At 35.7% G+C, this 288,358-nt stretch overlaps 1 pseudogene; it reads left to right on the top strand.

Annotated features, from left to right (window-relative positions):
• The first annotated feature begins 93,647 nt into the window (after window positions 1-93,647).
• Window positions 93,648-217,185, top strand: LOC118832285 (annotated as a pseudogene).
• The last annotated feature ends 71,173 nt before the right edge of the window (window positions 217,186-288,358 follow it).

Here is a 288,358-nt window from a genome sequence, read left to right as displayed (position 1 = left end):
TTGGAAATATTGTTAGAGGGTGTCCAAATTGAAATGAGTTGCCTCTGAAGGCCATAAATGCAAGCAAGGGGTCTAAATGTTCATTTTCTGGTAGATTTTTTTTTGGAGAGGGGAAGGCAAGGTGATTGGGGTTAAGTGACTTGCCCAAGGTCACACAGCTAGTAAGTATCAAGTATCTGAGGTCAAATTTGAACTCAGGTCCTCCTGACTCCAGGGCCAGTGCTCTACTCACTGTGCCTCCTAGCTGTCCCTAAATGTTGACTTTCTAGATATTTTTAGAGAATTTTGTTTTTCAGGAACCATTTGTACTATTTAGCTTCTCAGGTGTCATCCAACTCTTAATTTCTTTGATCAGTGATAATTATAATGTCTACTTTCCCAAATATTATTTCTCTAGAAAAACAAAATAAAAACATATATTATTAATTTACCCAAATATAAAGAGTGGTGAGAAGACTAGAGACACTGACTTTTGCCACAGCCCATTTCTGATGTTCTTGAGAAGACTGATTATTTTTTTATATGGACTGCTTTCTCTTTTTTTCCTAATAAACCTGTCTATACAAACCAAATCCCCCATTTAGCAGTGGAATTATCAACAATAACAACATAACATTAATAGCAAAATATTAAGTAAAACTCACTGACAAAGGTACTGTGCTTTACAGTCTGCAAATTTGTATTCTTTGTGCCCTGAATTTCTACTGAAAGTAAGGGAAATAAAGATGTTTCAACACCTGTTCTACAGTACCAGGCAAAGTCATTGCCATTACTCTGAATTTGGCTGATGGATTTACTTGTCTCAGATTGGCTTGAACAAAGACCTTATAATTTGAGTTCTATTAACGTTTATTTTCAATATTTTTTACTTGTTCAAAATACATGTTTCCCCACAAACATTCCTTTTATTTGATGCATTTAAAATATTATTTTGATAGGAGATCCATAGATTTCACTAAGTTGCCAAAGGAATCCATTATACAAAAAAATTCATTCACTTAGGCTAATATTTAAATTTATTTAAATTCTCCAATGTACTTGCTAACCAATATTTGTTGGGGGTGGGGGACTGAGGAGCAGACTGGATGGGATGGGGAATTTGTAGTGGTATGGATTTGAAGTGCACGTTTTTGTCTCTCTCATCCTCAAATATCTCTTCTTGACTCATCTACCCCTGATAGCTATCACCCCATATCTCTCCTCCCTTTTGTGGTTAACTTCCTTTAGAAGGCTGTCCACAGTAGGTACCTCCACATCCCTTTCTCACTCTCTCATTTTAAGTCTCCACAGTCTGGGATCCCCCTTCATAATTCAACCAAAACTGCTCTCTTGGAAGTTATCAGTGATCTCTTAATTGTCAAGTCTGATGACCTTTTCTCAGTCTTCATCCTTCTTGACCTCCCAGGAGCCTTTGACACTGTCAGTCACGTTCTTCCCCTTACTGCTTGCTCTTTCTCTCTGTCTCTTGTCTCTCTCTCTCTCTCTCTCTCTCTCTCTCTCTCTCTCTCTCTCTCTCTCTCTCTCTCTCTCTTTGTCTCTCTCTCTCTCACCACTCTCTCCTGGTTCTCCTACCTATCTGATCTCTCCTCAGTTGCTTTTGCTGAATCTTCATCCAAGTCATTCTTGCTGTCAATGAATATTCTCCAGGATTCTATCCTGGGACCTATTTTCTTCTCCCTTTATTATATTTGACATTTTGCACTCATCAGCTCCCATGCACTTATTTATCATCTCTATGCTGATCATTCTCAAATCTTATGTGTCACTAGCCTCTCTACTTACTTCTCCAATTGTCTGTTAGACATCTCAAACTGGATAGATAGTAGACATTTTAAATTCAACATATCCAAAACTGAACTTATTATCTTTTCCCCTAAAGCATTTCCTCTTCAAATCTTTCCTATTTCTGATGAAGGTATTACATTCTCCCAATCTCTGAGGCAAACAATCTAAAGTTCATTGTCAACTCTTCATGCTTTCTTATTCCCTATATCTTATATGTTTCAAAGGCCTATCAATTTTTCTTCCATAACGTTTCTCACATCCACATCCACATCTCACATCCACCCCCTCTGACACTATCACCACCTACTTTAGTTCCTCCTTATCTCACATATTAACTATTGTAATTATCTTCTGGATGGTCTTTCAGCCTCAGGTGTCTCCCCACTGCAGCACGTCCCTGAGTCAGTTACCAAAATCATCTTCTGAAAGTACAGGCTTGACCTATCAGCTCCCTAATGAATAAATTTGAGAGACTTCCTGTGACCTCCAGGATCAAATCTAAAGTACTCTATTTGATTTTCAAAGTCCTTCATAACTGCATCCCCCATACCTTTCCAGTTTTCTTATACCTTATACTCCCCTTGACTCTGCCACATATTCTTCAGTCCTGTTCTCTTGTCCTCCTCTCTACCACCAAGTAATTCCATCTCCACACTTCAGGTATTTTCACTATCAGTTTCCCACATTTAAGATGTTCTCCCTCCTCATCTTCACCTCCTAGATTCCATGACTTCCTTCAAATCACAGCTAAACCATTCCTTATACAGGAACTTCTTCCCCATGCCCCTTTGATTCTAGTGTCTGACCTTTGTTGAGTACTTCCAATGTATCCTCTATATGATGTTGTGTATAATTTTGGGTTATTTTTTTAATTCCATACTTTATTATTTAATAATTTTTAGTTTTCAGCATTGATTTCCACAAGTTTTTGATTTACAAATTTTCTCCCCATTTCTAACCTCCCCCCACTCCAAGACAGAATATATTCTGATTTCCCTGTTCCCCAGTCAGCCTTCCCTTCTGCCATCCCCCTCCTGCTCCCCCCATCCCTTTTCCCCTTACTTTCTTATAGGGAAAGATAGATTTTTATGCCCCATTGCCTGTATATCTTGTTTCCCAGTTGCATATAAAAACAACTTTTTTGAGCATCTGTTTTTAAAACTTTGAGTTCCAAATTCTCTCCCCTCTTCCCTCTCCACTCACTCTCCCTAAGAAGGCGAGCAATTCAACATAGGCCACAAATGTATCATTATGCAAAACACTCCCATAAATAGTCACGTTGTGAAAGACTTACTATATTTCCCTCCATCCTATCCTGTCTCCCTCTATTCAATTTTCTCCCTTGACCTTGTCCCTTTTCAAAAGTGTTTGCTTTTGATTATTCTTCCCCCATCTGCCCTCCCTTCTATTGTCCCCCCTTTCTTATCCCCTTCCCCCTACTTTCATGTTGGGTAAGATACCCAATTGAGTGTGTATGTTATTCCCTCCTCAAGTCAAATCCGATGAGAGCAAGATTAATTCATTCCCCCTCACCTGCCCCTTCTTCCCACCTAACAGAGCTTCTTTTTCTTGCCACTTTCATATGAGATAATTTACCCCATTCTATCTTTCCCTTTCTCCCTCTCTCAATATATTCCTCTCTCATCCTTTAATTTGATTTTATTTTTTTAGATATCAAATCTTCATATTGAACTCACCCTGTGCCCTCTGTCTATATATATGTATATTCCCTTCAACTACCCTAATACTGAGAAATGTCTCATGAATTACACACATCATCTTTACATGTAGGTATGTAAGCAAAACAGTTCAACTTTAGTAAGTTCCTTATGCTTTCTCTTTCTTGTTCACCTTTTCATGCTTCTCTTGATTCTTGTGTTTGAAAGTCAAATTTTCTATTCAGATCTGGCTTTTTCACTGAGAAAGCTTGAAAGTCCTCTATTTTATTGAAAATCCATATTTTGCCTTGGAGCATGATACTCAGTTTTGCTGGGTAGGTGATTCTTCATTTTAATCATAATTCCTTTGACCTCCAGAATATCATATTCCAAGCCTGTTGATCCCTTAATGTGGAAGCTCCTAGATCGTGTGCTATTCTGATTGTGTTTCCAGAATACTCAAATTGTTTCTTTCTGGCTGCTTGCAGTATTTTCTCTTTGATCTGGGAGCTCTGGAATTTGGCAACAATATTCCTAGGAGTTTTCTTTTTGGGATCTTTTTGAGGAGGTGATCGGTGGATACTTTCAATTTCTATTTTACCCTCTAGCTCTAGAGTATCAGGGCAATTTTCCTTGATAATTTCTTGTAAGATGATATCGAGGCTCTTTTTGTGATCATGGCTTTCAGGTAGTCCATTAATATTTAAATTTTCTCTCCTGGATCTATTGTCCAGGACAGTGGTTTTTCCAATGAGATATTTCACATTGTCTTCCACTTTTTTTTCATTCCTTTGGTTCTGTTTTCTAATATCTTGATTTCTCATAAAGTCACTAGCTTCCATTTGCTCTAGTTTAATTTTTAAGGAATTATTTTCTTCGGTGAGCTTTTGGACCTCCTTTTCCATTTGGGTAATTCTGCCTTTCAAAGCATTCTTCTCCTCATTGGCTTTTTGGAGCTCTTTTGCCATTTGAATTAGTTTATTTTTAAGATGTTATTTTCTTCAGTATTTTTTGGGTATCCTTTAGCAAGTCATTGAGTTGTTTTTCATGATTTTCTTGCATCTCTCTTATTTCTCTTCCCAATTTTTCCTGTACTTCTCTTACTTGCTTTTCCAAATTCTTTTTCAGCTCTTCCATGGCCTGAGACTAATTCATATTTTTCTTGAAGGCTTTTGAAGTAAGCTATTTGACTTTGTTGACTTCTTTCGGCTGTATGTTTTGGTTTTCTGTGTCACCAAAAAAAAGATTCCAAAGTCCGAGTCTGAATCTGGGTCCATTTTCACTGCCTGTTCATGTTCCCAACCAACTACTTGACCTTTGAGCTTTTTGTCAGGGTATGACTGGTTGTAGAGTAGAGAGTACTTTGTTGCAAGCCCTAGGGGTTGCACTGCTGTTTTCAGAGCTACTTTTACACAGCAAACTCTGCCACACCAGTGTTCCTCCTCCCCCAAGAACCACCAGCTCAGATGGTGACCCAGATCCAAGCAGGCTCTGCACTCCTGCTCTGATCCATTGCTTAATTCATCCCACAGGGTGGGCCTGGGGCCACAAGCAACCGCATCTAGTGCTCTGGAAGCAGGGCCAGATCTGCACCACTTCTGTGCTCCTGGGGCTAGGGCCAACCACACACTACTTTCACTCAGATGTAGCAGTTTTTCCACTAACCTTCTGTGTTATCTTTGATATTTGTGCGTTGAGAAGTCTAGTAACTGTCATAGCTCAGTGATTCAGGGCCCTGCCACCTGTTATGCCCAGCTTGTAGTCTGGCTGGTCCTAGCAAATCTCATGCTGGGCTGTGCTCTGCTCCACTCCCAGCTCTGTGTGATAGACCCTTCCCAGCGACCGTCCAGGCTCTCCTGGACTGGAGCCTTGCTTCCCTTTGCTATTTCATGGGTTCTGCAGCTCTAGATTTTGTTTAGAGCCATTTTTACAGGTGTTTGGAGGGACCTGGGGGAGAGCTTAAGCAAGCCCCTGCTTTGCAGCTGCCTCCTCCATGATATTTTTTTAACATTTTTCTCCCCTATTAGACTGTGACCTCCTTTAGAGCAGGGGATGTCTTTTGTCCTTTGAATTCCTAGAGCATAGAACATTATCTGACACATAATGGACACTTATTGAGTGATTATTGACTGACTGACTTTGCACATAAAGTGCACCTAACATAGATTTGTTAAATTAGAATGTTTAATATGCCATGACAGGATAAAGCATCTAATTATATGGCCTCTCATATGATGTAAACATGCAACCATTCTCTTTGGGAATGTTTCATATTGACCTGATAACTAACCATATATCATTTCCAATTCATTTTGTATCTTCAAATTCTCAAATGATTGAGGCAATAACCTAGCTATCAATAATAATAGCTCCCTAAAGTCCAGAAAATGTTTGCTTTCTTGCTTTGAATTAATTTATTCTAAATTAAAATTTCATTTGGGAATCGAAAATGTAAGAAAATTAATCTTCCTTTTTCAGTCTATGAATAAACAGAGGAAATTGAAGGCTCAGTTAGTTATAAAACCCAATAGTCTGGAAATGATAACTGGATTAAATTAGTGTTTAAATATCAAATTGTATATCAAAATTGTCAAACATATATCTAAAAACATTCAAAATCATATATAAAATATGAAAGCAACTAAACGTATCTGTAATTAAAGTTAAACACCTTGCTTGTCTAATTTCTAGATGCCTTTTTAAGTGCTGATTATCCCACTAAAATAGTGCCTTCTAAATATTTGCTAAATGTCTAACAACTCATGGAACAAACTTACTGAAGTAGCAATGAGTCACTTCATGACTGAGATCTTCAAGTTTTAAAGAGAAAAGCAACATCTCTCAGGAGAACTTGAAATTAAATTTCATTTCCACTATGTATGTAACTTTAGGCAAGTCGTCTTACCCCTTTGTGCTTAGTTTTATCATCTGTAATGGAGTGTCTGATTATTTGATCTTTAAAGTATCCACTGACTCAAAAATGTACGATCTATATTTGATAGATGAAATAACTAAATCACCATCTGGATTTTTGATGTAGCTAAAATATCAACATAAATGTAAAAAGGAATTGTATTTTTAATTAGAAATCAGTTGTATAGCACTGAACATGAGCCAGACTCTGTAATAGACACCAAAGGTAGTATTACTGCTACTATTACTACCACTACTATTACCACTACCACCACCACCACTACTACTACTCTACTACTACTACTGCTGCTGCTGCTGCTAGTAATAGTAACGATAATAATGGAAACAATTCCTTCTCTCAGGAAGCTTATACACTAATGTATAATGAGTAACTTCAGAAAAATCAAAAGTCCTTCTGGTTCTGTATTGTGAGAGTACATATGTAGGTTGTTTTGGATATTAACACTTTACTTTAAACCAGAAAAATAAATTAAAAAGATATTTTGTCTAGGAATTTTAATTATTTTCTTGACCAATAATTTCAGCTACTATTTAAACTAAAACTAATTAAAAGTATCCTAACAAAACACATATGTATCAAATAGAAAACTTAAAATATAATAAAATCCTTTTTAATTAAAAGCTTACTTGTTTAAATACCAAAACTACTTCATCCCTGTTTTCCAAATACCAAAGAAGGGTCCTTGTTCCACACGATCTAGTCTTCTTCATGTTGAGATTCTTTTCAATTTGTAGGGAATGTAAAATAGAACACACATTTTATCCTTCAAGCACAGCTGACTTTCTAAGTGAGCCTTAACAACCTGCCATGTCCAATAAGATGTTCAACACTTGTTATTTTTTGACTGATAATTACAAGTGAACCTAGCCTATAAAGGACATTTAATTTACAAAGCTTCCAGAGACTTGTTTGCCAGAGTTTTAAAATCTAGGGCATAGATTAATTAATACAACTTAATTTTGTAATGGTGTGTCAAGGATCTCTAGTCTGATGCCGTAAAAAATTCAGGGAAATGGAAAATCAGTGCATTCTAAGGGTCTTGGAAAGAGAACACATTTGGAGTAAGAAGATGTGCACTTCAGTCCTTGTTTTCTTCTTAATGCTTGCGCCAAATCATTTAACTTTTTGGGGCTCCTCTTTCCTCATCAGTAAAATGAAGGTGTTGTGAAAGATAGGCAGATTAAATTTATAGAATAACCTATAGATAGATCAACAGAAAGATGGACTGATGGAGCAATCAATAGATAAGTCAATTGATGGATAGATCAGTAGGTGAACAAATGAATAAAAATAGACAATGAACAAAAATAGCATTAATATAGCACTTTAAGGTTTGCAAAGGTATCTGCATATATTGACTTATTTGATTACTAAGGTGCCTTTGAGCTCTAAATTTCTGCATTTATGACCCCAGTCTAACCCCTTTGCTATACCAGTGAGGATACTGATTCCAAAGAGGTAAAATTACTTTCCAAATGTCTCACTCAAAATAACTGGTGGAACTGAGGTTTCAACCCACATCATTTAGTTCCAGATTTGGTGTTCATCCAAGCAAACAAGAAGTGTTTGGCATAAGAACATCACTTACTGCCTCCAAAAAAAATTAAAGAATTTAGCTGCTCCAGAAGATTTTACACATTCTTTATTAGCAAGATTTTGATAATTATAAACATTAAAAACTTATCTTTTCTTTTTGGAGGAGGAAGGCAAGGCAATTGGGGTTAAGTGACTAAGCCAAGGTCACACAGCTAGTTAGTGTCAAGTGTCTGAGGCCAGATTTGAACTCAGGTCCTCCTGACTACAGAGCCAGTGCTCCATTCACCATGCCACCTAGCTGCCCCCAAAAAGTGATCTTAAGAGAAAAACAAGAACAGGAATGAGAGGATGATTAAGGGAGAATGGGGAAGAAAATATAGCTAAGAGGCTGTAATCAGGGTCATTATTTTCAAAATTGAAACTCAGAAGTGAATGGGATGCTAGAGATGTTCCAGAACCACACACACACACATTGAAGCCCAGAGTAATTAACTATTACGTTTGTCTGAAGCAATAGAGTATAGTAGAAAATGTCAGGTTTGAACTAGGATGGGCTGGGATTTACAAAATCCCAGGATCAAAGAATGACAAAATTCTACAGTTAAGCACAATCTCAGCTGATAACTAAACTAACCTCATCTATCTCTGAAATTTTCTCTGCTGTTCTGTTTATTCCTTATGTATTTGGACAAGTCATTTCAAATCTCTATTCTTGGTGTCCTCAGCTACGTATAAACAAAGGAAGAATGTTGTTGTTCAATAATTTTTTTAGTCATGTCCACCCTTGGTGATCACATTTGGCTTTTACTTGGCAAAGATACTGGAGTGGTTTGCTATTTCTTTCTCCATCTCATTTTATAGATGAGGAAACTGGGGCCAACTGTGTTAAGTGACTTGCCCAGAGTCATATAGCTAGTAAGTGTCTGAGGCCAGATTTTAACTCAAGAAGATGAGTCTTTCTGACTTTAGGCCCAGCATTTATCCACAGGGCCAAAGTTCCTTGTAACTCTTCATCTATGATTCCCAGTAAGTTTTAGAGCCTAGAATCTTGCTTCAGGTCTCCTGAATTGAAGTCTACTAATTTTTCTGCTGTAGTTCCTGACATCTAATTCTTAGCAAATGATTTCTTATACATTCATTTTCACTTGTTCATTCATTTATTCATCAATTCATTTACCTACTATGCCATGCTATCACCTATCTTTTGTTTTCATTCCAAGTTTTGCTTTCCTCAATAATTCACAACACTTATGTACCAGAGTATAACCAATACATAAAGGAAGAATCTCAAATAGAAGTCACAGGCAATTTGAAAATTGCAGGGCTGTGTGTGTTTAGGATAGATTTACTATCAATGAATCTCTGATACCTGGAAGGGGAGGAAATTTACCTACTTCAAGTAATTTTCAAATGAAAATCTAGGAATGTTAGCATTGTTTTGTAGAAAAGGAAGGGTAAGACAATTAGAGAAGGAAAGGGAGACTTCAACTCAGGAAGGAAAATAGAAGAAAGTAGCAGATCAGGAGAAAGAAATGTGCAGTAGGCCAGTGACCTGAGATCCAGCCTTCTGAAGAGCCAAGTAAATTGTAGTTTTGGCAGCTATGCTGATAATCTGATTTTTGTGGGTATTTCTGCCATAGTGACCCAGTTTAGTTGTCTCAGTGTGGATTGGAAAGAACACATGCCTGAGAGTTGGGAGGCTCAAATTTTAATTTTGGCTCTGCTACTAATTCACTGTGAGTCTGGACATGACATTTCCTCTCTTCTCTCTGTACCTTAATGTCCTCATCTGTAAAAGGAGAGGGTAGATTGAGTCGCTTACAATAGGATATTACAATAGATATAGCATTTTTGGTCTATCCTATCCTGTCCTGTCCTATCCTAACCCATCCTATCCTATCTTTTCCTATCTTATCCTTTCCTATCCTATCCAATCCTACCCTATGCTATCTCATCCCATCCCATCCCATCCCGTCCCCTCCCCTCCCATCCCATCCCATCCCATCCCATCCCATCCCATCCTATCCTATCCCATCCCCTCCCCTCCCCTCCCATCCCATACCATCCTAGCCTAACCTATTATTTCCCTATCCCATCCCATCCCATCCCATCCCATCCCATCCCATCCTATCCTATCCCATCCCCTCCCCTCCCCTCCCATCCCATACCATCCTAGCCTAACCTATTATTTCCCTATCCTATCCCATCCCATCCCATCCCATCCTATCTTAGCCTATCCTAGCCTATCCTATCCCATCATATCCTATCCTCCCTTTCGCTATTCTGTTCTGTTCTATTCTGTTCTATTGGCAGTCATGACCGCTATCATTTTGAATTGTGTATACAAGGCCTTTGATAGGTGTAATAACCTAGGGGTTCATTAGCAAACAGCTTGCTAGGAAACTCAGGCTCCTAATTATAGAGCTTACTTTATTTCTAAAAGTATATCAACTATATCCTATGCTATTTGCATAAAATAATTAATGGACTCTATGTTATTCTTCTTGGGCCTATGTGCCCAATACAGTGGCACAAACAAAAAAAAGAGTAAAGGGTATAAGGACTGGATCTCTGATTTCATTCATAGAGGGAATTCCTAAGTGAGGATACTCTTTCTACTAATACAGATTAGCAACTTTTCTGCTATTCATAGTTTCACAAATTTGTCTAAAGCAGTGGTAAGGGTAACTTGTCCAGGGTCACGCAAACAACATGATAAACTTGAACCCAGATCTTCCTAGGTTTAAGGCCATCTCTCTTTCCATTTGCTTTTAAAACTTTCTGTCTCTACTGAATATAACATGTGCATGGAATATTTATTAAGTTCATTTAAAGCTCCGTTTCATGTCAACAGTCATTTGACAGTTGCCTGCTTTGTCTTGGGCTTTGAACATACAAAGACAAAAAAACAAAAGTTCCACGGCACTGAGGATCTTACAACCTCCTGAGGAGATGCAACATTACATGCATATTTAAGTAAAACTTTTGAAATAATACAAAGTCATGACAAGGGAAAAGGCTTCAGCGTAGGAGGTACGAGGTATCATTTAAGTGAATGTAGGGATTATTAGATGGAGATGAAAAGCTTATGTACTCTGGTCATAAGATGCAACTTATTCAAAGGCAAAAATATAATGTGTAACATGTCTCATAGGGGGAATAGTTACAGGCCAATTTATTGGAGAGTTCATAAAAGAGAATAATACATAATAGAACTAGCATGATATTTGGGTGTCAGACTATGGACTATCTTCCTTCCTTCCTTCCTTCCTTTTTTCTTTCTTTTTCTTTAATTCTTCCCTTGCTTTTCATAAATAAGACATGATAGCTGGAGAATTATATGCCCGATTCTCTCCTCATATATATGATCACACTACAGCAATAATGCATTTTCTGAGATAAACTAGAATTTGCTTCAGCGTTAAGGAAGATAGGAGCAAACTTTCCAGGATTTAGAGGTTGACTCTAAAAGTCAATGATTGAGACTGATAAGCCAAGTTAGGGAGTTCATTTTCTAGGGCCAAGAATTGCATCAGCTCCAGGCTACAGTTGGGTCTGTTGTGGGGACAATATAACTGTTATCACCAAAATATTTTAAAATTTTTGAACATATTTTCAAGCTTCCTTGACTTCTATTGGTTTGATGTGGTTAGAATCATTGAGTAGATTATGCAATGGTTTGAGTTTTATTGGCATTTTAAGGATAAAGATTTTTTTTTCTACCAACAACTGAGAACCAAGTCTTAGGAAGGGAAAGTTAATCTACTTTTCTCAATGCAATTTGAAGAACAAATTCTGACTTCAGGACTCTGGCCATATCCCAAGTTAAGATCAAGTTACAGCAAGCATTACCTCAAAGAGCTAGAAGCTAGAAAATGAATGAGGTAGAGATGACGCTGGTAATTTAGAAAATGAGTAAACTACCCAATCCTCTCTGTGCTGGGTTAACCTGTACTTTTATAGGAACCCATCAGTCTTATGATATTATCAAAAAAGGAATAGAATTGGAGAGCTCTCATGAACTAATAGGATTTAGCAAAAGAGCCAGAGTGGAACCTTGTTAGAACAGTTCCTTATTTGGCAGATTCAAGACTCAGTTCAAAAACTATCTATTCCATGCAGGCTCCCCCAGTCATGTCAGCCCATCCTGCTGTCTTTATTTGCTAGGCTCTCTCTCAACATTGAGAGTTGGTTCCACACCACTGTTTTCTTCTTATTGTGTCCAAAGAAACTATAGTCTCCTGGGGAGCATAGTCTTATTGTTTTATAACAGGATCATAGATTTAGGGCTACAAAGCAGCTTAGAGGTCATGTGAATTCTAGCCCCTTAATTTTACAAATCATGAGATCATATAATCATACACATATAATGGGAACACTAGAGGTCGTGGAGTTGAACCCACATTTTTAGTTGAGGAAACTATGGATCAGAGATAATAAAGGATTTGTCCAAGTTCACATAAGCAATCTAGGTCCTTTGACAACAGTCCTTATGCTTTTGGTATGCTACCCTGTGTCTTATATGGAAATGATCATGTACTGGCAGCTCTCTAAATGACCAGGATGATGATGAGGATGGCAATGATGATAATGAAGATGATGATGGTGGTGGTGGTGGTAGTGTTGAGGAGAATATAATAACTGCCATTCATATGTTAAGGTCTGTAAACATTTCATTTGAGAGTCACAGCATTGTAACATAAGAACTGCAAATAACATTGCCCTCACTTTATAGACAAGGAAACAGATAAATTAAATAGAAATCTAGGTTCACAGACCTAATAGGTATCTGAATCAGGATATGGACCCAAGTCTTTCTTTTTCTCAGGGTCTTGCTTCATCTAGGCAACACAGCTCCCTAATAAACATGATTGATTGATTACTATCAATCTATCATATACTCATTCAATGATGTGAGGATAATAACCTGGCATGACATCTATAATCTACAAGAAAAAATATTGGTTCTGTCTTTCAACATGGTGATAACTCATCCAAAAGGATCCTACTCTATAAATTCTGGCATTCCATGCTTCCCAAGAGATCCTCAAATTCAGATTTGAAATGAAGTGTCAATATTGCATAGAATGTGCCAATAACTTCACCCTAGAAAAGGAGTGGGGTGTCGCTCTGACCATTCATTAAGAACACAAATTGAATAGAAGAGAAAGTTTTCCTGAGACTGATTTGAGACCAGAGAGTGACTTGAAAGCCAGTAAGCAGATTAATGTGCCACTGGCATAATTCAATGTGTGACTCTGGGTACAAGAAGCAGATTTTGGGCTGAAGATCTAGATGTTAAGGCAATTGCTGGGACCCAATTATTGGTGGAAAAGAAAGAGACAAGGCAGACTAGTTTACCATATGAATGGAGTGGAATAGGAAGTTTTAGAAAGCTATTAAAAGGAAGGGGAAAAATAAGAAAACAGCTCAGACCAGACACCAGACATCAAGAGAACTAGAGCCACTCACTGGCTTCCAAGGAAATTGTCTGAAATGACGGCCAGGGCATCAGATGTGATGTTTGGAGGGACAGTGCATGCAGCCTGACATCTACATCTGAAGAAGAATGGAAATGAAAGAATCAGATTCTAGTTGACCACAGATTCCAATCTTCTATGATGTGTTATGTCCTGTGCTTGAAAGGAAACCTTTGTTGTTTGTTTGTTTGTCTTTAAAGGCAAAGATTGATGTCCAAGTAAATTAAATCTAAGTATATTTAATCATTTTAAATTTGTAGTCAGAATGCCTTTAGTGCAAGGCTTCATAACCTTTTTTATATATCATGATTCCCTTTGACAACCTCGTAAAGTTCTATAGAGCCCTTCTCAGAACAATATTTTTAAATGGATAAAATAAAATGGGAGGGGTTACAAAGGAAACCAATTATATTGAAATACAGTTAGCATTTTTTCATAAAGTTCACAGATAATTTGTTAACCCCCCCCCTCTTTTTCTGCCATTAAGGAGAGCACATGGATTGAAATTGCAGAGAACCCCATTGAAATGAGGCTTATTGTTAGACATACTAACATATTGACATATAGTCGAATCATATCACTTGAAATATGACTAAATATATACAATAAAGCCTAATACAGCTGCTTGAAACATAGCTAAATTACTAGATATCTGAGTCATAAAAAGTTCCTTATAGCCTAGAAAATTGAAGCAAATTAAATGAAATAAAATTCATTAACAATTGCTAGTTTTATATGGCACTTTATAGTTTGCAAATTACTTTACAAATTTAATCTCATTTTTTTCTTCATAACAATCCTGGAAAGTATTTGCTATTATTATTATTTCCATTTTACAGATGAGGAAACTCAGGCAAAAAAGGTTAAATGACTTGTCCAGGATCACATAGCTACTAGGTGTTTGAGGCCAGATTTGAACTCAGGTGTTCCTGATTCCTGATCCATTACTCCACCCCCCCTATTCAACTCTCTGTGCTTATTCCCCAGGAAAACATACAAATTATTGAACTGGAATGCAAAGAGTCAATTCCTAACTAACCAGATTACAAAGACATGGCTAAGCAGCAGTATGAGAGAATATATATGGTTGAGCCCAGGATCTATGATAACAAGATAACCTAATACAGCTCAAGAAGCCTTAGTTTTGACACACAATACATAGTAGTAAATGATTACAATAACCTTATATTGGACAAATGTAAACATTTAAGTTTGGAGGATAAGAAGTTATTATTTGGAGAAATAATGTTGGGAAAGCTAGAAAGCAAAAATTGGGCATTGTAATGGCAAGTAATGTGGGACCTTCATTGTCTTTTGTTTTGGACTGCTTCTCAGCACTAAGGCAATCAAGTGCCTTTGATTGTGTCTTGCCTTTGTTTGTAGGAAGGCCCATACTCTTTTGCTAGTTCGGTCACAAGATATGTGAAACCCTCAAGAGGTGTGAAACCCTCATATATGCCCTGAAAAAGGACATATATACGTAGAGGATAGCCAATGAACTCAGAATCGAGAATTGAGAATCAAGAACTCTCAGAACTGTGGGAGGAGAGGTTTTGCTTTGGGGCTCACTCATTGGAAGAGTGTTGGTATGTTGAAAACCCAGATGTTGGTTCTTCTCTCTTTGGTCACTATGTATGTATAACTTTGGTCAGACAGCTAGAATCCTGTCTGTTGATTTGCATTATTTTCTCTGCTTATATTTTCTTTGTTTGTGATTTCTGTTTGTATTTGTTCTGAAGTTCAGGGTACTGACCTTTTCCCCTGAGCTAAGTGAATGATATATGTATGTTTGATTAAAGGGAAACTGTGAACTCTTTTAGGTTGCTTTCGTTGGAAAAGCAGATCAAAGAAGCTGTGCTAGCAGCCCCCTGGGTGCTGCTGTAGTTGGTCTTGTGGTTGGTCTTATACCTCCATGACAGCTGCTAGCAACCTTGTTGTTACGGGCATAGACCCATGTCTTTATTTATCAAGAAAGGTGAAACTGGGTACATAACCTAGATATAAAAAGAGATATAACAAGAAAATAAGAAGAACATGGGGCATATTATCTATCAGACTTATGGGTATGGCAACAATTTATGAATAAACAAGATATAGATAGCATTGTGAGGTTTAAAATCAATAATTTCAAGTACATTAAACTAAATCAAATGTAGCCAAGATTAGGAGGAAAGCAAAACAAAATTTGAAAAAAATGTAATAGTCTCTCAGATGAAGGTCTCATTTCTTAAATATATAAAGAACTTTGTCAAATTTATAAGAATATGAGGCATTGCCCAACTGATAAATGGTCAACAAATATGAATAGGAACTTTTTTTTTCAATAGGGAAATCAAAACTGCATACAGTCATGAGAAATGTGCTCTAAATCATTACTGATTAGATACATAAAATTAAACCAACTTTGAGATTTCATTCTACATATATCAGGTTGGCTAAAATGATAGATGCCCTTCAATCAGGGAACAACTAAGGAAGTTGTGATATATGATTGTAATGTAATACTGTTGTGCTACAAAAAATGATGAGCTGGTTGATTTTAGAAGAAAACATAGAATGACTTTCATGAAGTAATTAAAAGTGAAATGAGTAATACAAAGAGAAAATTGTACATAGTAACAGAAATACTGTCCCAAGAACAACTCTGAATGACAAATTTGTCTTGAGTATCATAAATAACCAACTACAAAGGATCTATGAAAGAAGATGCTATCTATTATATGTATGTATGTGTATATATATATGTATGTGTGTATATACATACACATATATACATATAGATATACACATATATGCACATATGTGCATATGTACATACACCCTGACACAAACATAGACAAAATACACATATAGTAGCCTTCTCTTGAGAAGGGTGGGGAAGAAGGAAGGGGAAAAAGTGCACAGGAGAGAATATTAAAAAAAAACAACCTTAGAATGAAACACAGAAAATCAGGGTTGCTTTGAAAACAATATGTAGTATTCATTCTATAGTTGTTTTTTTTTAAAAAGGAGCAAAGAGTCTGAAATGGAAATTTATGCTTTTATTTTGAATCCTCTATATTGTTCTAGGTACATGGAAATATTCTTTTTTGCCTTTTCATATTTAAGATTAAAATTAAATAAAAATTTTTAAAAAAGGACACATAGCTTTGAAGTCAGGGGACCTAAGTTCAACGTATATCCTTGGCAATTGTAACTGGTATGACAGTGTTCAAGTCCCTTAACCTTTGTGGACTTCAGTACCTGTCCCAAAGGTAGAACATATAAGCCTATGATATTCTTACAGATATCAATATTCCCATGCATGAATTAGGAAACTGAAGATCAGAGAAGCTATGTAACTTGCACCTGTTCACACAACTAGTAGGTCTACAAGACTTGATTAGTTCCAAAATCTTCCTGATTCCATTTTCAGCATTGTCACTATTAATTGGTAAACCAATCCACCCAATTGGTTTAGGATTTCTGATGATTGTTGCTTATGTGATTAACAACCAATATCTGTATGCATCTAGGAAACCTCCTGGTGCTGATTAGGACAGTTGCTCATGTCAGGAGGGATATTTCTATAGCAGGATGTCAATTCCATTTCATTTTATACCTACAAGTTAGAAACTAAATCAAAGCATTTAAGTTATTTTTTAAGTTGTGTCCCATTCTCTGCGCTCACATTTGGAGCTTTCTTGGCAGAGATACTAGATGGGTTTTCCATTTCCCTCTCCATCTCATCTTTTTCAGATGAGGAACTGAGGAAAATGGGATTATATGACTTACCCAAAGTGACACAGCTAGTGAGTGTTTGAGGCCATATTTGAGCTCACCAAGATGAATATTCCTGACTCCATGCCCAGTGCTCTATCCACTGTGCCACCTAGTTGCCCTACAAATTATTTATAGCAATTCTCTTTGTCATGGCAAAGCAAGTGGAAATTGAGGGGCTGCCTATCAATTGAAGAATGGCTGAATAAGTTGTGGTATATGATTGTGGTGGAATACTATTGTACTATAAGAAACAATGAATGTGATAGTTTCAGGAAAAAATGGGAACACTTATATGAACTGCTACAATGTGAAGTTAGGAGAATGAGGAGACCATTGTATACAGTAACAACAATATTGTAAGGATGATCAGCTGTGAAAGACTTATCTACTCTGATCAAGACATTCATCTAAGACCATTGCAAAGGACCCATGCTGAAAAATGCTATCCAGTTGCAGAGAAAGAACTGAAGAAATCTGAGTGCAGATTGAAACATACTTTTTTTCCTTTAATTTTGCCCTTTTTTGGTACAGCATGGCTAATATGGAAATAGGTTTTACATGACTTCATATGTATAATTAATATCATATTGTTCATCTTCTCAATGGGTGGTAGAAGGAAGGAAGAAATCTGGAACTATTTTTAAATAAATGTTAAAATTTAATAATAATATCTTTAAAAAATTAAAACATAGCCTATGATGCTCTGCTTCCATATTTGATGGAACAAGAAGGCACATTCTAAAGCATAAGTAACTATAGTACATTAAATCAAACATGAGTTCTGAAATCACCTTAATAAATGGATTTTAGAATGACCTAGCCACTGGCTGTATAAAGGGATAATGTTCATGGAAAGCATACTGGGATTGGCCCCATCCTGTTCCTTCACTTTGTTTCAGTGCTCAGGGGATTTGTTTTCCCTTTTCTGGATCCAATTCCAATAGTTCTCTTTAGGAAAATGCTTACAGTTCCCATCTTTTATGATATCTAATAGTGGCCTGGATCCTAGGTTTCATGACTTGGAGTAGGGACTCCTCTTGCTTCACCTAACCAAGGTATTAGTTCCCAGAGCAGTTTCATGGCTCCCAGATGGACCTGGGTCAGTTCATGACCCAGGAGAAAGGGAACTTGAGCATTCCAAAGGAATAGAATCTCTCTTCAAAAGGAGAGAATATTATTCTCCTTGCTCTAATTTTAAACTCTGTAGGTGGCATGGTGGATAGAGTGTTGGGCCTGAAGTCAGGAAGACTAATCTTCCTGAGTTCAAATTTGACCTCAGACATTACTAGCCATGTGATCCTGGGCAAGTCACTTAACCCTGTTGGCCTTAGTTTCCTTATCTGTAATATGAGCTAGAGAAGGAAGTAGCAAATCACTCCAGTATCTCTGCAAAGAAATCCACAAGTGGGGTCAGAAAGAGTTGGACATGACTGAAAATGATTGGATGACATTAAAAATAATAATAACAACAAACAACTTGACCATGCTCCATTGATTTTATGCAGTTTTCCTTTAGCCTTGAAATGTGATGCTCCATCTCCCTGACAGACCCTATCCCCCAGCCCTTTCTTAACCTGAATTCCCCTGACTCAGACTAGAAAACTAGAGTCATATTTAATTTCTTGCCATTTTACAAAGGGAATGTTTAATCTTCAGACTCTCACCATGAACTCCTCATTTACTGACCAGAGGGAGGTGAATGACCCAATTTTGTTTTTCTTCTATACCCTGCCACATATATCATATGCCTTCTGGCAGGGGTGACCAAATCCAGTGGTATGGTTATATATGTCTTAAACCTTCCTGCCCTACCTCATTAATTCTAGATATGATAACCCCTTCTATAATCACAGTATAGCCCATGTACCTTACCAATTTTTTTTAGTTGTACAGTGATATCTAGTGTTTGGGTCTTCTGTACAGTCAACTCTCAATTTTCAGATCCCGTTTTATTTTTGAAATTTTATTTGAGAATGTTATTGGCAGCCATATTATTTTCCACTTTTTTCTAACAATCATTACATTTTATTTTTACAAATTGCTTTTATTTTTTTTAATTGCACATCAATTTTATCATTTTAGAATCATCTTAAGTTTGTAAAATAGTTATCCCAGGTGTTAATGTCCATATTTTGCAGGCCAGAATCTTGATGTGTAGAGATTAAGTGACTCTCAAAGGCCATTTGGCCAGTCAATAGCCAGGAATAGAAGCCAAACTTAAACCTAGCCTGGTCAGAAGTTGGGGTGAAAGCAAGTATTTAACACTTCCTTGTGGGTAAACTAAAAGTATGCATTTTAGTACCTCTTACAATTGAAATGTTGCTGAGCATTATAGTGTATACAGAACAGGTAGAAGACATTTCTTTTAAAGAGTTGTGGATAATGGAGTCTTGACTGTGTTATTTTTTTTCCCAAATCTCATCCTCTTCCCCATTTTATTTAAATCAAATTCCAGGATGCAATATCAAAAGGAAATGTCATTAGAGATCATTCTTTATTTTTTAGCACTCCCTCCCCTTTTAGAATGACTATATCCCTAGGAAAGAAGACTCTTTAGTCTAAGTTTAGTCAGCAACTCAGTTGTCTGTTGACATCCTTGCTCAGACTAATGAACAGTGATCTGATGATCTGAGAGCATGATAGAACATAAATGTAACTGATGGGATGGGGGATAGCAGTTTTTGGAGAAAAGGTGTCAAGAATATGAAAAGAGAAATTGATAGGGAAGAGGGAAATAGTTTAAAACAGAATCTTAATAGCACAGTTGTCTTTTATTCTTTTTTTTCCTTTAGCAGTTCGTGACACTTAGAATAATTTTATATATCGCAGGTAGATGACTCCCAAAACATGCAAGCATAGGATGTTATCATAAATTCGTATTTTGATTAGTCATTTCCAAGGATAATAGAACTGTCTTGTTAATTGCATTAAGTAAAAAATTAAAGAGCAAATTGCCTCCATAAACACAGAGTAAAAGAGTCTTACTTTTATCTCATTATTAATATGCAGTTAGTGATGTGTGTCATTCCTTGGCAGCAGAGAGATGGTTGAGTCTTGTGTCATGTACCTGCATTGTTGAATCCAAAGCCCCAGCATAGAGGATAAGCAAGGGCTGGGATCTTGGTGCATTAGCAGGAAAGGCCATTTCCTTGATGTTTTACAACAGAAGGGGGGAAACTCCTGAGTGCTATAGACAACAGTTGTGACTGAAATGCCCTTAACTTTATCAGGCCTAATCTTGTCATCTTTTCTGAGGCAAAACACTTTTTTAAAGAGAATCTGGCCCCAGCAGTACTACAGAATGAAACTCCTTCACTATGCATTAATGAAAACACTATGGAAGGTTGAATTGCCTTACTGCTGCAGATATAAGCTTTCATTGAAATTAATGGGAAGAGTTAAATGGGACTACCAGAGTGGAATGTGTGAAAAGGAAGTATTTAATAGTAAGTGATGATACTGAGCAGTGTTCAACCAATACAAAATAGAGGGTGTAGGTGGGGGCGGGGAGTTATAAGGAGTTATTTCCTTTCAGTTGAGACTGTGTCTTGCATCCTAAAACTGGGATGCTGTGCACTAACAAAACAGGTAACCAGACATCCAGAGGGCCATGTGCTATTGCTCATTCTGACACAATGCATGCTTTTTGACAAATCACTTTATCTCTCTATGATAAGCTTACCCATCTATAAAAATAGTATTACTGACTTTAATGGGAGTTATGGATAGTCAAGGGTGCAGGCTAGGGCAGATTGTATTTATGACTATTCTAATAAATATCCCTAACATGGAAGCTTTTAAAAATTATGTATGTATGAAAACTTCATTTGTAATGGAAGCTTTTAAAAATTATGTATGTATGAAAACTTCATTCGTAATAAAGATTCATAGGAACAATGGCAGTTTTTTCTCAAATCTGCTCATGGCTCTAAATAGAAAGATGAGAAAAATCTGGTCAGAGAGAATGAGACATGGTGGCTTCCATTGTAATTGACTTCAAATCAGGAAAATGAAAGTATGGAAAATACCAAGGTGTTTATGCAAACAAGGCTCAGGCTCAGCTGTTGATTTATACATTTAGGGTTTCATAATTTTTACTATGTAGGAAGCATTTGGTTACTCCAAAGTTATTAAAAAGACAATATCAGGATGCACAATCAAAATATTATTGCTAAATACAAAATTGATACCATTTGTTTTCCTCTATTCCTTAAAACCTTGACAAGTAAAAAAAGGAAAGAAGAGGGAAGAGAACAACAATCTACAGTGCAAACCATCCCATTGCTACTTTAATGATGCACAATCTGTTAGCTATCGGAAGACTGTAAACAGACTAATATTTCGAGAGGCGCAGGATGAATCACCCATTTAGAGGCATTGAAGAGAAAATGAAGAAGCTATGAGTGAGTTGTGAAGCAATGAATAAGGATGTATTACACCACAGGAAACCATCAATATTTGTTTATTATGTCAGTGTGAAGAATAAATCTGTTAGCTAATTTGTATTCTCCACAGTTAATTCCAGTGTTCTTGCTTCAGCGTTTTTTGTTACAAAATGAGTGCTGCACAGCTGCTTAATGGTACCATCAAGAATTCAGAAAGTCATGGTCCCTTGGAGATACAAAGGCATTGTAAAGTATGATATCAAATCGCAAATGATAAAATGCTGGTTTTTTCCAACCATCTTTTTTCTATTTCTTTTCTAGTTCTACCGCTATTTTGAAGATTTGAGTGGTTGTCAGTTGGATATACAATTAAATCAGTCTAAAATAACCAGATGATCTCAGAAAAACAACAAAACAATCAAGTCAGTTAAAATGTCAAATGCTTTTTAAAAAATTGGATTTTTTTTAGGGAGAGTATGTGCAGGGTAGACTGATGTTTTTTTTTTTGTTTGCTTATAAGTTCATCATTATAAACTGCCATGCTAATTAATACCTTGTGTATAATTTGACATAACCCAAGTCTGTCTAAGCAGCAGGATACATATCTTTTGTGTGTCTGTATATAACAACATATACTATATATATATATATATATATATATATATATATATATATATATATATATGTGTGTGTGTGTGTGTGTGTGTGTGCGTGTGTGTGTGTGTATATATATATATATGTATATATATATGCACAAAACATTTTCCCCTCCACCAATTTTCATGGCTTTGTGAGGTAACCAGGCTTTTCTTTTAATCTTCCATCACACTCCTCCATGATGTCTATCAAAGGTATTTGTGTTAACTGCTGTGCTCTCCCTACATCTACTCCCTTCTTTGTGCCATATCTCTCCTGTTAGGAAGTATTTTTTATTGGCTTAAGTGGATTCCTGTCTCTTTTGGTCTTGTTATGGCCAAAACTTAATTTTGGCTTAATATTGGCTAACCTTCTCTAAGATATAGTGATAATTGGAATCGATGTGTATTTACTTATAACAATTTCCCATTTTAAATGTCAATGGCTTGTTTGAATAGGTCAGATATAACTACCCACCCTCATGTGGGATCTTCTCATCTTCAGTATAGTAGCTAATTTGTTGTTGCTTCCTACCTGTGATCTAACTTGCTAAAGTTCTGATTATACATAGACAATTGATTCATAAATCTTGCAGATTCAATAATGATGCATATTCTAGCTATTTCTATTAAATCAGTTAGTGTTGTTCCTGATGTCCTCAAGTGCAAATACCTTCTGATGCTCTTGCAAAAACTATTGAAAAATAGTAGAACAAGACTTTGAATACATTATAAAACTTTTACATTTTTTCCTTTATCATTAACAATATTTTCAAATATACATGTTTGTGTTTAGAATAAAACAGAGCCACTTCTACCTGGGAAACCCTTCCCTTTTGTCTTCCCACATCATCCTTTTCCTCAGGCTGGGTAGCGCAGAGCTATGTGGATTTTTTTGACTGTTCGAGGGGAATGGACAAGACAGTTTTCACCAATTCCATTCCTTATATGGGGTGTAAGACCAATAGGTCTCACCATTTTCCCTACTTCCACTTCCTGAAGATCCTTTGTACTACCATCTAACCTAATGATGAACACAAGGAGTCCTAGCCTTGCTATTTATCTCTTAAATACATTCTTAGGACCTCCAAACTTTTCCAACTACTCTACATCAAAAATGTTGTGTTATGTTAAAAGGGGAACCAATAACCATACCCTGTTTGAGGAAATTTACATCTATGCTTCATTTCTTCCCTTCATCTCAGTTTACCTCTTCCATAATCTTCTCTAATACTTGCCAGAAATCCTGTCCAGGAGTCACTATCCCTGGGATCTGATTAGTCACTACCTGTAGTGGAATTTTTCAGAATGACCTCAGGCATGTTTCACTTCAGTCCCTGTCCTCCAATTACTTTTTCCCCAACCCTCCTCTTTGCCCCCTTATTGCCACCCTATCTCTTCCTCCAGTTCTGAAACTACTAACCATGATAAAAAAAACAGTGCTATTTTTTTCTTTAAAGGAGTCTGTCATTATACTCTCTGAAAGCCCCAATCTTGACCAGTTATCTGAACCATAGTGTCCTTCCCCAAGTATTCCTCCACTATGTAATTATTTTCTCCTCTATAATGTAAGATCCTTGAGGACAGGCAACTTATTTTCTTCTATATTTGCAACCCAAGAACAGCACAATGTATGTTGTATAGTAGTCATTTAATGATTTTAATCAATTTATTCATTAACTCACTAATTTGTTTATTCATTCCTTCACCTACCCATCCCCTCAAAAATAAGGTAGAAAATGGCTCACTACTAACACTTATTAATTCTAAATCTATTTGATTCATCAAACATTTAAGGTTTTGACAATAATTGCATGCCTATGGGCAAATCATTTTCATTCAACAAGCATTTATATAGATCAGTTATCATTTGAATTACCAGGCCAGAAATATTTTTTGAGGGGGAGGGTAAAGACATTTAATCTAGCTCAATACTTGTTTGTTTTCATGTCTAGGTTGAATTAGATGGCCCCAGATATTCCTTACTATTCACAAGTTCTGTGATTCTGTGGAATGGAGATATGCTGTCTTTTTTCACCAATGAACACTTACGAGCCTGACATCCAGTAATAACATGTTGCATCCAATTAATATAATGTAAGATATTTCCCCCCTTTATTCTTTTTGACTTTGTATCACCAGAACCTAGTGCAATGTTTTGAAAATACTAAGTGCTTAAAAATAAGTATTGCATTATTGAGAAATATAAGCCACTCTATTAGGACATGAAGATATGTAAACAAAAATTAATCATTTTCCATCTTCAAAGAACATATAGTCTAGGGCCAAAGAGACAGCCCATAATGAATGAGTGAATAAGTAAAAACAAAATTTATACAAAATAATTATAAACAATTATTTCACTAGGAAGAGAACATTAACTACTGCAGGCATCAGGACAAGTTGCCTGTAGAAGGTGCCATGTGAGCTTTTGCTTAAAGGAAGCTAGGAATTCAAAGTCCAGTCAATGTTAATGTGATTAACATTGTACTGAGGAAGAAAAAATACATGTTTCTTAAGTACTCTTACCAAAGTGATACTAACATATATATATATATATATATATATATATATATATACATATATATATATATATATAGTCTTGAGCTTATGGAAGTAGACATATTTAGCAGACAACTACTAGACTGTATTGAAAAGGGACTCCTAGCAAAAATGTGGTGTCCATCTGTATTTCAGGAATGAAATAAATATGAACAGGCTTAATGATTTTTCAAAAATGCATTTCAGAAACTTACTCATCAATTTAGTTGAGAGTCAGCATGAGGTAGAGTAGTGGGAAAGAGATTTAAGTTGGAGGCTCTGAATTTTAGTATCCATTCTGATACCTTTGTGGTCATTCTACTTCATTCCTCTGCACACATTCAGTGGTTCAGCCAAACTGACCTACTTAATGTTCTTAAACATGACAATCTACTTCCAATCTATATTCTGTTTTTACTAACACTTTGACTCCATCACCAAATCTTATACCACATCATCTATTGCATCTGCTTCTTCCTCTGAACCCAGTTAATAATAAAAGTGGATAGAATTTTTATATAGCAATTATTATGTGCTAGGCACAGTGCTAAGTGCCATACAAGTATTTCATTTAAGCTTTACAATAACCCTGGGAGATAGGAGTTGTTATTATCCTCATTGCACAAATGAGGGGAAAATAGAAGTCAAGTTACATTTCTTGGGTCACACAGCTAGGAAGTGTCTGAGGTTGGATTTGAACTCATGTCTTTCTGACTCCAGGCCTGTATCTCTATCCACTGTGCCACCTAACTTTCTTCTCACAATTTTAACCCTATTTCAGATCTTCATCACTTCTACCCTGAATTATTGCAATAGCCTAATTATTTTCTCTCTTTCAAGTCTCTCTACAGCCAATTCATCTTCCACAAAGCTGCCAAAGTGATTTTCTTAGTGTGTGGATCTGACAATGACATTTTCACTACTAACTAGATTCCAGTGCTTCCCTATTACCTTTGGAAATAAATATCTACTCGTCTCTTTAACATGTGTCTCTTCCAAATGTGACTTCATATAACATCCTCCAAGTCCCAATTCCATACCTTTGAACTGGCCATGTCAAATACATGGAAAACAGTCCCTTCTCAACTCATAGTCTTAGAAACATGATTTTTCTTCAAGGGTCAGCTCAAGTGCTGCCTTAGATATCAAACCATTCCTGATTCATTCCTATTGAGATATTCCTTCCCAACAAAGCCTGTATGGAAATCACAATATAATCTTGCCTAGGTTCATTTATGCTAAACCATTTTATGTTATGATCTGTGATGAATTAAAATTATGAAGGGATTGCCTGAAATACAAAGAAAAGATGAATGAAGTCTATTATTAGGCTCCATATTAATGATAGTACTGATTTGTATGAAAAACATATAATAAAAAATAATCATTCAAGAAGAGTTAAATTGGAAAAGGAAGGGAACCCACAATGTAGCAAGAGCAAGGTATCATTGATGGATGGCCCAAGTCATGCCATGGTGCCAATATAGTCTTGAAAGATCTAAGGGGAAGCCTGGAATACATTACTTAGAACTCCTATGGAAAACTTATGGGGAGAAATGAACAAACATTAGATAAGGTGAGAAAGCAAGGAAGTATTGTCCTATGCATCAACAAAGGGATGATATTCATGAAAGAGATCATCAATCTATTATATAGAAATGTTAATATATACATATATTTATATATAAAATGGAATCATCATCTTCATGATCTATATATGCATATACATGAAATACTATTTAAATCATAACTCAAGAGAGATCTTATACAACTAATTGAAAAATATTGATATATTAAATACACTTATGTCATTAAATATAATATTTAATAAGTATAATAGTGGATATACATATGTATGTATATATATAGTTTTGTAAAATAGAAATCTTGATGAGATTATGATTTAAATAGCAACTAGTGATTAGCAATTATTTATGTTCACTTTTTTTTATTTCTAGGCAAGAACCTACCCCAAGTTAACACTGTTTTTTCTTCCTTATTTCATTTCTCATGACTTCCAAAGGCATATACATTCTTATGTGAAGTAATAAACATTACCCATGTGATTACATCATCAGTGAATAAGGTTGAAACATTCAAATTAGTGACTTTAGGTATAAACTAGTGTCCCCTTGAAGGTCCATGAATATATTGTTGGCACCTTGGTTGACTCAAGTCACATCTCTGCTTTCTATCCTTTGTCAAATAATCAATATGTCATCATTTGCAATATGAATCCTTCAAAGTTATAGTGCCAATATTTTCAAAGGGCTTTAACAACTTTGACAACTCTCAGAAAAACAGACACCACAGAAAATGATTACTATGATCAAATGTTCTCACTCTGCATCTTCCTACATGTGTGAGCTTCATTTTGTTAAAGTATTTTTTTTTCCAGACAACCAAGACTTCTACTTCAAGTTGGTGTTATTTTCAATTTATATACTCTGACATAAGGATTAAGAATCAGTTTAGTCCTTTATTAAATGTTTGCCATCCCATTTTTGGCTCCTTCCCTTCCTTTTACTCTGTTCTTCTGACTATATTTGTGATAGTTAACTAATTAGATTGATCTATTACCTGCTTCATGTAGGGTACTCCATTTACTCTACTTAAATTGAGATGTGTCGTTATATACACTTACACTTGTGTGTTCTAGTTTATCTTAAGTTGTTCCTAATAAAACTATCATGTATTTGTAATAAATATGAAAAAATATCACTTGTCTATTTATATCTAAGATTACAAATGTGATAATTTGGAAATACTCAAAGGATTTCTAGGATTATTTATTATTCTTCTTTGAAAGAGCCAAAACCCACAACTGAAGAAGTAAAAAAAAAATTCTGAGTACTGTTCTAAGCTTTGAGAATGAGTTAAATATGGTTATTTTGAATAAATTAATTTTGTTCAGGTTGCAGACAGTTTTTTAATCATTTACTAAGGAAAAAATTCATCATTCTGCTGGGATTGTTTTAAGAGAAAGGAGATTTTTTGGAAAGTTGAGTCAAGACAATAGACATTTAATTCTACCAGTCTCTGAAAATCATCTGCCAAAAATGTAATCTGAATTGTTTTCGTTATAGATTTAGAAAGGTATTTACAAAAAAAGAACTCATTTGAGAGCCATTGCAACAAATGTAAGAAAGGTCATATAGGTTTTGTTTTGCCTCTCACTATTAGATTTTCATTAATCATCTAATTTCTGTAATTTGCTAAGTGTCAGTAAAACTATGAAAAAAAAATCTTGATTGAATTCAGGGTCCAGTTTCATTATGTCCTTGCAAATATATTATTTCTGTTATATTCCATGCAATTTACACATTTGAGGTAAACTTGGAGTCCTATAATTAACAGGAAGAATGGCATTGTATTTCGTAAGAAAATTTAAGAACAAAAGCCTTGCTTGGCAGACTAACATTTTAAATAATTATATGTTCTTTAAAAAAAGTGTTAAGATTAATTAACATGAAAGATCTTTCCTCATAATCACATAGATATAGAAGTTTCATGAGCTGCTCATAGTTCTAAAATAATCAGCAAATGCTCTCTCTCATTAGCACATACAGTACTTAGATGAATCATCTACTATGTCTTACCAGTACTCTTTTTAATGGAATATCATTAGATATAAGTCTAATTTGTCTATGTTGACTTCAGGAGATCACCATAATGTCATCATCATGGCTCATATTTCAGGCTGTAGTTTGCCCTGCTGATATATGGAACATCATACCCTTTGACTCTACATTCATTCAAGAAAATAGGTGTTATAGAAATGTGTTATTTTGATTGTTTTCAAAAGTTAAGATAACCATATTGCATTCCAAATGTATGGTGACATTATTTGGGCAACATACTTTCAGTTTTCTTAAAGTTATGCTTCTAGGAATATGGGAACATCTGATAGGTGCCAATTACAAGTTATGGTCTGAAACTGGCTTATTCCCAGGCTTGTTGAGATGCCCTCTAGCTCAGGTCTTGTTACACAGTAAGTTTTTTTAACTGCGTACTGTCTGATTGTCTTAAGGAAATATACATGACAATTCTTGAAGATATTAGATGACCTCTGAAGTAAACAATGGACAATTATATCAGAGTCTAGTTTTCTAGTTTTGTTGTGTTTGATCTTTTTCAGAGCTGTATAATCAAAATTGTCTTTCTCATTACAATAGAAACATTTCGCCATTTCCTCCTAATTCAATTGTAAAACCCACATCCACCTGATTTGGGGAGCAGCAGCAAAACAATTATGTGGTGAGAATAATGTTTGAATTGGCAGAAATACTAGTCTTAGCGGACTTTATTCAGGAGAATAATATTCTGTGAAAATGTAATAGGTGTTCCTATAAAGCATTGAGCTAAAATCACGCCTTAGGTGTACAACTCAAGGCAATTAACTTCTCTGGCCTTGGTTTCATCATCTTAAAATGGGATAACAATACCTATAGCATTTATCTCATGTGGTTATGTTATATACAATGAGATGACAAACTATTTGAAACCCCAAATTTCTACATAATTATAACTTATTGTTACTATGGTCATATTGGTGGTGGTTATGATGGTGATGGTGGCAATGATGGAAAAAAATGAACCTAAGTACAAGTTCTGAATCTACAAATTACAAACCATGTGGCCTCTCTGATCATCAATTTTCTTATTTTTAACATGGGTACAATATCTGCCTAACCTCCCTTGGTATGTGACCGCCCTGTGTGTGAGGATCAAATAAATAAATGCAAAATAGCACAGTAATTACCATACTGATGTACCTAGCTGCTCCTGGAAATACATTCTGGATTTCTGAGAGCAATATGACTGCTTCCCACAGCTTTATCCTCTGAACTGTCCCTACTTATACTTACTCCCAATGAAGACCTCATCCTTGTCCCCCCTCCAGCATTATAAAGAACCCATAACTCAGAAAAGATTGGTTCAGTGTTTAGGTAAGACTTGCTGCTATGTTCTGCTATTCTTTACCACTCAATCTTTGGGAGGCTTTTTCTCTCTAAGGATCTCTCCATTTCCAGGACTTTTGTCTCAGTACCTAAGATTCCTGGTTGATCTCTTGGATATTAGCTTCCACTGATCACCTACTCTACACTTCTCTCTTATGCCACTGTAGCTTATATAACATCTCAACTCACTTGGCCAAACTGCATTCCCTCTGTCTTACTCTTTGTCTGATATGGTGCCCCAGACATTGGGAACATAGCCTGGGCACTCTTTATCTTCCCTTTTCCTAAGCTTCCTTCCCAGTTTGCACCAATCAGTGTTAATTATGGCCTGATTATTCAGACTCCATGCATTGATTTTCTCCTTAATTTTTATCTACAATGCAGAACTTTGACCTCAGTTTCATCTTCTGGTTCCATGATATTATCAGCTACAAGCAGTCCCCCTTGTGACTTCTGCTTAGTTTTCTTTATGTACAAGATTGTAGTGGCCTAATCTGACTTCTTGACTTGGTCCAGGAATCACTAGCCCTTATTTGTCTTTTTCTGCCTTCCTGCTAACCATAACCTGATGTTGATGTTAACATCGAGACAGAATGCTAATGAGATAAGTTGGTAGGCAAATGAAATAAGTTAATAAGTTTTAAATTCCCTGAGGGATATTACTACCCTCTTTTGGATCAGAAGATGGATGGCTTTTTCAAAGACTATTCTACTTGAAATGTTGGTTGAATCATATGATTAAATTTCCCTACTTTATGAAGTTTCCCAAAATGTGAGTTATTTTATATGTTATTTATCCTTGAATGATAATTCATATCTGGTTGTGGTCACTTTATTCACAAAAATTAAATGGCATTGATTTTAATTTTTAATGTTTAATTCCACCCCATAATTGCTTATTAAGCTCATACCAATTACCAGACACTGTTCTAGGTGCTGAGGATACAGAGGCAAAAATGACATAATCCTGACCCTCAAGGAAATGCCATTTTCCTGAGATCAATAACATGCATGCGGGTACAGAAATACAAAATATATACAAAAAGAATACAAAGCTTTCTGAAGAGTCAGGGAAAATCAATTACTGAGGGAATCACAAAAGTACCCCAACTAGAGTACAATGCATATGTATGATATTTGACAAATTCATTTTGTTCTGGGCAACAATGGAAGCAGCCTCATTAAAATGAAGATGCATTTGGATGCTTTTAGAAAATATTTGAGATATTTTAAACTTGTATCCTTGACCTCTGTTACTGCAGCACAGTCTGTCATGGTTAATTAAGGCTTACTCTCATTGCTCCATCTAGGGCTGGGTTGAGAGGAACTAAGGAAAACTCTCAACTTAGAGATTATATCCAGGGCACATTAATGAGATGCACCTTTGTGGCCTCATGGACTTAAAAAAAAAGAAACAACAAAGGGACAGTTTTGCTGCCGGCCACACAATAACCATAGCAGAATGCTACTCGAACTTCAAAAGCCCAAGGAATATGCTGTGCTTTTGAAGTTGGGTAAAAAAAGCCCACAAACACATACTAAGAGAAAACAATTTCTTAAAAGCCATTTGCTATTAAGAATTTTCAACATTTTTTTAGGTCAGAGTCAATTTTCCTTCCCAGTCCTCTTTCCACTGAGCATCTAGGCATCTTTTGAACCTATAGTTCTCCTCCCTCCCTTACTCTGAACTCTAGCCTTCCATCAGCATTGATCCTGTTCTTATCCCATGTTGCCAAAGTACATTTCATTGCTCTGTGCCTAGGAATGGTTTTCAAGGAGAGATTCTCAATAATGTTTGTTTAACTGTTCAATCTTCATTTAGGGGCTGGAGAGAAGCTCTGTTAGAAGAGATGATATAGAGCAAATAGGAACCGCATTTAATTTCAGATTTTTAATAAAAAAATAAAAGTTAAAATGACATGCACACAAGAGAAACTTGCATGGAAGATAGCAGTCCAGACACTTTCTTGCATCGATATTGAATACTAAGAATGGGAGAGTACTGAATATCTAGTATTAGATGTGACCGAGACAAAACTATAACTATGTCTAGTAACAGACTTCTGTCTCTATATTACATCTACAAGGAAAGAGCTGGGACCATCCATTAATTTGGTCAATTGGACCAACCAAACTGTAATTAAATCTTGATTTCCAACTATGAGATCTGAGTTATGCACTGAGAGAGAGAGAGAGAGAGAGAGAGAGAGAGAGAGAGAGAGAGAGAGACAGAGAGAGAGAGAGAGAGAGAGAGACAGAGACAGAGAGACAGAGACAGAGACAGAGAGACAGAGACAGAGACAGAAAGAGACAGAGAGTCTAATATATTGTATAATTGTAGAAAAAATTTGATTAAAAAAACCTGTGGAATATCCTCAGAGAGAATTATCACCAAAATGCATTAGCCCACTCCTCATTTAAACATAGCTTTCTTACTTGGATTCTGTTGATATTGGAGAAACAATTGATTCTATTCTTAGAAAATTATCTTTTCTAACCTTTTCTGAATACAGTACTGAATCTAAAGATAAAGGTTAACTTTTAAAGCAGTTACTTTTCAAACACTGCATTTATTTTAATTAGAAGCATGATGTAGAAAACTGATTTAAAAGCAAATTGCCCTTGGTCATTTTTTGACTTATTTTCTTCTGTGTTTAGAGGAGAGATAGCAGTGAAAATATCACTGGAGTTGGAGCTGAACTCTGTAGCCCTGGATTTGAATCCCAAGCTCTCTGAGTTACTTGTTAGCTAAGAGAATACGGGCAAGTAATTTAATGACTTGGAATTTCAAATTATTCCCCTCTGATAATAGAGATAAATAATAGTTATACTGAGTCCAGAGAGTTTATATGAAAAGTAAAATGAAATAATGCATACAAAGTGTTTTGAAATAATGAAGTTTAATTTCCACACATTGCTTAAATATACATTAACCATACAATACAGAATATCTAATATAATTTACATTAGATATGTTATACATTTTATATACTATTTTGATTTATTTCTATGAGCTACAAATAGCAAATAATATTCTAGTGACATAAAAATACTGGTTAATTTTCTGTTAGTTTAAATTGATTAGTAATAAAATTGAAATGTTAAATTATTAGTTATCATTAGACATATTCTCTATCCTAAGAACGTAGTTGGCAAAGTTTTTGTTCTAGATCATAGGGATTATAAGACCATAGAATTTGAGATGGTGAAAGTTTTAGACATCATTCAGTTCAATTTTCTCATTTTATTGATGAGGACAGTGAAGCCTATGTTATTGATATGTCCAAGGTAGCTAGATAATGGGTAGTTTGAAGCAGACAGAGTTGAATTTGAATCCCAGTCCTCTGGCTCCAAATCCATCATTCCCCCCCACCATATCCCATCTTCTCTCTTACATTAGTCCTTTTATTTTCACTTGGATTCACACATTTGTTATCCCAAGTGGGAACTTTTCAACCCTTCTGGATTATTCACATTGCTTATATCTTCCATGTAGGTAAACTGTCATGTGGAACACCAATTAAGGGGATGGAAATAATTTTTGACCATCTTTAAACCATAAAGAAACTTTTCTTATTTATGATTCCATGAGCATTATTTCTGATCCATAGCCAATCTCTTGAGATTGATTTGATAAATGACAAATTTATTTTCTATCAATATCTGATACACATAATTCATTGCATAAGATCTGTACAACCCACTTACATTGCATTTATAAAAGTAAAAATAACAATAAGAATTGCTAGCATTTACTTCTTTACAATTTGCAAACTGCTTTAAAATATTATCTCATTTTATCCTTATGACAACTCTGATTTTATACTTGCAGACACAGAGGCACAGAGAAGTTAAGTGATTTACTAAGGGTCACATGGAATTTTCTGAGGCCAGATATGAATTCAGGTCCGTCTACTTCCAAATCAGCAACTTTATCAAGTGTACCACCTAGGTGTTTATGTCTTGAATGGACACTGAATATGAACAATATATAAAGGTCCACAATTAAAGATAAGTTGGAAAGTTGCCTCTGAAAATTACAGTTATTTCTAGCTGAATCAGACTAATTGTTCCAATAATAATATCCCTTTAGTATTCCTTTTGTATGACTGTCAGGCATGGGATAGCATAGTCTATGAGGAATTAATTTTTAGGGTTACCCAGAGGGTAATGGCATGTGTGCATGTTGTATATAAATCAAGAATTTTGCAAGAGAAGTGTTGTAAAGGTTATTGTCACAGAGGAATATGGCTAGGTAGCTAGGTGGCATAGTAGATAGAGGAATGGACCTAGAGTCAGAAAGCCCTCAGTTAATTCAAATCCAATCTTAGACACTTAATATCTGTGTGACCCTAGATATTTCACTTAACCTATGTTTGCCTTAATTTCCACAATTGCAAAATGGAGATCATAACAGCAACTAGCTTTCAGGGCTGTTGTGAGTATCAAACAAAATCATACTAGGCATGATAAAAGTGCTCAGTTTGCTCCTTTGCCATGATTGGGTGGGAAGATTGACGAGAATGACAGACATTTAGGTTGCACAATGGCTATAGTGCTGGGCTTGGGGTCAAAAAGACCTGAACTTAAATTTCACCTTAATAGTTGTGTGACCCCGGGGAAGCAACTTCACTAGGTTACCCTATGTTTCTTCACCTGTAACATGATGTAGGTTGAATATAAAGGCCCCTAAGACACCTTCTTCTGGCTCAAAATCTATCATTCTATGATTCAGTATCTGATGAAAACCTGGTAAGTAGCAACTGTTTCTGTTCTGGCCAGAAACTCTGATCATCTTCCTCTCCCTGACTGATCCTTTTTATGAAGGCAAACTAGACCATCTTGAGCTTCAATTCTTGTTGAACCTTTGATTACTGAATAGACAATGCCTCAGAGAAACTGAAACTTAGCAAAGACCTTAGCTTTAAAAAGCCTGTCTCCAACCGCATCCAGGCCCACTAATAGTCTGTCTCTTTCCACTAGACTCTGATGACTCTGGAGAAGAGAGTGAGGCGCAGCCCTGCCTCACTTAAATCCAAGTCACTTGCAAGTCAAAACATCAACGTCCTGATGTCATTGCTCCTTTTTGAGAATGAAGGACAAATAACAAGTTGAAAACCTGGGCTGCTTCATTAGTGTCCTTTAGTATCCATTAGTGCCAAGAGATCTAATGGAAGGTCCTCAGCACAGTTGATAGGCCCTCTGTGGAGAATTTATATAAGCACCTGTCTAAGTGGAGCACGGATAGAATGTATCATTGGAAGGAGAGTCCATATCAGAGGGAGCACCAATGCATCAAAACATCAAAGTAATCAATAAAGATGATAGTTTATCATGAATTCATCCATGCTCTCTCCTCCAATCCCACTTTTGAGAGTTAGAATGCACATTGGATGCATATTGGTTATTATATTAAGCTGTCCATATATAGTGCTACATTGGAAAGAATATTGAATTTGAAGTCAGACCTGGATTCAAATGCTGGCTCTGCTGCATCCTAACTCTCTCACCTTGCCAAAATCACTTAATACTCTTAGCTTTAGTTTCCTCTTCTGGCAAAAGGGGGAGGGTTGTATTAGGTAGCCTTCAGCTGCCTTTTAGCCATAAAGCCTATGGTTTCATTTTATGAAGCTATGCTCAATTTCAAAAAGAATTGTTCTTGGCCTCACTGACACTATGGTTAAAACATGGAATCTAAACTTAGCCCATTTATTAAAGGAAGCTGCACTTTATCAGATAGCCTCATATTAATTATTAAAGTAACTATCCTATTCCACACTTCTATGCCACTTAAAGATAGTTATTAGAGTGTTTGTTAAGAGAGTAACCACACTCATGTTCTCTGAGGTAAACCTGTTTTCATTATTAGTATATAGAGTTACAATACCTAATTCACTCCTGTAATGGCCAACATGGTGCCATTTTGGCATGGGAGTTAGCAAATGTTTCTAAATAAGATTGTCTAATTGATTATATAAATAAGTTCTGGTCTCAACACTATCTTTATTATTGTTAATCAAAGAAGGGCTCAAATAATGAGTTTTAAAATAGCTGATTTTTATGAATGGAAACTTGGATAAATTATTCTGTTGAGTTGTAGGCTGTTTCTGTGGAGAAACAATAAAAGTACTTGTTCTCTTTTTGGTACTTCTTTTTATAATTGAGACTATAGTAGGTGGTAATTCATTATGCATTATTGGAAAATGTCCTATGTGCATCCCATAGTGAATTGTTGATAAGTACTGATATTGGCATAAAGCAGTAGGTGTTGCTGTCCATATGTGATTTATAGATTGAGTTCTATGTTTTCTTCTACCATCTGTACAGTATAGGAAAGTTGTACCGTATGCTTCAATTTATTTAACTACCATATCTAACACCCACATTGTTCTGTGGATTCAATAAAAGTATATTGATGATTACAATAAAAATATTAATAAAAAGAAAATTGGTGGGTTTGTGAGTTCAGCCAAAGTGAGTTTTCTGGCCTATACCTCATTATCAGAAATAGATCTCCTTCATGCTCAGTTCCTATAAGCTTTATTTATCCATTTGGAAACCTAAGTGGATAGCAATGGATGTCAGAGGACTCTAAGATCATTAAATGAGCAGTTTGAACACCAGAAAGTTTTCTATAATTCCACATAGTGCAGTAATGACAATAAATATAATGTTTTAATAGCAAAAATAAATATCTCAGCAAAGCCTTGCTATTTAAAATACCCATCCTTATAGAGAAGTTTGTGCCATTTTTCAGAGAACATAGATTGTTTGGGAGTTGTTGATTATATTTAATGCTGAGTCTAGCACTTAGGCACCTTTTAGGGACAGGGCAGTCTGGTTAAACAAATAAATCCAAAGAAATATATAAAACTATGCAGGCTGGTAAAGGAGTTTCCCTGTTTTCAAGGGTTGTTTTTCACCAACATAACAAATGGGAAATTCTCAGAATTGAAAAAAATGTAGGTTATAGCACTGGAGACAGTGGTTCTAGGTTCAAATCTAAGTTCTGACACTTACTATGTCACCATGAGTTAGTACCTGTCCAGATCTCAGTTTCCTCATTTGCAAAATGGGAGGGGTGGACTAGATGACCTCCAAGGTCCATTCCAACCATCAATATATTACTGCCACCTTCCTCATCCTACCCATTGTTAACAGACCAAGTTTTTCCACTGAAGTGAAAATGTATACTGTAATACTGAAAAAATTTTAACATAAATGAATTGATGAAGGAATGCAAAAACATTTCATAATTTTTAATTTGGTCCAAGGACTATGCTAATCTCTGGGGATATAAATACTTTCAAACAGGACAGTCCCTGCCCTTGAGAAACTTATATTCTGATAGGAGGAGATAACATCTAAAGAGGTAGTAGCTAGTGGGTGGAAAGCAACTTGGTATGGGATTTGGTATGATTGTAGTAGCATTGTTTTGAAATACTCAGACCAAGGCATGGTGTTCTACTGCCATGAAAAAATAAGCAAAAGCTCATTTATCAAAGACCAGAGTTCTATAGGCAGAATCGGAGACCTGTGAGGAACGGTGATAAGGAGCATGGAAGAATATAGGTGGTATGGTCTGGAAAAGCCTGGGAAATGGTGAGGTAGTCTGTTTCCAAGAAAGATAGGTCAAAAGCTCCCTTATCAGAGTCCAGAATGCCAAGGACAAAATGTGATTTCTGGTGCAATGAGGATGAGGATAGCCCAGTATGTATGTAGGTGGCATGGTTTGGAAATGGCCAGGAAGTATCCTGATGGCCTAACTTCGGTTGAGGTAAGGTGTAGTGGACAGAGTATTATGCCTGGGGTCAGGAAGACTCATATTCCTGAATTTAAATATGACTTCAGACATTTATTAGCTATGTGACCCTAGGCTAGTCACTTCACCCTATTTGCCTTAGTTTCCTCATTTGTAAAGATGAACCGAAAAAGGAAATGGCTAACCACTCCAGTATCTCCACCAAGAAAATCCCAAATGGAGTCACAAGGAGTTAGAGACAGATGAAATGAACAACAGTAACAAAAAAAGGCCCATCTAACAGAACTCAAAGTCCTATCATCCACTGCTTTAGGTTTCTATCTCTCAATGCTTTAGCAGCAGCTAGGCAGTTCAAAGGATAGAGCATGAAATAAGGAAGATCTGAGAAGGGGACCTGGCAGAGCCACTCGTGAAATGAATCCACATTAACTTCTGTTGCAGCCCCAATAAAGTCATAAGACATAAAAAGTACTGATTGCTAGATTCAAAACTCCCTAAAGTTCTATTTATATACAAGCCTATTCTTTGGCTACTTAACAGAAGCTGAGAAATAGGGTCCTCAGCACATCTTGGTTGACCAAACCAAAATACCCAGAGTGCATTTTAGAAAAGATATGTATATATGCAAAGAAAGGAATATCATCAAGCTGCTATGTTTAACAAATTGATGTAGTTTACGGAGCAAAACACACACACACACACACACACACACACAAATTATCTACTGATCCTTATGTAGTTAGAATTACATATTTTACAAATCCACACCATCACAAAACAAGCACAGTGGAGTTCAATGTTCTAATATAGGATCATTGATCTTCATTTGTCTCTGGCTCATTCCACTCTTAGTGACTTGCATTTTTCATCTTCGTTCACCCCCTATAGACTCAGTACAAGTCTTTTGACATTATTTATCTTTATTTGATTCACATTTGCTCAGCAGTTGTAGTCTGATGTTCATCTTCATTCACTTTTCATCCATTAAGCAAAGGTTGTGGGACAGTGTTTGCCTTTGTCCTTCCCATCTCCACTCTGTAGCTGTTGCCCCAAGTCATTCCTCTTCATTCATTTCTGCTCCATTCAACCATCCTTCCACAACACTGTTCTCTTCCTCTCACTTGTGTACATTAGCAATGATTATCTAATGGAGTTCAATTTCTTTTACCTCCCATGCATTCAGGAGTCATCTGACATCATTTGCACCCATCTTCTCTGTGTCCATTGAAAGATTATTTGTCTTTATTCCTTTTCATTCAGTCAGCAATTACAGAGGTAATGCCATATGCTAGATTGCACTATATGACCCTGCTCTTGATGGAAACTGGAACATTTTTTTCATGAATACTGTTGAATTTTTCTGACTTAAACTTCACCTATTATATTTTCTCATTATAGCAGACATACTAGATGAAACACACTGCCCTCAAATGATGGAGATAAAATAAGATGTCAAGGACATCTATGTTGTATATTTCTCAGGCAGGAAATATTGTCGTTTTGCTTGTGAATCATTTTCAGATGATAATTTATAAGGCATGATTCCATCTATACCAAAGTAAAGGACTATGTTAGAGAGTTTCTGAGGTTCCAGAAAGTTACTTTGTAGATATTAGCTGAAGAATTATTTCTAAGGTAGTAAGTTAACAACTGGAAAAGATGAGCAGGGTTTGATGGAAAGAAAATATTCGTAATGAATAGAACCATCTCAAAGTGGATTGTGCTTCCTTGGGAATTAGTGGATTCCCTCTCTGTGGAGGATTTTAAACACAGGCTGAATTACTGCTTGTTAATTATGTCATTACGGAGACTCACCTTTAATTTGGAGCTGGCTTAGTTGGCTTTCCATTCAACTCCTTGATTGCATGTCTGATCAGGAGACTGAGAGTGAGATTCAAGTAGTGGGTGTTATATTGAACATTACTTTGACTATGTCACGCCTAGAAATTCACATGTGCTCCTTATGACATCCCTTTCATATCAGAGACATGAGAATTCCCCACCTACCTCATATGGATATTGTGAGGGCAAAGGGAAAAATATGTGAAAATGAAAACTCAAAAGTTATTATCACACAAACGCTAATGAGTGGCATTTGTGCTTTAAGACCCTGCAAAAATGAATGGTTTGAGAGAAGTGGAAGAAGATTATCAAAAAGTTGAACCTGAAAAAAGAAGATGAATCAGTCGTGTTGTGGGAGAAATAGATAACTGATGGATAGGCTTGCTGTCTGCACACTTCATTGGTAATCTGATGATGTCAGGAAACATGACGAAGATCCTAAGCATATGTGGTGGACCCACTGTGCCAAAATTATGGGAAGACACAAACAAGAGTTACAAAGGATGAGGAAGAATCAACATATTTGTTCAGCATTGTTGAAATAAATATGTGCATGGATAATAACAACTAATATTCATATAGCATCTACTAAGTGCCAGGAACTATGATAAGTGTTTTACAAATATTATCTCATTTGATCCTCCCAAAGACCCTACAAGGTAGTTTCTATTATTAACCCAATTTTACAGTTGAGGAAATTGAATTAAACAGAGACTAAATAATCTATTCAGGGTCACACAGCAAGAAAGTGTTTGAGGTCAAATTTAAAGTCAGGTTTTAATGATTTCAGGCCTGGTTAATGTTTTCTGAATTTCCTAGCTGCTTCATGGATGAGATCACCTATCTATTGTGCTATTCAAATATCACCATTTTTCTTAAGATTTAAAAGCACATATAAAGATAGTAGGTGCATGGATGCCTACTCTGGGTGCATTGAGGATTACTGATATACAAGAGATTCTTTTTGAGAGGGAAATTTTACTCTTTCAGAGTGCTTGAGCACTTTATAGATGTTAACCTAGATAGTGTAGATGTTAACCTGAATGTTGCATTATGGAAAAACAAGGGAGGATTAATAACCAATGTAGATGACTCCTAGTAGAATTATATCAAAGAAAGGCATATTTGCAATGTTTGGGTTCACTGGGGCATTGATATTTCAGTGATCTTATCTCTTATTATTTCAAAGGCTTTAAGTTTTTCTGAGGAAAGGAAACCATTTGCTTAAATCTTTTAACTCTCCTGGTGTTTTCTTTAAAATTCAAGAAGGTATTTAAATCACTTTTATCACTCAGTGTTTTCCTAAAGTCATTTTCTATCATAAGCCTTGAAGTTTCCCAAAGAAACCACTAAGAAGTTTAGGTTTAGGAAGTAATTGTAGCTTGGCATGCATGTGTAAATGCAGGCGGATGCCAAATTCTCCTTCCACAGTTCATTACAATGGATTGGATATCACTTACTATTTGGGTCTTAAAAGGGTGGAGAACCTTAGGTGTTCTATTTCTGTTAAATTATTAGTCCCATTGACCTACCCTTTTGTAAAGGCAATCAGTAAATGAGAAGATCTTTCCGCCCATTTGAATAGGCTTCAGGGGGGTCTCTCAGGGTCCTAGGGGGAGTGGCTAAGACCAGAGCCAATGGTAGGCCCCTGAGTTCTGGTTGCTCAGATGACATTCTAGTCGATGGGATGATGGCTGGCAACTACATAAAAGGAGAGAACACAGCTTTGAGATTGAGACATAGTGGAGGGATGAGAAGGAGAAGCAGCGGTGGCGGTGGCAGCAGTGGAAGCGGCAGCAGCAGCAGGTGCTACTAAAAGCAGGACTGACCCTCATGCAGACCAGAGAATGCTGAGCAAGGGCTTGAGGCCAGTGGGTAATCTTCTTACTGGAGGGCCCTAGCATTGGGGGGCAGCACCAGTATGACTTGGCTTGCTGCCATAATATTTTTCTGTAACCTCTTGGTCACTATTGTGAGATGGGCATATTGGTTTTGGAAGGTTCTTGCCAGGATATCAAATTGGGGACACTGGTCCATGGGTCTGCTATTTTGGAGCTTGAATAAATGCTTTAACTTCTCTGCCTTCTACTTAGAGAATTCCTTTTATCTTGCAATTCTGGACCATTCAGGCATATTCATGATTTTCTTTGAAATCAAGAATTCTACCTTAATATTATACCTTTTCACTTAGAAATATAACAGCATGCCATTTTACTTTTGATATTTAAAAGTCTTCATTCTAAGATCTCTTAGCATACAAACAGCCATTCTTGATGGCCCCACCTAACTGGCATAGTGGATAGAACACTTGACTTGATTTGGAGTCAGGGAGAAATGAGTTCATGTCCTTCTCCAGATACATTACTAGGTATATAACCCTGGTCAATTTACTTAACCCTTGTGAGGCTATTTTCTCATTTGAAAAATGGCACTAAGGACAGTACCTCCATCACAGAATTGTTGAAAGTCTTAAAAGAGATAATGTATATAAAACTCTTGACAAAAGCACTAAATAAAAGCTAATTACTATTGTGATCATTATTTTTATAGTTTTTCCTGGTTCATTCAACAAGTGGTTAAAATCAAATTTCTGGCCCTAAAATTTACAAGGATACATGCTTCTACTGTTTTTAATTTAAATTGAGTAATATAATGGGCAAGAAATATACGAGACAATTCCATCCCTATAGACGACTGGGTATTTAATGATGTTTTGTCTTCTATGAATCTGGGATGGATTTATATGCAAGCACTACAAGGGAAAGGACAATGATCATATCATTTAATAACCCACAGTGGTGGCTAGCACTGTGCTAGGTTCATTATCAGAGTTTCATAAACAATGTCAAATGGTGCTTTACAGCTTTTATAACTCATCTCATTGGGGAATTGGATTGCATTTCCTATGTGTTTGTTTGTTTGTTGATATTTCTATATTTAGAAACTTTGACACTAGTGTCAAATTAGAGGAACAATCAAAGGCTTAAGTCTTTCCCCTTCTCTCCTACACAGACCAAAATCAATTTTGGATTTCATCACCTCTCACTTATACTATTTCAATAGCCTCCTAATCAGCCCCTTTGTTGTATCTTGCCCATGTCCAGTCTTTACACAGCTTCCAAATCCATATTCCTAATGTGCAAACCTGACCATGTCATTCTCCTGTCTAACTCCAGTGTCTCCCTTCTGTCTCTAGGCTAAAGAATAAGCTTCTCCATTTGCATTCAAAGACTTTACCAATCGAAGTCTAGACCACTATCCTAGACTGATTTAATATTCTTCCCCCTCACATGCTCTGCAAAGTTCTAGTCAAACTCGATTATTTGCTATTATTTATAGGCAATATTCCATCACCCACCTCCATGTTTTGTCATGGGCTATTGTCCAAGCCTTAGAGGCTTCCCTCCCCCATCCCACTTCCTCCTTTGAATTCTTACTTTCTTTCAGTTCTAAGCTTAGGTTTCACCTCCTACACAAAAAACTCCTGATTTCTACCTTCCGCCTCCTGCCTCACAGTAGTTATTCATATTTTCTATAAAAATATTTTGTATTTAGCTTATGCATAATTTGAAGCCCTTCATCCTCCTATTTACACTCCAGCTCATCAATATACCTAAAAATTGCACCATGAATAGAATTCCAGATTTGAGAAACTATCTGCTCCCTAACCTTGGACGATATGGCTCTCCTTAAACAATCTTATTTAAGAATCTTAAATAAAGTGATATTATTAACTAAGTGTCTGGGCTTTTCAGTAAGCAATGTAGACATGATGCAGCTTTGCATTGTCTTTATTTATTTATTTATTCAGGGTAATATTTTTTGTTGCAGTTGTACTCCATTTTAAGAAAATACATTATACAAACATTAGAGCATAAAAATGAGCAGATGATATTTTTCGTTACAAAATATCTTCCACTGTTTTATAAAACCTTAAACCAAATCTATTAAGTTCATTTAGGTACCAAAAAACCATTGATTTGCTGAGGAAGAAAAGAAAGAAAAAGTAAAAGGAAAGAACCTGGAAAGATGGTCAATTAAAAATAGTAACAATTAAAGATAAAAATTTATTTTTTTCAGAATTTATAAAGTAAACCAATTTTTATAAAACTCCCTTTTAAAAATGAATTAGTTGTACATATTTAAGAACATTATATAAAATGAAAGTTACCTATAACCTTTCAAGAACCCAGCCACATTTATCTTGATTATTCACTTATACTTGGGGAGGAGCTATACATTGAGAAAATTTGATTCTTTGAGCCAGTGTCTATGTAGCAATTTAAAAAACACATTTTTAAAATGTAAAATTTTCATAATATATGTGGGTTGCAGTTTAACAGCCAATCCATGGATCATTTTATCCTAATGCTGGTGGGTACATAGTAGCTAGAGTGATGAATGCAAAATGGGGAAAAACAAAAACAAAAACAAAAAACCTGAGACTGGATCCTATCTCTTATGCTTACTAGCTATGTGCCCAAGGATAAATCATTTACCTCTTCTCAGTTTTAGTTTCCTCATCTGCAAAATGGGGATTACATTCTTATCTACCTCTCATAGTATGTTGTGCCAACTAAAATAATGTGTAAGGTGCTTTGCAATTCTGAAAGTGCCATATAAATATTAGTTATTATCAGTAGTAGTAGTAGTAATAGTTGTTGTAGAAGTAGTAGTAGTAGTAGTAGTAGTAGTAGTAGTAGTAGTAGTAGTAACAATCTATGTTTCAATTTTTTTCTTATGAAAACTCAGGATGCCTTTGATATAGATTTTTTTAACCAAATTGTGTGACATATCCTCTTCTTTGACCACCAGTATTAAATGAAGTCACATATTTGTGTCTTTGTGTGTGTGTGTGGATGTGTTTGTGTATATCTATATAGATAAATCCATATAGATATAGTAGTGAACAAAAATATAGATAATAGAAATATGCAAAGAGGAACTATGTAAGGAAAGTGAATGAAATGAATGCACAGACATTAAGCATTTTAACACATTTACATGCATGATACACACAAGCATATTTCCAAATCAGATATTTATAGAATTTTTTTAGGCCTTCAAGCATTTGTTCACATAAAAGCTTTTCTGGTGCTTTCTTTGCAACACTAATGAGCATGCTACTCTCTTTGGAGGCCAGCAGGGTTCTGTCTCACTAACTGACATCCTGGCCCCTAAGTGGTTTAGACAAGGGGAACATATAAGAGTAAACTCGACCCTTAAGGTAGATCTCCTGGACTGGACTTCACCAAAAGGTGTCACCTGGGCTTTGCCATGAGAACAGTTTAGCTCTCCTGGGAACACTTGGAGTTCATCTGGCTTAATGTGGCCATTGCAAATCCAGGCTAAGTCTTCAAGGAGTCCCCTGAGACTAGCACTAGGCACTTACCCCATTATATCAGCTTGTTGATTCTAAGTGTTATGACTAGTTCTTCTCTTGACTTCATTATCTATTTGTCGTAGGAGAAAGAGCACATGTGTTGCCATGCCCCAGTGCCCTGAACTGAGCTTAACTTTTAAGGAAGGGGGTGGGGGAAAGAAGATCATTTACAGGTGAATTCAGACACATAGCTCTAAGATTAAACTCACAACACTAATTATTCCCCAGCTCCATTTTAGATGCCTGAGGCAGTATGGAGGCATTTATAGGTCCCAAGAGAAATTTTTCACAAAGGAAAAATGCCTATATTATAACTGCCTCTGCTGGTCACACCTTATAGACTTGGGCAGGGGCAGGGGAGGAAAATGAAAGATTGAGAGCTCCAAACCTCAACATTCTACCATTGTCCTGCAATTCTGAGTCTTCCTTGGTCTTTGCTGTTCATCTTGCCCTACCACTACATTATGAAGATAACCAGAGACCAGCCAACTTGAGGAATACATGAGCACTGTCCTTTCCTGGTGAGCCAGACTGAATTGCAACTATTTTAATGAGTGTGGGCAGGGACTGCCTGAGCTCTTCTTCAGCATGCTGGCAGTTTCAGCTTTGTTACCCGTCCCCACCCCCCACCCCCAACCACTGCCAATTCTAAATCATTCTTGCTATCAGATCCAGTTGTTTTTGCAAAATGGAACAAAATTTTAATCATTACAAAAAGTGGAGTCACATATTTTTAGTCATTTAAAAACATTTAATGTACCTACTAATTAAAAAAAAGAATAGAATTACTTTTTTGGAACTTATTCTGAACATGGAGACTGAAGCAAAATATATGTGTGTACCCATGTTTACATTTATATCTATATCTATATCCAGAGCAGTGACTGAGCTCTCCCAAAGCCCCTTTGAACACCTTTAAATAATGCTGTAGAATACTTCTACAAGTGGCAGAACCCACAAAAAGTTGGGGAGAAATAATTTTGCTGCCATAGACAACTTAAAAGATCAGCAAGAAAGGTTTGGCACACCTGGGTGAGAATGGATCACGGTTCAGAGCAGGCTGTGCCAGTGCAGACAAGCAAACCAGGAACAGGCCTTGGGATCCACTGAATCAGAAGTGGTGGCAACAGTTATTTATGGAGCTCTCAGCCCACAGATGGTAACCAGGTAGAACAACTGATCAGAAGGGAAGTACTGATATGCTTAAGCTATGGCTTCATGTTAATACATCTCATACATTTATAGACTTTAGAACTAGGAAGAACTTTCCCACAAATTGGAATCATCCTCATTTAGTTATTGAGTGGACAAAAGGTCTCCTGACTTCATAGATTTTATGATCTTAGAGAAAAAAAAATTATTCAAGCCCTTTGTTTTACAGAGGACACAACTAAGCTCCAGAGAGGTTAGGATTTGTACAAGGTTATGCAGAAAGAAACCAAGTATGGGATTACACTCAAAACTTAGAGCTACAAATTAAATAGATTTCACATTGTATCATACTGATTCCTTCATTTCCACTATCTAAGGGGCAGTCACAGGCCCTAAATTCAAGGTAAATTTCCTTGGTTCCCTAAGGACCGCAATTATAGTACTGAGGAGTCAAGTTAGTGGAGCCATTCTGATTACTTGGCTAAATATATTCTAAAATTCACATGAAAACAGATAATGGCTTTTCTTAGATAATGGATGAAATAATACAATTCCCAGGCAATTCAGATACTAAGATTCTTGTTGACAATGTAAATTCAATTTGACAAATATTTTAAGCACCTACTTTGTTCCAGTACTAGGTACTTGGAAATACAAGGTAAAAGGTTAAACATTGCCTGGGGCAGTTAAGTAGCACCGTGACTTGGGATCAGGAAGACTCAGCTTCCAGAATTCTAATCTGGTCTCAAACACTTCCTAGCTATGTGACCTTGGGCAAGTCATTTAACCTCAGTTGCCTCAGTATTGTCATTTATAAAATAATCTGAAGAAGGAAATGGCAAACTACTCTTTTTTTTTCCCTTTTTCCTTTTATCTTTGCTAAGAAAATTCCAAATATGTCACAAAAAGTCTTAAATGACTGAACAGAAACAAAACATTTCTTGCTCTTAAATGAACATCTTATGGGAAGATACATACATACATACATACATACATATATATATATATGTATATGTATATGTAAAAGCAGAGTGTCACCCTTTGCACATATTGTCCTTTTCAAAAATCATACAAGAGAAGACTGGGTGATCCTCTACCTGAAGGAGACCACAAAATGCAGCATAAGCCATGAAGACTAAACCAGCCCATAGCTCAGCATTGATTTCTAGGACCTTCAACATCATTAGTCTATTATATCATCTTTATCATTAATCATCATCTGTTATGTCATGTTTCCTTTCCATTTGGTTGGGCATCAGGTGTTATACTGAATGCTTTCATTACTGAATTCCCAACCAGTGGTGACTGGTGGCTGGCCAATTAGGTTACTTTGTGACTATTTATTAACTCTGTTAATTGTTTGACAAATCATTATTGACTAGCATTTGGAGAATGACAGATGGCCAATAAAACATTAAATGGCATTTTCTGTCCTTGTATGAGCTCCTGGTGGGTATTAGGTTTGTAAAACCAAACCAAAAAATGAAAACAAAAAAAAAAAAAACTCCTTTAAAAGTACCCAATATCTTTTAAGGAAACCTTAAATAAATGATATTATATACCTCAAGGTATGAATTATAGAATGATAAATAGACCTAATCCAATATAGAGTACTATAACTAAACAAATTCACTTTGTGTCTTCAAATAATTAAGGAGAGTTCACAGAATCTTTTGTACTCTTCTAGTAATTAATATATTTGAAAAAAATGCAGCATTGATCTAGGAATCAATATTCTAACAGCAGGAGAGAGAACCTGGGCTTGTATCCAGATGTAAATGGACTAGTGCACGATCCAAACATTTCAAGATGAAATAATAAGGAGATAAGCAAAATGCTATACTTTTTTAAATTAGACAGGATGGTGGATAGAGTATTGAGCTTAGAGTCAAGAAGACCTGAGTGCAAATCCAGTCCTAAACACTTAGTAACTCTGTGACCATGGGCAAATCACTTAACCTCTGTCTGTCTCTGATTCATCATTTGTAAAATGTTGACAATAGTAGCACTAAACCCTCAGGATTGTTGTGAAGATAAAACAATGTAATACTTTAAAACACTATATAAATTATTATTATTTACAAGCTGTCTCTTCTTAGGAAAAAATAAATGATATATTCAGAAATTAAGTTGCAAAAATCAATGATATCCTTATATGCTGTTACATATGCCTCTGGAATTGAATTCAGTTAAAATATTCAGAAATTACCTGACAAGTGATGTTAGGCATTGAGTAGAGAGTTGTTATTGATCAGTGTTCCACTCCTGCCTCCTATATAATGACTGTTTCACCCTCGACAAGTCCCATAAACTTTCAGGATTCTATGATTTTCAAACACTGTTAGGTCATAGAGACAAGATCAACTTGCTCTGATAGAGGGGCTTCCCTCACCTGAGAGTTTTCCTTTCCTGATTTTAGGTGACATGATGCACAGAGCACAGAGCCTCAACCTGGAGTCAGGAAGACCTGAATTAGAATCCCATCTAAGACACCTTTCAGCTACGTCACTTAGTCTCACTGTGCCTTGGTTTCTTCATCTGTAATATTATTTAGCATTTATATAATTCTTAAGGCATATAAAAAAGTTATAGATAAATGATAGGTAGATAGGTAGGTAGGTAGATAGACAGACAGACAGACAGAGATAGAGAGACAGACTGACAGAGAGAGAGAGAGGAAGAGAGAGAGAGAGAGAGAGAGAGAGAGAGAGAGAGAGAGAGAGAGAGAGAGAGATAGTTGATAAAGCATTATTAAGCACTTACTATTAGCCTGAGACTATGCTAAACATTATGGATACAAAAGCAGGAAAATAAGATAGCCCCTATTCTCAAGGAGCTTATGTTTCGAATAGAAGGAGACAAAATATAAGTTGTGTTGGAAGTGTTGTGTGGGATTGCGAGGAAGAAAGGGAGGTATCCACATTGGGGCACGGCAGCTGCAGAGATGAAACAGACAGGAGTTACATGGAAGTCGGGGCTTCTTTATGCTCTGGCAATTATGGAAAGAGATTCACAAATTAGCAAATAGGTCTCAGGGTGGAATAACTCTCAGGGGTGCATGGCAGCAAATGTGGAGATTAAAAAGCCCAGAGAGTGAGCTGGAAACTTTAAAAAATGATATATTATCCTTTTTAATACTCAAAGGAATCCTGTGATGTGAGTGCTATTTTTGGCCCCTTTTTTACAGATGAAGGAACTGAGTCTGGGAGAAGTTAAGTGATTTCACCTGTCACCCAGCTAGTAAGTTTCTGAGGCAGTATTCAAACTCAGATTTTTCAAACTCCAAATTCAACACTGTGCCATATAGCTTCCACATAAATAAAAACAAGGGATTCAGACATGATGGATTCTAGGGACCCTTATAATTCTGAATCTATAATTCTATTATACAATGAAGTCACATGTCTGATCCCTTTCCTAAATATTTCAAGAAGATTTCTCACTCATCTACACTAATTTTGATTCCTCTTTGTTGAGTCTCTTATTTTCTTCCCATTGATGTGCATTTACATTTCAGAAATGTTTTATGTTAATATTTGACTGATCCTTAATTGGCAGTAGCTCCTACCTCTTTTGCTTTTAATTTCCCCCTTTTCCCACTAGCGGGTTCTCCATTGAGGAGCTGAACATATGTCAAGAAGTATTTAATTAATGTGAAGGTTGACTCCTCAAAGGAAACACCACTTAATTCATCTATTTTGCAAAATTATAAGGAACATTCAAAAAGGAAGCTCTGTTTTTCACCAGTGTTAAGAAATCTCCATTTTCACACCAAGTCAGATGTGCTGACATTTATTTTTTTCTTCCAATCTGAAAATAGGCTTGGGGTGATTGAGGGAGGAGTTATCATTGCTTTGGAAAGAAAATAATTTCTAAAGACTCATTCCAATTATGATGAAGTTGATTCTCCTTTACCAGTGAGTAAGAAATGTGTCTTTCCCTTCAAACATAACCTTATTGAGGTAACAGATCTCCTTAGAGATGCTGGAAAACCTTTCACCACAGCTATTTCCCCATATCCTGATATTATGTATAAGAAGTTTCAGAGCAGAAGGGGTCTGTAAAGTTACTAGGTGGGCAACCTGGGTCCATGATTGGTGAAAAACTGGATTATATGAGGAAAGGCTGAAGGAGGTGGGGATGCTGCTTACTCTCTGTATGACCTTGGGCAAGTCATTTAATCACCCTGGGACTCACTTTCCTTATCTGTGCAATTAGGATGTTGTAATAAATAACCTCTAATTGTTGTTGTTCATTTGTTCAGTAATATGCAACACTTCATGACCTCATGGACCATAAGATGCCAAGCCCTTGTTATTAGTTATGTGACCCTAGGGAAATCACTTATCCTTTCAGTGCTCTAGGAAGTTATTAAGACTATAAACTACAGGGAAGGTGCTGGTCTGCACTGGCAAAACTGAGAATTACTTATACCAGTCAACTCATATATCTATTCCCTACTCCTATCCCTAAGGATAATGAAAGGGAATGATTCAGAAAACCCAAGGAAGACTTGTACGTACCGATACAGAGAGAAGTAAGACAAACCACTGAGAAAAATCTATACAGTGACCACACCATTTAAAATAAAACAGCTATGTAAGACTTAAGAACTATGGTCAATTAAGTGAAAATCAGGACTTCAAAGGAGTGATTGTGAAGCATGCCACCTATCCCTTGGTGAAGGGGTAATGCATTATAGGTATAACATGGTCATACATTTCCAGCTATATGTATAACTTATATATACTGGTCTGTCCTTTGATAATAGGAAGACCTATCTGGCCTGGAGGGAGGGCAAGTTTTGAAGAGGAAGGAGGGAGTTGTGATAGTAAGGGTAAACAAAACAATGAAAACAAGTGAAAATAGGAAAGAAAGAGATCAGTGAAACATAACGAAAATACACAGAGAGGGTCACAGACATGAAAGGCAATATCAGTACTATAAAATTAAATTAAATGTATGTTAAAGGGAACACTTTGTATGTAGTGCCTTCCTGGTTTCCTGTACAACTCCCATTTTCTGGCTTTCTTTATGTGTGTCATTTTTCATTTTTATTGGTGATTTTAGAGTCCATAATATCTGAATCCTTTACAAAAAATCAAAGACATAGTTCAATCCAAATGGACTAATACAAAGCATTTAAGAAACTATTTTACAATGGATAAATGCAAAGTATTTGAACCAACAATAAGATTTGTAATTTACAGTGCTCAATTAGTGGATGAAACCATTTGTCCTGAATACTGTAACAACTTTTTGTTGTATTTTGGAATGTTAGAAGAAAATATTAATAATCCAGTGTTCTAAAGATTGTCATTTTGTTTCCCACAGCTATGGAAACTTTTTTTTTTCAGCTAAAGACAGAAACAACAGATATTGTTTTCTTTTTGGTCAATTTTTAATGTCATCTCAAATTATTTTGCACTTTCACTACCAATCAATTATTATGATGACAGGATAGGTTCTTTTTATTTTTTTTTCCTTTTTGCTGGATCACTGGCTTGAATAAGCAGCTGCTGATTTGTCCTTCCAGTCTGCTTGTTCATTAAATTTCTTAGTATGGCTCAAGTTAATTTATTGAAAATGTCTGTGTCTAAGAAGTATAAACTCCTGAACTCCTCAGCTAATCTTTGGTTATCATTAGAGAGATTACTTCTAGTCTGTTAAATTGCAAATGCACTCTTCTCTCTGCAACGTGGTGGATAGAAGCATTTTCTCCGGTAGGTCCAGTTAATTGTATTTTATACCATGAACATATATTGACAGGTGGTAACTTGAAGGTAGGATGGCATTACTTAATTTTTATAAGGAAAAAAAGAAGTCAGAGCAAAGATTTACAGTGAGATTAGAATGTATTGATCTGACTTTCTTTTGGACCATACAATATAGTTGCTGAAATTGGCCATACACTAGAGCAGGAGTGGGTTTACCACTTGCAGACAGAAAAATATATATCTTCTTATGGGCTTTCAGTTTGAAATCTCATTGGAAACTTCATCTGTGATTTGAAAAATGCAATGAAAAATTGTCTTTAAAAGACTCTCATGATATGAAATCACAGTTTTTATTTGGTTTTCCCATATGTAGTTTAATAGGTATATGCTAGATATTGCCATTGGCAAGTTTTATGACTGGTATACTTAGAAAAAAACAGTTTTTGATTAACATATTCTTGAAAAACATAATTTTATTTTTTCGACCTCTTCAAGTTTTTCTGATGTATAAAATGAGGTAGTGGAACTAGATCAGGTTTTCCCAACCCAATTTATAATAAGAACCAATAAAATATCTCAATTCCTAACTTCCTTTTAAGCACACCTCAGGTGTCACCTGTTCCATATTTCTTTTCATGATCCATCCAATTATTAGAGTTTTCTCTCTTTTGAAATTATGTTTTACAACACTGTATCTATTTTGTATTTAGTTAATTTAGTGCTTATTATATCCCACCAGTGCAATGGAATATTCTTGAAAGTCAGAGACTGCTTTAATTTTCATTTTTTGTTATTTGTGTATTTGTTTCTGTATCTCTAGCACCTAAACAAGTGCCTTGTACATTGTTTTTTCCTGGAATTTCCTGAGATTTCCCTAGCAAGGAAAATTCCTAGTGAGGAAACTCTCTTTACCAGTTGCTATCAGTTAGGCAGCTTCAAGTCTTTGAGAATGACGGAGTGCATGGAGAAGTTCAGTGACTTTCCCAGGTCATAAAGATAGCTTTTATTAGAGATGAGAGGTGGAATGAGGAAGAGTTACTTCTTCATCTATATCTAATGATTTCTCTCACCTTGCATATAGCAGATATTTAATACATATATATTGAATCAAATTAACTGCCCTATACGTGTTCTGCATTCTCATCAGGGTAGATCTTTTTTCTGTAGTATATGTAACCTTTATGTGTTTTGGGGTGGGGTATGTCTTTAGTCCAAATATACATTTTTCTCAATGAAAAACAGGAATAAATTTAATTGTATCAGTTTTAAATATTTTCACATTTCAGTAATAATTTGTCCTAGAAGTTACCCTTGGGAAGAAGGTACTTGATGACGTCCAACCACTCTACTCTAATTTTCTATTGGTTCAGGTCATGTGAGTGACCACTTAAACCTTCAAATTTCGAAAAAAAGTATGATTTTACTTGGCAAAGTCAAGTTGAAAACAAGTCCATGGTTTGATTTCTAATCATAAAATATCTAGAACACATTTTTCTTAAAATGAAAAGAAACTTTTTTCTCTCCTTCATTATAATAAAAACTAAAATCTTATGAGGCTATAAGCAGCATGAGAGATTTCAATTTTTTCTCAAAACTTTTGGAACTTTAGGACCAACTATTTAAGCCCATCCATGGCAGTGCCAGGGAAGATTGTATGAGATGTGCTATTGGGTAGATAAAAATAAGCAGAAAGCTTGGTAGAGTTGATCTCTGTATACACATATAGACACAGACATAGGCAGAATACGAATGTGTCATTTATACAGGGTCATGTTGCTAGATATATGACTGTTCTATTCTAACCACCACCATCACCACCATCATCCCATTTATATAGCACTTTAAGGTTTACAAAGTATTTTAACATTATTTAATGTGATTCTCACAATGATTCCATGAGACAGATACTGTAATTATCCTCATTCTATACCAGAACAAACTGAGACAAACAAAGGTTAAGTGACTTCTCCAGGGTAACACAGCAAGTAAATATCTGAATTTGGATTTGAACTCAGATCTAAGCTCAGCTTCATTGACTGTAACACCTAGCTGATTATCTTTGATTGCACTATGATTGATTGCATTTTGGACTGGTTATAATTGTGAACTATTTTAGCATAATTAATGATAAGCCTAAAAATGACTGAATTCTCTTATTTCCAAACTGAAAATCAATGATAATAATAATAATTATTATTATTATAACAACAGCAACAAATCCTAGCATTTCCATGGTGCTTTAGGGTTTGCAAAGTACTTTACAAATATTATATCATTTGATCCTCACAACAATTCTTGGAGTTAAGTATCATTTTTATCCCCATTTAACAGGTTAGGAAACTGAGGCATCAGAGTTTATGTAACTGGTCCAAGGGCATGCAGCTAGTGAATGTCAGGCTGCATTTTGAACTGAAGACTTTCTGATACTATGTCCTATAGTATGCTCTATTCATTATCCATCTGGCTTTCTGTATCTCTCTCTCTCTCTTTCTCTCTCTCTCTTTCTCTCAATGTCTCTCTCTCTCACAATGTCTCTCTCTCTCTCTCTCTCTCTCTCTCTCTCTCTCTCTCTCTCTCTCTCTCTCTCTCCCCTCCCTCCCTCTCTCTCTCTCTCTCTCTCTCTCTCTCTCTCACTCTCCCCACCCCCCTTCCTCCCTCCCCCCCTTCTCTGTCTTTTGAGATCCTGTGGTGGTTATTGGACACACAACATATTAATGATTATTCATCAGCTACGGTATGCCATTTCTTCTATTTTCATGTTGAATTTTAGCATGAATCTGTTCATTTTATGTTACTTTTCATACTTTTCTCTTATTTTTGCAAATACATTTTAACACTTTAATGGAGTCTATTGAGACCTTTGACTAGGCAACTAACCTCTTTATTTCCTTAACTATGAAGTGAGTGTATTATTGGTTTAGACACCTCTCAGGGCCCATTCAGCTCTAGATCTTTGATTGATGAACAAGAAATTTAAAATGTTCTTTGACAAGAGGACATTGATCACCTGGCATAAAGTCAAGTGTGCCTGACCTATGAATTAGCCAATGTTTTAGAATATCTATATCATTATTCTCCAAAGCTGTCAAGTCCAACCACTTCATTTTACAGATGAGGACACTAAGATCTAGATGGGTGGCTTGCCCAGAGTCACACAGAAATTAATGAATAATTTCACATCCACTGATTTCAGAGATGTTCCTTTTTCTACTCTATTCTAACTGAAACTCATTGTGACACACAGACTTCAATAGAACTTCACAATTTCAAAAATTTATAAGACCATTAGCATAGTTCTTCTCTACCCTGAAAATATGGTTTTTTTGTACCTTAGTACAAAAAGTTTTTGAGTTGCTGTGATGAAAAGCTATAACTAGCAACCTTGAATGCTAATGCAAGCAAAACAGGTCTAAGGGGGACCTTCAAGTAATATTGTAACTTATGAGATGAAAATAATACAAAAATCATTTTAAATTTACTTGAGCTGTACAGCCTAAAGAAGAAAACAAAGTCATAGAGCCTACAACAAAAGCCTCCAAGAAAAACATGAACTGGCCCCAGGCCATAGAAGAACTCAAAAAGGATTTGGAAAAGCAAGTTAGAAAAGTAGAGGAAAAATTGGGAAGAGAAATGAGAAGGATGCGAGAAAACCATGAAAAACAAGTCAATGACTTGCTAAAGGAGACCCAAAAAATACTGAAAAATACACTGAAGAAAACAACACCTTAAAAAACAGACTAACTCAAATGGCAAAAGAGCTCCAAAAAGCCAATGAGGAGAAGAATGCCTTGAAAGGCAGAATTAGCCAAATGGAAAAGGAGGTCCAAAAGACCACTGAAGAAAATACTACTTTAAAAATTAGATTGGAGCAAGTGGAAGCTAGTGACTTTATGAGAAATCAGGATATTATAAAACAGAACCAGAGGAATGAAAAAATGGAAGACAATGTGAAATATCTCCTTGGAAAAACCACCGACCTGGAAAATAGATCCAGGAGAGATAATTTAAAAATGATTGGACTACCTGAAAGCCATGATCAAAAAAAGAGCCTAGATACCATCTTTCAGGAAATTATCAAGGAGAACTGCCCTGATATTCTAGAGCCACAGGGCAAAATAGAAATTGAAAGAATCCATCGATCGCCTCCTCAAATAGATCCCAAAAAGAAATCTCCTAGGAATATTGTTGCCAAATTCCAGAGCTCCCAGATCAAGGAGAAAATACTGCAAGCAGCCAGAAAGAAACAATTTGAATATTGTGGAAACCCAATCAGAATAATCCAAGATCTGGCAGCTTCTACATTAAGAGATCGAAGGGCTTGGAATGCGATATTCCGGAGGTCAATGGAGCTAGGATGAAAACCTAGAATCACCTACCCAGCAAAACTGAGTATCATGTTCCAAGGCAAAAGATGGAGTTTAAATAAAATAGAGGACTTTCAAGCTTTGTCAGTGAAAAGACCAGAACTGAATAGAAAATTTGACTTTCAAACACAAGAATCAAGAGAAGCATGAAAAGATAATCAAGAAATGGAAATTGCAAGGGACTTACTAAAGTTGAACTGTTTTGTTTACATTCCTACATGGAAAGATGATGAGTATGATTCATGAGACCTCAGTATTAGGGTAGTTGAAGGGAATATGCATATATATATATACATATGTGTGTGTGTGTGTATATATATATGTTTATGTATATATATATAAGTGAATGTGTATGTATGTATATATCTATGTGTATATGTATGTATGTGTATGTATGTGTATATATATATGTATTTATATATATATATATATATATATGTAAAAGAGAGAGAGCAGACACAGGGTGAGTTGAAGATGAAGGGAAGATATGTAAAAGAAATAAAATGAAATTAAGGGATGAGAGAGTAACATACTGATAGAGGGAGATAGGGAGAGATAGAATGGGGTGGATTATCTCGCATAAAGGTGGCAAGAGGAAGCAGTTCTATGGGAGGAGGGGAGAGGGCAGATGTGGGGGGAATGAGTGAACCTTGCTGTCATCAGATTTGGCCTGAGGGGGAATACCATACATACTCAGTTGGGTATCTTACCCCACAGGAAAGAAGAGGGAGGAAGATAAAAAAAAAATAAAAGGCGGGGGGATGATGGAGGGGAGGGCAGATGGGGGTGGAGGTAATCAAAACAAACACTTTGGAAAGGGGACAGGGTCAAGGGAGAAAATTCAATAAAGTGGGATGGGTTGGGAAGGAGCAAAATGTATTTAGCCTTTCACAACATGAGTATTGTGGAAGGGTTATACATAATAATACATGTGTGGCCTAGGTTGAATTGCTCAACTTCTTAGGGAGGGTGGGTGGGAAGGGAAGAGGAAAGAGAATTTGGAACTCAAAGTTTTAAAATCAGATGTTGAAAAACAAAAAAAGTTTTTATATGCAACTAAAAAATAAGATACACAGGCAATGGGGTGTAGAAATTTATCTTGCCCTACAAGAAAGGAAGGGAAAAGGGGATGAGAGGGGAGGGGGGTGATAGAGGGGAGGGCTGACTGGGGAACAGGGCAACCAGAATAGACGCCATCTTGGAGTGGGGGGGAGGGTAGAAATGGGGAGAAAATTTGTAATTCAAAATGTTGTGAAAATCAATGCTGAAAACCAAATATGTTAAATAAATAAATTGCATTTAAAGAAAAATTTACTTGAGCTGTAAGGGAAACCAATTCTTATAGTGGCTCAGATAGGTTTTTAACAATAGGCATGATTATGAGCTTCTTATTTTAATTGATTATTGTCTTTTAATTTTTTAAATTTTAGACAAATTCTAGAAAGTCTTTTGAGGTTTTTCTGAGAATTCCCTACTCATCATTTCTTACAGCACAATAGTATTCTGTCATAATCACATACCACAATTTCTTCAGCCATTCCCCAATCAATGGGTATCCTCTCAAATTCAAATTTTTGACACCATAAAAGAGTTGCTATAAGCATTTTTTGTACATATGGGTATTTTTTTATTTCTTTGGGGATGTAGACCAAGAAGTGATATTTCTAGGTCACAGGGTATGCATGGTTTTATAGCTCTTTGAGCATAGTTCCAAAGTGCTCTACAGATTGGTTGAATCAGTTCACAACTTGACCAATGGTGCATTAATATCTCCTTTTCCCACATCCCCTCCAACAACTGTCATTTTTCTTTTCTGTCCTATTAGCCAATCTAATAGGTATGAGATAGTACCTGAGAATTATTTTAATTTTCATCTCTCTAATCAATAATAACATCGAGATGTTTTTATATGATTGTAGATAGCTTTAATCACTTCATCTAAATACTAGTCATATTTTTGATCATTTATCAGTTGGGGAATGGCTCTTATTTTCATAAATTTCACTCAGAGGCCATTATAAGAGAAACATGCTTCAATTTTTTTTTCCACAGTTATGATTGCTAAATGTATTTCCATCCAGCCTATTTCTACATGGGAAGCTGAGAGCTCTGGAAACAGCTGCTGCTACTGATGATTCAGTGACTCCCAAGGCATGCTCCTGGTTTGTTGTGTTTGGACTTTTGTCTCTGTAACTTTTGCTGCTGTTAGTCACTATCTTTTCCTGGATTTCTCTCCTTCATAATTTTGTGTCCTTTTGTGGTTTTACTGCTACCTGTCAGATCACTCCTTATCAGTCTCTTTCATGCTACTAACCAAGGGGGTGTCCTAAAAGAGTCCATCTTGAGTGCTTTTATTTCCTCCCTTAGTTCTATCTTAATTACTTCATCAGATTTCATGGTTTGAAATAGATAAATAAATAGATAGACAATTCTCAGATCTCTTTATCCAGCCCCATTCTTTCTCCTAATAGATGGTCTCCTAACACCAGTGATCTATTGGACTGCTCCAACTTGGATGTATCAAAAAGTATCTCAAGCTCAATATGCTGAGTATATAAGTCATCTTGCCCCTATACTACTGCCATATTACTATCAAAGGAAGTAACATCCTTTTAGTCACACAACCTTACAATCTACGTGTCATCCCTGAGTGCTCACATCTTTCATCTTAAATATCTACTTTGTACCAAGTCTTTTGGTTTCTAACTTTATAACATTTTTCTTAAAATATCCTTCTCCTTGGTCATCTACCTGCCTCAAGTTTCTTCTCCCTTGAGGTCTAGCTTCCACTCAGCTGGCAAAATTATTTTTTCCTATATGCAGATTTGACCATGTTGTGTACCACACACACACACACACACACACACACACACACACACATTTCAGTGGCTTCCTACTGCATCCAGGACAAAATATAAAATCCTCTGTTTAGATTTTAAAGACTTCCCCAACCTTCTCCCTTCTTGCCTTTCTGGTCTTACCTTCCCATACCCTCCAAGTGTACTCTACAAGACTGGCCTTGTTATGATTTCTGACACATGATGCTGTCTCCTTATTCCATTCATTTTTTATTTGCTGTTCCCCATATCTGGAATGGTCTATAGTCTCCTTCCTTACTCCTGCTTCCTCACCTTCTTTCAAGTCTCAGATCTAATCTTACTTTATGCAAGATTTTCTTCCTTACCCTTTCTTCCCCATTCCTCCTGCAAAGCCTTCACCTAAATTTTACACTGTATGTATTTTGTATATAAATATTGTTTGTGCATTGTCTCTGCTCTAAAAACGGCTAATTGAGTAAAGAAACTCTGTTTTTGCTTTTCTTTCAATCTTCAGGGATTTGGCACATTACCTAGAACATAGTAAGAGCTTAATTTATGCTTGTTGACAGACTGGTTAAAAAAGTTTAATGTTATATGTCTGCACTCTCAAAACACCAGAGGAATCCCTTCAACCACTGTGTCAATATATATTATGCAAAGTGTTTCTTTGCCCTGGACTTCATGAGTGACAGCTGAGCTCTGAGCACCTGCTTGAGACCACAGGGAAGTGTTCAGGTTTGAGAGAAAGAGATGCCAAGATACCTCACAGTCAGAGGGAAAGAATTGTGTTAACCATATGTCATTACATGTTCCTAAGAGGTGGGAAAACCAAAAAGAAAAGCTTCCCAGGGGAACATGATTATCTTCCAGCCTCCAAAGAAAATTGTTCTACTCACCACCTTGTACTTTAGTGGTGGGTTATTGTTCTGACTTTGCAGCCACAGATTAATCTCTCTAGTCTTGTCAGTAAATAAACTCCTGTGATGGCTCACTTCGACCACAGTTCCCCTGTCACAGCTGCAAGCAAAAGCTGCTCAACTTGCTCTGGTTTCCCACATTTGTCTGGCAATCAGGAATCTAACATCTCTAGAGTTCTAATCTTGCCAGGTAACCCAGGTTAAGCTTTAAAGAAGGATAAAATAAATGCAGACTTGCTATGTGGACTCCCTTTCACTGATCCCCTTCATTCTTTATGTAAAATGTTGAAATAGATTACGAAATAGTTTTAAAAAGGAATACACACACATGCGTATATGCATATATGTATACATGTATATATACTAGTTTTCTCAACATTGTGCCATATTCATATACACACACATATACCTTCCATATATATGAAGATACACATATGGATATATACATGTGTGTATATCTATACATGTGAGAATACATATGTGGAGACTATATATGTATACAGACACACATATATAATAAAAACTATGTGCAATGTTAAGAAACATCACAATTCATGCATGATTGTCCGCATATATGTATATGTCTGTATAATCCCTTTAGAAACTATTTCATAATGGGTTGCAACATTGCCCATAAGCCATTAAGTGGATCAGTGAAATGAAGTCCACACAACAAGACTGCACTTATTTTATCCTTCTTTAATGCTCATCCTGGGTTACGTGGTAAGATTAAAACTTTAGAGAAGTTAGATTTCCCTATTCCCAGATAAACATGTGTGTATGAAAACCATGCACAATGTTGAGAAAAATCACATTTCATCGAAGAAAGTTACATAGTATTTTCATGACTTATGGTCACCCTTTTGGTTATAATTATTTTTCCTCATATCTTTTAGTGAATCAAGTGGATTAAGGCATTATGCTTCCCCTGCACCAATATTATACCAAATATATTTTAATATATTTTAATATTTAATTAAAATTTAACTTTTGTTCAATGTATGTATTCCCTTGCTAATCATTGCAAAATATTTAGATGATTTTAAGACATACATATGCATGCTTATATACATACATGCTCATGTAACAAAAATTATCTAAATATAAGCCCTTGACCTGATGGTTATATATGAGCATATTAAAATATGTTCTATAGGTTGAGGCACTAAGCCTCGTCCCAGATATCTTACTAGATATATTTTGAATCCTAAATTGTAGCTTAAGTTTTATTTTGTTTGATGCATACATTCCTTTGTTAAACATTATGAAACATATTTAAAAAATTCATACACACACATGCTTGCAAGCTTATATGTATGTACATACACATATACATGTACACATCTTGTATATTATGTAGATACATGTGTTATATACATGTATACATATATGTGAATATGTGCATACCCATGTACCACTAACAAATCAAGGGATTATATTTAGATATTTTTGTTAGCCTTTAAATATGGACAAATGAAAATTCTGAAATGAATTTATATAGTAAGAAGCATCATGGTTGAGAATAATTTTGATGATTTTTTTTCTTGACATTGCAATTATATCCAGTACACTTGACAATGAAATAAACAAATAGTACAAACTAAGCCATTAATTCCATCCCTATCTACACAATTTTAATTAGAAACATTTAATTAGACTTGCCTATAATTTCTCAAGAAGATTGCAAAATACCTATTTAGGATACTCTCATACAATGGAATGTATTTATCATTGTTTGCCAAGTACAACAAATAGGTACCAGGGTAATAAGGAAGCTTGTGAAAAACATTGCTGTCAAGAATTATCTTTTATCACCAAACTTATTGGAAAACAAAGTTCTCTCTGGGTTCATTAGTTATTAAGCTTTTGCTGTTTTAATTGTTGTGATAAATATGCTTCCTTTTTAATACATTCCATAACTTTTATGGTGTGTCATTTTTATGGGAAGTAATAAATACATTTCACGTCCTTGATCTTATTTCATTGTAGATTTTTAAATAGCACTAAAGTGAATGTTCCAAACTCAAATTTAGACATGGATTAAAGCTGTGCTTTATACTCAGGATTTCTTGAAAAAAAAATTGAACTATTGAATGATGGAAATCAAAAATAAACCGCTATTTGATCAAATTCAACCTGTTGCTTTGAAAGTAACTGCTTGATTGAATTCAATCTCTTTCCTCAGAACCAGCTCATGCATGTAGACAAGCAAAATATTTTATCCTGATTTAATAAGATATCCTTTCTCCCAATAATATCCTCATTCCCCCTGTGTTTGGATGAATGTTAAATTCTACCCTATGGGTTAGGAATTATATGAGGTGGTGACTTTCAGGTCCAGTAGCTTTTATTTTGACTTTTGGTTCATGTAAACGTAATGTGTAACAACAGCTTCTTTTTTCCCCCTCATAACAATTGATAACTGATCCTTACATATCACTTTCCAATTTCTAACACACTATAGATACACTGCTTTGTACTTTGCAACACCCTTTATATACATTGTCTCATAGAGTACCACAACAAAGGCAGGAAATTTTAAGCATTTTGCTGATTTTTCAGGCACTGCTCTAAGCCTGAGTAATATATAGATATTTTTTTTAAAAATCATTTGCTATTCTTTATGAGCTTGTATTATATTTTGGTAGGTAGTATGTACATCTATACCTATACATAAAATAAATACATATGTGTATGTAGGTACATACATATATGTGTGTATATAATTAGTGCATATATACACACATACATACATATGTATACATATACACATATATACATACATACATACACACACACATGCACACACACACATACACACATATACACCAGAGTATCCCAAACACCTCAACATCAATTAATGTAACCAACAAGAATTTCTATTCTGTATACCTCTATGAAGTAGAACACTACTTTCATTCAGTTTCAAATTCATTCAAAGTAACTCCTAGGGAGGTAACATTTCCTAGATACACCCATTAAAACAATTGATCAAAGAAAGGTGCAAAAAGGCATGAAACAGTCATTAATCAATTTGACAGAGGTATGGATAAAGTGCTGAGCAACAATTCAGGAAGATCTGTGTTCAAATCCTATTAGGTCCTTATGACATGATTCTTGACAATGACTTAAATTGTCTTAAGTTCAATTTATTGCTCTTCAAAATTAGGAGTTGGATTACATAGCTTCTAAAGACATTTCCACTTCCAAATTTATGATCTTGTGATGATCCTATCAAGAATTTGAATCATGGATATAAAAAGTTGATGTCATACAAGAAATATCATATGGCTCATGAAAGAGAATCAGTCATACTTCGAGATGCTCCTATAACACAATAAGCCAGTTTGGAATCTGGAATTCCACTAGTAGGCAGTCAAATTGTAGAATTACTCCAGCCAACCCAATGAGAGAGAATCAATTACAGGGAAAGCAAAAGAATATCTCTTCACCTCCAATGATGTGGATTTCCCATTCATATTTTTAGCAGTGTCCCTGGAACAATAATGCCCAACAGTAGAATATATATAAAAAGCCAAGAACAAATTAGTTATGTTGAGAAAAATAGCTTCAGGATTTGTAAATATATCAACCTTTAGAGTCTAGCAGAGAGCTTCATAGATCAAAATTAAGCTGAGTATTTCACAAATGGATAAAACGAGTTCTAGAAACCAGGAACTATGAGTTACACCTTTCCCCCAAGTGTTCTCTAAACTCTCCCTGTGTGTGAGGAAAAGGGAGTGTGGATATGTGTGGGAGAGAGACACAGAGAGAGAGTCGGAGAGAGAGAGGGAGGGAGAGAGAGAGAGAGAGACAGAGAGAGACAGAGACAGAGAGACAGACAGAGAGACTCATAATGTTGTGATCAGGGCAAATGTTTTAGTACCAATTGTTCTCACTATACCGTATCAGTAAATATCACTTTCTAAAAGCTAAATTACTATGGCTGGCTAATTGATATCAACTGGGGCAGTCAATATTATTGGACATACTATATTGGGACTTATTAATTAATAGGCACAGTGAACCTTCTTAGCTACCTCTAGAATTGTGAAGAGAGAAGAAGTTGGTTGTCTTCTTTAAATCCTTCTTAGCAACGATAATGGGATTTGTAGGGGTGGTTCAGAAGGGGTGCTATACACAAATAGAGGATAATTGGGGTGAGATGCAGATATCAAAAAGGATATTCTATAGAAGCTGACACTTGCTTTGAAGGAAACTAGAGATTCAAACAATCTGAGATGAAGATGAAGAAAACTGAAGCTGAGAGAGAAAATGACTAGCATATGGTGATACTATTCCTACAATTAAGTATCAAAGGCAGGATTTAAATCTAAGTCTTTCTGACTACAAGCCTAGTACTCTGTCTACAACCTGGATAAAATTGTTTCAACAACAGAATGTCTTCCCGTGTCAAAAGTAACTTGAGCTAGTGAATATTTTAGGTTTATTTAACTCTCTCCTAATCATTATGTCATCCCCACATATATTCATTTATAGCCTGCTACATGCAACTTGATCAATTGAAGTCTTTTTTGGAAAATGAATTCCCAGGCCAAAACAATACCAATAACAACAACAGTAATAAAAACTCAGGCATAGTTTATCTCACTAAAACATTTTAGGTTTCTAAGTAGCTGAACATTAGATGTAGCATCCACGTTCTATGTGGATACACATAAAAATACACAATTTAAATGTGAAGATACATTGAAACCTTCTACTTCATCTCCTTGGATGTAGCCTTTGCCATAGAGAGCACTGCATCAGTAAAGACTGTAGATCATACTCGGCTCAAGAAAAATACAAAAATTTATGAAATGTCAAAAAACTCTTATGAATAAAAATGGATCTAAGTGTACTTCCTACTCACCTCAACCTCTCAAAATCTGTGTCTGCCTTCAAAGCACAGCTCAGATGCTAACTCTGCTTTAAGACCTTCCCTGATTCCTCTTCCACTTCCAGTTGTTAGTGTTTGCTCCCTGAAATTACTTTGTGAAATTGTATAACTTTCTAAAAGTATTTTGCATTTGTTCAATCTGTGTAAATATGTCAAAAAAGTTTCCTGAAAACAGGATTTTCTGTCTCTTTCCCCCACTCCCTCTGTTCCTTTATGATTTTTTTCCTTCACCATCTGGTACAGTATCTTGTGACCTTTTGTTTTGTTCTATTATACTTTAAAAACAATCCATATCTTTCATTTCATTCATGATGGAACATTTAGTCCCAAGGTCACTAAGAAGAGACATGGTGAATCTGGCTGGCATTGTATACAGAGTGCTGGACCTGAAGTCAGGAAGACCTGAGTTTGAGACTGGCATCAGTTACTCACTTAGCTGAAGGGCCTTGGGCAAATCATTTCACCTGTCCTACATTCAGTTTCCTCTTCTGTAAAACGAAGATCATATTAGTATCAGTCTCCCAAGTCTGTTGTGAAGATCTAATGTTCTAATGCACAATAAGGATTTTCAAAATCTTCAATAGCACTGAAAAGCAAATCATTTTTTCAGTTTCCAAGGTCATACAAGTATTGTGTGTGTCAGAGACATTTTATGGATTATCAGTAAGAAGATAGAGATCCAATGAGAGATTAAATATAAGGTTTGAGCTTCTCCCTGAAGAGGAAGAAGTAGGATGTTTTAAGGTAGAAGACACTGCTTCTCCTCCAAAGAACAAAAGAGTAGAACCACAAAAGATAAAATCTAGTAAGGATTGGAGGAAGAAGATACAAAGAGTAATACTTGCTGGCTCACTGATCAGGTTTTCTACAGGCAGCTATTTATCAATTGGTCAACAATAATGAAAGGGTCTGTTGCCATTCTGGGTTATGTATTCAGTATATAAGAGAAACTCTTCTAATAATTATTAAAATCAGAAACTATCCCTTTTTGGTTGTTTACATGGGCACAAATGGCATTTCCAGAAAGATCCCCAAACTATTGACAATGATTATGAAATAGTAAGAAAGTGATGACCACAGAGGCATAGGTTATTTTTTTCTCTCCTTTTTCACCACTAAAGATCAGGAATACAAAAGAGGTGAAAAAACGGAACATGAGAAATGAATAGCTAGATAAGAAGTTGTATCTGACCAGAACATAATCAATTCAATGAAGTCGTTTGGAAAAGTCTTGGGGAAAATATCACATTTAAACATTCCATCTGAAACTTGAGCTGTCCTAAGTGTGTATCACTAGAGGGCCACACCTCTGATCATGAAGCATTTAAGCTGTTTTATAAGAACACTTTCCATCTCAAAACACAGACTCCTTAAATTTTAGAATTTGTTCATAAATTATGGGATAATAGTGGGTTTGAGCAGAAGACATTTGAGTTTTTGAATAGTTTGAAAAAAATTAAATAAATTATGCTTTTTTTTCATTTTTCAGAGCTCGAATTTTGATCTGAGCTGGAAATGGTACAAATACATGTGTTTGTATGTGTGTGTGTCTCTGTGTGGGGGGTTTCAATCTTCATCACTATCCTTTTATGAGGCTTTATATTCAATGTTCTGCAGATAATGTATAATTGTATTTAACTATTTTAATTGAATAAAAATATTTAGATGCAAGATCATTTAATGTAGGCTTATTGAAATTATCTTGAGAACAACTCTAGGAGCAGAAAGGACAAGATTGCTATTACCCCGTCTTGTAACTATGTGCTTTTATTTTTTTCCTACTAGGTCTCAACAAGTTAAAATCTGTTTTTTAAATTATTATGAGATGAAGGGGGCAGAAGAAAAGTTCTTCATTCCACATATCTTAGAGTTCATGATTACTTGATGTGTTCAAATATATTCACAATAGTCTTAAATTTGTATGGACTAATGTCATGTCAAGGTAATGGTAGGGAGTAGTTCTGTCTCAAGAAGATTCAATACCAGTAAAGTTCAATTCTCAAGGATATTTTGAGGACTCTAGGAAAATTTGTCTTCTGTTAGTTTATGAAGGAGATTTAATGTATGATTCATATCTCTAACCACCAGGTATTTGTTGCTAGATTTTGGGTATGTACTACATTTTTCCAGAGTGCAATGATGTTTTGCACAGGGCTCCCATTTCCTCACATAGTCTCCTTTGATCAATAGGTCCAGGTTACTTACAAATAGGCTGACTGTAATTTCTGGTGATGATGATCTGGTACTCAATAGGTATCATAAGCACTTTCATTTCCCCCAAACAAATCTGCATGACTTAAACATTTATATGACACTTCTATCTAATATATTGTTAACTGAGTTCATGTGGATATAACCCACGGTGATGCTTTGGACCACTTTAAGATGTTTGTCATTTCATAGGCTACATCTAGAGGATAATTATTTTAATTACATTGAACAAATCAAGCTATGTACCTATTGCTGACTTTGACTATCACTCTATGAAATGACATTTGTTTGTCCCAATAATATATTCCTAAGTTAAAAAATATATACTTTGTCATGCTCTCTTGTCACTTCTATGTAGCTTCTCCCTCCATTTTGATGAGGAAATGTTTATTTTTTTTGGTCACCTTAGGGTTATAAGCCCCACGTTAATTAATATTCCAGGCACTTTTGTTAGAATGTTAACAAATACCATTGAAATCCATTTGCAAATTCCAAATATGTATGTAAATCTGTGTTTGTGTAACTGTTAATTGCTTTAAAAGTATTTTTCTCATTCAGTTTTGATTTCAGCATTCCAGGAAATTTCTTAATGTATTTAATCCCAGATTTTCCTTTTCAGATTTTTGCTGAATGTGTCTTTCCTGGAGGAAACCATACTATTTATTTATAAGAATTGCCTCAATCCATTGATTTTAATTTGATTTCCAGATTCAAGCATGATGCTTTCAATCTCTGTATTTGTTACTCTCCTTGGCATACCTCAGAAATTTTACATTCATTAAGATCAAATGACATTTTAAACTATTGGAATATCCAATTTATACAATACAGTACTCGCATTCATGAGATTGGGAATTGCTTGGTGTTTGTAAAATGTATTTTCACTTATTGTATTAAACATTTCACAATTACATGTAAAAATTTGAACATAAAATTTGAAAATTTTGAGTCCCAAATTATTTTTCTCCCTCCAACCCATCTCCCCTGCTTGAGAAGGAAGCAATTTTATATCAGTTTTACACATGAAGTAATGCGAAACACATTTCCTTATTAGTCATGTTGTTATGCATGCACACACAGACACACAAAACACAAGAAAAAGGTTTAAAAAGTATGCTTCAATCTGCACTCAAAGTATATCAGTTTTCTCTCTGGAGCTGGATGGTATTTTTCATTCTGGATCCTTTAGGATTATTTTGATCATTCTTTTGATTAGATTACCTAAGTGTACGAAATTGATGATCCTTATAACATAGCTGCTATTAGGTACAATGGTCTGGTTCTTCTCAATTAACTTAGTATGAATTCACATAAGTCGTCCCTGGGTGTTCTAAAATCATCTTGTTCATCATCTCTTATAGCGCAATAATATACCATCATAATCATAAACCACAACTTGCTCAGTCATTCCCTGATTGATGGACAACCCATCACATTTTAGTTCTTTGCCACCACAAAAAGAGCTGCTACAAATATTTTTGCACAAGTAGATCATTTCCCTTTCCTTTGATCTCTTTGAGATACACACCCAGCAATGGTATTTCTGTGTCAAAAGTTATGCTAAGTTTTATAGCACTTTGATCATAGTTCCAATTGTTTCTCCATGATACTTGACCTAGTTCACAACTTTATCAGCAGTGTATTAGAGGCCCAACTTTGCCATATACCCTCTAGCATAGTTTTTTATTACTTCAATTTATTTTTCTTGCTTTATTTCTATAGCTAGAATTTCTAGTAAAGTATTGAAATTTAGTGGTGATAATGAACATCTTTGCTTCACCATTAATCTTTCTGGGAAAGGTTCAAGTTTATTCCCATTTCAAATAATGGTTTCTCTTGGTTTTCAATAAATAATACTTATCATTTTAAAGAAAGGCTCCATTTGATCTTATGCTTAAGTTATTTTTTTAAACAGAAATGGAGGTTTTATTTTGTCTAAGGATTTTTCTGCATCTGTTAAAATAATCATGAGTTTTTTTCTTGTTTTTATTATTAATATGGTCAGGTATGCTAACAGTTTTTCCAACAATTTCCTAACCAGCCCTGAATTTTCTGGTACAAATCCCACCTGGTCACAATTTATAATTTTTGTGGTATATTGCTGTAATCCTCCTCCTACCACTTTATTTGAAAATTTGCATCAGTATTAAGAAAACTGATCTATAATTTTCTTACTGTGTTTTTGCTCTCCTATTTTAGGCATAAAATCCATATGTATATTATAAAAAATATTTCTTAGTACTCCTTTTCCTATTTTTTTCAAGTAGTTTACATCACTGCAATTGATTATTCCTTGCATGTTTGGCAGAATTCAATCGTAATTTGGTAGAATTCAATTGTCTATGGTGTCTTTTAGCAAGATGTAGTTTCCCTGCTTGTACTTTGTAATTAGGTACACACACACACACACACACACACATATGTTTGTCTGAGATCATGATTTCTATTCCTACCTTTTGAACTTCAGCTAAAACATAATAGATCCTGCCCTAGCCCATCATATGCACTCTGCAAATGTCTCCCTGTTTCAAGTGTGTTTCTTATGAATAACTTATGGTTGGATTCTTGTGTATAATCCATTCTACTATATGCATTTCTTTTATATATGAGTTCATCCCATTCACAGTTTTGATTCATCTGGTCCCCGGAGTTTTTTTTTTTTTCCCTTAAGGAGTTTCTTTATGACTTTTTAAATTACTCTTTTTATAAGACAGGATTTTTAAAGTATTTTATTTACTTTTCTCTTAATCTGGACAGTTTTTTTTGGTAAATATCCATTACTTTTATGTAGATTGTCACTTTTACTGGCATCTAATTGGGAAAAATATATCCTAAATTTCATCTTCATTGATGGTTAATTCATTTTTGATACTATTTTTCATTTTTGATACTACTAATTTCATTTTCTTCTTTTTTAAAGAATTTTTTTTATTTTTTTCCTGGAAAAAAACACCATGTAAAACTATTTTAACTTTCATTTTTTTTACAATAGGATTTATTTTACTTCCAAATTCCCTTCCCTCCATTGTCGTTAAGAAGATTGATATAGATTTTACATGTGAAGTCAGGCAAAGCATATTTCCATATTAGTCATCTTAAAACAGGGAACATAAACAAAAAGAAGAAAAATACTGGGAAAAATAAAGAGAAGTTTTTAGAAAGAATGCCTGAATCTACATTTAGTCTCCATCAGTTCTTTTTGTGGAGATGGATATCATTTTTCATCATATTTCCTTTGGAATTGTCTTAGATCATTGTATTGCTGAGAGTAGCCAAGCAATTCACAGTTGATTATTATACAATATTGATGTTACTGTGTACAATGATCTCTTAGATCTGCTTGCTTTATGTTGGATCAATTCTAAAAAGTCTTCCAAGGTTTTTGTGAAACCATTCCTCTTGTCATTTCTTACAGCACAATAGTATCCCATCAGAATCATGTAGCACAACTTGTTCAGCCATTGCCCAATTGATGGGTAACCTCTCAGTTTCCAATTCTTTGCCGTTACAAAAAGAGCTGCTATAAATATTTTCTACATACAGGACTTTTTCCTTCTCTTTGATCACTTTGGAATACAGAACTAATAGTGGTATTGCTAGATCAATGGGTATGTACTGTTTGATATCCTTTTGAGCATAGATCCAAACTGCTCTCCTAAATGGTTGGATAAGTTCAAACTCCACTAACAGTGTATTAATGTCTCATTTTTTTCATATTCCTTCCAACATTTATTGTTTTCTTTTTCTGTCATATTAGACAATAGGTGTGAGGTGGTACCTCACAGTTGCTTTAATTTATATTTCTGTAATAAATAGTGATTTAGAGAATTTTTCATGTGAGTATAAATAATTGCTTTGAATACCACTGAAATCTACCCCTCCATATTCTATAACCATAGATCAATTGGGGAATAATTTGTACTGTTATAAATTTGACTAACTTCTCTACATGTTTGAGAAATGAGGCTTTTATCAGGAAAAAAAAACTTACTGCAAAATATTTCTCCCATTTTTCCTGATTTTCATGTAATCTGTACTCCACTGGTTTTGTTTGTGCAAAAATATTTTAATTTTATGTTATCAAAACTATAAATTTTTACATTTTATAATGCTCTATTTGTCTTATTTGGTTACAAATTCTTCCTTTATTCATAGTTCTGACAGGAAAAAATTCCGTGGTCCTTGAATTTGCTTAATAATATCCCACTTTAGTTAGAAATCATGTACCCATTTTGACGTTATCTTGGTATATGAGTGAAATGTGGTCTGTAACTAGTTTCTGTCAAACTGCTTTCCAATTTTCCTAGAAGCTCTTGTCAAATGATAAATATTTTCCCCAAAAGGTCGCATCTTTAAGTTTATCAAACAGTAGATTACTATGGTCATTTACTACTGTTCATTGTGTACCTAATCTATTCAATGGATTCACCACTCTATTTTTGCCAATACCAGAATGTGTTGAGGATTACCACTTTGTAATACAGTTTGAAATCTGGAACTACAAGCCCACCTACCCTCAGTTTTTTTTTTTAATTCCTTTGATATTCTTGATATTTTTTATTCTTTCAGATAAAATTTGCTATTAAAATTACAAAATAATTTTTGGTAGGTTGATTGATATAGAACTGAATGTATAAATTAATTTAAGTAAAGTTGTCTTTTTTTTTTTGCTATTTTGACTCAGTGTGGCCATGAGCAATTAAAAGATCTCCAATTATTTACATCTTACTTTGTGTAAAAAAAAAAAGTGTTTTGTAATGGTGTTCACATACTTCCTGGGTTTGTATTGGAAGGTAGACTTCCCAATATTTTATATTATTTGCAGCTACTTTAAATATAATTTCTCTTTATATTCCTGAGGGTTTTATTGGTAGTATATAGAAATGCTGATGGTTTTTATAGGTTTGTTTTATATCCTGCAACTTCACTGAATTTATTAATTATTTTAACTTGTTACTTAGTTGATTTTCTAGTATTCTCTAAATATGTCATCATATCATGAGCAAAACAGAAAGTTTTATTCCATTACTGTCTATTTAATACCTTCATTTATTTTCCTACTCTTATTGCTAACATGTATAGCTAGCATTTATAGCACAATATTGAATAATAATGGCCATAATGGGCATCCTTGCTTTATCCCTGATCTTATTTGGAAAGCTTCTAGCTTATTCCTATTATAGATAATTCATATTGAGACAAATTAATTAATTTAGATAGATACCACTTATCAGTTTAAGAAAGGCTTGATTTACTCTTATGCTTTCTAGAATTTTTAATAGGTATGGGTATTGTATTTTATCAAAATGCTTTTTGTGTGTCTGTTAAAATAATAATGTTATATCTGTTGTATTTATTATTTATGTAGTCAATTAGGCTGATAGTTTTGTTCATAAAGTATTGGAATTAATTGTTCTTTAAATATTTAGTAGCATTCACTTGTGCATCCATCTGGACTATTTATGTTTGTTTGTTTGTTTTGGTAGCTCCTTGATGGCTTGTTCATTTTCATTTTCTAAGATAGAGTTATTTAAGTATTTGATTTCCCATTCTGTTCATCTAAGACAATTACAGTTTTATAAATTGTCATATATTTCACTTAGTTTGTTAGATTTATTGAAGTACAATTAGGTAAAATAGCTCCTAACAATTGCTTTAATTTACTTTTTATTGGTCATGAATTCATCCTTTTCACTTTTGAAACTGGTAATTTAGTTTTCTACTTAATCTTAATCAAATTAACCAATGGATTATCTATTTCATTTTTAGTAAAAACATCTTTTATTTTTATTAATTAATTAAATTGTTTTCTTTCTTTCAATTTTATAATTCTCTCCTTTGACTCTCATGATTTCCAATACAGTATTTAAATGGACATTTCTATGCATTTTCTACTTTGTTTTTTTAGTTGCATACCCAATTCTTTGATCTGCTTTTTTCTTTATTTTTTTTGATACAAGCATTTAAAGATGGCATTTTTCCCTTAAGTAATGCATTGGATCCCATAAATTTTGATATGTTTTCTCACTGTTGTCATTAACTTCAATTAAATTATTTACTATTTTTGTGATTTGTTCTTTGACCCACTCATTCTTTAAAATTTCATTATTTAGTTTCCAATTAATTTTTCCTATGCCTCTATGACCCATTATTGAAGTAACTTTTAATGTGTCTGAAGTTAATTAAACAAATTAAATTAATGAATCTAAAAAGGATGCATTAAATATTTCTACTTTTCTGCAATTTGTTATGAAGCTTTTCTGTCCTGGTATATGGTCAATTTTTGTGAAGGTGTCATGGACAGCTAAGAAAAAGGTGTACCCTCTTTTATTAATATGAGATTTTCTCCATAAGTCTATCACATCTAAATTTTTTAAAATGCTCTTAATCTCCTTATCTTCTTTCTGTTTTGTTGTAGCTCTTGTTGTTGGATTTATCTAGTTCTGAGAGGGGAAAGTGGAGATCCCCCACTAGTATCATTTATTATTTTCTCCTGTAACTCATTAAACTTTTCCTTTAACAATCTGGATGCTATATGATGTGGTGTATATATGTTTATTATTGATAATACTTCATTGTCTATTATCTTTTAATAAAATGTAGGTTCCCTGCTTATCTCTTTTAATTATATTTTTGTTTTTTGCTTTACTTGAAATCATGATTACTACTTTCACATCTTTTTACTTCACCAGAAGCATAGTAGATTATGCACAAATTCTTTTTTTTTGTGCATATGTTGTTGTTTGTTTTACTTTGTATGTGTTCCTCTGTTTCAAGTGTGTTTCTCATAAACAATATATAGTAACATTCTAGTTTTAATTCATTCTGCTATCTGCTTCCATTTTATGGTGAATTCATCCCTTTCATATTCACAGTTATGATTACTTACTATTTCCCTCTGTTTATCTTTCTCTCTCCTTTTATCCCATCCCTCCTCAAATATCTGTTTTGCTTCTGACCACGACCGACCCTAATTGGCCCTCACTTCTATCATCCTCTCTTCTTTTATCTTCTTCTCCTCAAAAATCTTGTTTAACTTTTGATGACTGCCTCCTTGAATTCGCCTTTTCTTCTATCCGGAATCCCTCCTTCTCTTATGCCCTTTCCTTGATGCTACCTAAATATGCCTTTACTGCTTTGAACCAATTCTAATGACATCCTCCTCCCCGTCTTCCCCTCTCCCTTTTGTAAAAGATCTCCCTTTTGCATCTTTTTTTATGTGAGAGAACCACCCCCCCCCCCATTCTACCTCTCTTAATATTTGCACGGGTGTTGCCTCAGACAAACTGAGAAAAATGAAAGACCTTGTCTTTAAAAGCCCAGGGCCTCCCACTGCATCTGTGGCCATAACCACTTCTCCCAACCTATGTCTTGCCACTGGACTCTGCTGATTCTGTGGATGAGAGTGAAGCTTATGACTTTGCATAACTCCACTTTACTTAAATCTAATTCTCTTACAATTCATGACATCTTCCTCTTGATGTCATTGGTCCTCTTCAAGAATAAAGGACAAACAACAATGTGAAATAATCTCCCCCATTCCAGCCCTCCCTTCTCCCTTCTGTCATTGCATCACTCTCATTTTTATTTTATTTTTAAATCATGGCATAATAATTAACTCACTTTCTTGCCCTCTGTCTACATAAATTAATTCTAAGTGTCCTAATAATGATAAGGTTGTGTGGAGTTACAAATATCATCTTTCTCCACAGGAAGGTAAACAGTTGGCCTTATTTAATCCCTTGTGGTTTGTCTCTGATGTTTATATTTTCATGCTTCTCTAGTCTTAATTTGAAAGTCAAATTTTTAGTCAGGAATGCTTGGAAACTTTCTCTTTTATTCATGATCCATTTTTTCCCCTGAAAAATTATAAACATGTTTTCTGGGTAGATGATTCTTGGTTTTAATTCTAGCTCTTTGCCTCCCAGAATATCATATTCCAAGTCCTATGATCCTTTAATGAAGAAGCTGCTAGATCCTGTGTAATCCTAATTAATTTCTTCTTTCTGGTTGCTTGTGATATTTTCTCCTTGATCTGGAGCTCTGGAATTTTGCTTTAATATTCCTGGAAGTTTTCATTTTGGGATCACTTTCAGGTGATCATCAATGCATTATTTGAATTTCTAATTTACCTGCTGGTTCCAGGAACACCAGGTAATTTTCCTTGACAATGTCTTGTTCATGATTTTCAGGTAATCTAACAATTCCTTAAATATTTCTCCTTGATCTATTTTCCAAGGCAACTATTTTTTCAATGAGATACTTCACATTATCTTTTACTTTTTAAAAATTATTTGATTTTATTTTAATATTTCTTGATGTTTCATGGAGTCATTGACTTCCATTTGCCCAATTGTAATTTTTAAGCAATTATTTTCACCAGTGAATTTTTGTACTCTTTCTTTTTGACCAATTCTGCTTTTCAAAGTGTTCTACTATTCCATATATTTTTGTGTCTCTCTTACCATTTGGCCAATTCTGTTTTTGAAAATTTTATTTCCTTCAGTACTCCTTTCAGTAGTTCAGTATCTTTCTAGGAAGCTGTTGACTGTCTTTTCATAATTTTCATGCATTATTCTCATTTCTTTTCTCCATTTTTTCCTTTACCCCTCTTATTTGATTATTAAAATCATTTTTACCTCTTCTAGGAATTCTTTTGGGGCTTGTGCGCAATTCACCTTTTTATTTGTGGCTTTGGAGGTGACTGCTTTGATTTCATTGTCTACTTCTGGATTTGTGCCTCGATTTTCCCTGTTACCATTGTAACTTTTTATGGTGAGGTTTTCTTTTTTTTTTTTTGGTTGTTGTTGTGGTGGTGGTCATTTGCTCATTTTTCCAGGCTAGGTTTTTTGTTTGTTTGTTCACTTTTGTTTTTTGTTTGTTTGTTTCTTTTTGTTTGTTTACTTTTCACTTTACTTTAAATTTTGGCTCTGCTCTTGGAGTTGAGAGGGTGCTGTCCCAAGTTTCAGGCTTTTAAATTGGATTGATCCAAGGAGAGTGTGGCCACGGTTCGCTTGGCCACTATTCTGCACAGCAAGCCTCCAAAAGCACTAATCTATTTCCCAAAATTGATACCAGGATCGCTGTACCCCCGTAGTCACAATTCCTCTTGTTCCTTCTGGACCTGTAAAAACAGCTTGGGCAAGTGATAGTTCCCCTTTCTACTCTGGTTTTGAGACAAGAACCCCTACTCTCCAGTGAGTAGCCACAACCATTCCTCTCTGCCCTGGAAGTGTAACCAGGCATCCTGCTCCCATGGGCCACAAACACCAGTGTGCAGCTGTTCCTTTTCACCTTGGTACTATGACCAAGAACAATGTATGGGCAATACAAGAGGTTACCGCACTCAGTGTCAGGAAAAAAAAAGTTCCTCTGTAATCACCTTGTGACCACCTGTCTGACCCTTCTACTGTCTATGTGCTGAACATTCCCATAGCTGCTGCTGTACTCATGCAGCCATCCCAAACACAGCCTGTATTGCCTGCATTTTGCTGCTTCTGCCCACCACCATCCTGATGATACAGACTTTTCTTGTCAACAGATTAACTTGTTTTGGTCTGGAAATTTGTTTTACCCGCAACTTTTTTTGCTGTTCCACTCAAATATTCAACTTGAGGTATTGTTTTTAAAGTATTTTTGAGGAGAATTTGGGATAGTTGAAGTGAGTTTCTCTTATGATGTCATCTGGGCTCCTCTTTTTAAATAAAAAAAAATCAAATTAGCCAATGATTTTTCTATTTTATTGTGTTTTTTTAAACCAGCTCCTACTTTTATTTATTATTTCATTTTTGAACTTTCAATTTCATTAATCTCTTCTTTTCTTATCAGAATTTTCATTTTTGTCTTTAATTGTGGGTTTTTAATTTGTTAATTTCCATTTCTTTTAGTTGCATACCCAATTCATTAATTTGTTCTTTTTCTCTTTTGTTGATGTACACATTAGAGATATAAAATTCCTTCTAAATACTACTTTGGCTGCCTTCCACAAATTTTGGAATATTATCACATTGTTGTCATACCATTTAAAGAAATTATTGATTATTTTTCTGATTTGTTCTTTGACCTACTCATTTTTATGATTAGATTATTTAGTTTGAAATTAATTTTAATTTCTTTTTCTTGATTACCTTTTCATGCTTCTCTTGATTCTTGTGTTTGAAAGTCAAATTTTCTATTCAGCTCAGGTCTTTTCACTGAGAAAGCTTGAAAGTTCTATTTTATTGAAAATCCATATTTTGGTCCCTTTTCTGCCAGGTAACCAGGCCTTGTTCGGCACCGCCACTGGACCTGGAATGATCGGATCACTCCTCTCCCCTTTGGTCCACTCATTCAATAAAGCCTACTCCCTGAAAAAAAAATCCATATTTTGCCTTGGAGCATGATACTCAGTTTTGCTGGGTAGGTGATTCTTGGTTCTACTCCTAGCTCCATTGACCTCCAGAATATCATATTCCAAGCCCTTCAATCTCTTAATGTAGAAGGTGCTAGATCTTGGATTATTCTGATTGTGTTTCCACAATACTCAAATTCTTTCTTTCTGGCTGCTTGCAGTACTTTCTCCTTTATCTGGGAGCTCTGGAATTTGGCAACAATATTCCTAGGAGATTTCCTTTTGTGATCTATTTGAGGAGGTGATCTGTGGATTCTTTCAATTTCTATTTTGCCTTGTGGTTCTAGAATATCAGGGCAGTTCTCCTTGATAATTTCTTGAAAGATGATATCTAGGTTCTTTTTTTGATCGTGGCTTTCAGGTAGTCCAATAATTGTTAAATCATCTCTCCTGGATCTATTTTCTTGGTCAGTGGTTTTTCCAATGAGATATTTCACATTGCCTTCCATTTTTTCATTCCTTTGGTTCTGTTTGATAATATCTTGATTTCTCATAAAGTCACTAGCTTCCACTTGCTCCAATCTAATTTTTAAGGTAGTATTTTCTTCAGTGGTCTTTTGGACCTCCTTTTCCATTTGACTAATTCTGCCTTTCAAGGCATCCTTCTCCTCATTGGTTTTTGGAGCTCTTTTACCATTTGAGTTAGTCTATATTTTAAGGTGTTGTTTTCTTCAAAGTGTATATTTTTCAGTATTTTGGGGGATCTCCTTTAGCAAGTCATTGACTTGTTTTTCATGGTTTTCTCGCATCCTTCTCATTTCTCTTCCCAATTTTTCCTCTACTTTTCTAACTTGCTTTTCCAAATCCTTTTTGAGCTTTTCCATGGCCTGGGACAAGTTCATGTTTTTCTTGGAGGCTTTTGTTGTAGGCTCTTTGACTTTGTTAACTTTTTCTGTCTGTATGTTTTGGTCTTCTTTGTCACCAAAGAAAGAATCCAAAGTCTGAGACTGCATCTGGGTGCATTTTCACTGCCTGGCCATATTCCCAGCCAACTAACTTGACCCTTTAGTTTTTCAGCAGGGTGGGACTTCTTGTGGAGTTAAGAGAACTATGTTCCACACTTGGGGGGTTGTGCCAGCTCTGCCACACCAGCACTCCTCCTTCCCCAAGAACCCCCAACCTGGACTGGACTTAGATCTTCAGCAGGCTCTTCACTCCTGCTCTGATCCATTCCTCCCACCAAGTGGGCCTGGGGCCGGAAGCAACTGCAGCTGTACTTCTGTAGCTGCCCCACCTCCACTGCCTGGGGGGCAGTGGCTGAACTGGGAACTCCTTCCACTCCTGCAGCTTTTCCCAATAACCTTCTCTGTTGTCTTTGGTGTTTGTGGGTTGAGAAGTCTGGTAACTGCTGCAGCTCACTGATTCAGGGCGCTAGGGCGCACTCCGTCCGGCTCTTGGTCTGGTTGGTCCATGCTGCTCATGCTGGGCTCTGCTCCGCTCTGCTCTGCTCCCAGCTCCATGCGGGATAGACCTCACCCAGCTACCATCCAGGCTGTCCTGGGCTGGAGCCCTGCTTCCCTCTGCTGTTTTGTGGGTTCTGCCTGTATCTAACTTTTCTAAGATGCTTTTTATTTCCTTACTGTCCATCTTATTTTTTTTATGGTTAAACTGATACATCTCTGAAGTGGGAAATTTGAGGTCCCCCCACTGTTACAGGATTATTGTCTATTTCATCACGGAATTAATTTAACTTTTCCTTTAAGAAATTGAATGCTATGCCATTTATTGTATATATGTTTAGTACTGATATTGCTTCACTGGCTATGGTTCCTTTTAACAAGATGTAGTTTCCTTGCTTACCCCTTTTAATTAGGTCTATTTTGCTTTTCTTTTGTCTGAGATCATGATTGCCAATCCTGCCTTTTTTTTACTTTAGTTGTAGCATGAAAGATTCTGTTCCAGCACCATATTTTAAATCTTTGTGTGTCTCTCTCTTTCAAGTGTGTTTGTTGTAAACAACTTATTGTTGCATTGTGGTTTCTTATCCATTCTCCTTTCTGCTTCTGTTTTATGAGTGAGTTCAACCCACAAATATTCCTTTATGATTACTAACCATGTATTTCCCTCTATCCTATTTTCTTTTATTTATCCTTCTCTCTTTCTTTTTATCCTGTCCCTTCTCTAAAGTCTATTGTGCTTCTGACCTCTTTCTTTATTTGCCCTCACTTTTTTGTCACTCCCAGTTTTTCTTATGCCCTTTCACTCCTAATTCTCTGTTGGATAACATAGATTTCTATTACTAATTAAATATGTACATGTGTGTGTGTTTCACCCTATGAACTAATTTTGATGTGAGGTTCAAACATTCCCCAAAACCCTTCATAATTTTTCCTCTACTATAAAAACTTTTCCTTCATACAAAATAATTTCCCCATTCCTCCTCTCCTTTCCTTCTTAATCCCAGAGCATCTTTTTTCCCACCTATCCATTATTTTTACCTAATCTTAACATAATTTACTCACTTCTTTGCCCCCTCCTCTAAATGTATACATATACATATATGTTAAATGATAAATACATATGCAGATATGTATTCACATGTATATAATATAACTTAATTCACACAGATATACATATATAAACACACATACATACATACACATATGCATACATGTGTGTGTCTGCATGTGTGTGTGTGCATGTGTAAAACTCATCATCAGAATCAGCATCCTCAGACAACATAGCAGATAGAGAACTGGTCTCAAATTTGGGAAAACCAGAGTTTGAATCCCACCTCTGACACATACTGGCTGTGTGACCCCAGGCAAGTTATTCAACATCTCACTGACCTAAACAAGATGACCAAAAGTTATAAATTATTTGCTAATCTGCAGAAGTACAGAAAATGTCCATTTCTGTAGCAGGAATTTCCTACACTACTGAAATCGTAACTAGGTGGCTCAGTGAACAGAGAGCTAGGCCTGGAATCAGAAAAATCTGTGTTCAAATCCAGGTGCTGACAATTACTAGTTGTGTGATCCTGCCTAAGTCCCTTAACTTCTGTTTGCCTCAGCTTCCTGAACTGTAAAAATGGGGATGATAAAGGAACCTACCTCACAGAGTTGTTGTGAAGATCAAAGAGAAAATTTTAAAGTGTTTAACATAGTATCTGCCGCATAGGAGGTGAATAATAAATGCTTATTCTGTCCTCCATTATCATAACATCAGACAAACTGTTGATGCTTGTAAAGGTTGTTGTTGTTAAACATACATTGTCTTTGGCAAAAGTAGTAAACTGAGTGTCATGCTTTCTGAGTTTTCTTCACATTAGTCAACCAAGATTAACTTGTTTGATGGAAATGGCTTAACACAGTAATAACATAAACTGAGTTCCCCTGAAAAAATAAATACCAAATAACTTTGGGAATTACTGAATACAGCCAGTGAAGGTTATTTGAAGTCAGCTGGGTTTTGCATTGTTTTTTTCACAATTAATCAAAGAGCAAGCATTTAATTATCATCTATTATGTGCTAAGTACTGTGCTAGGTGCAAGGCTTAAAACAGAAAATGAAATAATCTCTCCTCTGGGAGAGAAAATTGAAAAGGGAGAGGCAACTAGGTGGTGCAGTGAGTAGAGCACCATCCCTGGAGTCAGGAGGACCTGAGTTCAAATCCAGCCTCAGACACTTGACACATTTCAGCTACGTGACCTTGGGCAAGTCACTTAACCCCAATTGCCCTGCCCTTCGCCCCACAAAAACAAACAAAAAAATTTAAAGTGGAGAAATTATATACTTATATAAGTATATAACTGTTTATTGCAATTAATTTGGTTTTTTAAAAAGTTTATTTGTGTTTATCTTTACAACTTAGTCATAATATATCCTTAAATGCAAAACCATTCGACAGACTTCTATTCATGTTTTTAGAGTACATTATTAGAAGATAATAACATCTACATCTGTAGTTCTTGTCTAAAGGAAAAAAATGGGAAAATTAGATTTTCTTCTCCTAAGTATCTATATATGTCTATATCCCTTCCCTGGTCTGTATTCATCAGGGAAAGGATGATTGATAGAACAGAATAGAATGGAATGGAAAAGAATAGTAGAGATCTTAGAAATAACCCTTTTGATTACGTATAAAGGAACATTGGCCAAGAAAGATCAGAAATGAGTGAATGAAAGCACATTTACTAGGAACCACATGATGAATTAAATTTGGGAGATAGAAATATGAGCAAAAAAGAGAATCTATCTTCAAAAAGCTTGAATTCTAAGAATGGAACACAAAGAAGCAAGGAGGGGTTCTGGAATTAGAATGCAGGGGTGTGGTAATTTATCAGTGGCATGGCTTGGTGAAGATATGCACTTGTGTGATTTTGGAAAAGATACTTGTCTCTCTGGATCTCCTCATTTGCATACTAGACAATATAAACTACAAAGTCTCTCTAAACTCTAAATCTAGAAGTTTTTAATAAAATATCATCCATCTAGTTACGTGCACAGGTGAGATACCAGTCGAGGTTTTAGGATTTACAATGCCAACTTCTTTCAACTGAACTAAAGTGCCTATATTTCTAATGCTAAGAATCATTGTTTTAGGTCTCTAGGTTGAGTTGCTGCACTCACATGTAGTGAATGGTTTTAATCATGGGGAATTTTGTGAACTTAAACATGGTCGTTCTCTTTTCCTCACATTCTTGAGCTAATTATTTCAATGCTCTAACATCTCAAGGGAGAAAAAGTACATAAAACTTAATTTGGTTCATGTCTAGGGTCTCCCCAAAGATGAGAGCAAAATAAATACTTAATTTGTAAGGTCAGTCAGGGATGGATGGACAGCTATTGATTTTCCTCACACAAAAGGAATGCTTACTTTAAAGACCAAAATTGTAAATAAGACAAAAAACTTTACAAAAAAGGATCCAATAACTTTCATTAATTTTGTAATGTCCTTGTAATGAAGAACAGATTTCAAACCACGAATCCATTTCAAACCATGAAACATTTTCAGGGACTGAAAATAGATATTTTATATTTCATCTCTGCTCTACATTATCCAAACAATTTCTTCCAGGTCCATATCTTCTGCCAAGTCATTCCAAGGCTTGGGTTTATCCTTTTGTCAATGATCACTTTGGTATGGCACAATCTTTTCTTCAGCCACTTCTGACAGAGAGATGCAGGATCTCCATCCTCTCACAATCAGAACATTGCCTTCAAAATTGGTCCTATGAACATTTTTGTTTAATTTTCCAAAATAAAGTGACAATACTGAAAAGTGTTATATTTGAAGTTAAAAAGACCATAGTAGAAAGGCTTCCTCAAATCCACACATTACCTATGTTGCTGTTGTTATTATTAATACTGTTATGATTGCCATTATCATCACTATTGGTATATGCTCCTATATGATAAAGAAGTCCTTGAAGGACATGTCCTGTATATTCGATTCATTGTACTAACGGGGAAACTGAATGTCAGAGAGGTTAATTCACTTGCTCATTAAGTAAGTTAATGACAAGACTGATTGATATAACACTGTAGTCTCTGTGAGCTCAGGATATGCCTCTCCACAAAGTATTTGAAATGGGGATGGTGTGGAGGAGAAAAGTGATTCTATTTACAGGCTTTTAGATCTAGAGAATCCAGGTATCCCATTTATGAGAAACCTTAAAAACTGAATAGTCAAATATGCTGTTTTGAACTGTATAGAAAGATTATAAAAGAAATATGGACAGCAGTTAACATTTACATTTACTTTGACAAATATGGAGGGGAAGGTTTCAAGTCAATGAACCATCTTTGAGCTCAGGATAAAACTTCACAGTAGGAGGAGGTATCAAGTACCTTAGTCTTACTTAATAACTCTCTTAGACTCAATATCAACTCCTATGAAATTCAAAGTCAGTTTTCTGATACAGGGTATCCAAAGATAATTCTCCTTGCTAGGGAGGTCCTTGATTGCCTGACATATCTTTTTTTTTTCTCTTTTTTTATTTAATATATTTAGTTTTCAGCATCGATTTTCACAAGAGTTTGAATTGCAAATTTTCTCCCCATTTCTACCCTCCCCCCCACTACAAGATGGCATATATTCTGGTTGCCTTGTTCCCCATTCAGCCCTCCCTTCTGTCACCCCACTCCCCTCCCATCGCCTTTTCCCTTCTTTTCTTGTAGGGCAAGATAAATTTCTACGCCCCATTGCCTGTGTATCTTATTTTCTAGTTGCATGCAAAAACTTTTTTATTGTTTTTGAACATCTGTTTTTAAAACTTTGAGTTCAAATTCTCTCCCCTCTTCCCTTCGCACCCACCCTCCCTAAGAAGTCAAGCAATTCAACATAGGCCACATGCATATCATTATGTATAACCCTTCCACAATACTCATGTTGTGAAAGACTCCCTATATTTTGCTCCTTCCTAACCTATCCCCCTTTATGGAATTTTCTCCCTTAACCCTGTCCCTTTTCAAAAGTGTTTGTTTTGAACACCTCCACCCCCATCTGCCCTCCCTTCTATCATCCCCCCTTTTTTATCTTCTTCCTCCGTTCCTGTGGGGTAAGATACCCAATTGAGTATGTATGGTATTCCCTCCTCAGGTAAAATCTGATGAGAGCAAGATTCATTCATTCCCTCTCATCTTCCTTCTCTTCTCTTCCTACAGAACTACTTTTTCTTGCCACTTTTATGCAAGATAATTTACCCCATTCTATCTCTCCCTATCTCAATATATTCCTCTCTCATCCCTTAATTTCATTTTATTTCTTTTAGATATCTTCCCTTCATCTTCAACTCACCCTATACCCACTCTCTCTCTATATACATATACATACACATACATATATACACACATACACACTCACATATACATATATATATACACATAGACATATATATGAGATATATATATATATATATATATATATATATATATATATATATATGTATACATATATATGCCTATTCCCTTCAGCTACCCTAATACTGAGGTCTCATGAATCACACACATCATCTTTCCACGTAGGAATGTAAACAAAACAGTCCAACTTTAGCAAGTCCCTTGCAATTTCTTTTCCTTGCTCTTTTTCTTGATTAGCTTTTCATGCTTCTCTTGATTCTTGGGTTTGAAAGTCAAATTTTCTATTCAGCTCTGGTCTTTTCACTGAGAAAGCTTGAAAGTCCTCTATTTTATTGAAAATCCATATTTTGCCTTGGAGAATGATACTCAGTTTTGCTGGGTAGGTGATTCTAGGTTTTAATCCTTGCTCCATTGACCTCCGGAATATCGTATTCCAAGCCCTTCGATCTCTTGATGTAGAGGTTGCTAGATCTTGGATTATTCTGATTGTGTTTCCACAATACTCAAATTTTTCTTTCTGGCTGCTTGTAATATTTTCTCCTAGATCTGGGAGCTCTGGAATTTGGCAACAATATTCCTAGGAGATTTCTTTTTGGGATCTATTTGAGGAGGTGATCTGTGGATTCTTTCAATTTCTATTTTGCCCTGTGGCTCTAGAATATCAAGGAAGTTCTCCTTGGTAATTTCTTGAAAGATGACATCTAGTCTCTTTTTTTGATCATGGATTTCAGGTAGTCCAATAACTTTTAAATTATCTCTCCTGGATCTATTTTCCAGGTCAGTGGTTTTTCCAATGAGATATTTCACATTGTCTTCCATTTTTTCATTCCTTTGGTTCTGTTTTATAATATCTTGATTTCTCATAATGTCACTAGCTTCCACTTGCTCCAATCTAATTTTTAAGATATTATTTTCTTCAGTGGTCTTTTGGACCTCCTTTTCCATTTGGCTAATTCTGCCTTTCAAGGCATTCTTCTCCTCACTGGCTTTTTGGAGCTCTTTTGCCATTTGAGTTAGTCTATTTTTTAAGGTGTTGTTTACCTCAGTATATTTTTCAGTATTTTTTTGGTTCTCCTTTAGCAGGTCATTGACCTGTTTTTCATGGTTTTCTCACATCCTTCTCATTTCTCTTCCCAGTTTTTCCTCTACTTTTCTCACTTGTTTTTCCAAATCCTTTTTGAGCTCTTCCATGGCCTGAGACCAGTTCATGTTTTTCTTGGAGGCTTTTGTTGTAGGCTCTTTGACTTTGTTGATTTCTTCTGGCTGTATGTTATGGTCTTCTTTGTCATCAAAGAAAGATTCCAAAGTCTGAGACTGAATCTGGGTGTGTTTTCACTGCCTGGCCATGTTCCCAGCCAACTTACTTGTCCCTTGAGATTTTCAGCAGGGTATGACTGCTTGTAGAGTGAAGAGTACTATGTTCCAAGCTTGGGGGGATGTGCTGTTGATTTCAGAGCTCTTACAGCCAGCTGTGCCACACCAGCACTCCTCCTTCCCCAAGAACCCCCAACGCGGACTGGACTTAGATCTTCAGCAGGCTCCGCACTCCTGCTTTGATCCCCCACTTAATTCCTCCCACCAGTGGGCCTGGGGCCAGAAGCAACTGCAGCTGTAGTTCTGTAGCTGCCTCACCTCCACTGCCCCAGAGTCGGTGGCTGAACCACGAACTCCTTCCACTCCCCTCAGCTTTTCCCACTAACCTTCTCTGTTGTCTTTGGTGTTTGTGGGTTGTGAAGTCTGTTAACTGCCACAGCTCACTGATTCAGGGTGCTAGGTCACACTCTGCCCGGCTCCTGGTCTGGTTGGTCTCCGCCGCCCACTCTGGGCTCTGCTCCGCTCTGCTCCACTCCCAGCTCCGTGTGCAAAAAACCTCACCCAGCTACCATCCCAGGCTGTCCTGGACTGGAGCCCTGCTTCCCTCTGCTAGTTTGTGGGTTCTGCAGTTCTTGAATTGGTTCAGAGCCATTTTTTTTAGGTTTTTGGAGGGACTTGGCAGGGAGCTTACACTAGTCCCTGCTTTCCAGCCACCATCTTGGCTCCACCCCCGAAAAGAGTGCCTGACATATCTTAAGGCAGGCTTTTGCATATATTTCTTTTATTTACCATGATTGACAAAGTTCAGGAAGGAAAAAGACTCAGAGAAAAGGTCATATAGACAGTACATATCAAAGTTAGGACTTAAACCCAGATCTTGTTGACTCAGAGGCCACATCTCTATCAATAAGTCCAGGATGACTCTTTGATGTTATGAAGACATTTAAATGCTATGATCATCATTATCATCATCATCATCATCTTCTTCTTCTTCTTCTTTCTTTTTTTCTTTGTTTCTTCCTTCCTTCCTCTCTCCCTCCCTCCCTCCCTCCCTCCTTTTCTTTCTTTCTTTCTTTCTTTCTTTCTTTCTGTCTTTCTTTCTTTCTGTCTTTCTTTCTTTCTTTCTTCATTCCTTCCTTCCTTCCTTCCTTCCTTCCTTCCTTCCTTCCTTCCTTCCTTTCTTCTTCTTCTCCTTCTCCTTCTTCTTCCCCCCAAGTTAATTAGTTGTTGGAGTTACAAAACATCACATAAGGTTCCCATTTGTACACATAGTAAAAAGCATGAAAATGAGCCTTTTCACATTGGATTTTCAGATGGTGGTACCATAAAGAGAAAGACAAATGGTGGTGGTGATAAAGTTAAAGAAAATTTGACACTGATGGGGGATAAAAGTGATTTGTGTACTTTACACCAATGAAATATGTTCTTAAAAAACACATCAGTTTTCATTTCCTAAAGAGAAATGAATGGAATCCTTTTGTGAAATGAAATAATGGATGCCATCTGAAAGACAGGAAGTGAAAGCAGGTCAGTTTTATGCCAACAGAAAGAGCTAAGAATTTTTGCTCTTCTAGTATCTATGCATTATCAAGAGAACTAAACTAAGACCCATAAAACATTAGTTGGAACCCCAATGTAATATGTGGGGGAGTCTCAAGATGAGTTACACTGGATGAGAAGACATGGCTAGGGTTCTGTTTATACTACTTAAAGGAATACCTACATGGATGAGATCCCAGATACATCCTCTATTGAAATATCAAATTACTCCTTAAATATATTCATGATTCTCTTGTTATTAGTGCTTTTTAAGGGGTAAATAAGTTGAAACAGAAGCCTCAAAGCAAATTAAGATTATACTTAGATTTTTTTCAGGTAGTGTAAAACTACTGAGGAATCACAAGAAATTCTACCAGATGCCAAGACAATGTCTATTTACCAATTGATCTCATAAAAAAAAAACACATTGTCAAAAATGAGTGCGTCAAATGCGTACTGATCTCAAACCCGGAGATCAATGACAGCCCATACATGCTTTTGCTCAGTTGCTGTAACATCAAATAAGTTCTGCTCTATGTCTTGATTTACCATGAAAGTTGAGTGTCACATTTTAGGCAAATAAAAATTATTAAAATTTGACAGCTGGCAAATTATGCTAACATCTGGTAACAAATCATTCCTGACAGTTCAATAGTATCCTTCTTATTGCTCAGCTATTAATATTATAAAAAGTGAACTGCAAAAACCATCATACTTGATGAACATATTCCCTGAAGTGATAGAAGAAATGCACTGTTTATCTTAATGTGCAAGAAATGTCATCTTTTCATTCCTGAGGTAGGCATTAGATTGGAACTCAGTAACTATAACTATAAACATAAATACTTTTAGGTAACAGTTAACAACTTGTACAAGCTGAGAGAGTATGGAAACATGCTGAGTTTAGGATAACACTTGATCTATCTATAGTACTAGGAGCAAATAGATAAATTTGATGAAATAGAATTGAAATAATAAGAATAGTGCCATGAAGTATTTGACATATCTATTTCTTTTATTTTAATTTCTTTTATATTTTAAAAGTTTTATTGATATATTTTATAGCTCAGATGTTGTCTCTCTAGCACTTCATTAAATGTGACTTTATAACAAAGAAAGGCAGTTAAATAAAATCGGCTTGCCCCAGAACCTTGTCTAACAGCATATGTGTCATTCTGTACCCACAGTAACCCAACTCTCTTCCAAAGGGAGAGAAGAGTATTTCATCTTCTCTTTTCTGGAATCAATATTAGTTGATTCATTCACTCTAAGTTCAAATGCCTTTTACAATTGTTGTTTATATTTACATTATGATTGGCATTCATTTTTTCTTCTGGAGAAAGGAACCCATTTGCTTCTGTTTGGGAAACAATAACTGATATATGTATACATACATATATATTATATATATATATATATATATTACAGATAACTGACATATCTATATATATATTACAGATATAGATGTAATCATTATGCATATCATTATACTGGTTCTTCTTGTTTGCCCCTCCATCATGTCATTAAAGTTACTGAATGTTTCTCTGAATCTTTCATGTCCCTAATTACTTATGGCACTGTAATATTCCATTAATTCAAATTCATCATTGTTTGCTTAGCCATATCCCAATTTATTGCCACCCACTCTACTTCCAGTTTTTATTAATACAAAAAGTTACACTGTATTTTTGTGAGTATATGTACTTTTCTTTTTCTTTGAATTATTTACAATCTATATTTGGTAGTGTGGTTGTTATCCTAAGAATAAGAGCTATTATTATGTTGCATTTATATAACACTTTGAGGTTTGCAAAGAGCTTTATAACTATTAACTCATTTTATCCTCACAACAACCTTGAGAGGAAATTGCTTTTATCTTTCTCATTTTTTCAAATGAGGAAACTGAGGCATATATCAGTTAATTGACTTGCCCAAAGTCCCACAGCTGGTAAGAGTGTGAAAAAGAATTTGTGTATAGGTCTTCTTGACTGCATGGGCAAACTGTATCTACTGTACCATCTAAATAATTCTTACTAGCTAAAATTTATACAATGCTTCAAGGTTTGTAAAAACGCTTTGCAAATATTATCTCTTTTGATCCACTCAACAACCATGTGATGTAAATGCTACTGTTTTTCACATATTCCAAATGAAGAAACAGCAACACAGAGGTTAAGTGACTTAAAGTGGATCATATAATTAATAAGTCTCTGAGGCAGTATTAAGCTCAGGTCTTCCTGGCTCAAACCTGGTATTGTCACCTATGTATTTTATTTGAATTTAATTCAACATGCATTTTAATATACATGTTATACTTTTTGCTCAGTGCTAGGTGATATGATTAATAATAATGATAATAAAAAATAATAATAATAAAAAACCCTTGCCCTCACAGAGCTCACTTTCTACTGGAAGGATAATACATACCACCAGATATGAATATATAAAATTCCATCGTGTAGGTGCACAGTGTGGTTTCTGGTGAAATCTGTCTAGTTGTATTACACTTTCAAAGCCAGAAAATACTAAAGCTTGCATTTAGTTATCCCCCACCCCAGATGAATCTTCAGTCTTGTTACTGGCATAATGCCTAGGGTTTTTAGAGGATAATTTATTCTTCCTGCTATTTTGCAATGAGGCCCAGCAGACAGTATGAGAAAGGACTCTCTCAAAGGGATTAGGCAAGCAATGGTGATTTGCTCATATAACATCCATTTCATTCACTTCTAGGTCTTATGGTGAAGGCAAAGAAAGAAAGTTTTAACTCAAAAATTAAAAGAAAATGTACTTCTGTTATGCAAACAGTTTCTTCTATAATTGCATTGTACTTTGGTGTCACAGGAGAGTAATGAAAACAATAAGAATCCTGAGTCAAACTTGAATTGATTGGTTCAATGTGTTAAAGTACAAAAGGGTGAGGAAGTAAATTTATAAATCACTTTTTAAAATAGACACATGCACACAAACAAGTTTGTACTTAACATCCAAAGTTTTTACTTGACCATATGATTCCAATGAGATACAAATATACAATAGGTAAAAGGGTGTGTGCATGTGAAATCACATAATTAAATTTAAACTTTGACATCCTTATTATTTTAATATAAATGGCATTTTAAATCCATAAAAATGAAAAGGTTAAAAGTACCAAGTTTTCTCTTTTGAAAAAGAATATCAAACATAGAATACCATTGCTGGATTGCTATTAGAAAACACAATCACATTACACTTGGATTTATTTTAAGAGGCTACCTTACATTCATTGTTTCAGGCAGGGTGATACAAAAGATTGTGGATAGTCAGAGCTTCTAAAAATAACTCACGGCTGAGAATTCATCTGCTTTTCCTCTTCCATAGATAATTTATGGAATGATTTTGCACTTCAGTAACATCCGACTTGCAATTCACTCTCAAATACATGAAGTGTCATTGGGAGTTTACAGTGGGGCTTTTAATGAAATTCTCCAAGTCTTATCTGTTAAATGTTTCAGGGATTCATAAGTCAAAGTTAGTATGAATACCAAAGCTAATTCGTACATTTTCATATGATGTTAACAAAAATCAAAGCATATTTTTTCTTTACAAAAGAATGAAAAAAGAAATGGGATTTTAAAAAGAATCATTTCCTAAACACTGTCCCTAAACAACAATTACTGGGGTGCCATAACATATGCCCTTTGAAAATGCTGTATTTTCATTTTTTTCCTAAATATGTAATCAGAGACACATGCAATAAAAACTGATTTGGAGAAAACAAGTTTTATTGCTTTTGCTACCAATTTCAAACTTAATTTAATTTGGTTTATTACTATTTTATACAGTGATAGGAAGCATTGTTCAGTGGCTAGTGAGCTGGTCTGACAGTCAGGATATCCTGTTTTAATATTCCACCTCACCTCAGACAAATACCTAACTTGTTCATCTGGGGATGTGACTTCACTTTTGAGTGCCCCAGGAAACTCCAAGACTATTTGGTTTATTCGCCAGTCCCCATAGATAAAGGGAGTTTCTGCCCTCCCCCCGCCCAGAGCTACTTAAACTGATTAAATTCCAAGTACAGATCTTGAGGGGGAGCTGCTTTCTTTATAATGTCTCCTTGGGTCCTCAGAACAATCCTGAGGTAAATGCTATTCCTATCACTTTTTACTGATGAGGAAATTAAAGACTAGAGATGTTAAGGGACTTGCCCAAGGTCACACAGTGTCGGAGACAACATTAAAAGCCAGATATGCATGACTCCAGGCTCAGCATTGTATCCATTCTCCCACTTTCATTCTTTTATGCTTTTTGAGAACTTAGAATACTCCATCCATGGGTTATTAGGATTCACCCATGTTATCTGGATTTATTGAAAAGCAATGAAAGGAAGGTTGAAACAAGTCTTTGTATACACAATATGTATTGACCATAAGCTACTTGCTGCCAGTTTGGTTATCTTATCATGTATCTCCAAGAACAAAGATGGAGATTATGGAGGACTAGAAATTCAGTATCATTTGATGTGGAAAAAGCAGCAATAACATAGAGGATAATACTCATTTTTACCTTGAAAATGTTCTCTACAACACCCTTGTCCATTTTCAGTGATGTGGTCCACTGTTTGGAGAATCATTGGAGAAGGAAGGAAAGGAACTACCTCTATCAGAACAGTTTAGTTGCTATAGCCAACAAGGGGATCAACCTTTGTGGGGAAGAGAGTGCTATTCCATCTACCATATACATTTGTTCCTGAGCAGTTGCCACCTACACCCAAGCAAGAAATAAGAACAGCTTTCTACTCCTCACCCCCAGATCACTAGAACAACTACAAGCTTGTCTCTACAGTCATCATTCAAGGAAGTATCTCTTGTGGAGAAGCCTAGTATTGCCACACACACTCCTAACACCAGCACCAACTCCAAACCACCTGCCAGCAAAAAGGCAAGAAAGCTAAGGCTAGCAAAGGCTAGCTAAAGGCTAATTTAAAAAAAAAAAAAGAAAGAAAAAAAATATTTTAAAGAAGAAATAGGAAGTAGAATTAACCACCTACCAAACTACCATAATTTCCTCTCCAACCACAATGGAGTTAGTTCACAGCCCTATGCCCCAAAGCACTAGGACATATAATGGGCACCAGAGTACCTGGCCTGTTTTAAGCATTTCCCACAATCATCCCCAGGAATAAACTTTGGAGAAAAGAGAGCGAATATCTCAGCTACCACCAAAACCAATTGCCATTCATGGAAAAGTATCCCATGTGTACTACAAAATACATGTACTACCTCCTTCCCAGACAACAGGCCTTAAATACAACTAGCCCCCAAGGGTCAGTTTACATTCTTGTGAACATATGAACTACTTTTGGTTTTGTAGGCTCTACCTCCTCAGCAGCTATAACTACTGAAAAAAATAAGAAAACAAAGATTTCACCACCAAAATACCAAAGTCCTAATCACCATCAAATAATTCATTGAATTGGGATGGAAGGACGCAGAAGGAGGGAGCCCCGTTGGACTTGCAGTTGAAATTCCTGTATGTTTTCTCTTTAATTAGAATGGGAACTCTTTGGAAAGATAGACTGTCTTTTTAATCATTTTTTTCATTCACTCCTTCAAATAGGTATAGCACCCCCCACAGGCTGTTATTCTCAACTTAGGCTTGCACATGTAATTTTGCAGGTGTGGTCCACCAGAGGAAAATAGCTGCCTTAAAGATCAAGTGTATTCTGTAGGTTTCCATTCATAAAAATATGTCTTATGAGCCCTCAGTGGTGGATCTACCTTTATCAGGCAACCAAGAGATAATTATTAGTTTATATCATCCATCCAACTCATACCTGAATAAGAGTTCCCTCTAAACCTTAACCAATAAATGGTTATATCCCTTTTGCCCAAAAACCTTCTAGAAGAGGGAATTTACTACTTCCTAAGTAACTTACTCCTTCCACTTTCCATTAACTAGGTAAATTTTAGGGAAGCTTTGATCTAATAATTATCTCTTGCTTGTACCTTATATAACTCTTGCATAGATGTTATCAACATAACCATCGAATTTTAAAGAGTTGGCTTTTGTACCCTAGCATTCTTAACGTCCATCAGCAGATTCTGGACTACAGCCTGAAAACAATATAACTGTATGTTACTGTCATATATCTAGTAGGTGCTGGTGGGGTGGAAAATCCATGTCAATCTGTATTGCAGAATCAAGTTAACTAATATATAAGATGATATAAAACAAAGGAAAAATGGACAGTGAGGGGTGAAGTGAGTTCCTAGAAAATTCAGGGGAAAAGAATAGTGACTGAGAAAGTAATCCTGTCCTTAAATTATCATTATAATGTTGTTTGTGCAACTTGCATTCAGTAGGTACTTTTCACTTGCCTTAGTCTGTAGAAATGTTTGGCAACTATAGAGTCTTCTAAAGTTTGCTGAGAGCCTGTTAAATCTCTCTCTCTCTCTCTCTCTCTCTCCCCCCTACTCTCTCCTTCATTTCTTCAATCTATGTTACTTTTCTTTCTCAGTCACTGTCTCTCTTCTTTTTCCTCTCTTTCTACATACTATCTCTATCCTCTGCCTGTGTATTTGTCTATTCCTGTCCTATTTTTACTTGTCCTCCCCCTCATGCTGTGGATACAAATACAAGTAGAAAGAAAGACAGCTCCCACCTTTCAAGAGCTTACATTCTAATGGGAAAAGAGAATACAGAAAACATGTAGAGTGGAATTGAAAGTGTGTGGAATGTCCCTGGCTTAAAGGTATGGTTTTGAAATCAGGAACAAAACCAGGATGAATATGTGAGAATCTGCATCTCTGTCCCTTTGCTCATGCTGTTGTCTGTTGGAGCCACCTCTGACATAGCCGCCCCTTGCTGTGAACCATGATGGTGAACCTGAGCCTGTGGACCAGGCCCTTGAGCAGGCAGAAGGTGGAGGAGTAGCCGCAACCCCATCACAGGATCAAGTACGAGATCCTGGAGCTGGGCCACGTGCTGACGCCCACGCAGGAGAAGGGCCGCGGGTCAGCGTTGGATGGCAGGGCTGCAACCCCTCCAAGCTCTACACTCTGGTCCTCACAGACCCAGATGCTCCCAGGAGGAAGGACCCCAAACTCCGGGAGTGGCACCACTTCCTGGTGGTGAACATGAAAGGCCATGATATCAGCAGAGGCAATGTCGTCTCGGATTATGTGGGCTAGGGAACACATCTTCACTGCTATGTGGGGTTGGTTTATGAGCAGAATGGGCCACTCAAGTGTGATGAACCTGTCCTGAACAACTGTTCAGGGGACCACTGGGGCAAATTCAAGGTGGCTGCCTTCCATGGCAAGTACAAGCTCGGGACCCCTGTTGCTGCTACGTGTTACAAGGCCTAATGGGATGATTATGTGCCCAGGCTCTATGAGCAACTGGCAGGGAAGCAGGTCTTGTCATCACATGACCCCCTCCCCCAGGCAATATCATCTCATGAGTCATATGAGCAGATACTCCTTCCCCTTTATTCTCTCATCTTTGACTTGCTCAGTCACCAACTGGCATGGAGTCTTTTCCTTCTAATAGGGGGATCAGAAATAACATAAGCAGTGGTTTCCACTGGAGAACCCAATGATTTTGTCAACCACAAAAACTGAGAGATATCAATAAAAGGCAGCTTCAGAAATTTACAAAGCCACAGAAGAAGATCTAGAACCTGGAAGTCCCAGAAGAAAATTACAGACAAGGAAATATGAGGACTACCTGAAGGGAGAAAAGGACTTCCAATGCCCAGGAAATGTGAATTGACCCTTTGCCTACAAATACATTGCAAAACTGAACCCAGACTTACCATAGAACTTGCATCTTCAAGCTGAGAGTACACCCCAAGTGTAAAAAGAGATTTTTTTAAAGACCTGTCATTGACATAACTACTTAACACATAACCTTTGTAAAGGTGAATTTATCCTGACTTACAATCAGTGGAGAACAGGAGGCTCATGAGCAACAGTACTAGAAAACTTTGGGAAACCTCAGAGTTGAATATAAAAAAAAAAACCCACAACTGAGGGCTATTAGTATTCATTGTCTCCTGGGTCCATCAATGAAGGTGGAATCTGGGAAATCTTCACAAAGGGGAAGCTATGTTGTTTTTATCATTGAGCAGCTTCATAAAAATTAGAGCATTATTCCTGGAGGTGCTGCTGGTCTACACGATGATTTAATCTAACAAAATAAGAGAATAAGAGAGCCACTTTCTCTGTGATTCTGTTGTAGCCTCAAAGATGACTTCTGTGACAATTCTTTGGTGAGGAGAGTTGATGTAGCAAGCTCCGGTGGTTAGTGGAATAACAGTAGTACCTACATATGTATTAGTGTATTCATGTCTGCTGCCATTTTTTAGTCTCTACATATGCATTCATATTAAACATTTTCATGTGAGCGATGTTGTAAAGAAGGATTAGAACCAATGGGAGAAACTATGAGAAAGAAGAAACAAAGAAAAGAGAGAGAGCAAATAGTATGTTTCAGTCTGCATTCAGACTCCATAGTTCTTTTTTCTAGATGTGGATAGCATTTTCCATCATGAGCCTTTTGGAGTTGTCTTAGATTTGTGGAGAAGATCTAAGTCTGTCAATGTTGGTGTGACAACAATGTTGCTAGCAGCTGCTGTGGAGGTGAAAGACCAACAACAAAAGCACACAGGAAGGCTGCTAGCACAGGTCCTTTAATATGCTTTTCTAATGAAAGCAACTTTAAGGGGTTAGCAATCTTACTTTAATTCAACATACATAACATACAAACAAACATAAACATTCACTTAGTTCAGGGGGAAAAGCCAGCTCCCCGAACTTCAGAGAGAATACAAACAGAAATTACAAGCAGAAATTATATGAACAGAGCAAATAACACAAACCAGTTTATCCATAGCAATACATACATAGGTACTAGAGAAGCACCAACATCTGGGTTTTTCAAAGCCAGGGGGGCTGCTTCAATGGCCACCCAGAGTTTTGTCCCCAACACTATTTCAATGAGTGTGCCCCCAAATGCTAACTTCTGAATTTATATACACTTCTTAAGGGTGAAAGGGCATCACAACCATGCAACTCAAACCCATGTGAACTAGGCCTTCCCTTGAAGTAAGGAGGTCATCAAAGACTCCTGAATCAAAGATTCCTTAGAGCTGAGAAGCAGTCCAAAACAAAGATAACAAAAAATCCTCTTTGCTTGCCATTACATTTGAAAGGAAAAACTCATCAAAGGTACTTGATTACTTCAGCATTGCAAAAGAGAAAAGAGTAAAAAAAAGTCCCACCCTAATTACCATAATAATTGGTCATTGTATAATGTTACTGTTACTGTGTACAGCATTCTCCTGGTTCTGCTCATTTCACTCAGCATCAGTTCATGTAAGACTTTCCAGGTTTTTCTGAAGTCCACCAGCCCATCATTTCTTATGGAACAATAATATTCCATTATATTCATATACCACAACTTATTCAGTCATTCCCCAATTGATGGATATCCCCTCAATTTTTAGTTCTTGTCCACCACAAAAAGATCTGCCATTTTAATGGATAGAATTGAGTGCAGATATCTATTCAACAGTTGACATAAACATAGTAAAACAACTGCAAAATGCAATGAACATTTCTTAGTTGTCTGCGAATAGAAAGTAAGGGAAGGAAGGTGATTGAATGAAGAGATTAGAGGAAAAAATTCATGAGAAAGATTATTATAAAGTAGAAAGTTGAGAGGAAAAATGTCTTTTTTTTTTCTTAGATTCATGATCATTATCAACTCATTGGAAGGAATTATTGTTAAAAGTCCAACAATGCAATGACACCTGAGTACAGGGAGAAGGCAAGAAATCATCAAAATGAAGGGATGAGAGAAGAGAAGAGGGTCTAGGAAAGAGCATTGGGGGACATATTAGGGCATGAAACTGAGATTATGGCCTACAAAGACAATTGGGAAGAGAATCAGAAGGAATTGATGTCAGAAAAGCCAAGGAAAAAGAAAGCATCCAGTAGCAAGGCTTGCTAAATTTAGTCAAAATACATGGCTAAATCAAGAAAGATAAGGATGAAAAAAATGTGCCTTAAGACTTCCTACTACATGAAGCTGACATTCAGTCTCCTGTCTCTGTGCTTTTGTACAAGCAATTCCCAATGTGTGGAGGGCACTCCTTTCCCACCTTCATTTCTTAGAATCTTTACTCCTTCAACTTAGGGGCTAATTCCTAAAGGATTACACCAGTGACCACCAAACTTATAGTTTATTTTTATCTCCATCCTTTAATTATTGTGTTTTTTTGCATATGCACTAGAATGGAATTTAAACTCCTTGATGTATGTGTGTTTGTGTGTTTCTTTCATCTTTGCCTTTGTTTCCCCCACTGTAACCTCTTTGACTTTCATATATAGGAACCTCAGAATTCCTTTGCTCAGGCTAATGCTCTACTTCCCTATCTCCATGCATGTCCTTCTTATTCCTGCCTTTTAGAACCTCTAGATACTTTCAACGCTTATCGTCACATTCTCCAGTCTTTCTTATCCATCTAATACCCTCTGCCCCATTGTTAGTGCCCTTCTCCAACCAGTAATTAATTTGTATTTGTTACTAATTTCATGTTTTCTTATATGTGTGCATGATAGGCAACCTGGCATAGCAGGTGGAGAGCTGTTCTTGAAGTGAGACATACCCAGGATGGAGTCCTAACTCTAATCCATCTTGACTGCATGACCTTGGACAAGTCTCTTAACTTCCTAGTGCTAAAGGCAACTTTTTAAGAGTATTACATTGCAGAGAAAGAGCATTATACATTGGTAAAAGGAAGTTCCCTCATAAACAATTTCCTCATACCCTTGATATCAGAAGTCCAGTTCTCATTCCTTATGTGTGTCTAGCTCATATAAGCTTTAAAGATGATTATCTTAATTCCTATTCTCGAAAATGAGTTGTGTGAACAGAACTTGACTATGTTTACCCTTAGAGTTATAGAGTAAACATTGAGATGTTGGTGTTGATTCTCTAATGTCATCATATTGAGTCCCAGGTGAAATGTTCCACCGATGATAACCATCTAATAATCATTTTTTGGCCAATATTAAGGATCTTTTAGAATAAGGTATTACTAAGAAAAATAGTAAGGGCAGTTGGTAGAAAAGACAGATCCCCCAACAACTGTGAAACACTTTCCCACAAATATTAAGTCCAGGGAAAAGTGGGTTCAGTTGATCTGAGGATGTGCCTTGTCTACTAAAGAGAAAGGCAGAGGTCCAATATTCTCTGGATCACTTGGAGATACCAAAGATCTCCCTTAGCCAAATGGATGGGCAGGAGAAATTATTTCTCTGAGTGTTTAGCTGTATATCAGTTTAAACATGCATCTCTCATAAACTCCAGCCAATTTATTGATGACCCTGAGTATGTGACCAAGTTGCCAAAGGCAATTAAATAACATTTCTTATCTGGCATCATTTTACTTCAAATAGCTTTCAAAGACTTCTCATACTTAAACCTACGTTATTTTATTAACTGATTGAGACATGTTCTCAACTAGTTAAAATATTAAATATAAAACCAGTGGGGTGTTTTCAACCACACTTTTGCATATGTACATGGTAAAGCTTTTCATAATAAGGATTGCTATTTCAGTCTGTATATACACATGGACAATGCTTAAAAATTCTTCTTAAGTGAAGGAATAAATTATTATTGAGTTAAATTCAATTCAGGAATTTATGGAGAAATGTCCTTTCACCCTTGTCTTCTCTGGGATTGGCATTCCTCCACAGTGATACGTTGTGAAAATAGTTTGACTAGATTACAGGAGACGTAAAAAAGAGCGATCTAAATTCCTGTGTTCAATGCATTTGAGAAAGGGGTTTTTCTAATTCTCTTTAACCATTGGGAAGATTATTACTAGATTGTTACATTCACGTCCCTGCAGATATGACAATCTTACTTTTCTTACTTCCAACTCTCTGCTTCTCTCTCTTTTCATCTTCTTGGTGATTCTGCCAACTAGTATGGGCAGAGGAAATCTGACTTTTCCATTGATCGAAATGCCTAGATTGCTTTATACCTAATGCTCTTCTTCTCCAATCCTGTTAGTTTCTTGAGGAAGGTCATGTTCAAAGGTGCAACAGAGTCCACATATTTGAGTCTGTTATTGAAAGAGAACATCCTTAGTGCACTTCTGAAAGAGACACCAGTACAGGAAAGCCATTTATTTTATCTCTGATATAAGGAATAGTTAGATTTCTTCACCTGGGCTTTCTAAGTTTTTCCTAGGAGGGGGTTCCAACGGACACTAATCAAGAAATTAAAAAAAAAGTGTAGCTGCCTTTTATGAACCACATCCTCCCTTTTAAGCATTCTATCTTCCGCCTCTAAAGACTAGCTACCCACTGGGACTGACTGGTTGGCCCATTAACTCTACTTAGTGCAAGCTTTATCATTGCTAAACAGCCTAGGTTCCCAATTACAGGGGTAATAGCCTCATTGGTTTTGCCATCATTATTTAGTCATAATGATAAGAAAAGGGAAAATAATATTGTGGGAGATTTGGGGAGGAATTGGATACTTTTAGAGTGGTGAGTTTTATTAACTTTGACATATACACAAATATATTTCCATGCTGGGAATAATAGGGAAGAGATCACAATTAAAGAAAAAAAATGGAAATAAGACTAGGACATCTGTCTCTTTTTCATTGCTCAAAAGGTGAATTTTGTCCCACGATCATTTTTTCCCATAAAATCAAAAGATCATAATGTGGAATTCTTTCTCCCCACTGCCCCCTGACAAAGATTTCTCATTTTCTGTAGCCATATCCTCAAAAAAAAGTGTTCCCCTCAAATCACTCATTTTTCATCCAATATTTTGAAAGACATATTTTCTGAAGCTAAAAGATGTATTTGTACATATCAATAATTATTATAATCATTATGTTATCATTTTTAATATTAGAGGTGGAGGAGAAAAAGGGGGAGGATACATTGACACAGCACTTTCAAAAGCATCTAATTTAATCAACAATCTTTTGAGGTTGGTAAGCAAAATTATAATCTTTACTTTTTTAAATAAGGAAATTGGAACCTAGAGAAGACATGTTCATTGCCCAACACCACAATGATAGTATAATGGGAACCTGTGACTGGAGCAAGACTGAAATTGAAGGAATTATCTGGGTACGAGGTGAAGTAGAGTCAGAAATAATTAGATCAAATTCTGTTTTTTCATACTTATTGCCTGTTTTCTCAGACAAGTCACTTTATCTGTTTTGGATTTTTCTTCTAGGAAGTTTCTTCTTTTAGGGAATGAGAATGTTGAACTAGTATGTTAGTTGACAGAGCAACAGTAATGTAATCAAATTTTTTTTTCAATTCTGCTTCTTACTGCTTACTATACATTTGAATTTGGGTAAATCATTTAACCTCATATTTCAGGTTCTTCAAATGCCCTTTAAGAAGATTTTTAATACTCAATGTCCTCTGGAGTTCCTTCTAGTTCTAGCTGTCTAATACTGTAATGTATCAACATGGGTTTTGAACGTGGTTATCCCTGCACAAAATGATCCCTTATTACTATGCCTTTTGTGCTTTTATAGCTTTCTACCCTTCTATTGACAGGCTGTAATCTATAATTTCTTAATTTGTTGGCTATGCAATCTTAGTTTCCCTTTCTATTTTTCCATTTACTTTCTACTGTATCACCCCTAATAGAGGATAGCTGGGTGGTTCCACAAAGGACAACTCTGTGACTCCTGATTGGTTGCAAGACGTTTTAGTCTATGGCACTTGGCCACAAACATTGTGTGAGGGAGAGAGGCTTCAACGAAAGTGGAGGTGGGGGGAGGGAGAGAGGGGGGGGAGTGAGGGAGGAAGGAAGGAAGGAAGGAAGGAAGGAATGGAGGGACGGAGAGAGGGAGGAAGATGAGTAATAGAGTTCCCCACCCCTGACTGGTAGTATAAATATTTATATAAGAAATTTATTTCTGATGTTGCATATCACAATATTTTTTTTGCTCTTCAGTCATTTTCAGTTGTGTGTGACTTTTTGTGATCCTATTAAGGGTTTTCTTGACAAAGATATTGGAGTGGCTTGCCATTTCCTTCTCTGATTTTACAGATGAGGAAAATAAGGCAAACAGGTTAAGTGACTTGCCTAGAATCATAAAACTAGCAAGAGTCTGAGGCTACATTTGAACTCAGTGGGAGAATATGTATACATACATATATATGTATATATCTATATGTATATATGTGTGTGTGTATGTGTGTATACACACACACACACACACACACACACACACACATGTATATAAAACTAATGATTTGAGGAGAGTGAGAAAGGTGAGACAGACAGAAACTTTCAAATACTAACAAGAGTCAATAAAGCTACAGGAATGCGGGGAAAGATGCCACTCCATGTTGGAGTTCATTTTGGAGTCCTCTGGTTACCAGTGCCTGCCATGACAGATACTATTAAGAAAGGATGTCTCTGGTGAGATCAGTATGTCTTTGCTTGACCTGAGATCTTACCTCAGTCCATGTTAATTCACTCTTGCATAGTTGGTCATCTAAGTCAATCAATATGCCTTTGCCAATTTCCATTTTACTACTTACTTGAATAAGTACATTTGCTCACTATTCATGATTATCTTTTGTGTAACAAGCATTTATTAACATTGAATTAACCTATCAAAATAAACCTCTACACGGGACCATGTAAGATCCCTATGGCTTGATTTAAACTTCATTACATAACTATGAACTTGGATACTATGCACACATAGTTCTATCATGTCCAACCAAATAGGCTCTGAAAAAAAAAAAGTGATGAGCAGATTATCTAAGAATGAAGTACAAAGAATTTAATAAAGTTTAGATATTAGCAATTCTAAGTCTAAATAATATTGAAATGGAAGGTGTTCCAGGGCAGGCCATTTTTGTTGCTGTTATAGCTGTTGTTCTCATAATTGTCTTTGTATAGCCAACATCAGCTGAGTACTTAGCATTTGCTAGAGGCTAATAAATGCTTATTGAATATGATCATACTAAGAAACTAAGTCTAAATGCTTTCGATGCATTTTTCCTATTCCTTGGGCACTTAATATGATTTACTGTTTCTTAGGTTGCTAGGTAGCTAAATTTTACATTGTTGAAATAGTTACAGGGGTGGGGAACCTGTGGTCTTGAGGTCATATGGACCTCTAGTTCCTCAAGCGAGGCCCTTTGACTGAATTGAAACTTCACAGAACAAATCTTTACATTAAGGGGATTTGTTCTGTGAAGTTTGGATTCAGACATGCGCTTTGTAAGGGATGATTGAATTTTGTTTCCACCAAAATTATATGAAAATATGATTTGAAGTCATACTGGTGGCTAATGTAAGAGAACTGATTGTAGCTGGGAGTGGGGGATGTTGGCCACCTGGAAATCAGCACATCTACTACTTTTCTTTATTCTGAGCAGGCCTTTTCCAGTATATCAAAAGACCTGCCAGGCCAGATGTCATTCACAAAGGATGAGGGCCATTAACCCAGAGGCAGTATTAGATAATGGGACTTTTATCATTGATATCCTGGGTTCAAATCTTCAAACTCACAGTTTTTGTCAATTCTCTTAGCAACTGAGGAAAATCCTTTCTCATTCTATCTGATGAATTGAAACTGGGAAGAGATTAAAAGGGGCTTTTCCTTTTAAAGAATAAAGTATATGAGAATTAAAAAGGGGGGATTGAAATGTGGTAATGAGAAGACATAATCAGGGGTGGTAGTTTAGTGAACCTTGGAATGCTGAGAAATGGAATTCAAGGTGGGAAATTTGAATCAGAATGACTATGAAAAGAGTTTTGTAATTAACTTGAGGTGTGCTTGCACCTGGAAAGGTACCCTTTTTTGCAAAGGGCTAAAGGCCAAGTCACCCATCAGATAATGACTTGAAATGAAAATCTCTTTTTTTCTAAATTCACTTGTGGCCAGGAGGAATTCTTGGTAAGATGATTATTTCTAACAACTTGAGGACCTAGAGGGCCACATGTGGCCTCAAGGCTGCTGGTTCCACATCTCTGACTGGTAGTGTAGAATATTTATTTATCATGTTGAATATCAATATTTTTGTTGTTGTTCAGTCAGTTTCAGTTGCATCTGACTCTTTATGACCCCATTAAGGGTTTTCTTGGCAAAATATTGGAAGGGCTTGCTATTTCCTTCTCTAACTCATTTTATAGATGAGGAAAATGAGGCAAACAGGTTAAGTAACTTGCCCAGTCATACAACTAGTAAGTGTCTGAGGCCAGATATAAACTCAGTGAGAGAGAAAATATATATTAGTACCTCCCCTTTTTCCCCTATTTTCAAGCCCTCAGTTTCTGATGGTTGAGTTAACCTTCTCCTATATCTAACACCACCCAAACTTGCAAAGAATTTCTAATTTAATGTGAATTCCATTCAATCAAGCTTGGATGGAGACAAACCTTTTGGTCTAAATTGGGTGGAGACAGACACTATGGCTTAAATTGCCCAAGGCTGGGGGTGGTCTGGGAATAAATAGTCTCTGTGTCCAAGAATAACATGATGTCACTCTCAGTCCCTCATTGTAATATTCAGTCTTTCACTAGATGTTAACCAATCAGGGTTGATTCCCACCCTGGGAATCATCTACTTTTCAAAGGGTTTATAAACTGTGAGCCAGCTGCCATAATTGTCTTTTGGTCTAAGAGAGAAAGCCAAATCCTTTGTATTAATAAATATACTGCCTTATTAATAAAATGATTAAATCACTCAGAAATTATGTCTCTTGAACCTTTTTAATCACCACATGAGGAAGATGAATCTTTTTGACTCCAGGCCTGGCGTACACCTAGCTGCCCATCAAAATATCTACATATTTAAAATTGAGGGTTGCCCAAAGGATAAATAATGGTGATCATGAACAGAATACAACACATTTCCAATTTTAAATTATGTTCAGAGATAGCACAGAGTAAAAGATAGAGAACTGGTTATGGAGCAAGGAACACCATAGTTCAAACCCTTACTCAGGCACATACTAGCAACATGTTACTCATCAAGTCTCATCAACATGTTACTCATCAACTTCTCAACTTTCTGAGGCTGCAAGCTTAGAGAAGATGCTAGAGTTTTTTTCACTTAGGGCTTCACAATACCAATGGTGCCACAGGTTCAGGCCCTACTTCCCAGCACCTAATGACTTTCAAATCTTAGCTCTGTTGCTAGCCAAATCTTGAGCAAGTCACTTAACCTGTCTGAGCCTTAGTTTCCTCATTTGCAAAGTGAAAGGATTGGACAAGATTATCACCAAGTTTCTTTCCAGCTTTAGGCCTGTGAAATATGTAAAATATATTGCTGTTTTGTCTTGGTTTGTTTTTGTTTGTCCGTTTTTCTTCAAAGAATATCTCAGAAAGAAGAATGACTAGAAATACACAAAAATAGTGGCCAGTAATAGAGTTAGAGAGAATGGAAACCAATGGATAACCATTGTACACCATTATTATCTAAACAACATCAAGAAATCTAGAACACTAAATCTAAAACACACACCAAAAAAGTTGCAAAAATATCTTGTGGATTTTTATGAGAAGACTTTGACAAAACATTATAAAGGATGAGTAGTCATGACTGGGTTTACCATTATCAGTTGAAGAAATACCTGCCTTAATTTGATCACTGAATTATCAATGTTAATTCAATCCTGACCAGGTACAAATGTTTATATAAACTTTCGTTTTTGTATGTTGTCTTCGAGACTCCACCATATATAATGTATCTTAAATTCATTTTCCCCCACTTATAGTATATCACTTATGTTCTGTCAGTATCAGTTTCCTTACCTTTGAAATAGGAATAAAAATACCATCTACCTCATAGAGTTGTTGTGAAGCTCACATGAGGTTAAATATATGAAGTGATTTAAAAATCTTAAAGTACCATATAAATTCTATCTATTATGTATATGTATAAATCTGACTTCTCAATAATCTATGATAAAATTTAAGTTCTTACAAAGTCCAATTAAATAAAATGAATAATACATTTACTTTTATAAAGTATGCGTTATCTTACACACATATAATCTACCATGTCTGTATTGAATAGAGTTACAGTTCACCATCATTCAAACGGCATAAAATTTGGTTGTACAATAATCTGAATTCTAATGTCTTCAGGTTCCTTTCTTTCTTATAGTATTCTTGTGGCTGTATATTTTTGTCTTGGCTCTACTTACTTAATTTACTCTACTCACTCCATACTATCTCGGTTCTAAAGCATGTAAAGGCAACCACACTGGCATACCCAGGATGACTGTTAGTGCAGGTTCTTTTAACTACTTTACTAGGAAAGCAACTTAAAAGGGGTCAATGGTCTTCTTTAATTAAATAGAAAAAAATATAAAGAGAAATAAAGACCAACAGACAGGGCTCTACTGTCTGAATCAAAACAATACTGCTAAGTAATTTACATCCACCACTGACTCAAGAGAACCTTTACCTTTGAGGAGTCGGTGAGCTCTGAACATATGGCCACTCAGAGTCTTAACCAGTCTCCTATGTGAGCCCCCAAAGCAAAAGCTCACCTCTCAGAGTATATACTCTTTCAGCTAACAGGCTCAGAGCCAGAAGGCATCACAACCAAACTCATTGCCTAATTAGCTTATTAACAAAAGGTGTGCAAGCCTTCCTACAAGCAAGCAAGCTTCCCTTAATGGGATCCACATGAGGACTATTAATGGGGGGGGGAGATTTTACACGCCCCATTAGCATATTTCTCTCCATATTCCCTTCACCCTTTCCACTATTCTGTGGCTTATAATACTTGCACTCTATGACAAATTATATTGATGAGGGCACAGTCTCTGGGAACCCCCTTGAATCTGGAATACAGTCTCTGGGAGCCCCCTTGAACTGTCCTTGAATCTTCCAACTGGATCTGGCCTTCCCCTAAGGCCACAAGCCTCACATTATCATTAGGCCCAAATCTCTACCTAACCTTGCCCTTTGTTGTTCAGCTACTTCCCACCCTTAATCCCATTACCTCACCTTGCCCTCCTTGGACTTCCCCTCAAGACCCTCCCTAAACCCCTCCTCTAGTCACCCCAGACCACCCCTCAATCCCTCCTACAATCTTTGTGTATATAATCTCCGTCTTGCCTGGATGAAGGTGCTCAGATTCAATCTAATTCAGTAGGTTGAATCTGGCCCGCTTGTGGAAACAGGCGTCACAAAGGGGGGGGGATTTCTTAAGACAGCCCATTGTGGTGAATCGCTAATATACTTTGTCTTTTCCCTTGGCTGAGAAGGCTTGAGTCGAATTCTTTCGGCAGGACCTGGTGCGTCAATATTTCGGGGTGCCGAGCACCCCTCAACCCAAAACCTCTCCAATATCTCTAATCCTGTGTCAGTCTTGCAATTTTACAGAAGAGGGGGAAAATGAGTGTAACAACTACTTCAACAGCCCTCTCCTTGAGGGTTGTCAGTTTAATTAAAATTCCATAAACTTCCACTCTCTCTTTGAGATACTTTAATATGTGGCTAAAGATGCAGTATCTTTGAGATGGAATGAAAGCTTGAGGAGATAGAATTAAATCCCAGTCTTCTCACAGATTCCTAACAAATGAACCTCTCCAGAAAGACTGACAGCTTAACTCTAACTCCCAATGATATCATTCCCACTTAAAGATAGTGTAACAATACCCATAGTCTTTGTGGGAAGGCCTATTGAAACTCTTTTTACATAAGATGAAGAAAAAAAAGCTGAATAAGAAAGAAAGGTCTGACTGGGGAATGGCATGAATATGAGCTTGGTCAGGTAAGGAGATGTCTTCTCCCTTTTGCTGACCTAGTTCTATTCATCCCTTCATTCATGATTGTATTTCTCATGTACCCACTGATTTCTTGTTTGCTGCTCAGCTTCACATTTAATGAATTTCTCCTACAGTTCATAATTTCTTCAGCTGAAATGGTCTTCAAACAAGTGAGGAAGGAAGTCAATAAAATCTCAAAGAATGACCAAACTACCTCACAGAATCTCTTGTCTGATTTGATTGCTGTGAATACTTATGGAATTTTTTCCTGGTTTCAATCTGCATTTTGTTGGCACCCACATCCAGCAGATGAAATACGGCAATGCATTAATTAGTTCAATCATGGCCCCACTCCACTGTAAGCCATCATTCTACTGACACCCTAGTTATTCTTGGTCGATACGTTAAATCGCTTTCCCCCTCTTCAGCTCTTACTGGTTAGGTTTTGATTCACAAGACCAAAGCTACATTAGTTCAATCACTTACCTTCATGTGTTTTTCTGAAAACTCAACAAAGAATGTGCTTTGAGAAAGGAAGTAGAAAGTGTGAAACTCACCCTTTTATGCTTGTTATCCTGCAGTGGATTACAAAGCAGAGTCTATAGCTATGTCTATCTTGATTCCAAGGAATGTTTAGAAACACTGAGCTTTGTCTGAAAGATCCAGAGAGATCTTGACTTTTGTGTTTAAGGATTATAATGAAAGATTTCTAAATACAAGGGAGTGGTAATAAATTATACCTTGGAGTTTATATGTGCATCAAAAACATTTGGCCTGGAAGATAATGCCTTTAGAGATGATAACGCTTTATCTCCAAATTCCTGTTTAAACCTTGCCTGGAGCCAGGTCTCTTCCAGCCCTCTTGTATCCTCAGAGAAGCTAGGAACAAGGAGTTTGTAGAAAGTCTGTATCTAGGAACTCCAAAGGCAATAGAGAAGACCTCCTACATAAAACATTCTTTCCCTCACTTCATTTATTTGGGTCCTGTTTAGAGGAGCATTAAGGGAGGGTAAAGTGGTGTTAAATGACAAAAGAAACTTTGATAATATCTATTCTTTCATAGTTGCACTCTTAAGGGTAATTTTGAGAAAGTTGACAAACACCCAAGATCTCCTCCTTGGGAGCTAAGGGATGGGAAGTGAGGGAAGATTGCCTCCAGTGGAGGGGGCGGAATGTTATCCTTGGATTCAGGCAGCCAGAGTTCAAATCCTGACTCAGATACTCAATAGTTTTGTGATCAGGGAAAAATCACTTAATCTCTATGGGCCTTATTAAGTTCATCCAAAAACTGGGGATGATAATAATACCTTTCTCTCCAGATTTTTATGAAGACCAAATGAGATAATATTTAACATGCTTTGCAAAGCTTAAAGTACTGTATAAATGCTGTTTATAATTATTATCCACAATAGATTGGTTCATCATGTGGTCTTGGTATCAATTGTTTACTATGAATCAGTTAAAAAGATATTAATAGCTTTCTTTTTCTAGCATTTTATGGTGACAAAACATTTTAATGTATATTATTCCTTCCAATCCTCACAACTGATCAGCAAAATAAGCAGTATATATGGGTGTGTGTGTGTGTGTGTGTGTGTGTGTGTGTGTGTATTATGATCCTAGTTTTATGTATCAGGTAAATGAGACTCAGAAGGGTTAAGCGACTCACACAGTTAAAATGTTGTAATCAAGATGCAAAGATAGCACTGATGATTTCACATTCAGTGATGCTTCCCCCATATCAGATTGCCTCTAAAGCAGTCTTAGATTCACCTTCAGATAGAAAAGTGCGTTAGGTTGCATACAATAGTATATTCCATTTGAACATATATAGTCTAGACACACAATTACTTCCACATGATAGACTCCCAGCATGGAAACTTCCTTCACTGAGGCATATTAGCAATTCATCTGCATCTTGAAGTCTAACAAGATTCATTAGGATACTGAGAAGTTATTTAACCATGATATCACACAGGCAGTATGTACTGTTAAGGAATGTTAAGGGATTTCCCCAAACTTGTCTTTTTGACTTGCCATATTTCCAGAAACACTGGACCCAGAGCATGCAGGAGGCCCTAAATATGTCAAAAATTAAGCCCTACAACCTCCACCTGAGGTGAAATGATGTATTGCTTGCACCCCAAACTGGACTCCCTCTGTATCCTTGGGAGTCAAGACAGGTGGCAGACAGTCTGCATTAGGCTTGTACAGCTGGGCCCCTTGTAGATATGGAGATATCTTCATGCTCTAGTAGTTCCCCAGGGAAAAGAATATATACACATTAAAATGAATTCAATACGTTGTCTCAATGAAGTAATTTTATAAAAGAGGCTGGCAGTTGGTTGAACAGGCATCATAGTGGGAAAAAGAGATGTTGGTTAAAATCAACTCCCCTTTTTTCACCTGTCACCTCTATGGTCTTGTATAAATCACCTTTCTAGGTTCCAGTTTTCTCCCTTATGAAATAAAGCCATAAAACTACATAATCTCTATATTATCTCTAGCTCCAATGCTGGATGAATATATTCGTAATTCTCTCATCTATCAACAATAAATTTAGCTTAATCTAAAACATAGAAATTTACATGTTACAACATTCATTTTTTTTTCTGTGTTCAGGCATCATTTTTTTTATTACAACATCATGTCTCACAAAATGAGAATTGATGATGTCAGTATTTGAGCGGGGGAGAAAGTTACTCTATTTTCTTGTGACCCTAATTGATCTATTGAACTTATTAGCATCCTAATCCTTTTAGTGTTATTTTGGAAAACTATCAACCTCTCTTCACAATAGCTGGGATCCATGCCAGGAAGTAATGAAAAGGAAAAAAAAAGTCTTTAAATGTGATAATATAAAAAAGATGATCTATCATGATACTTAAGATTAAGTTGTTCAAAGACATTACAGCCAATAAATTCCCAAAGTACTTAATAATAATGGGGTTTTCCTCAAAATTGTCTCTATTAGTTTTATAAGAAAGATGCTATAAACTAACAGCTAAATTTCCTAAAATTGGCTGATTTAGAAGAGATTTAAAGGTCATTGCATCCAATTGTCCCATTCTGTAGATGGAGAAATAAGGAATCAAATGTGATTTTTTCATGGTTATCAAGAGAGGAAGTGTCTTAGTGTTATTTGAACTTAAGTCATTCTGATTCCACAAATCTCTATTGACAACCCATGATGCTTACCAATTTTTTAGAAAATTTTACATTTACTTGTATTTTACACTGGCACATAAATTGAATTATGAGGCACACACAAAAAAAGAAAAGGAGGGCAGGAAAATGGAGCAAGTTCAAAGTAAATGCTTACTTTAGATAAAAAAGTAGGCCATGAGAAAATTCTGGAACATAAACACCATTCCAAAAGTGGTGGCAAGCTAGAAGAATTTTATTTTTATTGGGGTGTCTGATGCTACATGCATTGCAACATAAATAAAGTTATTGTTTTCTGATATAGGGATATATCAGTGAAGAAACAGCCATTACTAATAGAGATCTGTCTGGGAACCTGAGATATTAAATGGTTTAACAAAGATCACAAAACCAATATGGGTGACAGATGGGACATTAAAATAGGCCTATTAGATGCTAAGGCCTTCTTCCTTCTTCCTCCTCCTCCTTCTTCTTCTTCCTTCCATCATCATCATCATCATCATCTTCTTCTTCTCTCTATCCATCTCTTTTCTCCTTGTTCTTTTCTTCCCTTCATATCCTTCATCATCAAAAGTAATATTAATAATAGTAGCTGTAACAGAAATAATATTTAGTGTCGTGATCTTGATATTAGCATTTCTAGGGCTGGCAAAATAGAGAATTAAGGAAAAATTGTTTTTGCTTCCCCTCCGCCACTTCTTTTATCTCTACAACTAGGCATCATTGTTGCCTAGTTATTAAGTTGTAGTAGATAGAGTGCTCCACTTGGCATCAGGCATACATGAGTGTAAACCCTGCCCTTGAAACTACCTAGCATTCTGACACATGAGAAGGTGTTAGAACTCATTTGGGTTCAGTTTCTTCTATTGTAAAAAAGGGAATAATAGTAAAAACATCTACTTCATATGGTTACTATGAGGATCAAATCAGATAATATATGTAAAGATTTTTCATAAAACTTAATTTTATTTTATATTTAAATATTTTTATTTATTTATATTATATAAAGTTTTTTTTAGCAAAATTGAAAGTGATATATAGATACATACAGTTTAAGTTTTACAAATATATGTATATGTATGTATATTATATATTATGCACACACATATACATATACGTATGTATGTGTATGTGCGCATATATACATATATGCACAATACACGTGTGCACATGCATGTACAATGCATGCACACGCACACATGCACATACAAACACGCATATCAGTGTATATGTATATGTACATATATACACACATGCATATGTGTATACATGCACACATGTATATATACACACACGTCTGTGTATACACACATATATACATACATACACACATATATATACATATGCATATGCATATACAATTACACAAACCCATGCACATACATATACATATACATACATATATACATACACATATACAAATACACATAGGAATCCAATCAAGGTTACTGCCATCTATCTAAAAAGCAATGTAGATGAAGGCATCACTTTAACTAGAGTTAACTAATATCCTAACTCCAAAGCCAAAAGAAAGAGATAAATCATTAGAGATTTTAAATCTGATTATATGAAGTCAGTGCAATTACTTACCAGTAAGCTATTCAACTGATTCAAACATCCTACCATAGAATCCATTTTATAATGATCCCAATAATTCCTCAAAAGTATCACATTAAAAGGTTTAGTGAATAGTGCCACCACTCTTATCTTTCTATAGAGATAGATTTAAACTTATTTTTGTTCTTTGTCTTTAACTAGGCTGAAACCCAGTGAGAGTAACTCATGACCACAACTGTATTTAGAAATTAACCAGAAAGCTAATTAATTCAGATATCAATGAGCTCATGCAGTTTTGACACTCTTGAGAAACAGATTCATTTCTTTTCATCTCAGGCAAATTTTGTCCCTGTCTAGTAATGAATCTCTACAGGAAGTCTAATTGTTGTTCACTGTTCAAAGGTCACTCCAACTGCTGTTACTCTCCTTTCCTAACTACATTATAATTATTTACATTTTTCTCTACATTCAGCACATATGTACATATTGTCTCCCCCTATATAATAAAAGTTCTGGTGTATAGGGATTATTTTATTCTTTCTATCTATCCCTTAGCTGAGAAAAATTCAGGGGACAAAGTAGGTGCCCAATAAATGGTTATTATTGATTAATCACTTGATGTCACATTTAGAGTACCAACAAATAAATTGATGTTTAAGAGAGTTTAGATATTATATGAACCTTAGCATCCTCTTTTCTTCTACTCTATTGTCAGGACAGAAGGAGGCCACAAAAGACAAGGTCATTTTCTATTTTTTCTTATTTCCAGCATATGACACCTTGACAAAATAATCCATCATTCAGTCACCACCCTAGTGGAAATGAGACTCCATTTTGCTGGGTTGGTCCTCAGAAAATAAAACACATTCTTTCTTAGGTATGTTAGGTTTTTGGAGAATTCATGCAAAGACTGAATTTTATTATGCATCAGCAAAATGAAACAGTAAATAGAGCACCAGACCTGTAGTCAGGATGCCCAGAATTCAAATCAGGCCCCAAATACTTACTGGCTGTGTGATGCTAGAGAAGTCACGTAACCCTGTTTGCCTTAGTTTCATTACCTGTAAAATGAGCTGCAGAAGGAAGTGGCAAGAAACTGCAATATCTTTGCCAAGAAGACTCCACATGGGGTCCTGAAGAGTTGGAACACAACTGAAAAAACTGAATTACATCAAAGTGCTAGGTTCTGTTCATAATACCAAGATGAAGAAGACACACAGTTCATGACCTCAAAGAGCATATAACCTACTAGCCTTTTTAATACAATACTCACCTTTGCAAAGGCAAAGCTACATTAAAAATGAGTGCTTCCTTTGATATTTTGATATTTTATTCTAGTAGAATGTAAGATTTTTGAGGTCAGGGTCTGGTTCCCCCACTCCCATGTTGTCCTTGTACTCTCAGCACCTAACATAATGCCTGGCTCCTACTAGGTGTGTGGTGATTCTTGTCGAATTGAATTAACATTATTTCAATTTTATTTTATTTTATTTACAATTTTGAAACAAAGTCATGCACCTTCCTCATCTCAACCCACTCAAGTACAATACATATTTAATCAAAACACCGTGACTATGAGTAGGGTGGATAAGTCAAGAAAAGAAAGAAAAAGAATAACAGAATATTGACAAGAGTTATGTTTTTTAAAACTTTGCTTTCTCATTTCTAAAATAAAGGGTTACACTAGATGGCCATTAAGGTTTCTTTTAGTGCTATGATCCTATGATTTAATCCAAACTCCTCCATTTATAGATAAGGAAACTATGGCATAGAAAGTATAAGTGATTTACTCAGGGTCACACAGATAGAAAGTTAAGTAACATAGATGCAAAATCTTATCATCTAACTTTAAATCCAGGAGAGCTCTTATTGTAAAATGGAGCATCTTGGGAAAGGCTTTTACTCCAATTCCTGCCAGCACTGTCTAAATGAGCCAAATTTGACAGTCTAAGAGAATAGTATTTTCTGCTTGTGCCTATTGTATTCCTGTCCTTTTTCAGGAATCTGCCAATGTATCCTTTAAATTTATATCTGGTGTCACCGCTTCCCTTACTGCCCCTACATCCCTACTACACTACTATTATCCAATGTTACTTGTCTTTCAAGACTCGTAATAATTCATACTTCTATAAAGTCTCCCCTGGGAATCCTAGCACATAATGTCTCCAATTCTTGGACACTCTCAACTTTGCTATCTGCAATTAGGTACTTTCTTATGTCATTGTGTATAAGTCCAATTTTTCAAGAAGAGGTGATGCCATTGATGGAGAAGACCATGTCTGATGCTTTATTTGTACTTCCCACCATTACTAACATAGTGCTGGTCATGAAGTAGGTACTTAAAAATTATTTATATTGACTTGAATTCTAACAGAATACATTAATAATGACTTCATTGAAGTCTATAATAACAGTTGACCAATATTTTTGGTCATCTTTTCATCAGATCATAGGATTTTATTGGTGTGGAGAATATAGGATAGCATGTCAAGCTCCTTCAGTGATGCAGGATGAAAGTTGTGATATCTAGTTTCTGCAGTGACTCTGAGCACTAAGAGTTTAAGTGATTTCTTTTCACAGTCCCACATACTTTATTTCAGACATAGAACTTCATCCCAAGCTCTGCCTTATTATTCCAAAGTTAGTCCTCTATCTACTACACCACACTGTCATTTGTGTAGGCATAAAGACTTGCAAAGCTATTTATGCATATTATCTCAGTTCATTCCTAAAACAACCCTGTGAGATAATGCCAAAGATATTACTACCTCTATTTTTCAATGTAAGAAAATGGGGCTTAGAAAATATAAGGGACTTGTTCAATAGCCAGCAAGTATTAGAAATGATATTTGATCCTGGTCTTCCTGGGTTGCTAACAATAAGCCAGTAAAGGTGACAGAATTTCAGCTGAGTTAATTAAAATGCTAAGAGATGATGCTGTTAAAGTGCTCAATGTGCCAGCAAATTGGGAAAATTCAACATAGGCCACTGAATTGGAAGAGATCAAATTATTGAACAATTGCATTCATTTCATAAGCCAGCAAGGTTATGCTTAAATTCTGCAAAGTAGGCTTCAGCAGTATGTAAATTGAGAATGGCCAGGTGTGCAAGCTGGTTTTCAAAGAGACAGAGGAACTAGAGACCAAATTGCCAACATTCAGTGAATTATGGAGAAAGCAAGGGGATTGCAGAAAAAAAACCAATCTGCTTCTGCTTCAATGACTACACTAAAGCAATTGCCTGCGTGGATCGCAACAAAATGTGGCAAGTCCTCAAAGAAATGGGAGTACTAGATCATCTTCCTTGTCTCCTGAGGAATCTGTATGCAGATCAAGAAGAAACAGTTTGAGCCAAATTTTTGAACAGCTGATTAGTTTAAGATTGGAAAAGGAGTATACATTTATCTATCTATCTATCTATCTATCTATCTATCTATCTATCTATCTATTGTCACTTTATTTAACTTATATGCAAAGTACATCATGCAAAATACCAGGCTGGATGAATCAAAAGCCAGAATTAAGATTCCTGGGAGAAATATCAATCTCCGATATGCAGATAATACCACTCAGGGCAGAAAGTAAAGGAGAATTAAGAACCCTCTTGATGGGAGTAAAGTGAAGAATGTAAAAACTGGCTTGAAGCTTAACATAAAAAATGAAAACCTTGGCAACTGGTTGCATCACCTCCTGGCAAATAGATGGAGAAAAAATGGAAACTGTTAGATTTTATATTCTTGGGCTCAAAGATCACTGCAGATTACTGTAGTCATGAAAATAAAAGAAAATAAAAGAAATAAAAGAAAGGTATGGCAGATGAGGACATCATACTAAAAAACAGAGACATCACCTTGCTTATAAAGGTCTGTATAGTCAAAGGTATGGTTTTTCCAGTAGCAATGTGTGGCTGTGAGAGTGGGACTGTAAGAAAAAAAAACTGAGCATCATAGAATTAATGCTTTCAAATTATGGTGTAGGAGAAGACTTTTGAGAGTTTCTTGGACAGCAAGGAGATCAAATAACTCAATACTTAAAGAAATTAATTCAGATTACTCACTGGAAGGTCAAATACTAAACCATAAACCTAAATACCTTGACCACATGAGGAGAAGACAGGACTCATTAGAAAAGCCTCTGATAACAGGAAAGATTGAAGGCTAAAGGAAAAGGGGATGAAAAAGGATGAGATCAATGGTGCCAGGGAAGCAATGAACATGAGCATGGACAGACTTTGACAGATACTGGAGGCTAGAAGGGCCTAGTGTTCAATGGTACATGGGATCCCAAAGACTTTGACAAGAATGAATTACTCAGCAAAAATTTACTGATTCCAAGAACAGCACAAAATTTCAATTATACTTTAGGACAGGACATTAAAACATGCATATATATGTATGTATAAATAACAAGCACTGGAAAATTAGACCAGTAAAAATAATTGCTTTCTATTGGGGACCATATGAAGACAGGCTGAATAATTCACCCTCATAATTAGGCAAATAAGGAGTCTTCTCTTCAAATAAATTCAAGATCTTCTATGTATTAGATAGGTGAATTTGAACTCCATTTAAATTCTCGAGGTCTCACTGTTTTCATTAGTGAATTGGGTAGGCTGGATTAGATTACCTAAATTCTGAATCAATATCAATGAACAAGAATAAAGAGAAAAAAATAAAGTTAGCTAATCAGGGAGGTAGGGAAGAAGGTTGGAAAGAAGGAAGAAAAGAAAGAAAGAAGGAAGGAAGGAAGGAAGGAAGGAAGGAAGGAAGGAAGGAAGGAAGGAAGGAAGGAAGGAAGAAAGAAAGAAGAAAACATTTATTAGGCACCTACTATGTGCCAAGCACTATTCTAGTGCTGGAAATAGGACACATTTGCCTTTATAACACTGAAAATAGAAATAGAGGACAAATTTATGGGAGAAGTGGTTAGAATAGTTTCATCTAGGGATAGAGAGTGGGTTTGTTGGACTTTAGATTGATAGACTCTTTTAAGAAATAACAGAAAGTGTGAATGTGATCATTGTTCTAGAACTAGAAAGAGTGTATATGAGTGTGTGGGGGTGAGTTGCTAGCCCTTGCTAAGAACTACTTGACTCTATTAGTTTATTGAAAATGTGAAGAGGATTGGGGCAAGAACTTTAGCTTTAAAATGGTGGTGCTGCAGGATACATCCCTGAACTTTGAAAATAGTGGCCCCTCTAGGGACCCAAACTCAAAGTTTAAGACAAATTTATAGGAGTATTTGGGAGAGTGGGAAGTTTCACTGATGAAGATCAGTCTGAGAGAAGAGTTAAAAAAAATGCACCTTTCCCTTCATTGCAGCAATGGGGCACTATAGCTGTAAGGTATTGGGTATATTATCAGATGTGGTGAAATTTTGTTGAACTATTTTTTCACACTTTTCTGAATCTGTGTTTAAAAATGGAGCTATCTGAATATAGGAAGGGAAAAGAATATATTTGAAATTAATGTGGAGGAAAAACAAAAGTCATGTATAAAAGTTGTATGATTTTTTAAAAGTGAGTTATTTCCAGGTCATACTTGCCCATTGTACTGCACTGCCCTGCTCTCTAGCCCATTTGCAGATTGTAACCTTTTCATAAGGCATTATGAATTGGGGTTGAAGAGAAAAGCTCTTCTATTCTAGCCAGATCCACTTGTCTGTTCAGAGTTATGAGAGCAATAATCTCTGACTTTCCTAGTCATACATCCCTTTGGCACTGAGTAATTATACAGATGTATGTTCTCCTACCAAGGAGGGAAAATTAGACTTCTGCCAACAAATTCTCTTGGACTTATGATTCAGATTCTTCCAATATAATGGGCAAAATGTTCATTAAATTGGAAATAACTTTATATGAATTCCATATGAACTGTTTTGTATATTCAAGCCAACATTTCCAAGATAATATCATTAGTATCCAGGAAGAATCAAGTCCTTTCCTTTGAAAAGGATCTATCACGATCTGTAAATGACTGGCACTAAGACATCCTCACTGATTCCTTTCAACTTTGTGATGAATTCACCTTGGTTTTTGACTTCAATAAATATTAATTTTTAAATACATGAGTCTGGTTTTGCCACTGGGCCAAGTCTAAAGACATTCTTTAGGAATTAAGGATATAGGAGGGAAAAATATTTCATTACCAATTTATTTTCAGTTCTCAGGCCAGTCAAAACACAAGCCCAGTAGATTCACTCCCAACTGGCATCTCCAGCCAACTCTATAATCTGCTTACTAATTGCATACCATTTCCAGTAGGAAAAAAAAGCCGCTATTTACTGGTCTCTTGAACTTACAACATTAAAAAGGAGCTCACTGCTATATTTATCATTACATCCTTTACAGGAAATGCAGAGCCATTTAAGATAGACAATGGATGGATAGGTTCATAAAAGACATTGCAAATTTAATCAGCAGGGCTGGAGTTGGCTGATTCCTGTTTACTATTCATGCAAATATGACTGAGGGAGCTTCTCTCATTTCATCTCCTAAGAGGGTTTCAAGAAAATGAATGAGGAAAAACACTGTGACCTTCCCCTCTTCTCAGGAAACCAGACTTCCCCCCTAAATTAACTTTCCAGGACCTTTTAATGTTGTCTTCCCACCTGCCATAGCTCCACTTTGTGTTTTTGAGAATGAGCTGATTTCCTTTGTAGTTGAATAGTGTAGTTGTGGAGAGGGATGGAAAATTACAACAGAAAAAAAAAAAAACAATTGTACCTAGAATACACACACACACACACACACACACACACAAATATATGTATATGTATATGCATGTGTGTGTATGTGTGTAATGCCTTTTTTTTCCCAATAGGGATAAAAAAAATTTTGTCTGGCACACAATACACATATCACCTCCATATATAATATCCTTCAGCCATACTGAGGCTGTCCGTCAGGGCTCACATTACTCCCTGGTTATTTGTCACCTTTGCAACTCATGAAGTTAATTGAATTTGCAAAGATTCCTGACATATGGCTTCAGAGTAGTTAAGCAAAGGGAGACTCCAGCTGCATGTGAGTAAATACTCAATTCCTAACAATTCACCCCCTATTTATATTTTAGCATGCAGCATTTTATTTCCTGTTTGATCTTTCCTCTTTGCAAGGAAGCTGGCAGTTTTACTAGAGGCTCTCCTGAGATACTTAAACCCCTATTCCTTTCTCTGCCTCTTTTATATCTCTCACCAATGGTCTTGTTTGTTGTATGTCCTGAAATTCCTGACAGACTTCAGATCAACAATATTCTCCTATTCTAGAAAATATTGGATACATCTTTCCAACAGAAAACACTCAATTCAAGGCATCCTTTGTTTCACTTTCTTTATTTGTTTGCTTAAAAAATGAAACTATATTCATTATGGATTAAGGGTAAGAAAATTAAATGAATCATATGCAGCTTGTATCAACCATGGGAATGGAATCCAAAGTGAAATGTTTTGCTCTTTCTTGTCTAATTTGCTGTTTGACTTTAAAACCATAAAAAGCTAGCCATCAAGATGACTTGTTCCATAATGAAAAAAAAAATGATTCATTTGGGGCAGAGAGGGTGAAAGGTTACGGTTCAACTAGGTTGCCCTGGTGAACATTAATATGAATTGCAATTCTGCATCCCAGTACAGGAGCCCGAAAATGCACCCCTTCCTGATTATACAAAAGAGGCAATGGTGTAATTAACATAATTACTAGCTCTTTAAACTAATTGCTTCTATTTTGTTTATATAGCACTTTTATTGACTGGGCTGCTTTAGGAAAACAGGACTTCTGCTAATTGATTAAAAAAAAATCATGACAATCCCTGTTGTGGCTGAAGAGGGAGTCAGTCAGCAGGTGGCCAAATATTAAGTATTTTGTGTGAAGGAATTCCCCAAGTTTCAGTCATTCTGATTTGTTCTTGCTTTAATCATCTAGAAAGGGAAATGTGATAACGAGTGTATTAGAGCTGGATAAAGAGGTCGGTCACCTAAGATCACAAAGTTGTTAAGTCACACAGCTAGGATTTGAACTCAAATCTTCTTTCTCTAAATCCAGTTTTTGTTTTGTTGTGTTTTTTCAATTGAAACTGTCTTGCCTCATCTGTGTTTGAATCATATCCAAGTGGCAGCATTTAGATAAAGAGGCTATTCTGCATATCCAGGAATAGTGTTTTCAGGAGGCTGAGAGGGTTTTGAAGATACACTTTTCCTTTAAAAAATGATGACTTCAGCCCTTGGTGGTTTGTTCAGTAACAATCATTTGATAAAATGCCTGAAGGTGAATTATGTCATGTTTCACTCTTCCTCCAGGCTTCTCCAGTAACTTTAAGGATAGGTTGAGGGTAGTCAGGCTATCTGCCATTGGTTTGAACCCTTACTAATGGTGTTCCCTTAATTGAAGGTGTTCTTTGCACTCCCATTTTATTCAATCATTAAATATACAGATTATCTTTTGTGAAGGAGTATTTATTTCAAAGGTATAGTAATAAGGGAAGGGAGGCAAAGGAGTATTTATTAAGTGTGTACAATGTGCCAGGCACTGTACGAAGTGCTTTACAAATGTTATCTTATTTGATCCTCACTGAAACCCAGGGAGGTAGGTGCTATTATGAAATGCTTTTTATAATTATGGTAACTGAGGCAAACAGAGATTGAATGACTTGCCTAGATTCACAAAGATTATTTTCTTCCATTAGCAAATCCTAAATATTTCCTACATCAATGATTCCATTTAAGTCACCTAGGCAATAGCAAATTAAAGCCCTAGTTACAACAAGAAATTTCCCAAACTCACCAATCTACCTTTACCCAAAAAAAACCCAGTGTCCTAGAATCTCTTCACAGACCCTCATCACTAAATAAAAATATACTTCATTTTACTTTTCAAGGTACAATGTGTGGTCCCTGTCCTGGAAAAAAAATTCTAGTAACTTTTTGTTGTTGTTGTTCTGGGACCATATAGTCCAATGGGCAGTACAATGGCACAATGGACAAAGCACTTGTCCTGGAGTTAGGAAGAGATGAGTTTAAATCCAACCTCAGACTTTTAGTAGCTGTGTGACCCCGGGAAAGGCACTTAACTCTCTGTGCCTCCTTTTCTCATCTGTAAAATGAGCTGGAGAAGGAAATGACAAACCCCTCCAGTAGCTTTGCCAAGTAAACCCTTGCTGGGGTCAAGAAGAGTCAGACATGACTGAAACAACTCAAGAACAACCACAGATATAGTTAAGTGCAATAGAAGATTATGGGATCAAATTTGTAGATCTGGAACAAACATGATTTGGCTTAATTCCAAGATTAAAGAGCCCAGTTTTCTCATTTTATAGAAGATAAATCTTAGGTCAAGTGATAAGGAGTGATTTGGCCAAGGTCACACAGGCACTAAGTGGCAGAGCTAGGATACAAACTTAGGACCTGAGAGGTCAAGTTCAAAACTCTTTTAGCATTATTACATAAAACAATTTCCTTCCAAAGAAAGATATTTGAAAGGAATAAAGATAAATCTCTAGTCAACAATTCATAGCACTCATCAAATAGTAGTCATTTAAGTCTTTAGAAAACAGACATTAAAAACAGAACTGAGAAATAGAATGTGTTCATAAATAATCACTGAGGCTTTTGGCAGCCATGGACAATCATGATATTTTTCTAAGAAGAGAAACTACTGAGACAGACACTTCTTATTAAAAGAACCTGTTTAGTCAGAACCCTTGAACTGATAAAAACTGAGTACCCAAAAAGCTTTTAAACAATGAGTGATAATCCTCTTAATAAGAGGTCTCTCTTCTTACTGCCAAAAGAAATGACACAAATCACCCTGTTTGGGCTTGGTAAACCCAAACAGTCAGCATTTCAAAGTCATATCAATGTTTCCCCAACTTCTGCAATATTTCACCTGTCTCAGAAGAATTCTTTGTGGATCAATGGTAAATCAATGATAAATGGGATCAATGTAAGGCCTTTCCTTCCCTATAGAAGAATAATACCATAGAAGTGTAAATGATTGCTACTCTTCCTCAGTCCCTCTTGCTAGTTGATTAAGTGATTGAGGTTATTTAACCATTTGAATACAGTAGGAAATATTTACCATTATGTGAATGCAGAAATTAATGTATGACTATTAGTTATACCTCAGGGAACAGAAATTTTGAAAATTAGGACTTTACTTACTCTTTCCTTTAGCAATGTTAGCCTTTGAACTAACCTATTTAGTATGAATAATTATTTGATGTGAGAAACTACCAAATGGCTAACTTTCTTTCTCTGACATCTACCAGCTTCATATCATGTAAATGCCTTCCCAGTGTTATGATAGAAATCAAGGTAAACCTAGAAACAAGGTTCTGAGCATAATCAACTTATGTTAGTCTAACAGTAACTAATAAAATGGGTCAATGGCTTCTTTAAATGACCAAAGACCTTGAGTGATGGCTATGTTACAGCAATTTGACTAGCAGCTATTGTGGGGGTGAAAGACCAGCATAAGCCCAACAAGAAGAACGCTGCCAGCACAGGTTCTTTTGATCTGCTTTACTAAGGAAAGTAATACTAAGGAGTTAAGAATCTTACTTAAATCCAACATACAAATATCATTCACTTAGTTCAGGAGGAAAAGCCAGCAACCTGGACTTCAGAGCAAATACAAACAAGTTACAAACATACACAATATAAACAGACCAGATCACAATTCATAGTTACCAAAAAACCAACAACATCTGGGTTCATGAGCCAGGGAGCTCTTAACAAGGCTGGCCCAGAGTCACATGCCGCTCCTTCTATAGCTCAGAGACCCAAGCAAACAACTCTGTTCTCTGTTTTTATACAGTCTTTAGATGTCATCAAATATCATCTGAGTGACCTGAACTTAGGTGCCTACTATTGGCTCTGGTCTTAGCAACTCCCCTTAGGACCCTGGGGGCTTCTCACCTCTCTCAAACTATCAAACTAGTTTGCTCAATAGCCTGGGGCTTTGCACCTAGTATAACTCAAACACAATTAAGCATTCTAAAACAGTAAGAAAGCCCCACCTTAAATACCAATACAGGCTGACAGCATCTTTTATAACAATTAATAAGATTGAACAAAATATCAAGCAATACAGATATCTTTTTCTAATTGGCTATTAGAGACATAGTCAGAAGTGATATTAAATCATTTGGACCTCCGCTTCTGAAAATCCTTAACATAGCCGAGACACGTGATTCCAGCAAAAAGACAAAGGTTCCCTGGCAATGGGAGTAGTCTGCAGGTGATGAGGATTGCTATAATAGTTTACATTGATGAGTTATGACCTTCAGGTTAGCCAAGTTTGTCTGAAAAGCTGGTAATGGGTGGAGTAAACAAGGGTGGGGGAAATTACAAGACAAAATCTTCACTCTAGGCAAGTTTCTCTGGAATGTGGGTAGTGGGTGAAATTTGCAAAGGAAAAGAACTAGGAAAGGGTATATTAAATCTAGCTCTATTAAATCTTAGCAAAATACAATTAAATCAATTTTACAACTTCCCCCTCTGATTCTAGGGGGGGCCATACTGTTCATGAATCATTCACCCCAATTAAAGTTACAAATCAAAGTATAATAAAAAATCATGTATATCACATCATAATGTTTAGTTGTTATTTGCCTTTCATTGTCAAAGAGGTCCATGACAGTAGGAAGGTGATTCTGTGACTTGCAAGTGAATTGGATTTTAGTGAGGGAGAATTGCACAAAGTCACCAGCCTCACTTTCTTCTCTGGAGCCATCTGGGTCCACTGGCAAGATATAGATCAGGATGACCTGAGATGGCTCCTTAATGTATAGTAAAGCTGAATCAATGATTATAGAAAGACAAAAAGCAGTAAAAAGGGGGCCAGCATTTCTGCTTGTTCTAATGCTGCAATTGTAATACTATGGCAATAGGTTTTGTCTCAGATAATCTACATTACTAGGACTAACTTGAAATGGGGTGGCCCCCAAGCCATCAGGTTTAATCTGATAATACTTCATCCTTTGGTCTTGGAGACCACCCATGAACAACACATTGACAAATCTTCATCAGAGGCAGTCTGTTTCAGTAAGTGGGCCTTGCAGAGGTGGTGTATGAGGAAAGAATGAGAGGGAAGGGTGGCATTTAGTCTCTTTCCTAGTAATCCATTCCCAGTGTCCACTTCATCAGTACATCATATCTTAGGGTTCAGATGCCTGGCTTCTATAAATATCATCTGGCTTCTAAAAATATCTCCCCTTCAGCCTTCTTGAATGGGCCTCTTCACACAGCAGCTCTGAAGGGAGGGATTTCTCCCAGAAGATGTGCTTCTGTGGTTAAGGTTACTTGTAGACATTCTTTGATAACTCTGCTAAAACCTGACATCTAAAGACTCAATATAATTTAGTACAGCCCATAAATTTTGGTTTTCCAATAACTAGTTCATGTGTTGAAAACTAACTCAAGCCTTGTGATTCTAATCCTATTAATAACAGAGTTATAAGGATATCAAATTAGGAACCCAGACTTCACTTGGAACTTCAGAGAATTTAAGTTTTACATAACTCTTGCTGTTTCTATCTTTATCTAAAGTCTGTATGTGGTAGAGGCATTACAAACAACAGGCCAAAGGAAGAATCTTGAAAAGAATCTATAAGGATCCGACTTGTAAAATGAGCTCGTCTGTTGAAAGTAGCTATGTAAGTTAAACCTAAAAATGCTTTTCTAAATTGGCATTGTCTCAATTACCATTTAACTGTTTTAAAACTGGAGTTCATTTATTTTATTCTTTACTTCATATTTAAGCCTCATAAACTGATCAAAGTATACTTTGTATTAAAAAAATATATTTTCTCAATCTTTAAACACATTGCCCTGATGTCAAATATTGGGTGGGAACACAAAAATTAAGCTCACCAGGATTAATCTATATCTAATATCCACCAGGGTTAGTTCTGTCTTAAAGGCTATATTTATTTCTCAAATCCTTCTTTATGTGATGCCTATTCCTCTAATATTCCCACCGAGATTCAGTCTCAGACTCTGCATTCTTTCTTTGCTGACAAAGAAGACCAAAACATACAGACAGAAGAAATTAATAAAAAATACTGAAAAATACACTGAAGAAAACAACACCTTAAAAAACAGATTAACTCAAATGGCAAAAGAGTTTCCAATTACATTTAAGATCATTCATTACCCATAAGACTTTTAGTTTCAAATTTTTCTTCCTCTATCCCTCCCTTTCCCCCTCCAAAAGATAGCAAGCAATCCAATATATTTATTTTATTTTTGAGTCTATTATTCCAGCCTTTTATTATTTTATCATACTCAGGAAAAGGTCCTATATGATGTGAACTGATATTCTTTGATGTATCAACTGCTTTTACTGACTAGTAAAAGTATCTCTGTGACACAAAGCTTGGAAGTTATGCATCACATTTTTATAGGTAAATTAAAATTAGATTTTATCTCTACCGAGGCTCTGTGGATTATATTGATCCGTATTTTTGTCTCTGACTTTGTAGCTTTTTGGCAATCATTTTGCTTTCTGAGCAGCCAATGATTTTCTTATTCTCTCACAGAGCTCTGTCTTCAAGATGAATTGTTTGATAGGACATCAATTTTTCTTTCACTTTTTCTTATGTTTTTTAAGTTAAGATTTTTTTATTTTTAGTTTGCAACATTCAGTTCTGCATGTTTTGGAGTTACAGATTTTCTTCTCCTCCTTCCCCTCCACTCTTCCCCCCAAGATGTCAGGGAATCTGATATATCTTCTCCATATACCTACAAATTAAACTTATTTACACAATAGTCAAATTGTAAAAAAGAATTATGACCAATGGAATGAATCATGAGAAAGAAGAAACAAAACCAAAAAAAGAGGAAAAAAAGAAAAAGAATAAAAGAAGAGAGCAGTTTGCCTCAATCTGCATTCAGATTCCACAGTTCTTTCTCTGGATGTAAATAGCTCTCTCCATCATGAGTCCTTTCGAGTTGTCTTTGAACCATGAATTGCTGAGAAGAGCCAAGTCTATTGAAATTAGTCATCATAAAATCAATATATCTGTGGTTATGTACAATGTTCTCCTGGTTCTGCTGCATTCACTCAGCATCATATCATGTAGGTCTTTCCAGGTAATTATGAAGTCCATATCTTCCCTATTTCTTTCATGGCACAATAGTATTACATTATATTCATATACCACAACTTGTTCAGCAATTCCCCAATTGATGGACATCCTCTTCATTTCTAGTTCTTTGCTACCACAAAGAGTTGCTATAAATATTTTTGTACATAAGGGTCCTTTTCCCACTTGTGTGATCTCTTTGGGTTACAACCCTGGAAGTGGTATTGCTGGGTCAAAGAGTATGCGCATTTTGATAGCCCTGTGGGCGTAGTTCCAAATTGCCCTCCAGAATGGCTGGATCAGTTCACAACTCCACCAACAATGTAACAATCTTCCAATTTTCCCATATCCTCTCCAGCATTTATCATTTTCCTGTTTTGTCATGTTTGCTAATCTGACAGAAGAGATGTGGTACATAAGATTTGTTTTGATTTGCATTCCTCTAATCAATAGTGATACAGAACATTTTTTCATATACCTACAGATATCTTTAATTTCTTCCACTGAAAACTGGCAATCCTTTGAGCATTTCTCAATTGGGGAATGACTTGTATTCCTATAAATTTGATTCAGTTCCCTGTATATTTTAGAGATGAGGCCTTTATCAGAGACACTGGTTGTAAAGATTTTCTCCCAGTTTTCTGCTTCCCTCCTAATATTTGTTGCATTGGCTTTGTTAATACAAAAACTTTTCAATTTAGCATAATTAAAAGTATCCATTTTGTAATGCTCTCTAACTCTTGTGTCATGAATTATTTCCTTTCCCATAAATCTGATAGGTAAACTATTCCTTGCTCTTCCAAATTGCTTACAGTATCAACTTTTATTCCTAAATCATGAACCCATTTTGACTTTATTTTGGTATACAGTGGAAGATATTGGTCTATGCCCAGTTTCTGCCCTACCATTTTCCAATTTTCAGTTTTTGTGAGATAGTGAATTCTTAGCTCAGAAGCAGGATTCTTTGGGTTTATAAAAGAATAGATTGCTACAGTCATTGACTATTGTGTCTTGTGTATCTAACCTATTCCACTGATCCACCACTCTGTTTCTTGGGCAGTACTAAGTAGTTTTGATGACTGCTGCTTTATATTACAGTTTAATACCTGGTATGGCTAGACCACCTTCCCTAGCATTACTTTTCATTAATTCCCTAGATATTCTGGACCTCTTGTTCTTCCAAATGAATTTTGTTATTATTTTATCCAGCTCTGTAAAATATTCTTTAGTAGTTCAATTGGTATGGCACTGAATAAATAAATTAATTTACGTAAAATTGTCACTTTTATTATATTAACTCAGCATAACCATGAGCAAATGATATATTTTCCATTTATTTAGATTTGACTCTATTTGTGTGAGAAGTGTTTCATAATTGTGTTCATATAGGCCCTGGGTTTGTCTTGGCAGATAGACTCCCAAATATTTTATAGTGTCTACAGTGACTGTAAATGGAATTTCTCTTTCTATCTCTTGCTGTTGGGCTTCATTAATAATACATAGGAATGCCGAGGATTTATGTGGGTTTATTTTATATCCTGCAACTTTGCTAAAGTTGTTTATTATTTCAAGTAGTTTTTTACTTGATTCTCTAGGATTCTCTAAGGAAATCATCATATCATCTGCGAAAACTGATAATTTAGTTACCTCTTTGCCTATTCTAATTTCTTCAATTACTTTATCTTCTCTTATTGCTGGAGCTAAAATATCTAGTACCAAATTGAGTAATAGGGGTGATAATGGACATCCTTGTATCACCCTGCTCTTATTGGGAATGCATCTAGCTTATCCCCATTACATAGAATGCTTGCTGATGGTTTTAGGTAGATGATCTTTATAATTTTAGGGAAGGCTCTGTTTATTCCTATACTTTCTAGTGTTTTTAATAAGAATGCATTTTGTATTTTGACAAAGGCTTTTTATGCATCTATTGAAATGATCGTATGGTTTCTTCTAGTTTTGTTTTTGATATATTCTATTACGGTGATAGTTTTCCCAATATTGAACCAGCCTTGCATTCCTGGAATAAATCCTACCTGGTTGTAGTGTATTATTCTCATGATAAGTTGCCGCAATCTTTTTGCTAATGTTATATTTAAAGTTTTTGCATCAATATTTCTTAGGGACATTGGTCTATAAATTTCTTTCTCTGTTTTGACTCTTCCTAATTTGGGTATTACTACCATATTTTGGTCATGAAAAGAATTTAGTAGGACTCCTTCTTCCCCTATTTTCCCAAATAATCTATAAAGTATAGGAATTAATCGTTCTTTAAATGTTTGGTGGAATTCAAATGTAAAACTATCTGGCCCTGGAGATTTTTTCCTAGGTAGTTCATTGATGGCTTGCTCAATTTCTTTTTTTTTTTAAGTGTTTGCTGAATTTATTTTTTTAAATTTTTTTCGTTTTTAGTTTACAACACTCAGTTCTACATAATTATGAGTTCCAGATTTTCTTCCCCCCCCCCTTCCACCGCCCTTCCCAAAATGGCATGGAATCCAAAATATCTTCTATGTATAACTTTACATTGAAGTTATTTATACACTAGTCAGGTTGTGAAGAAGAATTATGACCAATAGAATGAATCATGAGAAAGAAGAAACAGAACAAAAAAAAAACCCAAAAAACAAAAACAAAAGAGAGAAAAAAGGGGAAAATATGGCAAGCATAAAGTGTGCCTCAATCTGCATTCATACTTCATAATTCTTTCTCTGGATGTAAATAGCATTCTCCATCGTGAGTCCTTTAGTGTTGTCTTTGCATCTTGTATTGCTGAGAAGAGCAAAGTCTATCAGAGTTAGTCCTAACAGGATCTATATGTCTCCTTCTTTTTCTAAGATGGGGTTATTTAGGTACTTTATTTCCTCTTCTGTTAAGCTGGGCAATTTATATTTTTGTAAATATCCATGCATTTCCCTAAGGTTGTCAAATTTATGGGCATACAATTTGGGAAAAATAATTCCTAATTATTTTTTTTAATTTCCTCTTCAATGGAGGTGAATTCACCCTTTTCATTTTTGATACTGGTAATTTGGTTTTCTTATTTCCTTTATTTTTAATAAATTGACCAAAGGTTTATAAATTTTATTGTTTTTTTTCATTAAACCAGCTCTTAGTTTTATTTATTAATTTAATAGCTTTCTTGGTTTTAGTTTTATTAATCTCTCCTTTGATTTTCAGTATTTCTAATTTTGTATTTAATTGAGGATTTTCAATTTGTTCTTTTTCTTACTTTTTCAGTTGCATGCCCAATTCATTGATCTCTTTTTTCTCTACTATATTCATGTAAACATTTAGAGATATAAAACTTCCCCTAAGAATTGCTTTTGCTGCATTCCATAAGTTTTGTTATGTTATCTCATTATTGTAATTCTCTTCAATGAAGTTATTAATTGTTTCTCTGATTTGTTCTTTGGCCCACTCATTGTTTAGAATTAGATTATTTAGTTTCCAATTATTTTTTCATTTGTTTTTCCATGGTTCTTTATTACAAATAATTTTTGTTGCATCATGATCTGAAAAGGATGCTTTGACTACTTCTGCCTTTCTGCACTGGATTGTGAGGTTTTTATACCCTAGCACATGGTCAGTTTTTGAGTATGTGCCATAAACCACTGAGAAAAAGGATATTCCTTTTTATCCTCATTCAGTTTTCTCCAGGGGTCTATCATATCTGCGTTTTCTAAAATTCTATTCACCTCCTTAACTTCTTTCTTATTTATTTTGAGGTTAGATTTATCAAGTTCAGAGAGGGGAAGGCTGAGGTCCCCCACTAGTATAATTCTGCTGTCTATTTCTTCCTGTAACTCCCTTAACTTCTCCTCTAAGAATTTGCCTACTAACCCACTTGGTGCATATATATTAAATAATGATATTGCTTCATTGTTTATGGTGCCTTTTGGCAGGATGTAGTGTCCTTCCTTATCTCTTTTATCTACCTTGTCTGAGATTAGGACTGTTACCCCTGCTTTTTTTTTTAACTTTAGCTGAAGAACAATATATTCTACTCCAGCCTTTTACCTTTACCCTGTGTGTATCCCCCTGTTTCACATATATTTCTTGTAAACAACATACTGTAGGATTAAAGTTTTTAATCTTTCCACTATCTGCTTCTGTTTTGTGGGAGAGTTCATCCCATTCATATTCAGAGTTATGATTACTATCTGTGTCTTTTTCTCCAGCCTACTAACATCCTGTTTATGCTTTTATTTCTCCCTTCTTCCTTCTACTCCTCAACACAGTTTTGCTTTTGACAACCACCTTCCTCAGTTTACCCTCCATCTTGAATCCCCTCTCTTATGTTACCTTTTTCACTTTGCTACTTCTTCCTTCCCTTATGATCAACCCCCTCCCTTTTCTTTCCCCTTTTCCTCCTACTGCCTGTAGGACAAGTTTCATTTCTATACTTATCAGAGTATGTTATTCCCTTCTTGAACCAAATCCAATGGGCTCAAATGCTCCTCTTCTCCCTCCCTTCTTTCCCTCTACTATAATATGTTTTTTGCCTCTTTGTGTGATATAATTTACCCTTTTCTGGCCAAGACGGTGGCTGGAAAGCAGGGACCAGCATGAGCTCCCTGCTGAGTCCCTCCAAAAACCTATCAAAATGGCTATGAACCAATTCTAGAACTGCAGAACCCACAAAACAGCAGAGGGAAGCAGGGCTCCAGCCCAGGACAGCCTGGATGATCTCTGGGCGAGGTCTATCCCACACGGAGCTGGGAGCTGGGAGCTGGGAACGGAGTGGAGCAGAGCCCAGCCTGAGCAGCATGGAACAACCAGATCAGGAGCCTGGCAGAGGGGGCCCTAGCACCCTGAATCAGTGAGCTGCGGCAGTTACCGAACTTCTCAACCCACAAACACCAAAGACAGTGGAGAAAGTTAGTGGGAAAAGCTGCGGGAGTAGAAGGAGTTCGCGGTTCAGCTTCCAGCCCCGAGGGCAGCGGAGGTGGGGCAGCTACAGCTGTTGCTGCTTCTGGCCCCAGGCCCACCTGGTGGGAGGAAATAAGTGGTGGATCAGAGCAGGAGTGCACAGCCTGCTGAAGATCTAAGCACAGTCCAGGTTGGGGGTTATTAGGGAAGGAGTAGTGCTGGTTGTGACAGAGCTGGCACCTCTCCCCCGCCCCCAAACATGGAACATAGAACTCTTTAGACTACAAGTAGTCATACCCCACTGAAAAACTCAAGGGTCAAGTTAGTTGGTTGGGAATATGGCCAGGCAGCAAAAACATGCCCAGATTCAGTCTCAGACTTTGCATTCATTCTTTGATGACAAAGAAGACCAAAACATACAGACAGAAGTTAACAAAGTCAAAGAGCCTACAACAGACACATCCAAGAAAAACATGAACTGGTCCCAGGCCATGGAAGAGCTCAAAAAGGATTTGGAAAAGCAAGTTAGAGAAGTAGAGGAAAAATTGGGAAGAGAAATGAGAAGGATGTGAGAAAACCATGAAAAACAAGTCAATGACTTGCTAAAGGAGACCCAAAAAAATACTGAAAAATATACACTTTGAAGTAAACAACACCTTAAAAATAGATTAACTCAAATGGCAAAAGAGCTCCAAAAAGCCAATGAGGAGAAGAATGCCTTGAAAGGCAGAATTAGCCAAATGGAAAACGAGGTCCAAAAGACCACTGAAGAAAATACTACTTTAAAAATTAGATTGGAGCAAGTGGAAGCTAGTGACATTATGAGAAATCAAGATACTATAAAGCAGAACCAAAGGAATGAAAAAATGGAATACAATGTGAAATATTTCATTGGAAAAACCACTGACCTGGAAAATAGATCCAGGAGAGATAATTTAAAAATTATTGGACTACCTGAAAGCCATGATCAAAAAAAGAGCCTAGATATCATCTTTCAAGAAAATATCAAGGGAAACTGCCCTGATATTCTAGAGCCACAGGGCAAAATAGAAATTGAAAGAATCCATAGATCACCTCCTCAAATAGATCCCAAAAAGAAATCTGACAGGAATATTGTTGCCAAATTTCAGAGCTCCCAGATCAAGGAGAAAATACTGCAAACAGCCAGAAAGAAACAATTTCAGTATTGTGGAAATCCAGTCAGAATAACCCAAGATCTAGCAGCTTCTACATTAAGAGACCGAAGGGCTTGGAATACGATATTCCAGAGGTCAATGGAGCTAGGATTAAAACCTAGAATCACCTACCCAGCAAAACTGAGTATCATGCTCCAGGGCAAAATATGCATTTTCAATAAAATAGAGGACTTTCAAGCTTTCTCAGTGAAAAGACCAGAACTGAATAGAAAATTTGACTTTCAAACACAAGAATCAAGAGAAGCATGAAGAGGTAATCAAGAAACAGAAATTGCAAGGGACTTACTAAAGTGGAACTGTTTTGTTTACATTCCTACATGGAAAAATGACATGTATGATTCATGAGACCTCATATTAGGGTAGCTGAAGGGAATATGCATATATATATATATATATATATATATATATATATATATATATATATATATATATATGTTTATGTATATATATAAGTCAATGTGTATATAGGTATATATCTGTGTGTATATGTGTATATATATGCGTATCTCTCTCTCTCTCTATGTGTGTGTGTGTGTGTGTGTATATATATATATATATATATATATATTAAAGAGAGAGAGAGAGCAGACACAGGGTGAGTTGAAGATGAAGGGAGGATATCTAAAAGAAAATCAAATTAAGGGTTGAGAGAGGAACATACTTAGAGAGGGAGATAGGGAGAGATAGAATGGGGTGGATTATCTTGCATAAAGGTGGCAAGAGGAAGTAGTTCTTTGGGAGAAGGGGAGAGGGCAGGTGAGGGGGGAATGAGTGAACCTTGCTCTCATCAGATTTGGCCTGAGGAGGGAATACCATACATACTCAGTTGGGTATCTTACCCCACAGGAAAGAAGAGGGAGGAAGATAAAAAAGGGGGGGGGGATGATGGAGGGGATGGTAGATGGGGATGGAGGTAATCCAAAACAAACACTTTCAAAAGGGGACAGGGTCAAGGGAGAAAATTCAATAAAGGGGGATGGGTTGGGAAGGAGCAAAATATAGTTAGTCTTTCACAACATGAGTATTGTGGAAGGGTTATACATAATGTTACACATGTTGAATTGCTTGATTTCTTAGGGAGGGTGGGTGAGAAGGGAAGAGGGGAAAGAATTTGGAACTCAAAGTTTTAAAAACAGATGTTCAAAAACAAAAAAAAAATTTTTGCATGCAACTAGAAAATAAGATACACAGGCAATGAGGCATAGAAATTTATCTTGCCCTACAAGAAAGGAAGGGAAAGGGGGATGGGAAGGAAGTGGGATAATAGAGGGGAGGGTTGACTGGGGAACAGGCCAACCAGAATATATGCCATCTTGGAGTATGGGGGAGGGTAGAAATTGGGAGAAAATTTATAATTCAAACTCTTGTGAAAATCAATGCTGAAAACTAAATAAAAATGTGTTAAATTAATAAATTTAAATTTTTTTAAAAAAATTTATCCTTTTCTACTACCCCCTTACCTCTTTTCCCAGAACCATCCCTTTACATCTCTTGATTATATTTTTATCATTATATCAGTTAATTTATATTGACACCCACAGTCTATGAATACCCCTTTCAATTGTCATAATAAGTCTACTGTTCTCAAGATTGACATATGTATAAAACATATGTAAATCAAAATAATCCTATATAGGGATGTAACTAATTTGCCTTATTGATTAACTGGGGTATTTTCCCCCTTTTACCTTTTTATGTCTCTCTTGAGTTTTGTATTTGAAGATCAAATTTTCCATTGAGCTCTGGCCTTTTCATCAGGAAGGTCTGGAATTCCCTTATTTCATTGAATGTCCATCTCCTTGCCTGGAAAATTATGCTCAATTTTGCTGGGTAGTTGATCCTTGGTTGTAGTCCAAGGTGCTTTGCCTTTCAGAATACTATATTCCAATTTCTCCTGTCATTTAATGTAGAAGCTCAAAAATCCTGCGTGATCCTAACTGTAGTTCCGTAATATTTGAATTGTTTCTTTCTAGCTGTTTGCAGTATTTTCTCCTTGACCTGGTGGTTCTGGAATTTGGCTATAATATTTCTTAGAGTTTTCAATTTGGGATCTCTTTCAGGGGGTGATCGGTGGATTCATTTTTATGACATTTTACCCTCTGGTTCAAGCACCTCATGGAACTTTTCCTTGATGATTTCTTGGAAGATACTGTCCAGGCTCTTTTTTTCATCATAGCTTTCAGGTAGACCACTAATTCTTAGATTGTCTCTCCTGGATGTGTTTTTCCAATCAGACATTTCATGTTTTCTTCTATTTTTTCATGCTTTAGAATTTGTTTGACTGATTCTCGATGTTTCATAGAGTCATTAGCTTTTACTTGCCCAATTCTAATTATTACGGTATTGTTGTCTTCCTTTATCTTCTCTATCTCCTTTTCCATTTGGTTGATTTTGCTTTTCTATGAAACATTTTCTCTATTTATACTCTTGATTCTCCTTAACTATTTCACTGATTTTACTTTTTAAAGATTTGGTTTCATCTGTGAATTTTTTTCCAATTTTTCCATTTTTGTTTTACCTCTCATTTGGTTTTTAAATTCCTCCTTGAGTTCTTCCAGGAATTCTTTTTGTGTTGAAGACCAGTTCACATTCCCTTTTGAGGTTTCATGTGTGTGTGTGTGTATAGTGTTCATGTTGCCCTCTTCTGAATTGGTATTTTGATCTTCCCTGTCTCCATAATAGGATTCAATGGTTTTTGGCTTTTTATTGTATTTTTTTCATGGTGTTTTTTTTTTTTTCCTCCTGGCTCTTAAAGTGGATCTCTGCTTCTGGGGCTCAGGCGGCTCTGTCGCAGGCTTCTTGTGTTGGAATCTGTGGGCCTGATCACTGGCTTTGTGTGCTATGGCCTCTAGTTTCATGAAATGTGGTGGAGGGTTGGTCTTCCTGCTGGAAGTCTCCTCTCCCCCAGGACTGCTGTACCACAAGGGTGGTCTCAGCTGTTGTCTGTGCTGTTGTCTGCCACTTCTCCTATCTATGCAAAGCCACATCTGGAGTCCTGGTGTTGATGTTTGCTAGCTCCACCCCTGTGGGGCTCTGCTGAGGTAGGGTTTGCTGGGGTATCTCTCTTCCTGCACTAACCTCCTTCCGCCACCCAAGAAGGACCCTCTCCCCCAACTTCTCTCACTGAAATGCTACTGAAGCCCCACTTCTCTCTCCTCTGTTTCTCCCGAGATAGTATTCTCTGGGTGAGGGAGGAGGGAGAGCCAATTTACCTGCCCATTATGGCTCCTGGAATTTCAAGGAGAGTTTCAAACCTTTAGGCTGTGGAATGGAGGCCTCCAGGGTGGTTGCTCCCATGACCACAGGCTCTGCGCTGGTGTCTCCTGTAGCTCTGACAGACTTCTGTCCTATGCTGAGAGGCCTGGGGCTCAATCGCTGCCCTGGCTGGTATTTCCACTCTGGGCCTGACCCTCTTCCCTCATTTTGCTTGCCCAGTGCTCTCCCAGACTGGTGCACTGGCTGGTTTCCTCTGCTGTTCCTGTTTGTTGTGGTCTGGTGCCATTCCACATGCCCCTCTCATTTCTATTAATGGCTTCTAAGTCTCTCAAATCTGCTCAGATTCACTTGTTTAGACATATCTGACAGAATTTGTGAGAGAGCTCCAGTAGTTCCCTCCTTTCATAATACCATCTTGGCTCTGCCCCCACATTTTCTTATCTTTTGATTTTGCTCCAATTTTCTTACGATAATTCACCATTTTAGTATTATTACTTGAATTGTTACTTTCAGTGGCTATATAGTTTTATTAATATTTTCTTGATTCTCTTTTCAATCATCATTACACATTTGTCTTTCAATACTCCCATTCTAATCATGCACATTTGCAATATAGCTCAGCACCTGACTTCCCAGTTTATTTTCCATAATCACCCCCAGAGACCTTCTGATGCTGGAGATGCATCAGTTCCTGCAGCCTCTTCCTCTCATGGGTGAAGTTCTCTTAGCAAGCTCCATCTGAACAGTCAAGCTTTACCTCTAACTCATCTAAGCTTTTCCTTCTCTGGAATAATTTCTCATTTTAACAGATATTTCTTCCTGCTCTCATTAGAAAATAAGCTCTTTTAGGATATAAACTAGTTTTAAATTTTGTTTTTCTTGCACCTTATTCCAAAGCTTAGTATATCTCTTGGGAAAAAAGGCATAAGTGCTTCATTCAATTTAGTCTAATCTAAATTAATCTAATCTAAAACGTTGTCTTTTAATTGAATTAAATGTAATTCTCTGTTAAACTTCTAGACAACTTTGGACTTAGTTCTCACTTGTGGAGGTTTAGTGTAATTATTATATTTAATTATATATTATATTTAAATATATTTTTATATCTATATATACATTCCAATATATATATACATATATTAATTATATCATATCATATAATATTGTATTCCTTCTATATATCCTTCAAATATTTTACCTGATGTTATTTATTGTTTTTATTATGACTTTTTTAATTTACATTTTTCCTTCCTTTTGGTGTATTTAATGCAAGAATATCCCTATGAGGATTGTTTTCCTATTCTCTCTTTTAAAAAACAAAGAAAAAGGAAAAATATTTTGCTTTATTTCTTGGCATTTTTGGCCTCAGAAAAAGATCACTGTTTCAGCCCTTTTTTTCTGTAGTTCCATGTTATGTAAAATTTTCAGAGGGAATCCTTCTTTTTCACGTATTCCAAATGAAATTTATCCTTTCTACATCTCATTCTCCCAGCTACTAAATGAGGGTTTTGGAATAGATGACCTATAAATTCTCTTAATGCTGTAAATCTAAGATGCTTTACATACATATAATACAAATGATATTTTAATAATATGATGGTTCTATATTTTCTTAATAGAGGTTATTTAACTGGAATCAAAATATGTCAAATTCTATACCCCTAGCTCTCATTTTGCATCTAAATATACTACTTTAAAAATCATTGAATAAAACTATTTAATTTGCATGTAAAGGAGCTGTGTAAAGAATGATATTCCATACATCCCCATGTAAATATTATTTTTGACCTATTAGATTCATAAAAAAACATATAAAGTACAAAGCAAATTTATTACCAAATTGGAAATCAGGCTTAGTTTATGTTGATAAAATTCTTGAATGTAGAGTAATAAGTATTATAATCTTCCAGAACTATCTGAAAAGAACCCCTAATTTCATAAGAGAAATATAATTCCTGCCTCACAGTTTGGCTTTCTTTCCCTTGTTAGCTTATTGTGCCTGTGTTATTTTAATAACATATAGTCCATTGCTGTATTTTATAAAAGTGAATTTTGAGCCATTTGCTTCAAAATGAGGCATTACATACTAAATTAGTACACCACTAGAGAAATTATTATGGAACTAATAATGACATTATAAAAATTAAGCAGAGATATGACTATTATATGTTGAAGATATGTAATCTGATGTGGCACATTAAAATCTGGAAGAAGTCATGAACTGCAATCCATGATTTGGCTACTCATCTGGAATTTCAAAATAGTTCCTTTTTCCTTATTAATTTATTTTAAACTTAAATACTAAAGCAAATATACAGTAATACAAGAAAAACAAACATATTATAAACTTAAATATTAAAACTTAAATACAAGATAAGAAAAAAAAAGTTGTCATGTGCACAGCAGAACATAAGAGAAGATTCAAAATATACAGCAATGCATTTCCATTTCAAGAAATTTAAATACTAGAACTCAAATACACGATAAGAAAAGAAAAAGAAATGTAAACTCTAATATATAAACTTAAATACGAAATAAAAAGAACAACAAAAAGCATTGTCATGTGCACAGCAGAATATGAGAGGATTCAAGAACATAGTAATACATTTCCATTTCAGGAAAACCTATATAAAAAAAATACTACACATTGTGTTCAGAGCTGTCCATTTTTTCTTTACTTCCTTGTGAGTTTTATTTTGTTCTCTCCTGTGAACTTTTTACTCTGCTTTTTTCCCACCCTCCCCACTCCTAAGATGGCTACAATTAAGCGTGGACACACACATATACACATACATACATACACACCACATGCATTCACTTAAACACGCATACATATACTTATATATCAATAACCATGCTCATATATACACACATACATATAGACTACATATAGGCATTTCTAGATACATACACATATAGACACATTTATATATGCATACACAAATATGTGTGCATATACATATATACATACATATACATAAGTGAATGCATACATGCATATATGTATATATAATATATATTTACACACATATACATTCATATGAATCTATATAAGGATCATACTACACTTGTTTGTCCTCTGTTTCTCTGAGGGTGGATAGCATCTTCCTTCATCAGTCCAAGTCTTTCCATATTTTTCTAAGTCTGACTCATCATTTCCTACACCAAAGTAATATTTCAATCTTATACTGTGTAGTTATTTTAAATATTGATTAATATGGTTGGCATACAATATAGTTTCCCTATTTTTCTCTTTGATTAAATCTATTTTAACTTTAACTTTATCTGAGATCATGATTACTACCCCTACTTTTTTCCTGAATAATTTCTACTCCTGATCTTTTAAAAAATTAATTAAAATTTTTTTCTGATCTTTATTTTATGTTTATATCTCTTATTTCCTATCCCTGCTGAATCCTTTAATTCTAGCTGCTACCTAGCCCTATCACTTAACCTACCCCACTCTAAAAATCCCTCCCTTGTCCTTTCTACTCTCTATCCCCTAGCCTTTTATTTCTTTCTGAATTTAGAAGAGTTTTATACACATATACACATTATTGTTTCCTCTTTAACCAATTTCCAATAAGAATAGGCTTCCAGAATCACCAGTCCTCCTTCCCAATCTATTTCCTCTGTGTCAGTTCTTCCTCTAGCATCTCATTTTTATAAGACAGTTAATCTTTTTTACTTTTTCCTCACTGGTTTTACTTTTTAGAACAACATCATACTCAGGTCTACTCAATTACTAATAACAATCTTAGACATACATTTTACATTTCCTGATATAAAAAGTAAATAGTCTGTCATTGAATCTTTTGTAATCAGTCTTTCATATGTACCTTACATTTCTCTTAGATCTTGTATGTCAAATTTTCTATTAAGTTCAGTTTTTTTCTAAAAAAATAAAATCCTGAAAGTCTGGCAATTCATTAAGTGTCCCCCTCTTTTTTTTCAATTCAGAATTATGCTTAACTTTGCTGCATATGATAGTTTCTGCCTCAACCCCAGTTCTTTTGCTCTTTCATAGTGTTCTAAGATGTGTGGTCTTTTAGTGTTGCCATTGCTAAGTTTTGTGTGATTCTAATTGTGGCTCTTCCATATTTGAATTGTTTTTTTTTCCTCTAGCTCATAATATTTTCTTCTTGAGCAGAGGGTTTCAGAATATAACTCAGATATTCCTGTAGGTTTTGTGCAGGGGATCTCTTTCAAGTGGTCATTGGTGGATTTTTTTTTTTCATTTCTACCTTCCCCTCTTATGCTAATGCTTCAGAACAATTTTTTTTAGTATTTCTTGTATTATTGTATCAAGATATTTTTGTTGCTGTAGCATCCAGGTAGTCTGATTATTCATATATTTTCTCTTCTTGATCTGTTCTCCAGATCAGCTGTTTTTTTCTTATGAGATGTGTCACATTCTCTTCAAATTTTCATTCTTTATATTTTGTTTTATTATTTCTTGGTCTCTTATAAGTTCTCTGGATTCCCCTTTCTTAATTATAATTTTCAAGAAATCATTTTCTTCCTTATTCTTTTCCAATTAATTGACTGTCTTTTCATAATCTTCTTGCATTTCTTGGATTATTCTTTTTAAAAATTTTTCCACAATCTCTCTTATTTTATTTTTAAAGTCTTTTTGAAGTTCTTCTATGAATTCTTTTTGAGTGGGTAACCTTTTGATGTTATTCTTTTGAGTAGGACAGCCTTTTTTTGGTTTCAGTATCCTTTCCTGAAGATGAACCCTGATCTTCTCTATTCCCATTGTAACTTTTTATAGTTGGGTTCTTTCTTTTCCTTTGCCGGCTAATATATTTTTTAAATTGTAGCAGTTTAGTATTGTAATCACCTCTAGTCCTGTGGTATAGTCCTCGGGGATGGTACTTCTGGCCTTAGATCCTCCTTCATTTCTCCCCTCTGATCTGGAACTGAAACCAAGAACTTTATCTTCATTTCTCCCCTCTGATCTGGAACTGAAACCAAGAACTCTCTCTTTCTATAAGTACATACAACAAGCAGCATCCCTTCCTCATGGCTTGTGCACTGGTATGTGCTGGTTCCTTCTTGCCTAGGGCTGCATCTCAGTAGCACATCTGGGCCTTGTGTCTCTTATCAGCAGAGATCCCTTCAATCTTCCTCTGCCAAGATGCCGAACTCCCCACGCTGTTCAGGAGGTGAAAATTTCTGTGGCTGGGGACAAGGCTATCTCCCAACCCAGCTAGCCCCAGAACTCGCAGCTTGCTCTTTTGGGGGCACTAGCCTGGAGGTATTTGCAATTCACAGAGATTAAATCTCGGTCCTGGGATTTTTCTTTGGATATTCTCCTGGTTGTCCCAGGAGGGCCATGGTTCTGTCCCAATTCTTATTTATTTTTACTGCTTTACTTCCACCCTGAGGTGCTATTTTATTTTTTGGGGGGTGGGGATCTAGAGAACTTGGAATTTTCTGAACTACTGCACCATTTTCCCAGAATCCTTCCCAAAATATTTCTTAACAATTAAGTTCTCTCTTCTTTTTAGATCTGGTGAAAAAAAGAAGCTAACACCATTCAAAAATTCCTAATATTTGTATAGATTCCTTAACAACTCATAATCACAACCATATTCCCATATTATCAAACATTTTGACCTCTTTAGGAGTAGACAAGAATAATTATGTGAATTTAATGAAAATTAATAATAATGATAAAAATTATTCCAAGAATATTTGCTTTTTTTTTTAATTAAGAAAACCTAGAGATTTCTCAATCACATATATTAATTCCTATGCATTCCATAATTCTTGAGGATCTTACCATAATTCAGCACAATCTGGTGGAAGAAGTACTAGGAGAGTCACATGATTAAGTTTCTATTCTTGCCTCTGACACTACCTCCTTATGCTTGGACAAATCTCAACCTACTTGAGCCTTGTTTTATTCATATGTAAAATGAGAGAATTGACTTTAGAAGTTTTATTCAACTGTAGATCTATAATTAACGTCTTAGTGATAAATTGCAACACTCTTTTTACATAGTTTATAGCTTTCTTTCCCTGAGCTATGCCTGGATGTCCAGGGACAGGAAGTTCTTTTGTTCCCCATTAATTCTTTTGTTGGGTAACTAGATGGCTTGCTGGATAGAGTGTTGGGCCTGAAATCAGGAAGACATTTTCTTGAGTGCAAATCTGGCCTAAGCCACTTACTACCTATTTGACCCTGGGCAAGGCACTTAAAACTACTTGTCTCAGTTCTTTATCTGTAAAATGATCTGGAGAAGGAAATGGCAAACCACTCTGGTATTTTTGCTAAGAAAAGCTTAAAAGAGTTCACAAAGAGTCAGACATGACTGATTAACAATAAATTCTTTTGTTACACTTTTGTTGCTGCTGCTGCTGCTGCTCCTCCTCCTCCCTGTCCTCCTCCTCCTCTTCCTCTTCCTCTTCCTCCTCCTCATCTTCCTCCTGCTCCTCCTCTTCCTGCTCCTCCTCTCCCCCCCTCCTCCTTCTTCTTCCTCTTTTTTTTCTTTCTCTTTTCTCTACCTGTCTCTGTCTCTGTCTGTCTCAATCCCTCTGTCTCTCTGTCTCTTTCCATATGTCTGTCTGCCTCTCTCTCTCTCTCTCTCTCTCTCTCTCTCAATCTCTCTCTGTCTCTTCAGCATTATAACTAAGAATTCAAATATTAGAACAATTTCAGCTTATGATATCAGAACTTGGGTTCAAGACGTGCTCTGAACTTGAAATAAGATCTATATAATTTTTTCTTTATTTCTAATGTAAAATCAAATAGCCTACCCTTCATTTTACTTAATTTCATTCAAATGGCTCAAATGCCTATACCTTTTAATCATTCAACTTTGAGGTTGTGTTCAATCTTTATGTTTTTATTGGCAAAATCTAGCAAAAAGAACACTGAAGTTGAATTTGAGAAAACCTGAGTTGAAGCTCAGATATGTCATTTTTATTTGTTTGTTTGTTTTTTTGAGGGGGGAAGGTGGGGCAATTGGGGTTAAAATGACTTGCCCAAAGTCACACAGCTAGTAAATGAGTCAAGTGCCTGAGGTTGGATTTTAACTCATGTCATCCAGACTCCAGGGCTGGTGTTCTACTCACTGCAACACCAAGCTTCCCCCAATATGTCATTTTTAGATTGCATAATCCTAGAAACAGGTTTATAAGACACTATGAATCTCTGGATTTAAGGATGAAGAACAGAGAATGAAGCTTCTTCCATTTTCTCATTGGTAAAATGGGTATGGTATTGTCTTCTATCTACCTCACAAAGATTTAAGGAATAAAGAATACAATATCTTAAACCTTTAAGTGTTATATAAATCTACATTATCACCACCATCTTCAATAACAGTATTAAAAGTGTTCATTGTTATAGACAGGAAAAAAAACCCTTTCTCTGAACCTGAGCTTCCTGGTATGTAAAAGGGAGAGGGTAAATTAAAACATCTCCTTTCCCACTGTGTATATACAGTGTTAATGTAGAGTCTTATCTAGAGAGGTAAAAATCATCTCTTCTTCAGAACATTGAATTTTTTGAGTGAAACAATTAAATGCTGCTGGTATCACTTACAATCCTTTAGTAATTTAGAAATACCTGAGCTTAATTCTTAGAAGGCCAAAAAAGTACTGAAATTGGGAAACTATGAAATGGAGGCCTGGGGTAACTCCCTCCCCAAATTCTGTTCCAAGTGTTTGGCCAATTCTGGAGTCACAAGGTCTCTGTTTTACCCATAAAGGACAATTTTTAATCCCCTCTCCCCAACTAAGGATGAACATAATTCTGATTATTCCATGTAAAATTTTTATACTTTGCATGAGTGTAAAAATCCCTAGTTAATATTCAGAACATAAGATAATTTAATCCTATGAGCCCTCTAAAACTTCCCTTGGAACTCTGTGATCACCGGCTTGCATTTTGAGTAATCACCACTAGATCATGATTGTGTTTAGTAATCAAATAGAGTAATATAGTACTCTTTTGGTCAAAAGAGTTTAAAGAACCCAAATGTATACATCACTTAATGATTATAATAATCTATCATATAATACTTTAAGATTCCCGAAGTGCTTTAGAATATTATCTTGTCATCCTCCTCATTTTGCATATGAAGAAATTGAGACAAAGGTTAAATGACTTTCCCAGAATCATAGCTAGTTAAGTGTCTAAAGCCAGATTTGATTTAATCCATCCTAACTCCAGGCTCTCAGAGCTCTTTTCACTTTTCCTCCTATCTGCCAAAATAAAATCAAATCGTTTTGACCAAATTAAAATATTTTTAAAATATAATCATGCACTTTAATAATGAGATTTACTACCAAATATTTTAAGTGCTTAGAATTGGTGTCATCCTGGTAGGTGGTGCGAATACAAAAGATAAAACAAACAATACTTGGCCTAAAAAACTACATTCTCTCAGGGGAAAAAATAATTTACACAGGCACAAAAAAGAAATACACTTCTTTCTAGAGATTCACAGAAGTACAAACTTAGTTACAGATCTCATCAGCTCTTGTCTAGATTATTGCATTGGTTTCTTAATTAAGGGACTAGAAACTTGGGAAAGAAGCATCCTGAAGATAACACTTGGGTACAGAGAGAAAAGACTGAGAAATTTGCTTTTTCAGAACTATTGAGCTTAGCTTATCCAATGGAGTAGATATTGTGTGGAAATTTTATCTTGAGCAACATTCTTCAGTGACTTTGACTATCATACTAAGATAGCTCAGTGGAGGGACTGCATTTTCAATATTAAAAAAAAGGTTGGTGGTTGCACTTGATTATTAGAGGCAATTCTGAATGTAATCAGTTTTCTCACAGCAAAAAAAAAAGTTACTGAAAAAAATTAGACATAACATTGCATTGTTTACTGAACTATTAGTAAATTAAATTTATTAAAACCTTTGAGACAATGGGAAACTTAACAAAGAGCTATTAATGCAAGCTTAAGTGGAAAATTTGTTTTCTTTCATGTATTTAATAAATTGGGATGGGGTCTCAGAGGTAGTTTATTAATTGAATGTCCATTTCTCTCATTTTATGGTAAACATTAAATCATTCCACTTTGATTGCCTTATCATCCTAGATAAGAATTAACAAGTTAAAGAGATAAGCCACATTCTGAAAAGTAAGGAGATTATTGCCATTCTTCATTATTGTACCAAACTAAACAACCCACTTGACGCCACCAAGAAGTATACCAATTTTCTTCTGATAGTTCAATAAATGTATTTGTGCTAAATGTATCTTATTCCTGAAAAGTAAATATATTTGGGTGAGATCATGAGCTTCCAAATGAGTTTTATCAATTTTAACAGGATAGACTTTCAGAGGACCTTGAACCTAGGACACTATCCCACTGGGGGCCCACTCTGAGAACTGAGAGTAACCTGAGGAAGGAAAGAAAGCATTCATGACATAGGCTACAGCTTCTGCAAAGTCATGGAACTGGGAGTTAGACTTCCAGATGTGAGAAACAATAAAATAAGTTTTGTTGGATTGAAGAGGACATAGAGGGCAGCAATATGTAATATACTGCAAAGAGAAGAAACAACCAAATAGTAAAGTGTTTTAAATCCCAAAGAGAGAGAGAGGGTTATCCTTGATATTATTTATAAAAGACAGACCTGGAACCTTATTAACAAGATAGTAATGTCATCAGACTGTGCTGAGGCAGCTGAGTAAGGGGTGAATTGAAAAGGAGAGAAGGGATTTTGCAATAATTCAGGAAAGTGGTTATGAGGCTTTGAACTATGGCGATGACAATGTTAGTGGAGAGAAGGGCACATGTACAAGAAATGCTATGAAGATAGAAATAACAGTACTTGGATATGTGGGATGAAGGAGGAAGAACAAAACACATGCTATAAACCCAGATGACTGAAAAATGACAGTATCATTAACAGAAAAAAAAAGAAAAATTGGAAGATGCAAAGGTTTAGGTCTGCTTCACAGACACAGGTTTTGACACATTTACTTAGAGATTTCTATGGAAAATCTAAGTCAAAATGCTCAAAAAGGAGTTGGTGATGTGGAAGTAGTGCTTATTAGGAAGATCAGTATGTAGATCTTGGAGATGTCTGCACAGAGATAATGTTTGAACACACAACAGTTGATGTTACAATTTGTAACAATGATAATGAATACTTTAACAATAATTTATTAAGGTTCTGCTATATGTCAGACATTATACTCAGTGATAAGGATACAAATACAAAAAAGACACTTGCCTTGTTTTCAAGAAGCTTATATTCTAATAGGTGAAATTAACACATGTTGAAAAGTATACACCTATTGGCAGGTAGGTGGCATAACGGATATAGCACTGAGCCTGGAGTCTGGAAGACCTAAATTCAAATCTAGGCTCAGGCACTAGCTGTGCAACCTAGAACAATTCACTTGAGCTCTGTTTGCCTCAGTTTTCTCCAATGGAATGGAGATAATATTAGCACATACTTTCTAGGGTTATGAGGTCCAAGTAAGATAATAATTTTACAGTACTTAGTTCAGTGTCTGGCAGATAGCAAGTGGTATTTAAGGTTTAGCTATCATCATCATCAACATTTAGAAGACAGTATAAGGGAAGGGCTTCTTTTGGGAAGTTATAGAAATCACAAGTGGAGCGATAGAGCCATTGTTGACATACTCTTCATAGAAACTTTGGTAGTTTTGATCACTATTCACAGAGTTGAAATGAAAATGAGGAAACATGGCATCAAGTCTAGAAAAGGTATGTGATATATGGCCAAGTAATAATTCAGCCACAGATATGACTAATTTTTATCAAGTAGGACAACATCACCAGAGTGAAGGACAGGTAGTCTAATTGGGAGGATATAGCATCAAGTAGCAATTGCATGGCAGAAAGAAGTCTATAAAGTATGGTTGGTTGACTAGGACTTTCATAGCTATGGTGATACAAGTAGCACAAAGGGACAAGGTGGGAAGATGTCAGTGTTTTGGGTGATCTATTTTTAAAAATTCTTTATATTTTTTAGATGTAAACCCACTTGCAGACTTATCTTTAGATAGCTCAGTGTCACCATTAGTTTTCTGGTCCTCCACTAAATCTTCAAATACAAAGGGGGATTAATATAAATGATTTTAAAGACACCTCTAGGCCTGATTTTACCAGAGTATAGTCTTCCATCTTAGCTCCAATCTTGAAGAATGAATCAATAAATGTGAATTTCTAATATGGAACAAGTCCCTCTGCTCCCACTTTCACCATTTTGTCTAGGTAGATACTAGTGGAATAGAATTTCTCACCACTCAAAGTTTTGAATTTCCTTCACTAAAATATTGAGAAAAAAAGCTTGGTGCTTCTTTTATCTCCATTTTGTTCTTTCTGTATGTCAAAGGACAATCCCAGCATGAAAAGAATCAGCAAATACTGTTTATTGTAAAAGCTTTGAATAGTCAGCTATCAATATTGAGCCTCCAGTTTGTCAATAACATGGATGAAATGGGGAATGGTATCAGTTATTTCATTTTATAAAAGTTCATTTTCTATACTATTTAATGGGTATAACCATTCTGGAAAGCAATTTGACTCTATATTCCCCAAATTATTAATCTTTGCATACTATTTCACACAGTAGTTCTATTCTTAAGCATAAACCCCCAAAATATCAAAGACAAAAAGACCCAAATGTACAGAAATATTTAGAACTTATCTTTTTATAGTAACAAAAAAACTGGAACCTAAGGGAATGGATGCCCCTCCTACTTGGGAAGAGCTAATCTTATTGTGGTATGTGAATATTATGGAATATCATTGCTCTACAAGAAATTTTAAAATGGACCATTTCAGAGGAAATAGGAAGGAAACCAGAGTAAATTGAACAGAATCAGGGGAACAATTTATATACGTACAAGAACATTGTGGAGAAAAACAACTTTGAAAGACTTTAAAACTCTGATTGATACAATGACAAATCACATGCTGAAGGACAAAAGATAAAGTACACTTCTCACCTCCTGCCAGAGAGGTGATGGACTTAAACAGAATGAGGCATGCATTTGGACATGATCAGTTTGGGAATCCCATTCAGAATAAAAGGAGACTATAGCTAACAGTGTCAAATGCTAATAAAAGAATTCATTTTAAAAGTTCATATAATAATATGATATTGTTATGTAGTAATAACATATAATCAATGTTAATAAATATGTTTAAATGTAAAATATAATGACTCAATTCATATTTCCTTTACTCTTTCTATATTAATCAAAGAATAGAATTATCCTCTGTAAACTTAAAACTCTTTCATATGTAGAGACTTTTGTGAATTTGTTTTCTAGAAAAACCCTGCATATATAGAGCACACAAAATATAAGTAATTGGAAAAGGAAGACTTCTTGTCAATATATGGATATTCTACAAAAGTACTATAATAATATGGCAGGCATTGGGGCAGAGTATGCCACTTACCATTTCTGGTCCTTTGTTTCCAATTCGTTAATATGAGAGGGTTGGATTAATTGACTTTCAGTTTTCCTTTTAGCTTTAGAAGTACAATGCTGTGATCCCATAAATGCCTATGAATAGTTAAATGACTGATCAGTACATCCCATAGAGCTTCCAGGCCCACCAGTTCTTAATCGTTATTTAACTATCCAAGGGATTTCTTTTGTACTGTCTTTTAGGAAGTATCTTGGGTCTAGAGCTGGAAGAGCCTTAGAAGACATCTAATCTCACCCTCTCATTTTGCAAACATCTAAACAGAGGGCCTTGGAGATTTTTTCATTTGCTCTGAGAAACACAGGTATTAAGCATGGGTGGCATGATTTGGCTCCAGATCTTCTATATCTAATTTACAAGCCACTGACTATTATAACTAAATTCATTGCTTTTCATTGTATCAGAAGGATAAAACTCTCAATCTTCCACCTCTGTATTTCTAATTAAATGTCTAAAGTAAAAAGAGTTCAAAGCTTGCCCTTACTCCCTACTCCTATGACTTTCATTTTGGACACTGGCCTTGCAGCAGGAGCCATCAATCTGAAGACCTCTTGTTCATCAAATGTTCAATCTAGAAATTACCACCATCTTTCTTGCCTTCTCTCTGATTAGGACAGGCCATGGTTCCTCCTTCACCAAATGTGGAATAGAATTGGTAGTGCTTAGTCAAAGCTTGCTGAATTATAGAAAAGCTTACTTTCATAGGGTCATAGACTATTGGCCAGAAGGAATTTAGAAGTCGTCTAGTCTAAATTCCTCATTTTACGGATGATAAAACTGATATGGATACAGTTTCAATGGACTTCAAAAAAATCACATAAACCATAAACAGCAGAGCCAGGATTTAATCCAGGTCTTCTGACTCCAAATTCAGTCATGTTTCTATTGCACTTTACACTGACAACAAAGTATAGGTTGATAGATGTACCAGGACAAGAAAGGTATACCAGAGTTTAAATCCAGCCTATGTCAGATATATCTGGGTATCATTCAGCAAGTCCCTTAAACTTCCTTGTCTCAGGTTCCTCACATGTAATTAGATGACCCATGAGGGTTCTTTTTATCTCAAGATACACACACACACACACACACACACACAGAGACACGTATATCTATATATATCTATACATATACACATATATGTTGTTTAGTTGTCTTGCTCATGTCTGATTCTCTGTGACCCCATGGTTTTCTTGGCAAAGATGCTGGAAGGTTTGGCATTTCCTTCTCCAACTGATTTTACAGATGAGAAAACTCAGGCAAACATCACAGTATGCCCCCTTCTCCCTCCTTCTCTCCCTCCCTCCCTCCTTACATTTCTCTCTGTCTCTCTCTCTCTGTCTGTCTCTCTCTTTGTATCTCTCTCTCTCTCTCTCTCTCTCTCTCTCTCTCTCTCTCTCTCTCTCCATATCTTCACATATATGTGTCCATGTACTAGATAATATCTACTATATCTAATAGTGAGACAGCTAGATAACTCAATGAATATAGTGCTGGGTCTGGAATCAGGTACACCTCAAGTCAAATCCCACCTCAGAAACTTACTAGCTGTGTGACCCCAAGCAAGTAACATTTTTTCTTTTTTTCTTTATTTAATTTATTTAATATTTTTAGTTTTCAGCACTGATTTTCATAAGAGTTTGAATTACAAATTTTCTCCCTATTTCTACCCTCCCCCCCACTCCAAGATGTCATATATTCTGGTTGCCCCATTCCCCAGTCAGCCCTCCTTTCTGTCACCCCACTCTCCCCGCATTACCTTTTCCCTTACACTCTTGTAGGGCAAGATAAATTTCTATCCCCCATTGCCTGTATATCTTATTTCCTAGTTGCATGCAAAAACTTTTTTTTTTAACATCTTCTTTTAAAACTTTGAGTTCCAAATTCTCTCCCCTTTTCCCTCCCCACCCACCCTCCCTAAGAAGGCAAGCAATTCAACATAGGCCACATCTGTATCATTATGCAAAACCCTTCCACAACACTCATGTTGTGAAAGACTAACTATGTTGTGCTCCTTCCTATCCTATCCTCCTTTATTCAGTTTTCTTCCTTGACCCTGTCCCTTTTCAAAAGTGTTTGCTTTTGATTACCTCCTCCCCTATCGGCCCTCCCTTCTATCATCCCCCCTTTTTTATTTCCTTCCTCCTTCTTTTCTGTGGAGTAAGTTACCCAATTGAAGGTGTATGTTATTCCCTCCTCAGGTCAAATCTGATGAGAGCAAGATTCACTCATCCCCCATCACCTGCTCCCTCATCCCTCCCAACACAACTTCTATTTCTTGCCACTTTTATGCAAGATAACTTACTCCATTCTATCTCTCCCTTTCTCCCTCTCTCAATATATTCCACTCTCATGCCTTAATTTGATTTTATTTTTTTAGATATCATCCCTTCATATTCAACTCACCCTGTGCCCCCCCTCTGTAAACACACACACACACACACATGTACATAAACATACACACACACACACAAACACAAATATATTCCCTTCAGCTACCCTAATACTGAGGTCTCATGAATCATACACATCATCTTTCCATGTAGAAATGTAAACAAAACAGTTCATCTTTAGTAAGTCCCTTGTGATTTCTCTTTCTTGTTTACCTTTTCATGCTTCTCTTGATTCTTGTGTTCAAAAGTCAAATTTTCTATTCAGCTCTGGCCTTTTCACTGAGAAAGCTTGAAAGTCCTCTATTTTATTGAAAATCCACATTTTGCCTTGGAGCACGATACTCAGTTTTGCTGGGTAGGTGATTCTTGGTTTTAATCCTAGCTCCATTGACCTCCACAATATTGTATTCCAAGCCCTTTGATCCCTTAAAGTAGAAGCTGCTAGATCTTCTGTTATTTGGATTGTGTTTCCACAATACTCAAATTGTTTCTTTCTGGCTGCTTGCAGTATTTTCTCCTTGATCTGGGAGCTCTGGAATTTGGCAACAATATTCCTAGGAGTTTTCTTTTTGGGATCATTTTCAGGAGGTGATCAGTGGATTCTTTCAATTTCTATTTTACCCTGTGGCTCTAGAATATCAAGGAAGTTCTCCTTGGTAATTTCTTTTAAGATGACATCTAGTCTCTTTTTTTGATCATGGCCTTCAGGTAGTCCAATATTTTTTAAATTATCTCTCCTGGATCTATTTTCCAGGTCAGTGGTTTTTCCAATGAAATATTTCACATTGTCCTCCATTTTTTCATTCCTTTGGTTCTGTTTTATAATATCTTGATTTCTCATAAAGTCTCAAGCTTCCACTTCCTCCAGTCTAATTTTTAAGGTAGTATTTTCTTCAGTGGTCTTTTGGACCTCCTTTTCCATTTGGGTAATTCTGCTTTTCAAGGCATTCTTCTCCTCATTTGGCTTTTTGTAGTTCTTTTGCCATTTGAGTTAGTCTATTTTTAAGGTGTTGCTTTCTTCACTCTTTTTGGGGTCTCCTTTTGCAAGTCATTGACTTGTTTTTCATGGTTTTCTCACATTATTCTCCTTTCTCTTCCCAATTTTTCCTTTACTCCTCTAACTTGCTTTTCCAAATCCTTTTTGGGCTCTTCCATGGCCTGAGACCAGTTTATGTTATTCTTGGAGGCTTTTGTTGTAGGCTATTTGACTTTTTTGGCTTCTTCTGGTTGTATGTTTTGGTCTTCTTTGTCACCAAAGAAAGATTCCAAAGTCTGAGTCTGAATCGGAGTCCGTTTTCACTGCCTGGCCATGTTCCCAGCCAACTACTTTACCCTTGAGTTTTTCATCGGGGTATGACTGCCAAGCAAGTAACTTAACCTTTATTTGCTTCATCCACTGGAGGAGGAAAAGGCAAATCACTCCAATATATTTACCAAGAAAACCCCATAAGGGTTCTTGAAGAGTCAGGCACAAATGGTCAACTGATCAACAACAGCAACAACAAATATGCAATAGGTACTGTATATGTATATATTATCATATTTTCTCTTAACTATATCATTGATGGACATTCAAAACATTTTGAATGCTTAAATTGAAAATTTTTCTTCAAAGTCACCAAATGTTCTCATCCATTAAAAATACTAATTTAGGTACCACTTGACTGCTTCTTATACACATTCCAAATTTATTTCCTTTATTTTCTACATGAAATTCAAAGTACTGGAGCTTAGTTCCACAAATTTTTATTTGAATACACCATAGAGAGAAGTATTAGGGACATGAGTCTTAAATTTTCTGACCAGTAAGACATGAGCTATTAATAAAGGTAAGTCTGGGAGTAAGTGGTCATCTTAAAGCTCCTGAGAAATAAGAAGGAAACATGGGACTAGGTTAATGTTCTTCAGATTTTAAAGCAGATTCCAATGAGTTAAGAAAAATAATAGGTGTGATTGCAAAGGCCAAGATTCAAGTAAACAAGTTACCTTATGAGGTATGGGATACTCTCCAGAGCAGAATTCAGGTTACATCAATGAAGACAGAAATAAGAGCACTGCCTCAAAAGTGTAATTTGAAAAAATAGTTATACATGTACAACTTCAATTTAAAGAGATACACACAAAAGATAGGGTAAGGGAAAGTACCTGGCAATGAAGAAAGAAGATGGCATAGCACTGTAATAACATTAGACATATTGTTAGGCATTCTATAGCTTCAAATTAGTTGTGGCGAAAGATGAATTTTTAGAAAAAAATGAATTTTATGATTCTTTTTAGTGTTTTCTATTTTTAAAGCTATTTGGGTTTGAGAAAGAAAGGATAGAGCAACTTGGGTGGATAGCATAATGACAAAAGAAAAAGATGTGCCAATAAATCAGGAGAATGATCTTTTCCTTCAGAAGAACAAAATAAAAATAGTTGATAGGGAACTGAAATGCAAGGTAAGTGAAACAGTGATAAGAAAGAATACTACCACTTTTAACAAGCATAAATCTTCAAGCCAACATGTACTACATGTCAGGGTTACTCAAATGCTTGCAAATGTCATTGGTGAGATGCTGTGGGTGACCTTTTATAATGTCATAGAGAATAGAAATGGTGCTCCTGAAAAGGAGACAGGTAAAGTGTGTTCCACCTTTCAACAAAGCAAGGAATATAAACTCTTATAAACTATAGGCTAATGAAACTGACTTTTATTACTAGTGGGGAGGAGATCCTATAAAGTATTCTAGAAACAGGTGGAACAACTGATAGAGTGCTAGGTCTAGAGTCAGGAAGGCCTATCATAGATGGAGAACCTGTGGCTTCTAGGCCACAGGTGGCCCTCCAGGTCCTCAAGTATGTCCCTTTGACTGGATCCAAACTTCATAGAACAGTCAAAGAGCTGCACTTGAGGACCTAGAGGGCCACATGTGGCCTCAAGGCTGCAGGTTCTCCACCACTGAGATTAAATACTGTCTCAGACACTTAAAGGCTATACGACCTTGAGCAAGTCACTTAAACTTTGTCTGCCTCAGTTTCTTCAACTGTAACATGGGGATAATAATAGCATTTACTTGCTCAGGGTGGTTTTGAGGATCAAATGGGACAACATTATAAAAAATTTGCTTAGCACATTGCCTGAAACTTAGTGGGTACTAAATAAATGCTAGTCATTATTACTGTTACAACAACAACTACTACTACTACAACTACTACTACTACTATTACTACTACTGCTACTACTACTATTAATACTAATTCTATATTATTAAAAAAACATGGATTTTACATGCTTAGGAAGGGAAGTGGCAATCATTAAAAATGATCATATGTTGATAAATGAGAGGTAATGCAGACTCCCTTCATTTTATTCTTCAACAAATTTCAGTATTTCACTTGACTATTTGACCAGGATTATTCTATAAACAATATACATTTCTTTCCATAAGATTTTGACAAAGTTTCTCTTGATATCTTTATGAGAAAAATGGAAGGATCAGAATTAATTTAGAGACTTAGAACTGGTTGATTGAAGAAGCCCAAAGAGCAGAGCAGAATGGATCAGTGTTAATGAGGAGAGAGGTATCTAGTGTAATGCCATAGTGACCTGCCATTGGCCTTATTCTATTCAATATTTCAATAAATGAATTGGTTAAATACATAGATGGCATGCTGATGAAATGTTCATGCTATATAACAAAATATTTTCAGTAGAACTCTTTGTCAAACAAAAAAATAGAAAGGGAATGCACGATTGGCAGGCCACATGCACACAGATATGTATATGTGTGAATGTATGTGTACACATGCACACACATACACACACACATGAAGACAATATGCACATGTCGATAAATGTGCGCATACATATATAAGTACAATCCATATATAAATATGCAAGGTCATATGTGTATATCATGTCTACCATATATGCATATTGCCACATATATCATACGGACACACATATTTGTATGTAAATATGTTTTATGCATGTAAATATATGCATAAATATAGATGCATCTGTGTATTTGTATATTATTATATGCACAAGTTATGTACATTTACATATGTTGGTGCATAAATACATATAGGAGTACACCATAAAAATGGTAAATATAAGGAATTCAGAGGAACATGGAAAAGCTTATGTGCAATGATACAAAGTAAAGAAAGCAGAAGACACTAGCACATATAATGCTTACATTTTATATACACACATGCAACACTATAATGTAACCAAATTGATCTAATTCCATGACCAACCTTGGTTCCAAAAAAACCTATGATGAAATCCAGTTTTCACCTATTGATACAGATATGGGGGATAAATCCTTCCTTGTCCTTCCAGGCACATTCACTTCATTACTTGCTTTCCCTTTATTCTTTTCTTTGTTTGAAAGAACTATTAAATGGAGTTTGTATGTAGGGGAAAGGACTGTAATTTAAGGAATACAAGACATCAAGTAACTCAAATAAATTCCCCCCCCCAAAAAAGTAAATAACATGAAAAATGGAAAGTAATTTAAATGGTTGACAGAATAGGGAATCAAAAGTAACAGATAAGAATGGTCACCTTAATCAAATAATCTAAAATTGAATAGAGATAAAGTTCATTTGGGTTCAAAAAAGCATGTATGTGTATTTGTATACATGTATATATTGCATACATATATACATATGCACATACATGAATATAGCTATACATATAACACACATATACACATGCACATGTATGTGCATATATACATAAATACATACACATACATGTATACATATACACCCACGCATACATGTATGTGTATACACATTACATATGTACATAGTACATGTACATACATTCATACATGATCGCCCTGTGCACATATATGCATTGTATACACATATATGTACATATACATACAATATGTGTATATACATACAATGTATATGCATATGCATGCATATATACATATTCATATGTGCATACATATGATGCGTGTATAATGGATATACACATATACATATGTGTGTATGTGTGTGTGTGTGTGTGTGTGTGTGTGTGTGTGTGTGTGTATGATATTACCTCAGTATTGGCAAGAAATGAAAACCATATGGAATATCTTTTCAGGTTTGGGTGGTTTTCAGTTCTTGCCAAAACTGAGGCTCCATAATTCTATTCTTTCTATGGTTTTAAATCCCTCCTCCTCTGGTTTCCTGGAGCTAAGCTGTGTACCAAATTCAATGTAGCCTCTTAGGATCTGGGATCAAGAACTAGACTCACTATCAAAGGATATTTAGTCCAGCCCATCATTTCGCAGCAGAGAAAATGAATCCTAAACTGGTAAAGTGATTGGCTCGATGTCACAGAGGTACTAGGTGCAAAGGCCAGAAGTTAAGGCCAGGTTTTAGAAGGTAATTTCAACACTCTTTTCAATGCACAATGCTGACCAAATTTCTAACTTTTACAACAGAACAAACTACCAGTGTAGACAATATAGGCAAAAGAATTCCCCCTTTACCTCCAAATGCCTCACTCCATTTTGTTTTATGTAATCACAATCAACATTTTCTGGTTTCATAACTCAGTAAGGTAGTGTAAAAACCATCCCTAGATTAAGCTGAGAAAGTAAGCATTTATATTTCAGGGTGTAGGTATAGCATGTATTTCCTCATTGTTATTACAAAGCTTTTTCTGGGCTTTGATGCAGAGGACATTTTATTAAAAAGAAGCCAGGTACTTTATTTATTGTTGGTTTCTCTTCATGGTTCACAGCTTGTAATGATTTGAAGCAACAAAGTATCTATTACAAGGACATATGCATAGAGCACATATGTAAGTATGGAAGATATATTCTAGTTGAGCAGTCGTCTTTTTTTCTTCCGGCACATAATTGATGTGTTATCTCCAACGAGGGTTTTGCAGTGGTTTGAATGAAGATCATGATATAAAATAAATTATGAGATATATTCCTTAGTGTCTCATAAGTTATTCTTTCTAAGAATGCTCCTTTGTATTCATAGGTGGAATTAAAATTCTTCAACTGTATATTACTCTTAAATCTCAGAATATTTTAATAAGGAGCTTCCTTTAAGATGTGAACAAAAATGATCTCTGGCTTTTCCTTTCATCTTATCTTCATCCCAATTCTTTCCTCTACCCCCTCCCACACTGTTTGACAGGGACTTTATAAAAACCACAAACATATTGGAAGATGAGGCTGGAGAGGAAGAAGAAATGAGTGGAGAAACAGACAAAAAGCCCATGATATACCACAAGATTATTTATCATCTCAAAAAATGAAATTAAAACTCTCTAAATAATCAGAACTAACAATCTTTTTTAATATAAGATGATGTAATCAGAATTGGAAGTGTCATTAGATACTATCCAGGCCAAGCTTCTCTTTGGAACTTCCCTGTTACTGTGGATGGTACTACTGTCTTCCAATCAACCAGGCTCAAAATCTAGGTGTCGTACATGACTACTCTCACTCTTCTCTCTCTCTCTCTCTCTCTCTCCCTTTCCATCTCCCTCTGCCTCTCCCTCTCCCTCTCCCTCTGCCTCTCCCTCTCTCTCTCCCTCTCCCTCTCCCTCTGCCTCTCTCTCTCTCTCTCTCTCTCTCTCTCTCTCTCTCTCTCTGTCTCTCCAATATCCAATATGTTGATTTTTACCTCTGTAATATTTTCTATGTATACATTCTACTCTTCTCTGATACAGAGACCAGTCTGGTGTAGGACCTCAACCCCTCACAACTGGACTATTGCAGTAGTTTGCTGGTTGGTCACTCTGACTAAAACCTTTCCCCACTCCATCATCACTCAGTTGTCAAATTAATCTTCCTAAAGTATACATCCATCCATGACACTTTCCCATTCAATAAATTCCAGTGTCTCCCTGTCACCTACGTACTTAAATTTAAAATCTCTTTGGCATTGAAAACTCTTTGCATCTTGGCTCTCTCCTAACTTTTCCAATATTCCTACACTTCACTTCCCTTCACACACACTGTAATCCTGTGATATTGTTCTCCTTGCTGTTCTTCATACAAAGCCCTCAGTCTCCCAACTCTAGGCATTTTTATTGGCTATTCCCCATGCCTGGAATACTACCCCTCTTCATCTTCACCTACTGGCACCCTTGCCCTACTTCAAATCACATCAAAAATCACACCTTCTATAAAACGTCTGTCCTGATCCCCCTAATGCTTGTGTTTCCCCTCTATTTGTTATCTCCAATTTGTCCTGTATATGTCTTATTTGTATATAGCTGTGTGGATGTTGTCTCTCCTTTAGATTATTGGTTATCTAATAGCAGGGTCTATCTTTTACCTTCCCAATGCTTAATAGAGCTGCTGGCATGTAGTCGATGCTTAATAAATACTCATTGCCTGACAAAATGGCAAGGGTTGAATTTCAGGCCAGATTGTCTGACCCCCAGATTTGCTACTGCTTCTACTATACTACAGTATCTCCATGATATGGGGGCAAAGGTCAATCCTAGCTAGGGTATTTTTTTCTTTCCTTGAAATAAGTTATGCTTTACTAAAAGCAAACAAACCAAAACAAAAAGCACATATTAAAATATTCATTACTGGGACAGTCTAATTTTGAATTAAATCACTTGGGGTGGGCCTGGCCCTGTGATTTATTATAGGAACCTTCCAATCAAGAACTTTTCTCTACCAATATGGGGGGCACCTTCTGGGCAGTTTATACTCTTAGAGTATTCAAAATGCTAATGGATTAAATAATTTTCATAGTCATAGAGTCAGTAGGTATCCCAAATTGAATCCAGTTCTTAAAGGCTTCTTCTGTATGTGCTATGTGATCATCTCTCAAATAATAAAATATTTTAGAATGAGAATATAATAGGTTATTTCCATTGGAAGCAACACTGTATTAAAATTAAGTTGTCTTTAGGGATGTATTGTAACTGGTTAAACAGAAGGAAGGGAAAAAAGACAAATCCTTGACAGGTGAAAAGAGGCTGTTCCTTCTCCAGTAAAATTTCTTTCCATTCATTTTCACAGGATAGAAGATGAAATCTTCTGCAATGATACATTCCCTGAGGAAGCAGGACAAGAGAATCAGAAAAAAATAGTATGCTTTGTTATATTGGTCCAGCAGAGTATAAACTGATTTTTTTTCTTTCAGATCAAGATTGTTTAGTGTTGAGTCTCTGTAGCATATTGGAGTCCCTTAGATACTTCTTGCGGACTGATAGCCTTTTTACATCCCATGTCCAAAGTCATGGGTGAAGGTACTTGAGTTATTTTTCATTTTGCCATGTATACAGTACCACCTGACAAGGAACATTGCACACACACATACACACACACACACACACACACACACACACATACATACCCACACATACCACTTGTCAAAGATACAACTCTCTTTTTGCCAGTTTTTAATTATGTGTAAGAATGTAGTCATCAGTCTAGGAATGTTATATGTAACATCCATGGATGTCTCTGTGAAGAGTGAATGCGTCTAGTGGGCACTCCAAACTACTTACTCCTCTCTTTTAGAAGTGTGTCCAGCTGAATTCTTCCTAGGTCTTGCCTATTCGCTCCATAAATTGGCTGCTTTAAGGTGTGATCTTTTCTGTGGTTGCTGTCTTCTTTCCACCTCCTCTCTAGAGAATTAGCAGCCATGCTGAGTTACAGGAATTACTTCCCTTTTAGTTTAGGGACATTAAAATGGACATCAAGTTCACAGGATCACAAGATCTATAGTTTAGGGTCACTTTCTCTTACACTTTATAGAGTTGATAGTAGATAAGAAGTTGTTAATACAATCATCATAACTCAGTCAGTCAATCAGGAAAACTCTTATCACCCAGAGATGCTTATCTCTGAAGTAATTTGAGTTTTGCCTATTTCCAGCTAACAAATACATTCTATATTAATTGAGGTAGAATCAGTGTACATTAAAGACTTACATAAAATCAGTAAAGTGAATAATATATTAGAGTACCACTTAAAGAGCAGATGTTGTGAGAGCATGTTAAAAAAAAACACTTCTCTCAGTCCTAGAAGAGGTGAGCACAAAAAGTAGCTTTAGTGTGAGTTTTCTTTTATAAAATATCTATAGAGACCCAAAGATCAACCTTGATAACTCCCTGGTAGGTCACAGATCAGCTCTCATTTCTATTGTTCTTTTAACCTACTGTTGGCCCTGTCCTGCCAAATCTTTACAGCTGAGCTTGTTAAATCCCCCATTGTGCAGCTTCTCAGATGTTGGAGATGCTGCTCCTTCCTCTCAATCTGCTCTCTTGCATGCTGTATACCCCTCCTTTAAAACTCCCAAGCATACTCAAATCTGTCTTCTAGCCTGAAGAACAAGCTAACATGAATCATTCTCTGGGCAAAGAGAACATTTAATCCTCTGTATTACAAATGCCAGGATGCCAGTAAATTCCCAAACCTCTATTACATATCCATACTCACAGGTCTCATGGGACAGCTGATGCAGAAGGAGACTCAATGGACAGCTTGTTCTATCATATCAATGTTTGGGAGAAGCCAGAATAAAATGATCAAAGCTTGCAGGATCAGAGATTCATACAGATAGTCAACCCCCAAGCATTGAATTCATTTTGTCTTTTTTCACCTATCTATTCATCCATCCATTCATTTACACATCCATCTATCATTCACTTATCCAAACATCCAATAGTCATTTCCTATGTGCCTACAATGTGTCAAATTCTTAAGTGATACAAAAACAAAAACGGAACAGCACCTGCTTCCAGGGAGTTGAAATTCATAAATATTGGATTGGAAGGAGACTCATGGGCCATCTTTTCCAAATTCTTCATGTTTGTAAATGAGGAAACTGCCAGGAACTGAAAGGTTAAGTGACTTGTGAATAGTCAGAAAGATAGAAAGATAGATAGAAAAGTACTGGACTTGAGATTTGAGTAATGTGCTAAAAAATCATTTCTCTTTAATTAAAAACATATAGAAAAATAATGAAATATAAAATTATAGATAATAAATACAAAACAATCTCAAAAGGGTAAGATTCTAGGAGGCAACATTTGAGCTAAAGGTCTTAGGAAGGTGAGGATTCTATACAGTAAATGAAAGGAGGGAGTACATTCCTTCATAATAAAAAATGATGAATTTCAAACTAGAAGAGATTTTAGAGGTCATTGAAATCAATAGTTTCATTATACATGTGAATTACTATAATAAGACAACATTCCAAAATTTGTGGGTTACAATGAAAGCAGCATTTAGGCAAAATTTTTATTTCTAAATGTTTACAACAACCAAATAGAGAAAAAGCAGGGCAATTAAATTTGACATGCAACTGAAAGAGATAGAAAAAGAACAAATTAAAAATTCCCAATTAAACACCAAATTAAAAATCCTGAAAAAATCAAAGATTAATGAAATTGAAATTAAGAAAAACATTGAATTAATTAATAAAACTAGAAGCTATTTTAATGAAAGAATCAACAAAATTAGCAAACTATTTGTTAATTTAATTTCTGAAAGAAGAAAACCAAATTATTAGCATAATAATGAAAAAGGGGGATTCACCACCAATGAAGATTAAATTAATGCAATTGTTAGAAGCTATGTTACACAATTATATGCTAATAAATATATCAATTTAATTGAAATGAATAAATATTTACAAAAATATAAACTTTCTTGCTCAACAAAAGAGGAGATAGAGTATATAAACACACGATTTTAGGGGAAAAAATGAGCCACCTATGAATGAGCTCCCTAAGAAAAATTCCCCAGGACCAGATGGATTCATAAGTAAATTCTACCATACTTTTAAAGAATAATTAATTTAAAAACTATATGGAAAAGATAGGCAAAGAAAGAATACTTCAAAATTCCTTCTATGACACAAATATAGTGATGACACCTAAACCAAGAAGAACAAAAACAGAGAGAGAAAAATATAAATAATTTCCCTAATGAACATTGATGCAAAAAATAAATAAAATACTAGCAAGGAGATTATAACAATATATGACAAAGATTATACACTATGGCCAGGAATGCAAAGCTAGTTCAATATTGGGAAAACTATGAACATAATTGATCATATCAATGACAAAACAATAAAAATCATATGATTATCTCAATTGATATGAAAAAATATTTTTTGACAAAACACAATACTTATTCCTAGTAAAAACAATAGAAAGCATAGGGATAAATGGAGCTTTCCTTAAAATAAGTAGTATCTATTTCAAACCATCACCAAACACTATCTAAAATGTAAATAAGCTCAAAGCTTTCTCACTAAGGTCAGGAGTGAACCAAGGATGTACATTATTACCACTATTATTCAACAATGTATGACAATTCTGTAGCAGTGAGACAAGACAAAGAAATTGAAGGAATTAAAAAAGAAGTCAATGAGAGAAGTGATTTCACTTTGCAGACGATATGATGGCGTATTTAGAGAAACAACTAAAAATTAGTTGAAATAAGTAAAAATTTCAACAAAGTTGCAGTATATAAAATAAACCACATAAATCATCAGCATTCTTATATTACCCAAAAACTCCAGGAGAAAGAGATAGAAAGAGAAACTTTATTTGAAGTAAGTGCAAACAATATAAAGTATTTGGGAATCGACCTGCCAAGAGAAATCCAGGAAATATATGAACACAATTAAAAAGCACCCTTCATACAAATAAACTAAAATCTACACAATTGGAGAATTAATTATTCATGGATAGGCCAAGACAATTTACTGAAAATAGGGGAAAATTTTACCACAAGTTTCTATAAGACCTAATTCCTCAAATACATAAGGAGCTGAGTAAATTTAAAAGAATATGAATCTTTCTCTGACTGATAAAAGGTGAAAGGATATGAATAGGCAGTTTTCAGAAGAAGAAATCAAAGCTATCTGTGGTCATAGAAAAATGTTCAAAATCATTATTGATTAGAAAATGCAAATTTAAAAACTTTGAGGTACAACCTCATACCTATCATATTGTCTAATATGACAGAAAAAGAAAATGACAAATGTTGAAGGGGATGTAGGAAAATTTGAACACTGATGCACTGTTGTTGAAGTTGCGAACTCATCCAACCATTCTGGAGAGGAATTTGGAACTAGGCCCAAAGCTCTATAATACCCCTTGACCCAACAATAGTTTGTCTATATCCCAAAGATCTCCAAGAAAAATGGAAAGATACTTTAAGTGCAATTTTTTACAACAGCTCTCTTTGTAATGGCTAAGAGTTCAAAATCTAAAGGATGCCTATCAATATATCGTTGTGATAGAACACTATTGTGCTTTAAGAAATGATGAATAAGGTGGAGGGGGCAGAGCCAAGATGGCACCTGGAAAGCAGGGACTTGTGTGAGCTCCCAACCAGGTCCCTCCAAAAACCTATATAAAAATGGCTCTGAACAAATTCTAGAACTGCCGAACCCACAAAATAGCAGAGGGAAGCAGGGCTCCAGCCCAGGACAACGTGGATGGTCGCTGGGTGAAGTCTATCATGAACAGAGCTGGGAGCTGAGCAGAGCAGAGCCCAGACTGGGTGGCGGCAGGACCAACCAGACCAGGAGCCTGGTAGAACTGGCCCTAGCACCCTTAGTCATCGAGCTGTGGCAATTACCACATTTCTCAACCCACAAACACCAAAGACAACAGAGAAGGTTAGTGGGAAAAGCTGCTGGGGACAAAGTGGAAGGAGTTTGCTGTTGGCCACTGCCCCAGAGGAAGCAGGGGTGGTGCAGCTACAGAACTACAGCTGCAGTTGCTTCCAGCCCCAGGCCCACCTGGTGGGATGAATTAAGTGGAAGATCAGAGCAGGAGTGCAGAACCTGCTTAAGATCCCAGTCAGGTCTTGGCTGGTGGTTCTTGGGGAAGGAGGAGTGCTGGTGTGGCAGAGCTGGCTGTATAGAAAAAGCTCTGAAAACAACAGCACATCCCTTCAAGCTTGGAACAAAGTACTCTTTAGTCTACAAACAGTCATACCCTGACAAAAAAACTCAAGGGTCAAGTAAGTTGGCTGGAAACATGGCCAAGCAGCAAAAATGGACTCAGATTCAGTCTCAGACTTTGGAATCATTCTCTGGTGACAAAGAAGACCAAAACATACAGATGGAAGAAGTCAACAAAGTCAAAGAGCCTACATCAAAAGCCTCCAAGAAAAACATGAACTGGTCTCAGGCCATGGAAGAGCTCAAATAGGATTTTGAAAAGCAAGTTAGTGAAGTAGAGGAAAAATTGGGAAGAGAAATGAGAAGGATGCGAGAAAACCATGAAAAACAAGTCAATGACTTGCTAAAGGAGACCCAGAAATATACTAAAAAATACACTGAAGAAAACAACACCTTAAAAAACAGACTAACTCAAATGGCAAAAGAGCTCCAAAAAGCCAATGAGGAGAAGAATGCCTTGAAAGGCAGAATTAGCCAAATGGAAAAGGAGGTCCAAAAGACCACTGAAGAAAATACTACATTAAAAATTATATTGGAGCAAGTGGAAGTTAGTGACTTTAGGAGAAATCAAGATATTATAAAACAGAACCAAAGGAATGAAAAAATGGAAGGCAATGTGAAATATCTCATTGGAAAAACCACTGACATGGAAAATAGATCCAGGAGAGAGAATTTAAAAATTATTGGAGTACCTGAAAGCCATGATCAAAAAAAAGACCCTCAATATCATCTTTCAAGAAATTATCAAGGAGAACTGCCCTGATATTCTAGAGCCAGAGGGTAAAATAGAAATTGAAAGAATCCACAGATTGCCTCCTCAAATAGATTTTAAAAAGAAAACTCCTAGGAATATTGTCACCAAATTCCAGAGCTCCCAGATCAAGGAGAAAATATTGCAAGCAGCCAGAAAAAAACAATTTGAGTATTGTGGAAACACAATCCCAATAACACAAGATCTAGCAGCTTCTACACTAAGGGATCGAAGGGCTTGGAATACAATATTGTGGAGGTCAATGGAGCTAGGATTAAAACCAAGAATCACCTACCCAGCAAAACTGAGTATCATGCTTCAAGGCAAAAATATGGATTTTCAATAAAATAGAGGACTTTCAAGCTTTGTCAGTGAAAAGACCAGAGCTGAATAGAAAATTTGACTTTTGAACACAAAAATCAAGAGAAGGATGAAAAGGTAAGCAAGAAAGAGAAATCACAAGGGACTTACTAAAGTTGAACTGTTTTGTTTACATTCCTACATGGAAAGATGATTCATGAGACCTCAGTATTAGGGTAGCTGAAGGGAATATGCATATGTGTGTGTGTGTGTGTGTGTGTGTATTTGTGTGTGTATATGTATGTATATATGTATGTGTGTGTATATATATATATATGTAGACAGAGGGCACAGGGTGAGTTGAATATGAAGGGATGATATCTAAAAAAAATTGCTTGCCTTCTTAATGAGACTGGAGGGAGGGAAGGAAGGAAAGAATTTGAAACTCAAAATTTAAAAAAGTGTTTAAAATATTATCTGTGATTGAGAAACAAAATTAAGCGTAAATAAGTACATTGAGTTCACCTAATGTCCTGGTATGGTATGAAGGTAACATCTATGATAGAAATGTCTCTTTTCTTAGTCCTAAAAAAATTACACACACACACACACACACACACACTTGTGTGTGTGTGTGTGTGTGTAAAATTCATTATGTTAGATTAGATTAGGTTATAATTGCAATTTAATTTAATTGACTTGAGTATAGGAATAGGAGCAGTTTCACCTGTCCCATCCCCTCATGGTGACGAAAATTAGGTAATAATTTCAATAAGCACATTGTTAATCCTTTAGAATTATATTTCACAAATAAAAACACTTTTGCAAGTGCCTATAGAAACTAGAATGTGAATACCATCAACCATGGTTTGAATATCTATAAAAAATCAAGAATATATATATATATGTATATATGTGTGTGTGTATACATATATATATATATACATATATATCTATATATATATACAGAGAGAGAGAGAGAGAGAGAGAGAGAGAATGAGAAAGAGAGAGAAAGAGAAGTGCCATATTGAAAGTGTTAATTCTGGGGCAGCTAGGTGGCACAGTAAATAACTCACTGGCTCTGGAGTCAGAAAGACCTGAGTTCAAATCCGGCACCAGACAGTTGACCCTTACTATTGCTGTGACCTTGGCCAAGTAACTTAAACCCAGTTACCTTGCCTTCCTCCAACCCCAAAAATAAAGTGTTAATTGTTAAAGTGATCTCTTCTTCATTCACAATGATTTTATGGATGAATTTAAAAAATCCATATTTTCTCTGAACCACAAAATGTTAATTCAGTGCTGACTTTTGTGGTAAGTCACTAATGTCAGAAGATCCTCCTTGTTCTACACACTTAATACAGTCTTTCTGAATGTTTTCAGAGCCAAATAGAAATAATAATATATAATTCTACCTAGAATGCTTGAGGTCATATTCTGCCTTCGTTCCCTATACAGAGAAAATTAAATATGTTGTCTTTAGCTTCCAACAACTGCCTCAAAAACTTTAACAGTTTGAAAACAGGAAGAATGATTTTTTTTTCCCTTGAGAATGAACAAAATTTTAGATTTTGTAGAAAGGCTACCAACATGTGCTGCAATTTGGACTAAATTTCTAGATACGAGTTAAATGTCAATATTTTTCTAAACAAATATTCTATATTTAAATTTGTATTTACCTTAGAATATTTATGTCTCTGTGGGTTACAGATTCTCCATGATTTCATTAAGGAAATAAGAAAGGTAAAAGCCAGATTTCCTTGGACATTTTATAGCACTTGTTTTGGAGAAAAGTATTTATAGTGTTAGACTATTTTGTAACTAACCATTGGGACAGTAGGACACAAATGAGCTGCTGTCTATATATTACTTTCATCTTTAATATTTCATTCCTGATCACTGCCATTTTTTGGCACATGATAATTATAGCTTTCATTTTTATAATGCTTTATGCCGATAAGGCACTTTACATATTAATCAATCAACAAATGAGGGTTTTCTAAATGTTTGATATATGTACCAGGCATTGAAGTAGGGGCTGGGGAGAGAAATATGGGAATGAAACAGTTCTGGCTTGCCTTAAAGTCTTTTGGGGGTGGTTCTGTGCATATACGCAGTCACAGGCAAAACAGATACTATATGATTTGGGCTAGGAACAAGGAACTCTTCTTTGCTCAGTGAATGGTAGGTTGGTCAGGTCTGTTTACCCAATTTGTACATTTCATAGATCACTTTGTTTAGAAATTATCTGTATCTTTCAAGCGTGTTACGATACAATGCCTTATTGTGGGATTATCTTCATTTATCTCATATATAGTAATAAAGAACCACAAGTTTTATTGCAGGGTGCCTGACCAATTTGGATCTCAGTTTCTCTCTACATTTTAATATAGAAGTTGAGAGAGAGAGAGAGAGAGAGAGAGACAGAGAGAGACAGAGAGAGAGACAGAGAGAGACAGAGAGACAGAGACAGAGACAGAGACGAAAAGACAGTTATTTGTCAGGGAAGGAATCACTTGCCCATAGTCCGTGACCCAATGTAGAGAAAACTGGTTGGTCCAGAAGGAAACAGGCCTTGGAGAGTTAGATTGGCATTCAATGGAGCCATGTAATCAGTGGAACCTGCTGTGACTCCAACCCTCTTTCCTCTCATTAAAGATTCATAAATTTAAACCTAGGTAGGATCTTAGATATCAGATATTCCAACTTCCTTCCTCACAAGACTTTTTCTTACATTCACTTCATTTATACCCATACATGCTACTATATATCCATGTAATTTCATATCTATTTATAAATCAGTATCTATATAAAGATCTTCACTGATATCCATAGATATATAGGTATTGATATCTCTAGATCGATCTACAGAGTATCTATGTATAGCTGGATCTATAGATTTCTTTATCTAGCTCTCTACAAATATCTATCTGTAGATAAATATATGGAGAAATATTCCTTTAGAATAGTGACTTTTTCATCTTTTTTGTATCCTTTGTACCTGGTACATTACAGCTGTTTAATAAATGCATGTTGAAGGCAGTTTTCAGAGGAAGAAATAAAAGCTATCTATACTCATATAAAAATGCTCTAAATCACTATTGATTAGAGCTATGCAAATTAAAACAACTCTGAGGTACCATATCACACCTTCCAGATTGGCTAACATGACAAAAAAGGAAAATGATAAATGTTGGAGGAGATATGGGAAAGTTGGAACACTAATTCATAACAATGAATTGGAGAGCTGTGAGCAGATCCAACCATTCTGGAGAGCAATTTGGAACTTTGCCCAAAGGGCTATAAAAATATGCATGCTCTTTGACCCAACAATACTGTTTCTAGGGCTGTATCCCAAAGAGATCATAAAAATGAGAAAAGGACCCATATATACAAAAGTATTTATAGCAGCTTTCTTTGTGGTGGCCAAGAATGGGAAATTGAAGGGATGTCCATCAATTGGGGTATGGCTGAATAATTTGTGATGTATGAATGTAATGGAATACTATTGTGCTGTAAGAAATGATGAACAGGTGGACTTCAGAAAAACCTGGAAAGACTTACATGAACTGATGCAGAGTGAAGTGAGCAGAGGCAAGAGAATATCGTACACAGTAACAGTCACAGTGTGCAATGACTGCTTATGGTAGACTGCCCTTCTCAGCAATGCAAGGACCTAAAACAATCCAAAGGACTCATGATGGAAAATGCCATCCATGCTCAGAGAAAGAACAATGGAGTCTGAATGCAGAGTAAAGTAGACTATTTTCTTTTTTGTTTTGTTCTGTTTTTTTTCTTTGTCATGGTTTCTCTCATTTGTTATAATTCTTCTATACAACATGACTAATGTGAAAATATGTTTAATAGGAATGTATATGTAGAGCCTATATCATATTGCAGGCCATCTTGGGGAGGAAGGGGGGAATTCAAAACTTATGGAAGTGAATGTTGAAAACTAAATTAAAAATAATTTAGAAAAAATAAAAATAATAAAAACAACTAAATTAAAAATCAATAAACTAAAAATACATGCATGTTGATTGGTTGATTGATTCCTACATTAATCTCTGAGTTGCAGCATTATGTAGAGAGGTAGAATACCACATCCAAAGACCAAAATAATTAACATTTCACCTTCTAGATGGTTAGTTTTTACCACTTTCTATATACCATTTTATATACCATTTTGTCCTATACTTGGTTTTGGACCTGAAGGACTTGATTACATTTTAAGCAAGGATTAATCAGATTGAAATGATTCTTACCATTTTCTCCAAGATTCAGCTTTAGATCTTGTCTAAAAAAGTGGGCCTAAACAAATCTTCCCTTGAGCTAACTACTCAGTTGTAATTATGGGGTTCTTACCTATTCATCTGTTATTGTTCCCCCTGCCAGGAAGAATTCTTCATATGGACTTATCTTCTGTGACTCACTCATTGCTAATAGTAATCACATCCATCCACTTTATTTGAAATTACTAAATATTCTAAGAAAAATAAAAAACTTAGAGTGTCAGATACAGGAGAATGAATGAGAAGGTATAGTGAAACTCATGCTCAGTAATGCTCAGATGGCATAATATGGTTTGTGAATATGACTGATATTTATTAGCTTTGGTTTCTTCTTCTCTCAGAAGTCCTAAATACATTTGCAATGTAACATCAATAACAACCCTTCTATGTCAAAACACCAGATTAGGCTACAGCTTTAGAATAGAGTAGTTTAGTCCTTAGAAAGCACCTGTTGGTGTGAGACAGATCTGCTTTAGCCCCTGAAATTCCGTGGTGAGGCCTGCCACATCTGACCCCTTTGGATTGAATTACCTAACATTGCTCCCCTGGAACTGCTACGGTGACTAGAAAACTGAGCATCCATGTCCCGTGCAGTGTGGACCCCAGTGCCAGAGTTGGCCCAGGATGGGCCTTCCCCAGTAAGAAACAAGGGCTAAGATTGGTGTAGGTGCTTATAGGATGGTGTACAAGGCCTGTGACCCCACAACAGCTACTTTATGGCACTCAAGATTGTGAAAGTCCTGACAGGAAGAGGAAGTGGGGAGGGGGGGTTGCCTGTCCGTGAGACGGCCCTCCTGAGGAGGCTGGGAGCCTTTGAACATTCCAATGCTGTTCACCTGATGGATTTCTTTGCAACTGTGTTGGCTGCATCTTCACAGAGAAGTTCCATAGAAATTATCTCTTCTGTGGAAGCTCTGAAGCTGACCAGTTAAGCAAAATATTTGACTTGATTGTGCTCCCAGAAGAAGATGTTTGGCCTCTTGATGTTTCTCTGCCCCATGGAGCCTGTACTCCTTGTAGTTACTAGCCTTTACAGTTTGTTGTTCCTGAGCTGGAGGGACCAGGAGCACAACTGCTATTGGAAATGTTGACCTTCAGCTCCTACAAATGAATCACCACCTTACAAGCTCTGCAATACACTTACCTGCTGGCAGTTGGGGATGGGAACCCAGAATGATCACTGAAGGGACTATATCCAAAAACAATATAGAAGGAAGAACAGCTATCAGTTCTACTCTTCCCCACGGAAACTAGAATAGCTCTGGCCACTCCAATAGCATTGCAAGGCCAGAGGGAGAACATGATGCTCCATATACATACCACCCCTCCCAAAGCCTTAAACATTTTACACAGAATTGTTTAGCACCTTAATGACATTCCTCTACCACCAATGCCCTTTGTCCCCCTCTAACCCTCCTAGGTTTTGGGGGGAAAGGGAGATTTCCCCCCCCCACCCACTTAATACTGTTTTATTTTTTCCAATTACATGTAAAGATAGTTTTCAACATTGACTTTTAAAAGATTTTGTTACAAATTTGTTCTCTCTCCCTCCTCTTCCTCCTCCCCAAGATGGCATGCAATCTGATGTAGGCTATACATGTACAATCCTATTATATGTATTTCCACATTAGTCATGTTATGAAGGAAGAATCAGAACAAAAGAGAGAAACTATGAGAAAGAAAAAAAGAAAATAATATGCTTCATTCTACATTCAGACTGCCTAGTTCTTTCTCTGGATGTGGATAACATCTTCCATCATGAGTCATTTGGAATCATCTAGATCCTTGTATTGCTAAGAAGAGCTAAGTCAGACAGGTCACCAATGGATGATTTATGGACAAGAATGGTAGAGTACTAGAAGGCATGTAGATATTCCTATCCTACTGTACAAATGGCCATAACTGTTGAGATCTCAAATTCATAAAAGTATTAAAGAAGTTCATATATGATAATTTCTTTTTTTTTAAAATTCTCAGAAAATATAGGGATTAAAAGTTCTAGCCAGAGTTTTGACAGTTTGCTATTTGTTTCCATCAACAGACCAGTTTGATTGCTGTCTTCTTCTCCTTTAAATGATTGATAGTTGAAGTGAATCCACTAAATCATTTTTTTTCACTGAGGAGTTCTAGGGAGACAACTTCTAACTATGCATTGAACCCACTTTGCATCAAGAATGATCCTGTAAAACAGAAATGGCAGTAGAGTGATAAAAACTACACCAACACACACACTATAAAGAGGCAGCAAGAAATGTTATACATTGAGTTTATTTCATAAATCATCAGCTATGACTAAATTAATGCCAAATGATAGAGCAAAACAGGCAGATAGAGTGAATAGTCAGGTATTTTCCATGACTAATTTCTGTGATTTTATAATTAACTCTAAAAACTGAGGAAGAAGAATGCCAATTTATGAAAGATAAATAGAAATAGGAAGGAAAAAAGATAAAACTGAATAAATACTTTGTTGAGATGAATCCAAAAGATTAATAAGGTTCAAAAATGGACCAATTGCCAGGAAGTTAATTAGGAAGCTCTCAGGAAATGAAGTTAGATGCCTACACTGAAGGGTTATAGCATATTGAAGGGAAACAATTTTTGACTAAAATTTTGTAGCTTAAGGTAAAGGTCTTTTGATGTATAATTTATTCTTTTCTTTTGGTTAAATTAAATTTCACACCTAAGCAGAGTTAGAATGACACAATGCTATATAGTTGGATAGAGCAAAAAAAGTATTTTTCTATGTGACTGAAAAAATTGTCATACGAAATCTTCATTTGCTCTTCGAATTCTCCATCTGGAAGAGGACTTGAGAGTTCATTAATAGCAACACTTGGTAACCCAACATACTTTTCATTGTTTTTCCTATTTTTAATTTCATTGCCTCATATCAATGCAAATAATTATATTTACATTATACCTATTTACCCTAAAATTCCCTTATTTTTGGTACATCAATTTTTTTTCAATTTCCCTTCCAATTAACCAATTAGCCCAGTTAATAAAGAAATCATATAGAAGCCAGAAAAAACCTGGAATTAAAAACTGCCTCTAAGAAACACCGTGTAATGGTGCACAAACTCAAACAATTTCTCAGTGCTAATTTGTCAACTTGCTTTGGTAGAGAAGTTTCCTTATCCAAAAGTTCCCTATACCCATGAAACAAAAGGTTTGATCTCTGTCCCTATCTTACATGATCTATGTCATTTGGGTTTTCTTTCTCATTTGATTTTCTTTATGTGATCATTAGTGCACAATGTGTTTGTTTGCCTATGTTTTTTCCCCCTATTTTTTCACTATTCAATAAAAGTCCTTATAAGCATCATTGGAATATGCATATTTGTCCATCTTCATTCTATTACAGTACTTGAGGTAGAACAGCAAGAGAGTTTCTGTATTTTCCTTTCTTTATGTGAATTGTTGAAATTTCCCTTTCAAATGAAAAAAGTGTAATCGAATGTAACCCAATGTTTTTTTTTTCTTCATCCACATTCTTGTGCAGTGAGAACAAAAAGACAAACGCTGTGGGGACATCATACACATGACAGGCTAATCAGAAAGTCTCATTCTCCCATCCCCTCCAAATTATGACAAACACCATGACTAGTGATTTACCAATTAAGAACAAAGATAATTGTTTCCTGTATACCTATAGGAAATGTCTCATTCAGAATCCTATTCATTCCTATGGTCACAATTCTCTAGTTGCTAAGTGAGGCTTCTCCCTGCTTAGGCTTAGAGAAATGAACAGAATATATTTTTATATACATATATACATACATATGTGTATACACATTATATATATATATATATATATATATATATATATATATATTTGAATATATAGTTCTTTGTTGCTGATTGATAGCACTATCAAGGTCTATTTTTCTTAACATAGGAATTATTGGATCAAAAGGTATGATTTTTTTTTGGTAATTTTAATACATAGTCACAATTACTTTCCAGAAAAAAATTCTGCAATTATGCCAGTAATGAGTGAATGTTCCTGTCTCACCATAACCTTGCCAGGATTTAATTTTGTAGTTAATCAAAATTCATGTTTCCTATTTTGAAAATTGTTCATATCATTTGAACCTTTACCCATTGTGGACTAGGAATAATATAGTGATGTCAAAAAGAGTTCCTTATATATTTTAAGTGTCAAATGTTTTGCTTGATAGTTGATATGAATATTCTCCCAATCTATTATCAACTTTCTCTGCAACAAAAATTTTCTCTGTAAAATTAAGTGACCTAATCAATGCTCAAAACTAAAAATATTGAATAAATAATAAAATAATGAAAAAAAATAAGTGACCTATCTTTGTCCTATTTACAGGTTAGTGGGCTCCCTGTTATCATTCTTTTTTTTAATTTCAATCTTACTGCTTATTGTTCTTGAGGGCATTTTAACATATAGATCTATACATAACTTGCACATCTATCTTGTGCACACTAATTCCTTCTTTGTGGAATTGAATGGAATTTATCTACTTTATTAACAATTGAGAAAAACATTTGGTATATTTTTATCCCATTTTTTAGGTTTTAAAATACGTTCAGTCTCTCATACTACAGGAGCTCATGGGTTTGCTATATAAGATGTGGCCCAGTATTCTTCTTTCAATTGAATTAATCTATTCATTTCATAAGTATATTTGTTGAATAATTAATCATATTTGAATTTTACTTTTAAATATATAGTAAACATTTAGCTGTATGCCTTTAATTGGAAATTTGCTACATTCATTCAATTCTTTTAAAAATTTATTTTATTCTTAATTTATGAAATAAAATGAGCATTTCCATAACAAAATAGAATAATAAAAAGATGATTGCACATTAAACTGCAAATCTATTATGTACAACTTTTTATTCCTTTAAATACATAATAAATTTATTATGTAAATTTCTTTTTTTTCATTTTTTCTTCCCTCCTCTTGCCCTACAGATGGCTACCATTAGACACAAGTATGTGTGTGTATAATTTTTAAATACTTCTATTTGTAAATTCTTCCTCTACTTTTTCTATTGTCACAGAGCTTTAAAAATAATTACTTTGTAATGATTTTTTTTTAAAGATGAGAGGCAGGCTTCCTAAAAAATTAAAAACAAAATAAAGTCTAATAGTGCAAGCCTCCTTTCAATGGCTTTTCTTTTCAGTATGTGCCTTAACAATTTCATATGCTAGTTTTTCCACATAATTATTGTTGTGATTTTGCCTAGTTATATAAAGAAATTACTTTGTATTTTGACTGGTATCACATTTTTTGATAAAACCTGTAATTTCATTGGTAAAGTGAATTACTTATGAGTAAAATCCCTCTACCACTTCAGCCTGGCAATCCTACTACTAATTAGTAAATAAACTACTCTATTTTTTGATGTCAATTATTTAAGAACAAAACAGAATGAGACAGTATAACATAGCAAATTGAGAAGTAGCCTTGTAGTTAAAAAGATCTAGGTTCATATTCAGCCACTACTACATATTAGCTTTGCCATATTGGGTAATCCATACAACATCATTAATGTTCCAGGCAATTCTCTAAGACATATGTTACCCAGCAGTTCAACTTATGCACAAGGAGATGGAAATTCTTTACTTGGGTGCTTCCCACATTGGTGAAATCATAGTTCTGGTTAAAATAAAAAACAAAACACGTACTTTAGGTCTAATTGAAATATTTCTTGCTGTGTTTCCTATAGTTCAATTATTTGAAAATATATACATAAGTTGAAAGTTTTAGTCAAATACTTGAAAACAGTTAATTGTTATGTATCTTGGGCTTTTTTATTGTAATAGTAAGCTTCAAACTTTTAGAGGTTGTGGAATACTTCTGGCTTCCTTCTTTTGTGTGTCTCATAACTTCTGCTCTTGGTGAAATTCAAGCAGGTTATTCCTATGGTCTTTTCTAGTTCTCAAATTCTCAGATTTGATGTTGATATTGTATGGAAATAAGCTTTATTAAATAATCAGGGATCTCCCAGAGTAGAATATATAATGTTTTGGGCTTGACATCATCATCACTAAACTCTGCACAAAAAGGAGCATATGGAGGACCTCACAATCTATCAGGAATTTGTCTTTTATTAAGAGGACAATGTTACTATTCAATAGTTCTTTGACCTGCAGATAATCAAACTGGCTTCCCAGAATTTGGTCCTCCATGAAAGAAATCTGGCTATGCCCAATCATCTACTGAAAGAAGATAATTGGATTTTTATTATTAGTCAATAGTCTCTAGTTCAAATATCTCCAGCTAAATTTCCATAACACTACAGGTTTGAGGAGTCTATTATGAATATTTAATATTATTGTCATGTATTGATTTATAATAATGTGGAAATACTGCTCTTAGTTAAGTATAACCTAAAATGGTATGCATAATGCATAATATATAGATAATGGGCACTTGATACTATTTGTGTATTTTCTTTAAGGTTATCCAACTATCTTATCTGAAATTGATGGAAATAAAGCTATTGTAAAAATAATCACTTGTAAGGAAATTGAAATGTAGATATCTCACTCTGAATGACTGTCATTCCTTACTATTAACTTGTGTACCTAGAAAGGTACTCCATGCTTCTCAACTACGATAAGTGTAACTAACCAGGTATTTTACTTTTGGTCTCTTGATTGAGTTACAGAACAAATCAAAGGTATGAATCTTTTCCAGGCATCTCTTTTGAACATATCAATAAACCCAAGGTATATGCTAGGTATAAATTGAATGAAACCAGAAGGAAACGACTTACGGTTGGCCAAAGAGAATCAGTCACACTTTCTGGGACTTGGAAAAAAACCACAGCTACTTGGGAGTTTGGAATCTAGCAGATGAACATTTTAATTGAGCAGCTGTGAACAAATCCCTCAGAAAGAATCATTTGGGATGAGGCATGAGAGAGGAAAGACTATATCTTTCCTCCTTACCTCTCCATGATGATGCCCAGAAGATGAACTTGTAGACTCTGAAAGATCAAAACATTTCAACTTCTCATGGTTTGGCAAGGCATTGTCAGTAGTAGGCCAAGAGTTCAAGTGATTTGAGTTTAGAGTATGGTGTGGAGTTGAAAATATTTATCAGTCAGTAAAATTGAGAAGAAAGTGTAGGCAGTGCAAGGATGATGGTTTGAGAAAGAATTGAGTTGTGGAGGGAAATCACAGTGAGGAATGGTGAAATGAAATGAAATGAAAAATAGGATTTGGCCTTGTAAGGCACAAGGGAAGATACAATGATAAAAGACAATGATTAAATTAAGCAGTTGGACAACATAAGCTTTACATCTATGACAAGAATTCTCTTCTAACTTTGAATCTGTTACTACAGGGACAAAAAAATCTTTGTATATAACATACTGGACAAGTGATCATCTAGGCTTTGTTTGAAGATCTCCAAAAATCAAGAATTAATTATATCCCCCAAGGCTAGTCATTGTAATGTGGGATCTTTCAGTGGCTAAGAAGTGTTTGTCTGACCCTAATGCTAAATTTTCCTCTTTATACATTCTACCTATTGCCCTTAACACTGTCTTCTTGGAACAAGATTAAGATTTTTCTTGAGAAGGTAATAAAGGAAAATAAAAGAGAAGTACTTCTTGAACAAGTGGAACCCAGAACCCAAGACTACCTTTCCCTTCTCCAATTCTTGGATATAGCATATTTCAGTATAAGGGAAACTAGACCTGAAATGAAGGGAACCTAACCCAGAAGAGAATCCTGATTGTGACTTTTACTGTGTGACCTCCACAAACATTTCTAGTTTTTTTTTTCATACTTAATTTGAAGATGATCTACTAGTGGCCATGGGCTAACACAGCATGATTGAAAACAAAATAGTTCCTGAAAATAGCCTCTATTGTATATAAGGTGTCAAAAGCATTTCCAAGATACACTTAAGGCAATTAACATTTTTTTAATTCATGACTATTTCTGTATTGCAGATGGTGGTCAGAATTCAAAAATACCTTTGTGTCTCTACCATTTATTCATTCATTACTAATCAAATATTTATTTATCCTCTTTAATCGTCTATAGTTATTTTTTAGCTGAGTTTACTTTCATTTTTCATTTTTTTTCAAGAAAAATAAACTCATACTTACCATCTCAGTACACTTTAACTGTTTTGGATATTTCCATTAAAGAAGCAAACCCACCAGTTATACTAAAGATAATAGGCCTTCCATTATGTAATCATTTCATATTCCATACAGCATTGGACCTTGATCATGCTCTGAACCACCACTCCCCCATTCTCATCTTGCTCTTAGCATGATAATCAAATCTGTACTGCCAATTTTTTCAAGAAAGGGAATCAATTAACTGCCCTATGGTTCAACTCACCCCTATTGTGACTCTCTGAATATTCCTTCCCCAGGTCACACTCCCAAATCACTGACCCGCATTGAATTTTTAATTCATTCATTCATTCATAAGGGAAGGCAATTAATTTTAGATACCTCAGGGGTATAAAGAAAAGAACAAAGGGAAACAAAACAGGGATACAAAAATATAAAGGAAAGAGGGAACAAAGATGCATTGTGATCTATGTCCACAAAAGATAAAAATACAACTAAATCTCTGGACAGAGTTCTATTAAGGCCCTGGAGGCAATAGTGTTCAGGTCTGACAGGAAGATGAAGGACATTGACAGTCTAAGAGGTAGGCACCCTCTAACTTTGGTAACCTGATTGTGTCAGACTCTAGATCACTTGTTTAGTTCATTGATTATTAACGCAGCAAAGGAGCAGTTGTTTTGTAGAGACCTAATGTACCACTTGGAAATATGGGAATGGTTTTACACCTAACAGGAAGGTGGCAGTTAGTAAGGTTGTATGATAAATGCTGCTTTGAAGAAAATAAAATCCAAATATGAGAGGTTAGAGGAGATGGCAGAAAAAGAGCAGGAAAATGCTATCAGGAAGGAGAAGGTGTCATCTCTAGAGCTCAGAGTCTGTTACTAGAAAAGGCTGGATCCTGGTTCTTCTGGGCTACCACGCATATAGAATATGATTGGTGTGTTAGCAATAAATAAAACTATAACCAATTTTGATGAATATAATCATATATTCTAATATGTCAGTTTTGTTATATTATGTCATATTAAATTATATTATACTACATTATATTACATGTATGTATATCTATGCACACATATGTATACACTGGCCTTATAATGTTTTCAATTAGCAGAGAACTTTAAATGAAATAAATCACTTGAGCCTCACAACAGCTCTGTAAGTAGATTATAGAAGTATTATTAGTCACATTAATCTGCCTCACACATTTTCAGTTCCAACAAAACTGACCTATTTGATGTTTCACATATTTGATATTGCATTGCTTGTCTCTGGGTCACACACAGACTGTCCCTATGCCTGGAATTCACTCTTTCCTAATCTTTATCTCTATAAACATCTTGTTTATTGCAGGCTCAGCTCATGTGAGAACTTTTCTGATTCACCCAATTGTTAGTACTTCTAACTCTATACCAAATGAAAAATTTGGGGTAAATTTTATATTCATTTAGTTCTTTGCTAGACTTCATTCAGCAGAATATAAGTTTATTTAGGTCAGAGATTGTTTTACTTTTATATCTGTGTCTCTAGCACATGTCGCAGTGCCTGGCACAAAGTAGGGGCTTGATAAACTGAATTTAATCAAATTTTATAAATAAGGAAACTGACTTTAAGTGATCTACCTAGGAACACCTGTCTGTCTCTCTCTGTCTCTCTCTCTGTCTCTTTCTCTCTCTCTCTGTCACTCTTTCTGTCTCTGTCTCTGTCTGTCTCTTTCTCTTTCTCTCTCACTCACTCTCTCTGTCTGTCTCTCTCTGTCTCTTTCTTTCTCTCTTTCTTTCTTTCTCTCCCTTTTCTCCCTTTATTTCCTCCCTCCCTTTCTCCCCCTCTTTTTTCTCTTTCTCTCTCTTTCCCCCTCCCTCCCTCTCTTCCCTCTTTCTCAGTATGTCTCTAACAAGCACAGATGAAGACATTCGTAGTCATTGTACATAGCCCACCTTTTTCTATTTCCATCACTGCATATTTTCAAAAAGAATTTTCCAAATTTCTGTATGTTCTTCATATGTTTACTTCATGGGAATGTAATACTGCTTTGCATTGATTTCTTCGGCATTTATTTTTGCTTCATGGCATTTGGATGGACCAAATATGCCTTTTAAAAACAGAATTGCTTCTAAGCAAAGAGCAGCTCAATGAAATAAAGAGCAGCATCCATGCAAGCATCCTATTGTCATTAAGTCATGATTGTCATTAGCATCGCTCCCCTGTATAGGTTCAATAGCAACCCTTAATTGGATACCATAAACTTAGGTAGTGATTACTGCTCAAACTAGGTAAAGCAATAAAGAATTTTTGTTTTCCCAAAGCTTTCAAGGTAAGGATGAGAAATTGGACAAGCAAGAGAGATCACTGCAAACAGAATTCAAGAATGCTATATGATGAAATTAAAATTTCTCAAACATTCATTTTTTTGAAATTTATGCCATGTCATTTACTTCCTCTATCCTGAACTCACTTGAGAACCCCCAACAGAACCCTTTTATCACAGTGGGGAGACATCCTCTCCCTTTAGAAGTTGAGCAATAACAATTCTATGGGGTAATAATTATTCCAGATGCATTGTACCATGCAAATTAACGTATTGCTTTGGTAGCACTGCTCCAGAAAGCAATGCTGACAGTGAATGCACAGAATGAACAAATTAATTAAGCAGACTGTGAAATCAAATAAATCTCACAGTTGTGACCTCTGTATAGCAGAATGAAGAAAGACATTAAGTTCATGTAGTAGCTTCAGCTGAAGTAAAACTGCAGTTTAAGTGGGGGTAAGTGTTCTCATTATTGAGACTGCAAGTTACAGTTCAGGCCCATGAGAGACTGCTGGCAAGAGGAAGATGATCTTAAAATCACACCAACGCCTGACCTGAGGCTTTGTAATACAGAAGTTCCCATGAACAGCAGAGAAGTGATAGACAACCCATTACAAACCTATAGAGCAGAACTTCAACTAGAGCATTACAGCTGCATGGAAATGTTCCTTTTCAGCTCTAATTGAGTTTCTATCATGCTCTCCACAGTAGTCGTTCCCAAACTTTTCTTCTCCTATATTCATAATCTCAACTCCTGCCCACACCCTCTATCATACTAGATAATCTCAACTTTGACTTCATTTAGTTTTTTCATTTTAACCTGCCTCATATCCTCTTCTTACACTACAAAATTTCTACTTCAACTATTTTATTATCCTTTCTTCTCTTTTCAGAGTAGGAGTGATGTTCCTAATTCCTGAATGCTATTGTGGAGAAAAAGCTCTAATTTTTTTTTTGATGTTTGGTCATTTCCTGGCCATCTCTTTATGCCCTAGTCACCCCTTCTTCTCTTGCCCGACATGTAGAATATTCTAAAAAACTCCGTGGTAGAAACTCACATCTTCCTACATTATTGATGCCTTGCTTCTTGTTGCTCAGAGGTAGGAGACAAATTATTAGATATAACAGACATAACTAAATAAGCCACCATCCTGTCCCATAAAAATTCTGGACATCTCCAGCATTCCAAATATGCTCATATGTATGGATAGATCAAGGGATCCCACCTACCTAACCTGTCAGAGGTTGGTATAATGATCTGCCAGGTCCTAGAAGCAACCTCTTGCAGGGCATTATCAATATCTTCCTCTTTTAATGGTTTTTGGACCATTGTACAAAAAAGTCCAAGTATGTACCTAATTCTAGACCTTTCTTCTCTACTCCTTTCATATTTTTAAAGTATCAAGTGCTGCTTTAATTTAGGAAGTTATTAATTGTCACCCTTGGCACTCCTTATAAACCCAGGCCTGAGGTTTCTCTAGTTTCATATATGTGTGTGTGTTTATATGTTTGTGTTTATATATATATGCATATACATGCATACACATATCCGCATACACATATATGTATGTATACATGTATATACATGTATATGTGTATGTATGTATATATTCCATGTATGTGTGTATGCATACACATATATGAATGTATGTATATATGTGTGTATATACATGCATATGTATTTATATGTGTATGTATGTATCCTATATATGTATGTATGTATGTATGTACATATGTATGTATGTATGTACATATGTATGTATGTGTGTATGTATGTATGTATTCTAGACAACTAAGATTGTAAATTTCAGAGAAGGTGCTGACCTGCATTGGTAGAAAGAGCTTTTGTTACTATATCAAGCAGAATATAGTAAATATATGAATTGCTATCTCTTTATAGCACTTCAAACTTATCAACTGTGGACAGTTACATCAATGTGCAACTCATAGATTAAATGACACATTATATCTTCTGCAAGAAAAAGGATCATCTTGAGAGAACCTACTGTTTAAAATCTATTGGAAGGAAAGCAAGGAGCTATCACAGCAGTTCACATCACCAGCATCATATGGTCTTATTTATATGAAAGTGAAGCCACAGGTTTATGGTGTATTCTAAGAGCCCATGGGAAGTTGACTCTACTATTTTTTTCAGCAGGACTAAGAATGGTTAGCTTTCTATATCAAACTTTGGTTTCAGTAATAAGAGGGGTATTGTGATATAGTAGAAAATATACAGTCTTGAAGTCAGAAACCTGAACTCATTTCCTGCCTTTTATGAGGACTAGTAGTGTGACCATAATCATCAGGGAACACCAGTAATTCTCATTTTTTAAATCTATGTATGAGGTAATAAAAGCCACAGTACTCTTTTCATATTGCTATAGTGAGGATCAAATGAAATTTTGCACGTAAAGTGCTTTGATATTTTGAGGTGCCACATAAAAGCCTGCTATTATTATCATCTAGTTAAATGAATGTGCTAAATGAACCAACCTTCCTCCATTAAGATTTACTGTGTATATATTATATCTTTTTAGGGATAAACATAGGGTCTGAACCTGTAATTTCAGTGGTATGGTAAACTCTGGATGAGAAACCTGCCTCTACCAATGCAAGGGGCATTTTCTCCATAAACAATAGACTTAAAAAAGCTACTTAGAAAACTGAGATGTTAAGTGACTTGTACAGTCACACAGACTCTAAGACAGTGGAACAAGACCATTAGTGAAGAGATTAAAGAAGTGGGACTTGAATCCTTATCTTCCTGCCTTCAAGACTGGCTTTCTAGCCAATAAGCAAAAATGATTTTTTAATTATACTGTAATTCTTTTGAAGACGGAGAATACATCTTTTTTTTCTTTCACACTCAGCTACTGTACCTTGTATAACATTATACTTTGAAATCCCAAAATATGTTTTGGGGCAAAACTAAGGTCTGAGGAAAAGTTTTTTACTAATTGAAGCTGTTATACTTTACTTGGATCCTCTTAACTGTCTCATTCTGGATATACAGGTGGTTGGTACTTTGGATGTCTGTACTATGATGTGGTTGTGAAATGACTGGTTGAGTGTCTTAAATATTCACTAACTGGCCCCAGTTAGTCAGCTGGCAATAATCACCTATATAACCATTCTGCATAGAGCCCTGCACTGAAAGCTTTGGTTTATAATAGAAGGTTATTTCTTTTTTTCCCTTTAAATTTGTGGACTGAGCAACTTCAGGGATTTATAAGGCTGGAGTAAAATATATTGTCATGGAGCCCTCAAAAGGATTAAAGCCCTGAGGAATTTAGGCTTTTTGATCTGTGGCCACCTGCTTATGAGTTCCTTTGTGTTAGAGGCCAGAGGGAAATCTGCCAGTTGTCCCCATATGGAGTTAGCTCTTGTCTGGGAAGCTGATCTACAACAAAGTCCTTTGTAAGTGCTGGTTATAGTGCTCTCTGCTGTCAATTTAAGCTTAATCTCTGCCCTCTCTTTTCTCTCTCCACGTAAAGCATTGTTCTATTCAATATTTTGGTCTTACCCTCCCCATTCACTCACATACCCTAGAATAATCTTAAATTTTGAAAAAAAATACTATTTCAAGACATGAAAGTGCCTTTAGAAAATTAATGGCATTGGTATTAAATGCACTAGAGAAAAATCAAGTGTCTGAAATGGCCACTTCTAAGAAGATAGCAGTAAAGATTTTTAATAGTATTTTATTCCCCCCACCATTACATGTCAAGAAGATTTTTAGCATCCATTTTTCTAAGATTTTTGAGTTCCACATTTTTCTCCCTTCCTGGTTCCCCTCCCCTCTTCTGAAAATGGAAGGCAGTTTGATATAGCTTATACATGTGCTATCATGGAAAACATATTTGTGTATTAGTTACAGTTGTGAAAGAAGAAACAGATTAAAAGGAAGAAAAAGTCGTGAGAGAGAATAAAGTAAATGAAAAAATAATATGCTTTGATTTGCATTCACAGTCCATCAGTTCTTTATCTTGATATGGATGGCATTTTCCTTCATGAGTCCTTTGGACTTGTTTTGGATCATTGCTTTGCTGCAAAGAGCTGAGTCGTTCACAGTTGACCATCATGTACTGTTGCTGATAGTGTGTACAATATTTTCCTGGTTCTACTCATCTCACTTTGCATAAGTTTGTACAAGACTTTACAGGATATTTTTTTTCTGAAATGTGCCTGTTTATCATTTCTTATTGCACAATAGTATTCCATCATATTCATATACCACATCTTGTTAAGCCATTTCACAGATGATGGGCATCCCCTCAATTTCCAATATTTTGCCACCACAAAAAGGGCTGCTATGAATATTTCAGAACATGTAGGTCCTGTTCCCTTTTTATGATCTCTTTGAGAAAGAGATCTAGTAGTGGTATTACTTGATCAAAGGGTATGCACAGTTTGGTTGCTCTTTGGGCATAGTTCCCAATTGCTCTCCAGAATGGTTGAATCAATTCACAGTTCCACCAACAGTGCATTAGTGTCCCAAATTTCCCATACCCTCTCTAACATTTATGGTTTTCCTTCCTTTTTTTTGGTCATATTAGCCAATCGGATACATGTGAGGTGATATCTCAGAGTTGTTTTAATTTGCATTTCTCTAATCAAAAGTGAGTTAAAATATGTCTTCATATGCTAATAGATAGCTTTAATTTCTTCATAAAAAATTCCCAATCATATCCTTTGACCATTTATCAATTGCAGAATGGCTTATATTCTTATAAATTTGACTCAATTCTCTACATATTTGAGAAACGGGGCCTTACTATGAAGATTGTTTCCTAGTTTCCTGCTTTCCTTCTAATCTTGGTTTCATTTTTACAAAGGATTTTTAATTTATTGAAATCAAAATTATCTATTTTACTTTTCATAATGCTCTCTATTTCTTATTTGGTCATGAATTCTTCCTCTCCCCATAGATCTGACAGGTAGATTATTCCTCAGTCTTCTAATTTGCTGATGATATATATTACATTTTGTTCCCATTCAGTTTCCTCCAAAGGTCTTTCATATCTAAAGTTTCTAATATTCCATTTACCTCCTCAGTTTCTTTCTTGTTTATTTTTTGGTTGAACTTATAAACTCCTGAGAGGGGACCACTGAGGTCCCATACTAGTATAATTTTGCTCTCTATCTTTTCTTGTAACTCACTTTGTTTCTCCTTTAAGAATTTGGTTGCTATACCACTTGGTGGATATATGTTTAGTATTTATGTTGCTTCCTTGTTTATGGTATCTTTTAGCAAGATGTGCTTTGCTTCCTTATTTATTTTAATTAGGTCTATTTTTGCTTTTACTTTTTCTGAAATCAGGATTGCTACCCTTGCTTCTTATCTTTACTCAGGGTGTGTGTGTGTGTGTGTGTGTGTGTGTGTGTGTGTGTGTGTGTGTATACTTTGAGTGTCTTGCTTCTAAATGACAAATTGTACAATTCTGGTTTTTGATCTACTCTGCTATTCACTTCTATTTTATGGGAAAGTTCATCTCATTCACATGCACAGATATGATTACTACCTGTGTATTTCCCTCCATCCTATAATTCCTCCTGTTTGTCCTCTCCCTCCTTTCATCCTTTCCCTCCTCACCAGTGTTTTGCTTCTGTTTACCACCCCTCCTGATCTGCCCTTGATTCTGTCAGACCCCACTCCCCCTATCCTTAATCTCTTTCTCTCCTACTTCTCTGTTGGTTAAGATGGATTTGTATATTTAACTGATGGTGTACATTATTCCCTCTTTTAGCCAATATTGATGAGATTGAGGTTCAAGTGATGCTCATGACTCACCCTCCCATGCTCGCCTCCACTGTAACAGGTCTTTCATACCTCTTCATGTGAAATAATAAAGTGAGACTGGTGATTTTGCACAGCCCTCACTCACTCAAATCAAAAACAACTGCAAGTCATATCATCATTTCCCTGACATCATGGTCCTCTTTGAGAACAAAGGACAAACACAACAAGAAAAACATGAAATAATTGACCCCATTTTACCACTTCCTTCCATCTATACCCATCATACTCCTCTTTCTCATCCCTTATTTTTTAAGTTATTCCCTCAAAGTCACCTTATACATACATATATACATATGTATATGCATATTCCTGCTAGCTGTATTATTAGTGATTCAGTTTTTTTTATGAATTACCAGTATCATCTTCCTGTGTAGGGATGTAAATAGTTTAGCTCTATTGAATCCCTTATGTTTTGTTTTCCCTTTTTTACCTGTTTATACTTCTCTTCAGTCTTGAAATTGGAGGTCAAATTTTTGGTTTAGTTCTGCTCTTCTCTTTTTAAAAGTTTGAAATCCTTCTATTTCATTGAATGATGATTTTTCCCCATTGTTGTATTATGCTTAATTTTGCTAAGTAAGTGATTCTTGGTTGGAGTCTTAGCTCTTTTGCCTCCTGGAATATCATGTTCCATAACCTTTGATACTTTAATAATTCAGCTTCCAAATCTTGTGTAACCCTGATTTTGACTTTCCAATATTTGAATTGTTTCTTTCTGTCCACGTGTAATATTTTTTCCTACACCAGAAATTTCTGAAATTCGGCTATAATGTTCCTTGGGGTTTTTAACTTGGGATCTCTTTCCTGAGGTGATCAGTGGATTCTTTCAATGCCTGTTCTGCCCTCTGGTTCCAGGAAATCAGAGCAGTTTTCCTGGATAATTTCTTGTAAGTTGCGGTCAAGGTCCTCCTTTTGATTATGGCTTTCAGGTAGTCCAATAATTCTGATATTGTTTCTCCTGGATCTATTTTCCAGGCAAGTTGTTTTTCCCATGAGGTATTTTATATTTTATTCCACTTTTTCATTCTTTTCAATTTGTATGATTCATTTTCGATGTCTCATATAGTCATTAGCTTCTACTTTCCCAATTCTAACTTTTAAGGTGCCGTTTTCTTCAAATAGCTTTTGCGCTTTCTTTTCCATTTGACCAATTGCACTCTGTAAGGAGCTGTTTTCTTCAGTGGACTTTTCTGTCTCTTTTTCCATTTGGCCAATTCTACTTTTTAAGCTGTTTTCCAAGCTATCGACTCTTTTTTCATAATTCTCTTGCACCACTCTCATTTCTTTTTGCAATTTTTCTTCTAACTCCTTTATATGATGTTTCAGCTCCTTTTTGAGCTCTTCCTTGTGTTCTTTCTGGGCTTTATTATTCTTTGGGGTTTTGCCCATAGGTGTTTTGACATTGTTGTCCTCTTCTGAGTTTGTTTCTTGGTGTTCCCTGTCACCACAATAACTTTCTATGGTCAGATTCTCCTCCTCCTCTTTCTCCTCCTCTTCTCCTCCCCTATTTTTTGCCTTTCCCCCTTCTTTCAAATTTAAGCTCTCCTCCCAGGGTGGAATGGGCACTGTCTCAGGCTTCTTTTGCTATTCGCTGCAGGCCCTGGCTGTTTACCTGATGCTGTGCTAATGTTGGTCTGAGGCCCCCGGGGGACCCTTGTGTCTGGTGTTGCACTGAGGGAATGAGGTGTGGGGGGGTGACTGCCACTGTTGGAGGATGTAAGGGTCTGGCAATTTACCTGGTGCTGAGGCAGGGTACTAGTGGTGATATCTGGTGTGTACTGAGGCTAGTGGGATGTTTCTGCATTTTTCCTGGGCTATACTAAAACATGTGGAGTTCTGGAGGATGCCTTTTGTCTGGGGCTACATTGAGGCTCATGGTAGCTCTCAGAGCTAACATCTGCCAGTTCCCCTGCCTATTCTAAGGCATATGAGGTTCCTGGTGTTGGCATTTGCCTTCTCTACCACACTGGGGCTTGGGATATCCCACTATTTTGCTAAGGTGGGGCTTTGGCTGGCTTGCTGGGATGCTTCCCATCCTGGACTGTGCTCCCCATTCACTCAAGTGAGATGGACCTTTCTTGCCAATCCTCCAAGTTTCTTGGTCTAAAGATTGTTTAACCCTGTCTTTTTGTTGGTTCTGTTCTTCCAGGATTTGTTTGGGGTCACTCTTTTATGGTTGTTAGGAGGATAATATGGGAGAGTTACAGCAATTCCCTGCTTACTCTGCTATCTTGGTTCCCTGAGTAGCTGCAAATAGGATTTCATCTAAAGGAATGAATGATTATTTGAAAGAGTCTCTCTTCTACAAATAGTATGATGGAAATAGGATGAGACTAGCATAGAGGAGACATGGATTCTAGTATCACTTCTGCCACTGTGTGAGGGCTGAATGCCATAATATCAAAAGAACTTTCTAGCTTCTACCTCTCTAATATGTTATGACTCTAAAGGGGTGATTTTTTAAATCACTATTAATTCTGACACATTTTCATAGTCATAGTATTTAGAATATTTATCCATGTCTCTGTGTATGTGTGTGAGAGAGAAAGAGGGAGAGAGGGAAAAAGAGAGAGAGAGAGAGAGAGAGAGAGAGAGAGAGAGAGAGAGAGAGAGCTTGTATTTCCTTTGAATGTGATAGTGCTGACCTGGGCCAAGAGAAAAAGCCAGCATATTTCTAGTTCAACTTTATGACCCACTTCAGGAGATTTTTTCTAAAGAAAACAATGCATTTATTCGCAAAGATGCATTTTCTGTTCAAATTTCAGTTTCTTTTTTTTTAAAGCCTTAGGATATCTTTAAGTCATGACAGCTAGCACTAAAAAAGAAGCTTCTCTTTGAAACATTAACTCAAATGTAAGCACCCACCTGCTTTGTGCCCACCATAGTAGAGCTGTATCTAAGCTTGATGTTTTGAACACACACACACACACACACACACACACACACACACACACACACATATATACATATTTGTATGTATGTATGTATTGCACGCTTTCAGAGGGGACCTGCTGCAAAATAGTTTGAAAGTTATCTCTTTCCCCAAAAAGGATGACAATTTTCTAAGTGTTTTCTCTCATTTCTTCCTTCATCATTACTATTTCATTTTTACCCTTTGATTACTTTCATCTCTCTATATTCCCTCTTTAAAATCATGCATTTCCTAAGGCAAGTGATGCAGGGGAAAGAGAGATAGATCTGGAAGCAGACCGCTGGTTTTAGAACCCAGGGTCAGCTGTTTACTTGGATAAGTCATTTTTCTACAGACCTCAGTTCTCTCAGCTAGAAAGTAAGGTTGGTATAGGTGGCTTCTAGGGTCCCTTCCAGTTCTAGAACTGTGATTTTCATAAGAAAATCAGAGGCTTGGACTAGATCAGAGGTGTCAACCATGTACGTGACCCACAACACTTCTGAATGGGGCCCAAACACATTAAAATGTAACTCGGAAATATTTAACAGAACAAATAAAAATACACTAAAACATTTACAACCTAAGTTAATATGCAGCATGCTGGAAAGCTCCTATACAGTTCAGTAGCCCCTGCTTCGATTTGAATTTGACAGTGTTGGACTGGGTGGCCTCCAACGTCCGTTCCAACTCTAAATCTAACCTCTTATTAACTGTTAATAAAGGAATCCTCATAGTTTTGATCATGTGCATTAGCACATCATTACTGTTCATATATTTTATAAAAGAAATTTTTTATGAATTTAATGAAAGAATATGTTTATATTATTTTCTGAAGAGGGAAAGTCAGGAAGAATTTACACTTCTGACTAAACTATATGAAGTTCTCTTATTTTTACGTATCATTGAATTTTATATATTTGGACTGAAAAAAATCTATTTCAGTCTCCTCCTTAATTTGAGATAGTCAGAGGAGTGACTGGGCATCTACTACCATACAGTGGCACCAAAAGATGTATCAGGGCCCCGTTTTAAATACATCAAGTTTACACCTGAACAGCAGGTATCTGATTTAAATACTGAGCCCTCCTGGAGCGGCACCTTTTAGGCATTGAAAAAGATGCTTTTTGGGGAAGTGTGACACTCATATTAGATGAGGCTATCATAACTGTAAACAGTTCAGACTCAAGAGACCTGACAATGCTTTTAAAAAATCCAATTACATGCTTTTATTTGCTGTTAGTACAAACAGAAGAATAACAAGCCAACTTGTTTCATCCCCACTGTGATTTCCTCAGGGCTAATTAAAGTGCATTGGGCTGATGCTGAAACCATTCAACTCCAGGCAAGCCAAAGATTTAAAGGGGCACACACCAAATCAATGCCCGGCTGTCAGCACATGGGATGGTGCTGGCAAACAGGCACAATAAAGGTCCTCATTAACTCGAAAGCCGGAAAGTTTCGGTGAAGAAAAATTGGACTAACAAATTTACTGCCATGGATTTATAGACTGGACTTCATCACTCTGCATAAAGAATTGATATGTTAAGTGATCGATGATTCTGCACACCATATGGTATAATCAATATAAATTTTTGGAAGAGATAGAAAGACATTAATAATGTACATTTTATGTACGGGTCTGTTCCTAAAGATTAAAGACTGTATAAATCATGCAGGAGCTGGGCTATAGCTGGAATACAAAAAGAAAATTGTTTTAGTAAAGGCAATATTTAAAATGGTGAAAACAGGGAAATCAAAGTAAATGCTAACACTGGTTTGGGGAAAAATTAAAGATTTCTCAATAGACTTTTGATTTTAATCACATTTTCTTTTTTTTTGTCTCTACTTGTAGTATCATTGATAACTACAAACGTTCACTTAGTTATCAAGATATCATCTCTCTCTCTCTCTCTCTCTCTCTCTCTCTCTCTCTCTCTCTCTCTCCTTTTCTCTTTCACACACATACACATACATATATACATGACTATTCATTAATATATATTAAAAATAAAAGATTGGGGGGGAGGAGCCAAAATGGTGGCTGGAAAACAAGGACTTGTGTGAGCTCACCCCCAGGTCCCTCCAAACACCTATAAAAATGGCTCTGAACAAATTCTGGAACTGCACAACCCACAAAATAGCAGAGGGAAGCAGGGCTCCAGCCCAGGACAACCTAGATGGTTGCAGGGTAAAGTCTATCGCATGGAACTGGGAGCAGAGCACAGTGTGAGGCATGCCTGGTCAAATGAATCACTGAGCTGTGGCAATTACCAGACTTCTCAACCCACAAACGCCAAAGACAACAGAGAAGGTTAGTGGGAAAAGCTGCTGGGACAGAATGAAAGGAGTTGGAGGTTTGGTCACGACCCTGGGGGCAGTGAAGGTGATGCAGCTCTGAGGCTGCTTACAGAGCTATAGCTGCAGTTGCTTCTGGCCTCAGGCCCAGCTGGTGGGAGGAATTAAGTGGTGGATCTGAGCCGGAGTGCAGAGCCAGCTTAGATCTGAGTCCCATCTGGGTTGGCAGTTCTTGGGGCAGGATTAGCGCTGGTGTGACAGAGCTCGTTGTGTAGAAATAGCTCTGAAAACATCAGTGCAGCCTCTCAAGCTTGGGACAAAGTACTCTATACTCTACAAGCAGACATAAGCCAATGAAAAACTCAAGGGTCAAGTAAGTTGGCTGGGAATATGGCCAGGCACCGAAAACGGACTCAGATTCAGACTCAGACTTTGGAATCTTTCTCTGGTGACAAAGAAGACCTAAACATACAGACAGAAGAAGTCAATAAAGTCAAAGAGCCTAAATAAAAAGTATCCAAGAAAAACATGAATTGGTCTCAGGCCATGGAAGAGCTCAAAAAGGATTTGGAAAAGCAAATTAGTAAAGTAGAGGAAAAATTGTGAAGAGAAATGAGAGTGATGTTAGAAAACTATGAAAAACAAGTCAATGACTGGCTAAGGGAGACCCAAAAAAATACTGAAGAAAATAACACCTTAAAAAATAGACTAACTCACATGGAAAAAGAGTTCCAAAAAGCCAATGAGAAGAATGCCTTGAAAGGCAGAATTAGCCAAATGGAAAAGGAGGTCCAAAAGACTACTGAAGAAAATACTACTTTAAAAATTAGATTGAAGCAAGTGGAAGCTAGTGACTTTATGAGATAACAAGATACTATAAAACAGAACCAAAGGAATGAAAAAATGGAAGACAATGTGAAATATCTCATTGGAAAAACCACTGACCTGGAAAATAGATCCAGGAGAGATAATTTAAAAATTATTGGACTACCTGAAAGCCATGATCAAAAAAAGAGACTAGATATCATCTTTCAAGAAATTATCAAGGAGAACTGCCCTGATATTCTAGAGCCAGAGCGTAAAATACAAACTGAAAGAACCCATAGATTGCCTCCTCAAATAGATCCCAAAAAGAAAACTCCTAGGAATGTTTTTGCCAAATTCCAGAGCTTCCAGATCAAGGGGAAAATACTGCAAGCAGCCAGAAAGAAACAATTTGAGTATTGTGGAAACATAATCAAGATAATACAAGATCTAGCAGCTTCTACATTAAGGGATCAAAGGGCTTGGAATATGATATTCTGGAGGTCAATGGAGCCAGGATTAAAACCAAGAATCACCTACCCAGCAAAACTGAGTATCATGCTCCAAGGAAAAATATGGATTTTCAATAAAATAGAACATTTCAAGCTTTCTCAGTGAAAAGGCCAGAGCTGAATAGAAAATTTGACTTTCAAACACAAGAATCCAGAGAAGCATGGAAAGGTAAACAAGAAAGAGAAATCATAACGGACTTACTAAAGTTGAACTGTTTTATTTACATTCCTACATGGAAAGATGATGTATGTAATTCATGAGACCTCAGTATTAGGGTAGCTGAAGGGAATATTGCTCTCATCGAATTTGACTGAGGAGGGAATAACATACACACTCAATTGGGCATCTTTCCCCCACAGGAAAGAAGGAGGAAATAGATAAAAAGGGGGGATGATAGAAGGGAGGGCAGATAGGGGGAGGAGGTAATCAAAAACAAACACTTTTGAAAAGGGACCGGGTCAAGAGAGAAAATTGAATAAAGGGGGATAGGATAGGAAAGAGCAAAATACTGTTAGTCTTTTACAACATGAGTATTGTGGAAGGGTTTTACATAATGATACGCATGTGGCCTATGTTGAATTGCTTGCCTTCTTAGGGAGGTTGGGTGGGGAGGGAAGAGGGGAGAGAATTTGGAACTCAAAGTTTTAAAAACAGATATGCAAAATTAAAAAAAAAAGTTTTCACATGCAACTAGGAAATAAGATATACAGGCAATCTTGTCCTACAAGAAAGTAAGGGAAAAGGAGATGGGAGGGGGGAGTGGGGTGAAAGAAGGGAGGGCTGACTGGGGAACAGGGCAACCTGAATATATACCATCTTGGAGTGGGTGGTAGAGTAGAAATGGGGAGAAAATTTGTAATTCAAACTCTTGTGAAAATCAATGCTGAAAACTAAAAATATTAAATAAATTAAATAAATGAATTTAAAAAAAATAAAAGACATCTGAATGGCGATATGTTTAAATACTCTGGATTTTTGGAGGCATCACAGTGAAATGGAAAGATTGTTAGACATGTAAGTAAAGAATTTTGTTCAAATCCCTAATCTATTATTTATTAGCTTCATGACTATATGCTAGTCACTTCAACTCTATCGCTTCATTTCCCACTCCCCCATCTTTGTAATGAGGGTAGTTGATCTCTAAGTTCCTTTTGAGCCCTAATCATAAATGCCCTTTTCCAGCTGAAGGCCTTTAGATTAAGGAAAGGAGCTTAGAGTTTATCTATTTCCTATATGAAGATGATCTAGGATGTTAAATGAACATCTGTTAGTGGAATGGTCTGTGATAATTTCTCAATGAGGTTGCCTCAATGAAATTATGAGGTATGAGATAATATTATATACTAGATAAAGTAATCATTTTGGCATTAGAAATATCTGGGTTCATATGCTTATACTCATATATGCTCCTTCTGCCTTCCCTTGCTAAACCGTGCTTTTTGTCCTCAAACTTTTTATTTGCCTGTCCCCCATGGCTGTGATGCTATTTTTTTTCTCATTTCTGCCTATTGGCTTCTCTAGCTTCCTTTACATTGCAACTAAAATAATTTTTTTTCTATAGGAAGCCTTTCCCAAATCGCTTAATTCTCATGCCTTCCTCTCTTATTTACTTATTTATCCCACACATAACTTGTTTTTGTTTTGTTTTACATATTTGCTTGCTTGTTTATACCATTAGATTTTGAGCTCCTTGAGTGCAAAGACAGTATTTTGACTTTTTGGTATCCTTAGATAACTTAGCACAATGTCTAGAAGATAGTAGCCACTTAATAAATGTTTATTGTCTGACTGAATGGTGTGTGACACTGGGCAAACAACCTCTTTGTTTTGAATTTCTCATCTAGAAAATGAAATTATTAGACTTAATGACCTCTAAGTTCTCTTCTATCTCTAAATCTATGAACCTATGCAAATGAGGACTGAATTAGAATAGGGAATGTAAGATCTTTTTTTTTTCTTTCTTTCTTTTTTTTCAAATTTGAGTTCTACACCCATTTGTGATCTTCTGGTAGGATTGAAAGAATCCTCAAGAATGGTCCCCAGAAGGCTTGGCACCTGTCATAATATTTGTTGAGAAATCACTTCTCTGCTGATTTTACTCTATTTATTTTAAAAATTATGTGCCTAAATTAGATCAGAACATCATAGATTTAGAGCTTGAAGGGAATTCAAATGGGCATTTATTCTAACATCTAATTTACATATGAAGAAACCAAGCCCCCAATTTTAAATGATTTGCCCACAGACAATCAATCTACAAGCATCCATTAAGTGCTGACGATTTCTCTGAGACTGTCATACAGCAAATATGTATGTCAGTCATGGTTGGAAGCCAAGTCTTTTGGATTCCAAGTTCAGAGATCTATTGACTGTACCATGTTACTTCTAAGTTTTATTTTCTCTCAAAATATGTGACCTTATGTATATATGAATTCTGATTCTTTCCATCTATAAACTTCTATGATTTCCTAGAACCAGTGAGGTTGGAGTATTGAAAATATGTGTGTATGTGTGTGTGTGTGTGTGTGTGTGTGTGTGTGTGTGTAAATATCTAGCCACCAAATCATTTTGGGTACTGCTTATTTCCATCTTTGGCTCACATTTTCTCCTTTTCCTATCATACAATATTCTCCTCTTCACTATACATCTCTATCCCTCCTCCCCCATTGGTGGTACTGGAAATGGAGGAAAGTCAATATGGCGGGGAAGGAGTACTTTTTGTACTACATATTATGTTTGCTCCTTCAAACTCCAAACACTGTATTGAATTTTAAAAGATGGTCCCATGTGATCAGAACATGTATAATCATAAAACCAGTCCAGATTAAAATAACTGAGGTTGTTGGCAACAAAGTAAACATTGTTAACTATAGAAACAAGGACCAAAAGAAGGGTCTTGGAAAGGTTAACAGAGAAAGGCAAAGAAGTGACAATCATTCTTTACAGTACCCTTCCTCACTCTTATCAATGTGAGATCCACAGTCTTGTTCAGCTTTTGGCAATTGATTAACAGAAAAATGTCAAAATCTGGAGTTCAACCAGAAAAGAAAGAGGGAGGGAATAATTTTTGATAAAAGGGAAAAGACAGTTTTAAACAGACTAGGGTAAGGCTAGTTAAGGATGAATAATAGCCTGCTCAAGATACTAGGGAAATGTAGATAAGTGTTGAGAACAAATCATTTCAAATCAGAAATCCAGTTTTATGTCTTGGCTCATCTGTCTACTGACTGTGTGATTGTGGGGAAGTCAATTCATGTTACTTTCCTCAGTTTCTTTCTTTAATTCTTAAAATAAAAAAGATGGAGTTAGATCAATATCTAAGGTTCCTTCTGATCTTAGCATTCTTTGATTATAAGTTTAAAATGGCATTAACAGAATATTTAAAATTGTATCAGATGTGGAAAGAATGCAAGACTATCTAGTGCAATCATTGCATGTAATACATTGATCTCTTCCCAGTATCTTTGAAAAGGGTCATCCAGACTCTGATGGAACATCCATTGAAGTAGGACTCACTATCTCCTCAAGATAGTTTCATTCTATTTAAGGAAAGTGAAAATTACATTAAAGTCCTTCAATATATTCAGCCAAAATCTTATTGTTGTTTTATTTTCCCACTACTTGTTAGTCCTAGTTCTACCCTTGAGGGCAAGCATTAGAAAAGGGAATTCCATTTTAAGGTAAAATTTAAAAGTGACAATTATCTGAAGTTATGCTTCCTCTGGGAATTAGCTATGATGAATATCAATATATTTTAATATATTTAAGTGACACAAACCCAACCTATTCAGTTGATACTCAAATGATATCACATAACCTTATACATGTATGTTTATATATATAATACAAATATATGTATAATGCACATATATATTTTACATGTTATATGTAAGTGCATTACCAAGATTTTAAAAAGTAAATACTTAGTAATTGTACTAGCATATTACTGACAGATTTTTAAAGACAAATTAAGTTAGTTTTTGAGAAAGGATATTATGATACTTTCCATCTTAGAATTTCAAGGTGTGAACGTTGCCCAGTTACTAAGTTACTCTCTTTCAGAAAATGCAACCGATGTTCTGACACAGCTTCATTTGCCATATTTGCCTCCCCAGATCCTATTCTTATCAGTACCCAGCTCAGTATCATTTTATCAGCCTTATTAACTAGCAAGGGATAGCTAATTGGCAGCACACATGCTCCAGTGGTACCCATGAAGCATAGAAATCATAAGAAGACATACACATAGTGTTCCCAAGGATTCATGAGATGCCATGACAAAGAGTACACAGGATGGTCAAACATTTGTAGGTTGGGACATCCATTATCTGAGGGAAACTTCAGCCAATAAAACAATGACAAACAATTATTAGGCACCTATAATATGTCAATCACTTTACTTAACATCAGGAGTACAAAGAAAAACAATACAAACATCCCTACTTGTAATTAGTTTACATTCTATTTGGGGAGAAAACAAAAGCCCATATAAGAATATTCAGAATCATTCTATTAAAAATAATTCATTAGTGGTTTATTATAGATTAATCATGGTGCTAAGTGAAGGGGATACAACCGGAAGCAAAAATAGTCGCACCTTCAAAGAACTCCATTCTAATGTGAGAGACAGTATGTAAAAGCTAGATCAATGTAAGATACAAAACTGAATAGATGTTCAGCAATCTAAAGAGAAGGCAGTAGCAGCCCATAGAATTGGGAAAGGCTTTTGTATAGAATTTTTCAGAGAATATCCACTGAAATTAGAAGGAGGGCAGCAAGGCTTTTGGGCAGAGGGCTGAAGGAGAGTTTTCTATCCATGGGAGACAGAAGTGCAAAATCACAAAAACAGAAGACAGAGTATTAGGTGCAAGGCATAGCAAATAGGTGAATATAACTGGATCATAGAGTTCCTGCAGGAGAATAAAGTATAAGAGAACAGGAAAGGCAGGAAGGGACCAGGCCATGAAGTACTTTAAATGCCAAACAGAGAACATAATATTTGATCCCAGAGATAATGGGGAACTATTGCAGTCTATTGTGTAGGAGGATGATATGGTCGGAGCTATCCTTTAGGAGAATCAATTTACCAGTTAAATGGGATGACACATTGAAATGTAAAGAGACATGATTTAGGGACACCAAATTTCAAAACACTAGGGATAAGATATAGCAGCTAGGTGATACAGTGTCCAAAGTACCAGACCTGGAGTCAGGAAGACCTGAATTCAAGTTCAACCTCAGACTCTTACTTGCTGTATGACTCTGGGCATGTCACTCAATCTTTATCTGTCTCAGTTTCCTTGTCTGCAAAAGGGGGTAATAATAGCACCTACCTCCCAGAGTTGTTGTGAAGATCAAATAAGACAATAATTGTAAATCACTTAAAATAGCGCCTGGCACATAGTACATAGTAAGCACTATATAAAATGTTTGTGTTTATCATCATCATCATCATCACCATTATAGCATAAGAGGCACCTATGAAATGTGTGGTGAAGGTTGAAGCAACATAATTTAACAATGGTCAGATATGTAGAGAGTGAAGACTAAAGGATAACACTAAAGTTATCAGCCTAGTGACTGGGAGTTTGCAACTACCCCCAATAATAATAGAGAATTTCTGAAGAGGGAAGGGTATGGGTGAAAGATAATTAACTCTGTTTTAGACATGTTGAGACTTTGATACCTATTGTATATCCAGTGTGAGGACTATAAAAACGAATTGGTGTCTTGGGATTATGGTTCAGGAAAGAGACAAGGGTAGAACTTAATTCTGAATTACAACATGGCCTCAGTGACTTGTGATCCCACTGATGCCACATGTCACAATCTACATCTATTCATCTTGTGAATATTTTTTCCATGCTCTCTCAAAATTTTGCACCATACTGGAAGACTTCCTGGTTTCTCTGGGCATCAAGAAGGTACCACCGGAGCTTTCTGACTTTCCTTTATCATTCCGTGCTCTTGTCATGTGACCAACCCATCTTATTTTCCTCTAATGAATGTCCTTGAAGATATCCTTTACTTCTCTCCTTTAGATTTACTTCTTGGTTATATATTGCAGCCTGGTCATCACCATGTACCACTGTATGAACCTCATCTTTATTTGTTTTAAATAATATTCCAAGTTTTGTTTACATATTTGTCATGCTGTGAAATGCATATAGAAACATAAAGCAACATTGTCAAAATGCAACCACTGAAGAATTTTGCCTTCCTTTCATTGGAAGCCTGGGATCAGTAAAAGACTTTGAGTTATGGAAGCAAGCTAGACTCCTCCTTCCTGTCAACAGGAAGCCAAGCTAATTGTCTATCTGGGCAAGTGTCTGTTTCAGTTACACATAACAATTCAAGGGGATCTCTAGTAGGCATTTTAAAGGTGGGGACAATGATTCCCCCAAAAGGTGTTTTAAATATATTTTAACATATGTTTTAAATATATTTTTTGAAGATCTATGAATTTGGAGAGGGGAAAAAAGCTGCATTAAAAACACTCTAACCTAAAGGAAGGAAGGAAACAAGCATTTATTAAGGGCCTACTATGTTCCAGGCACTGTGCTAAGTGTTTTACAAATATTATCTCATTTGATCCTCACAACCATCCTAAGAGGCAGGTGCTGTTTTTATCCCCATTTTATAGTTATGGTTAAATGACTTGCCTCAGCTATTAAGTAAGATTTTCAGGCAGTAAGATTTGAATTCAGGTCTTCCTGACTACAGACTGAGCACTCTGCTGCATTACCTCTCTGTGAATTCAATTATATAAAACCATTATACTGAAAAGGGTCCATAGGATTCATCAGATTAACAAAATTGTCTATGGCAAACATATACAAACACACACACACACAAACACACACACACACACACAAAAGGTTCTATAGGATCTACCCAAATAAATGTTGAAACCTGGACAATAAACATTTTTCATCCATTTGGTCTTTCCTATGTGGATGGGTAGATCAAAATTTTTGATTGATTTCAGGTATCTTCTAGGAGCCCCTGCATTATCTTAGGTATTGACTTAATCAATGTAATGTAATCAACACAAACATTTGAAAGACTTTACCAACCACTGAGATGCCTCCTTAACTTCAATGTTTTGCTAGATCTTCTTCATCAGAGAGGTGAATAAATTTGGCAAGCCTGAGGAAACCTGTTTTATTTCTCTTCTGAAACATTGAAAATGGCTATTTTTTTGTTATATCATCCAAGGACTCCTGAATGATTATCATATATGGACAGAATATGTGTATATATATATATATATATATATATATATATATATATATATATATATGTGTGTGTGTGTGTGTGCGTGTGTGTGTATGTATATAATATATATATATATATATATATATATATATGGAATAAATACAAATAAATGCAGTAAATAAAAATATTGAATTTATCAGTGAAAGAGCACAAGCAATTGGAGGAGGGGGAGAGTGGTTCACAAAGATTTAGTGTAGAAAGTGGAGCTCGAAGTCTGTCTTAAAGGAAGATGAGGGGAAGAAGGGATTCTTCTCTAAGATAGAGATGAAGAGGGATTGCATTTTTGTCATGGTTAGGGTGTAGGGGCCAGGAAGCAGCCAATTCAGAGGTCAAGGATGGGAGATGGAAGATGGGAGATGGGCAGTATGTGAGGGACAGATAGAAGGCCAGTATGACTTCAGTATATAGTTTTGGAAGTGGAATGAGACATATGGAAAAATAGTGTGAGTCATGGATAGCTTGAAGGTACAGTGGATAGAATAATGAGCCTGAAGTCATCTTAATGAGTTCTAATCTGGTCTCAGACAGGTATTAGCTATGTGACCCTAGGCAAGTCACTTAACCCTATTTGTCACAGTTTCCTGATCCATAAAATGAAATGGCAAACTACTCCAGTATATTTGCTAAGAAAACCCCAAATGGAGTCATGAAGAATCCGATATTACTAAAAACCAACCAAACAACAATAAAGTGTCAGTCATGTTTGGAAAGTCTTTAACCACCACACAAATTTAATCTGTATTCTAAAGGCAAAAGTTAGGTGTTGGAGTTTGTTGAGGAGGTGAGTAACTTCATCAGATCTGTTCTTAAGAAAAGTCACATTGATAACCATGTAGAGGAGATATTGCGGATCATAAATTCATCAGTTATCCATTCTTAAGAGCTAGTCTTCCATGCTTTTAGTTGTTTCAGCTTGAATCCTTAGAGATACTGTCTACTCCAAATCCCCCAGTTCCTCTACTACCAATCAAAATTTCCCATGAATTTTACTTCCACAGGACCTCTAGCCTCCATACTAACTTTTATGTTCCTGCTGCCATCAGCTTCATGGAGAATATCATTATCTCTAACTCTAATTGGTGCATTCCTTTCCCAGCCAGTTCCCCTACTTGATTACAATTAATTGTAACTGCACTGCCAGAGTCATCTCCCTAACACAAAATTTTGCTCATGCATTTTCCCCTATAGAAATCTTTAGTATATTTATATTTCCTACCAAAAAATAAAAGCTCAGATTTTTCATGCCAAGGTAAGTCATACAATTCCTCACTTTCATGTATTTGCTCATTGACTCTGCTTAAAAAATTCCTTCTAATCTTTTGTGCTAGTTGTTGCTCCCTCCTTTCAGTTATGTCTGACTGTGAGCCCTTTTGGGGTTTTCTTGGCAAAGATACTAGAGTGGTTTGCCATTTCCTTCTCCAGCTCATTTTACAAATGAGAAACTGAGGCAGGTGATCAGGTTCACCCACCTATAAGTGCCTGAAGGCAATTTTAAACTCATTAAGGTGAAGTTTCCTGACTTCATTCTATCCACTGAGCCCCCTAGCTGCCCTTCTAATCTCTACCGGGTTTTAATTTTGCCCATGTTTTAAAGCTCAGTTTACTTATCATGCATTCCATGAAAGCCCCTATGCTTGGTTTTCCACTCCTATGTTCCAAAATTGATCCCTCTCTCTTTTGAAATTTCTGAACATGTTGTACCTCTTATATTTTTCAACTTGCTAAAAATTTGTTTTATTTTCCTCTTGATACTGTAAGCTTCTTAAGGACAAAGAATTATTTCATGTTGATTCAATGAAAAGAAATACATATACATCTCTCTATGGTCTTTGTGCCTAGAAGGCTAAAAATGGCTATTGTGTTAAGAAAATCCACATGGACTCCTAAATCTCTTTATTTGGCTACTACATCAGCAGCAGCAGCAGCAGCAACACTTATACAATACTTTAAAAATCTTATCTCGTTTTATCCTCCAAACATCTCTGGTCATTGGTCTTATTATTCCCATTCTGTAGAGTCTGTGTTTGCTATTACTGTTTCTAATTTGCCTATAAAGAAACTGAGGCATTTAGAGGTTAGGAGACTTCCCCAGAGTCATCAAACTAGGAAGTATCTGTGCCTGAATTTGAACTCAGATCTCCCTGACTTCATGTCCAGTACTCTCTCCTTTGTTCCACCTGGTGGGGAAACTATCATTATGAGGTTTTGTCCAGGAATGTCTTTTTGTTTTAAAGGAGTCTTTCGTCTAAATATTGCATATATTTATCATCAGCATAGAAATTATCATTTCATGTACAGTCACTGTGTCATGGATTTTTATATCATTCCCTGGTATACCAAGGGCATGGTATACTAGCAGTTTCACCACAGAAGTGGCTTAAAGATTTATCTACTGATGTGCATTTTCTCCCATATTTGAGAAGCAGCAAGAAACAAGATGGATGGATGTGACTCTGAAATGCTAAAAGCAGACAGAAGGAAACAACTTCCAGAATTTTTTCATACTCTTAGGTTATCAAATATTTCCAGTCACACAAATGAAAATACTGGACCAGGTTGTAAATCCATCATACTTTTAAAAAGTCTTTTGTGAAATCGGTAGCTACTAATTTGAATATGTGACTTAGTAAAACATAAGGAGAAAAATGTGCTCCAGAATACTGCATTTCCAATTCAAATATAATTGCTATTTGAATTACTTTATCACTGGTGATGATTCAAACTACTTATGCCATCCATCAGGTTGAATACTGCATTTTACGTGGATTTTCTGCCTAAGCCACACCTATGCACCAATGAATTAATTTTTGGATGTTGATTAGTGCATACTATGGGTAAGAAATTAGGGTATTACATGTCATTTAGATCACCTCACTTTCTGCAGGATGACTCTCTCACATCTCCCCCATGGCAAGTATTTCCCTTCTAAGATTACTTCCTATTTAAATTGAGCTTATCTTGTATGTACATAATTGTGTACATGTTGCTGCCCATTATAATTTGAGGTCCATGAGGGCAGGGACCATGTTTTTCCCTTTTTCTGTATACCTAGACTTTAACATGGTACATGACACAAAGAAATCATACAATATGTGCTTTTTGACTAATTTACTGATGATAAATTAACCCAGGAAAAGCAATTGTAAAGGCTAGATTTAGGGCCACAAATAAGCTCCTGACTATAAGGTTAATGTGGTATATGTGTGGTATCAAACTAGAAAAGAAAGGTATCCCTGTGTGTTATATATTGACTTAGAAAATATTAAATTAACATTGCCTATTATTATGTTTTTATTTCTTTTGTTAAGCATTTCCCAATTACATTTTAATCTGATTTGTGCAGAACTCCAGAGTTTTACCCACTTTCCAGAAGTCTGACCCTGTAGAGGATAGATTTCAGGACCCAAGAGTCAAAAAGACCAGTAGTCCAAATTCCAACTTTGGCTATAACCATGTGCCAGTGGACAAGTTTCATTCTCTGAGTTTGAGCCAGCTTGGTAAAATGATAAATTGCAGGTGACTTGGGTTTGGCTGTAATACATTACTTCATTCAGAATTAAAGAATAAGGAAATTGTATGTTTGCACAGTCATGCGAGGTAGAGTGCTTAGAGAACAAGCGAAAGATTGGCTAGAGAAATAATGCAGAGGTGAATTTCAGGCAGAAATTGTGCCTTTAATTTGATAATTCCAAATCTAGGGACTGCTGTGGAATTATAAATGGCAATATCAAGTTGAAGGTGTGATCAGATGGGAAAGGCCTATTTGTTCTGCATTCTAAGTTCATGTGGAGCTAGAAGGAAGAAAATATGTTAACAAAAGATACTAAATTACAAAATCTATGAGTCTAATTCTATTTAGAGGAGATGCATTATCATTCTACTTGTTTATTTTGAAAGGAGACATAGAAAGTTAACTAGACTTTCCAATATATGAAAAACCAATGGTACTCAAACTACCTATCATCATGCCTATCATCGCACACCTGTGTGTATGAGAGTAATGATATATCTAGAAATAATTAAGATAAAAGTCACACTTTAAATTTAATTGTAAAATGTCTATCACCAAAAGACAGTTGACTGCAGATTAATGTAATGATCAGTTCTGACAGAATAAGACGAATGCTGAAATATAGCTCCGTTGTCCAGTAAGCGGAGTGGTGAACTGTGAATTCTGAAAGATGGTGGGTTCTGGGTAAGAGATGGCAGTTGGAAGGGATAGCAATGCAAAACACAACAACAAAAGGTGAAAAGTTTTTTGAAAGATATATCAGTAATAACCCACATTATTCATGTTTTTCTCTTTAAATGTACTCAAAATACTGTTTGTTTTTATATGATAACTGCTTTCAAGGTCAGAAAGATCCAATGATACTTGAAAATAGAGACCAGAATATGTTCAAAATCATAGGTTTTTGGTTTGGGGTTTTTCTGTGTTTGTGTGTGTGTGTGTGTGTGTGTGTGTGTGTGTGTGTGTAATTCCTGTGACTTTAGTCCACTACTCTGGTAGATAGTGTAGGTGGAGGGCTCCCCAAGACCATCACTATCAAAATTTATCCTAGTTGACTAGTTAGTCACACTGAACTCTCTAAAGTGATGCAATGAAAATGGAAATGCTTATTCTCTCAACCCCTTAGGAATTGCAGTGTTATTGACTTTTGTTGAAATAAACAGGAAGATTTATTCCAAGCATTTAAAGATATTCATTAAAGTGCTCAGTGGGATAAAAAGAATATTGGGGCTCTCCTGTGGTTTCTGTTTTCTCTCCATCTTAATGCTTACCACAGTTTATATCCTTCCTATCATAAACACCAAAGTTTTTAATCATCATTCCCTGGAATATTGCAGGCCAGCACATCGAAGGAGACTTATGAACTTAAAGGAAGTAAGTACAACACAAATAATTGAACTACTTGTCTTGTTGCAGGCTGGTGTGGGGCTATTTCTGTCCTTCCAACAATACAGTGATATACAAGCTGTATCTTTTCTACTCACAAGTGTGCAAAAGGAAAATTGAAAAAAAGTCAGTCATCCATAGCATTTGTCTACCTTATGTCAGACTTTGGAAATACCTTTAAGTTTGACTGAATATTTCACTTTTCACCTAGTTTGCTAGCGTAATGTAGTTGGGGCCTTTAACAGTCTCACTGGGCCTCTGGTTGCCCAATTTCAAATCATAAGTCACAACAACAGATGCTATGAGTTCTCTCCCGCTTTGCAATAGCCTGGGGTTTTTGGCACAATTATCTGAGTTGGATACTATGTGGAGTTGGTGTTTGTTGTCAGGATATTTATGGAAATGAGTACGGTATAGTATAATACACGTGTCCACAAAGTAAAGTCGTCTATTTTATATTCTTAGTTACATGTGGTCAAGCATTTTGATATTTAGCCAATTTACTTCTTGGTTGTTGCCAGTTGATTTCTGCATAGACATAGAGTCATTCTGGTTGAAGGGCCTGATGAATTGAAACTATCTTGGTTAAAGAAAAGGGTCATTCAACCCATTGTATGGTGAGTGGTTTGACTGTTTTCACTGTTACTAACGTTTTCTTCCAAGTTCATAAACTGGGAGTGGGGTATGGTGAAGAGCAACACATCACAGGACAGAGTAACTATTCTCTCTCATTAGAAATTCACCACCTATTGACTTTACAAACCAGTTTACAACACTAATCTCAATGAGAGATAATTTCACACATCAGAGGATGGGGAGTTCATTTGCCCTAATTACTAAGTTGTTTTTTTTATTGAATGCTGCTTTGACTTAATGGCCACAGAAAGTCAAGGGCAAATCTATTCATTCATTAATTCATTTAGCAAATATTTAATGAGCACCCACTGTACGCGTAGCTGGATGGTACAGCGGATAGGAGACTGGGCATCGAGTCAGGAAGACTTGGGTTTAACTCCTGTCTCAGACACTTGCTAGCTATGTGACATCAAGCTAGACATGTAAATTCTGTTTTCTTTAGTTTCCTCATTTGTAAAAAGGACATAATAATAGCATCTACCTCTCAGAGTTGCTATAAGGATCAAATGACATAATGCTTGTAAAGGGCTTAGCACAGTCTTTTGCACATAGTAGGTGCTATACACACAAATTATATATGTGTGTGTGTGTGTGTTTGTATGTGTGTGTGTGTATACACATTTGTTGTTACTATATGCAAGGAACAATTTTAGGTGCTATGTGAGAGGTATAGCGACTGAACTTATGATTTCATTAGTATAGAAGTGTCTAAGGTAAGGAAACTCCCCCAGTTACATAGGTCAGCACTTTTATTACATCTTATAGTCTTTTGTTCTCTGGCCTCAATTATTTTGATGATTTTTTAAACTTCTTAAAAAAGTTATAATTTATTTTTAATATTATTTTTAAATTTTGAGTTTCAAATCTCTCCCTCCCTCCCACCCCTTCCACAGCCCACTGAGAAAACAAGCAATATTATATCAATTATACATGTAAATTATGTAAAACATATTTCCATATAAGTGATAATGAAACAAACTTAAGAAAATGAGAAAATTATCCTTCAATTTGCACTCAGAATTCATCGATTCTCTTTGTGGAGGTGGATAGCACTTTTTATTTCATCAGGTGGCTTTGGAATTGTCTTAAAATATTGTTTTGATCAGAGTAGCCAAGTCTTTCACAGTTGATCCTCCTTATGACATTGCTGTCACTATGCACAATGATATCCCAATTCTTCTTACCTCACTTTGCATCGGCTAATATAGGTCATATCATTTTTTTTTCTGTAATTACCTCCCCTTGTCATTTCAGAGAGCACAGTCATACTCCATCGCAATTATGCACCACAACTTGTTCAGCCAATCCTGAGCTGACAATCTTTCGCTTCATTTTCTATTTTTTGCTATTGGGTATAAATATTTTATTTTTGGACATTTAAGTCCTTTTCTTTTTCCTTCGATTTCTTTGGGATGCAGACCTAGAAGTGCAATTGCTGAGTCCAAATTGTTTTCCAGAAGGCCTAGAATAGTTCACTACTCTACCAACAGCTTATTAGTGTATGATTTTCTCTCCCTTCCTGCACTTGGCATTTTGATAGGTGTAACACAGAGTTGTTTTAATTTGCATTTCTCTAATCAGTAATGATTTAGAGCATTTTTTATATGACTACAGATAGCTTTGATTTCTTCTTCTGAAAACTGCCTGTCCATATCCTTTGACAATTTATCAATTGGAGAATTGCTCTTTTTTGTAAATTTGACTCATTTATCCATCTATTTAATAAATCAGGCCTTTATCAGAAAAACTGGCTATAACATTTTTTTTATTATTTCATTGTCTATGATACCTTTTAGTAAGAGATAATCAAGAAAACTGTATCTGAGGTCCATTTTAACTATGAGGGTCTGTGATTTTGAATTGTTTGTTATTTTTGTTGAGTTCTTTCATTCAAGTCCAACTCCCCGTGACCCCATTTGGAGTTATTTTGGCAAAGATACTGGAGTGGTTTGTGATTTCCTTCTCCAACTCATTTTACAGATGAGGAAACTGAGGCAAATACGTTTAAGTAACTTGCCCAGGGTTACACAGCTAGGAAGTATCTGAGGTTGTAGTTGAACTCATGAAGAGGAGTCTTCTTGATTCCAAACCCAGGGCTCTATCCATTGTACCACTTAGCTGCCCCCTGAATTGTGTGACCTAATGGCAAATGTCATTCCATGGTTAATTGCAAAATCATATTTTGCCAGCTACTCATTGGCTTGGTTATATTACTTAGGTACTTTAAAAAAGAAGGAAAGAAAAGTCTTCTACAATATATTCCTAAATGATTGTATGGTATAGTAGATAGAACAAAGCTTTTGGGAACCTACAAGATCTGGCTTTAAGTTTTGCTTCTCACATACATCAATTGAATAGATTGTCCCCTTTTTGCCCAAGGCACTGAGATATCAAGAAACTGAGTATCTCTAAAACTATGAATTTCATATGAATTGAAGATCTGTATATATGAAGGGAGGAAGGCTCTATACTTATGATGTCTAGGGGCCGCTAGAAGGTTCAATGGCTAGAGAAGTGAGCCTAGAATCAGGAAGATCTGAATTCAAATTCAGCCTCACATACCTACTAGATGTGTACCTTTCAGGAAGTCACTTTTTGCCTAGAAGGCAGTTAGGTGGCTCGTTAGATTGATCACTGGTCCTGGAGTCAGGAAGACCTGAGTTCAAATCTAGCCTCAAATACTTATTAGTCATGTGACCCTGGACAAATCACTTAACCTATTTTTGTGTTAATCTATAGAAGAAGGAAATGGCAAACCACTCCAGCACTTTTGCTAAGAAAAGTCCCTGGACAGCATTGTATGTGGAGTCACAAAGAGTTGGACATGACAGAACTGACTGAACAATAGTGTACTTATGAAATCACAGGTCAGAGTAATTCATAATAATTAGTTGTGTGTTTTGTTTTTAAATCAAAGCTCCAAGTGCCATGGAAAATATAAAGAGATAACATGATTATTTTTGTATGACTTCTGAGGAAATTCCTCCTAGGAATGCAGACACACACAACCTCTCTGTGAATTATAGTGTCAGAGATTTGCTTAGGGTATTAAGAAGTGGTGACTTATCTAGGGTCATACTTCCAACATATGACAGAGACAGAATTTGCATTCTAAATACATTTGTTCTAAAGCCAGCTCTATATTTACTCTGACAGATTTTTATTCATGAATATAATTACCTTTCAAAAATCTTTGAAATCTATAAGCATAGGCTAGACATAACCCATGTGCTAGATGATCATGATAACCATTATCGTCACCATCACACTTACATAGAACTTTAAAGTTTGCCAAACATTTGACATGTTTTCTCATTAGAATTGGTCAAGAATCCAGTGAGGTACATAGTATGATTGTTCTCATTTTGCAGAAATAGAAACTGAGGCTGAGAGTTTAAGTGGCAGATGAAGGGTCACATGGTATGAAGTGTCTAAATCCAGATTTGAACTCAGGTCCAGTTCCATATGCATATTATACTATGGACATGATTAGCATATATGAGGAATTCAAAAATATGTTGAGATTTCAAGTGCCCCAGTAGCTATATCATCTCCTTGATGTGGTTGTGTCCACACTCTTTCTGCTGATCAACCCACCTATACTTGCTATGCCTATGCAACTTTTGCTCAGACTCTACCATAAACTCACCACAGGGTATCTATGCATCAATCATAGGCCTTTCTCAATTTCCTTTGATACTCCAAGGATATCTATAGAACATATGGAGTGTCCATTAGTCTACTGGTTATCTTTTACTTAACACATGACTAGTTCATGTTCTTTCATCAAAAACATCTTTAATCACATTCTTATTCTGCTTTTTCTTTGTAATTTCTTGTTGGAAACAGATACAAATATTAATCATGCACCTCTCCATTGTTTTCTCTGCAATACTCACTTTCAACTCTTTGGAGATGAATATGTTACCTGATTCACAGGGAACATATTTTTTTTTTGGTTATCCATACACAAAACAGAACAAAAACAGTGACTTTAACATTTATTCAATTTTGTCTTCATTTTTTTTCCTTTTTTTCCCCCCAAGGAAATTGTCTTAGAAACAGCATTTCCCCTTTCTAAAATATGATCACCCTGGCCAATTTCCACACCTTTTACATAGCATGACAGCATTTTATCTCGTTGATCAAATGTTCTTATTAGTCCAATGACTTTTTTATGTCCTGGATTTCTACTAAGAAGCAAACTATTCATAGTTCCAATTTGGGAGCTGTAATTATATTCTGGCAAAGGCAAATCTATGCAAAGAGTATTATGTTGCTATAATGTTTTGTGCTTAACAGATCTTGACCAGTAAAATAAGACCAATTACCTCTACAGTTGTAGGTCTATTAACAGCAGGTGGGGGTAAGTTGGGAAAAAATAACTTTTATTCCAAAGCTTGATGGACCATTTCCAATAGTTATGCCACCAAATTTAAGACAACTATTTCCTCTAGCATTTTCCTTATTCAAATGCTGATATATAAAAAAGGGAGAGGTCTTAGGCAGGTGTGGGCTATTATTTTCTAGATTTGCCTTTCTTCTCCTTTAGCTCTTTCTCTGGGCATTGGAGGAGAAAATCACTAGGAATTCTAACGTTCCAGCTTTACTAGGAAAACATTCAACCAAGTTTATCCATTTTTATAAACAGTTGAGAAAGTAGAAATTCAATTATCTTATTACATGGTACTTGGGGGTCAATGCCCCCTCACCCCTACCCACCACCCACACACAATCAAATCATTTTTCTCTCATTTACTTTTTTTTTCCTTCTTAGACTTGTTTTCATACTGTATAGCTGAATGGAGAAAACTAAGGAAGTTGCTTAATTTGGGGTTTAATGCTTTTGCTATAAACCTTCTCCCATGGCAGACCACTTTCAAATATTTTGATGAAATGTCTTGGAAAACCTATTTCCTTAACTGTCAGTGGTCTGTTATCTGATTACTTTAGAGTAATGTAAGCACTATATGGAATGGGCTAAGTCTTACAGCTAATGGGACAAATAGCCATCTAAGTCAGCATGAACTATTTAGTTTTGCTTCTAGTCAATTGTCTTGCAGGTGTTGGGTGTTTTGCATTTGTGTGGTGTGTGTGTGTGTGTGTGTGTGTGTGTCGGTGTGTGTGTGTTTCTTGGCCATAGGAACACATGAAATAGAAGTGGGAGGAAATTTAGTGCTCATCTATTTAAATAACCTATTTTACTGAACAAAAACCTGGGGCCTAGAGAAGTAAATTATTTACCCAAGATCACACAGGGAAGAATTAGCAGATTCAGGACTGAAACCATGTCCTCTGATGCTAAATCCAATGTACTTTTCACCATACCTCACTGATTTACTATGGGGATTATGGAAATATAAAAAGGTCAACATCAATTGCATATCATGTTTCAGACAACTAGATAATGTAACGGACAGAGCACCGAGCCTGGACTCAGGAAGACATATCTTAATGAGCTCAAATCTGGCCTTAGACACTAGCTGTGTGACCTTGGCCAAGTTCCTTAATGCTGTTTGCCTTAGCTCCCTCATCTCTAAAATGAGCTGTAGAAGGAAGTGGCAAACCACTTCCAGAATCTTTGCCAAGAAAACCCCAAATGTGGCTGCAAAGAGTCGGACACAACTGAAACAAATGAACACCAGCAGCAGCAATGACACCCCCACATGTTTCGTAGCTGCAAAAGCTGGTAATTTTAGGTCACAAAACGTGACTGAATCCCAATTCTTTTCTGTACTACCTATAGGATCTCGGGGAAATAATTTAGCATCTTTGGACCTCAAAAGTATTTCTGTGCTTTCATCTAGCCTTAAATCCTATTATGTTTCATTTTTAACTTTTAGGACGACTTGATATTTAAAGAGATTTTATTGTGAATCCTATTCTCATATACATAATCACTCCCTATGTATTATGTTTTGCACAAGTAGATTATCACAAACTGGAAAAAAAGAATAGAAAAAGAACCTCATTATCATTGTGCCTCCCGGATAGTGGGTGTCATCTTCATATAGGAAGGATGACATGTTTATCTGACTCAGGAGTGAAATAATATGAAGTGATAATAAGCTGGAGGAGTATGGTAGTATTGACTAGCTGGAGAGTGTTAAAAGATGGGACGCCAAGATGGACAACATAGACCTGGAAATTAAGCCATATGAGGAAAACTTAATGGAATTGTAAATGTTCCACCCAGAGAAGGGAACACGGCATGGAAGGAAGGAAATGGGAAGCGTAATCTGCTGTCTTCAAGCATTTGAAAGGCTTTCATGTATAAGAGGGTTAAGGCAATAGAGCCCTGGGAGTGAAGTCAAGGAGAGAGATCAAATCTCCCTTCATACACTTACTAGCCATGTTGCTCTGGACAAACCAGTTGCGAACATCCATAAAACAGGGGTAAAAACACCTACTTCACAGAGTTGTTTTGAGGATCAAATTGATTAATATTTGTAAAACTTCACAAAATTTTAAGTGCTGTATAAAGGCTTTGCTGTGTGGCTAAACTGGGGACAATAGAATTAGAAGTCATGAACAGAAAGTATAAAAATGGGGGCAGCTAGGTGGCACAGTGAGTAGAGCACTGGCCCTGGAGTCTGGAGGACCTGAGTTCAAATCTAGTCTCAGACACTTGATACACTTACTAGCTGTGTGACCTTGGGCAATTCACTTAACCTCAGTTGCCCTGCCTTCCCCCCTCCAAAAAAATTTAAATAAAAAATTTAAAAAAGAAAGTATAAAAACGCAAATAGTAGTATTCATATAGTGCCTACTATAACCATTCAGTGTTGTAAATGCTTTACGATAATCTCATTTGATACTCACAGCAATTGTGTGAGGTAGGTGCTATTATTATCCCCATTTTCAGTTGAGGAAACTGAGAAAGACAGATGTTAAGTACTTTGCCCAAGACCACACATTTAATAAATGCTTGAAACTGAAATTAAACTCGTGTCTTTCTGACTCCAGGTCCAGCCTTCCCCTCATTGCTTCTCGTAATTTTCACAATTATAGTTGTCCAAAAGCAGGATGGTCTATCTCCAGAGGTGTTTGGTTACTCCTCATTAGAGAGTTTCAAACAGAGTCTAAAGGAGCCCTTCTTGAAGCTGTGGTACAGGGTGTTCTTCTTCATTTATGGATTAAACTAGATAGCAGCCAATCAACTCTGAGATTTTCTCCTTCTGGAATTCTGATGCATCCTGGCTTCATCTGTTCTGATATATGTATTCCAAACTACTCCAATTACTGAGCCCAATGATCCATAGTACATACTCCCAACATCTTAATTTGATGGGAATCTTTCTCCATATTGTTGCTAAATGGACCCTTCACAATGAACGGCTTCTCACCTGCCATATCCCAGAGTGCATCCAACAGTCAACATCTTTAGAAGTAACTTATGTTTATTGACATCCTGTATGGGTGGTATGAGATGCAGTAAATTATTATTTCTGCAAACAGTTTTTATTAAATAAAGTTATTAACTTATGAGAGAGGGAAGATTTATTATGTAACATAAGTGCATATGAGGCTTGCAATCTACCCAGACTTTTTGGGGGGAAGTTATATAAGTAATTTTATTATTTCTATGATATTACTTCTATACGATGAGATATTTAATTGAAAATCTGTTCATGAATTTTATTTCAGTGTCAAAGCTACCTGCTGAAATGGGGATGAGATTTATGATTCCAATTTTATTTCCTGTGCTGTTGATGGGCAATGCTTTGTAATTTTTGCATGACAGAGATCAGAGAGGAAACATGCATACTGAAAACAGAGAAAGCTTCTGAGCTGGCATGAAGTGAGTTATTTGTTGTTCTTGAGTTATTTCAATTGTGTATGACTCTTTGTGACCCCATTTAGGGTTTTCTTGGCAAAGATACTGAAGTAGTTTGGATTTCCTTCTCCAACTGATTTTGCAGTTGAGGAAACTGAGGCAAACAGGGTTAAGTGACTTCCCCAGGGCCACACTGCTAGTAAGTATTTGAGGCCGGATTTGAACTCAGGTTCTCCTGAGGGCAGACACTCTATCCACTGTACCACTGTGCATCCTTTGAGTTATACTGCCTGTGTAACCCTAGGCATGCCACTGCGTTGGTAAGCAAAATGGGCTCCTTAACACTTAGTTCAACAAGTGCCCTTGACGAGTTTGACTTTTGTTTGCTTTGAGTAATTCAACGTACTTCATTGAGTCTTACTAAGTGCTAAGCCCCAGGCCCAAACCCCTATTAGGTGTAAAACCTATGTGGGTGTGAATTGGCAACTAAGATGGGGCTAACTCCAGGGAGGGCCTAGTTTACATGCCTGGGACAGCAGAGGCTTTTAGACCACATGGATTTAAGTCCACCTCTTTGTGACGATTCTAGGTCATGTGGGTGAGTCGCATGTGTGACTCACCCCTGAAGCTGAAAAAGATATAAAAACCAGGGGTTGGCCTCGTCTTCCTTGGAGCTCCTCCCTACAGCAGTGGTGGTGCGTGACTCTGGGCCAGCCTTTGTTCTGAGCTCCTGGGCTGAACCTAGATGTTGGTAACTATGAATTGTATTTGGTCTGTCTGTTGATGTCTGTAATTTGTTTGTAATTTGCTCTGAAGTTCAGTGTACTGGTCTCTTCCCCTGAACTGAGTGAATGATATTTGTATGCTGATTTAAGGTAAGCTTGTCAACCCCTTCATCTTGCTTTCCTTAGTTAAACAGATCAAAAGAACCTGTGCTGTTGGCAGCTTTCTGGGTGCTGGCTGTGGGTGGATCTTGCACCACCACAGAAACTGCTAGCAGGATTGTTGAAACAGTCACTTAAATTCCCAGTGATATAGGCTACTCTCAAAGACATTAGTTGTATAACAGGTGCTGAGCTGCATTGATAAAAAATGTCATCACTGAAAGCTCTTTGAAGTGGAGAAATACCCTTTCCAGACCACAAATAAACAGGAGGTGAGAGAGGGAGAGGAAGAGAGAGAGAGAGGGAGAGGAAGAGAGAGAGAGAGAGAAACAGAGAGAGAGAGACAGAGACAGACAGAGACAGAGACAGACAGCAACAGATAGAGACAGACAGACAGAAAGACAGAGAGACAGAGAGGCAGATGCATGGATGGATGGATGGATGATGAAGATAAGACTACAGCTTACTACTCATTTCATTTATTTAAAAAATCCAAATCACATGATTTCTAAATATAAAACTGGATGCATGGTATAGCTTCTTATCTTTAAGATACATAATTAGTGTTTCAGAATCCAACCCAAGAAAGAAATTCAGGGAACTGGACAAATTAGAATGCGAGCTTCCTGAGGGTACCTAACCTCTTTTCTTAAACTGCTTTCAGTCTGCATAAGAATTAGAAAGCTGGTTCACAAATAGCCAGCAAGGAATCAAAATTGAGTAATGTTCAGTTTAAAAATATCCAAGTCAGAAATTCGATGTTCCCTTTTGGAGAGCAAATGTTACTAAACTTGGTTCAGTTATAAATTACATATACTGACAATGCCAGGCACATTCTGAGAAGTGCAGAGGATCAAGACCCTTTCTGAAAACACTGCCAAAGTCAAGTCCAATATGCACCATAAGGGGATTAGAGAATCAGGCATTCCACTGTCCTTGCAGAGCCTTTATTCCCAATGGATACTAAATGTGATTAAATAGGATACGGATTGATTAAATATCTTGTTGTTATCCATTTCTGCAAGGATTAACTCCATTAAAATGAATTCTTTTTGCCAATATGCATTTAAAATAATTCTGTAGGAGATATCAATGCTTGGTTTTCAATAGTTCTTTCAATTATTTCATGGGGAAAATCAAGACGTGTATGCTGAAAATATCAATGTTATTAGACTTTGTCTCTAAAGATTTTCTGGTAGTATGGCAATCCCCAAATTTCATATAACAATTAAGAATTATTAAAGCGTGAATGTTAGGATTGAGAATACCTTAGGGCAATAATACGGCTATCAATGATCTAAAATTGTCTCTATCTCTCTGTCTGTTTCTCTCTGTCCTTCTGTTTCTGTCTCTCTCCCTTTTTCTCTCTCACTCTATCCTGCTGTCTCTATTTCTCTGTCCTTCTCTCTTGTCTCCTTGTCTCTGTCTCTCTCCTTTGTCTTTATGTCTCTGTGTCTTTTTCTGTCTCTGTTTCTCTTTTCTGTCTGCCTCTGTCACTTGGACTATCTGTCTTTGTCTCTCTGAGTATTTGTCTCTGTCTCTACCTCTTTCTCCCCTTCTGTCACTGTCTCTCTTTCTATTAGAGTAGTCATTCTGATTAATATTGTTGAAGAAGATGATCTCTCAGTGGATCCTAAATTACACTGCATAGACAGAATGTGGAGTGCATAGAAGTGAAGCTCAGTCACTATATCCTAGTTTGAAATCTTATCTCTGACACACCCTGACTATGTGGCCCTGGACAAATCACTTACCCTTCTAATAGGCTACTTTCTAACACTTTGAATTGCAAGAGTTGCAAAAATGTTAGTATCAGGAATTCCCCACCAGAATTTCATTCCAACAATGAAATCCCATTTCTATACTAATAAACAAAGAGACAAAAAAAACTACAACAAAAGATCTCAAGGCAGTGAAGTAGGAATGACCAGAAAGAAATGAACTGCAATGGTGGCAGCACAAGTAATTATTAACGTGCTATTTAGTGAGGTTAAAGGTAGTCAAGATGCAGAAGGTCAAAATGGGTTAGTCTAGTCAGGTTTCTATTGAGTCTGCATGAGAAGGAGTGAAGAAAGAGTGTGAGTTATTGCTGAGGTTGAATATGGATAACTGAGTTGAGACCTTTCAATGCTTGGCTCATCACTTTGAGCTAGAATCCATACGCAGCCTTGTAATTCAATAAAACTTGATAACTATGGCCATAGGGACTAAAGACAATTGCATATGCAGCATGATTTAAGATCAATGAACTACCTAAGTTTGCCCCAGATAAGTCACCCTCTGGTCAAATTCAGCACTTCCTTGAAACTCCTCATGATTACAATCCATACTTGGAGTTAAGGCATTCCCTTCTAGAATAGGAATTCTTAACCATAGGTGCAAGAGAGTACCTAGGGTTCCATGGGAGGATTCCAGATCATCCCAGAACACACACACAGAGGAGTCCATAGGCTTCAACAGAGTGACAAAGAAGAAGATCACTTGAAAAATGAAAATATGGTGTTAGGAAGGATAGCATATTATTTATTCATTCACTTACTCATCTGTTTGTCCACTCATTTTTTTAGCAAGCCTATATTAAGAGTGAGTTGCGTGAAAGGTCCTATATTAGCACAGTCACAGAGCAAAATGATGCAGATCTTACAATCAAAAGACTTAAAGTTAAATGGTAACGGGGAGGGGTACATACATGAGTTATATGAGAAAAGCTAAGAATAATGATCACTCAGAATAATTAAATACATAGTATGTGCCTACTAGATGCTAGTAGTTGGCAATACAAAAATCAAAGTGAAGTAGTTCCTGCCCTAAAGGCAGTAGTGCCACTCAATAAGTCGACAAGACATTTATTAAGGGCTTCACTATGTGCCTGGAGTATACATGCTACTTAGAAGATACATATTCACAGATATCTCGGTGCAATTATTGATAGAGTATGCTCAGAAGTTAGAGAAGAGGGGAGGAAATTGGCAGCTCTTGGGGATGTGGAGAGAGTTGTTATAAAGCTCATGTCCAAGCAGTATGAGACATGACATCTGTTTACAACACAAGTGTACAGCACAAACTCTTATAAAATAATACAGAGAAGGATGGTGGAAGGGTAAGATCAATATGGCATCAGAAAGCGGAGCAAAGTAGTCATGGTGCAAACAAGTCAGCACAAAGCTACAGAGGTCCAAGTAGGGTATATTGTTCTAAGAGTCATTAAGGATGAAATGAACAGACAGATCACGGGATTATAGATATAGAATTTGACAGCCTGTAAGGTCCTCTAGTCCAAGAAGTTTTAATCTTCTTCATGTATGTCAGGGATTCCTTTGCTCAGCTGATGAAGCATATGGACAGCTTCTCATAAGAATGCATTTTTTTATCATATGAAACAAAATATATAGGATTACAAAGGAAACCCATTAGATCGAAATGCAGTTATGTTGGTTTTTTTTTTATTTCACAGACTTCAAGGTAAGAACTCCTGATCTAATTCAATCTCATTGTTTTAATGATGATGAAACTCAGAGAAGAGATGACAGGTATTGATTTCCCAAAAACTGGGGAATTCACTCAGGCTTAGCATATGGACACTGAATGTCCCAGACAAGAAGAAACTGAAGGCAAATTTTCTACTTTCATAATTTTATGTTTTGCCAACCTAATCCAAAATGCTGAATTCATGTGTGCTCCACCTCACATATGTCTTTTAACAGTAGCCTAAAGATCTTTTTTCAGGAACATGAAAGTCAGTCAAAGGAGTGATCCACTTAAGCAATAATCTGTTCTTCCTGGGGCAGCTAGGTGGAGTAGTGAGTAGAGCACCAGCCTTGGAATCAGGAGGAACTGAGTTCAAATGTGACCACAGACACTGGAGAAACTTATTAGCTGAGGGACCTTGGGCAAATCATTTAACCCCAATTGCCCTGTCTGCCCCCCTCCAAAAAAAATCTGTCCCTTTATACGTTTGTCAATGATTTAAAAAGTCTGGCAAAATTCATATTAGCACATTCAGCTAATAAGCAATGGTTTTGTTGTAATCATAGGAATTCCTGAACATTTCAGTAAAGTGTTCTTGCTACCCACTGGACAGAAGATTATTTACCAATCACAGAAGAAAAGTAACTACAAAATATAGAGAGACCATGGAGCTATTTAATAAATTGATTTCCTAAGTTAAGAAGATATTAAGGCATTACATTTTTATATATACTCATTATCCTCTAATTACTCTGAAAATATCTCTGATTTCATATGTGGACATCACTAAGTTACTAGATAGTTTAGGCTCAGGCTTTGATCATTGTCCTAATGAAAAATGAGTCTAAATTGCTTCTCTTGTCATTTCCACTTGGTACACACACACACACACACACACACACACACACACAAACACATGCACACGCACACACACACACATACATGCACACACATGCACACACACACACACATAGTGGAATTCACTTCTGCAGCAACACCCTACAAATGCCATATTGTTTTATCTTCTGAACCATCTGGTTCTGTAGCATTTGATATTTACCTGTCTTCTACTTTTAATTTTGTTACCTTTAACAGATTTAACACTATTTTGTTGTTGTTTATCATCCTACAAACTTGTTAGTCATTTCAATACTGAATATTTTGAAATGCTAAAGTTAACCCTAGTGTTTTATGAGGTTCTCCTCTCCAGTGTAAAGAAAGGGAGGACAAAAAATGTTGAATCATTTCTCCAAGACTTTGTAATAATAATAGCTTGCATTTTTATCAGTATCTATGGATAAAAGGAATGTAAAATTCATTACATTGATTAATCCTCACAACTCCAGAAGGTATATAGTGCAAATATTATTACACCCATTTAATAAATGGGAAATTGAGTACTAAATGACTTATCCAAGGTCACAACAGAAGTAATGAAACTGGGAATTGAAATTGGTTTTCTTATTTTCTCCGTGTTCAGTACCTGATGGAAATAGGGTTGGACTTAGTCAGGAAGACATGAATTTCAGTGTTGCCCCAGATACTTACTGCAGATGGCCCTCGGGTAATCATTTAACTTTTCTCAACCTCACTTCCTTCATTTACAAAATGAAGATAATGATAGAATCTACTTGCTGTTTGTGAATGTGCTGTTGTGAATGTCAAATAAGATGATATATATTACAGTGTGGCCTTAGTGTTAGCTATGATGATGATGATGATGATGATGATGATGATGGTGAAGCTGCTCTTGCTGCTGCTGATTCCTCTCATTTGAAATAAATGGCAGAGTTAGAGTAGCAGGCAAAGTGATTGAATATATCTAGAGCAGATCGCCTAACACAAGAATAGGTAGCCACTTATGAATCAGTGAATCAACAAAAAATAATAAAATGCTATTTGCCAAGTACCCCAAACAGGTGTTTCCAGTAATGATACAAATTATAAAGGGAAAAAGAGTGAACATCTTTCACAAGCAGAGCGGCACATTAGAGATGGAAAGAACTTCAGAGATTTTTCAGTCCAGTGCCATGATTACACAGTTGAGGTTCTGATTTCATATCTAGCAGTCTTCCCAGAAATTAGCATGAACAACATTACATAAACACATAATAGATGGTTGACAGTATTATGAGCCTGACCCTGAATTCTCAAAAGTTATGCAGGTAGAGTGTTCATTCTGGCAAACTGTGTCTATCCTAATAATTTAGAAGCCACAAAGGTCATCACTGTGTCATGAGATGAATTTATTAAGTTATGAAAGGCTCATGACCAGAGGGTTGGTCTCCAGGTGCTAAATGTTTTTGGTCTATAGCTACTTATGAATATCCTCTCCCAAGGTCTGGAATAGTTGAGATCTATTTCAGTAGAAGGAATATCTCAAATTGATGAAAACACATTTCCTTATGGTATGAAAGTAAAGAATGGTACAGAAGAAACATTCCTTTTTCAGCCAGGAGATCTGGGTTCAAATATTACTTTGGCAATTTTGCGTAACTTTGGGCAATAATAATAATAGCTGACCTTTATGTAGCACTTCAAGCTTTTCAAAGTACTTTACAAAAATTATTTCATTTTATCCTCACAACCCAAGAAAATAGGTGGTCATTTTAAAGATAAAGAAATAGTGATGGATAGAGGTTAAGTGACCTTCCCAGAATCACATAGTTAGTAAGTGTCTGAGACAGGATTTGAATTCAAGACTTCCTGATACCAAATTCAGCTGTCTATCCATTATAGAATGTCCTATACCTGTCTCATGTCTCTGAACCTCAGTACCCTTATCTGAAGAATGAGGGGTTATGTCTGAGGTCCCTCCTAGTTCTTGATCTATTATCCAATGACCATGATGTAAATTACTGACATAGCCAAGACTAGAAATCAGGACTCCAAACTTCTAGTCTTGTGTTCTTTCTACTAGACTATGTTGCCTATATGAGAATGTTAATATTTAATTTTCTAAATGACTTTTTTTCTCTGATATATGCTTATATTTGATTTTTATTCCCATGTTCACATTTCTGTGCTTAACCTTTTACCTTTGCATTAGTAATTGTCTGTTGTGTTGCTAAAAAGAATCTTTTTCTTTCAAAAGGCCACTTCCATTTAAAATGTGATTTTGTTAAGTGTGACATTTGAATGTTTCATGTAGACTTGTTTCTAAACAAAATCAAAAGTATACTGCACACTTAAGTAAAACATAGATACAGGGGCTGATTTCATCTCTTTTCAGGATGAACAATTTCTATTAATTTTGGTTTTCTGCTGTTGCTAGAATTGAAGAATGAGCATCATACTGTGTCACTTTTTTGTTGTGTTTTTCCCCTTGAGTATTGTTCTTATGAATATTGCTGTCATTTTGTTTCTACTTATACTGGGGTTTTTCATGGTTAACAACAAATATTGTTTATTAAGTCTCTCTTTGCTCTTGGCATTTTCTAAGCAGAGTAGAGAAAACTAACATTATCCATCCCCTCTGGCCCAATGGTTCCCTACCTTGCTTATACATCTCCAGGTATCTCAAGGGCTATTGACAATTTCTATAAATAAAAATAAATTGTGTTATCTTTAATTCAACATAGATGAAGCATCTCTAGAAAAACTTCATTCCCCATCATGCTTGGGGCTGAGAAAGTCTCACACATTTCAGTATACTATCTGAACTACATTTCCCAAAAGTCTGCATGAGGCCACTGTGTGGTGATTAATGTCTTCTGGTGGAGATACTGATTGGTTGAAACAGCTTAGGGAAGATTTTTTTTTCTTTTCCTATTCTGTTCCACAGGTGTAGAATACAGAGGTACAGTCAAAAAACTAAAGCAGAGAAAAATGACCCACAGAACACACAGTAGAGGAAGGAAGATCTAGCAATGTAATACTAAATTTGGACATTTTATATGGACTTTATGATAGATGTGGGAGCTGTCACAAGAAACTTATGCACTCATTTGCCCAGGGCATCTGTGTTTTTTCACTAGTCTTTCTAAATTTTGAAAGGACAGATCATTGTATATAGAAGATTTTGTCTGCCATCTTCAACACCACTGCTATGACTTTAATTTGACTCTCTCTCTTTCTCTTTCTCTCTCCCTCTCTCTGTTCCTGTGTGCGTATTCTTAATGCAATGTCAGAAGCATTAAATAGAGATATAACTAACTCTACTTTAGAGGCATGGAACATCAAAGTATTTGCAATGTGTTAAAGAGATATGTCCTTATTCAGTGCCAAATTTGGTTTTATTTGTTTGTTTGTTTTACCTTCCTATCCTATTTCACTTGATGCATTCTTCTTGAAGACCTCTAATGAAAATGAATCCACCATCTTTTAAGACTTATACACCCCACATTTGTAAAGCCCTTTTCCTGAATTCAGGCATTAATTTACCTTCTTGCAATATTCACAACTATTGCATCTAATTCAGACGTCTTGAGGAAAAAAACAAAACAAAACAAAAAACAAATCAAATCAATCTTCTATCTACATAATAAAAATGTATGTATTTAAAGACAATTCTCCTGTCCCTCCTGAGCTTGCTCTTCTCCAGGCTAAAAAGCCCCACTTCCTTTAAATCTTACTCATCAGATACACTCAGCAACCTTCACCATCTTGATTGACCTCTTTTGGTTTAGCTCCAGTTGATCACTGTCTTATAATGTGCCACTATTATCCTAAATTTACAGAGGAGGAAAGCAATGTTCAGAGATGTTAAGCGATGTTAAGTGACTTACATAGAATTCAACAGTTAGTAAACATTCAAGGCATGACTTAAACCCAGGACTTCTTACTTTCCGGTCCTAGATTCTATTCATTTTTCTGTACTATCTCCTAATCTTCCTGGTTCTGTTATGAAAATATTCTTATCTAAGCATTTGTGAAACTAACATTTCACCACTGAGAGAAGAAATTCCCAGATCCTTGATGGTGATGAAGTCATATTCTCACTTTAACAATTTCCTTCCCTAGACATGGTGGGTCCAGACCTTGATTTCGTGCATGTAACAAACTCCCAACATGGAAACTCCGAAATAAGATGAGCAAGTTATCTGTAACTTAAAAGGTAAAGGAGTTGTCTATATGTCCATGAAAGGTTTTGTGATTTGCCTAGGGTTACATACCAGATTTCCGTCAAATCTAGACTTGAACTCAACTCTTAATACCAATGACAAATTTCTGTCCATTATGTTAAATCATCTCTCCCACTAGATATGAGTGTAGTTAAATTAAAGCATTATTGGACTTTGGGTAGGAAAATTTACCCTCCTCAGTTTTCATTGTTCTTCACTCATTTTTAACTCATGTCTGACTCTTCCTGATCTTAGTTGTAGTTTCCCTTGCAAAGATACTGGAGTGGTTTTCCATTTCCTTTTCCAGGTCATTTTACAGATGAAGAACTGAGGCAAACAGGATTAAATGACTTGTCCAGGGTCCCACAGCTAGTATGTCTTAGGCCAGATTTGGACCCAGGAACACGAGGCTTCCTGACTCCAGGACAGGCACTCTATCCATTGTGTTTCCTAGTTGAATCCAGTCATCACCATTGCTTTGGACAAAGATTTGTAAGCAAACATTTTGGTAATATCTTTAAGAATAGTTCAAAAAGCACCAAGGCTATAATTCAAAATGTACTTTCTGACATTACTTTGATCTGTCCAGCTTTTAAAGGTGCTTTTTTTCTATTCAATCTCCAGGCATTTACAATTTAAAAAAAGTTAATGCTCTCTAATGCTAGTAGAAGAGGCCTTTTTCAAAAGAAAATTCTGGGTATTTGACTTATTTGCCAGCAGCTTTGTCAGGAAAAAAAGTAAGTTTTAGAAAGAAACCCTAATTAATAGAGCTATCAATAGCTATGGATAGATTTTTCTTTTTTTCCTTTTTTTAATGAGGGCTGTTATTATTGAAAACAAAGAAAACAAGAAAAATGTTTTATGGTGGATTGAACACAGGAATAAGACTGATGAAGACCTATATTTATGCCAAATCTCCATTCCCTACTGGATATTTGATGCTATCTGAGTCACTTAACCTAGCAGGACTCAGATTCTTCATCCATAAAAAAAAAGAATTCACACTCAATGACTTTTTAGGTCCCTCTCCAGTTCTAAAGTGATAATCCTATGATCCTAATATATAACTATGCCTCCTTGGAAAAAAAACAGAATTTAAAAGTTTTGCCACTTCTTACCTCTGTGACTTTTAATAAGTCACTTCCCTTGTCTTGGCCTCCATTTTCTGATCAATAAAATGAGGGTTGGAACAGCCAACCACTAGAATCCCTTCCATCCTCAACTAAATGGCACTATGATGCTATGGGGACAAAAGAAAGAAGCACTTTAATGTAAATAAGCCACTGGACTTCCATTTGTCCCTGATTAGGAAAGCTACAGATGGTAGCATATATGCTCGTTCATATAATAATTAAATTTGAAAGGAAAAATCATGTAAACAATTGTTAAAAAAACACCAACAAACCTGACCCCCCCAAAGAAAGTCTGTAAATGTGAAGAAATTAAGAAAGCCATGTATTCATCAGATTATAATGGGCTCCCCTTTACATAGTGATTTGCTCTTGAGACTTTGAAAAGGACTCCACTAATTGTCTGTTTAAAAGTTTTCACAATGTTAATTTCTCAGGTATGCTCATTTCTGGTGGGACCAGGCAAGGACCACAGAGAAGAATTATGTAAACAGAAGCAATATTGCATCAGGGGGAAAAATGTAAGCAGGCACTTTTTCCAACACACTACATTCCCAATGAGCAAAAATGTATGGCAGGCTGTACATTTGCCAGCCTCTATACTCACTACAGGTGTCTTTAACACACCACAGGTGTTGGCATAGTGATGGTTGATCACACTTCTAAGTCTGCTGCAGTGGGTTTGAAGCCACTTAATGGAGGGGGTTGGGGAAGGGGAGGAAATCCCATCAGTTACTGCCAAATGTTTCAGTATCATAAATGAACAAATCTGCTGAGGAAAATGGTCTCACAGTGCTGATTAAATTAGGAAAGCTTTGGGCAAGCTGGTTCAGAGAGATTCCTTTTGGAATTCTTACTTTACTTAAGGAATAAAGAAAAATAAGGTAGATTGGTATGATGTTGAATTTGATTTAACATAAATGAGTTTTCTGAACTTTGGGCCATATTCTCAGATATGCACCCAGAAGTGTTAGGAGAGTGGTTTACCATGAGACACTCTCAGAGGGGGCATTAAAAAATGCTGTAAATTAGTCAATATTTCTAGGAACAAATCCCAGACAAATATATCCACTTTCCAAAGTGCTAGACAAGGTTGATAAAAATGAGACTAATCCAAAAGATTCCCTCTTATAGTCAAGGGAACTCTGTGAATATTTTATATGTAAACACACACAATATCATATAATCATGATATATTATATACACCATTTATTTATAATCAGTGGGTTGCATTCACTGTCAGAGAAAATTGCGCATACTCATGCTTGTGTGTGTGTTTGTGTGTGCATGCATATGTAGGTATGTTTGTGTGTGTGAGCAAATTTGAAATCTTGATACTGATGTATTGGCTCTATTACGACCACAGGGCAGATGGAGACCTATAACATATATTAGTTGTATTATTATATCTCTTTTGCATTTGAACATTAAATTAATAAAAATTAATTAAGCAATCCTATTTGTCAATTAAAATAAATGAAATATTTGTTGTATTTATCAATTTCTTGCAGTTTTGCAATTGCAGCATGTGAGGATTTCACTACTACCACAAAAAGGCAATAATTTAGTTATTAAAATGGAAATAAATCATGATGGTTTTAGATAAACATGAAATTTGCAAGAATTAAAATTTACTTTTAGTTGCTTAAGGGAGATGCGATCTGGATGTTACAAGTATCAATGATATTACAAATATCAATGAAATCTACTTAAAATTTGTGGGAATTTTTGTTCTTTATTCTTTTAAAGTGAAAAAAAGCTTTTCATCATGTATAAATAAATAATGAGTTTGAAAAGGAATCCACTGACAGAGTCATGACAAGTACTAGTAAAGAAAACAAGTATTTTGAATAGTGAAAATACAGGAAAATGAAATGAAAGTTTCACATTGAGAGAATATGCTCTACTGCAGGTATCATAAGCATCTCAAATGTTGCTACAACTAGAGAGAAAAGACTTGTTTGCTTTGTATGATTGTTTTAATTGCAGATAGCAAGCAAGTTAATAAATTGAAATATTTTGGAAATTTACACACATAACACATTAGGAAGAACAAGCAACTCTAAAGAAAACTAGCTCTCTGTGTTAAATTTTGATAGTTACCTTTTGTTTTAGATAGCTTTAATAAGGAAAGATACTTATTAATTTTTTTAGAAAACTTCTGTATGACATTAAAGAGATTGAGTGGATTATATAAGATTGCTTACATAATTACTCAAAGTTGAAAAATAGAAAAGAAAAGAACCAAAACCTTTCCGTTGGAGAAACTCTGGAACTCACTGAATCTATTGTTATTTTCAGAATGAAGCTAGCTGAATCATATTCAAATCAAGTTTAGATTTCATGTGCAGATAACATAATAGGAAGGAGAATTTCCCACTTATATAAGCAACTCTGTGATCTATAAATTGAGAAACTGAAGTTGTATTTTACATTACCAGTGGATGAAGCAACAAATATAGTTGCAGATATTCTCTCTCTCTCTCTCTCTCTCTCTCTCTCTCTCTCTCTCTCTCTCTCTCTCTCTGTGTGTGTGTGTGTGTGTGTGTGTGTGTGTGTGTATACCACAGACATCTTCAACTCAACCTTCCACAAATTGAACTTATCTATCCTCCTATTGTCCCTTCTTCCTAACTTCTCTATTACTGTTCAAAGTACCACAACACTCCCAGTCACCCAGATCACAACTTTTTGTCAACTTCCAGTCCTTACCCTCTGTTACTCCACACATTCAATCTATTGCTAAGGCCTGTAGATTTTATCTTTGTAAAATAGAATCAATTGAATGGAATAAGATTTTATTAAATGCCTACTATGTGCCAAGCACTGTGCTAAGCACCTTATAAATATTATTTTATTAGATAATTTTGCCAGCTAGGTGGTGCAGTGGTTACAGTGTGGGCCTTGGAGTCAGGAGATCTGAGTTTAAAAATTGTATCAGACACCAGCCATATGAGCCTGAGCAAATAATTTAACCCTGTTTGCTTCACTTTCCTCATCAGTAAAATGAACTGGGGAGCAAATGGCAAACTGCACCAGCATCTCTGCAAAGAAAACCCCAAATAAGTTCACAAAAGTCAGACATGAATAAAACAACTCAACAACATTTGAAAATAATAACATCTTTCTCATTTCCCCCCTTCTTTCTTCTGGCATTACTACCACCCTGGTTATGCCAAGTTCTTTTAAATGATAAAAAATATTATCATCTTGTTCTTCAAGTTAAGCTCTTAACCTGAAAAGACCTTAGCCTGAAAGGGCGAGGTCTCCCAATGCATCCTGGGTCATCTCCAGTCATCTTGTTGAATGTCTGGTCACTAGATCCAGATGGTTCTGGAGGAGAAAGTGCACGTTGCACAGCCTTCCCTTACTCAAATCAAAGTCAATTGCAAGTCATGTCATCATTTCCCTGATGTCATGGTCTTCTTTGAGAATGAAGGACAAACAACCTATGTTAAAGAGCAAATACATCATTCAGAGAGAATTTTAAGAGTCTTCTGGTTGGTTTCTCTGGCTCAAGACTCACCCCAATCCAGTCCATTCTCCACCCAGTGGTCAAAATGATATTCCTAAAGCATAAGTATAATCATGTCACCTTCAATCCCTAAACAATGAACTACAGTGATTTCCTGTCACCCATGGGATCAAATATAAAATCATCCGATTGGTATTCAAAGCTCTTCATAAACTTCACTTTCACCTTTCCAGTCTTCTTACACTTTATTTCCCACACTTCCACCCTGTATTTTGCAATTAAGTGACATTAGATCTCCTTACTATTTCTCCAGAATGAAAGTCTATCCCCAGGTATTTTCACTGTGTTTCCCACATGCCTGGAATTCTCTCCCTCCTCTTCACCTTTCAGCATCCTTGGTTTCTTCCAGGTCCTAGCTAAAATTCTACATTCTATAAGAAGTTTTTTTTTGAACTTGCTAAATAGCAATGCCTTCCTTCTATTGCTTATCTTTAGTTTACCTTGTATGTAGCTTTTTTGAACCTAATAGTTTTCCTGTTATCTCTCCCATTAAACTATTACCTCCTTGAGAATATAGACTATCTATACCTTTCTTTGTATCCCCAGTACTTAGCACAGTGGTTAGCACATAGTAGAATCTTTAACAAGGTATATTGGCAGACTGAAAAAAAAAGGAAATGACACCAACGTTAACTTTTGGAAGCAACTTCCTCTTAAAGTTCATTGCCATAGTGAAATAGTTCAACAGCTTTCCTTTGCAACATTTTTCTCCTTATATTAAGGATTTTTTGTTTGTTTTTTGAAGCCAAATGGGGTTAAGTGACTTGCCCAGGGTCACAGAGCTAGTGAGGCAGGATTCTGAACTCAGATCTTCCTGACTCCAGGATAGGTGCTCTATCCACTGTGCTACACCTTATATTAAGTATAATAAGCATTTAGGACTTATAACATCTGTACATAACATTCGACGGTCCCCACCATAGACCAATGAATAATCATAATAAGTGATCATTTAATGTTGTTTAGCTTGCTAGGGTTTGTTAGTGATGGTATATTTTAAAGATTATTTTATTTTGTGCAATATCTTTCAGTGCCCTTGACATCCAAAACCCCAAGTTCTTGAAAATGACTGAATGTTTTGTTATCATCTTGTTCCATTAGTTAAGCTCTTATTCCAAGTATTAAACCCTTTCATGGAAAGTAAATGGAAGTGAAAAGTCAATAACAACTGTACTTTGCAAGTGTAATTCAAAACATGTACCAGGATAGATGATACAGTTAATGACTGTGGGTTTTCAATGTAGTCACTAGTCAATACTCTTATTAAGCCCCTACTATGTGTCATGCACTGTGTTGTTTGGAAAGAAATTTTATTTTGATTAGAAGTATTCTGTGTGTAACTGAGAATAATTTATCCCAGAGCAAAACTAATATTGCTTTTTAATTAGCAATTAAATTAATTTTATTGGGGACTATATGATAATGGACACATTGAACTAGGAAATATATAGGCAAGAATTTTCACCAGAGGATGTTTCAATAGCCCTTTTGTGTGAATGATGCTTTCTCAACATATAGAGATACAAAATTATTGGGTTTTAGAGCTGGAAGAGAATGTAGCAACCATAGAATTCAAACCCATCATTTTCCACATTAAAAAACTGAAACACAGAGACAGAAAATTACAAAAATTTACCTAATATCATAGGTCAGTTTACAGCCCTGCTTCCCAGATTCTTAGGTCAATGTTCTTCTCAGTAGGCTGCTTGGACAACTATAATCTTTATTTCAATTATCATCATAAAATATTTCTTAAACACTCTTTAATTTCTCATGATACTGTATCTGGTACTATATTAAAATTCCATATAGATACAAGAATTATTCAAATAATGATTCTCTGACTTCTCTTACTGAAGATTTTCTGAACATTTCCACTAATCAAAGTTCCCATGTGGAGCATGTGCTAGGGTTCATTTGATCTTCTTGGCAAGCTTTAATAAATAAATACCAAACAAGAGTAATACAGGTTTAGAATAGAAACTTGTTTATGTAGACTTATGGAGGGGAAGAGTGGAAAATAATAAACTGTACTGCCTACAAAAATAGTCAGCAGTGGAGAAGGAATGGATTACAGAATCTTCATCACAACAGTCAACAAAATATTGAGGGCATCCTTGACAACTTTACTCTATGATATCTGAAGGGATGGACTTTTGCAAATGCTATTGTACAGCAAACTCACGTTATAATCACATAATGGACTACAAAGAATGTAAGATCTCAATGTGTTATGTGAAGGTCATTGAAGATACACATGCTCAGTTTATGTTAATAAGAAGTGTGATTCACTGAAGTCTTGAAGTCATGTTTTAAACTGTTACAAAATAAAAACAGAAGTTGTTTCTGCTAAAATCATAATTGGAAGCTGAGGAAATTCAAAAGGCACCTCTACCTATTTCAATAACATCCTGTGAATAGTCAAATTAGTGTCTGATCAATGAACTGACTTCTACAATATCCCAGGAAGACCTTGGATATAGGAGACCATGTTAAACTATCCTACTGAAATCTCTTCACCAAGATATCCTTGGACATTAAACAAAAAGATAACAAAACCCTTGCTGGATACCTCATGTTAGCAGCTAAAAGAAAAGGTGAGAAGCTTAGAGGAAACAAGTTTAGACAAATAAATGGTCAGTTCCCTGCTATTCCCTGTAGTTTCTTCCTTGCTTCCTTCCTAGTCTATTGAAATAGCCACTTAATTAGTCTTCCTGACTCATCTCCCCCTCTTCTGATCCATCGTCCTTATTCTCATCCAAGTGATATTCCTAAACTCAGGTCTGACCATGTCATTCCCCTCCTCTGTAAATAACAATGGCTCCACTGTTTGACATTTTAAGCCTTCACAGATTGGTTCCTATCTACTTTTGCAAAGTTTTTTTGGGTCACTCCCCTTCTTGAACTCTCTGACAACTCCAAAAATAGCTTATCTCTTCTCCCCTGAATGATAACTATAAGGTACTACTAACTTGTCTTCCAAATTCCAGTTTATCCTTCACCTACCTTGACTGTTCTTCACATGCAAGAAAGCATTCCTCGTTCTTGTTTTTGTTTTGTTTGTTTGCTATCTCTCTCTCTCTCTCTCTCTCTCTCTCTCTCTCTCTGTATGTGTATGGGTGTGTGTGTATGTGTGTGTTTGTGTGTGTGTGTGTGTGTGTGCGTATACAGGCTGGTTCAGCTGCACAGAATGCATGTCATTTCTATCTCGTAAAATGTCTCATTTTCTCTGAATTTAAGATAATTGTTACCTTCTATATTAGATATTTCTTCATCTTCCAATAGCTGACACCTTCTTATATTTATCTCTTATGTATTTTGTACTTACTTAAGTGTGCAACTATTGCGCCCCTATGGAATGCGAAGGATTTGAAATTAGAAACTATCTCATTTTTATCTTTATTTCTAAAATCTATCAAAGCACCTTGACCATGTTTGAATCATATTTTGTAGGTTCAAAGATTGGAAGGATCTTCAAAAATTATAAAGTCAAAATCTCTCATTTTCTAGAAGAGGGAACTAAGGCCTAGATAAGACAAATTATTGATCCAAAGTCACAGCAGTAGTAAATGTTGTAGGTAGGATTTGAACCACATTCTTTCCACTGTACCATAAAGGCATATTGATCGACTGATAGATGCCCTACTAAATAAAGCTAAACTAAGAAATTAAGAAAAAAAAATATATAGAGAGAAAGATATATATGTTACATGCTTTGGAGTTTACAGCATATTTCACCACCCTGTAAGATAGACAGTTCAAGTTTTCTTTACTGTATATCATTCCCATTTTCCTGATGAACAAACTGAGGATGAGAGTGTATTAGTGACTCATCCAATGTCATGTAGTTAATGACAGATTAGGCTTTAAAGCTAGGCCTCCAAGTCTAGCTCTCTTTCCACTATTTAGCCATGCTTGCCCTAAACTTCTTCTTTTGACAATCAGGCTCTAACAATCTCCCTCCCCCCCTCCCCCTCTCAGCTCTATATCTCATCATTTATTTCATTTAATTATTTCATTTCATTATTCTTCATCAAATATTTCAGCCAAATTTATGTATTTTATATTCCACATCCTTACACTCAATTCTATGAATTTGTTCCTACTTCTTGAAGCTTACAAGAGACTTCAGTCTTGCTCCTTGCTTAATTCCACATGCTGAAACATCATCTTTTCTTCAAACCACAGTTTACCTGCTAACTTTTCCCTAATATCCTATTACAACCTCCTATTCCATACTTCTAGCTGGCAATGGTCATTTCTTCACCCAATTTTTCAGAACTTTCTTTCTATTTCTCCTTTTCTACTGATCACATTTATATAGCTGTTATTTGTATATTTGGGTTATACCATGATTTGTATGTTTGGGCTATAAACTGGGTTTGGGCATCATAAACTGATATTTGTATATTTGGGCTATACTCCCTACAAGATTTTACAGTCCTTAAGGTCAAGGACTACTTGTTTTGGTTTTTTGCTTTTTTTATCACTGCATTCCCAGTATCTTACTACTATTTGTATATAATGAGATTTTTAAAATTCAGTTTGTTAAAGTAGATTCTAAATGTGGATTTTATTAATGGATGAATATTCTACCACTTTGAGGACTAAAGGTAGTACTCTAGAAAGCTTAGAAAGCTTTGCTCTTGATTTTTTTTATTTTCCTTTTGTTTTAGGATATATGCTTATTTATCTGGTATAATTTATATCTTTCAGGTAATTAATAATAATAATAAAAGTTGTTCCTATTGCTAATAGTTACATTGTATTTACTACCTGTCAGGCATTGTGCTAAGCATTTAATAAGTATTATCTCCTTTGAGACTCATAAAGACCTAGGAAGCGGTGCTGTAAGTATCCCCATTGGACAGATGAGGGAAACTAAGGCAAACAGAAGTTAAATGATTTAGCTAAGGTCACAAGCTAGTAAGGCCAGATTTGAAGTCAGGCTTTCCTCACTCAAAGCCTGCTTCTCTATCTACTGTGTTATCTATCAGATCCCAAGACAGGGGATTGATACTTTCATGATAGGACTAATTCTACCAAAACCATTTCATGAAACCAACCTGAATGGATTTTGATAAACATTCCTGCCATTACAGATATCTAGTATAATTTTGCTAAAGTTCAAAAAATAGAATATGCCTTATGATATGTTGTTGCAAGCTAAAGTTCTAGAAGTTTCTGAACCAAGTTTCTGATTAGTACAAGCTTATATCTAAACCAACCTATATGATTCAGTTTGTTTTATTCTGTTTCTATAATTCCTAAGACTTCAACCCAACAGGAGTCTCATGGGGCTCCAATCTTTAATTAGGTTATCACATAATGTACTTACTGAAAACTGATCACCAAACTAAAATTGAGAATTTCCCTTTTCTGGGTAACTTAGTAAATAACATATGGAACTTTTCTTACATGGCTTTAGTACAAAATATAACCCCATTACAATACAATGCATTTATCACCAAGTTTAGTATAGGGAACTTACAGCTGAAAAGGACTTAATTAAAAGTTGATGATTTAATAGGCAGACTCCATCTATTGTTTACTCTAGAGGTTGAGATTCAATTTAAAATTAGGTTCCAAATTTCATTTTGGCTACAGCATCCTTGTCATCTCAGGCACAAAATGTCCCGAAGGATATTCACGTCCCTGAATAGGGAACACTGAATCAAGGATCTGATAGCTACTAAAAAGTTAAAGCATAAAATTTAAGGTTTTAGTTAGTTTGGTTGTGGGAAGGACTAAGCAATGAGTTGTCTATACTTCCACTTTCATTTTCCATTCACATGTTTTCCAAAGATGGTTCTGATGTCATATGATTTTGAAACAAGATACTGTTTTAAAAAATAATTATTTAAAATAATAAAAAACTTTTTAAATAATTCAGTGTTTTCTACTAAGTTAGGGAGTTAATAGAATAAACTTGTAGAGCTGTCTTCCATCATTATGCTTATTATTAATGGGAAAAGGTCAGGCATAATAAAGTCTCAAAGTTTCAAAATATCCATAGTCACTGGCCAATATCTTGGATCAATGTTCTAGGATGTCCTTGCCCTAGTATCTCTTAAAATAATCACATTCACTTATATTTAGGTATATTCCAATAATCCAGTGGATACGTGTTTTCATCAACATCAATATAGTCTTTCAATGGCAACCTATCCCTACCTGCCCATTTGTGGGATGCATTTAGCTTGCCAAAATGCTTTCCATGATATTCTGGTAGTTTCTCTCAATTTCTCTTGATATTACAAGGATCCTAAGAGAGCATATGGTCTGTCCACATGCTATGGCTTTTAGAATATTAATTGGCTAATAATTTTTGTCTTTCTAGTAGCAGTGAAGATCAGTGGTATCAGCCATACATTAAAAAAAAAACAAGGACCACTAATCCAACTGTACAGATTCCTACAAGCTGTATTTTCACTTAACTTTAAAACATGATATTATATGTTTTTTGTTTTTTTATTTATTTTGTTCAATATTTTTCAATTACATTTTAAGTAGGTTTAGGCTACATTTGGAAGCATTGTGGGTCACATATGGCTCATAAGCCACATCTCTGGTCTAAATTACAGCTGATGAGGGAATTAGGTCATTATTCTCATATTCTCCATCAAAGAACCCAAGGCTAGTTTTATTAAAATTGCTCTGAGTAAAGAATTGAATATGGAATCTCCCACTTTGAATTAGCCATAGTGATAGTCCAGGTTATGAAAACTAGATAGAAATCTGACAAAATATACTTCTCAAAGACTGAAAATCATATTAAATATGTTGTGGTTATTGGTTATGTGCATTTTGTAGAAAAAAAGTATTTGAGTGTCAAGTGACATTCAACAAAGTCGAATGCTGTCTTTATATAATCTAGAATAAGAATTATGTATTGTAACCTTTAAGTAAATTTTCTACAAATATTAAAAAGTGGAAGACATTGATTTTCTCTATATCAGTATCTATTGCATCTAGTTTATCACCTGAGAAAGGAGAATTTTCAGATAGCTAAGAAATGGCAAGAGGGAGAAGACACATGATGTCTATATAATAAAAAGGCAAATTTACTTGCAGAAATACTGAGAGGTAAATTTCAGAATGCCCCCACCCTTCCTTTTAAACAATTGTGATACAAGCAGAGTTGTGATTTGGAGTGCTGATTGGTATGTATGGAAAACAATTAAAAATGGCAGGACAACCTGTAAAATAGACATTATGGAAAGCCAATTTAGAGTTATTCTCATAATATTCCACAAAATTAAAAACAGTTATGATTACAGTGTGCATGTCAAATGTCTCAAAGTTACTTCAAACTCCATATGCAAAATCATAAATGTGGGCATGCCCATGTTCCATGTTAGTAAAAATGCTGGCCTAGGACCTAAGACATGGATCCTACGGGCAACTAAGAAGTTAGATATAGCCAGTCCAGGAAAAGAATTTTGCTTTACCAAAAGATTCTAAAAACACACATATATAAACAAAAAAACACTGAATGAATAATAACCAAGAAAAGCTCTACAAGTGATTTCACAGGAAAAGAAAGGCATTTCATGGCAAGAAATCAAGACAAAAGTGTATAAGAGCTTTGTTTTTCACTATGTATCAAATTATATTTACTTTAATCTGGACTTGCTAAGCTGTTTCTTTACTTCCCAAAGGATTTAGAATTTCCCTACCTGTTCATACTCTGGCAAAACTAAATAGCTTTTTACCTGCTCAGTCAACAGCACATCTTTCTCCTTGTGTACCTCCTTTTAATAATAGCATCATACTATATGAGAGTTTGAAGCTATCTGAGATGGAATAGCAACTAGGAAACAGTAAATAGCACTTTGTTGTAATTATCTACATTTTAGGGATCCTGAGAGTTGAAGAAACAATGATATTTAGCCAGAAAAGGCTTCTTTGGGAAGGTGATAGTTGAGATGAATTCAGGAAAAAAGTAGGGAAACCAGGAGATGGAGATGAGGAGGAAGTACTTTCCAGGCAAAAGGAACAGATGATAAAAAAGGCATGGGTTTGGAAGATGAAATGTACAAGGAACAGCAAGAAGACTAGTGTCACTAGATCACAGAAGACAAGGAGAAGACGATGCTGTAAGAAGGCTTTTAGGGTTCGAAAGCTTTTTTGCCCTTGAATTTGGTGTTCTTGTCACCCCCATTCCCACCTCCCTGAATGAAGATTTCCTCATATGTACTTTCTGGCGCTTGTCCATGGTGTCACAGAATTGCCAGTGACAACTCTCATCCTAAATATCATCCAATTGAACAAGCAACATCACCCCGTTTCCAAAGAAACTCCTCTGAATTAAACAATGAATGTTTTCCCCAAAAGATTAAGACTCTGTGGGATATAGATAATAACAAGAATAAGAGTCAAAGCAACAAAAACCACCTCAATTTCTACTCTAACAGTTGTGGTTAGGGAGCTGAGGCTGATCAAAGTTCCCCTGATCAGTTGTGACCCACTCCCAACTCACTTGATGGAATCACTGAGGGTAATGGTCAAAAGACAGAGGTGATGTGATGTTGACATTGCTGAAAGTCAAAGGGTAAATAACTGAGACAATGGAGGGGAGGAGTCTTGAAGGAAGTGTGAATGAGTTTGGGATGTTAGTTACTCCTTTACAAGATGAAAAGTTCTACAATGATATTTTATAGAATTCTAGGGGAGCTAACTAGCTAGTTGTGGACTGGCCAAACCACATATCAGTCATAGCTTAGCCCCCTTTAAAAAGTAAGGCATGCTTTCTAAGGAGCCAACCAATGCAGTAGAGAGCCCTGAAAAGTGTGACCCCTAGTCATAGAAAAGAGGCCAAATTCTATGTCTCCCCCCATTTTCCACCACCATCATAGATAAAACCACTTTACAGTAGGAGATGTCCTGCCCAAGAGAGAGCAGAATCCAGAGAGTCCCACTGCAGTGAGAGTGTTAGCTCTAGCAGTCAGGAACTAAAATCAGAGTACATTCAGCTGAGCCCAGCTAAGATGCTGTGCCCAAGGGTAAACAGTGTTAGAACACCCCAAGAAAAGGAAGGACATCAGGTCCCAATAGCATTAGAAGTGTGAGTTGCATCAGCCATATGTTTCTTAAATGTGCATCTCTCAACTAGTGTACTCTATGTGTGCTCACACCGTTCCTACGGATTCTAGGTATACATGTGGAAGAATGCCCTGGATTCATAAGTGGTATATTTTGTTTGCTATCCTTAATGTTATGCCATTTCAGGAGAAGTCAATGTTTTAAGTCAATTATGCAAACAGGCTATCAAAGGTGAACATACTAGTGGAAGCTAGTTAGATACTATTTTAGAAGTGCAGACATACAGTATAACTTGAACCTGAGGTTCTCATCTCCAGATGATCAAACCTGCAAGAGAAAGTTTTGGGTATATCCCATAGGGTGTGCTCCATAATGATTTTAGGAAGACTAACATTCGTTTCTATTATGTTTTTGCTTTTTTTTACATATACATTTGATTGGATAGTGATGTGAAAAATGCAATAGATAAACCATTGGTTTATTATTATCATATTTTGGTTGGTTTTTTTAACTGTCATTTGGCTGGGAAATTTTATGTCTTATACCTTTAAAAGGCTTATTTAATGGGGCTAAGATTTAAGATTGCATGTGTATCTAGATATCACTCATGTGCACTCATTTGAAGCCCTCTTAATTTATAATAGTTTCCCCTGTATTTTGATATGGTAGAAAGAAGTTAGAAAAGGCAGTGGAAGAGGGGAGAAGATTCTTGTGCATTCCAGGGGAAGTTGTCCTAGAGTGCTTCCATGGAACTAGTATTTTTCAGTATAATGGAAATTAAGGGTGATTGATGTCCCTAATACCTCAACTTGAGTATCTGGGAGATTACAATAGAAAGAAAGGACCTGGCACATTTTGGATCAATCAATCAAGCAGTAAGCATTTGGTATGTGTCTGATATGTGCCATGAATTGTGCTGAGCACTGAAGATATAAAGGCAAAGTGTGATCATCCCTACCCCAAAGGATCTTATAGGCAACCCCATGCATGTTAGTGAACAAGAGACATAATGAAAATGAGTTGCAAGTGTCGAGGATTAGTGCTACCACAGTGCTCAAAGGCAGTCTTGGGAACTGAGGAAATCTTTCCTTTGACTTTTATTGTGATGGGGAAAAAGAAGAGATGTCTATTGTGCTCCCTGGGAAAAGGCTTCTGCAGCTTCCCAGCTGAGAAACAATTTTCTCTCAAGTGGGGGAAGCTAAACAATAAGGAAAGCTATGATCAAATAAAGCAGAGAGCTGACGGTCTCAATCATGCCAACAGATCTCCTCCAATATTTATGTACATGAACTTTTGACCTAGGAAAATTTCATTTCCTTATCATATTCAGACATACAAAAACCAACAAACAATATTCTTTTATAATACTGGCATTTCATGTTATTTAAATTTTTAAAAAGATGACATGCCACTAAAAGGTGGATTTAAAAGATTCTGCCCACGTTAACAACTTAACATGGACAAGATATTTTAAATTCCTCCTTGAAAATACTTAAATGACATAAAATATTTTTATATTTCCCAAAAACCCAGTTTTCAGACTCCAATAACTCTTATGACAAGAAAATAGAGAGGAGTTTCCAAAGACTATTCTAACAGACCGCAAGTTCTGGAAGCTTTCGGCCTTATAGAAAGCTTCCAGTACAGTCCTGGTGGCAGAAGAAAAGGCAGTCTCACTAAGCCTAGGAAGGCAACTGCAGTTTATTTAGCACTGGCTCTTTTTTATGACAACCACTGAAACTAAGAAAAAATGTAAAATTTCCCTCAGTTTTGTGACTCCTCAATTACACTTCTACAGTGACTGTATAAGAGTGGTTTAGGAGTCAGAAAGTTCTAAAGATCACATGGATTTCAGATCATCTAACAATATTAACTTATTTAGTGATACTCTGACAAATCCTTGTACACTGGCTAGAGAGTGAACACAGTAGTGGAGTAATTCATTTATATCAATACTTATATTCTTTCTATAAGTGAATAGAGAAGATAAAAGGAAATTGCATTTAACAGCAAAGATGGTTCATAGGCAGAGGAAGTTGTTGGCTAAATTGGTTTTACTAGATTTTACTTCATATTCAAAGGCAGCAGCATAATTCCATGCAGTGCCTGGTCCCCTCACCTTGCAATACTCGTGATCAACTATTGCAAAAAGACCACAATTGATAAAATCATGGCATTCTCATCATACTTGGTTACAGGAAATAAAGAAGTAGATATATAATACCTCAAAAATTAATTCAACTTTTAGTTTAGAATTTTGGTAATTTGAATGCAAAAGAGAGTATGGGTGAGTATAAGAAATGATTTAGAAAGGGTGGTTCAAAAATAAGAAACTAGAGAGGACTTACTTTCTTTAGAAATAATCAATCAATGAATAAACATTTATCTTCTACTATGTGCCAGACAGTGGGCTAAGTGCTGGGGATACAAAGAAAAGCGAAAGAGAGTCTCTGCCCTCAAAGAGCATACCATCCAATAGGGGAGACAATACTCAAACAAAAATAGATAGATAGACAGATAAGTAGATAGATAGATAAAGATCAAGTTTCATACTGGCTCAATAGGAAATAATTAACAGAAGGAAGGCACTGGAATTAAGATGGGCTGTGGAAGGTTTCCTGTAGAAGGTGGAATTTTGTTTTGTTTGGACTTAAAGTCAGGAAGGTCAATAGTCTGAGAAGTGGAGGAAAAACATTCCAGGTATGGGTCACAGTCGGAGAAACTGCTCTGAGACAAAAGATGCAATGTCTTTCTTGTGGAAGAGCCAGGAGGCCAGTGTCACTGGATTGAAGAGCATATGTCAGCAAGTAAGGTTAAGAATATTGGAAAGGTATGAGGGTCTTTGGTTATAAAGGACTTTGAACGTCAAATAGAGACTTTATATTTTTCCTGGCAGTAATGTGAGGTAGTTGAGTTTATTGAGAATCATGGTGGCATTATCAGACCCCAGTTTTAGGAAAATGACATTAGTGCTGAATAGAGGATGGATTGGAACGGGGAGAGAATTGAGGCAGACAGACCCACCAGCAGCCTATTACAATAATCAAGGTGTGAAGGGTTTATGACTTGAACTAGAGTGATGGCAATGTCGTAGGATATAAGAGAGAACTCTGCATAGGTGAAATTGGCAGGCTTTAGCAACAGTACTAGGTGAGGGTGAGAGACAGTGAGGAGTTGAAGATGACTCTTCGGTTGTGAGCCTGAGGCACTGTCAGAATGGTGTGATCCTCTATGGTAAAAAAGGAAGATAAAAGGGAGAAGGGCATAGGGGAAAGCATGAAAAGTTCTGTTTTGAAAAAAAAAGTTTTCAGATGTCTATTGGATTTCCAATTCAAGTTATCTTAAAGGTTGTTTGAGATGCAAGATTGGAGGTCAGCATAGAGGTCGGGGCAGGAAAGGAAGATTTGGAAATCATCAGCATATAGAGATATCAAGGATAATGATAACTGAATATGATAATTAAGATTATCAAGTTAAAAATAAAAATGAGAGGATAAAATGAACAATTAAGGAAACTTCAACCTCAACTATTTAAAGAAGAAAAATTGATGCCAACAATAGAAAATTGATAAACGAATAGGTGTTAGTATAGACTGTCACCATTTGCAATGGAACACAGATTATTAAGTCAATTACCACACTAAAGGGATCAAAGGAGCCTAGAAACCACTTTAGTTCACTAACATTTATAATTGTTTCTTCAATCATTAATATCAATCCATGCATAAAACAGAGAAACAAGTGCCAATGTTCTTGAAACTATAATAAAGGTTGTCTAGTGGAGATTCCAAATGGAAAAGGGATTTCTTATAGATGATGAGATACTTCATATGTGCCTGGCTGTCAATAACATTATGCCTGTTGAATTAAGGACCTGAACACTAAAGAGTTTCGTGAATGACTGTAATCTGAACTCAAAAGACTTTGGTTCTATATATTCACCCAGTAAAAATCAAGTAGATAAATAATAGATACGAGGAAGGCTATCCTAGATTATTGGGTGATCAATAGAGTTTGTCCATCATTGATTTGTCTTGAATAAACCTTTTGGATGAGCAATGGAGTGCAGAATTAGATATGAGGAGAAAAAAAAATGGACTGTCTTGTATTTTAGAAACTGAATACTTTTATGGATTTCAAGTTATTTTTTCATTGAAATAATGCTAAGATTATTGTCATCAGCGTTCTGTTCATACTATATGCCTGTGAATTAAGTGGAATACTACAATCTCCAAAGAATTAAATTTCTGGCTTTACTAAAGGGCACGGTGAGTTTTAGGATCTGCAAAATTCTCAAGTAAACAAAATCGTCTATGATTACATCTATGATTACATTTTCTCCACTGATGCAGATGGCAACCTATTTCATATCCACATACCATAGATAGCTCTTTTCTCAGAACTTCTACAAGTTCATCACAGGAGGTCCACCTGGTTTATTGAGGTGTTCTCTGGTCCCTTTAATGTCATGAGAATAACAGCATAGTAGTTAGGAAATCCAGAATTTATACCTAAATCTCCTTACATGATCAACCTTTATTATGCCACTATCCATTTAATGCATGATGGGACAGGTGGGTGGCACAGTGGATAGACTGCCAGGCTTGAAGTCAGGAAGATTCATGCACCTGAGTTCAAATCTGGTCTCAGCTGCTTACTAGCTATTTGACCCTAGGCAAGTTGCTTAATCTTGTTTCCCTTAGTTTTGTTTATGCCATTGCTCAATCATTCAGTGGTGTCCAACTCTTCACGACCCCATGGACAAGACCCTTCTATCCTCCACTGTCTCTTGAACTCAGTCCAATTTCATGTTCATTGTTTTCGTGATATTATCTACTCACCTCATCCTCTGTCATCCTTTTTTTCCCATTTGCCTTCAATCTTACCGAACATCAGAGTCAAGTAAGATGATCCAGTACTCCCATCTCTTTCTCCACAATCCAGCAAATCTTGACAATTTGGTCTCTCCTTCCTCCAACTCTTTGAAAACCAGCCTGCTCTTCTGGTAATTTTCAGCTCAAATATTTCTGAAACCTCACTTGAAAATCTTAAGCAAAACTTTACTGGTGTGTGAAATGAAAACAATTGTTTGGTAATTTGAACATTCAGTGGCATTGGCCTTTTTTAGAATGGGGACATAGACTGATCTTTTCCAATCCAATAGCCACTGTTGTGCTTTTCAAATTTACTGGCATATTAGATATTTGCTCATCCAGAGTAACTCTGCACAGTATAGTTCATAGTTTTATTGAGCTACACAAAACCCTCTACCACAACAAGGCAGTGATGGGGGTGTGGATGCTGTGTGCCTCAATTTCCTCATCTGTAAAAATGAGCTGGAGAAGGAAATGTCAAACCACTCCAGTATAAGATATTGCCAACAAAACCCCAAATGGATCACAAAGAGTTGTATGTGACTGAAATTGCTAAACAACAACATTCATTTCTGTGGCATTTTCAAGATTAATTATTTCCTATATTTTACAAATAGTGATACCCTACCATGAACTTCTTCATTCTCCTCTGATACTCATTTTGAGTTCAGAGACTTAAACGCTCCATGACTTAAAGCCATAGAACAACACTAGCAGAATGTTGGTATGAATTCAAGAAGCTTTCCAATTTCTTGATTATTAGTACATTTTTTCCCTGCTCCTTTTTTGTCTGAACTAACTTAGTTTTCTATTTAGATATCTTTTGGGTTAATTTAGACAACTTTTTGGTGACTAATTTTTAGGAAGTTTCTTCATATAACAAGGTTAAATCTCCCTCTCTACATCTTCCAACCCCTCTCAAAAGTAAGAGCCTTTCAAGTACTTGAAGCAGCCATCATGTATCCTCTATGTCTTCCTTTCTGTATAGTAAATATCTCCATTCCTTTAATATGTCCTTATTAAAGATAATGAAAGAGTAGTGAATATATTAACTCAATGGGCAGAAGTCCCTTTCCTTTTAGGGTCCTGCCCTATATACTCTCCAGTCAAAAAGCAAGACTACTCACTATTACCTGGAAATGTCATGATCTTTAGCTCTGTTAGTCTGCCTTGTTGTATTGACCTGTCTAATCCTCAATACCTACTTAAGTTCCACCCATCAATGAGTCCCATTTCCAATGCTACTTGCTCCATGAAATTTTGGTCAACTATTCAACCATGCTCTCTTTTATTCCTGATAGTTCTGAAATTATTCATGTAACCTACTTTGAGGCAGCATGACATATAGAGAATAAGGATCACACACAACTTTAACAAAAATAAGAGAGTACACACATTAGTCTCAAATCAAAAAGAACTGGGTTCGGCTCCTGCCTCTGGCAATCCTGACTGTGTGATAATGGCCAAGTTATTTAACCTCTCAGTGCCTCAGGCAATGTTCTCAAACTAAAATTTTCAAAGTAAATGCCAATTTACTTTGGTAGAAGGAGTTTCTTCATGAGTAATCCCTTTTATCAGTGAAAGTATGTCTATTTAACACAATAATATCAACCATAAAAACTAAGAACTGTTATATCTATTATACTGCTATCTAGTGTGTAAAAGAAGGGAAAAGAGGGGAATGGAGAGGAGGAGAGGAGGAGAGGGGAGAGGAGAGAACTCAAAGAATCACAGAACCACAGATTTGGAAAGAATCTCAGCAGTCATTTGTAGTTAACCAAGTTTTCCCTCTTCGAGTATAAGACAAGGTATTCCATCTTTGCTTCAACATGTTCAGTGAAGAAGAACTTCTGAACTCATTTCATTTTTTTATTTATAGAAAAGTAATGAAGAATGTTTTCCTTTATGCCACTGTAGGGAATAATATAATGGAAATGTCTCATGGAAACTAGCAGAACAAGACTCCCAAATATTTCATTTGGACTAATTTACTTATACATATGATAAGGTAAACATGTATTAATCACCTATTATTGTGCCAGCACAATGCTAAGTACTGGAGATACAAATTGATAAAAAAAGAAAGAAAAACAGACTCTACCTTCAAGGAAGTTAAAATCTAATGGGAGAAAATGATACAAAACGGCAACTGAAAGGGCTTGTAAGAAGGGTCATGATGATCTTGGTGGAGTAGAAACCAAATAGAGCAGAAAGTGGCAAATGAAGATATGGCTGGGATTTTGATTCTGATTGGGGACAATTTGATGAAATGGTGAAACCTGTGGCCAGACATGAGGTATTTATTCATTGCAAAAAGCTTGAGCCCATTTCTGCTGGATTAGGCCATAAATTACACACACAACTGTCATAAAACAACTTATTGACTATAGGATTGTTAAGTAACCTATTAATGTTTAAGCACTTCCCTTTATTTTAACACAAATAAATTATTTAGGCAATGTTAAAATGCTTTATGTTTTGACTAATGAGCAGAGAAAATGTATACCATGTCTTATTTTAATGGCTGTTTACCCTATCCTGTGGAAATAATACATTTATTATTTCAGACTTAATCAACTATGCATATCATCCCTGATGGATCTATGTGGCCCTTTTATACTTGATGCAGCCATTAAGGCACATAACTGGGAAAATAATTGTTACTTGGCATATATAACATTTCCCCCCTAGGGATAGCTAAATTTTTGCATATGAGAAGTGCTCATTTTTCAGTTCATCTTATTTTTACCATGTAACTCCCTACATTATTTTTCTTCACTTCTAAATGCCTTTACCAATTTACTCAATAATTTCCAACTGTGTATAAATGACAGCAATGGTCAATCTAGATTTTGCCATATATTGAACTATAGAAAAATAAAATTATAGTGACCTTAAAAAGGGTAAAGTTTGTAGGCTGTAGGAAGGTAGTGTAATAACAATTTAGATTTGAAGATCTTTCCCATGCAATAATAGGCCATGTGACCTGCTTATGTCACAGGAAGACTAAGTCACATGTGTTGGGAGGAGCTTGCTGAGCGGAAAAGGAAAGTGTGTCACAAGAAATGCTCAGAAAGAGAGCAGATAGAGCTGAGGGAAAGAGCAGACATGTGGTGGCTGTGAGTATATTTGTGGGAAGGCCCCAGCAGGAGATGGCAGATGGTTATGGGATGGAGTGGTTCTCTGCTGTGATAGTGTGTATTGAATTCTTTGCTGCTATGTGGGACTGGGCTTATTGGTTTGGGGACCTGGTTCTCTGGTTTCTGAATAAATGGTTTACTTCTTCTACCTTCTATTTGGAGAGTTTCTTGTATTTTGTGATACAGAACCACATGGGCATTTTGAAAATTATCATCTATATTGTGATTATTTCCTTGCTAACACAGGCAGGTAGACTAAAACAATTTTGGCAGAACTAGGAAGTCATCCAACGATCCTAGAATAAAAGGACTTTGAGAAAAGCTACTAATATTTCAAATCTTTGGACAATTTCCAAGACAACCAATGCTAGAAAGGAAGGGCCATATAAAACACAATATTAATACCACTTTTGTGGTAGTGAAAATCTGGAAATGAAAACCTGATTTTTTTTCTTGAATAGGGAATGGCTGAATAAGTTTCATCATATGAATGTAACAGTATATTATTATAACATCAAACAGTGATGAAGAATTCAGAGAAACCTGAGAAGATTCGTATGAACAAATTTAAAAGGAAGAAAGATGTTCTAAGTCAATGGTATGTACAATGACTACAATAATTGAAAAAAAAAACTTTAAAAAGAAAACACCCCAAACAGCCAAATCATGACTTTTAATGGTGAGATTTGATCATAGAAAATAAATGAAAGAAATGTATCTCTTTGTGGATAGGTGAGGGAACTATATGCAGCATGCAGCATACAATGTCAAATTGAATTATTTTGTTGGCTAATTTGCTTATCTATATTTTCCTCTATGTTACAGAATAGTATGAAATGGGGTCGGTTCAGTATTGGGGAAATGATGGGAATGTAAAAATACAGTGACGGCCTTTCGAATAAGCTCAGTCCTTATGAGCCTATATAGAATGCTTGGATGATGCTGAGAACTTGAAGCATGTGCAGACATTTTAAGGGGTTCCAGTTTTCTAACCACATGGGGAAGCAAAGCTGCTTTTGATTAGCTGTGGAGTCAGAACTGGGGTCATTTAAAAGGTACTAGTAAGCCAAGGTTTAGCATTTGAATGGCCTTTTCCATGCTTGAGTTATATAATTGGGAGAAGACTATGTAAAGAGAAAGGCCATTTTTCTCCGTCAGAGTCCAAAATAGAATGAGAAGGCCCAAAGCTTCTCCCCTTATATCACTGTCTTACCAGAAGCAACCAAACAAAAAAAAAGCCAAACAAAAATCAGTGTCCTATATGACGTGTGCTTATTGAATGCATTCTATTTCTCACTCTAGAGGCAGTCAAATAGATTCCTCTTCATCACAGGAGCTAAAGACCATAACAAAGTAAAGCATCTCTGTATATGCCAGAAAGGATCAGGTTCATTGTCTAGTCTTATTACCAAAACAGAGCCAAAAATAGAAAACACATAAATAAAAATTTAAAAGGAAGAATGATCTAAAAAAATTCAAGTTATTCCATCATTGATATGATCTTTAAATATTTCTAGTGAGTCTCTTTTTGAATACTGTCCCTTTTGATTTGTTTAGACAATTTAATGCACCATTTTATTATACAACCATTCTATTTAAAAGTCTTAGATGGTTTCTTGCTACCTAACCAAAAAAGGACAGACTCTTGGGCCTCACACTCAGAATCTGTAGCCAGCCTATTTGTTTTTGTGATCCTTAATGGTTTCTTCTATATATGCCCAAGTCAAAGCAGGTATATGCATCCTAAGGTGCTTTTCTTTATGTTTTCTTCCATGTTTGAAATTCTCTTCATTTTCTCTTCGTATAAGTCTCTACCTTGCTAAATATGAGGAATTTAATTAAGGCATAATGTCCAGGAATTCATTGAACATACCCTGCCACAATTGCTCAGTTATTCCAATTGGCTTTGATGAGGATAAAGACTAATTGAAAAAAGAAATCAAAATATATCATAGACTCGTAGGCAAAGAGAATTCATCTAGTCGATTTCCTAATATTTAAAAAGGACAACTTAAAGATGAGAACTGAACTTGTTTTCAAAGATCTTCAAAGAACAAGATTCTGCATTATGCATCCATCACACACTCCCTTTCTTAACAATGCTTACAGTTAGGAATTTTCTTCCTATTGATTTTCCATATTGTATATAGTTGAAGTAAAGAAAAAAAATGAATATGCTGAGTGAAATTCATGTGGAAATTATTCCCCCATCACAATTTAGTGAAAAACATGTCCTACCTTAAAGGGAAAAAATGAGATGAAAGTGAGACACTGTTAGATATTAATCAAAATGAGATGTGCGAAAAGTCCCAATGAAGGTTGATTACAATTTTACCCCTCAATTGGTGGAGGGAAGATGTATCTTCCTCTTTTCTTTCTTCCTCTATTTGGTATTCAAGAAATATAACATAGAAACCTGCTTATGATGTTTCAAAAACACTGCAGCAGGGAAAACACCTTTGGGGAGTAAAAGAGAGTAGCTTTGAATAACAACAAAAGGTATGAAATTCTTCAATGGTTGGATCAGAGGTCACTAAAAACCACAAGAAAATGATAGGTCTAAAGAAGAAAAAAACATCAACTTGAATCTATGCTGAGGGTTTGCCTCAAGAGAATTATTAGCCTCATATCTGTGTGACATTAAAACCTAGTTTTGTTAGAAGCTTTTACTGACTTGAGCTGTACAATTTAAGTTTCCATTGAATGGCTTATTGAAACGTTAAAAGAGAATAAGGGAAAAAAAATGTTCTACCTGCAGTAATGAGCACTCTTTGTCTGTGTCTCTGCCTATCCTCTGTGTCTGTGTCTTTCTGTGTTTCTCCTTTTTGTCTTTCTTTTCTCTGCCTATCTCTACTTCTCTCCCTCTCTTTCTTTCTAAGTCTCTCACCTCTATCTCTCTGTCTCTCCTCCCCCTCTTCCTCTTCCTCTTCTTCCTTCTTCTGTTTCTCCTCCTCCCTCTCCATCTCCCCCTCTTCCTCCTTACCCCTCCTTCCTCCCACTCCTTCTCCTCCTCCTCCCCATCCTCCTCCTCCTACTCCTCTTTCTTCTTCTTTCTCTTCTCTCCTCATCTTTCTCCTCTTTTCTTTCCTTGCTGGTCTATTTCTCTGTATCTCTATCTCTGTTATTCTTTCTTTGCATCTGTATGCTACTTTGTTTTTCTGTCCCTCTTTTTCTTTCATTCTACATAATTAAACTTATATCCATGACAGAAAATGATCATTTAATCACGGATTGAAATAAATTTATTTTATGAAACATATCCATATATATATAGACATATGTCTCCACATATTGATATAGTCCACATTTGATTCTTGAACTGGCTTGATTACATTAATAGACTGTTTGATACCACCATCACAATCAACTTTCCATTGTGATTAGAAGAGCAACATTAAGAGAAAGAATTGGAAACTTCTACTAGGTTCATTAACATAGCTACCTCTGCTTGAGATTCAGGATATAGACCTATAGTCTGTCCAGGTAGCACAACATTCTGAAGCTACATTGGCCTAAAGCCCTCTAGGCTTTTTCAGATAATGAAAATACCCTACTGCCTCCCTAATGATGTCATGGGCATCACTGGCCCTTCATTATTTCAGTCCTAGGTTGCCATATTGCATTGAAATGTTTAGAACATAATATATTTCCTTATCTGACAGTTTAAGTTCACATATCCATAAAGAGACTTCAGAAGCAAACAAAAGTGGGATAGAAAGATATTTTTAAATTAAGATAACACTAAATAAGTACAAATAAATAATGAGGTCCTACAAAATAAATCTTATTATTAATTCCCACATGATTCTTAATACTTGCTTCCCAACATGTTGATATATTTATTATCTTAACATATTTAGCAAAGAAGTTTAGGTCAGAAAAAAAAATTGAAGTGTTTCCTGGCATTGTTTTTTTTTCTTTTTATCAAATTAAGATTTTCAAATAAAATGATATTTCCTTTCTGAACATAACATTTATTATTTAATGGTACATAGTCTATTGCCTATGTTAGGGATTGATAAATCTTTACCAAAAACATTCTGATTTGGGTGGGGTATTTTTGAAGGTCACAGTTAACAAAATGTATATGAGCTTTACCTCCAGAGAACAATCAATCCCTGGGAGATATGAGTGGATGAAAGAAGTAAAGTGAGGAAGTAGTCCATAAAGGACCTAAAAGTAAGCAAAACCATGTCTTTATATCTTCCTGTTGCGATGCATTTTCCAAATCTTATCACACTTTATGGACCCTGAAATCTAAATGAGAGGACATCTGTTTAATCTTCAGTGAATCAGACAAATGATTCCCACAGGGCTCTAAAATCTCTAAGTTTGCCCTGCAATTTGTGCTAAATGAACATGCAAAAAGACTTCCTCCCTAAGTGCAAGTCTCTTCTATGGCTTCACCTGCATCCAAAGAGGGTTTATCAATGTGGAAGGCCAAGGGAAACTTGCATTGTTACCTGTGTGGGAAAGATGGATAAATTGATGACAAATTAATCTTTAACTCTCATCAACAGGAATTAGATATTTCTAAATTCTTGGTGGATTATTATACTAGTGCTACATATTTGAAAGAGTTAAGTACCAGATTTGATGAAAGGATCATGTAAACTTTAAATCACTATTATCGGCAGCATCAGCAGCAACATGAGCATTCTCTTAGAGAGACATTGCATGATGGTAATTCAGCTGGAGCTGGAGAGCCTAATAATCTTTGTTTTCTTTGGAAAATATGAAGGATTTTTTTCTTAAGGTCCCTAGTTTCTTCTTGAAATAAATGGTCATCTTATGGTTTTGGCTGTGTGTCATGGAATGGTAAGAGACTATGAAAAAGTTTTATTTCACCTAAATATTGATGGAGATGTTCATGAGGAGGCTACTGTACATCTCCAATGAAGAATGACACAAGAAAAGTGACAGAAAAATGCCATTATAGAGATGCCTTACTGATAAAGAAGGTAGACCAGTCATATGGCATGAGTAAAGAATGACTGATTTAGAAACCATAACATATTAAAGGATTAAGAAGAAGGCTTCCAATGTCTTTGGTGTACTCACCACAGAGAAGTTGTGCAAAGATATTCCCTTGCAAAGACTTGGGATTGATAAATGTTTATTTAATTTGTATTTTTATTTTTATATAATTTATTTATTTTTAATTTCTACTTCCACAAGGTTTTGAATTCCAAATATTCTCTCCCCCCCGACCCCAGGACAGCAGGCACCTTGACCATCCCTTTCCCCAATCTGTCCTCTCTTCTATCACCCCCCTCCCTCCATCTCCCTCCCCTCTATTTCCCTGTAGGACAAGATAGATTTCTATACCCCATTGCCTGTACCTCTTATTTCCCAGGCATGAAAAACAATTTTTTAACATTCATATTTTTGAAGTTTTGAGTTCCACATTCTCTCCCTTCCTCCCTCCCTACCCACTCTTATTGAGAAAGCAAGCAATTTAATATAGGTCCTATACATGTAGCCATGCAAAACATTTCTATAACAGTCATATTGTGAAAGACTAACCACATTTCCTTGTATTTGCTCCTTCCATCCATTTATTCCATTTTCTCCCTTGACTTGTCCCCCCTGCAAAAATGTTTGCTTCTGATTACACCATTCCCCCATCTACCATCCCTTCAATTATCTCCCCTCTCTTATGTCATTCTGCCTGCTTTCCTGCAAGGTAAGATAGATTTCCATACCCAATTGAGTGCATGTTGTTCCCTCCTTAATCCAAATCAACTCATTCCCACTCACTTTCCCTGTCTTCCCCACCATTATAAAAGTTCTTTCTTGTGTTTTTTTATGTGAGATGATGTACTATATTCTTCCTCTCCCTTTCTCTTTCTCCCAGTACTTTCTTCTCAACACGTAGTTTTATTTTTGGGTATAATCCCTTCATATTCAGCTCACCCTGTGCCTTGTGTGTGGGGTGTGTGTGTGTGTGTGCGTGTGTGTGTGTGTATGTCAATATATAAATATATTGATGAAAGGATCATGTAAACTTTAAATCACTATAAAATTGAAGTGTTTATCAGCAGCATCAGCAGCATATTTATATATTCACAGACGCACACACACACACACACACATATAATTTTCCCTCTAACTACCCTAATACTAAGAAAGATCTCATGAGTTACAAATATCATCTTTCATCTTTCCATATAGGAATGTAAACAGTACAAATTTAAAGTTCCTTTTTTTAATTAGATTTTTTATTTTTAGTTTACAACACTTAGCTCTACAATTTCTTGACTTTCAAATTTTCTTCCTGTCCTTCCCCTCCCCCACCTCCCCTCCCAAGATGGCATGCAGTCCAATATAGATTCTACATAAACCTTCACATTAAACTTATTTACACAATACTCAATTTGCAAAGAAGAATTATGACCAATGAAATGAATCATGAGAGAGAAGAAATAAAACCCAAAAAAGAAGAGAAAAAAAGAGAGCAAATAGTTTGCCTCGATCTGCACTCAGACTCCACAATTCTTTCTCTGTGTGTAGCTAGCTTTTTTCCACCATGAGTCCTTTGCAGCTGTCTTTGAGCCTTGTATTGCTGAGGAGAGCCAAGTCCATCAAAGTTAGTCATCACAGAATCAATATGTCTATGGTTGTGTACAATGTTCTCCTGGTTCTGCTCCCCTCACTCAGCATCATATCACGTAGGTCTTTCCTGGTTATTATGAAGTCTGTGTCTTCCCCATTTCTTATAGCACAATAGTATTCCATTAAATTCATATACCACAATTTGTTTAGCCATTCCCTAATTGATGGGCATCCTCTTGATTTCCAATTCTTTGCCACCACAAAAAGATCTGCTATAAATATTTTTGTACACACAGGTCCCTTTCCCACTTGTGTGATCTATTTTGGGATATAGCCCTAGGAGTGGTATTACTGGGTCAAAAGGTATGCACATTTTTATAGCCCTTTGGGCATAGTTCCAAATTGCTCTCCAAAACGGCTGGATCTGTTCACAACTCCACCAACAATGTATTAATGTTCCAATTTTCCCATGTCCTCTCCAGAATTTATCATTTTCCTGTTTTTTTAATGTTAGCCAGTCTGACAGGGATGGGTTGCTTGTGCTTGGACCCTAATTCTAACATTGCTCCTTAGCCTCTGCCTGGACCCCAATTCCAAAATCACATCTCTCCCTAGCTTCAAAGCATTGGCCCTAGAAGTTCCTTTCCAGTTCAAGCGCAGCATGCCTTAGCAAAACACTTATCCCTCCTCCTGTCACTGTGGCCAGCAGCACATATAGAATTTATTAGTTTGGACTCCCCGTGTATTGCTAATTGGCTGTGCACTGGGACATAACAATATTTACTACTCACTGACCTTCCTGATATGTATCCTAGAAACAGCCAAATATATACTCCCTTACATTCATGTTGTCTAACAAGACATTTGATAGAAGCAACCCAGATATATTCAGCCAGCCCTGACCAATGGTTGATTTAGTGATGTTTCATGGTCAAAACCACACCCCCAGGTAGCACCCCCCTTGGGCTATATCCCAGTGAACTCTGGGTAAGATACCTGAGCAGTAAGTAGAAAAAGTGCATGTTCCTTTAAGAACTGACCACCCCTTAACCACTCCCTAATCCCACCCCCAAATACCAAATTGACAGGTTTCACCCCAAAATCTCATATTTAAACTTTCCCTGCACCCGTGTAAGGTTGCAGGCTCCCTAAGAACTCTTACCTGCTATAAAGTGTAATAAATCTTTGCCACCTTGACTTAGAGAATGTTTGAGATCATGAATTCATTCCAGATGACATTGACCCTCTCCAGTACTCAGGAGACCTTAAGCAGTTAGAGTCTGTAAAGATGCTTCACCCTCAAGATCCCTTCCTAAGAGGTTAGAGTCCTTAAGGATGGGTAGGAACAATTTGATTCCTGAATCCCTGGGTTTTTTACCCTCAGCAACAGGAGAGATGTGGTCCCTAAGAGTTGTTTTTATTTGCATTTCTCTAATCAATAGTGATTTAGATCATTTTTTTTCATATGCCTCTAGGTATCTTTAATTTCTTCCTCTGAAAACTGCCTGTTCATATCCTTTGACCATTTCTCAATTGGGGAATGGCTTTTATACCTATAGATTTTGGCTCAGTTCCCTGTATATTTTAGGTATGAGGCCTTTATTAGAGACATTGTTTGTAAAGATTTTCTCACAATTTTTTGTTTCCTTCTAATCTTTGTTGCATTGGCTTTTTTTATACAAAAACTTTTCAGTTTAACATAATGAAAATTATGTATTTTGCATTTTGTAATGCTCTCTATCTCTTCTTGGATCATGAATTCTTTCCTTTCCCATAGATCTGAAATGTTAGGGAAAGTAGCCTAGCCACACCAAATATCAAACTGTACTATAAAGCAGCAGTCATCAAAACTACCTGGTACTGGCTAAGAAACAGAGTGGTAGATCAGTGGAATAGTTTATGTACACAAACACAAAGAATCCAGCTTATGAGCTAAGAATTCATTATTCCACAAAAACTGCTGGGAAAATTGGAAAATGGTATGGCAAAAACTGAACATAGACCAATATCCTGCACTGTAAAACAAAATAAAGTCAAAATATGTTCATGATTGAGAAATAAAGGCTGATACTATAATCAATTTGGGAGAACAAGGAATAGTTTATCTTTCTGAATAATAGGGGTGATAATGGACATCCTTGATTCACCCTGGATCTTATTAGGAATGCATCTAGGTTATCCCCATTACATATAATGCTTGCTGATGATTTTAGATAGATGTTATTTATAATTTTAATTAAGACTCTGTTTATTCCTATGCTTTCTACTATTTTTAATAGGAATTGGTATTGTATTTTGTAAAAAGTTTTTTCTGCATCTATTGAGATAATCATATGGTTTCTGGGATGCTAAGAAATCAGATATAGGTTATACATGTGCAATTATGTAAAATATTTCCATATTAGTCATTTTGTACAAGAAGACTTGAATTAAAAAAATGAAAGAAAGTGAAAATGTTTATGCCTTAGTCTGTATTCAATCAATATCAGGTCTTTCTCTGGAGGTGGATAATTTCCTTCATCATTAGTCCTTTGGGGTTGTCTTGGATGATTGCATTGCTGAGAATAACTGAGTTATTCACAATTCTTCATCGAACAATAGTGTGGTTACTGTATACAACATTCTCCTGGTTCTGTTCATCTCATTATGCATCAGTTCATCTAAGACTTTTGAGTTTTTTTTTTCTGAAATCATCCTGCTTGTCATTTCTTATAGCACAATAATATTCCATTACAATCATATACCATAGCTTATTTAGAAATTCCCCAATTGATGGGTACGCCTTCAATCTCCAATTCTTAGCCATGACAAAAAGATCTGTTACAAAAATTTTTGTCCAAATAGATCCTTTTCCCTTTTTGGGGGATGTCTTTGGGATATATAACTAACACTTGTTTTGCTGGATCAAAGGGTATGCACAATTTTATAGCCCTTTGGGCATAATTCCAAATTGTTGTCCAGAATAGTTGGACCATTTGCAACTTCATCAACTGTGTATTAGTGTCCCAGTTTTCCCACATGCCCTCTAACATCCAATATTTTCTTTTTTGTCATATTGTCCATGCTGATAGATGTGAGGTCGTACCTCAGAGATGTTTTAATTTGCATTTCTCTGATCAATAGTGATTTTAACATTTTATATGACTATAGATAGCTTTGATATGTTTGTCTGAAAACTGCCTATTCCTATTCTTTGACAATTTATCAATTAGAGAATGATTTGTATTTATTACAAATTTGACTCAGTTCTCTATATATTTGGGAATGAGGCCTTAATCCAAATAAGTGTTGCAATTTTCCCTCTTTTCTACTTTCATTTTAATTTTGGTTGCATTGTGATTGTTTGTGCATAAAAACTTTTTTTTTTAATTTCGCATCATGGAAATTACCTATTTTACATTTTGTAGTGTTCTCTATATCTTCTTTGGTCCTAAATTCTTTTGTTTTCCACAAATCTGACAGATATACTATTCCATACTCTCTTAATTTGCTTGTGACACCACCCTTTATGTGTTAAGTATGTGCCCATTTTGACATTATTTTGGTACATGATGTAAGATGCTGGTCTATACCTAAGTTCTGTCATGCTGTTTTCTAGTTTTCCCAGAAGTTTTTTTTTTTTTTTTGTCAAATAAGGAGTTTTTGTTCCAAAAGCTTGATCTTTTGGCTTACCAGGCACTAGATTATCATGGTCATTTCCAATAATATAATTTGTACCTAAACTATTCCACTGATCCACCACTCTAGTCTTTAGTCAATACCTGATTATTCTGATAGTTTCTGATCTAAAATATGGTTTGAAATCTGATACAGCTAGATCACCTTCTTTCACTTTTTTTCATTGAATCCCTTAATATCCTTGAACTTTTGATCTTTCAGATGAATTTTGTTATTATTTTTTCTAGCTCTATAAAATTATTTTAATAGTTTCATTGGTATGGCACTGAATAAATAGGTTAATTTAGGTAGAATTGTCACTTTCATTACATTGGCTTGGCCTATACATGAGCAATTAATGTTTTTTCCAGTTGTTTAGATCTGACTTTACTTGTGTGAAGTTGTGTTCCTATAGTTCATATAGTTCCTGGGTTACTGGGTTTGTCTTGATAGGTAGTCTTGTCTACAGTTATTTTAAATGGAACTTATCTTTTTATCTCTTGGTGCTGGGCTTTATTGGTAATTTATAGAAATGATGATGATTAGATTGCATTTCTTTTGTATCCTGCAACTTTGCTAAAGTTGTTAATGATTTCAAGTGTTCTTTTTGTAGTTAGTTCTCTAGGATTTTCTAAGTATAACATCCTATCATCTGCAAAGAGTGACAGTTTTGTTTCCTCATTGACTCTTCTAATTCCTTTAATTTCTTCTCTTCTTTTATTGCTATAGCTAACCTTTCTAGTATGATATTAAATAATAGGGATGATAATGAGCATTCTGGCTTCACCCCGATTGAATTGCAAAAGCTTCTAGCCAGCTGAATCTTCCTGAGGGTTTTAGAAGTTTATTTATTCCTGTGCTTTCTAGTGTTTTTAATAGGGATGTGTGCTCTATTTTATCAAAGTCTTTTTATGCATGCATTGAGATAATTATATGATTTCTGTTGGTTTTGCTATTGATATGGCCAATTATGCTGGTAGTTTTCCTAACACTGAACCAGCCCTAAATTCCTGGTATAAATCCTAACAGGTCATAGTGCATGATCCTTGTGATAGATTGTTCTAATGTTTTTGCTAGTATTTTATTTAATTTTTTTGCATTGATATTTATTAGCAAAGCTGGTCTATCATTTACTTTCTCTGTTTTGGCTTTTCCTGGTTTGGGTATCAGTGCCATATCTGTGTCAGAAGAGGAATTTTGTAGGACTCCACCTATTTTACCAAGTAGTTAATATAGTATTGGGATTAATTGTTTTTTTTTTAATGTTCAGTAGAATTCACCTATGAATCTATCTATCTTTTGGATTTTTTCTTAGGGAGTTCATTAATGGCTTATTCAATTTCTCTTTCTTAGATTGGGTTATTTAAGTATTTTATTTCTTCTTCTGTTAATCTGGTTAATTTATATTTTTTGTAGATATTTATCCATTTCATTTAGATTGTCAAATTTATTGGCATGGGCAAAATAACTCCTTACAATTGTCTTAATTTCCCATTCATTGGCAATGAATTTACCCCTTTCATTTTTGACACTAGTAATTTGGTTTTTTCTTTCTTTTCTTTAAACAAAATTAAGCAATGGTTTACCCATTTATTTTTTTTTCATAAAATCAACTTCTAGTTTTATTTACTAGTTCAATGGTTTACTTATTTTAAATTTCAATTCAAACTCCTTGGAGTTTCAGGATTTCCAATTTGGTGTTTAGTTAGGCACATTTAATTTGTTCTTTTTCTAGTTTTTTCTTACTTGCATGCCCAATTCATTGATCAGCTTTTTCTATGTTTTAGTTGTGTAAGCAATTAGAGATATACTTTTCCCCACTTTGGCTATATCCGATATATTTTTGTAAGTTATCTCATTGGTGTCACTTTCTTTAATGTAATTATTGATGGTTTCTATGATTTCTTCTTTGAATCAATTTTTTTTAGGTTTAGATTATTTAATTTCCAATTAGTTTTTCATCTCTCTTTCCATTGTCCATTACTGAATGTAATTTTATTGCATTGTGATCTGAAAGCCATGTGTTTACTATTTTTGTTTTTTTTTTTTTTGTTTATTTTGCATTTGATTGTGAGGTTTTGTGGTCCCAAGAAATGGTTAATTTTGTGTAGGTGCCATATATTTCTGAGCAAAAGGTATATTTCTTCCTATTCCCATTCAATTTTCTCCAGAGATCTATGATATCTAACTTTTCCTGAACTGTATTTCTGTCCTTAGCTTCTTTCTTGTTTTTGTTTTTGGTTAGATTTATCTAGTTCTGAGAGGGGTAAGTTGAGGTCCCCCAGAAGTATAGTTTTATTATCTATTTCTTCCTGTAACTCAATCAACTTCTCCTTAATAAAAAAGTAATAATTCTCTACCATTTATTGCATATATGTTTAGCATTGATATGACTTCATTGTCTGTGGTATCACTTTTCAGTAAAATATAATTTCTTTCTTTATCTCCTTTAATTACATCCGTTTTTGCTTTTGCTTTGTCTGAGATCATGATTACTATCCCTGCTTTCTTTGATTGAGCTGAAGCATAATATATCTGATCAACCCATTACCTTTACCGTGTGTGTGTGTGTGTGTGTGTGTGTGTTCTGCTTCAGATGGGTTTCTTGTAAACAGCCTATTGTGAAATTGTGGTTTTTAATCCATTTTGCTATTCACTTCTGTTTTGTGGGTGAGTTCATTCCATTCACATTTATACTTATGGTAACTAACTGTGTATTTCCCTCCATGCTATTTTTCACTTTTTTATCCCCCCACACTTACCCGGGTACTCTTTCTCTCCTCCCAAATGTTTTAGTTCTGATCACTGTTTTCCCCAACATACAACCCCTTTGATAAAACTCCTCTGCCTTATATTATCCCTGTCCCATTTCACTTCCTTATAGGTCAAGACAGATTTCTATACGCAACTGAATGTGTATGTTATTCCCAATTTGTGCCATTTTCATCCTTCCTTTGATTCTTGGATTTGAAAGTCAAATTTTCTATTCAGCTCTGGTCTTTTCATTGAGAAAGCTTGAAAGTCCTCTATTTTATTGAAAATCCATATTTTACCTTGGAGCATTATACTCAGTTTTGTTTTAATCCTAGCTCCTTTGATCTCCAGAATATCATATCCCAAGCCCTTCTATCCCTTAATGTAGACGCTTCTAGATCTTATATTATTCTGATTGTGTTTCCATAATATTCAAATTGTTTCCTTCTGGCTGCTTGCAGTATTTTCTCCTTGATCTGGAAACTCTGGAATTTGGCAACAATATTCCTAGGAGTTTCTTTTTGGGATCTTTTTCAAGAGGTGATTGGTGGATTCTTTCAATTTCTATTTTACCTTCTGGTTCTAGAATATCAGGGCAGTTTTCCTTGATAAATTGTTGAAAGATGATGTCTAGGCTCTTATTTTTTGATCATGGACTTCAGGTAGACCATTAATTTTTCTGGTTTTCTTTTTTTTTAATTTATTTATTTAACATATTTAATTTTCAGCATTGATTTTCACAAGAGTTTGGATTACAAATTTTCTCCCCATTTCTACCCTCCCCCCCACTGCAAGATGGCATATATTCTGGTTGCCCTGTTCCCCAGTCAGCCCTCCCCTCTATTATCCCACTTCCCTCCCATCCCCTTTTCCCTTCCTTTCTTGTAGGGCAAGATAAATTTTTAAATTATCTCTCCTGGTTCTATTTTCCAGGTCAGTGGTTTTTCCAATGAGATATTTCACATCATCTTCCATTTTTTCATTCCTTTGGTTCTGTTTTATATCTTGATTTCTCATAAAGTCACTGGCTTCCACTTGCTCCAATCTAATTTTTAAGGTGGTATTTTCTTCAGTGGTCTTTTGGACCTCCTTTTCCATTTGGCTAATTCTGCCTTTTCAGGCATTCTTCTCCTCGTTGGCTTTTTGTAGTTCTTTTGCCATTTGGGTTAGTCTATTCTTTAAAGTATTATTCTCTTCAGTAGTTTTTTGGTCTCCTTTACCAAGTCATTGACTTGTTTTTCATGGTTTTCTTGCATCACCGTCATTTCTCTTCCCAATTTTTCTTCTACTTCTCTTACTTACTTTTCCAAATCTTTTCTTGAGCTCTTCCATGACCTGAGCCCAATTCATATTTTTTCTTGGAGGTTTTTGAAGTAGGCTTTTTGACTTTGTTGATTTCTTGTGGCTGTATGTTTTGGTCTTCTTCGTCACCAAAAAAAGAATCTACAGTCTGAGTTTGAGTCTGAGTTTGAGTCTGAGTTTGTTTTCACTGCCTGCTCATGTTCCCAGCCAACTACTTGACCCTTGAGCTTTTTGTCAGGTTATGACTGCTTGTAGAGTAGAGAGTACTTTGTCCCAAGCTTTAGGGTCCAAGCACTGCTGTTTTCAAAGCTACTTCTACTCCACTGTCACTGCAGGCTCTGTCACAGCAGTGCTCCTTCTCACCCAAGAACCGCCAACCAGGACCACAATACAGATCCAATCAGGGCACAGCAAGAGAATCTGCCTTTGTGCCCACAAAGCACTCCTTATATTCCTGCTTTGATCTGCTGCTAGATTCCTCCCACCTTGTGAGCCAGGGACTAGGGAAGCAGCCTGATGCTGGTGCTCTGGAGGAAGACTCAGGAGCTTCCTTCTGCTGCTACCAGCACCACCGCTTCACCATTTCCTCCATGCCCAGAGCTGGTGGCTGGGCTGCTTTGAATTCAATCCCTCAGTTTCCCGCTAACCTACTCTTTGGCGTTTGTGATTGGAGACATCTGGTAACTGCCACAGCTCACTGTTTCATGGCCCCAAGCCCTTTCCCAGCTGGCTGGCGCAGGGTCTGGTCTGTCCTGGCATGGCCCTAGCTTGGCTGACCTTCACTCTCAGCACCGTGTGATAGACTCTTCCCAGTGACCATCCAGGCTCTTCTGGGCTGGAGACCTGTTTCCCTCTGCTATTTTGCGGGTTCTGCAGCTCTAGAATTTATTTAAGACATTTTTACAGGTGTTGGAGGGACTTGGGGGAGAGCTTAATCACGTCTCTGCTTTCCAGCTGCCATCTTGGCTCTGCCCTGCCTCCTTCTTAAATTGTAATTTTCTTTCTCACACTTTTAGTTTGATTTTGTGCTTGTCATGCAATCAAAATTACTCCATAGCCACACTCACTATCTACATATTGTTCTTCTAATTTCTTTTATGCTAAAAAAGTTGATAAGAGTTACAAATGCTATCGTGACATGTAGAAATACATATAGTTTAACCTTATGAATTTCTTATGCTTTCTCTTCTTTCCTGCTCTCTCTCTCTCTCTCTCTCTCTCTCTCTCTCACACACACACACACCTTTTTATGTTTCCCTTGAATCTTCTGTTTGGATGTATTTTTTTTTTAAATTCAGTTCTGGCCTTTTAATTAGAAAAGTTTGAAAGTTCTCTGTTTCATCAAGTATCCATTTTCCCCCAAAAGATTATATTCAATTTTATTGACATGGTTATAATCTTAACTCCTTATCTTTTGGCATATCATATTCCAAGCCCTGTGCATCCTTAATGTGGAAGCTGCCAAATCTTGTGTAATCCTGACTGTAGCTCTATGATATTTGAATGGCTTCTTTTTTGTTGTTTGTTTTTTGTTGTTGTTGTTGTTGTTGTTGTTTTTAATTTTTTTTATATTTTTAGTTTATAACATTCGGTTCTACATACTTTTGAGTTCCAGATTTTCTTTCCTCCCTCCCCCACTCCCTCCCCAAGATGACATGGAATCCCATATAGCTTCCACGTATAACTTTGCATTGAATTAATTTACACACTAGTGAAGTTATGGAGAAGAACTGTGGTCAGTGAAATGAATCATGCAAAAGAAGAAACAGGAACAAAAAAAAATAAAACCAACCCAAAAACAAAAACAAAAGAGAGAAAAAGAAAAAAAAGGGGGGGGGGAAGGCTAGCATGAAGTGTGCCTCAATCTGCATTCATAATTCATAGTTCTTTAACTGGATGTAGATAGCATTTTCCATCATGAGTCCTTTGGAGTTGTCTTTGTACCTTGTGTTGCTGAGAAGAGCAAAGTCTGTCAGGGTTGGTCCTCACAAAATCCATATATTTGTGGTTGTGTATAATGTTCTCCTGGCTCTGCTCCACTCACTCAGCATTATGTCGCATAGGTTTTTCCAGGTTGTTATGAAGTCCGTATCATCCCCATTTCTTATGGCACGATAGTATTCCATTATCTTCATATACCACAGCTTGTTCAGCCATTCCCCAATTGATGGGCATCCCTTTCTTTTCCAATTCTTAGCTACCACAAAAAGAGCCACTATAAATAATTTTGTACATATAGGTCCTTTTCCTGCTTGTGTGATTTCTTTGGGATACAACCCTAGAAGTGGTATTGCTGGATCAAAGGGTATGAATATTTTTATAGCCCTTTGGGCATAGTTCCAAATTGCTCTCCAAAATGGCTGGATCAGTTCACAACTCCACCAGCAATGTAACAATGTTCCAATTTTCCCACATCCTCTCCAGCATTTATCATTTACCTGTTTTGTTATTTTAGCCAATTGGACAGGAGAGATGTGGTATCTAAGAGTTGTTTTGATTTGCATTTCTCTAATCAGTAGTGACTTAGAGCATTTTTTCATATGCCTATAGATATCTTTAATTTCTTCCTCTGAAAACTGCCTGTTCATATCCTTTGACCATTTCTCAATTGGGGAATGGCTTGTATTCCTATAAATTTGGCTCATTTCCCTGTATATTTTAGAAATGAGGCCTTTATCAGAGACACTTGTTGTAAAGATTTTCTCGCAATTTCCTGCTTCCCTCCCAATTTTTGTTGCATTGGCTTTTTTTGTACAAAATCATTTCAATTTAACATAATCAAAATTATCCATTTTGCATTTTCTAATGCTCTCTATCTCTTGTTGGTTCAGAAATTCTTTTCTTTTCCATAAATATGATAAGTAAACTATTTCTTGCTTTCCCAAATTACTTAGAGTATCAGCATTTACTCCTAAATCATGAACCCATTTTGACTTTATTTTGGTATATGGTGTAAGATATTGGTCTATACCCACTTTCTGCCCTACCATTTTTCCAATTTTCCCAACAGTTTTTGTGAAATAGTGAATTATTAGCCCAGCAGCTGGCCTCTTTCGGTTTATCAAAGAGTAGATTGCTATAGTTGTTGACTTCTCCATATTGTGTTCCTATCCTATTCCACTGATCCACACCTCTGTTTCTTAGCCAGTACCAGGTAGTTTTGATGACTGCTACTCCATAGTACAATTTAATATCTGGTATAGCTAGGCTACCTTCTCTAGCATTTCTTTTAATCAATACCTTAGATATTCTAGACCTCTTGTTCTTCCAGATGAATTTTGTTATTATATTGTCCAGCTCTGTAAAATAATTTTTTGTAGTTCAATTGGTATGGCAATGAATAGATAGATTAATTTAGGTAAAATTGTCATTTTTATTATATTAGCTCGGCCTAACTGTGAGCAACTGATATTTTTCCATTTATTTAGATCTGACTTTATTCACGTGAAAAGTACTTCATAATTATGTTCATATAGGCCCTGGGTTTGTCATGGCAGATAGACTTCCAAATATTTTATAGTGTCTACAGTAACTTTGAATGGAATTTCTCTTTCCGTCTCTTGCTGTTGGGCTTTGTCAGTAATGTATAGGAATGCTGAGGATTTATGTGGGTTTATTTTATATCCTGCAACTTTGCTAAAGTTGTTTATTATTTCAAATACTTTTTTACTTGATTCTCTAAGTAAATCATCATATGATCTGCAAAAAAGTGATAATTTAGCTTCTTCTTTCCCTATTCTAATTCCTTCAATTCTTTTTCTTCTCTTATTGCTACAGCTAATGTTTCTAGTACCAAATTAAATAATAGCGGTGATAATGGACATCCTTGTTTCACCCCTGATCTTATTGGGAATGAATCTAGTTTATCCCCATTACACATAATTCTTGCTTATGGTTTTAGGTAGATGCTATTTATAAGTTTAAGGAAGGCTTCATTTATTCTTATGCTTTCTAGTATTTTTAATAGGAATGGGTGTTGTATTTTGTCAAAAGCTTTTTCTGCATCTATTGAGATGATCATATGGTTTCTGCTAGTTTTGTTGTTGATATGGTCAATTATGCTAATAGTTTTCCGAATATTGAACCAGCCTTGCATTCCTGGAATAAACCCTACCTGGTCATAGTGTATTATTCTCCTGATAAGTTGCTGCAATCTTTTTGCTAATATTTTATTTAAATTTTTTGCATCAATATTCATTAGGGAAATTGGTCTATAATTTTTCCTCTGTTTTGACCCTACCTGCTTTGGGTATTAGTACCATATTTGTGTCATAAAAAGAATTTGGTAGGACTCCTTCTTCACCTATTTTCCCAAATAGTCTACAAAGTATAGGAATTAGTTGTTCTTTAAATGTTTTATAGAATTCACATGTAAAACCATCCGGCCCCAGAGATTTTTAACTAGGGAGTTCATTGATGGCTTGCTCAATTTCTTTTTCTGAGATGGGGTTATTTAGAAATTTTACTTCCTTTTCTGTTAACCTGGGCAATTTATGTTTTTTAGATATTCATCCATATCTCTAAGGTTGTCAAATTTATGGGCATACAATTGGGCAAAATAATTCCTAATTATTGTTTTGATTTCCTCTTCATTAGAGTTGAACTCACCCTTTTCATTTTTGATACTGGTAATTTGATTTTCTTCTTAATTTTTTTTAATCATATTGACCAAATGTTTATCAATTTTATTTGTTTTTCATAAAACCAGCTCTTTGTTTTATTTATTAATCCAATAGTTTTCTTGGCTTCAATTTTACTAATCTCTCCTTTGATTTTCAGTGTTTCTAATTTGGTATGTAGTTGGGGATTTTCAATTTGCTCTTTTTCTAGCTTTTTCAGCTGTATGCTGAGATCATTGATCTCCTTTTTCCCTATTTTATTCATATGAGCATTTAGCGATATAAAACTTCCCCTAAGAACTGCTTTTGCGCATCCCATAAGTTTTGGTATGTAGTTTCATTATTGTCGATCTCTTGAATGAAGTTATTAATTGTTTCTCTGATTTGTTCTTTGGCCCACTCATTCTTTAGAATTGGATTATTTAGTTTGTAATTAATTTTAACTTATTTTTCAATAGTTCTTTGTTACAAATAATTCTTATGGCATCATGATCTGAAAAGTATGCTTTGACTACTTCTGCCTTTCTGCACTGGATTGTGAGGTTTTTATGCCCTAGTACATGGTCAATTTTTGAGTATGTGCCATGTACTTTTGAGAAGAAAGTATATTTCTTTTTATCCCCATTCAGTTTTCTCCAGAGGTCTACCATATCTGCCTTTTCTAAAATTCTACTTACCTGCTTAACTTCTTTCTTATTTATTTTGAGGGTAGATTTATCAAGTTCAGAAAGGGGGAGGTTGAGTTCTCCCAATATTATAATTTTGCTGTGTATTTCTTCCTGTAACTCCCTTAACCTCTCCCCTAAGAATTTGTATGCCATACCACTTGGTGCATATATGTTAAACAATGATATTGCTTCATTGTTTATGCTGCCTTTTAGCAGGATATAATGTCCTTCCTTATCTCTTTTAATTAAATCTATCTTTACTTTTGTTTTGTCTGAGATTAGGATTGCTACACCTGCTTTTTTTACTTTAGCTGAGGCACAATATATTTTACTCCAGCCTTTTACCTTAACCCTATGTGTATCCCCCTGTTTCAGATGCGTTTCTTGTAAACAGCATATTGTAGGATTATGGTTTTTAATCCATTCTGCTATCTGCTTCTGTTTTGTGAGAATGTTCATCCCCTGCACGTTCAGGGTTATGATTTCTATCTGTGTCTTTTTCTCCATCCTAATTCCCCCTGTTTATGCTTTTATTTCTCCCTTTCCCCTTCTCCTCCTCAACAAAGTTTTGCTTTTGACCGCCGCTTTCCTCAGTTAACCCTCCCTCTTTATTCCCCTCCCTTATCTTACCGTTACCCACTTGCTACTTCTCCTCTTCCTTCTGCCCTCCCCCCTCCCTTTTTCCCCCCTTTCCCTCCCACTTCCCGTAGGACAAGTTAGATTTCTAAACTTATCAGAGTATGTTATTCCCTTCTTGAACTAGATCAGATGACAGTAAAGCTCAAATACTGCTCTTCTCCCTCCCTTCTTTCCCTCTACTATAATATGTTTTTTTTGCCACTTCCCTTGGTGTAATTTACCCTTTTCTACTACCTCCTTACCACTTCCCTCATAGCCCTCCCTTTATATCTCTTATTTATATTTTATATCTTTACATCAGTTAATTTATACAGGCATTCACAACCTATGTATATCCCTTTCATTTGTCATAATAGTTGTACCATTCACAAGAATGACTTATATATGTATATGTATATATATATATATATATATATATATATATATATATATATATACATAAAAAACATACATAAAATGATATAATCCCACATAAAGATGTAAACAACCTAAGCTTATTGGTTAATGAGGTTTGTGGGGTTTTTCCCCCTGGTTACCTTTTTATGTCTCTCTTGAGTTTTGTATTTGGAGATCAAATTTTCCATTGAGTTCTGGCCTTTTCATCAGGAAGGTCTGGAATTCCCTTATTTCATTGAATGTCCATCGCCTTGCCTGGAAAATTATGCTTAGTTTTGCTGGGTAGTTGATCCCTGGTTGTAGTCCCAGCTCCTTTGCCCTTCGGAATATCATATTCCAATTTCTCCTGTCTTTTAATGTGGAAGCTGAGAGATCCTGCGTGATCCTGACTGTAGTTCCACGATATTTGAATTGCTTCTTTTTGGCTGCTTGCAGTATTTTCTCCTTGAATTTAAAGCTCTGAATTTTGGCTATAATATTTCTTGGTGTTTTCAGTTTGGGATCTCTTTCAGGGGGTCGTCGGTGAATTCTTTCAATGACTATTTTGCCCTCTGGTTCTAGGACCTCTGGGCAGTTGTCTTTGATAATTTCTTTGAAGATACTGTCAAGGCTCCTTTTTTCATCGTGGATTTCTGGTAGACCAATAACTCTCAAATTGTCTCTCCTGGATCTATTTTCCAGGTCAGTTGTTTTGCCAATCAGATATTTCACATTTTTTTCTATTTTTTCATTCTTTATGTTTTGTTTTATTACTTCTTTATGCCTCATAGATTCATTAGCTTCCATTTGCTCAAGTCTAATTTTAAATGAGTTAGTGTTTACATTTTGCTTTTGAGCCTCCATTTTCAATTGGTTGATTTCACCTCTCCGGGTGTCCTTTTCTCTCTCTAGATTCTGAATCTCCGTAGCAATTTCACCAATCTTATTCTTTAGGGACTGGATTTCATCAGTGGATTTTTTCTCCCTTTTTTCCATTTTTTCCATATTTTCTTTTAGCTCCCTAATTTGGTTTTTAAAATCCTCCTTTAGCTCTTCCAGCAGTGCTTTTTGCTTCACATATAGCCATTTTGACACTATTATCCTCTTCTAAGATAATGCCTTGATCTTCCCTATCACTATAGTAACTTTCTATAGTCAAGCTCATTTGGGTTTTTTTTTTTTTTGCTTATTTTTTCTACTTTTTTTTGGTGACTTGATGTTTTGATGTGAAAGTTAAGCTCTGATCCTGCACTGTCCCAATGTTTTTCTGCTGGGACTCTGGATCCTACTGCTGGCTTTCACTGGGCCTCAGGGCTTAGCTGCTTGCTCTCTCTGAAAGGTAGTCTTCCCTTATGGCTTGTATTAGGTGGGGGTAGCCTCCCTGTTGCCCTCCCCTAAGTGTCTGGTTTAGCTACTGACCTGCTCAGTGGGTGGGCCTTGCAAGTGGGTCACTATGGAAATAGGTTCGCTCTTCTAGCAGGAGTAATGTTTTTGCTGATCTACCCAAGGGGTGGGGTCCTACAGCTGAGTTGCTATGGAAATAGGGTCTCTCAACTGTTAGCCCCAGGGGCCAGGCCTGGCTAGTGTGTTGTGCTTGGAGTGGTATTCCTATGGTGGGCCTTTGCTGTGCTGCAAAGACTGTTCAACAGCCTAGGAGGCTGCTGGATTACAGGGGTGATACCTCGGTGGCCGATTGCCCCAGGCTTGGAATGTTGCTGCAGGCCCCCTGCTGCGAAGCTGACAGCTGCTAATGCCCTTGAACCTTGCTTCTCTCCCTCATCAGTGAGTCAGACCTTTCTTTCCATCTTGGTAAGTTGCTTCCCTGCTCTTAGATCGATTCTGAGGCAGTTTTCTAGTTGTTTAGAGGGGAATTTCAAAGGGCTTCAGAGGGTTCCTTCCTCACTCAACCATCTTAGCACTGGAAGTCCCGCATGCATTTTCTAAATATCTATGTCTCCTCTCGATGAAAGCCCTGATTTTTACCTTCTGTCACTAAACTAAGAGGAAGTAATTCCTCATACATAATATGCATTTGGAACCTGCTATTAGATATGGCTTTTAATTTAAAAAATAACTGTGAAAGATAAAGGGGAGATAGAATATATTTGGTTTCTTTTCTGTCTTTGTCTATCTTTATTTCATTTTGTTAGTCTCTATAGTTACCTGCATCTGTAACTAGATTTCCTTCTAGGATGGTAGAGCTTTAGGGGACTTTGGAGGTCATCTAGTCCAAATCTATGATTGCAATGAGTGAGGAAACTGAGCCCCAGAGAGATTACATAGCTTGCCCAATAATTCTTTTTTAGGGCCTTAGACTTTTAAATATTTATTTATAAAAGTAATGAATGAGCTTGCCAAACCTAGCTGATACACATAACCAACCTTTGCAAGCATTAGGTCTCACAGTACTCATATAAATATCCAGTTTTCCGATGTTAATTGCAAACAAAATGGTCTTCAAGCCAGTAATTTTCAAAAGAAAGCCTCCTTGGCCTCTATGACTTCTACTTTCTTGTAAAAGTATTTATCTTGACAACTAGTAAGAAAAAGAGCAGATTTTTCTTGGTAACCCCTTTGCTGATCTCTGTTTAGATCATTAAGCTGATTCTTAACTCTTCCTAATTAAAATCTTTCCTAATGGAGTTGCCTTGGAGCAGGTTAGCTGAAGTTCCTTTGAAAAGATGAAAAGAGAGAAGCTGAAAAATCTGCAGCTTTCTCTAACACTTGGCTTGCTCAATGCTATTCCCTGACAGTCTCAAATGGTAACATAAACATCCAGTAATACACAGCATTTTATTTTTCCCTAGTGACATATAAAAAACAATTTAACATTCATTTTTAAAAGTTGAGTTCCAAATTCTCTCCCTTCCCCCCACCATGGAAAGGCAAACAATGAAACATAGGATAAACATCTGTAGTAATGCAAAACATTTCCATATTAGTCATGTCGTGATAGAAATGTAAATGCTACCCCCAAAAAAACCCCTCAAGAAAAATAAAGTTTAATAAAAATCTGCTTAAATCTGTATTCAGACACCATCAATTCTTTCTCTGGGGATGTATAGCATTTTTCATCGTAAGGTCTTCGGAGTCGTCTTGGATCATTATACTACTGATAATACCTAAGTCCTTCACAGCTGATCATCTTACAACATTGCAGTTATTTTGTACATAGTACATTTCACTTTGCATTAGCTCATGTAAGTCTTTCCAGGTTTTTCTGAGAGTATCCTACTCATCATTTTTTATAGCACAATACTATTCCATCATAATTACATACAATAATCTCTTCAGCCATTCCCTAAGTGATGGTCATACCCTCAATTTCAAATTCTTTGCCACCAGAAAAGAGCTGCTATAAATATTTTTGTATGTATGGGTCTTTTCCTTCTTATTTTTATCTGTTTTAGGATACAGGCCTGGAAATGGTGGTTCTAGGTCAAAGGGTATCCATGGTTTTGTATCCCTTGGGGCATAGGTCCAAATTTCTCTACAGAATAGTTGAATCAGTTCACAACTCCAGCAATGGTGTACTAATGTCTCATTTTTCACACATACCCTGCAACATCTGTCATTTTCCTTTTCTCTTCATTAAGGTAATCTAATAGGTATAACATAGTACTGCAGAATTATTTTAATTTGGACCAGGAGATTTTTTTCCTAGGGAATTCATTGATGGCTTGCTCAATTTCTTTTTCTGAGATGGGGTTATTTAGGAATTTTATGTCCTCTTCTGTTAACCTTTTTTGCAGATATTCAGCCATATCCCTAAGGTTGTCGAATTTATAGGCATACAATTGCGCAAAATAATTCCTAATTACTGTTTTAATTTCCTCATCATTGCAGGTGAATTTACCCTCTTTATTTTTGATACTGGTAATTTGATTTTATTCTTTCTTTTTTTAAATCAAATTGTCCAAAGGTTTATCAATTTTATTGTTTTTTTCATAAAATCAGCTCTTGGTTTTACTTATTAATTCATTTTTCAATTTTATTAATCTCTCCTTTGATTTTCAGTATTTCCAATTTGGTATTTAATTGGGAATTTTCAATATGTTATTTTTGTAGCTTTTTCAGTTGCATGCCCAATTCATTGATTTCCTTTTTTCTCTATTTTATTCACGTAAGCATTTAGAGATATAAAACTTCCCCTAAGAACTGCTTTTCCTGCATTCCATGAGTTTTGGTATGTTGTCTCAATATTGTCAAAAAAAAGAATTATTTTAATTTGCATTTCTCCATTCAATATTGAATTGGAGCATTTTTTGTCGTATGGCTATAGATAGCTTGATTACTTCATGTGGAAACTGTTCACATCTTTTGTTCATTTTTCAACTGGGGAATGTTTTTACATTTATCAATTTGACTCAGTTCTCTTTATGTTTGAAAAATGAGGCCTTTATCAGAGTAATTTGCTTCAAAGATTTTTCACATTATTTTTTGTTTTCTTTTTTTTTTATAAATTTCTTCTTTATTTTTAGTTTACAACATTCAGTTCCACAAGTTTGGGGGTTCCAAATTTTCTCTCTCTTCCTCTCCTTTCCACTCACCCCCCAAGATGGCATGTAATGCAGCATTGGTTCTACATATGCCTTCACATTGAACTTATTTACATAATAGTCCCGTTGTAAGGAAGAATTATAACCAATGGAATGAATCATGAGAAAGGAGAAACAAGAGGGGCAGAGCCAAGATGGCAGCTGGAAAGCAGGGACTTGATTAAGGTCTCTGCCAAAAAACCTACAAACACCTGTAAAACTGGCTCTGAAGAAATTCTAGAGCTTCAGAACCCACAAAATAGCAGAGGGAAACAGGTCTCCAGCCCAGGAGACCCTGGATGGTCACCAGGAAGGGTCTATTACATGGTGCTGAGAGCGAAGGGCAGCCCAGCTTGGGCCATGCCAGGACAGACCAGACCCTGAGTCAGTCAGCCAGAATAGGCCTTGGGGTCATGAAACAGTGAGATACGGAAGTTACCAGACTTCTCAAACCACAAATGCCAAAGAGCAGGTTAGGGGAAAACTGAGGGATTGAATTCAAAGCAGTCCAGCCACCAGGTCTGGGCATGGAGGAAATGGTGCAGCGGTGGTGCTGGTATCAGCAGAAGGAAGCTCCTGAGTCTGCCTCCAGAGCACCAGCATCAGGCTGCTTCCCTAGTCCCTGGCTCACAAGGTGGGAGGAATCTAGCAACAGATCAGAGCAGGAGTACAAGGAGCGCTTTTTCGGCACAAAGGCAGATTCTCTTGCTGTGCCCTGATTGGATCTGTATTGTGGTTCTGGTTGGCAGTTTTTGGGTGAGGAGGAGCACTGCTGTGACAGAGCCTGCAGTGACAGTGGAGTAGAAGTAGCTCTGAAAACAGCAGTGCTTGGACACTAAAGCTTGGGACAAAGTACTCTCTACTCTACAAGCAGTCATGTCCTGATGAAAAAGCTCAAGGGTCAAGTAGTTGGCTGGGAACATGAGCAGGCAGTGAAAACCAACTCAGACTCAAACTCAGACTGTAGATTCTTTTTTTGGTGACGAAGAAGACCAAAACATACAGCCAGAAGAAGTGAACAAAGTCAGGGAGGCTATTTCAAAAGCCTCCAAAAAATATGAATTGGGCTCAGGTCATGGAAGAGCTCAAGAAAAGATTTGGAAAAGTAAGTAAGAGAAGTAGAGGAAAAATTGGGAGGAGAAATGAGGGTGATGCAAGAAAACCATGAAAAACAAGTCAATGACTTGCGAAAGGAGACCCAAAAAATACTGAAGAGAATAATACCTTAAGGAATAGATGAACCCAAATGTCAAAAGAACTACAAAAAGCCAATGAGGAGAAGAATGCCTTAAAAGGCAGAATTAGCCAAATGGAAAAGGAGGTCTAAAAGACCACTGAAGAAAATACAACCTTAAAATTTAGATTGGAGCAAGTGGAAGCTAGTGACTTTATGAGAAATCAAGATATTATAAAACAAAACCAAAGAAATGGAAAACTGGAAGACAATGTGAAATATCTCCCTAGAAAAACCACTGACCTGGAGAAAAGATCCAGGAGAGATAATTTAAAAATTATTGGACTACCTGAAAGCCATGATCAAAAAAAGAGCCTAGACATCATCTTTCAAGAAGTTATCAAGGAAAACTGCCCTGATATCTAGAATCAGAGGGTAAAATAAAAATTGAAAGAATCCACCAATTGCCTCTTGAAAAAGATCCCAAAAAGAAAATTCTTAGGAATATTGTTGCCAAATTCCAGAGTTCCAAGGTCAAGGAGAAAATACTGCAAGCAGCCAGAAAGAAACAATTTGAGTATTGCAGAAACATAATTGGGATAACACAAGATCTAGCAACTTCTACGTTAAGGGATCAAAGGCCTTGGAATATTATATTCCAGAGGTCAGTAGAGCTAGGATTAAAACCAAGAATCACCTACCCAGCAAAACTGAGTATAATGCTCCAAGGCAAAATATGGATTTTCAATAAAATAGAGGACTTTCAAGCTTTCTCAGTGAAAAGACCAGAGCTGAATAGAAAATTTGACTTTCAAATCCAAGAATCAAGAGAAGCATGAAAAGGTAAACAAGAAAGAGAATTCATAAGGGACTTACTGAAGTTGAACAGTTTTGTTTACATTCCTACATGGAAAGGTGATGTGTGTATTTCATGAGACCTTTCTCCTTGTTAGGGTAGTTGAAGGGAATGTGTGTGTGTGTGTGTGTGTGTGTGTGTGTGTATATATATATATATATCTATGTGTGTGTGTGTGTGTATGTGTGTGTGTGTGTATGCATACATATATATATATATATATATATATATATATATATATATATATATATATATATATACAGAGGACACAGGGTGAGTTGAATATGAAGAGATGATATATAAAAAAATAAAATAAAACTAAGGGATAAGAGTGGAATACATTGAGAGAGGAAGAAATGGAGAGATAAAATGGAGTAAATTATCTCACATAAAAGTGACAAGAAAAAGCAGTTCTATTGGAATGGAGGAGGGGGCAAGTGAGGGCTAATGAGTGAATCTTGTTCTCATCAGATTTGACTTGAGGAGGGAATAATATGAACACACAATTGGGTATCTTACCCCACAGGAAAGTAGGGGGAAAGGGATAAAAAGGGGGTGATGATAGAAAGGAAGGCAGATAGGGGATAATCAAAGGCAAACAATTTTGAAAAGGGACAGAGTCAAGGGAGAAATTTGAATGAAGGATGACAGGACAGGATGGAGTGAAATATAGTTAGTCTTTCAAAACATGGGTGTTGTGGAAGTGTTTTACATAATGATACATGTGTGGCCTATGTTGAATTGCTTGCCTTCTAAGGGAGGGCTGGTGGGGAGAGAAGATGGGAGAGAATTTGTAACTCAAAGTTTTAAAAGCAGATGCTCAAAAAAAAGTTGGTTTTGCATGCAACTGGGAAATAACATATACAGCAATGGGGCATAGAAATCTATCTTACCCTACAATAAAGTAAGAGGAAAGGGAATGTGAGGGCAGTGGGATGACAGAAGGGAGGGCTGATTGGGGAACAGCACAATCAGAATATATGCCATCTTGGACTGGGTGGAGGGTAGAAATGGGGAGAAAATTTATAACTCAAAATCTTGTGGAAATCAATGCTGAAATCTAAAAAACATTAAATAATAAAATATGGAATTAAAATTTTTAAAAAAAGATTAAAACATCTTTAATCATTCCCTTCCTACAAAAGTCCCAAACACTAACCATGTTCTCTCCTATCTTCATATCCTGATCCTGCCTCCCCTCCATTCTGATTGTCACAAGGATTATTGTATTTTTGTCTTTCTATCTCCTCTCTTTCCCGTCTATTTCAATCCTCATATCATTTCCAGAATAAGTTGCCTGAGACTAAAATTTGTAAATTGTTCCCCTATCTACAAAGCTTCAATAGTTACCTATTTTCTGTAGGACAGAATACAAAATATTTGAAGATTTTTTTTGCAAGGAAGAAAGAGATGAATAGAGATCATAGAAATGATTCAATAGCCTTAGGAGGTTGCTGAGTCAATGGATGTTTTATTTATATAATTTCTTACTTCCTTTTCTGGACTATACGTTTCTTGAAGGTAGACACAGTTTTATTTCATCTTCATATTCTTAATACATAACACAATATCTTGCACATATTAGGAGCTTCTTAAACTTTTTATTGAGTTGAAATAACTCTTAAAAATTCCTTATTTGGCTTTGGAGAAAAATTTCTCATTGTGATATATCAATTCCATTAGAAAAGCAGTCCCAAAGAATAAAAGTAAAAATTTATAATATAGACATTTACCATGTGCCTATGACAGGGTTACATAAAATTTTGATGAGTTAAAATAGCCTATTAGGTCTGAGAACACATTTGATAGCTTTACTACTAACAGACAAAATAAAAGATAAGCCTTCACTGACCCGTATATTGTAAGAGATAATGTAATTTCCACGAAGGACATACATTTCTCATCAGATATATGTGTATGAGTGTAGGTAATAGCATTCCCTCTACCATGTGGATCAGGGTTAGAGCAGTGTGGTTGTGACCTTACTGCATTTCATCATAGGAAATGATCTCGTTTATTGTCACTGGCTTTCCAACTTCTTTCTGTCTCATTATTTTTCCCTTTTGGTGGAGTGGCACTCATAATATTATTAATATATTTTGCTAATATGGAAAGGGCAAGTTCTTTGCACAGAAATCCTTCTTAACCTATTTTTCCTTTGAATATTTTAGTGTCTTCAACTATATGAATAACACTTTGTAAAATAGAGATGCTTGGTATTTCAGGTATCACAGTGAGAAAGTGCTTTAATGAATAAATGGAATCTAAATGGTTTAATATATATGAGCTTTTTGTGTTAGTTATAATTAAAGATTCAGATTTGTTATCTGAGTCTTTATCTTTCCTAGGAAATATATCCATTCATTACTCATGTAGGGCATATTTACATTGTCCATCTCTTTGATCCCTAAAATAGAATGCTTTTCATTTTTAAGCACTATATATTTTAATGCATTCTAAAAAAAATGGTTGCTGAGGCCAATGTTCAAAGAGATTACAAATGAACAATAGCATGCTAGAATGTCATGTGGAAAGAAGGGACAAAATTCAGAAAACACATTTTTCTAGGAAAGGTAATTCAATATGGGCAGAGAATGGACAGGCCTCATGTACCCACTATACTCTACACCATTGATTTTATCCTTCTTTTCATGGAAAATTCTCTGGTATATTGATCTTCTGAAACATGAGATGGGCTCTTTGGTTTCATAATTTAATACAGTTTTATCTCCATTCTGAATTGACAAAAAGTCTCCCTCACTTCCCCCCTCCCCTGAGTACAATAATAAATAATATGAAAGGATCTTCAAGCATTTCACAATGTTTTAGTTTTAACTTGTATGCACAAATTTAATAGACCAAGGAACTCTGCCAAATCACCTCACTAGAGTAAGCATGGGTATTTACTGTTACATAAATTGCAGTATTTATAACCTTATTGAATTTTACTTCCTACTCCCAAACCCCTGCCTTAGATTAATAATGTCATGTACAAAACATTCATTCATTTTCTTTGATTGACATCTCCAATTTTGGATACATATTCTAACTAATGGAATCAAAATTTCAATACATGAATCAATTACAGTTCTGCAATTGTCTATTTTGTAAAAGTGCGAATATTTTAAATTATATATGATTCCATTGTCTCTATGCCATGGTATTTTAACTGACAATACCACCATTGGTAAATTTATTTTTAATAAGAAGCTTATCTGCACACAGGTAATGCCATTAAATTGTTCAATTCTCATCTATCACTATTTATGGAAGAAATGAATCTTCATTAATATTCAATTGTTTTCATATTTGGTTTCTGACAATATTTCACAAATAGGATGGATCAGGGTCTTGGACAAAAGTAATTCAGACTAAGTTGATATGAAAATGGCATATCAGGATAATTCAGGTTATGTCTACATGATGCTATAAAAGATACTTGGAAGAGAAAACAAATAACAAATGCCAGTAGCAACTTGACATAATCATTCATTTTAAATCTATGGAGTCCATCAACTTTTAATCCCCTCAAAATAAAGAATTCAGCAATGTTAAACTGGCCAGAATTTTCTGGCACCTATTAGGATACTCAGGGTTTGTTGTTATTGTTGTTGTTTGTTTGTTTGTTTGTTTGTTTTGGGGGGTTGTTTCATTTTGTATTTGTTTTGTTTTATTTTAAAATTGTTTTGTTTATTTATTGACTAAACAATGCAGTTCTACAAGATCAGTTGTGTGACTGTGAATCCTAATGCTAAGCTATTAGGTTGGATTCTTTCAGGTCCTCTCTTACCTCCATGAAAACCATTTTCAAAGAAGATCATTGAATCATCAATTTTTAGTGTATAAATATTCAAAAATATCATTCTTTACTTAAATTGTAATTTTTTTGCTGCCAATTTGGGGATCTGATGAGAACTTTTTAAATGATTCAGTTCACTTCATGACACTCTATGAACACATCCCCAGTGAGATTAGTAAAGGAAGAATCAGATGAAATAAGCCACTTGAGATAATGGAAACTAGTGACTAATATCTACTTTATAAGATATTTTGTGGGGAAGTACAGTATCATGGAAAGATCCCTGAATCAATAATCAGAAGACATAGATTCAAATTTAAGATCTGTCTATTACCAGTATTTTTCCTCAGATGCCTCAGTTATCTCTAAAAGAAAAGCCAAGTTAATGTCTAAAGCCCCTTCTAGATCTAAATATCTGTGTATTCTGCCAATTAAAATGAATATTTTTTCTTGCTTGATTCTTTCACACTATATTTAACATGGACCCAAATTTCTTATACAGCACAGAAAACTTAAAAAAAATACAAATGGCCCAAACTCAGGCATAAAATTTTAATATTTATCAACACACAAACAGTGGATATAATTGGGTCCTTATCAAAGGGTATCTTCTTGGGGGTAAGTAAGCACTGAGCAAGGAGTCTAGAAATTATCTAGTCAAACTCCAGTAAAGTCTAGTAGAATTTAAGCTCCCAGAATTAGGGACTGTTTTCATTTTTGTATTTATATCTGCAGTCCTTAGCACTGTGCTGACACATAAGTAGGTGCCTACTATTTGCTAATCAAATTCTATTGAATTAAAACCATGTGATATTTCCAAAAGTAGAGAAATGTGAAAAAAGAGAAGGAAATGGAAATTAAGTCCTCTAAGATGACTAGGGCACATGAAGATAGATTTTAAATTTTCATCTCCAAATTAGAGAGCAGCTTAATAATAAAATCACATTGTATTTCTCATTCAAGGGAAAGGTTGCTAGACTTACTGAATGACGTCCATTTTCCTGATATGTAGTCACAAATTGCCTTATTTTGATACATTGGAAAAATGTATTTTTATATATGTGCAATTGGCTACTATGCATGGGCCAATTGATTTTCTGTATTCTCAATGATTTATGTTTTACAGTTTCATATGTAAGCTAAGTTCCTTACTTGACATAAATGATTATCATAATTTGGAAAGATGCATCGGATACTGTAGGTTCAATAATGCAGGAACTAAAAATGAGTAACCTGATAGATCATAATAGAGGGGAGATATTTCTCATCTATATAGTAAATGATATTCATTTTTTAAAATTGGTGTTCAGCCTTAAAAATCTATATATTAAGTCCAATTGACCATGATGGAGCCAGTATTCAAGAAAATATAATAGAGCTTACTGTGGTGTTTTTTTTTTAATTTCAAGGGAGCAGTGAAAAAATTGTTATAAGGAATATAACATGCACAAAAAAGCATTGGCACAGTATATGCTACCTCAGCCCTTCTGATTGTCTCTGAAGTACCATGTAATGTTGTAAGTTTGTAAAGGAATATAAAATCTCAAGAGAAAGCCCTTTGAGCAGGTTAAAAATTGCATTCTGACAAACTAGAAGATTGATAATGTTGAAATTATTCTGGTCTGTTTGAGCAACTTTATCATTGGTTACACAATCTTTGGGGAGGGACCTTGAATTTGATTGAAACACATAGTAATTTGATCTATATGGGCTTTATTATGGGTGAGTTTCACTTGAAAACTTAGGCTGAAGGAAGGAAATGAAATTCTGCTTTCAATGTGAATCTTTTTAATCCTAAATCAGCATTTCCATTGATTCCAAAGTTACACATCTTTTTCCCCTTCTCATACACTATCATCCAAAGTGAATATCAAAATGAACTGATTTGAAATTGACTATTTCATTATTTGTATTTAATGTCATAGCCACACATTTCTAGGCCGTATTACCATGATGCTCATCCAATTGGCCTACTCCATGATTTGGCACTATGGCTCAAAATAATTAAATGAAAAGTTATATAAGCTGTATATTTTGTTTATGGAATGCCTGCAAACCAAATAAACTGAGCATCAGATGGATCAATTGAATTGAATAGTCCCCTTGGCATTCTACAGATAGCTTCACATTAGACTGAGAAAGGATAATGAATGCTGCAATGAAAATGACATAGGATTTAGTGCAGGAAAGGGTGAGTTCAAATCCTTGTTTATGTTTTTTTTCATTTATTACTTTTATAACCCTTGGAAACTCATCCTCCCTATGTATCAATTCGTGAGCTATAAAATGAGGGGGTTGGGCATAATGATGTCTGTGGTGATTTCCACCTCTAAATCTATGCTCCTTAGACTAAGGCAGCTCTACTTTCAGGAATGGGAGGCTTCTCAGTCAAATTGAGACCTGTTAAGGACCTTAGCTTGAAAGGGCCAAGGTCCCCCACTGCATCTTGGGCCATCTCCAGTTGTCTTGATCATATCTGGCCACTAGACACAGATGGCTCTGGTGGAGAAAAGTAAGGCTGCTGACTTTGCACAGACCTCACTCACTTAAATCCAATTCATTTGCATGTCATGGCATCACCTCCATGATGTCATGGTCCTTTTTGAGAATGAAGAACAAACAGCAAATTCTGTTGGTAAGAATGGCATCTAACTCTCCTGTATTGGCTAATATGAGAAAACAGGAAAATGATAAATGCTGGAGGGGATGTGGGAAGATTGGGACACTGTTACATTGGAGTTGTGAACTGATCCAGCCATTCTGGAGAGCAATTTGGAACTATGCCCAAAGAGTATAAGAATGTGCATACCCTTTGACCCAGCAATACCACTTCTAGGACTGTATCCCAAAGAGATCACACAAGTGGGAAAGGGACCCATATGTACAAAAATACTTATAGCAGCTATTTTTTGGTAGCAAAGAATTGGAAATCAAGGGGATGCCCATCAATTGGGGAATGGCTAAACAAGTTGTATTATATGAATGTAATGAAACACTATTGTGCTATAAGAAATAGGGAAGATACAGACTTCATAATAACCTGGAAAGACCTACATGATATGATGCTGAGTGAGCAGAGCAGAACCAGGAGAATATTGTACACAACCACAGATATATTGATTCTGTGATGACTAACCTTGATAGACTTCACTCTTCTCAGCAACACAAGGTTCAAAGATAATTCCAAAGGACTCATGATGGAAAGAGCTATCTACATCCAGAGAAAGAACTGTGGAATCTGAATGCAGATTTAGGCAAACTATTTGCTCTCTTTCTTCCCTCTTTTTGGGGGTTTTGTTTCTTCTTTCTCATGATTCATTCCATTGGTCATAACTCTTCTTTACGATTTGACTAGTGTATAAATAAGTTTGATGTGAAGGTATATGTAGAAGATATATTCGATTCTGTGCCATCTTGGGGGGTAGGGAGGAGGGGAGGGAGAGGAAGAAAATCTGGAACTCAAAAACATGCAGAACTGCATGTTGTAAACTAAAAATTAAAAAAAATCTTAATAAAAAAACAATGAAATTTAAAGTTCTTAATTGTCAAATGTACTTTTTACCAAAAAATAGTAGAATTGGCATTAAAAATAAACCACCATTAAAAATAGGACTATCACTTTGTTTTAGAAAAGACATCATTTCTAAATTATCTAACTTTTGACGTTGCCCAATGTCACTTGCTGATTTATAAAAATCATATTTTTGCACCCAACTTTCCAACAACCAACTAGTCATATCAAATAAGATAACATAGCAAAAGCACATGAACCTTTGCATGCTATTTTACCAAAACTATTCCTTTAAATTCTGTCAACTTTTGTACCTCACTGAAAGTCATTTATTTGCCTTTCAAAATCAATTCAAAATTTTTCATTGATCCAAAATCTTGAGAAAAATATGCCACTTTAAAAGCACTTTCTGGATAAACAAAGTATATCTCCTCTTAAAACAGTAAATGTTATTTTTGTTTTAACCATTTTATTTTTTGTAGACTGTCATCTAAAAACACCCAGGTGCTTTCCTTCTTAACAGAGCTTATTGAATATAATTTTATCTCTTCTTCATGATTTTGGTCATTATTATGAACATCATTTAATGGACCAAGCTTTAACTCAGCAAGTCTTCAGAGCTGACTGAGAGAAATAGGGCCATTGGTTCCCTAAATTTCCTCTGACTAGCATGCTGACATAACTAGCTTTCTGTTCCTTCTCTCGGTGGCTTCCTCCCTTCCTCCCACTGTCCTCATACCATCTTGTTTCTAGCATTCTAAGCTGGTGGGCATAGAGAGGATTGGTTACTTGTATGTGTATAACCAACAACTCTCAGAAGTCCTAATTTCTTTAATGCTCTACTGAAACATAGAGACCATTACTATTCAGCTCTAGTTACCTCTTTGCTAAAATCATCTTGTATTAATTTGTAACATTGTATAAATACTAATTTCATATATAATCATATGTATATGTGTTAACACCTGGAATAGAATGTAAGCTTCTTGAGGGAAGAGGGTAGTTAACTTATACTTTTGAATCCCTGGTGTTTAGTTGAGTGCCTGGTACACCACAAATACTTATTAATAGCTTATTCCTTAATTAAATACCTTGAGAAACTGAGTATATCCCTGCTTCTTATCTGTAATAAAGTGTTCGGTTTAGGTAATAACTATTTCCACTCAAAAGATCTCCCTCTCTTCTCTCCTTACTCAGTGGTTTAAATTTCAGAAAGAATGATAAAATCAGAGTTAAAATACCTGAATTTAATCCCCACCTCTGATGTCAACTTAACTATGTGACCATGGGAATAGTTACATCACATTCTGGGATAGACTTTTTTCATGTGGAAAAGCTAAGATACTATTCAGTTCCATACTTGCTTTCCAGTGACTAAGGGGGAGACATTGGTTCAAAATATGGGCTTAGTGGGCTGATACATGCCCATTATTGCCCATAGGATGGCACGTCTTCTGCAAAGTTGATAACTCTGTCTCATTACCATACTTTTTTCATGTGTGATGCACACAGTTAAACTTAGTGGGACCCATTGACTTTTCTCACAGACAGTCATTTAAGTCATGGCTTTTACTGCTCACATAGACTCTACCTATTATCCCTAGGAAAATGAGCAGTAATAAGAGCTATCAGTCCCCAGGAGAACCCAGCAACTGCTTTTTGCAAATGACAATCTTGCTCATCTTAACATCATTACCAATGTCAGTAATACTTCTTTTAGGTTGGATCTCATAAAAAAGTGTGGTCCCCGCAGTCTGCAAGGATGCTCAAGGCTGGTGGTCATTAACAGGCCATTTCTCTGCTAACTATGAAATTCCTCTATTCACGTCTCACGGTATGATCTAGTAATCATCAGCTTTGGATATTTCCTCATTTTTGTGTTTTCTGAGACATGATAGAAAGCAATAAAGGAGAAATCCTCTCCCCAAATTGGTCAGCAAGCATTGTTCTTGGTTTGATTTCCAGTAGCAATGAGTAATATAACTTTTAATCAAAGATTTTCCAGCTTGACATATTGACAAGCATATCATGTGTGTGCTCAGTCCTGAAAACTATAGTTTAGGCTGCTCCATATGCTAACAAGGGAGCAAAGGCAACAAGATAAAGATCAAGATGACTGGGGGGAAAAAGAACAAAGTTTCAGTAAAGATGCTGAATTTGTTGTTTCATAGTTCACAAACCCCATTTGGAGTTTTCCTGACAAAGATACTGGAGAGGTTTGCCACTTTCTTCTCCAGTTAATTTTATGGCTGAGGAAACTGTGACCAGCAAGGTTAAGTGACTCGCCCAGGCTAAACACAGTTAGTAAGTGTCTGAGGCTGGAATTGAACTCAGGTGTTCTTGACTACAGGCCCCTCACTCTATCCGCTGCACCACCTAGATGCCCTGATGAACTTGTATTATAAATAATTTAATTTCAGGAGAATCAAAATAGCATTATATAGAAGCATAAAGGGATAGAGAATTTGATGAAGTCTTCCTTTTTCAACAACCTGTGGCATGGAAATCAAATGAAGTAATCGAAGTAAAGAGATATGCAAACTTGAAAGAGAAGAATAAATGCAAATAATGATGGTGATGCTAGAAATCTATGATGTACCATTTTTTGCTTGGCAACTTCCAATAAAAGAGAACTCAAATGCCTCAAGGCTGGCTAATCTACATTTAGATTACTTTACCTGTTAGGCAATTGGTAAATAGAGGAGAGTGGAACTATTACTTACTTATTTCTGGTAATTGTAACTCTCTAAATGCAGACCAAGGGCAGCTAGATGGCCTATTGGATAGGGAAGCAGGCCTGAAGTCAGGAAGACCTGAGTTCGAATCCAGCCCCAGACATTTACTAGCTTTGTGACTCTGGGAAAATCTCTTACCCCTGTTTATCTCAGTTCTTCACCTATAATGCTGCCATTGTTGTCCTTCCTTCTTGAAGAGATCCCAAAATGACATCACTATGCTAGGGTCAAGATTCAAAGTGTCCAACTGTGGCTGATCAGGCCAATATAAGCTCAGAATGCTCTGCCACAGGTTGGGCCAAAATAGTGTGTGTCGACATTTGGGGTGGATACTCCAAACTTGTGCATCCTGTGTTTCCTTTGAGCTGTTTCAATTCTGCTTTGCCCATAGAGCACAGCACCTTCTCTGATGTGGGCACACCATGCTGAGCAGTCCTGTGCCAGTGTCTCCCATGTCAGAGTAATGTTCATCTATAAAATGAGCTGGAGAAGGAAATAGCAAATTATTCTACTATCTCTGCCAAGTAAAACCCAAGTGGGGTCACAAAGATTTGGACACGACTGAACGACAGAAACAAATGCAGTCCAAAATTGCCTAAACTGTCCTTTTTCACACTTTACATATTGATCTCTGGTTTTTCTAAGCAAACCAAATCTAGTCCTTTTGCCCCCATAGAATAACCTTTCAAACACTTGAAGGTGGTTATTATGCCCTTCACACCCAGTCTTCTTAGGATGGCATCCATAGTTTCTTCAAAGACTCCTCATTTGTCATGAAGTCATGATTCTGCATCATCTTGATTATTGTCTGGTCACCTTTCAGTTTCTCAATGTCTTTCTGAAAAACTGAACACAGTACTCTAATGTGGTCTGATTACTGGGATTAATTTTTCTTTAAATTTTTGGTAGAATTCACTTGTGAATACATCAGGCCCTGGTTTATTTTTTCCCTCAGGCAGTTCATTGATGGCTTGTGTAATTTCTTTTTCTAAAATGGAATTAAGTATTCTATGTGCTTTTTTTTTCTTTTTAGAACATTTTTTCATATGACTATAGATAGCTTTAATTTGTTCCTCTGAAAACTTCCTGTTCAAATCCTTTGACTATTTATCAATTGGGGAATGATTTGTATTCTTGTAAATTTAATTTAGTTCTCTATATATTTTAGAAATGAAGACACTAGTTGTAAAATAATTCTTTCCCAGTTTTCTGCTTCCCTCCTAATTTGGTTGCATTGACTTTGTGCAAAAACTTTTCAATTTAATGTAATCAAAATTATCCATTTTGCATTTCATAAGGTTTTCTATCTCTTGCTTGGTCATAAAATCCTACATTCTCCATAAATCTCACAGGAAACTATTCCTTGATCCCCTAATTTGTTAATAGTATCAACTTTTATACCTAAATCTTGTATCCATTTTACTTTGTCCTGATGTATGGTGTCAGACACTGGTCGATGCCCAGCTTCTGCCATACTGTTTTCCAGTTTTCTCAGCAGTTTTTGTCAAATAGTGAGTTCTTATCTCAGAAGCTGGGGTCTCTGAGTTTATCAAACAGTAGATTACTATAATCATTGACTACTTTGTCTTGTGTACCTAACCTATTTCACTGATCTGCTCCTCTATTTCTTAGCCAGTACTAAGTACTTTTGATGACTGCTGCTTTATAATACAATTTAACTTCTGGTATGGCTAGGTCAACTTCCCTAACATTTCATTAATTCTCTTGATTTTCTGGACTTTTTGTTCTTCCGGATGAATTTTGTTATTATTTTCTCTAGCTCTATAAAATAATTTTTGGTAGTTTGATTGGCATAGCACCGAACAAGTAAATTAATTTAGGTAGAATTGTCATTGTTATTATATTAGCCTGGCCCATCCATGAGCAACTGATGTTTTTTCCAATTATTTTGATCTGACTTGATTTGTATGCAAAGTGTTGTGTAATTGTGTTCATATAGTCCCTGTGTTTGTTTTGGCAAGTAGACCCCAAAATATTTTATAATGTCTACAGTAACTTTAAATGGAATTTCTCTCTTGCTGTTGGGCTTTGTTAGTAATACATAGAAATGCCAATAATGTAAGTGAGTTTGTTTTATATCCTGGAGCTTTGTGTCTTTTTTTTAATCCAGGCAATTTATATATCTTTTGGTAAATATTCATCAAGTTCTTTTAGATTGTTAGAGATGTTGGCATATCTAATATCAAAACAACTCCTAACATTTACATTGATTTCATCTTCATTGGTAACTAATTCACCTTTTTCATTTTTGATAATGGCAATTTGGTTTTATTTTTTTCCTTTTTAAAATCAAATTAATGATTTTTTCATCTATTTTATTGTGTTTTTGCATAAAGTCAGCTTCTAGTTTTATTTATTCATTCAATAAATTTCTTACTTTCAATTTCATTACTTTCTCCCTTGATTTTCAGGTTTTCCAATTTGCTTTTTTTTTCATTTATTCTTTTTCTAGGTGCTTTTTTAAAAACTGTATGCTCAGTTCATTGATTCATTCTTTCTCTATTTTATTAATGCAAGCATTTAGAGATTTCTTCTAAATACTGTTTTGGTGTCATCCCATAGATTTTGGTATGTTGCCTCATTGCTGTCATTTTGTAAATGAAATTATTGTTTATCTAATTTGTTCTTTGAGCCATTAAGTCTTTAAAATTACATCATTTAGCTTCTAATTCATTTTAATCTCTATTCCTACTGCTCTATATTCAATGTAATTTTTATTTCATTATGATCTGCAAAGATGCATTTCATAGTCTTGCTTTCCTGCATTTGGTTGTGAAGTTTTATGCCCTAGTACATGGTGAAATTTTGCTAGTGCCATTTACCACTGAGGAAAAAAGGTATATTCCTTTCTATTCCTGTTCAATTTTCTTCAAAGACCTACCATATCTAACTTTTTCTAAAATTCTATTCACCTCCTCAACTTCTTTTTTGTTTGTGTTTTGGTTAGATTTTTCTAGCTCTGAGAGGGGAAACTAATATAGTTTTGTCCACTTTCTACTGTAACTCATGTAACTTCTTTTAAAATTTATATGCTATACCATTTGTTGCATATATGTTTAGTATTGATATTTCTTTATTGCATATAGTAGCTTTTAGCAAGATATATTCCCTTCTTTATCACTTTTAAATAGATCTATTTTTACTTTTTCTTTGTCTCAAATCAGGATTGCTACCCCTGTTCTATTTTCTTCTTCAGCTGAAGCATAATAGATTCTTCTTCAACTTTTATTCTGTATGTCTCTGCCTGAAATGTGTTTCCTTTAAAGAGCATGTTGTAGGATTTTGAATTTAATCTATTCTCCATAATATTTTCCCCTTCTTTTTCCATGGAAAACCCTTTTCTTGGCTCCATTCTTAGGTATATTTCATCCTTTGTCAGTAATTTACAATACCAATATTTTAATACATGGTTCAAAATTCTAAATCTGATTAATATAAATCACTAAGCTTTTTACTTCACAAATTGGCTTTTATCTTCTGAGATGGACTAGGTGGTGGCTGAGGTCCCAATGATAAATTTAGGGATTCTGTACCTTAAATTTGATGGGTAGCAGTAAGGAAAACACAATCTGCTCCCATGTGATCTTCAGTTTCTTCCTGAAACTTCCTCCTTCCAACAAGATCACAGAGTCATTGTTTTTATATATATATATATGCTTCTTATTCCCCTTCTTCTTCTTTTCATACATTTATTCATTTATATAATTTCTTTTCAAAAAGCTGAGACAATTTACTTTTTGTCCTGTGCAGTTTTCATATATGATTTTTTGAAACATAGCTCTGAAAAAAAAACCAAGTTTTTAAAAGTCATTTTGATTCAAATGGAGCTAGTTGACTACACCTTTAAACCCAAATCACTATGGCTTTTATTAAATGGACAATAATAGTCCCCAGCCCAAGCTTCTGTTGCTCATTGTTTAGATTTTAATGGCTTAGAATGTATGTGCAGATAGCAACTGTTTTCTGGCCAATAACTCTTAGAGTCTTGATACTTTTGTGTTGATAAACTAGGCCATCTTTTGTCTCGATTCATGCCTAGCCCTTAATCACTGGATGGGTGCTGCATGAGAGAAAAAAATGAGATAGGGGGGGAATCTTAATTTAGAAAGTCCGAATTTTCATGTTGACTTTTGTCTTAGCACTGGACTTCAATGTCTCTAGAGGAGAGACTGATAATGAAGAATTAAATCCAACTCGTGCCAGTCATGAGATCATTTTTGTGTTGACATTGGTCTTCTTTGATAATAAAGGATTAACAACAATTTCTTGTCACCACAAAAAGAGTTGCCATTAATATTTTTGCATAAATAGGTCCTTTCATCTTTTCTTTGTTTACTTCGGGATATAGATCTAGCAGTGGAACTGTAGGGTCAAAGAGTAGGCACACACAGTTTTATAGCTCTTTGGATGTAGTTACAAATTGATCTCCAGAATGGTTGGGCTAGTTCCCAACTCCAGAAATAATGCATTAGGGTCCCAATCTTCCAATATAACCTTCAACCTTTGTCTTTTTCCTTTTCTGTCATGTTAAAAAATCTGACTGGTGTGAAGTGGTATCTCAGATTTTTTTTAATTAGCATTTCTCTAATCAGTAATGATTCTGAGCATTTTTTTAATGTAACATTTGATAGCTTTTATTTCTTCTAAAAAATGTCTGGTCCTATTCTTTGACCATTTATCATCCAGACAATGACTCTTATTTAAAAAAAATAAAAACTTGACAAAGTTCCCTACATATTTGAGATATGAGGCCTTTATCAGAGAAATTTGTTGTAAAATTTTCACCCATTTTCCTCTTTTGATTCCAATGTTGGCTACAATTATTTTGTTTGTGTAAAAGCTTTTAATTTCATGTTATCAAAATTATCCATTTTACTTCCCTTGATCCTTACTATCTCCTCTTTGGTCATAAACTCTTCTCTTATCCATAGATCTGTAAGGTACAATTTTCCATCTGCTCCTAATTTACTTATGATGTTACCCTTTATATGTAAGTCATTTATCATTTTTGACTATTTTTAGGTACATGGAGTGAGATGTTAATCTATACTTAGTTTCTGCTAAACTTCTTTCCAGCTTTCCCCAAAATATTTTGTAAAATGGTAAGTTCTTACCCCAAAACCTTGGATCTTTGGGGTTATCAAACACTATATTACAACAACTTACTGTTATGTATGGTGTACATAATCTATTCCGTTGATGCAGCACATGATTTGTTAGCCAGTATGACTGGATAATTATTGCTTCGGAATAGAGTTTGAAATCTAAAACTGCTACATTATTGCCTTCCTTCACATTTCTTTTTTCATTGATTGGCTTGATATTGCCTTTTGTTCTTTTAGATTAATTTTATTATTTTTTCTAACTTTTTAACAAAATTCTTTGGGAGTTTGATCAGTATGGTACTGAATAAGTAAATTAGTTAGGTAGGATTGTCATTTTAATTGCATGGCCTTGGGCTACCTATAAACAGCTATTGTTTCTCCAATTGTTTAGACGTCTTTTTGTGTGAAAAGTGTTTTGTGTTTATCTAATCCCTGGATTTGTCTTGGTAAGTAGACTCCCAAGTATTTTATGTTGTTTACAATTATCTTAATCATATCTATCATATCTTATCATATCTAATTCCCCTGATTTTCTTGTTTGACTTTGTTAGTTATATATAGTAATTCTAATGATTTATGTGGGATGCTTTATATCCTGCAACATTACAGAAGCTGTTAATTATTTCACCCAGATTTTTAATTGATTCCCTAGGGCTTTTGACTGGGTTTTGATTTCTCCCAAACAGACCATAGACCATACACCCCATCCCACCCCTCCCCCCTTTGCAGGAGAGAAATGAGAAGACATTTAGGTATTTGAAAAAAAAATAATACTTTGTGCATATGGCAATATACATATATATATATATATATATATATATATATATATACATATGTGTATATACTTATAAGTGCATATATATGTATGTATCTGTGTGTTATCTCCACTCATATGGTATCTCCCTCTAGTTGGATGAGTTGTCCTAGGGTCTCCATTTAAGTGGGTCCTCAGGCTAGCCATGTCTCATTCATCTCCAGGCTATGTTGTTGAGTCATTTTCACTTTTTTCTAACTCTTCATGTCCCCAATTGGGGTTTTTTGGCAAAGATACTGGAGTGGTTTACCATTTCCTTCTCCAGCTCATTTTACAGATAGGGAAACTGCAGCAAACAGGGTTAAGTGATTTGCCCAGGATCACACAGCTAGTACACATCTGAGGACAAAACTCACAACTTCTTGCATCCAGGACCAGAACTCTATCTACTATGGAACCCTAGATCCCCCACTCCCTTTTTTTCCAGGTTATACCCAATCCCTTTTCAGCTTCATTTTAAGGGTATCCTATATAGAGTTTGCTTTGTTTGAATCCTATCTCTTTCTCATTAGATTGCAAAGTCCTTAAGGGAAGGGACTTTTTATGTTTTGTTTTGTTTGTATCCCCAGCAGAGCACAGAGTAGGCACTTAGTAATTGTTTATTGATTAATCAATGTGCTGTCTTCTCCATTAGAATATAAGATCATTTAGGACAGAGACAATAGCTTTCTGCTTGTTTTTATAATTCCCAGGCTTAGTACATATTACATGGTTAAGGATTCCTTATATACTGACTGACTAAAGCTTGTTCTCACTTTAAGGAGGTGCCATGAAAAGTGTTTTAATAAAATTTTCAGAGTACAGAAAACTATGTTCTCTCCCTCCCCTTTTCCCTTCCTCCCTCTTTCCTTCTCTCTCTTTCTTTCTTTCTCTCTCTCTCTCTCTCTCTCTCTTTCTCTCTGGTTGTAAAATCATAAATGGGATTATAAAGAAAAGGAAATTAGTTATTTTGAAAAAGAGCTATGAAAATATATTTTAAAAATTAAGTTCACATACCCCAGGTTAAAAAAAATTCCATTTATCTATCTATCTATCCATCTATCTATCATCTATCTTTCCTTTTTCATTATGTATGACATTGTTGTTGTTAAAAATCTTGCTCTTACAAAGCAGCTATCATGTTAAGGGAATGGAGGGCTTGGAATATAATATTCTGAAAAGTAAAAGATCTGGGATTACAACCAAGAATAACCTACCCAGCAAAACTGACTATAATCCTTCAAAGGAAAAAATGGGTTTTTAATGAAATAGAGGACTTGCAGGCATTCTTTATGAAAAGACCAGAGCTGAATACAGAAATGGAAAAGGGTGAATGAAGCATCAATGATGATGAAATTAAAGCAATTATGAGGAGTTATTTTGCCCAATTATATGTCAGTATAACTGACAATCTAAGAAAAATGCATGAACATTTATAGAAATATAAACTTCCCAGATTAACAGAAGAGAAAATTGAATACTTAAATAGCCCTTACTTTGAAAAAGAAATTGAATAGGTAATAATTGAGCTCCCTATGATAAAATCCCTAGGATCAGATGGATTCACAAGTGAATTCCATAAAACATTTAAAGAATATTTAACTCAAGTACTACATAAACTATTTGAAATAATGAGTAAAGAAGAAGTCTTAACAAACTCTTTTTATGATGCAAATATGGTTTTGATACCTAAACCATAGATAGCAAAGATAGAGAAAGAAAACTATGGACCAATTTCCCTAATGAATGTCAAGGCAAATAATAATAATAATAATAACAAAATACTAGCAGGGAAAATAAAGCAATATATCAGAAAGAGTATACATTATGAGCAGATGGCATTTATACCAGGATTGCAGGCCTGTTTCAATATTAGGAAAACTATTCACATAATTAACCATAGCAATAATAATAGTAACAAAAATGATATAATTATATCAATACATGCAAAAAAACCACTTCATCAAAATACAATAAAAACACTAGAAAACCTAGGAATCAAAGGAAACTTGCTTAAAATGATAAGTAAGATCTGTCTAAAACTATGAGCATTATTTGTAATGGGGATAAAATCAAAGCCTTCCCAATAAAAACAAGAATGAACAAGGATATCTATTTCAGAACTATTATTCAGTATTGTACTAGAAATTCTAGCTCTAGAAATAAGATGAGAAAAAGTAATTGAAAGACTAAAAATAGGCAATGAGGAAACAAATTATCACTCTTTTCAGATGATATGATAGAATATTTAGAAAACCTTAGAGAGTCGATTAAAGAACTAGTTGAAGTAATTAAAATTTGAGGAAAGTTGCAACATTTATAAGAAATCCATAGAAATCATTAGTATTTCTGTATAGTGCCAATAAAATTTAGCAGGAAGAGATAGAAAGAGAAATTGTATTTAATAAAACAGCAGGCAATATAAAACATTTGAGAGGTTATATGCAAGATTATACAATGTATCAGGGATTGTATAAACATAATTACAAAATACTTTGCATACAAATAAAGACAGATTTAAAAATTAGAGAAATATTAATTGTTCATGGGTAGGTTGAGTCAATATAATCAAAATGTCAGTTCTACCTAAATTAATTTACTTATTCAATGCCATACCAAAGAATTATTTTATAGAGCTAGGAAAAAATAGTAAACAAATTCATATGGAAGAATAAAAAAAGGCAAGAATATCTCATGCATAAAAGAAAAAAAAATAATTAAGGGAGGCAACCTAACAATTCCAGGTTTCAGACTATATTACAAAGGATAATCATCATAACAATCTGATATCAGCTAAAAAAATGAGTAGTTGATCAGTGGAATAGTTTTGTTACACAATATACTGTCATAAATGACTGTAGTAATCTGATGTTTGATAAATCCAAAGATTCAAGTTTTGAGAAAAGGACACACTATTAGACAAATTTTGGGGGAAAACATTTTGGCAGAAACTAGGCATAGATGAACATCTCATACCTTATTCCAAGATAAGGTCAAAATGGATAAATGATGTACACATAAAAGGTGTTGTATGTAAATTATGGGAGCATGGGATAATGTACCTGTC

This window comes from Trichosurus vulpecula, chromosome 9, assembly GCF_011100635.1.
Source record: "Trichosurus vulpecula isolate mTriVul1 chromosome 9, mTriVul1.pri, whole genome shotgun sequence".
Classification (NCBI taxonomy): domain Eukaryota; kingdom Metazoa; phylum Chordata; class Mammalia; order Diprotodontia; family Phalangeridae; genus Trichosurus; species Trichosurus vulpecula.
This window is presented reverse-complemented; position numbering and strand designations above follow the sequence as displayed.